Source organism: Pelophylax lessonae (genome assembly GCF_965119305.1).
Source record: "Pelophylax lessonae genome assembly, chromosome: 10".
Lineage (NCBI taxonomy): Eukaryota > Metazoa > Chordata > Amphibia > Anura > Ranidae > Pelophylax > Pelophylax lessonae.
This window is the reverse complement of record NC_138777.1, coordinates 237,907,180-238,195,537: the sequence shown is the minus strand read 5'-3', so window position 1 is coordinate 238,195,537 and position 288,358 is coordinate 237,907,180. Positions and strand designations below refer to the sequence as shown.

Below are 288,358 nucleotides of genomic sequence, written 5' to 3'. Positions count from 1 at the left end.
TCAGGGTGTCAGCAGGGCAGTGTACAGAGGGCAGCAGGGCAATGTACAAGGTGTCTGTAGTGCAGTGTATAGGATGTCATTGAGGCAGTGTACAGGGGTCAAACTCAGCAGGTTGCAGGACAGGGGTCAGCAGGGCAGTGTACAGGGTGTCAGCAGGGCGGTGTACAGGGTGTCAGCAGGGCAGTGTACAGGGGACAGCAGAACAGTGTACAGGGTGTCAATAGGCAGTGCACAGGGGGTCAGCAGGGCAGTGTACAGTGTGGCAAACATGCCTGCTCCAAAAAGAACTCCGGTACCTTTTTGAACATTGGCAATCGAGTTACAGGCGACTGAGCACTTATACAGTGGGTACGGAAACTATTCAGACCCCCTTAAATTTTTCACTCTTTGTTATATTGCAGCCATTTGCTAAAATCATTTAAGTTCATTCTTCTTCCTCATGAATGTACACATAGCACCCCATACTGACAGAAAAACGCAGAATTGTTGACATTGTTGCAGATTTATTAAAAAAGAAAAACTGAAATATCACATGGTCCTAAGTATTCAGACCCTTTGCTGTGACACTCATATATTTAACTCAGGTGCTTTCCATTTCTTCTGATCATCCTTGAGATGGTTCTACACCTTAATTTGAGTCCAGCTGTGTTTGATTATACTGATTGGACTTGATTAGGAAAGCCACACACCTGTCTATATAAGACCTTCCAGATCACAATGCATGTCAGAGCAAATGAGAATCATGAGGTCAAAGGAACTGCCTGAAGAGCTCAGAGACAGAATTGTGGCAAGGCACAGATCTGGCCAAGGTTACAAAAAGATTTCTGCTGCACTTAAGGTTCCTAAGAGCACAGTGGCCTCCATAATCCTCAAATGGAAGACGTTTGGGACGACCAGAACCCTTCCTAGAGCTGGCCGTCCGGCCAAACTGAGCTATCGGGGGAGAAGAGCCTTGGTGAGAGAGGTAAAGAAGAACCCAAAGATCACTGTGGCTGAGCTCCAGAGATGCAGTCAGGAGATGGGAGAAAGTTGTAGAAAGTCAACCATCACTGCAGCCCTCCACCAGTCGGGGCTTTATGGCAGAGTGGCCCGACGGAAGCCTCTCCTCAGTGTAAGACACATGAAAGCCCGCATGGAGTTTGCTAAAAAAACACCTGAAGGACTCCAAGATGGTGAGAAATAAGATTCTCTGGTCTGATGAGACCAAAATAGAACTTTTTGGCCTTAATTCTAAGCGGTATGTGTGGAGAAAACCAGGCACTGCTCATCACCTGTCCAATACAGTCCTAACAGTGAAGCATGGTGGTGGCAGCATCATGCTGTGGGGGTGTTTTTCAGCTGCAGGGACAGGACGACTGGTTGCAATCGAGGGAAAGATGAATGCGGCCAAGTACAGGGATATCCTGGACAAAAACCTTCTCCAGAGTGCTCTGGACCTCAGACTGGGCCGAAGGTTTACCTTCCAACAAGACAATGACCCTAAGCACACAGCTAAAATAACGAAGGGGTGGCTTCACAACAACTCCATGACTGTTCTTGAATGGCCCAGCCAGAGCCCTGACTTAAACCCAATTGAGCATCTCTGGAGAGACCTAAAAATGGCTGTCCACCAACGTTTACCATCCAACCTGACAGAACTGGAGAGGATCTGCAAGGCGGAATGGCAGAGGATCCCCAAATCCAGGTGTGAAAGACTTGTTGCATCTTTCCCAAAAAGACTCCTGGCTGTATTAGATCAAAAGGGGGCTTCTACTAAATACTGAGCAAAGGGTCTGAATACTTAGGACCATGTGATATTTCAGTTTTTCTTTTTTAATAAATCTGCAACAATGTCAACAATTCTGTGTTTTTCTGTCAGTATGGGGTGCTATGTGTACATTCATGAGGAAGAAGAATGAACTTAAATGATTTTAGCAAATGGCTGCAATATAACAAAGAGTGAAAAATTTAAGGGGGTCTGAATACTTTCCGTACCCACTGTATGTGAACGGCACAATTTAAGAGCTCAGGATTTTTGTTGTTGTGCATTTAGGAGCTTTGAGCTTCATGCTATAGAACACTGAGATGTGAATCATGGCTGATTGTTGGATCCCATAACTGATGGGGAAGAAGCTTGCAGGAGCGAGTAATAAAGTAAGTTTCCTCTGATTTACACCTCCCTTACACTAAACAAGCATTGAACTCTTACTATACAAGTGGAGGGGAGGAGGAACACAAGAGATATTTTTAAAGGTTGTCCTGAGTTCGACTTTAAATATTCATAGCGATAAAGGAAATAAGCCGAACACCTCTGAACTCCATAACATCAAACATTTATGAAAAAAGAGATGGCTGTGTCTCCCATTGGACACATGCTCCGCACCTGATGCACTTTACACTCAACATATTATAAATTCATATATGCAATATTTCCTATTTACCTAATGAGGCAAGTCTCTGGCATCTGGTTGCCATGTGCCTATGAACAACTGCTTGTACCCAGCGCTGTCTCCAGAACACTACACCGTCACAAGAATCAGTATATGGTCATTACTCGCTAATCCCCACGACAGCTGCTACATCCCAGCTTCCTCTGGACACGGAAAGTAAAAAAGTTCCACAAAATGAATAGTTACCTTTTGTAGGGGTTTCCACCATGACTTCAAACAAAAAAATAAAAGATTTTAGTCTCCTTGTCTTCTCTGGCAGCAACACTGTTAAGGCCTCAAGCTTAGGCCTTTCAGCTGGTTCCTCAGACCAACTCACAGCATTGGAGTACACCCGTGTGACCTCTGCACATTTCTCTAGTTTCCCTGCTGCCTGGCCACGCCCTGACCTGAGCAGTGAGCCTCCTGTTTCCAGAGTGGAACCCTGAATTACTGTCAGGCTCCTGACTATAAAGGGTGTGCACTCCTGCTGGTCTCTGATAAAACAAGGTCACATGCTTCTTCTCTCCCAAAGCTCTTCTAAGTCTCTGGACTCCAGAACCCAATCCAGGAGTTACAAAACCTGGAAACAAGGTCACAGGCTTCCTACCTCCCAAAGCTTTTCTAAGTCTCTGGACTTCCCAACCCAATCCAGGAGTTACAAAACCTGGACACAAGGTCATTGGTTTCTTCCCTCCCAAAACTCTTCAAAGCTCTGGACTCCAGAACTCAATTCAGGAGTTACAAAACCTGGATACAAGGTAATGAGCTTCTTCCCTCCCAAAATTTTTCAAAGCCTCTGGACTCCAGAACTCAATTCAGGAGTTACAAAACCTGGACACAAGGTCACAGGCGTCTTCCCTTCCAAAGCTCTTTGAATTCTCTGGACTACAGAGCCCAATCCATGAGTTACAAAACCTGGACACAAGGTCATTGACTTCTTCCCTCCCAAAACTCTTCAAAGCCTCTGGACTCCGGAACTCAATTCGGGAGTTACAAAACCTGGACACAAGGTCATGGGCTGCTTCCCTCCCAAAGCTCTTTGAAGCCTCCGGACTCCAGAACTCAATTCAGGAGTTACAAAACCTGGATACAAGGTCATGGGCTTCTTCCCTCCCAAAGCTTTTGAAGCCTCTGGACTCCAGAACCCAATCCAAAAGTTACAAAATCTTGACACACGGTCACAGGCTTCTTCCCTCCCAAAGCTCTTTAAAGCCTCTGGACTCCGAACCCCGATCCAGGAGTTACAAAACCTGAAGAAGGCCAACAACCCAATGTTTTGTGGTCATTGCAACCATCCTTAAGCCCCTCAGTCTGCATCTTTGAGAACCTTGCATGCCGTTGACCTCCCTTTCCACAGTGGCAGGGCCTGTATACACTTCTCTCATTATAGGATTTCTTTATTATATTACAGAAGACGCCAAGGACAGTCAGTCTGATGTCATTGTATCGCCAAGAGAGATGCTTCTGGCAGATCCATTTAATATTTTATTCATAACAATAAAACATTTAATATTTTTTATAGCACAGCCAGGGGGGTGAGTGACTGCGATAATGAGGCAGACTGACAATCAAACTGTCTGTAAGACATCATTCAGTCTGCCTGCTTAAAATTTCACTTCAGCTACAAAAACACAATTTTCCTGTAAATAAGCCAAATAACATGATGCGTCACATTCTGTCTTATTTCTACAGGAACAAATACAAGACGCAGAAACCATGGCAACCAGTCCCAATTTAGTTTGCTTTGGATTAGCAAAAGATGACTATGTTGCCACCTAAGTGTTCTGGGTTGGGTTAAAGGGTATATCTATTTGTTTTAGCATTGGATAAATTGAAGAAAGTTTAGAGCCCCTGTTAGGTTTTTACTGCCATCTGAGGATCCGTTTCTCCTCACTTCCTGTCCAGGGGAAAACCGTGTTATCAAACAGGAAGTAGGGAGAAAAATTCCTAACCAAGCAGAGCATGGTAAGGCTATAACCATCATCAGATTTTTATTGCAATTTGTGCCCCTGTTGCAGATTTTCCCGCAGTCCCTGTCGGGTAAAGTGGTTCTCACTGTGACAGTAGGTGGAAGTCTTTCCAAGGGCTCATCCCCATGTATGGCAGGGACTGCCGCTCCTCTGAGACACGATCCATGCTTAGATTGCTCTTCAGAGGTATTTGACAGGTGATGAGGAAGAGATATGGCACCTGCTCATCACCTGATTTCCGAACAGTTCACCCCCCCCCCCCCCTTCATGACCAGGCCATTTTTTGAGATACCGCGCTGGGCTGCTTTAACTGGCAATTGCACAGTCATGCAATGCTGTACCCAAATAAAATTATTGTCCCTTTTTTCCCCACAAATAGAGATTTCTTTTGGTGGTATTTGATCACCTCTGCTATTTTTTACTTTCTGCTATAAAAACATCCAATAAAAAAAAATGTAAAAAATTAAATTTATTCATAAATTTAGGCCAATATGGATTCTGCTACATATTTTTGGTGAAAAAAAAATCTCAATAAGCGTATATTAGTTGGTTTGCGCAAAAGTTATATAGCATCTACAAACTATGGGATAGATTAATGGACCTTTTTATTTTTTATTATTAATGGTGGTGATCGGCAATTTTTAGCGGGACTGCGACATTGCGGCGGACAAATCTGACATTAAGTGACACTTTTTCGGGACCAGTGACACCAATACAGTGATCAGTGATAAAAAACAATTCACTGTACTAATGCAGGGAAGGGGTTAACACCAGGGGCGATCAAAAGGTTAAATGTGTTCGTAGGGAGTGCTTGCGTACTGTGCAGGGGAGGGGCTCTGACTGAGGGAAGACAGAGATCCGTGTTCATGCTTAGCAGGAACACAAGATCTCCATCTTCTGCTCTGCCAGAACGTCAATCTGCCTTGTTTACATAGTCAGACCTCCGTTCTGTCAGCCTATGGGAATGATCGCAGGGTGCCGGCAGACTTTGGGTCTGCTGGGCCTGCTGTGTCCAATCACAGAAAAGTGGATCACTGGCGGCGTGCGTGCCCCAGACCAAGAAAAGAATCATGTACAGGTACCTGATTTTGCTCTTAAGGGCCCCACTGCCACAGTATATGTAGGTGGTTAACCGGTATTAAGTGGTTAACCGTATAACTGCTTCCCATCTGCAGACTGTAGCTTTACTGCTACAGTGCAGGCCGGCTGTGCAGAATCATTCTGCTTTTCTGGGTAAGGGGTGCACTTGCTGTGCTGTGATTAGTCAGCAGGTGCCTGCCAATGGATGACTACCTGCACCTATGGATCGGTGATGAGGAAGACAGAACAGAGCTCTGTCAATGTAATCCATGTCCTGTCAGCGGTGAAACCATGCAGAGCCCTGTCCTGTCAGTGGGGAAACCATGCAGAGCTATGTCCTGTCAGCGGGGAAACCATGCAGAACTCTGTCCTGTCAGCGGGTAAACCATGCAGAGCTCTGTCCTGTCAGTGGGGAAATCATGCAGAGCTCTGTCCTGTCAGCAGGGAAACCATGCAGAGCTATGTCCTGTTAGCGGGGAAACCATGCAGAGCTCTGTCCTGTCAGCGGGTAAACCATGCAGAGCTCTGTCCTGTCAGTGGGGAAATCATGCAGAGCTCTGTCCTGTCAGCGGGGAAACCATGCAGAGCTCTGTCCTGTCAGTGGGAAATCATGCAGGGCTCTGTCCTGTCAGCGGGGAAATCATGCAGGGCTCTGTTCTGTCAGCGGGGAAATCATGCAGGGCTCTGTCCTGTCAGCGGGGAAATCATGCAGGGCTCTGTCCTATCAGCGGGGAAATCATGCAGAACTCTGTCCTGTCAGCGGGTAAACCATGCAGAGCTCTGTCCTGTCAGTGGGGAAATCATGCAGAGCTCTGTCCTGTCAGCAGGGAAACCATGCAGAGCTATGTCCTGTCAGCGGGGAAACCATGCAGAGCTCTGTCCTGTCAGCGGGTAAACCATGCAGAGCTCTGTCCTGTCAGTGGGGAAATCATGCAGAGCTCTGTCCTGTCAGCGGGGAAACCATGCAGAGCTCTGTCCTGTCAGTGGGAAATCATGCAGGGCTCTGTCCTGTCAGCGGGGAAATCATGCAGGGCTCTGTTCTGTCAGCGGGGAAATCATGCAGGGCTCTGTCCTGTCAGCGGGGAAATCATGCAGGGCTCTGTCCTATCAGCGGGGAAATCATGCAGAGCTCTGTCCTGTCAGCGGGGAAATCATGCAGAGCTCTGTCCTGTCAGCGGAGAAACCATGCAGAGCTCTGTCCTGTCAGCGGGGTAATCATGCAGAGCTCTGTCCTGTCAGCGGGGATGTCGGTTTTTGTTTCAGTGCGCAAAGCAGCAAAAAAGACTCGCCCTTACACAGGGGAATCAGTATGGGACTTTTTATGCATCCGCCATTCCCCTTTGAATGGAGTGCGTCTACATACCAGAGAAACTGACTGCATAAAAAAAAAAAAAGATATTAATACAGAAGAATCTCCCAAGAAAGAAGGACCCCAGACGTTTAGGCCCCTTTCACATGGGGTGGATCCGTTTGGACGGACTCCGCTAGCTTAGCAGGGATCGCTTCATTGATCCCCACTGAGCAGGCAGATGACAGATCTGTCTCCGATCACTGTGCAGCGAAGGAACCTGTCAGATCCCCGCTCTCCTCTATGGGGGGGTCGGATGAAAACGCACCGCCTGTCTGTTTTCATCCAATCCGACCCGGTGGACGGATAGCGAATGTATTGCCATCCATCTGTTTTCAGCAGATCTTGTCGGGTCGGATGCCCTGGAGATGTGTGAACCAGCTCCAATAAAAGCTGGTCACAGTCTCCTATCATGCGAATTGGAGGCAGGGAAACCCACATCTGTTTCACATCAGTTTGAACCCGGCCTCAAGCACAGAAAACTGCTCCTTTGTTTAGAATGTTTGGAGACCCCCACTTTAGGGCATGATCTGTCGAAACGCGTTGGTTTTTCAGGCTGTAATTCACTTTGGCTAATAAAAGATAACTGCTTACTGATATTTACTGAAGTTCCAGCTTTCAATTGAAGTTATTGCAGGGGGCACTTTAACATAGCATGGTTCATGACCGCAGAACACAGCTGCCTAAAGTTTTTTGAGCGCTGCTTTACGACTCGCTGCGCGTCATCCCCTCTCAGTGAGCACACTTTCCTGAATAAGGACAGGTTTCTTCCATGGATGTCAGAATTTAAATGTATTACATTGTAAAAGGAACGAGCAACATTGTTACAGACAGAGAGCTGCATGACTTGTGAGATAAAAGGCGGCGGCCTTTGGAGAGCCGGATGAAACGCGCCGAGCCTAAAGACTGTTGGGCTTCCAGATGAAACGGAATGATTTGAGCCGGATCTTGTTCCTGTAAAGTGTGGAGAAATGAGATGAAAAAGCACACAGGTGTATGGAGATTTGACAAGACGCCAGCATGACACCTTCCTCTAAACCGGCAGCTGCGCTCACTGCGTGTTGCAGTTGCAGGTAATTATAGAGTCTCCGGGAGAAACGTCGCTGATTGAAATGCGTTTTTATTTCCAGCTCCTGTGATTTTTGACTTTCTTTTGTTTCACAAATTCACCTTCTGTGTCTTTACTGTGCGTCCAATGCAACTTAGCTCAAATCCCCCCTCCCCTACCCTGTTATTATTAGGGGGTTATTTTAGGTGATAACTCATTGTTTTAAACAGCACAAAAGTCCCGAAACATTCAGTATGGGGTGTATTTTTTTATTTTCAAAATTTACAGAGCTTTTTTATCCTATTAAATTGCATGTAAAGAATCTCACAAAAGTAAGTACACCCTTCACATTTTTGTAAATATTTTATTCTATCTTTTCATGTGACAACACTGAAGAAATGACACTTTGCAACAATGTAAAGTAGTGAGTGTACAGCTTGTATAACAGTGTAAATTTACTGTCCCCTCAAAATAACTCAACACACAGCCATTAATGTCTAAACCGCTGGCAACAAAAGTGAGTACACCCCAATTAGCCATTTTCCCTCCCCGGTGTCATGTGACTCGTTAGTGTTACAAGGTCTCAGGTGTGAATGGGGGGCAGGTGTGTTAAATTTGGTGTTATCGCTCTCACTCTTTCATACTGGTCACTGGAAGTTCAACATGGCACCTCATGGCAAAGAACTCTCTGAGGATCTGAAAAAAAGAATTGTTGCTCTACATAAAGATGGCCTAGGCTATGAGAAGATTGCCAAGACCCTGAAACTGAGCTGCAGCACGGTGGCTAAGACCATACAGCGGTGTAACAGGACAGGTTCCACTCAGAACAGGCCTCGCCATGGTTGACCAAAAAAAGTTGAGTGCATGTGCTCAGCGTCCTATCCAGAGGTTGTCTTTGTGAAATAGACGTATGAGCGCTGCCAGCATTGCTGCAGAGGTTAAAGGGGTGGGGGGGGGGGTCAGCCTGTCAGTGCTCAGACCATACGCCGCACACTGCATCATATTGGTCTGCATGGCTGTCATCCCAGAAGGAAGCCTCTTCTAAAGAAGATGCACAAGAAAGCCCACAAACATTTTGCTGAAGACAAGCAGACTAAGGGCATGGATTACTGGAACCATCTCCTGTGGTCTGATGAGACCAAGATAAACTTATTTGGTGTCAGATGGTGTCAGGCGTGTGTGGTGGCAATCAGGTGAGGAGTACAAAGACAAGTGTGTCTTCCTACAGTCAAGCATGGTGGTGGGAGTGTCATGGTCTGGGGCTGCATGAGTGCTGCCAGCACTGGGGAGCTACAGTTCATTGAGGGAACCATGAATGCCAACATGTACTGTGACATACTGAAGCAGGGTATGATCCCCTCCCTTCAGAGACTGGGGCAATATTCCAACATAACGACCCCAAACACACCTCCAAGACCACCACTGCCTTGCTAAAGAAGCTGAGGGTAAAGGTGATGGACTGGCCAAGCATGTCTCCAGACCTAAACCCTATTGAGCATCTGTGGGGCATCCTCAAACGGAAGGTGGAGGAGCGCAAGGTCTCTCACATCCACCAGCTCTGTGATGTCATCATGGAGGAGTGGAAGAGGACTCTGGTGGCAACCTGTGAAGCTCTGGTGAACTCCATATCCAAGAAGGTTAAGGCAGTGCTGGAAAATAATGGTGGCCACACAAAATATTGACACTTTGGGCCTAATTTGGACATTTTCACATAGCTCAGTTTCAGGGTCTTGGCAATCTTCTCATAGCCTAGGCCATCTTTAACAATTCTTTTTTTCAGATCCTCAGAGAGTTCTTTGCCATGAGGTGCCATGTTGGACTTTCAGTGACCAGTATGAGAGAGTGAGAGCGATAACACCAAATTTAACACACCTGCTCCCCATTCACACCTGAGACCTTGTAACACTAACAAGTCATGTGACAGCGGGGAGGGAAATGGCTAATTGGGGTGTACACACTTTTGTTGCTAGCAGTTTAGACATTAATGGCTGTGTGTTGAGTTATTTTGAGGGGACAGTAAATTTACACTGTTATACAAGCTGTACACTCACTACTTTACATTGTAGCAAAGTGTCATTTCTTCAGTGTTGTCACATGAAAAGATAGAATAAAATATTTACAAAAATGTGAGGGGTCAAATACTGTATCAAACTTACCTCCTCTGGGCAGTTGGTTTTGCACAGAGAAGGCCGGATCCTCCTCTTCTCTGTCCCTTTTCGATGCTCTGGCCCCTCCCTCCTGTCGAGTGCCCCCACAGTAAGCAGCTTGCTATGGGGGCACCCGAGCTGAGCTGCTGTGTGTCTATTCATAGTCGCGGTTTTGCCCCGTCCCCTCCCTCTCTGCATTGGCTATCGGACTTTGATTGACAGCAGCGAGAGCCAATGGCGCCACATCCAATCAGGAGGGGGAGTCCCAGACAGCCAAGGCACTTGTGCAGATTGCTGGATAGAGGGGGCCCAGGTAAGTATTGGGGGGGGGGGAAGGCTGCTGCACACAGAAGTATTTTTGTCTTAATGCATAGAATGCACCATCTGCCTTTACAATCACTTTAATAGACAAAAAATGGTCCAGCAGGCGTTCATAGCCTCGGTTTGCATACTTCCAGAAATACCGCTTTTGGAATCAAATTACCGTCCGATCGTCTTTAGGACCCGGCGCGGAATCCATATTTCTTAGCCGAGGAATAAATGTGATGATGACACATTGCTAATCCCAGTACAATACGAAGGCAGACAGCAGTGGGTCCCGGCTCTTCTGCTTGTGCAGCACGCCTTTATCTTCCAGAACAATTACAGCGAGCGGATCTGAGCGTGCCGGAGGTTACTATGGCGACATCTGAGCTTTCTTCCCGTGGTAGGCTAGGCGAAGAAAGGTCCTTCCCGATGTCTCACTGTGTAGCTACAGGTTGTCTACTTCAAACTTCCCTTAAAAATAATATCAAATAGGATGCAAAAGCATTTCAGCAGTTTGCTGCGTTTTATCGCTTTCAGTGCCCCAAAAATGTGTTGAAAGTGGACCTGTCACTTTTAAAACCTCATGAAATATTCAGCGGCAGAGAAACTGAGCGAGAATTATTTATTTTTTTGCTTCTAACTTCTACAATCCAACAAAGCTGTGCTAGAAATATTAAGCCGGCTTGATTGTCAGCGGAGAGTCATGCCAACTGTGTCTGTGGAAATGGGCCACCCAGAAATGAGTGAATAACGTACATCAGAACATTCCAAAACCTCCAATTTCTTTTCATTTAATTCCAAACAGCTAAATAGAAAAGCCTGTTCCCTGCCAGCAGGGCTGGTGTTAGAAATCAGGGGGCCCTATACAGCCTACCTGACAAGGACCCCTCCCCCGCCCGAAAGTGACTGAGGTCATAGATTTATTACTTCTTTCTCTACTCTACAGTCTCGGCTGCACAGATGAGGGCCAATATGCACTTTCCCCGATATATTGGAATCGGCCCCGGAGGTTACCGATATTGCCGATATTTCGGGAAAGTGCTGTACCGGAGTGATGCCTGCAGCTAGAGGCATCACCCCGGTACCGCCGTCCATAGCCAACGGTCGGCTGTCCGATGCGGCTGAGAAGCCGCTCAGGCTGTCCTTACAAGGAGCAGGAGGGGACGCTCCCCCCCCTTCCGCGGCTCGCCTGGGTCTCCTGTCCCACCCGGAGACCCGGTCAACCAGTTAGAGGCATCCCCCGGTACCGGCGTCCATAGCCAATGGTCGGCTGTCCAATGCGGCTGAGAAGCCGCTTGGCTGTCATTACAAGAAGCGGGAGGGGGCATTCCCCCCACGCCCCCCCGCCGCCTTCCGCGGTCCGCCCGGGTCTCCCGTCCCACCGGGAGACCCGGTCAACCAGTCTGTATGGCCACCGAAGACCCAATCACAGCCGCATTCGGCTCTGATTGGGTCTCCATGCAAAAACACGGAAGTGATGTCATGACACTTCCGGTTACTCGGCGCCAAATTTAAAAAAATGACAGCATTCAAAACAGCCAAACTTGGCGTTGTGAATTATTTTAAGTGCAGAGGAGGGGTTTGGGGTCTTTTAGACCCCCAGATGCCTCCACAAGAGTACCTGTGAAGTAAAATAAAAAAAAATTTTTAAATGTACGAAAATATTGGCCGATACCGATACGCGATGACCAAAATATCGGTATCGGCAATGAAAAAATTATATCGGTCGATCACTAATAGGAATTGCTCTGAGGCTTTCTGCTCATTCACAAACTGAAGCATAGCTGACACAGTTTACTATGCTCAAATGATGAATGGAACCAGGAGTGATTGGTATTGATCACTCAATGTGTTCATTCAGGAAAGAAGGGGCCAGTAAATTACATTGTGTGCCCGCAGCAGCTGTCGGTGGGAGAGGAGGGAAGCCGGCAAAGGAGAACATGGGGGCCCAGACAGCAGATGGAAGGAGCGCACGTGCTAGAACCAATCCCCTTGCAGTGCAGCCAGGGGCAGGGAGAGAAGGAGAAGCTGGAAGCCCTGCAGTGAAGAAAAAAGAGGATCGGTGTCTGCAATAAGACAGTATAGCAGGTCCTCCCGCTCAGCAGGTGCCTGGGCCCCACTTTAGAACTGATGAGGCCTGGGCCCGGTACAGGAGGGCTGGCTGCTCTGCCTTATCAGCAGCCCTGCCTGCCAGTATGATGCAGAGTTGGGCACTTTCTCTCTATAGGGAGGCAGTGGTCTCTCAGCAGAGGTCTGCTACGAGGTCAGAACCTGAGCTCTCTAATCATCAGGGAGTATGAGCTTTGCTGAGTGCAGAGTCATAGGTCTGATTCAGCAGGGGGCATGATGGACCTCTGCAGAGAGACCACTGCTTCCCCTACTAACATGCTACAGAGAAGGACCCTGGTTCTTCCAGAGAAGGAGTGGGGGGAATGGACCAGAGAAGGATCCTGGTTCTTCCAGAGAAGGGAGGGAGGGAGAAAATGGACCAGAGAAGGATCCTTGTTCTTCCAGAGAAGTGGGGGGAGAGAGAATGGACCAGAGAAGGATCCTGGTTCTTCCAGAGAAGGGAGGGAGGGAGAGAATGGACCAGAGAAGGATCTTGGTTCTTCCAGAGGAGGGAGGGAGGGAGGGAGAGAATGGACCAGAGAAGGATCCTTGTTCTTCCAGAGAGGGGAGGGAGGGAGAGAATGGACCAGAGAAGGATCCTGGTTCTTCCAGAGAAGGGAGGGAGAGAGAGAATGGACCAGAGAAAGATCTTGGTTCTTCCAGAGGAGGGAGGGAGAGAATGGACCAGAGAAGGATCTTTGTTCTTCCAGAGAGGGGAGGGAGGGAGAGAATGGACCAGAGAAGGACCCTGGTTCTTCCAGAGAAGGGAGGGAGGGAGAAAATGGACCAGAGAAGGATCCTTGTTCTTCCAGAGAAGTGGGGGGAGAGAGAATGGACCAGAGAAGGATCCTGGTTCTTCCAGAGAAGGGAGGGAGGGAGAGAATGGACCAGAGAAGGATCTTGGTTCTTCCAGAGGAGGGAGGGAGGGAGGGAGAGAATGGACCAGAGAAGGATCCTTGTTCTTCCAGAGAGGGGAGGGAGGGAGAGAATGGACCAGAGAAGGATCCTGGTTCTTCCAGAGAAGGGAGGGAGAGAGAGAATGGACCAGAGAAAGATCTTGGTTCTTCCAGAGGAGGGAGGGAGAGAATGGACCAGAGAAGGATCTTTGTTCTTCCAGAGAGGGGAGGGAGGGAGAGAATGGACCAGAGAAGGATCCTTGTCCTTCCAGAGAAGGGAGAGAGGGAGAGAATGGACCAGAGAAGGATCCTGGTTCTTCCAGAGAAGGGAGGGAGAGAGAGAATGGACCAGAGAAGGATCCTGGTTCTTCCAGAGAAGGGAGGGAGAGAGAGAATGGACCAGAGAAGGACCCTGGTTCTTCCAGAGAAGGGAGGGAGGGAGAGAATGGACCAGAGAAGGATCCTGGTTCTTCCAGTGAAGGGAGGGAGGGAGAGAGAGAATGGACCAGAGAAGGATCCTGGTTCTTCCAGAGAAGGAAAAGAGGGAGAGAATGGACCAGAGAATGATCTTTGTTCTTCCAGAGAAAGGAGAGAATGGACCCCAGAAGGATCCTGGTTCTTCCAGAGAAGGGAGGGAGAGAATGGACCAGAGAAGGACCCTGGTTCTTCCAGAGAAGGGAGGGGGGGGGAAATAATGGACCAGAGAAGGACTCGTGTTTTGTCTACTCATAGCTATTTAACCACTTGCTGACCACCCTATAGAAGTTAAACTGCTACAGGGCAGCAGCTGTGCGCCGGATCCCGTATTTATATAAAAACTATATTGCCAAAAGTATTGGGACGCCTGCCTTTACACACACATGAACTTAAATGGCATCCCAGTCTTAGTCCGTAGGGTTCAATATTGAGCTGGCCCAACCTTTGCAGCTATAACAGCTTCAACTCTTCTGGGAAGGCTGTCCACAAGGTTTAGGAGTGTGTCTATGGGAATGTTTGGTCATTCTTCCAGAAGCGCATTTGTGAAGTCAGGCACTGATGTTGGAGAGAAGGCCTGGCTCGCAGTCTGCGCTCTAATTCATCCCAAATGTATTCTATCGGGTTGAGGTCAGGGCTCTGTGCAGGCCAGTCAAGTTCCTTCACCCCAAACTTGCTCATCCATGTAGCAGAATACATAATGACCTAAATTTATGAAGAAGTTAAATTTTTTTTTTAATTGGATGTTTTATAGCAGAAAGTAAAAATGTTGTTTTTTTTTTTTTTTGTTTTTTTTTTTAAATTGTCGGGTTTTTTTTTTGCTTATAGCACAAAAAAATAAAAACTGCAAATACCACCAAAAGAAAGCTCTATTTGTGGGGGGAAAATGACAAAAATCGAATTTATGTACAGCGTTGCACGACCGCACAATTTTCAGGTAAAATAATGCAGTGTCGTATCGCAAAAAGTGGCCTGGTCATGAGGAGGGGTAAATCTTCTGGAGGTCAAGTGGTTAACTTAGCCATCCCCAGCAATATATGAGTCTTCCATTAACTTCCCCACCACTCCATCTGTCCACCAGGAGCAGAGGAAAGTCTGATGTAATCTTGAATCGCACCTTGCACAGGGCTATGGACTCCTTGTACGATCGTACTTATTGACCCGCTGCTCCCACTTACAGTAAATGAGTACTAGGTACACCTTTGGCCCCCAGTGCTGAATAGAGAGGTGGGGGGTGCAATTCAATGGTAAGGATAGGCTGGGTTGGCGGTGGGGATTAAAGCAAATCTGTTGGGTTGCCCCCAAATGAGCAAAACATCTGTAATAATACAAGTGAAATCAGCACTTTACGTTTAGTAGAAGCTTTGAAAGGTCCCCATGGTAAAGGTGTAAGTAATCTCTGATGATGGCTGGAGAAGTACTGGCTGCTAACATTGTGCCTCTATCGAGCCTCCGCTGAATCAGCACATTGCATGGAACGATGGTGAATAAATCTATTCCTGGACGCTAAAGGAACCTTGAAGTTTTTGTGTGTTTCAGCATGTTGTCCTGATTCATTACTTGGAGAATATAGTTACTGTTTCAGTGCTTTCACCTCCACTATTTATAAACTATATTTATTTTTTCAGTATCACAAAGAGAACTTTTTATTTATTTATTTTTTATTTCTTTTGTCACCATGAGCATTGCATCTTCTTAATGATCCAATGTCAGCACCATGAATAGTGCATCTAGTCTGTGTCCTATATCAGCACCATAGGCAGAGTATAGAGTGTATGTCCTATATCAGCACCATAGGCAGTGTATAGAGTGTATGTCCTATATCAGTACCATAGGCAGAGTATAGAGTGTATGTCCTATATCAGTACCATAGGCAGAGTATAGAGTGTATGTCCTATATCAGTACCATAGGCAGAGTATAGAGTGTATGTCCCATATCAGTACCATATGCAGAGTATAAAGTATATGTCCCATATCAGTACCATATGCAGAGTATAGAGTGTATGTCCCATATCAGTACCATAGGCAGTGTATAGAGTGTATGTCCTATATCAGTACCATAGGCAGAGTATAGAGTGTATGTCCTATATCAGTACCATAGGCAGAGTATAGAGTGTATGTCCTATATCAGTACCATAGGCAGAGTATAGAGTGTATGTCCCATATCAGTACCATATGCAGAGTATAGAGTGTATGTCCCATATCAGTACCATAGGCAGTGTATAGAGTGTATGTCCTATATCAGTACCATAGGCAGAGTATAGAGTGTATGTCCCATATCAGTACCATAGGCAGTGTATAGAGTGTATGTCCTATATCAGTACCATAGGCAGAGTATAGAGTGTATGTCCCATATCAGTACCATATGCAGAGTATAGAGTGTATGTCCCATATCAGTACCATAGGCAGTGTATAGAGTGTATGTCCTATATCAGTACCATAGGCAGAGTATAGAGTGTATGTCCCATATCAGTACCATAGGCAGAGTATAGAGTGTATGTCCCATATCAGTACCATAGGCAGAATATAGAGTGTATGTCCCATATCAGTACCATAGGCAGAGTATAGAGTGTATGTCCCATATCTGTACCATAGGCAGAGTATAGAGTGTATGTCCCATATCAGTACCATAGGCAGAGTATAGAGTGTATGTCCCATATCAGCACCATGGACAGTGCATCTTCTGTATATTCCATATCAGCACCATGGACAGTGCATCTTCTGTATATTCCATATCAGCACCATGGACAGTGCATCTTCTCTATATATGATATCAGCACCATGGACAGATCTAACGCAGGGGTAGAAAACGCTGAGATGGTGGACATCTACCTGAACAACATGGCAGAGATAAAAGGTGAAGTGCTCTTATTTTAAGGAGCAAGGCCCTATGAAAAGGAAGGTTTGAAGAGTTCAGGGATCAGAGTTTAGGGTTCAGTAATAGGTAGCACAGAGTTCAGAGGTCACTAGTATGTAACACAGAGTCTAGAGGTCAGTAGTAAGCAATACTGAGTGGAGGGGTCAGGAATAAGTAATGCAGAGTTTAGAGGTCAGTAGTATGTAATGCATAGTGTAGGGGTCAGAAGTAAGTAATGCAGAATACAGAGCTTTGTAGTATTTAAAGTATAGTACAGTGGTCAAAAGTAAAGCAGAGTAGTATGTAATGTAACAGAGCCGTGTCCAGGAGTAGGTAATGCAGAATACAGAGGTTTGTAGTATTTAAAGCACAGTGCAAGGGTCAAAAATAAAGCAGAGTAGTATGTAATGTTACCGAGCCGTGCCCAGGAGTAAGTAATGCAGAATGCATAATTCAGTAGTATGTAACATACAGTGCAGTGGGCAGGAGTAAGTATTGCAGAATGCAGGGGTTAGTAGCATGTAATATGGGGTTAAGTGGTCAGGAGTAAATACCAGATAGTGCAGGGGTCAGTAGTAAGTAACAAAGAGATCAGAGCTCAGCAATGAGTAATGTAGAGTTTAGCAGTATGTAAAGTTGAGTTTGCAGGTCTCTAGTAAATAGCACAGAGTACAGGGGTCAGTAGTGAGTAACAGACTGTGTGAGTATTAGGCACTACAGGTAGCAGCAAGTCTGTCCCTCTGCCAGCCTCTATCATACTTGGAGCTAATAGTTTGGCCTTCAGTGGCATAGGGGTTCCACACATTTCTCAGCACCCCATAACACTCTGCTGCTTCTGAATCATTCTCAGTGACCGAGAAGAGCCTCAATGCCAATTAGATCCCTGGCCTGAAGCCACCAGCCAATGAGATGCTCAGGTAGAGCAACACATCGCACAGCCAGATTGAAGGCATCACAGTACTAGGACAGGTATTCACCCACTTGATAGGATGGGAAATCCAATTACTTGTTGCTATTTGACCCGGGTCAGGAGCTGGTGGCATGACAAGGATGCGATCAATCCATCACAGGACCCTAAAAGACAAGTGAATCGCAATCAGCTAATTGTTGACCCCCCAATCTAGTGTATGGATATATCAGCACCATGGGCAGTCAATCTTGTTTGTTCCATATCAGCACCATGGGCAGATTAGTGTATAGGCTATATCAGCACCATGGTCAGGGCATAGTTGTTACGTTCCATATCAGCACCATGGACAGTGAATCTTGTTTATTTCCCATATCAGCACCATGGGCAGATTATCTAGTGTATAAGCCAGGGATTCCCAAACTATGGCCCTCCAGTTGTTCTATACTACAATTCTCATCATGCCTAGTCATGTCTGTGAATGTCAGAGTTTTCAAATGCCTCATGGGATGTGTAGTTCTGCAACAGCTGCAGGGGCCGTAGTTTGGGAATCCCTGGTATAGGCTATATCAGCACCATGGACAGCCCCCCCTTTTTATGTTCCATATCAGAACCATGGGCATTTTATCTAGTAGTGTATGCGCCATATCATTATCCATGGCAGTACAACTAAATTATATCTTGCATCAGTACCATAGGCCACATATGTCAAACACAAGGCCCGCAGGCCGAATCCGGCTCAACAAGCCCTATCATGTGGCCTTCACACCCAATTTTGTAGCCAGAAGGTGGTGGAACTCAATTTCGACACCTCCGGCTCTCATCTTTTGCTCCCTGCTGTCACTTTTAAACACAGAAGCCTTCTCTGTTTACAAGAGACAGTTTTGCTCTCAGCAGCTCCTGGAACTAAAAGATCCCTAGATGCACTCACGGAGGGATGTGGCGGGAGCAAATCTCCAGAATCTGAATGAGAATGGTCTCCCTGCAAGGAAAGGCAGAGCCGTTTACACAGGGAGGGGCTGGGGTTTCACACTGTGCACAGCGCACCCCTAAAACATTCATTCTGTACACAGCACACTTCTGAACTCTGCACTCTGTACATAACTCACTCCTGCGCCCTGCATACAGCACACCCCTGAACTCTGCACGTAAAAGACTCCTGAACCCTGCACTCTGTATGTAGTGCACCCCAGGTACAACCGGCTCTTTAACCACTTCTGGACCGGAAGGTTTCCCCCCTTAATGACCAGGCCATTTTTTACGATTCGGCACTGCATTACTTTAACGGACAATTGCGCAGTCGTGCCTCACTGTACCCAAATAAAATTGACGTCCTTTTTTTCCCACAAATAGAGCTTTCTTTTGGTGGTATTTGATCACCTGTGCGATTTTTATTTTTTGCACTATAAACAAAAAAAGAGCGACAATTCTGAAAAAAAAAAACAATATTTTTCACATTCTGCTTTATAACATTCCCAATAAAAAAAATTTGGTAAAAAAAAAATTCCAATAAGTGTATATTGATTGGTATGCGCAAAAGTTATCACATCTACAAATTTGCTGTCCCCTCAAAATAACTCAACACACAGCCATTAATGTCTAAACTGCTGGCAACAAAAGTGAGTACACCCCTAAGTGACAATTTCCAAATTGGGTCCAGTTAGCCATTTTCCCTCCCCAGTGTCATGTGACTCGTTAGTGTTACAAGGTCTTAGGTGTGAATGGGGGTGTATGGAAAGCCTGCAAACAGTTTGCTGAAGACAAGCAGACTAAGGACATGGATTACTGGAACCATCTCCTGTGCTCTGATGAGACCAAGATAAACTTTTTTGGTTCAGATGGTGTCAGGCGTGTGTGGAGGCAACCAGGTGAGGAGTACAAAGACAAGTGTGTCTTCCTACAGTCAAGCATGGTGGTGGGAGTGTCATGGTCTGGGGCTCCATGAGTGCTGCCGGCACTGGAGAGCTACAGTTCATTGAGGGAACCATGAATGCCAACATGTACTGTGACATACTGAAGCAGAGCATGATCCCCTCCCTTCAGAGACTGGGCCACAGGGCAGAATTCCAACATAACGACCCCAAACACCTCCAAGATGACCACTGCCCTGCTAAAGAAGCTGAGGGTAAAGGTGATGGACTGGCCAAGCATGTCTCCAGACCTAAACCCTATTGAGCATCTGTGGGGGATCCTCAATCAGAAGGTGGAGGAGCGCAAGGTCTCTAATATCCACCAGCTCTGTGATGTCATCATGGAGGAGGGGAAGAGGACTCCAGTGGCAACCTGTGAAGCTCTGGTGAACTCCATGCCCAAGAGGGTTAAGGCAGTGCTGGAAAATAATGGGTGCCACACAAATTATTGACACTTTGGGCCCAATTTGGACATTGTCACTTAGGGGTGTACTCACTTTTGTTGCCAGCGGTTTAGACATTAATGGCTGTGTGTTGAGTTATTTTGAGGGGACAGCAAATTTACACTGTTATACAAGCTGTACACTCACTACTTTACATTGTAGCAAAGTGTAATTTCTTCGGTGTTGTCACATGAAAAGATAAAATAAAATATTTACAGAAATGTGAGGGGGTGTACTTACTTTTATGAGATACTGTGTATATATATATATATATATATATATATATATTTATTTATTATAATAAAAAATTTAACATAAGAAGCTGAAATGCACAAAGGTGGTGGTGGGGGGGGGGGGGGTCGGTGTACTCCTGGGTTACAGGTACAAAATCATATATGATGTCAGGGTGATCCCACTGTGACAATAAATAATACATTCAATATACAGTATTTCAGCTTTGGGTGGACTGACCCTTTAGGTATTGTATATTACATCCAGTTTTCAAAGGTCTTGCTTACAATATATTCTCTTCATATATGAAATGTAAAGCTTCTCCCTTTATCTCTCCCTTTATCTCTCCCTATATCTCTCCCTATATCTCTCCCTATATCTCTCTCTATATCTCTCTCTATATCTCTCTCTATATCTCTCCCTATATCTCTCCCTATTCTCTCTCTATATCTCTCTCTATATCTCTCCCTATATCTCTCCCTATTCTCTCTCTATATCTCTCTCTATATCTCTCCCTATATCTCTCCCTATATCTCTCCCTATATCTCTCTCTATATCTCTCTCTATATCTCCCTATATCTCTCTCTATATCTCTCTCTATATCTCTCTCTATATCTCTCCCTATATCTCTCCCTATATCTCTCTCTATATCTCTCTCTATATCTCTCCCTATATCTCTCTCTATATCTCTCTCTATATCTCTCCCTATATCTCTCTCTATATCTCTCTCTATATCTCTCCCTATATCTCTCTCTATATCTCTCTCTATATCTCCCTATATCTCTCCCTATATCTCTACCTATATCTCTCTCTATATCTCTCCCTATATCTCTCTCTATATCTCCCTATATCTCTCCCTATATCTCTCTCTATATCTCTCCCTATATCTCTCTCTATATCTCCCTATATCTCTCTCTATATCTCTCCCTATATCTCTCTCTATATCTCTCCCTATATCTCTCTCTATATCTCCCTATATCTCTCTCTACATCTCTCTCTATATCTCTCCCTATATCTCTCCCTATATATCTCTCCCTATTCTCTCTCTATATCTCTCTCTATATCTCTCCCTATATCTCTCCCTATATCTCTCTCTATATCTCTCTCTATATCTCTCTCTATATCTCTCCCTATATCTCTCTCTATATCTCTCCCTATATCTCTCTCTATATCTCTCCCTATATCTCTCTCTCTATATCTCTCCCTATATCTCTCTCTATATCTCTCTCTATATCTCTCCCTATATCTCTCCCTATATCTCTCTATATATCTCTCCCTATATCTCTCTCTATATCTCTCTCTATATCTCCCTATATCTCTCTCTATATCTCTCTCTATATCTCCCTATATCTCTCTATATATCTCTCCCTATATCTCTCTCTATATCTCCCTATATCTCTCCCTATATCTCTCTCTATATCTCTCTCTATATCTCTCCCTATATCTCTCTCTATATCTCTCTCTATATCTCTCCCTATATCTCTCCCTATATCTCTCTCTATATCTCTCCCTATATCTCTCTCTATATCTCCCTATATCTCTCCCTATATCTCTCTCTATATCTCTCCCTATATCTCTCTCTATATCTCCCTATATCTCTCTCTATATCTCTCTCTATATCTCTCTCTATATCTCTCCCTATATCCCTCTCTATATCTCTCTCTATATCTCTCTCTATATCTCTCTCTATATCTCCCTATATCTCTCTCTATATCTCTCTCTATCTCTCCCTATATCTCTCTCTATATCTCTCTCTATATCTCTCTCTATATCTCTCCCTATATCTCTCCCTATTCTCTCTCTATATCTCTCTCTATATCTCTCCCTATATCTCTCCCTATATCTCTCTCTATATCTCTCTCTATATCTCCCTATATCTCTCTCTATATCTCTCTCTATATCTCTCTCTATATCTCTCCCTATATCTCTCCCTATATCTCTCTCTATATCTCTCTCTATATCTCTCCCTATATCTCTCTCTATATCTCTCTCTATATCTCTCCCTATATCTCTCTCTATATCTCTCTCTATATCTCTCCCTATATCTCTCTCTATATCTCTCCCTATATCTCTCCCTATATCTCTCTCTATATCTCTCCCTATATCTCTCTCTATATCTCCCTATATCTCTCTCTATATCTCTCTCTATATCTCTCTCTATATCTCTCTCTATATCTCTCCCTATATCTCTCTCTATATCTCCCTATATCTCTCTCTATATCTCTCCCTATATCTCTCTCTATATCTCTCCCTATATCTCTCTCTATATCTCCCTATATCTCTCTCTACATCTCTCTCTATATCTCTCCCTATATCTCTCCCTATATCTCTCTCTATATCTCTCCCTATATCTCTCTCTATATCTCTCTCTATATCTCTCTCTATATCTCTCCCTATATCTCTCTCTATATCTCTCCCTATATCTCTCTCTCTATATCTCTCCCTATATCTCTCTCTATATCTCTCTCTATATCTCTCCCTATATCTCTCCCTATATCTCTCTATATATCTCTCCCTATATCTCTCTATATCTCTCTCTATATCTCCCTATATCTCTCTCTATATCTCTCTCTATATCTCCCTATATCTCTCTCTATATCTCTCCCTATATCTCTCTCTATATCTCCCTATATCTCTCCCTATATCTCTCTCTATATCTCTCTCTATATCTCTCCCTATATCTCTCCCTATATCTCTCTCTATATCTCTCCCTATATCTCTCTCTATATCTCCCTATATCTCTCCCTATATCTCTCTCTATATCTCTCCCTATATCTCTCTCTATATCTCCCTATATCTCTCTCTATATCTCTCTCTATATCTCTCTCTATATCTCTCCCTATATCCCTCTCTATATCTCTCTCTATATCTCTCTCTATATCTCTCTCTATATCTCCCTATATCTCTCTCTATATCTCTCTCTATATCTCCCTATATCTCTCCCTATATCTCTCTCTATATCTCTCTCTATATCTCTCTCTATATCTCTCCCTATATCTCTCCCTATTCTCTCTCTATATCTCTCTCTATATCTCTCCCTATATCTCTCCCTATATCTCTCTCTATATCTCTCTCTATATCTCCCTATATCTCTCTCTATATCTCTCTCTATATCTCTCCCTATATCTCTCCCTATATCTCTCTCTATATCTCTCTCTATATCTCTCCCTATATCTCTCTCTATATCTCTCTCTATATCTCTCCCTATATCTCTCTCTATATCTCTCTCTATATCTCTCCCTATATCTCTCTCTATATCTCTCTCTATATCTCCCTATATCTCTCCCTATATCTCTCCCTATATCTCTCTCTATATCTCTCCCTATATCTCTCTCTATATCTCCCTATATCTCTCTCTATATCTCTCTCTATATCTCTCTCTATATCTCTCTCTATATCTCTCCCTATATCTCTCTCTATATCTCCCTATATCTCTCTCTATATCTCTCCCTATATCTCTCTCTATATCTCTCCCTATATCTCTCTCTATATCTCCCTATATCTCTCTCTACATCTCTCTCTATATCTCTCCCTATATCTCTCCCTATATCTCTCTCTATATCTCTCCCTATATCTCACTCTATATCTCTCTCTATATCTCTCTCTATATCTCTCCCTATATCTCTCTCTATATCTCTCCCTATATCTCTCTCTATATCTCTCCCTATATCTCTCTCTCTATATCTCTCCCTATATCTCTCTCTATATCTCTCTCTATATCTCTCCCTATATCTCTCTATATATCTTTCCCTATATCTCTCTATATCTCTCTCTATATCTCCCTATATCTCTCTCTATATCTCTCTCTATATCTCTCTCTATATCTCCCTATATCTCTCTCTATATCTCTCCCTATATCTCTCTCTATATCTCCCTATATCTCTCCCTATATCTCTCTCTATATCTCTCTCTATATCTCTCCCTATATCTCTCCCTATATCTCTCTCTATATCTCTCCCTATATCTCTCTCTATATCTCCCTATATCTCTCCCTATATCTCTCTCTATATCTCTCCCTATATCTCTCTCTATATCTCCCTATATCTCTCTCTATATCTCTCTCTATATCTCTCTCTATATCTCTCCCTATATCCCTCTCTATATCTCTCTCTATATCTCTCTCTATATCTCTCTCTATATCTCCCTATATCTCTCTCTATATCTCTCTCTATATCTCCCTATATCTCTCCCTATATCTCTCTCTATATCTCTCCCTATATCTCTCTCTATATCTCTCCCTATATCTCTCTCTATATCTCTCTCTATATCTCTCTCTATATCTCTCCCTATATCTTTCTCTATATCTCTCTATATCTTTCTCTATATCTCTCCCTATATCTCCCTATATCTCTCCCTATATCTCTCTCTATATCTCTCCCTATATCTCTCCCTATCTCTCCCTATATCTTTCTCTATATATCTCTCTATATCTTTCTCTATATCTCTCCCTATATCTCCCTATATCTCCCTATATCTCCCTATATCTCTCCCTATATCTCTCCCTATATCTCTCCCTATATCTCTCCCTATATCTCTCCCTATATCTCTCCCTATCTCTCCCTATATCTTTCTCTATATATCTCTCTATATCTTTCTCTATATCTCTCCCTATATCTACCTATATCTCTCCCTATATCTTTCTCTATATCTCTCCCTATATCTCCCTATATCTCCCTATATATCTCCCTATATCTCTCCCTATATCTCTCCCTATCTCTCCCTATATCTTTCTCTATATCTCTCTATATCTTTCTCTATATCTCTCTCTATATCTCCCTATATCTCTCCCTATATCTCTCTCTATATCTCTCTCTATATCTCTCTCTATATCTTTCTCTATATCTCTCTCTATATCTCTCCCTATATCTTTCTCTATATCTCTCTATATCTTTCTCTATATCTCTCCCTATATCTCCCTATATCTCTCCCTATATCTCTCTCTATATCTCTCCCTATCTCTCCCTATATCTTTCTCTATATATATCTCTATATCTTTCTCTATATCTCTCCCTATATCTCTCCCTATATCTCTCTCTATATCTCTCCCTATATCTCTCCCTATATCTTTCTCTATATCTCTCCCTATATCTACCTATATCTCTCCCTATATCTTTCTCTATATCTCTCCCTATATTTCCCTATATCTCCCTATATCTCTCGCTATATCTCCCTATATCTCTCCCTATATCTCTCCCTATCTCTCCCTATATCTCCCTATACCTCCCTATATCTCTCCCTATATCTCCCTATATCTCTCCCTATATCTTTCTCTATATCTCTCCCTATATCTTTCTCTATATCTCTCCCTATATCTCTCTATATCTCTCTCTATATCTCTCCCTATATCTCCCTATATCTCTCCCTATATCTCTCTCTATATCTCTCCCTATATCTCTCTATATCTCTCCCTATATCTACCTATATCTCTGTCCTCTCACTCCTTTTCAGTATTCCATAAGCTAATTTCCACCGTTTCTATCTGAGCACACAGCGCAATGCTCCTGGGAATATAGCTGCGTGGAGGCGTTTGTTCTTCGCTTTATTATACATTCTGAATACGGTCGATGTCAAATTTATGTAATAAATCTACTTGTCCTAAATATGTTGAACGTTTTCTGTCCATGTTCGGTTTATTTAGAATGCTGTATGGTGCAAATGTATGATTCTATTTTCATAATTCTGTTCTATGTCCAGGTTCTGTTATATTATTTAGCTGATATGTTGTATGTCTTCTTCCATTAATCTCTCGTGTAATTATATTGTGACCTCTCAGATCAGCTTCCCTGCTGTATGTGCCCTGCAGTTAGGACTCCTAAATATAAGCTTTCTAAATTGAGTGTAATCCAAGACATATAGGCAGCTTCCTGTCTGAATGATTTTCTCTCTGTTAAACTGTAGCAATAGAGAAACGTATTGTTCCAGTTAAAGGGGGGAGAATACCACTTTACCATAGAGGATTCCATATGAGAGAGAGAAGATTACAGAAAGTGAATGTTTTTTTTCATATGATTTTTTTATTGTTACAAATGATTGGATTTCAGTGTGGTGAGCGTTTGCAGAGATGCAGACTCTGTTCATCGCACTAAAAGCTGCTTTGTAAGTCTGACCCACAAGTATACTAACAATAGGGGGAATTCGCTAAAGGAAAATAGACTGCGCGCTTTGCAAGTCCATTTGCACTCTGCAAGGGAATTAGATCATGAGCTTAGTAAATGAAGGGAAGTTTTGCTGACTTCCGTCATCCAATCACATGCAAGCAAAAATTTGTTTTTTTTTTTTTAATATTTTAATGTAATTGGGTATGACTTAAAGGGGTTGTAAAGTCAGAAGGTTTTTTATCTTAATCCATTCTATGCATTAAGATAAAAAAAACTTCTGTGCGCAGAACCCCCCTCAGCCCCCCTAATGCTTACCTGAGCCCCCTCTCGATCCACCGATGTCCAGGACTCAGCCACCTGGGACTCCCCTCCTCATTGTCTAAGACCCAGCAGCAGCGCCATTGGCTCCCGCTGCTGTCAATCAAAGTCAGTTAGCCAATGAGGAGAGAGAGGGGACGGGCAGGGCTGAACCTCAGCTCCGTGTCTGAATAGATACAGGGAGCTGTGACTGAGCTCGGGTGCCCCCATAGCAAGCTGCTTGCAGTGGGGGCACTCAAAGGGAGGGAGGGGCCAGGAGAGCCAAAGAGGGATCCGAGAAGAGGAAGATCTGGGCTGCTCTGTGCAAAAGCAACTACACAGAGGAGGGAAGTGTAACATGTTTGTTATTTTTATTGAAAAAAAATAAGACTTTACAATCACTTTAGCTGTTTGCGGTTCTTAAAGTATCAAAATAGAATGTAATAAAAAAATAATTATAAAAAAAATGGAATGCCCCCCCCCCCCAACAGATGCATGCACACACATATACACACACCAGGCAGAATTAGGGTTCCCCGTCCATCATGCTAAAATTATTTGTACCTCTTCTGGAATTCTTATTTTTGTTCTGAGCACTTTGGGTTTAAAATGATACTAGAAAATTAGTAAAAATATCAAACATGTCAGAATTACCTCCTCTGTGCAGTTGGTTTTGCACAGAGCAGCTCAGATCCTCCTCTTCTCGTGTCCCTCTTCGGCTCTCCGGGCCCCTCCCTCCTGTTGAGTGCTCCCACAGCAAGCAGCTTACTATGGGTGCACCCTAGCTCAGTCACATCTCCTGTGTCCATTCAGACACCGAACCCCGGCCCAGACCCACCCCTTTCTCTCCTCATTAGCCAATGGCACCGCCCTGCTGTCTCAGACAATGAGGAGGGGAGTCCCAGGCAGCCGAGACACTCCTGCAACATCGCTGGATGAGGCTCAGGTAAGTATTAGAGGGGCTGAGTGGAGGATGCTGCACACAGAAGGGTTTTTTTTTTTATATCTTATTGCATAGAATGCATCTTCTGAGTTTACAACCCCTTTAAATCACTAATAAAATACTTATATGATTAGTGGTGCCGATGAGACTAATAAACCAGTTATCCTGTCCATCGTGCTGAAAAGCAATACTAATAGAACAACCCCATCATTGGTACTGAAAAGTAGTAATACATTATATATACAGTATATTATCTATTGTCCATGGTGCTGGAAAGTAGAAATGTATTATATATACTGTCCATGGTGCCGAAAAGTTGTGCTCTAGAGGTGACAGGTGGTGCTCATACAAGGGAGGTGATAGGCAGCACCCCCCCTCTCCTTCAGGGGGTAACAGACTGCACATACCCCCCCCCCCCCCGCTCCAGGTAACCAGCTGCCTAACACCACCCCCTCTCCGAGGTAACAGGAAGCACCAACCCAAGTGCTCCCCCAGGTTGCTGTCATGGAGGCCGGTCCCTGATGTCGGGGAGGTTGGGGGCCACTGCCCTAGCATGTAGCTTGCATTTATATATATATATATATATTTATATATCCATGGTGCTGAAAAGTAGTAATAAATGATATACAGTCCATGGTGCTGAAAGCAATACTAATAAAACTACACTATCCATGGTGCTGAAAAGTAGCAATATATTACATACGCTGTCCATGGTGCTGAAAATTAAAGAATGAGATATCCCGCTCATGGTGCTGCAGAGTAGGAATTCATGTTATACACTATCCATGGTGCTGGAAAGTAATAATAAATTTTATACATTGTCCATGGTGCTGCAAAGCAATACCAATAAAACTACAGTATGTATGGTGCTGAAGGTAGAAATAAATAGTGGGAGTAATAAAGGAACGATGATGTCCATGGTGCTGATAGCACTGGTAAAATGATTTTCTAAGTCATGAATCAAACAACAAATACCGAAGTAAGCAAAACCCTGAATGGTTTTCCGTGGTCTGGAAATGATCTATTTACTATTGTTGTGTCCTATTGTGATCATAGCAATGTCTGATTACTGTGAGTGCTGAGTCCGGTGACGTCCAGGACACAGATACACATATATACTGCACCCATTGGGTTCTACACTTTGCTAAATCGGTTTTGTGTTGTTAAAGAGACCCTGTCATAAGAATAATGGAGCCTGCCATGGTTGACCTCCCCTTTTGTGTACATAGAAAAAGTCTTAGATCTTTGAGTTCAGCTCATGAAAAATGGGGGCAAATAAAAAAATGTTGCATTTATAATCTTTGCTCAGTGTACTTTCCTATCTATTTACTAATGCAATAGTCCATATTGATTAAGAGAGTGAAGTTCCACTTTAAATTGATTGTAGAGATTATATGGTCAGATTGTAACATGTATAGAAACACTAAGACTTTACATTTCCTTTAGACAATCATTTATTTATCAGCAGATGTAAAGCATTTTAAAATGAACCAATCAGATGGAATATTGCCAGTGATTCTGGTTATTTCAGGAATAGTACAAAAAGTTAAACAAAGAAATGAAAGAAAAGATTATGGGTTGATGGGGGTCTTTCATTTCCACTAATTACAACACTGAGACATCCAAAGTGATTTTCATTGATTGCTTTGCAAACGGCGGCACAATGGGACGGAATGTATGTCGGCGCAGCGTTTTTGCTCTCTGATGCGGCACACATGCTGTTTTTTTAAAGGGCAGATCTGTGATTTGATTCATCAGCCGGTATTGTGTGCCGAATACAAAGGCCTGGCTCCTCTCCGCAGCTGAGCACTACCGAGCGCGCCTCTTATTTGTGATGATTTGGAAAGTATGGTTCAGCAATAAAAATATTTTGGGTGCCCATAGAAAATGAAAGACCCCGCCGATCCAGATTCATAATCCTCTGCAACACAGGTGTCAAACACGACACGTGGGCCCAATGCGGCCCCCCCCCCCCCCCAGGCCATTTCATGTGGCCCTCGCACCTCTCCTGCAGCTGCGGCACCCCCCTTGTCTCTGCCCCACCTTGTCTCTGTAGTCAGCATCAGGGAGGACAGAACGCCTTTGCCAGATCCTGCACTCCTCTGTGTAGCTGCAGAAAGGCTCATCTTTCCCCACAACCCCCTTCTCAGCAGTCTGCAGCAGAGAGGAGGGCAGAACTCCTCCTGCAGTTCCTGCACCTCTCCTGCAGCTGCGGCGCCCCCCTTGTCTCTGCCCCCTCCTTGTCTCTGTAGTCAGCAGTACAGAGGACAGAATGCCTTTGCCAGATCCTGCACTCCTCTGTGTAGCTGCAGAAAGGCTCATCTTTCCCCACAACCCCCTTCTCAGCAGTCTGCAGCAGAGAGGAGGGCAGAACTCCTCCTGCAGATCCTGCACCTCTCCTGCAGCTGTGGCACCCCCCTTGTCTCTGCCCCCACCTTGTCTCTGTAGTCAGCAGCAGGGAGGACAGAATGCCTTTGCCGGATCCTGCACTCCTCTGTGTAACTGCAGAAAGGCTCCTTGTCTCTGCCCCCACCTTGTCTTTGTAGTCAGCAGCAGAGAGGACAGAATTCCTGCACCTCTTTGTGCAGCCGCAATACCACCATGCCTTTGCCTCCCCTGGTCTCAGCTTTCAGCAGACTCTGGCAGCTGACTCCAGCCCTCCTCTGGTTCTCCTCCAGACCCTGCACTTCTTCCCAGATCCCACCGCATCTTCTTCCTGGCAGCAGCATAAAGTCAGGGGGTGCATTGTGATGTAAGGAAGGGTGGGTGGATCTTGACTTCTGATGGTTGGGGGGGGGGGGGGCTCTGGACATTCCATGTAAGGGTGTAATGGGGGTGGGGTGCTCTGGACATCTAGTCCTGCAGATATAACTGGCCCTTTGAGGGTGACCATAATGCTGATGTGGCCCGAGATGAAATTGAGTTTGACACCCCTGATATACAAGAAAACATCCTAGCTACAAAATTGTCAGGACTTTACTGTTACCACAAAAGATTAAATTATAAAATATATAAAACTTTATTTGTACAAATGTTAAAAACAATTGTGTTGTTTGTTTCATAAAAATAGACAATCGCATATAATAGCAATTTTAATATAATAAAATCTGTTAGGAATAATAAAAATATGCTCAGAAATATGGAGAACTAATTAAAGGTACCGCATCCCAATGTAGACATGAAAACTAGACAGAAAAGGTTGGGGCATGGGGCGGGGTTTTTAAGGTACCGTCAATGACCAATAATTAATGATACTCAAAGAGAGAGGATGTATTAAAAGATATACATTTTATTACATAGTGTTTAAAAACACACAAAACGATAAATAAAGACAAACCAAGTGTGTTGGTAAATATATTGGAATATACACATCAGCACAGTTGTAACAATTGATTAGTTATAGCAGACCGCAAGAGGTCCCAGATATCCGGGCGTGAACCCTGGTATATCAAGGAGAAATTCCTCAGACGGATTACCCACTACCCGACATGTTTCGCAGGAGATTCCACTTCCTCATGGGTGTGATGGTATGCAGTCTCAATCAATGTGATAACTATAAAATAAAACATACGTATGAGACACTTAAATATTATAAACATCAACATCAAAAAACTTATATATACATATCTTCTGTAACAAGATATTTCTCCTTGATATACCAGGTTTCACACCCGGATATCTGGGACCTCTTGCGGTCTGCTATAACTAATCAATTGTTACAACTGTGCTGATGTGTATATTCCAATATATTTACCAACACACTTGGTTTGTCTTTATTTATTGTGTTGTGTGTTTTTAAACACTATGTAATAAAATGTATATCTTTTAATATATCCTCTCTCTTTGAGTATCATTAATTATTGGTCATTGACGGTACCTTAAAAACCCCGCCCCATGCCCCAACCTTTTCTATCTAGTTTTCATGTCTAATAAAATCTGTTATAATAATATAACAGATACGTCTGTTGTGTCATGCAAACATTATATTACATGATGTTTTCCCTTTCATCATTGTCAAAGATAGAGTGATGGGTTGCTTGAGAATTCTTCACCGTGTTTCACAAGCCAACAGCCAACTTCATCAGGAAGACGAGCATTAATATTATGCTCTGAAATTGAAGAAAGATACACTATATTGTCAAAAGTATTGGGACGCCTGCCTTTACACACACATGAACTTTAATAGCATCCCAGTCTTAGTCTGTAGAGTTCAATATTGAGTTGGCTCCACCCTTTGCAGCTATAACAGCTTCAACTCTTCTGGGAAGGCCGTCCACAAGGTTTAGGGGTGTGTCTGTCTGCTGTCTGTCCTCGGTCCTCCTGTCACTCCTGTGTCTGCAGTGCCCACCACCCTAGAAGATCCAGCCTGCCCTGCATGAGATGGAGTGCACGGATGTCTGACGTCATTGCACACACCATGATCAGGTGAGGGAAGGTCCCTGAAAGAGATGCTCCGCCTCTTCATACTTAGCAGGAGATGTGGAAATGCCGCCCGTAATGCACCGCAAACTGAGGACACATAAAACTGCTGTAAAAAAAAAAAAATCTTGAGTCAATTTGCTGCACCTCTCCAAGTTCTGCCTGGGTGTCCAGTGGACCCAGTGGGACTTATGCTAGGGCTGGCCCTGGGTAGAGGATTTGTGCTAGGAAGGGTTTATTTTACTATTATTTTTGAGGGGGGAGGGGGGCATTTGAGCTGGGGTGATTTGGGGGATGGGGGGAGAAAAGATTTGTGCTGAGAGGGGGGATTTCAGCAGGGGGAGTGGATTTGTACTGGGGGGAGGGGGGATTTATGCTTAGGGGGTAATCATGCAGATTAGTGCTCAGTGTTTTTGTGGGGGGATTTTTGCTGACACATAATGATACATCTTGGGGGGGGGGGGTTCGCAGTTAGGGAATGTTCCCCCTGGGCTCTAGATGACCTTGTCCCGCCACTGTTTATCACTTCCCTGAAAATTGCCTTGCAGCTCTAGCTGGAGTGTACGAAGGCAGAAAATGGCTGCAAAGAAGCTGCAGGAGATTAGCAGCAACAAAAAAATGAAAATGGCAAAAACAAGCATTTCATTTTTTTTAAATGGCAACTGTTTGATACGCAGCGCTTTAGTAAACTAAATGTCATTCCATTCGAGTTTCCATCCACTTTAAGGTCACAATCAAATAGTTTAGTGGAATTGTAAAGGAAAGAGAAGCGCTCTCTACATTAGTAACACCATAGGCAGTATGTAGAAATGTGATCTCTGATTGGAGCTCGCAGGAAGTGAAGTATAGAATAACTATTCTTGGCAAACAATCATTAATGGTTTTTCTTTTCACAAGGCTTCATGGGCGATGCGGACAGTGAGCGGAATTGAATTACCGCTCCTTGCTCCGGGCTCCCCAGGGGAACGTTTGAGACATGAAGGCTGCAGGGAGCCCCCCGCTGCCACTTCCTTATCACACAGCGCAATTTTCTTCCAGCCGCAGGGAGCCTGCCCTTCAGTGTGTCAGCAAGGTTAATGCCCAGGGGGGTACCATTCTGCACATGGCCTTCCGCATGGAAGTTTAGAATACTGGAGATTGGACTATACTGCTAACATACTCGTCTCTCTCCATTAACCTCAACCTGTCCAAAACCGATCTCATAATATTTCCCCCCCCTTCGTGCCTCTTCCACTGACTTCTCTGTCAAGAACAATGGCACAACCATCAATTCGTCCCTTCATGCCCGCGTGCTAGGTGTAATCCTGGACTCTGAACTCTCCTTTTGGCTCTTGCATCCAATCAATTTTCAAAGCTTGCCGCCTCAACATCCGCAACATCTCCAGAATACGCCCCTTCTAACCAGTGACACCACAAAGCTCCGAATCCATTCCCTGGTCACCTTTCACCTCAACTACTGCAACTTTCTCCTAATTGGATAACCCTTACATGGGCTATCCCCCCTTCTGTCCATCATGAATGCTGCTGCCAGACACATCCACCTTAACAACCGTTTAGTGTCTCCTTCCCCGCTCCGCCAATCTCTCCACTGGCTTCCATTCAGTGTCCTGCACTTCTCTCTGCCAATCACTCCACTGGCCTCCATTCAGTGTCCTCCACCCCTCTCTACCAATCCATCCACTGGCCTCCATTCAGTATCCTGCATTTCTCTCTGCCAATCAATCCACCAGCTTCCATTCAGTGTCCTCCACCCCTCCCTGCCAATCCCTCAATTAACTTCAATTCAGTGTCCTCCACCCCTCCCTGCCAATCCCTGTACTGGCTTCCACTCAGTGTCCTCCACCCTTCTCTGCCAATCCCTTCACTGGCATCTATTCAGTGTCCTCCACCCCTCTCTGCCAATCCCTCAATTAACTTCAATTCAGTGTCCTCCACCCCTCTCTGCCAATCCCTGTACTGGCTTCCACTCAGTGTCCTCCACCCCTCTCTGCCAATCCCTCTACTGGCTTCGATTCGGTGTCCTTCATCCCTCTCTGCCAATCTCTCCACTGGTTTCCATTCAGTGTCCTCCACCCCTCTCTGCCAATCCCTCCAGTAACTTCCATTCAGTGTCCTCCACACCTCTCTGCCAATCCCTGTATTGGCTTCCACACAGTGTCCTCCACCCTGTCTGCCAATCCCTTCACTGGCCTCCATTCAGTGTTCTCTGCCCTTCTATGCCTATCCCTCTACTGGACTCTAGTGTCCTCCACACCTCTCTGCCAATCCCTCCACTGGCCTCCATTCGTTGTCCCTCTCTGCCAATCCCTCCATTGTTCTCGATTCAGTGTCCTCCCCCTCTCTGCCAGTCCCTCCACTGGCCGCCATTCAGTGTCCTCCACCCCTCTCTGCCAGTCCCACCACTGGCCTCCATTCAGCGTCCTCCACCTCTCTCTGCCAATCCCTCCACTAACCTCCATTTAGTGTTCTCCACCCCTCTCTGCCAATCCCTCCACTGACCTCCATTCAGTGTCCTCCACCTCTCTCTGCCAATCCCTCCACTGGTCTCCATTTAGTGTCCTCCACCTCTCTCTGCCAATCCCTCCACTGGCCTCCAGTGTCCTCCACGCCTCTCTGCCAATCTCTCCACTGGTCTCTATTTAGTGTCCTCCACCCTTCTATGCCAATCTCTCCACTGGCTGCCACTCACTCAACAAATTAAATTCAAAACACTAACAATAGCTTACAAAGCCATCCACAGCTCCAGCCACATCACTAACCTAGTCTCAAAATACCAACCACATCATTCTCTTCATTCCTCCCAAGACCTCCTGCTCTCTAGCTCCCTTGTCAGTGTCACCTCATCCCATGCTCACCTCCAGGACTTCTCCTGAGCTTTTCCCATTCTTTGGAATTCCTAACCCCAATCTGTCAGACTACTGTGGCAGGTGGCTTCTACACCCCAGAGGATCGCTGCAACCTCCTTGGCTTGTAGTGTGATATAAAAAGAGTTGAAATTGAAGCGCCATACAACTGCTATGAGGTCCAGATACAACTTTTTTCCATTAAAGGTCAGGGATACAATTCAAAAAGTAGCCAATGCATTTCAGGGGTCCAAGTGCCCCCTTCATCAGAGCTTGACTGGAATCAAAGTGAACAAACCAGAAGGGAACTGGACCTTCAATGGTATTTTATCCTGTGTGATTTCAATGGCTGCCAAACGAGCTGCGCTTTGAATTCTCTCTAGAAAAAATACCATTGTAGGTTCAGTTCACTTCTAGTTTGTTCACTTTGTTGACATTCAAGCCCTGATAAAACCCTTGGACCTCCGAAATGCGTTGGCTACTTTTTGAATTGTACCCCTGACCTTTAATGGAATAAAGCTGTATCTGGACCTCGTAGCAATGGTGTGGCTCTTCAATTTCAACTCTTTTTACATCACACTGCAAGGTGTATATTATTGACTGGCTTGATCTTGTCTTTCTCCCTCTGAAGTTTTGAGCTGATTCGTTCCATGTATCCTGGGTGGTATGGTTTCCAGGCAGGCGTGTACTGAGGAGCATTGGTTTACCATTCCTCTATATTTTCTTGAACACTCCTCCCCTGAAGAAGCCCTTTGGGCGAAATGTGTTGGAACTCTAAAACTCACCCACAACGTATCTTTGATCCACTGATTTATACTTGCTATTTTTGGTTAAAAAATAAATAAAAAATGTAGCTATTTTGAGTGAGGAGGATAGGAGGGGTGGATAGGAGTGAAGATTGCCTGAAGGGTGAAGATCTATGGTCCAGTGGCCAATTTATGGAACTACACCAGGTACCTCTGTGCCCCTTACCTACAGACTCCATACATAAAGTGCCTTTAGTGAGCACTAAACCCAGCACTGCAGCATAGTTCCAATAACTGCTACCATAATTTCCATTCAGGCTGTTGTGTGGACAGGCTTTGGGCTTGTGGAATCAATTTGAGTTGCTTCTGAGATTGATCCAAATTCATTGACAGGTGCATTTGATCTTCAGTGGATCTCCTTCTTGACCTTTATTAACCCCTTCACGCCAACAGTACGCAAACATGCGGCCCCATTGGACTGGGTTTTTTTCCTTGGGGCCGCATATTTGTATACCTCCCCTTGTGCTTGGAGCAGGTCGCATGGCGCGGTCCTAGCTCAGAGACTGGGGTCTCACCAAGACCCACAGGCCCCATGTTAACAATAAGGACCTGGAATTGCCGGTTCTGGGTCATCTGATTGCTGTGATAGCCTCTGATTGGCTATCACAGTAATCAGTCATTGTATGGCCCACCCCCGTGTTTTCTGTCTCTGTGACTGGACAAGAGAGAGATACATTGTATCATACTCTGTCCTTACAGAGATAGAAAAAAAAGTGTGTGAAGGAAAAAAAAATGAAAATATTAAAAAAAAAAAAAACCTAGATCAAGGTTTTATCTAGGTCAGTGCTAGGGTTAGTGTTTGAGTCAAGGTCAAAGGTCAGGGTCAGTATTTTTTTGACAGGTTTTTTTTATTTATTAGTATCAGTGTCGGTGTGTTTTAGGTAACATTTAAAAAAAGAAAATTGATTCTGGGCTGTACTGCGGGTACAAACAACAACCAACATACACATATGTGGTATCACTGCAATCATCAGGAGCAGGAGAATTTATTTTGGGTTGTTCTTTGGTGCTTGGTTATGGTAGTAGCAAGAAATATACAGTTAAATAAATATCCATGATTCTGGATAAAATGAGAATCACAATTTTTTTGCTTAGAATAAAGATCACTATTCTCGGTGTAACCTCATCTTTCACATTATATAAAAAAATTTGCCTAACTTTACTGTTTAGTTGTTTTTTAAATTCATTGAATTTTATTTTTTCACAAAAATTGCATTTGAAAGACCGCTGCGCAATTACAGTGTGACATAAAATATTGCAGCGGGAAACAAGAGAGAGCGGCCCCGGCTTAAGGGCCGTACACACTTGACGAAAATCGGACAAAATATCCTCTGATTTTTCTCTCTTGCCCAGCGTTCATTACCGTTTTTAGTCGACAGTGCATAAATGTTCACGAAATTTCTCGTCCAATTTTTCTTTTTTTTGGCACATTTGCTCCAGAACTTCCGGGTTGTCAGCAACTTCAGATCATGCGCGGTCTTTCGTATCCGATTTTTCACGGACGTACTGCATACACATTAAACGAAAATCGGTCGTCTGGGGACGGACGATAAAAATTTTGGTGTTTGTCCCTCCGTTTTTTTTTTCCGTTGAAAATGTCGGCATCGGCTGCTGAAAGTTGTGTACACACTAGGCGAAAATCGGACGATTTCACATCGGGCGGGAATTTTCGGCAGATTTTCTACTAGTGTGTACCCTGCTTTAGTTTAGCAGATTAGCTGCTGTCTTTTGTTTCCTGTCCTCCAGAGCCCCTCCTTGCTTCAGCTGGCAGCCGCTGAATGTTGCCTCCCCATCACAGATTGGAACTGAAAACACCCATCCCCTCCCTTTTTTATTCCCCCCCATATCATCCTTTTTAAATGTTTCCTTCTATCATCTACCTACATTAGTAGAGCGCCATGACATACTGTTTGTTTATAAAATATTGCAACGACCACCATTTTATTCTCTAGGGTCTCTGCTATAAAAATATATATAGAAAGAGATTTGTCTAATCGTAAATGTCTGGATGTAGGTGGCCATCATACCCAATTGTAAGTCAAGAAAAAATTTCCCCTGAGATTGTGGGACTATATGGGCGACCTCCACTTCCGAATAATGATTATTTGGATGTTGAGGTCGCCCATATAGTCCCACAATCTCAGGGGAATTTTTTCTTGACTAAAAATATATATAATGTTTGGGGGTACTAAGCAAAAAATACTGATTTTAACTTGTGAGCAACAAGTGTCAAAAAAAAAAAATACTTATTCTTTAAGTGGTTAAACTGACCTCATTCACAAAACGAAGTTCATCCCTTTGATCTAAAACAGGGATATGCAAACTGTGGCCCTCCAGCTGTTACAAAACTACAAGTTCCATCATGCCTCTGCCTCTGGGTGCCATGCTTGTGTCTGTCAGAGTCTTGCTATGCCTCATGGTACTTGTAGTTCTGCAACATCTGGAGGGCCACCGTTTGCATATCCCTGATCTAAAAGAACCAAATGATACAATGTTTCTATTCATCTCTCAGCGCTGAGCAATGTTGTGATAAACTTTGCCAGCTGCTTTTTTTTCTGACATCTTTGATCAGGGAACTGCTCTGCACTGTTACATGAATCGTGGAAATGCTGGGTTAAGATCGTGATGGGGGGTTGAATCGAGATCACAATTTCTTTTTAAATGATTATTCGTGCAGCTCTAATTTTGGGCCAGTTTTCCTTTATATTATAAAAATCAGGAGATATCCATTACCATTTACCACTAAATGAAAGCCCTATTTGTCCTGAAAAAAACGCGGTATAATCCACTTGGATGCAGAGTAGTTGTGATGATCTGTACGGTTTTACTAACAGATGTCAAAGTTGCAAAATTTGGCTTAGGCATTTAGATTTGTTTTAACCACTTGCCAACCGCTGCACGACCATTTACTGCGGCAGTCAGCCTGTCCTGGACATATGTCGCTCACCCACGAGCCTGTAGGGGCAAGCACACGCCGCCGGGGGCATGCTCCCATCCCCGCTCGTTCCCTGCCTAGCCAACACGTGTGACCTAGGGCTCAGCTGTCCGCCGGACACTCGCGATCTTCCTCAGGAGAGGGAGAAAGACAGACGGCTGATTATATCATGATAATCAAAACTAAAATTTGATTTATTAGGAAGTCAGATTTACATGCAACAGCACCTTGTCTATATGGTAAATTTTTAGGGGACTGCACTATGGGGGGGATAAGGGGCTATTTTGTGTGTGTGTGTGGGGGGGGGGGGGGGGTAAAGGGCTGCTTTGTGGGGTATAGGGACAAAAACAAACAAAAAAAACAGTAATAAATTTAAGCACTTGCCGACTGCCGCACGACTATTTACTGCGGCAGTCAGCCTCTCCTGGGCAAAGTGACGTAGGGGTACGTCGCTCACCCACGAGCCTGAAGGGGGCGAGCGTGCGCCGCCGGTGGCACGCTCCTGCCCCTTCTCGTTCCCTGCCTAGCCAGCGCGTGTGACCCGCGGCTCCGATGTCCCTGGCCACTCGCGATCTCCCTCAGGAGAGGGAGAAAGACAGACGGCTGATGTAAACACAGCAGTCTGTCATTCTCCATGAAGTAATAACAGAGGCTATGTGATCCTGCTATATAGAATCGCATATCTCTGTGATTACTTCACTAGCCACGCCCCCTAACAGTTAGAATCACGCCCCTAGGGACACACTTAACCCCTTGATCGCCAATAAAAGTTAACACTTTCCCTGCCAGTGTCATTTTTACAGTAACAGTGCATATTTATAGCACTGATTACTGCAGTAATGTCACTGGTACCCCCAAAAGTGTCACAAATGTCAGTCAAGGGTCCTATCTGTCCGCCACAATGTCGCAGTCCTGCAAAAAAAAATTGCAGATCACCGCCATTACTAGTTAAAAAAAAAAAAACAATAAAAATTACATAAATCTTTCCCGTAGTTAGTAAACGCAATAACTTTTGCGCAAACCAATCAAAATACGCTTATTGCGATTTTTTTTTTTACCAAAAATATGTAGCAGAAAATAAATTGGCCTAAAATGTTAAAAAATTTTGATTTTTACATTTTTTTTTAAATTTCATATAAAAAAATTGTTATTTTTTTCAGAATTGTCGCTCTTTTTTTGTTTATAGCGCAAGAAATAAAAATCGCACAGGTGATCAAATACCACCAAAAGAAAGCTCTGTTTGTGGGGAAAAAAGGACGTCAATTTCATTTGGGTACAGCGTTGCACGATCACCAATAAAGTTAACCCCTTCCCTGCCAGTGTAATTTTATTTTTAGCACTGATTACTGTAGTAATGTCACTGGTATCCCCCAAAGTGTCAAAAATGTCAGTCAGGGGTCCGATGTGTCCGCCGCAATGTCGCAGTCCCGCAAAAAAAAAAAACAGATCGCCGCCATTACTAGTTAAAAAAAAAAATGACATAAATCTTTCCCGTAGTTAGTAAACGCAATAACTTTTGCGCAAACCAATCAAAATACGCTAAATGCGATTTTTTTTTACCAAAAATATGTAGCAGAAAACAAATTGGCCTAAAATGTTAAAAAATTTTGATTATTACATTTTTTTTTGAGAATTTCATTAAAAAAAATTTGAAAAATATTGTTATTTTTTTCAAAATTGTCGCTCTTTTTTTGTTTATAGCGCAAAAAATAAGAATCGCACAGGTGATCAAATACCACCAAAAGAAAGCCCTGCTTGTGGAAAAAAAAGAAAAAAAGGACGTCAATTTAATTTGGGTACTGCGTCTCATGACCGCGCAATTGTCCGTTAAAGTCACGCAGTGCCGAATCGCAAAATAGGGCCTGGTCATTGAGCAGCCAAATCCTCCGGAGCTAAAGTGGTTAACCTTAGGCGTGAGGATTGAACAGGTTTTGAATGCCCATTGCCTTGTATGAGAATGCAAAACACATCTGAAGTCTACAAAATCCCGTTCACGCGGGCCGTTAGCGCTCATCTTGCTGTACAAATATCAATCAATCAAGAGCCTTGAATAGTTGCTGCTGGAAGAACCTCCACCTCTGTGTGAGTCATCTCTGCTCCAGAATTTGCACATTATCCTCTTTGCTGGTTGGAATCAGCCGCGGCTTTCCTTTTTTTTTCTCATTTACAGATCTTGGTTGTGTTGCTGTGAAATGCGTGACAAGCCTGATGGAGTTCTCAGAGCCCCTCTCATGCGTTTCATAGCACAGTGTTGTTGGTGAGCGTAGAGACTCCTGTAATGAGTCAGCTCAAATCTGTCATCCTGGCCCATCCAGCGTGTTACCAGGATCTCTCCGCTCGTCCAGAGAGCGTGCCGTCTGTTGTTTTCACACAAAACGTTTCCTGTTCTTGTCACATCCATCTCCCAGTAATGTACACAGCGCCTCGCGTCCCCAGCGCCTCGCGTCTTCTGTTCTGCGGTTGTGTTCTCTATACCTGCTCTGTCCTCTCATCTTTATTCTTATGTTCTACTCTTTGTCAGTCATTCCCGCTTTTAAGGTTTTTTTTTTTTTTTTCCCCGACTCTTGCTTTCATTTTGTTCTTTTTGTTCCTTCTTAGAATATACAGAGAAAAAAAATATAATCAAAGCAGATATTTCAGACAATAAAGTGATTGTAAAGTCTCATTTTTTTTCTAATAAATTTACAAACACTTTATACTTCCCTCCTCTGATCACTGTGTGGGGTCTAAACACTAACCACTAACCGGTATTCACCAGAGCTCATGATGGTGGGGATGGATTTTTCTGAATGCTAGTACCAGGTCGTGGTCCTCAGGATCGCCCCCATCAGAAGGCGAGTAAGCCGGGTCCAGTAGCAGATATAGCAGGTAGGGATCAAGCCAGAGGCGTAACTAGAACCTTCAGGGCTCCATGAAACCATGAAGAACCCCCCAGACCCTTGGCTGGGGTCCTTCCCTTCAAGCCTGAGGCTCTTCCCACTGATCCTGGGACCCTTTACTCTCATTGCAGGGCCCTTTATTACAGTCCCGCAACGGGACCCTTTCACAAGTTCTGCAGTGGGCCCCCTTCCTGACATCTTGGGGCCTCCCCATGGTGGTGGAATACCAGGGCTCGGTCACAAGTGTGACCTTTGCGGTCCTGGAAGTTCACCCACTGGTGTCAGTAGTTTTTATTTTTTGGTACTTTATTTATATTATTTTTTATCATTTTATTTTTTTACAATGTCACCCCCTGCAACCCCTATAGTTACGCCCCTGGATCAAGCAGAAGTATAGTCAGTAAACAAGCCGAAGGTTGGTAATGAGTGGTTGCAGGTTGGGATCAAGCAGAAGCATAGTCGAGGAACAAGGCAAAGGTCGGTAACGAGTGGTAGTGGAGATAAGGGCGGCTCCAAGTACACAAAAGAGCAAGCTATCAGCTGGAGAGAGCACAATAATCTGGCAAACAGGATGTGCAGAAACATGGCTTAAAAAAGGAAGTTCATGGGAGGAGTAAAGAGTTCAAGGTTCACCAGAAACAAGAGACAAGTCAAGAGAGTCCAAAGGATCAGACAGGGAGCGGTCCAGCAAATCAGGTGGCTTAGCAAGAAGAGTCACTTCCAGATACAGCAGAGGCTGTGGGTTTGGATCCCGGTCCTGACACCTGATGTCTGTGTAGATTTTTGCCATGATCACCAATCACAGATTAGAGATTAGGAGGCTACCATAGATCAGCCTCTGGGGTAGCCCCCTACCTTGTGACTTGCTACGAAGTTACAATGTTATCAATCAGATCATTGGGAGAGAAGAGACTGAGGAAATGCTTCCTTCTGCCTTCAACAGCCTGGTTATTTGAACTGGTGGGATCATGGTGCTGGAACCTTGATTGAATAGAGCTTCCTGGTTTGAAAGTGATTTTGTCTACAGCTGTACTGATGTTGACCCAATAAGGCAATCACATGGTAGTCAGGCTGCTTCCAAACACAGAGAAACTTCAAAGAAACCTCAGAATAAAAATGCAAAGTATAAGAATTGAAGTGCCACTCTGAAAATAGAGAGACCAAAAGTGGAATGCAAAATCAATTGCGTTTTGGGGGGTCACACAGCTCCCTTTTCCCTTCAATTTTTACATTGTGACATAGGTGTGCCCAGCCTATTGCATTATGGTGTGCACCCAAAGCTCAAAAACTCATGCGCAGTAGAACAGTGGACAGTGTTATAACAGTGGATGATGTCAGTAGGGCAGTGGGACGGTGTCAGTAGGGCAGTGGACGGTGTCAGTAGGGCAGTGGACGGTGTCTGTAGAGCAGTGGACTGTGTCAGTAGGGCAGTGGATGGTGTCAGTAGAGCAGTGAACGGTGTCAGTAGAGCAGTGGATGGTGTCTGTGGGGCAGAGGCTGGTGTCAGTAGGGCAGAGGTTGGTGTCAGTAGGGCAGAGGTTGGTGTCAGTAGGGCAGAGGACGGTGTCAGTAGAGCAGTGGACGGTGTCAGTAGAGCAGTGGACGGTGTCAGTAGGGCAGTGGACGGTGTCAGTAGAGCAGTGGATGGTGTCAGTAGAGCAGTGGACGGTGTCAGTAGAGCAGTGGACGGTGTCATTAGGGCAGTGGATGGTGTCAGTAGGGAAGAGGCTGGTGTCAGTAGGGCAGTGGATGGTGTCAGTAGGGCAGAGGAGGGTGTCAGTAGGGCAGTGGATGGTGTCAATAGGGCCGAAATTGGTGGTAGTAAAGCAGAGGATGGTGTCAGTAGGGCCAAAATTGGTGTTAGTCAGGCAGTGGATGGTGTCAGTAGTTTTTTTTTTTTTTTTTTAATTTTTTTATTTTGGTATTATTTTTTCAATGTTATTTCTTTTGAATATTTTTTTACAATATTCTTTCTTTCTTTTTTTTTTTTTTAACAATTTGTTAGAAGCCCTATTAGGGGGCTTTGGCGAAATAGCAGAGGAAGGCACTGAGGACTGAGATTCCCCAGTCCCTTTCTCTGTAGCCTCAGCTGCCACAGGTTGGGCGTTCAGCAGGGGGAATCTGCATGGCACATGGTGATTAGGGGGTGCTCAGGCACATCCAGCACATTATTTTATTAATAAAAGATGGAGGTTTTGGATAAAATTATGCTTTTTCTGTTTATTATGACATTATAGGAATTAATTGATGGCGTCTTTATAAAGTTACAGACAGTACCACTTTAACTATTACAAAGAGGCACCTAGTAGCGCTACATAAACACCACCTACCTTACAAAGTGCCCTTATGAGTGCCCTAGAGGCCCATTATATTAATATTATTCATTATTGGTATGGCATGCTGTAAATTTGGGCTGATTGTTGAAGAAATAGATATCCGGTGCCCAGCCCCAAAACCCAGGCGGAACTTTGAGAGAGGCAGCAAATTGATGCCCAAGATTTTTTTCCAGCAGTTTTGTGTGTCATCAGTTTGCAGCGCATAACGGGCGGCATTTCCCCATCTCATACTGCCGTCCGAAGTGCAAACTGAGGAGGAGGCGGAGCGTCCCTCACTTGATTGTGGTGTGCGGAATGACGTCAGACATCAGCTCACTCCATCTCATGCAGGGCAGGCCGAATCTTCTAGGGCGGGGGCCACGGCGGACAGAGGAGTGACAGGAGGACTGAGGACAGACAGCGGGGGTTTGGTGGACTGGTCCGATAGCGAGTTATGGAAGAAAATAACACTATATATAATTTTTTCTAAATTCTGTATTAACCACTTAAGCCCCGGAAGATTTGGCTGCTCAAAGACCAGGCCCTATTTTGCGATTCGGCAATGCGTGACTTTAACGGACAATTGCGCGGTCATGCGACGCAGTACCCAAATGAAATTGACGTCCTTTTTTCTTTTTTTTCCACAAGCAGGGCTTTCTTTTGGTGGTATTTGATCACCTGTGTGATTCTTATTTTTTGCGCTATAAACAAAAAAAGAGCGACAATTTTGAAAAAAATAATATTTTTCACATTTTTTTTATGAAATTCTCAAAAAAAAATGTAATAATCAAAATTTTTTAACATTTTAGGCCAATTTGTTTTCTGCTACATATTTTTGGTAAAAAAAAATCGCATTTAGCGTATTTTGATTGGTTTGCGCAAAAGTTATTGCGTTTACTAACTACGTTTACTAACTACGGGAAAGATTTATGTCATTTTTTTTTTAACTAGTAATGGCAGCGATCTGTTTTTTTTTTTGCGGGACTGCGACATTGCGGCGGACAGATCGGACCCCTGACTGACATTTTTGACACTTTGGGGGGTACCAGTGACATTACTACAGTAATCAGTGCTAAAAATAAAATTACACTGGCAGGGAAGGGGTTAACTTTATTGGTGATCAAGGGGTTAAGTGTGTCCCTAGGGGGCGTTTTTATAACTGTTAGGGGGCGTGGCTAGTGAAGTAATCACAGAGAAATACGATCCTACATAGCAGGATCACATAGCCTCTGTTATTACTTCATGGAGAATGACAGACTGCTGTGTTTACATCAGCCGTCTGTCTTTCTCCCTCTCCTGAGGGAGATCGCGAGTGGCCAGGGACATCGGAGCCGCGGGTCACACGCGCTGGCTAGGCAGGGAACGAGAAGGGGCAGGAGCGTGCCACCGGCGGCGCACGCTCGCCCCCTTCAGGCTCGTGGGTGAGCGACGTACCCCTACGTCACTTTGCCCAGGAGAGGCTGACTGCCGCAGTAAATAGTCGTGCGGCAGTCGGCAAGTGCTTAAATTTATTACTGTTTTTTTTGTTTGTTTTTGTCCCTATACCCCACAAAGCAGCCCTTTACCCCCCCCCCCCCCCACACACACACACAAAATAGCCCCTTATCCCCCCCATAGTGCAGTCCCCTAAAAATTTACCATATAGACAAGGTGCTGTTGCATGTAAATCTGACTTCCTAATAAATCAAATTTTAGTTTTGATTATCATGATATAAAATAATAGATGTGGGGGGCCTTTTAGTCGACGTTATTTTTTTTGGGGGGGTGGAATTTTATTCTTGGACCCAGGCAGCACAATGTCTGGAGCCAGCCCTGCATCCTAGTAATCCATTTATCAAATAATGTGAAAGGAGATGAACATCTGAATTTATCGTTCTTCCTCAGCTTTCTTTATTCCATTTTGCTCGCATCTCTTCCTCTTCTCTGTTCCTAATTCCCTTCCCTCCGACTCGTGTGGTTTATGTCTCTTTCCATTTCATGTTGTGTCCCGTTCCCTGTGCCATGCTGGCTCCCTGTGACACCATTGGCAGCTCCATCCCTCCATGTGTTATTGTGTTTAATAGAGTGCAGCGCAGGAGAGTTGTAGCAGAGACACGCAGAGAGGAAAGCATCTGTGACAGTCACGAAATTAACTCCCTTCTTCCCTAAAACCTCCTACAGAACAATACTTGAGGCACTGGTCTCGCTGGAATTATTCTCAGATAATAGAAAGAATGGCACAATAGAAAAGTGGTTCATTCTTGGGCAGAATTCCTAGGAAAATTAGAGAAGATCTATAATGAAAACATTTTTTTACAGTTCCATCCCCTATGAAACAATGTACATGTAGTACTTTGTCTCATGCAGTGGTCTATTTTGGTTTTGTGCTGCCCTAGGCAAGACTAAAATCGGACAACCCTCCATCTAAATTTGCCCCACCCATTTCTGTTTAAGATCCACCCTTTCATCTGTAAACTCCACCCCTTTCTCTTTAGGCTCCACCTCTTCCTATTAAAGCTCCACCTCTTCAGAGGTGGGGGGGGGGGTGAGAGAGAGATGAGGGGTAATAGAGTGGCAGGGTGAGAGTGAGAGGGGGTGAGAGAGAGGGGGTGACAGAGAGAGTGGGGATGAGAGAGAGAGTGGGGGTGAGAGAGAGAAAGAGAGGGGTGAGAGAGAGAGGGGGGAAAGAGAGGGGGTGAGAGAGACAGGGGGTGAGAAAGAGAGGGGTGAGAGAAAGAGGGGGGAAAGAGAGGGGTGAGAGAGAGAGGGGGGAAAGAGAGGGGATGAGAGCGAGAGTGGGGGGTGAGAGAGGGGGGGTGAGAAAGGGAGGGGGTAGGAGAGAGAGAGGGGAGAAAGAGAGGGGGAGAGAGAGAAAGAGAAGGGTGAGAGAGAGAGGGGGGAGAGAGTGGGGGGTGAGAGAGGGGGGGTGAGAAAGGGAGGGGTGGGAGAGAGAGAGGGGAGAAAGAGAGGGGGTGAGAGAGAGAGGGGGAGAGAGAGAAAGAGAGGGGGGTGAGAGAGAAAGAGAGGGGGTGAGAGAGAAAGAGAGGGGGGGTGAGAGAGAGGGGTGGCTGCTGAGGCATGATCACAGCCCGGAACTCCGACCTGCTCTGCCAAGTGAGCTAATTCCAGGATTGGAGGCTGCAGCCACCGCCACCACCTGCGCCCCTGTCGACAAACAGTCAGTCTGCTACCGCCCCTGGTGTCACCCCTCTGGCAGGTGTCACCCGGGTGTGGCCGGCACCCCTGTAGCAAGGCAATAGTCTCCCTTTTGCCTGGGAGTGGCGCTGCCCCCCTTAAAAATGCCACCTATGATAAATGCCTTGTTTGCCCCGTTTTAGACACGCCCCTGGTCCCATGTTCCTAAGTGCTTTCTAACGCTAGTTGTGAGGCCTAAACTACCCTCATCCCACCTGCCGCAGCCAACCAGACAACAGACAGCTTTGAAGGTGACAGTTGATTCATGGGTGCAGTTTGTCTTAGCTGGGGGCACTTTACCAAGACAGGCAATGACAAGAGGAATGCAAAAGAAAGGAGGACAGGTCAGGCTCTGCATTCCTCTTCCATTGCTTGTCTTAGGAAAGTGCTCACAGCCAGGAGAAGCTGCAGCTGCGAATCAGCAGTCTCTCTTAAAGCTGGTGTCAGATCAGCAATGGCAGGAGGGGAAGGGGACGGGTTGGTACTTCTAACTAGGATTAGAAAGGATGGGGAACAGATCTGTAAAATAACAATTTTTTTGATAGATCATTAATGTTTCAAAAGTAGAATTACACTTTAATGATGTTTATACAAATGCTGGTATCTTTTATCTGTTGAACACCTAATTGGCGAGATGTTCAAACATGAGTTGTGGCTCTGCTGCCCCAGTTATGAAGCCTCACTTGATCTTTTTGTAACCCTATAAGACTGGTTCTGTGAAAATTTGACTGTCAGACGAAGATTGGTCAGTGTAGCTTCTTTAGAGTGTAACTGTAGCCAAGCTATGGATATTAAAATATCTCTTTTCCTAACAAGCAGTAATGAGTTAGCAATCCTTCCTTGACTTTAGTATCTTTAAGCACTGTGGAGCAAATTATTCTCAAAGTTCACAGCAGAAACACGGAAGTTATTGTCTATGACAGCTTGACAAACCCCGCTTCCCCCCTCTCAGCAATGACTCAGCAGCTCAGCTCTCCTTGCTTTCTGCTCCCTGCTCCCAGCTTCCCCTTCTCAGCACTAACTCCTCAGCTCACTCTGCTGACTTAGCAGCTCAGCTCAGCTCACCCTGCTTCCTGCTCCCAGTGGCAATTTGGCAGCGCAGCTCACCCTGTTTCCCCATCCCAGCACTGACTCCTCAGCTCACCCTGCTTCTCCCTCCCAGAGGTGACTCAGCAAACCCTGCTCCCCCACCCAGTGATCACTCAGGAGCTCAGCTCACCCTAATGCCCCTCCCAGCAGTGACAGCAGTTTAGCAGCTTGGTTCGCCCTGCTAGCACTGGCTCTCCTGCTCACCTTGCTTCTTTTCCTTTCTCCCATTACTGACTCAGCAGCTCAGCTCGCCTTACTTCCCCCTCCCAGCGATGACTTAGCAGCTCAGCTCGCCCTGCTTCCTGCTCTTAGTGGCAATTTGGCAGCTCAGCTCACCCTGTTTCCCCATCCCAGCACTGACTCCTCAGCTCACCCTGCTTCCCCCTCCCAGAGGTGACTGAGCAAACCCTGCTCCCCCCTCCCAGTGATGACTCAGCAGCTCAGCTCACCCTGCTTCCTGCTCCATGCTGCCAGCTTCCCTGTCTCAGCACTGACTCCTCAGCTCACCCTGCTTTCCCCTCCCAGCACTGGCTCCTCAGCTCACCTTGCTCCCACCACTTCCTTCCTCCCAGCACTGATTCAGCAGCTCAGCTTGCCTTGCTTCCCCCTCCCAGCGGTGACTTAGCAGCTCAGCTCAGCTCACCCTGCTTCCATCTCCCAGTGGCAATTTGGCAGCGCAGCTTACCCTGTTTCCCCATCCCAGCACTGACTCCTCAGCTCACCCTGCTTCTCCCTCCCAGAGGTGACTCAGCAAACCCTGCTCCCCCTCCCAGTGATGACTCAGCAGCTCAGCTCACCCTAATTCCCCTCCCAGCAGTGACAGCAGTTTAGCAGCTTGGTTCGCCCTCCTTCCCCTATGAGCAGTGACTTAGCAGCTCAGCAAGCCCAGTTTCCCCCTCTCACAGGGAACACAGCAGCTCAGCTCACCCTACTTCCCCTCCCAGTAGTGACTCGGCAGCTCAGCTCACCTTGCTTCATCCTCCCAGCAGTGACTGCTTTCCTTTCCCAGTGATGATTCAGCAGCTCATCTCACACAGCTTTCCCACCCCGGCAGCAACTCCGCAAATCTTGCTTCCCCCTCTTCTTGCTGATTGGAGGAGACAGCATAGAGGTGGCCTTTTCAGTAAGCCACTGCTCTTTCACTATCCAATCACTATCTTGCCCAACCTGTATTGTAGTGACTCCAGTGAAAAAAAAAACGCAAATGGTCAGACCTTTGCATGTTGTTTGTCTGTCTGTGTATTTATTTGTTTGCTGACATTTTCTGTAAGAATAATAAAATACAAATATCTTCATTGTCGCAAAGCCAAGCACTTTATTGAATGGAAATAAACAAGTGACACCCACTTACTGTACGTCTATATCAGTTTTTGAGGTCAGCCGGAAAATAGTACAGAGTGTAAGTTCCATGTCACGTGAAGGTCCGGGGCGCCTTCCTGGGGAGCGACATAAAGACAAATATAGCAACTTTATTTATATCCTTATAGCCGGGGAATCAGTCTTCATTTGGCAGGTAGCGGACGTGTTATTCCTGCGAGCAGCGGGATGTGCTTTTCCTCAAAATCCTGCGGTCAGAGAAGACATAAAGTGTCATTAAAACTGCGCCGTGCAACCGAGGAGATCAGATAACAAGCAATCACCGGCGCGGGGCCAAGACCAACCGTATAAATGCTGGGATTTTTATACAATTTATACATATAAATGAGTCCCGGAGAGTAATAAAAGCTGAAAATACACAACAAAAACAGTTTCATATTAAAAGGATATAAAGTCAGAAGTGTGCTACAGACGTGTTTTCTGTACTCCTGTGGTGATAAAAAGCTGACCATACACAACTCAACACAATTATACAACCTCCGCTAGATTTAATAGCTAGCAATTCATTTGGACTTTAACCACTTAAGCCCCGGAAGATTTTACCCCCTTCCTGACCAGGGGTTTTTTTTCGATTTTTTTACTGTGTGATTTTAATGGACAATTGCGCGGTCGTGCGATGCTGTACCTAAACTAATTTCACGTCCTTTTTTTCCCACAAACAGAGCTTTCTTTTGGTGGTATTTGATCACCTGTGCGATTTTTTGATCATGCGCTATAAACAAAAAAAGAGCGTAAATTTTGCAAAAATAACAATATTTTTCACTTTTTTTTTATATGAAATTCCCCCCAAAAAAATGTAAAAATCTAATCTTTTTTACATTTTAGGCCAATTTGTTTTCTGCTAAATATTTTTGGAAAAAAAAAAATCACAATAAGCGTATTTTGATTGGTTTGCGCAAAAGTTATCACGTCTACAAACTACGGGAAAGATTTATGTCATTTTTATTGTTTTTATTTTTACTAGTAATGGTGGCGATCTGCAATTTTTTGCGGGACTGCGACATTGCGGCGGACAGATCGGACCCCTAACTGACATTCTTTTACACTTTTGGGAGGACCGATGACATTACTACAGTAATCAGTGCTAAAAATATGCACTGTCACTGTACTAATGCCATTGGCAGGGAAGGGGTTAACATTGTGGGTGATCAAGTGGTTAAATGTGTACCTAGGGGAGTGATTCTAACTGTGGGAGGCGTGGCTTGTGAAATGACCATAGAGACCTGTGTTCCTATATAGAAGGATCACAGGAGCTCTATGACATATAGCTACGGCAGTTTGCGCAGGAGCAGCTGCCTGCCGCAGTATATCTGCGGCGGGCGGTCGTTAAGCGGTTAATAGTACCTAGCAATAAATTTGGACTTTAAAGGTGTTCTGAGGACTGCGTTAAAGTCGAGTTCCACCCATTTTTTAAATATGCTTTATCCAAATATCTATATTTATTCAATTTATCCAAATGGCCATCCGCAGTGCATTTCTAAAAAGATCATTTATATATATTTATTTTATGTCTAAATAAATACCTTATTTTGATCTGTGTATGCGGCACTTCCAGGACCGGCCACCTAGGCGATGTTGTAGGCGATTCCCATGGGCTCCTCGGATATTGGTGTCATCTATCCCAGGAGTCCATAGGAATCGCCTAATGAAGAAACTGCGCTGTGCAGAGTCATTACTGCGCAGGCGCGAGATCAGGAGGTGCATGCTGGGTAGCCAGCTGTACCGAATCCCGGAAATAAACACAAGCGGGCTTCAGATGCCCACAACCTCAATGGCCCCTGCCTGCTTCCGAGATCAGGTAAGATTATATTGATTTAAAAGAGAGAAAAAGGAAAAAATTGATACAATTTTTTAAATCGTAAAGTAAATGCTCTAACGATCCCAGGGGAGCATTTAAAAAGTCCCCAATGGGGACTTTTTGCTTAATTGGGGACTGGAACTCCGCTTTAAGCAAACCTAAAAGCTTTGCACTTGCCGAACGTGCCCTGTACATGTACTGCGAAAGTGCGGGCCGGCTGCACTGAATCACGTCTATACAGTATATATGTATGTACAGTGAGGGAAAAAAGTATTTTATCCCCCTGCTGATTTTGTAGGTTTGCCCACTGACAAAGAAATGATCAGTCTATAATTTTATTGGTCGGTTTATTTTACCAGTGAGAGACAGAATAACAATAAAAATATCCAGAAAAACGCATTTCATAAAAGTTATAAATTGATTTGCATTTTAATGAGTGAAATAAGTATTTGACCCCTTTGCAAAACATTAGTAGTTGGTGGAGAAATCCTTGTTGGCAATCACAGAGGTCAGACGTTTCTTCTAGTTGGCCTCCAGGTTTGCACACATCTCAGGAGGGATTTTGTCCCACTCCTCTTTGTAGATCCTCTCCAAGTCATTAAGGTTTCGAGGCTGACGTTTGGTAACTCGAACCTTCAGCTCCCTCCACATATTTTTTTATGGGATTAAGGTCTGGAGACTGGCTAGGCCACTCCAGGACCTTCATTTGCTGCTACTTGAGCCACTCCTTTGTTGCCTTGGCCATGTTTTGGGTCATTGTCATGCTGGAATACCCATCCATGACCCATTTTCAATGCCCTGGCTGAGTGAAGGAAGTTCTCACCCAAGAATTGTGGGTACATGGTCCTTTGATGCAGTGAAGTTGTCCTGTCCCCTTAGCAGAAAAACACCCCCAAAGCAGAATGTTTCCACCTCCATGTGTGACGGTGGGGGATGATGTTCTTGGGGTCATAGGCAGCATTCCTCCTCCAAACACGATGAGTTGAGTTGATGCCACAGAGCTCCATTTTGGTCTCATCTGACCACAACCATTTAACCCAGTTCTCCTCTGAATCATTCAGATGTTCATTAGCAAACTTCAGATGTGCTGTACATGCGATTTCCTGAGCAGGGGGACCTTGTGGGCGCTGCAGAATTTCAGTCCTTCACAGCAGTGTTTCTCAACCTTTTTTTCAGTCAAGGAACCCTTCATAATCCCACACAATCTCAACTTTCTCAAGGCACCCCATTCTAAAATTTTAAAAAATAAACTAATAGTTTTGCATATTGTAGCAAATCCACATGCATAGGGCACCCAACATTGGCTGCGACTTATCGTTATTAACCAATAATATCATTGGTTGTTAGGACACTGGTGTCTATGGTTGTAATGGTGCACAATGAACACCTGTGGCCAGAGGCGCAACTAGAACCTTCAGGGCCCCAGTGCAAGAAACCATGAAGGGCCCCCCGGACCCCAGGCTGGGCCCTTTCCTTCAAGCCCAGGGCCCTTCCCACTGATCCTGGGGCCCTTTACTCTCATTGCAGGGCCCTTTATTATTTTTTGGTATTTTAATTGTATTATTTTTTATCACTTTATTTAATTTTTTTTTACAATGTCACTGACTATGACTCTGTCCATTCAGAAAAGGAAGGAGCTGGTGAATGACATATTTACTGACGCCTTCCTGGTTCTCTATTGTGACACATCCCCTGCAGCAGCCGGCAGGAGAGGGGAGGGAGGAAGCCGGCAGCACAGTGGGGGGGGGGGGACCAGGGGAGCACACAGGGGCCCAGAGAAAACAGAACACAAGTGAACTGGATAGGAGGAGTGGCGGGAGCAACATACAAAGGAACCAATCTCCTCCATTTTCCTCCTGCAGCTACTGGAGGAAAAAGGAGAACAGTGATTTCTCTACATGCTGCCCCCCGCCGCCCTTCCTACAGGGCCCTCTGGAGCATGGGGCCCAGTTGCAATTGCGACCCCTGCAACCCCTGTAGTTACGCCCCTGCCTGTGGCTTTGTGTAACTAATAGGCAGGCTTGATCCCACCGCTGGCTTGTATACAGTTTTTGGGCAAATTCTAGGTATATTAGCAAGGCACCCCTGAAGATACCTGAAGGCACCCCAGGGTGCCTGTGCGCCCTAGTTGAAAAAGGCTGCTTTACAGCATAGTGTGTTACGAAGGACAGTTCAGGCTTGTGGGGACCTTACAGCCTTCAACCGGGCTGACATTTCTGCTCTGACAGGGAGCAAATACAGCTAAAAAGCAGCACACATAGCTGTCCCTAAGAGAAAAGGCTTCACTATTTTAATCTAAGAGTGGAGATTTAGATTTTGCAAAGGCCCATTCCTGCCTCTTCCTTATAGATGAGTTCTTTACCCTCCAGCATTTATCACCTTAATCTAAGCATTGCATATTGTTCTTCTTTCTGTGTACAGAAACTGTATCCGGCTCCTGGGAGAAGATGGATTCTGGGAGGTGTACAACTACCTGAAACAAATCTATAACCAGCAGGACCAGGAGACGATAGACCTGGAGGAGAAGACTCTCTGTGAACCTCAAGTGATGAAGCTGTATCCTCATCATTGTTATAAGGTTCAGCAGCTTTTGTTTCTGAAAAAAAGAATGGAAAAAGAACCCCAAAATGCCTCCTTTTCCTGGCTTTGATGGCATTGTTCTTTTTTAGATCTGCTCATTTATAGTAGAGGATCGGGTTAGAAAGGGGACTCTACCAACGGAGACAGGATTACATCAGTAGACCTTCAGCTCATAAAATATATCTGATTGATAACAAACTACTTACACACATTGTTGTTAATGACTTTATGAAGCCTACCATCATCCAAGAACTTTCTGCACAATGTTTACTGTCCTATGATGTAGGCTAGAATTGACGAGTAATTACGGAAATGTTTAGAAGGAGATATCCTGTACAAGCCGACCGCACTGGCTGCTGCTCCCCAGGAGTGGTGATGGTCTCATTTCATGGTGTAGAAACGTCATACCTTAAGGATAGTCAAAAGTGTAAGATATTTTAGAATTGTACTCAAGGCTTTGTTTTTACTTAGCATTAATTCAACTTCCCCAACTACAGTGCCTTGAAAAAGTATTCACACCCCTTGAAATTCTCCACATTTTCTCATGTTACAACCAAAAATGTAAATGTATTTTATTGGGATTTTATGTGATAGACCGACACAAAGTGGCCATAATTGTGAAGTGGAAGGAAAATGATAAATGATACAAATAAATCTGTGAAAAGTGTGGCTGCATTTGTATTCACCCCCCGGAGTCAATACTTTGTAGAAGCGTCTTTCCCTGCAATTACAGCTGGGAGTCTTTTTGGGGATGTCTCTACCAGCTTTGCACATCTAGAGAGGACATTTCTGCCCATTGTTCTTTGCAGAATATCTCAAGCTCTGTCAGATTGGATGGAGAGCGTCTGTGAACAGCAATTTTCAAGTCTTGCCACAGATTCTCAATGTGATTTAGGTCTGGACTGTGACTGGGCCATTCTAACACATGAAACCATTCCATTGTAGCTCTGGCTGGATATTTCGGGTCGTTGTCCTGCTGGAAGGTGAACCTCCGTCCCAGTCTCAAGTCTTTTCTTCTAAGATTGCCCTGTATTTGGCTCCATCCATCTTCCCATTAACTCTGACCAGCTTCCCTGTCCCTGGTGAAGAAAAGCATCCCCACAACATGATGCTGCCACCACCATGTTTCACAGTGGGGATGGTGTGTTCAGGGTGATGTGCAGTGTTAGTTTTCCCCCACACATAGCGTTTTGCTTTTAGGCCAAAAAGTTGAATTTTGGTCCCCTCTGAGCAGAGCTCCTTCTTCCACATGTTTGCTGTGTCCCCCACATGGCTTCTCACAAACTGCAAACAGGACTTCTTATGGCTTTCTTCCACCAATGGCTTTCTTCTTCTCACTCTTCCATAAAGGGCAGATTTGTGGAGCGCACGACTAATAGTTGTCCTGTGGACAGATTCTCCCACCTGAGCTGTGGATCTCTGCAGCTCCTCCAGAGTTCCCATGGGCCTCTTGGCTGCTTCTCTGATGAATGCTCTCCTTGCCCGGCCGGTCAGTTTAGGTGGACGGCCATGTCTTGGTAGGGGCCCGGCCGGTCAGTTTAGGTGGACGCCATGTCTTGGTAGGGTTGCAGTTGTGCCATACTCTTTCCATTTTCCCATGATGGATTGAACAGCGCTCCATGAGATGGTCAAAGCTTGGGAGATTTTTTTATAACCTAACCCTGCTTTACACTTCTCCACAACTTTATCCCTGACCTGTCTGCTGTGTTCCTTGGCCTTCATGATGCTTTTTGTTCAGTAAGGTTCTCTAACAAACCTCTGAGGGCTTCAAAGAACAGCTGTATTTATACTGAGATTAAATGACAGACAGGTGGATTCTATTCACTAATTAGGTGACTTCTAAGGGCAATTGGTTCCACTGGATCTTAGTTAGGGGTATCAAACTAAAGGGGGCTGAATACAAATGCAGCCACACTTTTCACAGATTTATTTGTATCATTTATCATTTTCCTTCCACTTCACAATTATGTGCCACCTTGTGTCGGTCTATCACATAAAATCCCAATAAAATACATTTACGTTTTTGGTTGAAACATGAGAAAATGTGGAAAATTTCAAGGGGTGTGAATACTTTTTCAAGGCATTGTAGAAACTGTTGTTGAAAGATGTTCTTTATCGTATATTCTAGGTCCATGGTGCCCAAAATGCAGCCTCTTTGTATTTGAATGATGGCCCTTGTTTTGGTGCTTACTCAAGCCAGTGATAGTAAAAAAAAGTTCTGTTGACTGTCTGATGTGGTTTATTTCTTGCCTACTATCTTACTTTTCCTGTGCTGTCCACCCCTTTTCTCTTGGATTTTGGATCATTTATAATGGAAGAGGAAAATATCAAATGTGGCACAAGCAGGGCTGTTTTTCAGCGGGAACGCGGGGGGAACGCAGTTCTGGCATCTCCAGTCTGAATGTATGCAATGGCAAAGGGGTGCTGGGGTCAATGGGGTGATCTGAAGGGCCTATTGATGCTCCCTGCTGGGGGATCTATTGTTGCTGGGGTGGATCTATTGTTTCTGGAGGGCATTTTGTTGTGGGGGGGGGGGCACTGTTGCAGTGGATGATTTATTGTTGCTTGGGGGAACTATTGTTGTGGGGGGGGCTTTTGTTGATTGGGGGGGGTCTATTGTTGCAGGGGAGGATTTATTGGGGGAGGAAGGCGATTGTTGCAGGGGATCTATTTTACAGTTTTTTCTATTGTTGCAGGGAAAGATTTATTGTTGCTGGGGGGATCTATTGTTGGGGGGGGGTCTTTTGCAGCTGATTGCAGGGGATCTATTTTACTTTTTTTCTTTTGTCACAGGGGAAGATTTATTGTTGCTGGGGAATCTATTTTTTTTTTTTTTGGGGGGGGGGTCTATTGCTGCTGATTCCAGGGGATCTATTTTACTGATTTTTAAGTTATCATTTACAAATTCTATACAAATTACCTAGAACCAAAACATGATACTTGGGTCTGTGTTCTCTAAAAGGGGGGGGGGGGTGCTAGGAGGTTGGGAGAGGGTGGAACCAAAGGACATCGCTCGGAAGTAGGTAGGGGGTGGAGACAAGGGGTGACTCAGCAGAGGGGGGTGCCGGCACCTATTCTTGGAGAAAAAAAGCCCTGGGTCATTTTGGGGGGGCTGAAGGTGAAAATTATAGAAGCATTAATTTATGATGGGGCGTTAATAGCAGTGATCCTTAGTAGTCTCATGTAAAGTGAGCCTGCTGGAGTGCCCCCAAAGCAAGAGGCCTGCTATTGTGGGCACTCGGGCCGGGGGGGGGAGGAGCCAGGAGCACTGGCGGGGGGGGGGCCCAAAAAGAAGAGGATCAAGAAGAAGAGGTAAGTGTAACATGTTTGTTATTTTTGGCTTTTTTTATTTTTTTTCTTTAGAATCTTTTTAGGTTGTTGGGTGGAAATTATATTCAGTAGACCTTCGTCTTTTCTTCAACCTAATTAATGTGACCATATAGAGCATGTAAGCTTTGGATGATGAGGCTTTCGCTCGGAGTGAAGCCTAACCTTTATTTTGCCATTTTAGGAAGATGAACACAGATCTTTGTCTTTTAAAATGACAAATTCAAAGTTAAGTTTTACTCCAGGCAAATTCTTGCATTTTATCGGCAGTTCTTCTGCTGTGCTCATTACCCGTCTGAGATCCGCAATAGTCATGTGATGTCACACCAGCCTGATTGTTGGCTTAATTTTAGCGTTAGACTGCATTCACACCCTGAGCAGAATGCCATCGTTTTTGCTCACATATACGAGTGTGCAGGCCGGTGCCTACAAAAGCAATGTGCTGTTACAGTAGGCCAGCCAGGGAAGAGTTAAATGTTTACCACCGATTTCCTGAGCTTTTTGGGGTCCTGCCTCCTCCCTAGTTGCTACATGTACTGTATACAGGGGGAAGGCTTGGCTCAGCGCCTTTTGCGCTGGAAGGTCCATGTCATTGGGAAGAATCAGACCTTCATCTGCCACCCCAAGGCATTCACCAGTAATGGGCACTACCAGTTTTGGACTCTCATGTTCTCAGGTATGCCTGGGCAGCCACAGGATAGTTCGGGAATGAACTGAGCTGCAATTCATCGCTGTAATGTATCCAAACATTTTCAGTAAAGTTCTTGAATTGTTCTTGAGCGTGGTCTGAAGTTACTCTAAGGCCCCTTTCACACGGGGTTTTCTGATCAGGTCCCTGTCAGTTTTTCAGACAAAACTGATCCAAAGCTCCATGCACCTCTATGGAGCAGCGGATGTCAGTGGTGACCTTTCCACTGACTAGTGATGAGCCGAACACCCCCCGGTTTGGTTCGCACCAGAACTCCGAACAGAGAAAAAGTTTGTTAGAACATGCAAACTTCATTAACTGCTTCCGGACAACCCAGCGCAAATTTACTGCAGCTGGCTGGCCCTCCTGCGCGAACCAATGTAGACCTACGTCAGTCGCCCACCTGCAGCTAGGGGGCGAGTACGCCCCGCCGGCGGCGCGCTCCTGCCCCCACTCGGCAGCGGGGACTCTGATGCACTGGGCCGGTGGCTCCGATTGCCGCCTGACACCTGCGATCGTTCCCCGCTGAGAGAGAAGGACGGTCGGATGTTGTAAACACAGCTGACCGTTCTTCTCTCTGGAATGATCACAGAGTGCCTGTGATCTTTCTATATAGGACCACATGTCTCTATGGTCATTTCACAAGCCACACCCCCATACAGTTAGAATCACTCCCCTAGGCTTACATTTAACTCCTTGATCACCCACAGTGTTTAGCCCCTTCCCTGCCAGTGTCATTAGTACAGTGACAGTGCATATTTTTAGCACTAATTACTGTAGTAATGTCACTGGTCTCCCCAAAAGTGTCAAAAAAGTCAGTTAGGGGTCCGATCTGTCCACTGTAATGTCGCTGTCTTGCTAAAAATCGCAGATCGCCATTACTAGTAAAAAAAAAACAATAAAAATGACATAAATCTTTCTCGTAGTTAGTAGACGCGATAACTTTTGCGCTTATTGCAATTTTTTTTACCAAAAATATGTAGCAGAAAACAAATTGGCCTAAAATGTTAAAAAATTTTGATTTTTAATTTTTTTTTGGGGAATGTTATATAGCAGAATGTGAAAAATATTGTTTTTTTTTTTTTCAGAATTGTCGCACTTTTTTGTTTATAGCGCAAAAAAAAAGAAAAATTGCAGAGGTGATTAAATACCACAAAAGAAAGCTCTATTTGTGGGAAAAAAATGACATCAATTTTATTTGCGTACAACGTTGCACGTCCACGCAATTGTCCGTTAAAATAACGCAGTGCCGAATCGCAAAATATGGCCTGGTCATTAAGAGGGAAAATCTTCCGGTCCAGAAGTGGTTTAAGTCTATGGGACACGAACATAAAAAATCAAAAATCTTCATTTTAAAGGCTTAAATGAAAGCTATTGCCAAAAAAAAGTGTATGGGGGGAAAAAAAAGTGTACTACCCTGGGAGACATGTACCAATGCAAAAATGTTTTTAAAAACGATCGTTTTTACAGGAGAAGTGATTTTAATAATGCTTAAAGTGAAACAATGAAAATGAAAAATTCCTTTAATTATTGTGCCTGGGGGGTCCCCTTAATGTGCCTGTAAAGTGGTGCATTTGTACGATGTATGGAGCCTGCTGCAGCAATACTGACATTTCTAAAGGAAAAAATGTCATTTAAATATGCTTGCAGCTGTAATTTATTGTCGGCTCCTGGCAATACAGATTAAAAACATGGGAAAAAATGGCATGCCCCCCCCCCCCCCCAGTCCATACCAGGTCCTTTTGGGTCTGGTACGGATTTTAAGGGGAACGCTAAAATTGACATAAAAACGGCATGGGGTCCCCCCCAAAATCCATACCAGACCCTTATCCAAGCAAGCAGCCTGGGTGGACATGATAAGGGAGGAGGACAAGCGAGCAGGCCCCCCCCTTAACCATACCAGGCCACTTGCCCTCAACATGGGGAGGGGGCTTTGGGGTGATGGGGACAAGAGTCTTTTCATGACAACCCTGGGCTGTGGTTGTGGGGGTTTTCAGGTGGGGGGCTTATCAGAGTCTGGAATCCCCCTTTAACAAGGGGGCCCCCAGATCCCGCCCCCCCCTCCCCATGTGAATGGATATCGGGTACATCGTTCCCCTACCCATTCACCAGAAAAATATATAAAAAAATAAAGACAAAAGCCAGTTTTTGACAAGTCCTTTATTTAAAAAAATAAAAAATGGTGTCCCCCAATGTAAAGCCATCATCAATCACATTGCCTGCTGCCCCCGAAAAATTGAAAAAAAAAAAAGAAGCTCTTGCCTCTTCAGACACTTCCCGCGTAATGAGCTGTTTGAGATGTGACAGCTCTTTTGTAGGAATCTGATGTCAGGAGCGCCCCAAAATGCACTGCTCAGGTGCAGTGAATAAATTACTGACGTCACGTCAGAAGGGGCGCTACCACCAGGTGGTGTCCCCTCCCCTTTCCTATAAAAGAGCTGTCACAACTCCAGCAGCTCATTACACCGGAAACGTCTGAAGTGGCGGGAGCTTTTTTTTTTTTTTTTTTTCTCCTTTTCTATTTTTCAGGTGCGGCGGCAGAGCACGGCCCCATTTGCTGAACACACGAACGCCCGATGTTCCCGCTGCCCCCCGATCCATTCAGGCAACAGGTGGTCCGTTTTCATGCGATCTGCCATAGAGGGGAGTGGACTTTGCAGAGACGGAGCTGTCCTCCGCCTGCTCAGCGGGGATTGGTGGATCGATCCCCGCTGAGTAAAACATAGTCCGCGGGGTGGAAAGCCCATGTGAAAGGACCCTTAAGGGGTGCATGGGGGAACATGGCGTATTGGAAGAACAGGACCTGTAAAGCACACATGGGGTATGAAGCAAGGCCACTATGAAGGGTTAACTCGGCAGGAGAGTGGAGTTGGAGAGCAGTTGCCACAAATAACCAAGTCCTGGTGGAAAGTGTATAGCGGCTGGTCATAAAGCATGGTACCTGGTGTAGACCCTCCGGTAGCGAGGGGGGTCGGTGTTCTGGCTTCCTCCCTAGCAGTCAGTTTCCCCAATAGCAACCAGGGGCCGAACCCACGGTATAAAGACCCCATGGAAAGAGAGAGAAGTTAATCTTGAGCACACATAGGTTCTGTGCTGGTGCTCAGTGGGACCAAATCATTTTGTGGAGGGGGGATTATGGTGTGGGGGTGTTTTTCAGGGGTTGGGATTGGCCCCTTAGTTCCAGTGAAGGAAACTCTTAAGGCGTCAGCATACCAAGACATTTTGGACAATTTCATGCTCCTACCTTGTGGGAGGAGTTTGGGGACGGCCCCTTCCTGTTCCAACATGACTGCGCACCAGTGCACAAAGCAAGGTCCATAAAGACATGGATGAGTAAGTTTGGGGTGGAGGAACTTGACTGGCCTGCACAGAGTCCTGACCAGTGGTGGCCCGTCCATTGGGGGCGCAAGGGCGCCGCCCCCCCCCCCCCCATCCATGCATCCGGCCCCCTAATCTACATGCAGATCGCCGGACTCATGGATTCCAATGGGTTTTTTTGTTTTTTTTAAGCACATGATTAGAGCCAGAGGCTCTAATAGGCTTAAAAAAGGGTGGGCATGGGGCGCAGAGCACTGTGCCCTGAGCCCACCCAGTTGTATGACAATAGCAAATGAATATTCCCTATTATCACACTGATTCTCCTCCCAGCCAATCAGGAAGCGGGTCGTGAGACCCCTTTCCTGATTGGCTGAAAAGAGAAGCGATTTTACTGGCCAATGGCCAGGAAGAGGGAGGAGACGCATGGGCCGTCCATCCTCCCTGCTGGGGGGTGTATTGGCTGTCCGTCTGTCCTGCAGGGGGGATGAGTGGTGTATTTGCCTGCCGGCTGGCCGGCCTTACGATCGGCCGTCTGTCCCGCTTGGGGGGGAGTGGTGGATTTGCAGCCCCCCCCAAATTATTATGCACCTGCCGCCACTGGTCCTGACCTCAACCCCTTAGAACACCTTTGCGATAAATTAGAGTGGAGACTGCGAGCCAGGCCTTCTCGTCCAACATCATTGCCTGACCTCACAAATGCGCTTCCGGAAGAATGGTCAAACATTCCCATAGACACACTCCTAAACCTTGTGGACGGCCTTCCCAGAAGAGTTGAAGCTGTTAGAGCTGCAAAGGGTGGGCCAACTCAATATTGAACCCTATGGACTAAGACTGGGATGTCATTAAAGGTCATGTGTGTGTAAAGGCCGGCGTCCCAATACTTTTGGTAGCATAGTGTAGGTCTATACTCAGACAAAAAAGTAAAATAAAAAGAAAAATGGGGCAGACTCTTTGGAACACGGATCTTTTTTCTGCCATCTTCTATGTTTCTATGTCTCACTTCTGGTGTATCTTCTTCTATGTCTGACTACTCGTTATTCCCTGACATCGCCTTCCATGACGCTCTGACTTCGCTCTCGCCGCCTGTCACTCTGTCCTGTATCTCTCATCTTGCTCCCAATCTTATGTGAGCGGTGACAGACGGGCGCTGAGCCTCCAGCTAGATCCCGGCGTTGCCTTATTTCCAGTATCCAGTCAGTTAATCCGGAGGCACTCGGCGCGGCCGCGCTCGGCGGGATCAGTCATTGTTTGAACACGGAGATCTAAATTAAATCTTAGGTTCTCCTGGTTGTTTGGAGGGCGGCAGCAGGGAGCGTGCAACACAGTAATAAAAATCTAATCTGCTCATACCAGTATCATCCCGGCTTTTGTATAGAAAAAAAATACCGGCTTAATGGTGTCTCCAGAGTCCCTGATATGACTGATGGGAGGACTGAGGATGTGGATACCTCACTGGTGTGGGGGGGGGGGGTCCTTTAAATTGAAAATTAAAGACGTGTTTAACCACCTCCATAACACAGGCTGTCATATGACTTTGGTTTGAGTGGAGATATTGGGATGATGGGTGCAGCTGCCGGCATCATTCAGATATAATTTTTTCCACCAGCGATTCCCTTCACCGTAAGAGCAACCATAGTGGCCATTCAGCCGCTTGATTATTTTTACAGGCAGCGGGAGGAAACGTACCCTCCTCCCCCCCACGCCTATCCCCTCCTGCCGCCCTCCGGTGCTTCTATTGGCTCGCCTGTGCGATTGGTAAGCTAGGGAAGGAATCTGCCGGTGGTGGAAGTTTACCATAGAGCTAACCAAGGACCAGATGGTCCCTGGTCATCTCTAGGACTCCTGGAGGCCGGGCGCGACGTTATGACGTCATATCCAGCACCGGCAGTTATAAACACTGCCGTGTTAAACAGGAAAGCCTGAGATCGATTTATTTATTTTTGTGATCTTTCCAGCCTGGAGGAGATATCTGAGTTCTTATAGATCCCACATCTCTCCATAAAGAGGACCTGTCATGCCCTATTCCTATTACAAGGAATGCATGGGGTTCTGTGAGACCTATGCCACTAGGGTCCCAGATCTGTCCTCACTTCGCACCTATGCCCGGGCTCGGGCACAGAACGATGCTTACTCCAGCCTGATCAAGAAAGTGGAGACCCCGTCCACCCCACCTGGGAGAGGAGACAGGCAAAAACCTCCCAGGTTCTCACGCTTTCAATGCTTTGTCTAGAAGAAGGTGACCATGGAGTATGGGTACGATTATCCATACGCTCCCCGAGAGATAATGGAGGAAATTGAGTGTAAGAGAGGGGCCTCGTGTAAATAAGTTGTTTGGGACTTTATGTATGTCCCTAAACCACTTCGGACCCAGTCAAAGCCTCAATTATGAGACACCTTCTTATCAATCAAGGCAAATTGGAATCTGGGGCAGTCCATCTACATTGACCGAGTAAAGGTCAACCGCCCAGATGGAAAAGGCCAAGCTTGGGCCATTAGTATTCGAGATCCTGAAGACAAGACCGTCAGCATACCTCATCCTGACCATTACTACTAAGGTGTGCAGAGTTCTTGTTCCTTTTGGAGAGTTGAGTTACCAAGGGGCTAGATACCCTGAAAAATGTGACTGAAAAGAGTTACAAAGGGGCTAGTGTGCCTGAAGAGTCCCTTTGACACTAAATTTGCTGTTATGGCTGGAAGCCCTGTTCCCAAATCCCCTTCCCTTCTATCCCTACAAAAGAAGATGGGGGATCAGCGAAACTGCTACCGTTTTTTTCACTTGGGAAAATAACTTTTGCCACAAAGAACTTCTCCTGTTAAAGCCAGGGGCTGCTACCTGGAGGGGGCAAATCCCCTAATTCACAGAGACATCCTATTAAAGGACCCTTTGGGAAGATCTTTTTTTGGCCTTGGGCTACTGTTGCTAAAAGAGAGTGCTAAGAAAGGGCACTTTTCCAACGATACTTTGTTTAACCACTTAAGCCCCAGCCCTATTTCAGACACTTTTTGTTCACAAGTTAAAATATTTTTTTTTTTCCTAGAAAACTACTTAGAACTCCCAAACATTATATATAAACATTATATATATTTTTTTAGCAAAGACTCTGGAGAATAAAATGTCGGTTACCAGTTTAGAGTTAGAGTGTAGCTCTTTTTTTTAAATTATTGCTCACGCTCTGGCGATCGCAGCGATACCTCACATGTCTGGTTTGAACAGTGATTTCATTCGCGGCTCGACTTCCGTATACGTTTTTTTTTTTTCGTGCGCGAGCTAACGGTGACGGGGCGGCTAAATTTTTTTTTTTCTTATTTATTTTATTTGATTTTTTAACTTTATTACAGGTTTTTAAAAAAAGAAAAAATCTGATCACTTTTATTGCTGTCACAAGCAATGTAAACATCCCTTGTGACACCAATATGCAGTGACAGGTACACTTTATGGAGGGATCAAGGGTCTAAAAGACACCAAACCCCTCCACTACACTTTCATGTATGCAAAACGCTGAAAACTGCATTTTTGCATACAGCCGTTTTTTAAATCTGCCGCCTTTTACAGCAGAGTAACCCGGAAGTGACGTCATGGACGCCGCCTCCGAGTTACGTCATCGGAGACCCGATCGAAGCCGCTTCTTGCTTAGATTGGGACTCCATCCAGCCGGCAGTCGCGGAAGGCGGCGGGAGGGGGGGGGACGTCCCCTCCAGCTCACCCGGGTAACGATTGAGCGGCTCCCGAGCCGCATCGGTCGTTACCGACGGAAAGCCGACCGTCGGCTGTAAACCACGGTACCGGGATGGTGCCTCATCCCGGTATAACCCCGCAAAGTTTGCCGATGTAGCCCTATGTCACTTTGCGGTAAGTGGTTAAAGGACACTTTATGAAGATCCTTTAGGGCCAAGTGCCAGGAAAACTAAGTACATTGAAAGGACACTTTGTTTGAAGGACACTTTGCGAAGATCCTTTGGGCCAGTGGGCAGAGTAATGCTGAAGGAAACTTTGTGCGAGTTGCTACCTTGTAAGAGAAGGGTAGTGGCTCGTTGCCTCTTCAGAGAGAGGGATGCCAGAGTGAAGGATCCCTTGAAGAGTTCTTACAGAGACTCACAAGTAAGGCAAGCTTTTCTCAGGCTCCAGCAAGAATAGCCTGCCACCAGTAGAAGATGTGTTGCCTCAGTGTTACAGAAGGAAAGGACACTATGAACACCAGTCGGGTGGAATCTCCATTTCTTCATCCTAACTTGTGGATCTGATTAGAATAGGAGAGAGTCAGTGCCCTGGTATCTGAGAGGGACTGTTCCTATTGCTAGTCAAAAATGGTTCCCAAATGGAATCTGTGATAATGTGTTAAGCCCCGTACACACGATCAGATTATCAAACGATCTGTCGTCTGCTTTTTGTGGCATGCTAGTCTGACATGGAAAGTGAAGAGGTTATTTTCATACGAATTTTCCCGTACGACAGAATTCTACTTCAGAAGTGATGTCATGTGTTGGATTGCTTTCTATGTGTTCTTTCCTCTCTCGAGTCAAGCGTGCCCTTAGGGGGTCAACAGTGTATGAGATCTCTACGGGAATGTTAGCGTCAGAGATTCTGTTAGTGAGAGATTCACCTCTATGGAGAGGGCAGTCTCACCATAAGTATGTAGGATGTTTAGATTGCTATGTACTTACCCTTTCCTTTGCAGGCTTGCAGAGGATCTTCTACCCTTGGAAAGGCCATCTACTGCCTACATTTGTACATATGTAAAATTGCTACTTGTAGTTAAGTCAGTTAGGATGCTTTACCTTCACCTGTCCGACAGATCTTTGTTTGGGGGGTGCATTGGTCCAAATGCAGCCGGTACCTTCCTATGTGTAAATATTGTACAGCAGATAAAAATATATTTTTATTTAATTTATTGTATTCATTGGGCACATATGGGGTATTCTCCATGGCCCTGTACATATGTTATTTCCCTTTTCCAAGTTTGTGGGATAGTCCCTGTAAATGTTGTGCAGGTATTCTTTTAGGAGCAGATGCCCAGAGCCAGTGAGCACATGGCTCAGTTTGGTGGGGGGGGTGGATGTAGCATCCTCCTAGGTAGGTGTTAGAGAGAGAGTAAAGTTTTGAATCCTTTCTGCTTACCAGAGGGATTGCAGGAGAAGTGCTCACTAAGTCTGGCCATACATGTGTCGAATTTCAAAAGAACAATCTTTCGCAAATCAGAAATTTTGTGCATTTTGCGATTCAATGGCACCACCATTGATTTCGAAATTCGACCAACCAAGCCTTTAATTTCACCTTATATTGCTACAGAAAATAATTTTGTGGCCTGGGAATCTTCTTTTCTTTCCAGGAATTGTATTTTCTTGCAATCATTCACATTTCTTTTTTGATCATATTTCTCGCACGATTCTCCCATCATTGGTTAGAAAATTGTTTGTTTTTCAAAAAATTTCCAACATGGCCGATCACTCAAATTTGATGACCGCACGAAAACCGGCCGTTGCTGGGGCCCACTAATGGTGCGAAATTCGAAAGAAAATTATTTTGAAACTCAACCCATGTATGGCCGGCCTAACACTGACAGATTTGTGAAGAATATTTGAGAGAAATCTGCCTTTTGTGTACATAGAAAAAGTCTGAGATCTTTGAGTTCAGCTCATGAAAAATGGGGGCAAAAACAAAAGTTTTCCATTTATAATTTTGTTCAGTGTGTATTAAATATTATTTTATTATTATATTTTATAGCAGGGGTCCTCAAACTTTTTAAACAGGGGGCCAGTTCACGGTCCCTCAGACACTGTTGGGGGCCGGACTATAGTTTGAAAAAAAAAATATGAACCTTTCCATGCAGAGAGACCATCGTGCCCCCTTTCAATGCAGAGACCAGCGTGCCCCCTTTCAATGCAGAGACCAGCAAGCCCCCTTTCAATGCAGAGACCAGCGTGCCCCCTTCATGCAGAGACCAGCGTGCCCCCTTTCAATGCAGAGACCAGCGTGCCCCCTTTCAATGCAGAGACCAGCGTGCCCCCTTTCAATGCAGAGACCAGCGTGCCCCCTTCCAATTCAGAGACCAGCGTGCCCCCTTCAATGCAGACACCATCGTGCCCCCTTTCCATGCAGAGAGACCAGCGTGCCCCCTTTCAATGCAGAGACCAGCGTGCCCCCTTTCAATGCAGAAACCAGCGTGCCCCCTTTCAATGCAGAGACCAGCGTGCCCCCTTCAATGCAGACACCAGCGTGCCCCCTTCAATGCAGACACCAGCGTGCCCCCTTCAATGCAGACACCAGCGTGCCCCCTTTCAATGCAGAGACCAGCGTGCCCCCTTTCAATGCAGACCAGCATGCACCCTTTCAATGCAGAGACCAGCATGCCCCCTTTCAATGCAGAGACCAGCGTGCCCCCTTCCAATGCAGACACCAGCGTGCCATGCCCCTTTCAATGCAGAGAGACCGGTGCACTTACCTGTAAGCGGCGGCTTCTCCTCAGTCCCCCGGCATCTCCTCGAGTCCTCCCGCCTCCTCCTCGGCCAATGACATGAGCTCGCCTTACGGCCAATCAGGAATCGGGTCTCGGACATGCTTCCTGATTGCCCAGGAGGAGGATCCATGTGACAATAGCGAATTTTCATTCGCTATTGTCACATAAATGGGTGGGCTAGGGCGCAGTGCTCTGTGCCCCGGGTCCACCCTTTTCTGAAGCCTATTAGAGCCTCTGCCTCTAATTAGGTGATTCATGAAAAAAAAAAAACACGTATGTTACATCCAGGCCGGCAGGCCGGGATCAGGACCCCGGCGGGCCATAGTTTGAGGACCCCTGTTTTATAGTATAATATTATTATAATAGTATACAGTATACTATCATTATTGTTATATATTTAATATGAATCAAATATTTATGTAAAATATTCAAATACTGTATGAAATAAAATATGTATTTTTTTTAATATATTAGATAAATAATAATAAACTAATTAAATATTAAACATTAAAAAGAAAATTAGGATTGAATGGCACCACCACTCGCCTACAAATAGGAAGCACATTTTTTGTGTGTTGCTGAACCGCACAAGATTTTGCGCATGTTCCCGCGTCCCACAATCCTGAGCCTGGTCTACATAGCTTAGTTAGATCTTTATTATATGTAATTCATTATTACAAATCTGAACCGTTCTGCATGTGAGTTGATGTGAAGAGGCAGAAGCCCCCCTTGCCCTGTCAGTAGATCTCCCCCGAGGTGCTTGCACCATGCTAAGCCTTGCTGAGACAGTTGTTTCCTGACAGCGCGGAGCGTACGTGTGTGTGCGCAATGTCTGAACACAGAACGCTGATCCATGAATTCTCCCACCACCGGCGAGGAGATTCCCCTCTGCGTGTCTGGGAGGAGGAGGAGGGGGAGGGGGGGGCTTCATTACAGCCCATAATAACAGGATGTCTCCGATGGCGAAAACTGAGCCTCAGGAAATCGCTGACAAGAACTTGCCATGGAAAGCAAAGCCGCAGAAACCGCGCAACTGATTCACCCTTCGCGGGCCTGTTTTGCCGTGGGCAAAGACGTCCGCCGCGACCACATGTTCATGCCACCATGTTGACGAGAGGCTGAAAGAATGGTGCTGAAGCCTTCCGACTCGCTGACACCCGTGCATAGTGAAGCAGAGGATCCAAAACGCGTTCTCGCTGAAGACATATGGCGGCATGCAGAGCGTGACCGTGCTTGGCGCCAGATGTCAGGTCCAGATGTGTGAACTTCCAGACCTTATTTATTATCAATGCACATCACATCTGCCAACCATCGTCCTTCCATTCAAAGGGAACCTGTCCTAAGAGCAATGCAACGGCTGGCATTACTGACCACCTATGGAAAATGCTAGTTGCCTGGCTATGAGAGAAGAAAAGAGGGGGGCGCCACTGAGTGCAGTATTATAAGGAATGCGTTTATTGCAAAAGATTAACCACTTCTGGACCGGAAGATTTTCCCCCTTAATGACCAGGCTATATTTTGCGATTCGGCACTGCATTAATTTAATGGACAATTGCGCGGTCGTGCGATGCTGTACCCAAATAAAATTGACGTCTTTTTTTTCCCACAAATAGAGATTTCTTTTGGTGGTATTTGATCACCTGTGCAATTTTTTTTTTTTTTTTTTTTTTGCGCTATAAACAAAAATAAAGCGACAATTCTGGAAAAAAAAATATTTTTCACATTCTTTTATATGAAATTCTCAAAAAAAATGTAAAAATAAAAAAAAAACTGTCCAAAAAACACTGACCTTTGACCTTGACCCAAACACTAACCCTTGCACTGACCTAGATAAAACCTTGATCTAGGTATTTTTTTTTAATTAATATTTTCATTTTTTTTTTTTCTATCTCTGTAAGGACAGAGAGTGATACAGTGTATCTCTCTTGTCCATTCACAGAGACAGAAAACACGGGGGTGGGCCATACAGTGACTGATTACTGTGATAGCCAATCAGAGGCTATCACAGCAATCAGGTGACCTGGAACCGGCCATTCCAGGTCCTGATCGTTAACCACTTTAGCCCCGGAGGATTTGGCTGCTCAAAGACCAGGCCCTATTTTGCGATTCGCCACTGCGTTACTTTAACGGACAATTGCGCAGTCGTGCGATGCTGTACCCAAATACAATTGATGTCCTTTTTTTCCCCACAAACAGAGCTTTCTTTTGGTGGTATTTGATCACCTGTGCAATTTTTTTTTTTTTTTTTGCTCTATAATAATAAAGCGACAATTCTAGAAAAAAAACAATATTTTTCACATTCTTTTATATGAAATTCTCAAAAAAAAATCTAAAAATCTAAATTTTTTAACATTTTAGGCCAATTTGTTTTCTGCTACATATTTTTGGTAAAAAAAAATCCCAACAAGCGTGTTTTGATTGGTTTGCGCAAAAGTAATTGCGTCTACAAACTAGGGGAAAGATTTATGTCATTTTTGTTTTTTATTTTTTTACTAGTAATGGCGGCGATCTGCGTTTTTTTTTCAGGACTGCGACATTGCGGTGGACAGATCGGACCCCTAACTGACATTTTTGACACTTTTGGGGGGACCAGTGACTTTACTACAGTAATCAGTGCTACAAATATGCACTGTCACTGTACTAATGACACTGGCGGGGAAGGGGTTAACATTATGGGTGATCAAGGGGTTAAATGTGAGCCTAGAGGAGTGATTCTAACTGTATGGGGGCAGGGCTTGGGAAATGATCATAGAGACCTGTGTTCCTATATAGAAATCTGTGACCATCCCAGGGAGAAGGACGGTCGGCTGGCTACAGGGAGATCTATTGTTGCGGGTGGGGGATCCATTGCTTATAGAGGGAATTTTATGTTGCTGGGGGTCAATTGTTGATCTATTGTTGCGGGGGCACCTTTTTCTGCTGATGGAGGGATCTATTATTGTTTGAGTGGATGTTATGTTGCTTGGGGGTTGATCGTTGATGGGGAGATCCACTGTTGAGGGAGGGATCTATTGTTGCTGGCTGCTGGAGGGTCTGTTTATGCTAGCTAATGGGAGATCTATTGTTGCTGGTTGGGTGTATTGTTGCTGGGGGTATCTATTGTAGTTTGGGGATCTATAGTTGCTAGGGAGGGGGGTCTGATGTTGGGGATATCTATTGTAGTTGGGGGATCTATCATTTCTGGGAGAGATCTTTTGTAGCTGGAGAGATATATTGTTGCTGAGGGGGTCTATTGTTGTTGGAAGGGATCTATTGTTGATGAGGGGGGTCTATTGTTGTTGGAAGGGATTTATTGTTCCTGGGGAGGGATTCTGCTGTTGCTGGGGGGGGGGTCTATTGTTGCTGGCTGCAGGTGACTTATTATACTGCCTTTCAATAACAAATTCCATACAAACTCCTTAGCGTTAAAAATTATACTTGCTTCTGTATTCTCTAAACAGAATGGTACTGGTAGGTTGGTAGGGGATGGACCCAAGGTGCGATGCTCCGAGGTGGGTAGGGGTGAAGCCAAGGTACGGTGCTTAGAGGTGGGTAGGGGTGGAGCCAAGGTATGGTGCTCAGAGGTGGGTAGGGGTGGAGCCAAGGTGTGATGCTCAGAGGTGGGTAGGGGTGGAGCCAAGGTGTGATGCTCAGAGGTGGGTAGGGGTGGAGCCAAGGTACGGTGCTCAGAGGTGGGTAGGGGTGGAGAGAGGGTATGGTGCTCAGAGGTGGGTAGGGGTGGAGCCAAGGTGTGATGCTCAGAGGTGGGTAGGGGTGGAGCCAAGGTGTGATGCTCAGAGGTGGGTAGGGGTGGAGCCAAGGTACGGTGCTCAGAGGTGGGTAGGGGTGGAGCCAAGGTGCGATGCTCAGAGGTGGGTAGGGGTGGAGAAAGGTGTGATGCTCAGAGGTGGGTAGGGGTGAAGCCAAGGTACGTTGCTCAGAGGTGGGTAGGGGTGGAGACAAGGTACGGTGCTCAGAGGTGGGTAGGGGTGGAGGCCAGGTACGGTGCTCAGAGGTGGGTAGGGGTGGAGCCAAGGTACGGTGTTCAGAGATGGGTAGGGGTGGAGGCCAGGTACGGTGCTCAGAGGTGGGTAGGGGTGGAGACAAGGTACGGTGCTCAGAGATGGGTAGGGGTGGAGGCCAGGTACGGTGCTCAGAGGTGGGTAGGGGTGGAGCCAAGGTACGGTGCTCAGAGGTGGGTAGGTCTGGAGCCAAGGTACGGTGTTCAGAGATGGGTAGGGGTGGAGGCCAGGTACGGTGCTCAGAGGTGGGTAGGGGTGGAGCCAAGGTATGGTGTTCAGAGATGGGTAGGGGAGAAGGCCAGGTACGGTGCTCAGAGGTGGGTAGGGGTGGAGCCAGGGTACGGTGCTCAGAGGTGGGTAGGGGTAGAGCCAAGGTACTGTGCTCAGAAGTGGGTAGGGGTGGATCCAAGGTACTGTGCTCAGAAGTGGGTAGGGGTGGAGCCAAGGTACAGTGCTCAGAGGTGGGTAGGGGTGGAGGCCAGGTACGGTGCTCAGAGGTGGGTAGGGGTGGAGCCAAGGTACGGTGCTCAGAGGTGGGTAGGGGGCGGAGACAAGAGGTGACTTGTAAGGGGTAAGTTTCTGCACATATTCTCTGAGAACAGAAGTCCTGTCAGATATTGTAGTGAGGAGTGAGAAAATAAAGGAGACAGACTTGTAGAGAGAGAACAGGTTACTTTATTAGTCTCTTCCCAGGACACAGATATGAGAAGCATGCAGACCTCACAGAAGCGCCAACATACACTACAGAGGTGCACATCTGAGCCGCTCTACTCGCTACAAAACAAGCAGGTTTAACTGGAAATCTGTTAACTGTACATGCACAGAAAACGGTAAACTATATGACGTTAGCAGAGAGGATGCTGGGAGGTGGCAGTGAGAAGACGTCACTGCACAGGCGGCTGATCCCCCGCAGTTCCCCGCTACGCAATCCCCTGTGAAATATAAAGTCCGTTCCATAGAGATGCTCAGGTAGCGTTCTACCTTCAGTCATTGTCATTGTGCAAGCATCTGGTTCAAGCATAAACCCACCTTTCCTGAAGGACCGTGATCATTTTTAGTGTATTATGTTCCATTCTCCTTGTACAGGCCTTCAAAACATCCATTGTTCTCCCTGTGTGATATTCACTCTATTAATCTCTGTATTTCAGAACTGATTTTCACATTGTGTCATGGAAGGGAGAAGGTTATACATCACATCTCCCTTTCAAGGACCAAAGAGAAAACAAGTTTGCATACAGCTTATGGGTCTACAGAATGTGGCACTAAAACTACCATTAGAGGTCCGCCGGTAGTGGGAATATCAGACCATGGTACATTCGTGGCATAAAAGGGCTGACTTGTTTTAGGCGAGGGTTCCCAGACACCCCCATTCCAGTTTTATCTTGGAGAAAATATAGAAATCACTGGGAAAGCCCATAGATTAATTATTCTCTGAAAAGGGGGGGGGGGGCTCTTGCAAAGTAGGGAGTAGGACACAGCTATGCCACTGTTTCCTTATCCTGTCATTATCAGCCTAAATGGGCAATGGACATTTGTTGTCATTGGTTAAAATAACATAATACCTTATGTCCCTATGGGCAGCCAATATTGACCAAATTCATAAAAAATAGAACTGTGGAGGTACAACGGGAATAGTACGCTCCAGGTCAAGGTTTCTAAAATTAAGTAAACTCTTATAAGATGCAGTATGGCTTAAATATTGGGCGAAAGCTCCAATCATACCTAATATATTGGCTGATAGGGCCAATCATACCTAATATATTGGATGGGAGTACCAATCATATCCAATATATTGGCTGATAGGAACAATGATATCTAATATATTGGATGGGAGAATCAATCATACTCAATATATTGGTTAAAAGGGCTAGCCATACATTATATATTGGATGGGAGGACCAATCGTACTTAATATATTGGCTGATAGGACCAGCCATACCTAATATATTGACTGATAGGACCAACCATACCTAATATATTGGCTGATAAGTCCAGTTTATATCTAATATATTGGATGGGAAGACCAATCATATCTTATATACTGGCTGATAGGACCAATCATACCTAAAATATTGGCTGATAGGACCAATCAGATCTAATATATTGGATGGGAGAAACAATCATACCCAATAAATTGGCTAAAATGACCAATCATACATTATATATTTAATGGGAGGACCCATTATGCCTAATATATTGGCTGAGAAGTCCAACTATACATTGTATATTGTCTTGGAGAACCAATCATAACTATTATATTGATTGAGAAGACCAACCCTACCTAAAATATTAGCAGAGAGGACCAATCACCCTTATATATTTAGCTTTGGAGGACCCATAATACCTAATATATTGTCTCAGAGGACCAATCCTACCTAATATATTGACTGATAGGACCACCATACCTAATATATTGGCTGAGAGGGCCAATCACATCTAATATATTGGCGGAGAGAGGACCAATCATACCCAATATATCGGCCAAGAAGTCCAACTATACATTGTATACTGTCTTGGAGAACCAGTCATACCTAATATATTGGCTGAGAGGACCAATCCTACCTAATATCTTGACTGAGAAGATCAATCATTCTTTATATATCGGCTACGAGGACCAATCTTACCTAATATTTCGGCTGAGAGCAAACCATACCTAATATATTGGCTGAGAAGGCCAACTATACATTATATATATTATCTTAAAAGGACCAACCATACCTATTATATTGCCTGAGAGGAGCAAATTAAGCAAAATAAGGGTAACATGACATCACGCATGGTGTTCTTTGTTTTTATATGGCGTTATCTGATATAGCCTAGTGTCACTTTGGTAAGCTTTGGATGTTTTTTTTTTTTTCATGGGTTGGTCTACAAATCTTCAGGATTGACATGTAGACATACAATTCTATTCAATTTATTGCCCACACAAAACAAGGGTCAGGGAGTGGCTATTCTCATAGAGCACAATAGACATTTTGAGCAACTGGTAAATTAATAAAGTTACCCACAGGCGGAGGACATCTATTTTTTGTTCATTGGGTTCTGGTGGAAAGCTGTAATCTTCGCTCAAGAGGAAGCTAATGGGTTGGGTTGTATTTTTACGTTCAATCACTGCTGTCTCCCTGGGCCAATGCATTGTGTCTGACCACATAACTATGATATCATGGCAAAATGAAAGCATAAAGGGAACTTGTCACTACGGACTTGCCCTTAAAGTTGTGGTCTTAGGGACCGTCGTCTAAAACCTTATGTCCTTGCTTAATGATTCCCCGGCCTAGAACAAGCATTTAGGTCAGGAGTCCCAGCTTGATGCAAAGCAGAAGTTTCCGTTTTGGTAGCTATTCATACTGTGTGCAAAGGATGAATCATAGAACAGGTAAGTATGAAAACAAGGGGACAAGTTAATGTAAGTTAAGGTTGTTGATAGTGTTACAAAGAGTGCTAGTGTGAGGATTAGTGTTAGGGTTGTAGGGAGGGTCAGAGATACAGAGAGTGTTAAGGCTGTGTTCAGATGTACAGGGAGGATTATGTTAAGTGTCACAGGGAAAGGGGGAATGAGGAAGGGAGGTTAGTATAAAGGTTAGTGTTAGGGTTAACGTGAGGGTTGCAAAAAATGTTCGCATTAAAATTACATGGACGGTGTTAGGGTTATAAAAAAAAGGTCAGTGGAAAGGTCGGTGTTAATGTTATAAAGAAGGTTAGTGGTAGAGTTTGTGTTAGGGTTATAAAGAAGGTCAGTGGTAAGGTTGGTGTTAAAGTTACAAAGGAGGTTAGTGGTAGGGTTGGTGCTAGGGCTATAAAGAAGGTCAATGGTAGGGTTGGTGCTAGGGCTATAAAGAAGGTCAATGGTAGGGTTGGTGCTAGGATTATTAAGAAGATCAATGGTAGGGTTGGTGTTAGGGTTACAGAGAAGGTCATTGGTAGGGTTGGTGCTAAGGATACAAAGAAGGTCAGTGGTAAAGTTGGTATTAGGGTTATAGAGAAGGTCAGTAGTAGGGTTGGTGCTAGGGTTACAAAGAAGGTCAGTAGTAGGGTTGGTGCTAGGCTTACAAAGAAGGTCAGTGGTAGGGTTGGTGCTAGGTTATAAAGAAGGTCAATGGTAGGGTTGGTGCTAGGGTTACAGAGAAGGTCAGTCGTAGGGTTGGTGCTAAGATTACAAAGAAGGTCAATGGTATGGTTGGTGTTAGGGTTTCAGAGAAGGCCAGTAGTAGGGTTGGTGCTAGGGTTACAAAGAAGGTCAATGGTAGGGTTGGTGCTAGGGTTACAGAGAAGGTCAGTTGTAGGGTTGGTGCTAAGGTTACAAAGAAGGTCAATGGTAAGGTTGGTGTTAGGATTATAGAGAAGGTCAGTAATAGAGTTGTTGCTAGGGTTACAAAGAAGGTCAGTGGTAGGGTTGGTGCTAGGGCTTTAAAGAAGGTCAATGGTAGGGTTAGTGCTAGAAATATAAAGAAGATAAATGGTAGGGTTAGTGCTAGGAATATAAAGAAGATAAATGGTAGGATTGGTGCTAGGGTTACAAAGGAGGTCAGTGATAAGGTTGGTGTTAGGGTAAAGCCCCGTACACACGCACAGATTGTTGGCCAACCGATCGGGCGTCTTTTGTCCAGTGTTGTTGTGTTGGTTGAAATGTGCTCTAGACTTGCACTGGACTTTTGTTGGCCAACAAAAACCAACTTCAGAAGTGATGCCATGTGATGGTTGACTTTCTGTGTGTTTTTTCTTCTCTGAGCATGCCCAGTCTTGCTCATCTGATTTTTGTCTGCCGAAATCTGTACTGGCTGAGGAACAATCGGCCGTTCTGTTGTTGGCCAACAAAAATTTTAAAGCATGCACACCAGATTTTTTTCGGCCGAAAATTCGCAGTTGGTTGTCGGAAGCATCATACTAACAAGCCTACAATCGGCAGATCGGACGTTGGCCGACAATTTACAGCCAACAATCTGTGCGTGTGTACGGGGCTTAAGAGAAGGTCAGTATGAGGGTTAGTATTAGGGCATCACCGCCTGTGCCAGCAGCTCTGCGGTGAAAACTACCAGCACCAAGGTCCAAACACTGAAACCTAACATAATTAACTTCACAAGCTGCATAATTGTCCCAGGTCAGTAACTCACTAAATAGAAGATCTAGAATCCAGATGACAGCTCTGGAACCTTCACCTTTGAAAACAAGTCAGCAATGTTCACCATACCATTTTCTGACAAGTAATCGCTAACACAGAAGATTCTAATGATATCACTTAGAACATCAAATAAGTCAACAATGTCCAGAAGAAGGTTGTAGCTGATCTCCTCTAGTGCACGATGTTCACCTTCAGCTAAAACACATTGCAGCATATTACATCTCTAGTCTGTCATGGTGGCAAGTCAGAGGTTGTATGTAAGAAAGGCTGGACTAATAACGGGACAAAAGAGGCAATTACCTGAGTCCAACCTGATAGGAAGACTGACCAGGAACCAAGCCTGGACAGGGGAGAGGACATGACAGTACATGACGCCACCCTGAGGAGCACACAAGGCCCCAAATTGTAGCTGCTTCTCAGAAGGAACATTACATGTTTGTATATAAATGAAGCATGCAGCAATAAAACAAACGTAACACTCTAAAGTAAACTTTAACAGAACTTTAAAACGTTCTTCTCTGAACATGGGGGACTGTTATAGCAGATCATTTAAAATAATCATTTAAAATAATTATATCATTTATATACATCTGTTAATATTTTTAATATTATATTATATACTTGTTTTCATAATAGATCATAAATGTAAATAAAATGTTCTATCTCTATCTGTCAGAAATATACATCTGATTTCCTTTCACAAAAGATATGGGAGACTATCAGTGTATCTCTACGTTTGGCCCACTAGAGTCCTTGAAGAGAACCTATCATTACCATAAACCTAAGCTGGTCATACAATAGAAGAACACTTGTTTCATTTTTGAACCATTAATGTGGTAAAATCAATGTGGCGAGAAAATTTAAGACTTGGTTCACACTGGGGCGGCACGACTCTGTACTACTTCGGGGGCGACTTGTGCATTCCCATGCACCACGACTTCGGAGCGACTTGCAAGGACTTCACATAATGGAAGTCTATGCAAGTCGCTCCGAGGTCGCCCCAAAGTAGTACAGGACCCTTTTTCTAGGTCGGAGCGACTTGTGTCGCTCCTATTAGAACGGGTCCTGTAGCAGTCAAGGACCGCGAGGGAGCGCGACTTGTCAGGCTGAACAGTCGCCTGACAAGTCGCACTGGTGTGAATGGAGTCTAAAGGTGCAGGATGGAATTTGTTTTTCTTGAGTGGAATTTTTTTTTTTTTGTATTGGAGTATAGACTCCAGAGAGAGATATCATTTTGCACCTGTACAAATCATTAGTAAGACCTCATTTGGAATATGCAGTTCAGTTTTGGGCACCAGTTCTCAACACATCGGTCTTACTGCCCACTTCGAATTCGGAAATCCTTAGCCCACCGACTACAACAAAAACAAACCACCCTAAAGCATTATCATGAGACCATTTTCGTGTAAAAATATATAAAATCGGAATACTCACAAAAGTAAACAACTGCAAGCACAAAAGCAATCCAGCCCAATGCTGATACAATGCCCGTTCAAAAGGGTGTAGCTGATGCTTTTCAAGGGCAATGCCCTCTTCATCAGAGCTCTAGGGTGGTGCACCCTCTATATTTGTTATTGTTGTAGTTAGTGGTCTGATATTTACTTCAGCTCAAAGTCAGATGTCCCACAATGCTATGCATTTGCCCTAACAATCCAGAGAGGGTCACACATTACATTGTGGGAAGTGGTGGAGAATGCGGGCTTAAAGCCATATATGCATATGGTATACCTTAAGGTTTTTAGACTTCTTGGACCTGCAGGAGATGGTTTTAGAAGAAAGCAAGATGCTTTAATGTAGTCAACTTATTATCTTCTTAGTAATGACAGGTTCACTTTAAAGGCTAAGCCCACCCTCAGTTAGTTGTTCAGTAAAGGAGGCACAATGCTGGTTGGAAGTTCTCATGGACCTCCTATATTGTTCTTTGTCTTTAGTGGAGAGGTTTCACTGCTGGAATTTTTGACATTGTTCCTCTCAGTTTTAGGACAAATGAGGTAGTCAGGCCCCTCCCTTGCTGAAATTCCCATAGCAGTGTATTTAACATTCAGAGAGGGAGCCTGACTTAGAGTTCCCTATGCAGCATAACCCTTGGAAGCAATGTCCTTACATCTTTTGAGGTATTTATACAAGGAATGGGGCACACGGGGCTTTTGGGGATTATTTGTCATTCCATTCCATTCAGCCTGCCAGATGGAACAAGAGAAATCTAAGTGTGGCCAGTTTCCCTCTATCTGCCTAAGCCCAGTATTGGCTACAGGAAATGACTGAGGAAGGATGGAAAGGATGAAATGCTTTTTAGAGCTGGACATTCTAGGACATGAAGGTCAACACTTTATCATTATAGTTAATATTGCAGTGAAATGTTGCTTAATGCCTACTGGACGAGCTGATGCGAATTATTAACACAAACAATAATCTTTTTGACTTTCTGTCCTGGTTGAGGGTTACTATGAGCTGCTATGAATTTTGAGGATGAATTGCACCATGATGCCTGCAGATACAAAGGTCAGCGAAAGCTTGTTCTAAAGCTTTGAGGGCTTACTAAAATTGTTTCACCTTTTCTCCAATGCCTGGGTGCTTTAGAAGGTCTCATGCACATTGGTTTATTGTAAACATTGTTTCTCCGGACAGGGGAAAATCAGCATTAAAAACACACTTAAGGCGTGATTTTTCTAATGCATTTAGGTGTGTTTAGCCACGTTCCGAGGGGGGGGGGGGGTGGCATTTGGGCATTTAATTATTTTACCAGCCAGAATTTTAATTTATTCTTGTTGTTTAAAGGAATAAACGGTCAAGCACTAAACGCAGCCAGTGCTTAAGCACGTTAAGCCACGTTGGGCGATCTTTATGCCCAAAAGCTCCTCTCCTGAACACAATTCTTCTGCTTTCAGGAGAAGGCGCTTTGTCTGCCTCTAAACCTTGCTGCTCTTAAACACCTCTAAAAGCCTCTGTGTGCATGGACAAATAAGATTTTATTGAGGTGTGTTGAGGTGTGGCTGAAGCAAAAAAAAAAAGCCAAAAGCCTGAAACTCGTCAGTTTAGGAGCAGCGGTGTGCACAAGGACTTTATTTAGATTCCCCCCCGGGTGATCTCTGTACATTACAGGGATTGTAGCAAACTCTGTTGCAGATTCCTACCTTTTGTTATTGTGAAGAAATAACTCTTTGTTTTTTCTGTGTCCATGCACAGAGTGAATGTGAAGGGGAGTGACTTTGTAATTATCAATCAGCTGCTGCACCTGCAGGGCTCTAATGAGAAAAATTGCAGGGTATGCATTCCTTTAGACGTGATTTCCCTTTGGGAGTATTTCACAAAAAATGACATTTCTGTTGCAGGGGATGCACAAAATGTGACTTGTATCTTAGTTCAGACTTCTGGGAAAATCAATGAGCCAATCACACAAGCAGGAAATTACATTTTTTGGGGGCGCTCTGTATACCATCTGTGTACAGACCTCCTCCAGGTGGCCATATTACATTTTACAGAAAATAAAAACAGCCGCTGCCGAATGAAAAGGTAATTTTTATAACATTAAATTACAATATGAATTGAGTCGTAATTGTATACGCTATACAATAATTTTTTCCCACGAAAGTGGAGTTATCCTTTACCCACTTGCCGACCGCTGCGGCAGGTCGGCTCTGTCCTGGGAAACGACATAACTGTCGCTTCGTGGGACTGCAAGTGGGGGCACGCATGCCCATTCGGCACAAGGGAAGCTGATCTGCAGGTCCGGTGGCGGCGATTGCTCCCCATGGAGACAGAATGGCGGTCTGCTGTTGTAAACACCGCAGACCACTGTTCTGTCAGCAATAAACACAGGGATCCTCCTATTTAGGAACACAGGTCTCTGTGTTCATCCAGCAAGCCCATCCCCCCACACAGTTAGAAAGCACCCTCTAGGGACACATTTAACCCTTTGATCACCCATGGTGTTACCCCCCTTCCTTGACAGTGTCATTAGTACAGTGATAGTGCATATTTTTAGCACTGATTACCGTTGTAATGTCACTGGTCCCCACAAAAGTGTCAAAAATGTCATTTAGGGGTCCGATATGTCCACCGCAAAGTCACAGTCCTGTTAAAAATCGCAGATTGACGCCATTACTAGTAACATAAATAAATAAATAAATAAAAATGACATAAATCTTTCCCCTAGCTTGTAGACGTGATAACTTTTGTGCAAACCAATCAATGTACACTTATTGGGATATTTTTTTACCAAAAATATGTAGCAGAATACAAATTGGCCTAAAATGATGAAAAAATTAGATTTTTATTTGTATTGGGAATGTTGGGAAAGTGAAAAATATTTAATTTATTTATTTCTATAGAATTGTCGCTCTTTTTTTGTTTATAGCGTAAATAAAAATCGCAGAGGTGATCAAATACCACCAAAAGAAATCTCTATTTGTGGGGAAAAAAATACATCAATTTTATTTGGGTACAGCGTTGCACGGCCGCGCAATTGTCCGTTAAATTAACGCAGGGTCGAACAGCAAAAAATAGTCTGGTCATTAAGGGGGAAAATCTTCTTCTCTGGAAGTGGTTAAGTTGACAAAAAGTAGAATGAGTACACGTTTCCTTTAATTATTATATTTATTTTTATATTTAAATATTAGGGTGGGATGTGTTTTGCTTTTTAATGTAGCGTTGTATGTAAGCTACTATCTTACACCCAACTGTTCTCCTAGGTACGTATATCATGTTGTATGAGAGCTTCCATCTACTATCTTCAATCTTTTACTGTTGACTTTGTATCTTCATGTCACAATTGTCATATCAGAATCTGATTTTAGAGGATGTTGGTTAACTTTTAAACATGACTCATTCTTTAAAAAAAAAAAAAAGCAGCATACAGTCATTCGTCATTCAGTCAAAGCACATGAAAAAAGTCCAAGGTGAGCGAAATGGAAGAGATGTGAAGCTTATCTGCTCATCCACAGACATCGGTTGCATTTGCATCCTCTGCAGATGGCTTCAAGAGACCCCCAGAAGCCTTTTTCATGCACCACCCCCAACCCCCCCCCCCCTCTTCCTTAACATCACACCCCCCAAATCCTTTTTGACTTGCTATTAGATGTGTTAATTTCAGAAATATCAAAAGTAAAATCACATGGACTTGTGTTTTCATGCAAGCTACCAAGACCCATGAGATCCCTTTGTAGATACTTTTAATGAGCCAACATGTGCTTGATAATTCAGATTTCTACAGGTCCTTCAGTGTCTGACTCCACGGATAGGAGGGGGGGGGGGGGGACTGAAACAAGCATTAATGAAGCGTTAGGTTGAGCTTATGAAAGGCTTCCATTTCAAAAGAAACGTACTCTGCTATCTCAGATCTTTTTTTGTAGAAATAAACCAGAAAGCTGGAGATATGCCGGGTGAACAAGGTTTCATAGCTGCCTCTGCCCACCAAAGCACACAACAAAAAAGGACGTGGGAGATGGATTAATGCTTGACTTCTTATTCGGTGATGCCACCAACTATTAAGGTTAGGCCAATCTGCTTACTCCCTTTTCCAGTGATACCACCAAGTATTAGAGTTAGGCCAATCTGCTTGACCTGTTTTCCAGTGATACCACCAAGTATTAGGTTTAGGCCAATCTGTTTGACCCCTTATCCAGTGATACCACCAAATATTAGGTTTAGGCCAAACTGCTTGACCCCTTATCCAGTGATACCACCAAGTATTAGGTTTAGGCCAATCTGATTGACCCCTTATCCAGTGATACCACCAAGTATTAGGGTTAGGCCAATCTGCTTTACCCCTTATCCAGTGATACCACCAAGTATTAGGTTTAGGCCAATCTGCTTGACCCCTTATCCAGTGATACCACCAAGTATTAGGTTTAGGCCAATCTGCTTGACCCCTTATCCATTGATACCACCAAGTATTAGGTTTAGGCCAATCTGCTTGACCCCTTATCCAGTGAAGCCTCCAAGTATTAGGGTTAGGCCAATTGGTGATGAAGTTGGTCAGCATTCTTAGATTGTTCCCATGCCGGCACTTACGGAAACTGCACATCGGAATTTCCAGTTCCATATAATACATTTAGATATGCTGTTATTTCATTCAGGGACTCATTGGTATGAGACGTCAACATTGAGCCACAGGACCCTGAAAATCTCAGCAGAACTTTAAAAACAAACATTATCTGAACAACGTTGAATGTGTGTAATAGTGGACACCATTTTGTTCTCTGTGGGCTGCATGAAGTATTGGTGTATACAAGCCAATCAGTGTCATGGCAGTCAGTTAATGCTTATTGGCCCACGCTGAAATGATTCATGGTAATTTCAGTCGTCTGATTGGTTGATAAAACTGTGCACATGAGATGGTATTGTTGGGCGATAGTTGGAATGTTGTGGACTGTGGGCCTTCTGCTCTATCCAAGGACAGGTGGGGAATGTAGACGTTGTAGAGGAGCTCATTGAGGAGAGTTGAGAGCAGAGTCCGGGGAATCTACTTTTGGACAACGCGGGGGGAAGACTTTGTAGCTGTAATATTCTACCACTTGTTTGGGCACTTCAGCCAGAACGCATTTGGCCAGGGCAGCTGGAGACGCCTGAAACACAAAACCAAAAAATGTGCGATGTAGTTAGAAGCTGAATAATGTAAACAAATTGAATTGTTTTGAGCAACACAGACCATTCACTAAAAGAACAATGGCAGAATAACTTAACCTTTATTTCTAAAAGGATGTCTGCAGTGTTTTGGTACATATGTTCTAATATTTTATACTCAGAACTGTGTTGCTTTGGCTATTTTAGTGATTATTATAGCATAAATATAAGTAGAAGCTAGCCTTTCCCTATTCATATGCTAATAAACTTGTTGGACTGGTTCATCAGCTCATACTACTGGAAGTAATGTTGGCAGGAGATAGCTATGACACAGACAGGGACACAAAGGAAGAGGTAGTTTTGCAGCACTCCAAGAAGCAAGGAGCAGTCTGGAGAGATCCTGGATAAAAGGAAGGAGACTCCATCACCAGGAACAAGTAACTTTTAGTGAATTCCCTATTACATACATCGTTCCTTGTGCATTTGCTAGAAAGGATAGATAGCTTGTGCCTTTTTATATTACAATATATGCATAGTTTGTGATACTCTGTTGTGTATTGTTTTTCTAAAATTGTACGTAGTTTGTATGTGCAGCATTTTGTTTAATAAAGCATTCATAGACTACAGAGGGTTTTTATGCTTCCTTGCTTTACTGCAAAGTAACCTTAAAAGACAAAGCAAAAACAAGAACAAAAAAAAAATATTTAAGATTTTTTTTTCCATTTTTAGGTTTTAATTTTTTTTTTTTTTTTTAGACTTTTAACTTATTTATTTTCTAACCTCTAATGATATTGAGCACAAAAGGTTTAACCATCACAAGTAACTGTTAGCACTTTTGAGTTTTGTAACTGTTTAATTGTATTTCAAAACTCATTAAAAAATATTATTTTTTTTTAATTTATAAAAGAATGTTTCATATATACTACTTCCTGCCAGCAGGTGGAGCTGTAGGTTCATTTTCACACGTATGCCAGGCTAGTCTTAGCTGCTTTGCTGGAAAAAAAAAGTCTGTTGTTTATGGAATTTAATAGCTAAAGCTCAAATTACACACATAGCTAATAAGTTACAAGAGTGACCCATTCCCAGTCCCTGCCTGCTCTGAATGGCTTCATACAGACTTTTCAAAGACAATGAGAAATTCTGAAAGGAAGCAGCCACTCAGGGATTGGCACGGACCAAGGCTGTGGCGGACATTTTCCAAAGTATAGACCTTAGTGAAGGACACCAAGGTACATTTCAAATTAAAAAAACACTCTGTCTACTCTCTGACCTAGTTCTAAAAGTACAAAATAAGTTTAAAATACCATTTACATGAAGACTGCTTGTCGTATACTCTTATAAAATGTTTCAAAGATTTTAAATCCCCCTTTAGAGCAGGGGCTCCATAGATCCCACTTTAGAGCAGGGTCCCCCATAGATCCCCCTTTAGAGAAGGCAAGGGTCCCCATAGATTTTCAGAGCAGGGTCCTCATAGATTCCCCTTTAGAGCAGGGTCCTCATAGATTCCCCTTTAGAGCAGGGTCCCCATAGATTCCCCTTTAGAGCAGGCAAGGGTCCCCATAGATCCCACATTAGAGCAGGGTCTCCCATAGATCCCTCTTTAGAGAAGGGTCCCCCATAGATCCCCTTTAGAGCAGGCAAGGGTCCCCATAGATCCACGCTAGAGCAGGATCTCCCATAGATCCCTCTTTAGAGAAATGTCCCCATAGAATCTATGGGGACTCTTCTCTAAAGGGGGAATCGATGGGGACCCTGCTCTAAAGGCAGATCTTTGGGGACCCTGCTCTAACGTTGGATCTATGGGGACCCTGCTCTAAAGGGGGGATCAGTGGGGGGCCCTACTCTAAAAGGGGCTCTATCTTTGGGGACCCTGGCCTGATCGAAAGGGGGGAATCTATGGGGACCCTGCTCTAAAGGGGGATCTATGGGGACCCTGCTCTAAAGGGGGATCTATGGCAAAGATCCCCTTTAGAGCAGGGCTCCCATAGATCCCCTTTACAGCAGGGTCCCCATAGATCCTACTTTACAGAAAGTCCCCCCAATAGATCCCCCTTTAGAGCAGGCCAGGGTCCCCCATAGATCCCCCTTGAGAGCAGGTCAGGGTCCCCCATAGATCTCCGTTATGATCAGATTTCTGCTTATGAATAATTACACAGACTACACGAGCCGACTCCCGTTACGACGAGGAAGCTGGGGCCCGGGCTGCCCGGGCGTGCTGCACACACTGAGACAGGCAGGTACAGGCAGGTTAGAGGAGGAAGTTCCTTCTGTACTCCTCCACTGTCTGAAGGTCAGGGCCTGGGGGTGGAGCAATGCACAAGCAGTGAGCAGTGCCAGTGCACCTGATTGGTTAGGATGCCGGCGGTCCTACCGACCAGTAAGCAGCGGCGGGGGAGGTGGAAATGGATGCTTCCTGTGACTGAGCCGCCACTGACCCTGCAAGGACCGCTCACAGACACCAGTGTCTCTGTACGGACACCTTGCAAACCCCTGAGCCACTGCTATGTTCTCTCTTTTTATCCCAAATTGTAAAGCTGAACTCAAGGCAGGTATAAAATACACAGATTTGTATTTTTTTAATACATACTTAAAGCGGAGTTCCACCCAAAAGTGGAACCCTCTCATCTGCCCCCCCCCCCCCCTCCGGTGCCACATTTGGCACCTTTCAGCCGGGAGGGGGGAAGGGTTACCTGTTTTTGACAGGTGCCCTTACACGCTTCCGGGAGACAGCGCCGTGGCGCCGTTACTCGGAAGTTCCGTCCCGTTTCTTCTTCCACCACCGCCAAGCCAATGAGAATGCACAGCATGCTTCGCGCATGCGCAGCAGGTAACCGGCTGTGAAGCTGAAAAGACTTCACTGCTGGTTGCTCTTAGAGTGAATGGCGGCGGCAGCACCTGGCAGCCGATCCGAAAATCAGCTGAGGCGCTGACACCGCGGGCTCCCTGGACAGGTAAGGGTCTATATATTAAAGGTCAGCAGCTACAGGATTTGTACCGGATTTGTAGCTGCTGACTTAATTTTTTTTTCCACAGTTGGAACACCCCTATAAATGTATTTTCTTTAAAGCAGAATAAGTAACTGAACTTGACTTGGTATCAGTCCCTGCAGAGGTGTAACTAGAACCTTCAGGGCCTTGGTGCAAGAAACCATGAAGGGCCCCCCAGACCCCTGGCCTTCAAGTCTGGGGCTCTTCCCACTGATCCTGGGGCCCTTTACTCTCATCATCACAAGTTCTGCAGTGGGCCTCTTTCCTGTCATCTTGGGGCCTCCCCATGGTGGTGGAATGCCAGGGCACAGTCACAAGTGTCACTTTTGCGATCCTGGAAGCTCACCCACTGGTGTCAGTAGTTTTTATTTTTTGGTATTTTAATTGTATTATTTTTTATCATTTTATTTTTATTTTTTTTTTACAATGTGACTGACTATGACTCTGTCCATTCAGAAAAGGAAGGAGCTGGTAAATTACATATTTACCGACCCCTTCCTAGTTCTCTATTGTGACACATCCCCTGCAGCAGCCGGCAGGAGAGGGGAGGGAGCACAGTGGGGGGGGGGGGGCAGCACAGTTGGGGGGGCACACATGGGCCCAGAGACCGCAGAACACAAGTGAACTGGATAGGAGGAGTGCTGGGGGCAGCATACAGAGGAACCAATCTCCTCCATTTTCCTCCTGCAGCTACAGGAGGAAGAAGGAGGACAGTGATTTTTCTACATGCTGCCCCCGCCGCCCCTCCTATCCAGGTGTACAGGGGAGCCGCACAGGAGCATGGGGCCTGGAGCCCGGTTGCAATTGCAACCCCTGTAGTCACGCGCCTGAGTCCCTGTACAGCGGAGCTCAAAGAGTGTGAGAAGCAGCCCAAGGAGCCAACCCATTCAATCAATCAATCAGAGAAAAATCAGGTCAGACAGGCTGTATGGTGTGGCAGAGGTGTGTAAATTTCAGAACTGGATGGACAGAGATACAAATTCTTGGGCAGGTATTTAGCTGGTTGCCTGCTTTCAGCTTTCAAATAACGGGGTGCAGTTCGGGAGTGTTTATTACAGGTAATCACCATGCACACATGTTGACATTTCCTGCAAAAGATAAAAAAAAAAAGATTAAAAAGATGATAAATCATAACTTACATTTTTGAATTCCCGGAAAGGAACAAACTGCACGATATCTCGGAGGACGGGCTCCCCTTTGGGTGCTCGCAAGATGCCGTCATCTCCGTCCAGAATCTGCATGTCAGTAAAATCTGCGTTTCCGACGCCCACAATGATAATGGACATGGGCAGGTAGGACGCCCGCACTATGGCCTCCCGTGTGTCCGCCATGTCTGTCACCACTCCATCCGTGAGAATGAGAAGGATGTAATATTTCTGCAATAAGACACAGGGGGGGGTCAGTGTGATGGCATGGTACAGCGCAAACCAGGCCTTTCCGTGTAAGAATAAGTGAACGCTTTAATGGCACAGAATATAGTAATGAGAAAAATATGTACAATGTATATAAGCACTTTAAATTGGAACATGACGGTAATATGAATTATTTTTCTGCAATACAAAAAGTTAAACTGTCAGTCTGTGGGGGTGACATGGACAGGGCCACTGATAGCGGGTGGACAGGGGGGGACCACCAGTCCTCCTGTAGGGGGCCCAGGCACACAGGTGGGCCCGAAAAGCTCAGGGAATCAGAGGGGCAATTACAGGATGCCCTGTGCGGCGCTCGGCAACAGCTGAAAACTGATTTCTCTCCCACCGGCTTTCAGCTACTGCAGGGAGAGACACAGACACCAGGCCCCCAGCAGAAGCTGCTGGCTTCCCTATCCCATAAAAAAAATTGTAAAAAAAAAATATAAAAAAAAAAAATGTAAACTAAAATAATTTTAAAACATTTAAACATTTTTTTTTAATTATAAAATGTTTTTCAAAAATGTAAAAAACTATTTTAAAAAAGGGCTAATTCACATAGCTTCTTTGTTATCTTTGTGTCCTCTAAGAACGATTTTAGTATATTTTTTGTGAAAATGTTGTTTTGCTATATAAGAGGGGGGGCCCTGTGATTTCCGTCAGCAGCCCTGGACATGCACAGAAAACTCCTTGAACAGGAAGTGAGATGGATCTTCTCTTTGGGGACACGCATCCCTGCAGGCATAACTTACAGATGGAATGTTGATCTCTTCCTTTAAATGATTGATCTGGTTCTTGTATTTGCCCTCAAGTCCTCTTGGATGTTTTTCTGTGGTGGTTCCATCCTACTCTTAAACTTTATATTCTGATCACAGCAGGACCATGTTTTTTTTCTAATGAGTTTTATTTGACATTTAATTAATTAATGTGCTATTCATTTCTCTTTTTTGTTTTTATATTGTAGACTTTGTTTAGCCAATTGGACTTCTGTCATGGTGATCCTTCTGTGATTATACTTTGTTGCAGTTATTTGTAGCCATTATAATCTATGTTTATACTTATGTTGCATTATGTTTTCTTTCTCTTTCTTTTCTATCTGAAGTAGTATTCTCCAGGAGTCTTTGTTCACACATATATGTGCATTTCTCTCTTTATATGACATCCATGTTTGATCGTATGTCATACTATGAAGTCATTATTTTTACTGTGATAATTTCACACTATGTGTATTTGTAGATCCATTTTCTGTTCAGTTGACACCAATGCAAACCTCCACCAAACTGGTTAATTACACCAATTAGACAAGCGAATTTCCCTTTGGGTGGAGCTTTGCTTAGGTATAAATACTTTGTCATTTTTGTTTTATATTAGCTACGACTAAGGCTGGCCATACACTATACAATTTTCTTATTCAATTTCCTTTAGATTTACCTTAAACTATGTAGTGCAAGGGCCTGCCTGATTGCATACAAATTGAAAGTTTGTAGGTTTGACCCTATATTACATGGTTTTGGTAAATCTAAAGGAAAGTTGCACAAGAAAATTGTATAGTGTATGGCCAGCCTAAGGCTCTCTGCCGAAAAACACGTCAGCGCTAATATTTTATTGTCACCAAATACATAGCTACATAGTCAGGTTGAAAAAAGACACAACTCCATCCGGCTCAACCAATAAAAAACAGTAATGAAAACCCAACCATACAATCCCATATACACAATTCTTTACCCACCCCAACCATACAATCCCATATACACAATCCTATACCCACCCCAACCATACAATCCCATATACACAATCCTATACTCGCCCCAACCATACAATCCCATATACACAATCCTATACCCGCCCCAACCATACAATCCCATATACACAATCCTATACTCGCCCCAACCATAAAATCCCATATACACCATCCTATACCCACCCCAACCATACAATCCCATATACACCATCCTATACTCGCCCCAACCATAAAATCCCATATACACCATCCTATACTCGCCCCAACCATACAGTCCCATATACACCATCCTATAATCGCCCCAACCATACAATCCCATATACACAATCCTATACTCGCCCCAACCATACAATCCCATATACACAATCCGATACCCACCCCAACCATACAATCCCATATCCACAATCCTATACCCGCCCCAACCATACAATCCCATATACACATCCTATACCCACCCCAACCATACAATCCCATATACACAATCCTATACCCGTCCCAACCATACAATCCCATATACACAATCCGATACCCACCCCAACCATACAATCCCATATACACAATCCTATACCCGCCCCAACCATACAATCCCATATCCACAATCCTATACCCGCCCCAACCATACAATCCCATATACTCAATCCTATACCCGCCCCAACCATACAATCCCATATCCACAATCCTATACCCGCCCCAACCATACAATCCCATATACTCAATCCTATACCCGCCCCAACCATACAATCCCATATACACAATCCGATACCCACCCCAACCATACAATCCCATATACACAATACTATACCCTCCCCAACCATACAATCCCATATACACAATCCTATACCCTCCCCAACCATACAATCCCATATACACAATCCTATACCCTCCCCAACCATACAATCCCATATACACATCCTATACCCACCCCAACCATACAATCCCATATACACAATCCTATACCCACCCCAATCATACAATCCCATATACACAATCCTATACCCACCCCAACCATACAATCCCATATACAAAATCCTATACCCGCCCCAACCATACAATCCCATATACACAATCCTATACCCACCCCAACCATACAATCCCATATACACATCCTATACCCACCCCAACCATACAATCCCATATACACAATCCTATACCCGCCCCAACCATACAATCCCATATACACATCCTATACCCACCCCAACCATACAATCCCATATACACAATCCTATACCCGCCCCAACCATACAATCCCATATACACAATCCGATACCCACCCCAACCATACAATCCCATATACACATCCTATACCCACAGTTGATCCAGAGGAAGGCGAAAAAACCCCAGCAAATCATGATCCAATTTGCTACAGCAGGGGAAAAAATTCCTTCCTGATTTCCCGAGAGGCAATCAGATATTCCCTGGATCAACTTTACCTATAAATATTAGTACCCACTTATATTATTAACACCTATAATAAAGGCTTTTTTTAAAACAATCTACTGAGCTGGCCAGAACCACCTCTGGAGGGAGTCTATTCCACATTTTCACAGCTCTTACTGTGAAGAAACCTTTCCATTTTTGGAGACAAAATCTTTTTTCCTCTAGAAAAAGGATACTTTAAAGGATTACAATGTTGCTGGCTCTTTCTAAGTTTGTGTTATGGTATGGTTAGACCTTTAGTGGTCACAATAGGCTTTGTGTGCTAAAACTGCACGTGGTCCACATCCAAGCTGTCATTTTATTTTACTATTCAGGCTGGGAAACAAAAGCAAACCCATTCCTTCATATGGTGCAATGTCACCTATTGTCAGAGGACCAATACTCGCACAGCTAATACTACATCTAATGCTCATTCTTGTGCAGCTAATGCTCATACACATGTACCTGCACACAGACCAGCTTGGGCTAATATCCAACGTGCACTGACATATAGGCACGTCTGTGTGCGCCGGTGCACATTGGCGCGCACGTCCACACACATAGGCGCCAAGCTGCCTATTTAAAGGAAACCCTGGTGTATGCTAATCGCTAGATGTTCTTCAGCTTTCCTGTGACCGTTGTTCCTGTGTTCCTGCTTATGCTGTCTGACCTCCCGTTGCTGACCCGGCTGGTTCCTGACTTTTTTCTGTGGATTTTGGATACCAAACTCGGCTTGACTCTGACTACTCTCTGCCTGCTTTCCTGGTACTGACCTCAGCCTGCTACCTGACTATGCTTCAGTCTCATTGTGCATGACCCTGGCTCAACCTGACAACGTCTTCCCCCTGGCAGTCACCTGCTACTAAGCTACCGGCATCCGTGCTTCTTTGAGCCTTGTACTTCTGTCACCACCTTCAGGGGTGCTTAGACCAGAGCTGCAAGGGAAGCCCTCTCGTCAGCTCAGCCTCTAGCTAAGGTATGTGACACCTATCGGGACAAGGTTCTCCTCGTGACATGTCATCCAAACAATTTTTTAAATATATTTATATATATATTTTACAAGTTACATAGTTATATAGTTAGTGAGCTTGAAAAAAATACATCAATCCATCCAGTTCAACCTATGATGTGTGTGTGTTTGCTGTTAACCGTACATTGTATACCCCTGTATGTTGTACATTGTATACCCCTGTATGTTGTGGTCTTTAAGGGGCCCATCGAATAGTTTTTTGAAACTATCAATGCTCCCTGCTTATACGACGGTTTGCGGAAGAGAATTCCACATCCTTACTGCTCTTACAGTGAAGAACCCCCTGCGTATTTTAAGGTTAAACCGCCTTTCCTCTAGTTATAGTGAGTGGCCACGTGTCTTATTGTATTCCCTTTCTCTGAATAGTTTGTTCCTTATGCTAGGGTTGCCAGTACAGTATTTGTACATTGATATCATATCCCCCCTCAATCGTCTCTTCTCCAGAGAGAATAAGTTCAGTGCTTGTAGTCTTTCCTCATAGCTGATGTCCTCCATTCCCCTAATTATTTTTGTTGCCCTTCTCTGGACTTTCTCCAGTTCCAGCACATCCTTCCTGAGGACCGGTGCCCAGAACTGGACGGAATACTCCAGATGTGGCCGGACCAGAGTCTTGTAGAGAGGGAGAATAATCTCTTTATTTCTGGAGTGAATCCCCTTTTTTATACATGCCAGTATTCTGTTGGCTTTGCTTGCAGCGGCTTGGCATTGCATGCCACTGCCAAGCCTGTTGTCTACCAGTACCCCCAGGTCCTTTTCCATCCTAGACTCACCCAGTCACCCACTCACTCACAACTGGATATTATGTGATACATTGTACATTTCTGTGTATACTTTTTATTTATTAAAAGCAAGGAATGCAGATTTTGTGGTTTGACGCATCCACATGACACTGTTGTACCCACCGAAGCCTCTTTGGTCCTCTCCTCCTCGGCCGCCAGCCGCGCTACCCGGGATATGATGGGTGCCACATTGGTGGGTCCATACAGCTGGATTTTAGGGAGGCAATTCTGGTAGGACTCTACTATGCCCTGAATCCCTGCAGACAAAAGGGAAAGGAGCAAGACTTTAGTACTGCTAACTTTATCCATAAAACAAAATAAAAAGACAGGAATAGTACTTGAATTTTAGTGGAACAGAACTTCAAGACACAGGAAGTATTTTAAATTAATATTTATAACTATAAATCCTATTGCGTTATTAGTTGCATATTTTCTTCAAATATAGACAATTGCAGCATTGTATCAGCACAGGGGATTGATCGTGTTAATTCCGTTGTTGAAAATATTTTTGTCATAGTTTTCATCAGCTGCATATTTCAGTGATGAAAACTAAACAAAAATAAAACAAAACACAAAAACATAACCTAAAATCTAAAATTTAAAATAAATCCCCATATTTCTCAATATCCTTGGGATCACTATATCATATTGGTACAGGGCCGGGACAAGGGGAGGGCAGAAGGGGAAGCTGTATTGTAGGGATGGGGAAGCTGAAAGTTCTTTCTAATATAAGGCTGACAGAAGTAGTGACAGCAGATCAATACTTCTGTCAGCCCAGCGCTGGAAGTGGTGAGGAAAGGAGGAGAAAGCCAGGAAGAGGTGGGGGCTGTGCTCTCTCTCCTCCTCCTCTTAAGCCTGTACTCAATGGAAGGAGGGGGTGTAATTTGGAATTCAAATTTGACATCAAAATTAACACTGATTGACCCGTTTCACATGAATTGCTTTCTCAGGGTCCACGCTTGCATATACATGAAAAAAGGTAACTGCAATATCAAAACATATCAAAAGGGAAAAGGAGGACTGGAATACTCAAAAAGGGAACCAAGCCGGAAAAGCGCGATCACACTTGTTAGAAGCAATAAAGATACCATTAATCCAACCTCTTTCACTATTTTTATAAAGCCCCCAAAGGATAACATATGGAATAGAGCAATTATAGATCATAAGGTCTTTAAAGATCGTAAGGTCCTCACTTATAGATCGTAATGTCCTTATAGATTGTAAGGTCCTCACTCATAGATCATAAGGTCTTTATAGATTTTAAGGTCCTCACTTATACTGTAGATCTAAGGTCCTTATAGATCGTAAGGTCCTTATAGATTATAAGATCCTCACTTATAGATCGTAAGGTCTTCATTTGTAGATCATAAGGTCCTTATAGATCATAAGGTCCTTACTTAAGGTCCCTTATAGATCGCAAGGTATAAACTGCGAGCACCTTATAGATTGTAAGGTTTTCACTTATAGATCTAAGGTCCTTATAGTTTGTAAGGTCCTCACTTATAGATTGTAAAGTCCTTATAGATTGTAAGGCTCTCACTTATAGATCTAAAGTCCTTAGAGATTGTAAGGTCCTCACTTATAGATCATATGGTCCTTTAAGATTGTAAGGTCCTCACTTATTGATCTAAGGTCCTTATTGATCTAAGGTCCTCATAGATCATAAGGTCCTCACTGATAGATCGTAAGGTCCTTATAGATCGTAAAGTCCTCACTGATAGATCGTAAGGTCCTTATAGATCGTAAGGTTCTCACTTATAGATCTAAAGTCCTTAAAGATTATAAGGTCCTCACTTATAGATCGTATGGTCCTTAAAGATTCTAAGGTACTCACTGATAAATCGCAAGGTCCTTATAGATCGTAAGGTCCTCACTGATAGTTTGTAAGGTCCTCACTTGTAGATCGTAAGGACCTAACTTATAGTTACATAGTTACATAGTTACATAGTTAGTGAGGTTGAAAAAAGACATCAGTCCATCCAGTTCAACCTATGATGTGTGTGTGTTTGCTGTTAACCGTACATTGTATACCCCTGTATGTTGTACATTGTATACCCCCTGTATGTTGTACATTGTATACCCCTGTATGTTGTACATTGTATACCCCTGTATGTTGTACATTGTATACCCCTGTATGTTGTACATTGTATACCCCCTGTATGTTGTACATTGTATACCCCCTGTATGTTGTACATTGTATACCCCTGTATGTTGTACATTGTATACCCCTGTATGTTGTACATTGTATACCCCCTATATGTTGTACATTGTATACCCCTGTATGTTGTGCATTGTATACCCCTGTATGTTGTACATTTTATACCCCCTGTATGTTGTACATTGTATACCCCTGTATGTTGTACATTGCATACCCCTGTATGTTGTACATTGTATACCCCTGTATGTTGTACATTGTATACCCCTGTATGTTGTACATTGTATACCCCCTGTATGTTGTACATTGTATACCCCTGTATGTTGTACATTGTATACCCCCTGTATGTTGTACATTGTATACCCCCTGTATGTTGTACATTGTATACCCCTGTATGTTGTACATTGTATACCCCCTGTATGTTGTACATTGTATACCCCTGTATGTTGTACATTGTATACCCCTGTATGTTGTACATTGTATACCCCTGTATGTTGTACATTGTATAACCCCTGTATGTTGTACATTGTATACCCCTGTATGTTGTACATTGTATACCCTTGTATGTTGTGGTCTTTAAGGTGCCCATCTATAGTTACATAGTTAGTGAGGTTGAAAAAAGACATCAGTCCATCCAGTTCAAACTTATAGATTGTAAGTTCCCTCGCTAATCAATATTGCCTTCCTCCTTCACATAGCCCCATGCAATTGGCAAAGACCCAAGTGATCCCCACAGAACGGGGACTGTCACTTCATGTACACGCCAAGTTGGAAGAAAAAATTTGCATTGTAAGTTGCACCCCCTTACCTTCACATTCATCGTCATCGGGGTTAAAGTTGATTGCAAAGTCATGTGACACCTGAAGAAAATGTGAAATTAGTTAAAGATGAAGGAGGAGTTGAATATTACCATCATTTGGGTTTGAACATCAAATTGTATAACATAGTGCATTGTCCCGGCCCCGGCTATATTACACGTTTAATTCATTATTTTTTTAAAATGTAAATTTAGCACTGAAAATTCCTGTAACATGCGGTGTACATTGTTAGCACCATATAAATACCTGTAAAATATAAATAAACTGGTATGAAGAAAACAAAGATAGGTCAGTTGAAGGGCCCATGTTCAGACTTCTCCCTCTGATTGTAAACCTCAGACATGAAATATGAACAAAGCATATCCCTCTATAGCAGGGTAGGCAACCTCTCAGAGTTTGAGATCTACCTGGACAACATGGAGGAAATCAAAGATCGCCGGGTAAGGGGGGGGGGGGGGCATTTAAAAGGAAAAAAACATCAAGCCCCCAATAAAAACACTGCATAGTGTCCTGTGACCCCCCCCCCTCCGCCCCCCCAAATCACAGTGTTGTCCTCTGCTCCCCTTAACATCATCCCTCCACAGTAGTGTCCTCTGCCCCCACATACAGTAGTGTCTTCTTCCCCCGCATACCAGTGTCCTGCCCCCCTTCACATTACCCCCCCACTGTAGTGTCCCCCCCCCTCATAGCAGTGTCCTCTGCCCCCCTTCCCATCACCCCCACTGTAGTGTCCTCTGCTTTCCCCATAACAGTGTCCTGTGCCCCCCCCCTCCAAAGCAGTGTCCTGTGCATCCCTTGACATCACCCGCCCCGTAGTGCCCTCTGCCCCCTTTAAATCTCTGCCCAACTTCCTCACAACCAATCACCTGCTGGTTAATGTAAACAGTTACCTCCCGCCCTCCATCCAGTTCTATGATAGGTCCTGCTCTCTGTTCTGAAGTGAGGGGGGCAGAGGACACTGAGAGGGGAGGGGGGGAAGAACCGGCAATGCAGGGCTGTGTTCGTGATCTACCTGTTGGCTGCCCAGGGTCGACAAGTAGATCGGGGTCGACAGGTAGGCTCAGATCGACGGCTTGCCAACCCCCACTCTATAGTGTGACACCAAGAGATAAAATGGTGACAGGAAAGGGAGCTCCAGCACCTAGCCTGTGAATGACAGCCTCAGCTCTGTTCGCCTTTGCTGTGTGTCCCTTCCCTCCAATCAGCTCTCAGAGTAACTGCAGTTCTCTGCCCCCCCTGCTTTGTAAGTTTGTAAAAAATCCTTTTAATCTCTGAGTTTTACAAGGATGTATCGGACAAATTGCTGCAGATAAACAGGTACAACTTATGTAGGAGGATTTGTTTAATGTCTGTGTATCATCTGAGGCCAGTCACTTCACTGGGTATATGGAGAGTTTGCAACCACCTTAAATAAAGAACAATTCCATGGAATAGTATATTTTTACATAGTTATAGTGACTCAGCTTGAAGCAATGTATCTATGTATATACAGTACTATAACTGGCCGATGCCCCTGGAAGCTGGAAACCACTGAAGAAAAAAAAACGCTACTACACCACTACTACACCGCTGCTGCACCACTTATCCAGTCCCGCACTGAGTGGGTGCCCTGCTGCACTCTAAACACAGGAGGTCGGCCACTCAGGATGGGTGCCAATCAGAAAATGCAAAGAAAAGTTCTTTCTGAATAAATTCCAAGCATTTATTGACGGGACAAGGTGGAGAGAATGACCTCACCTATATTTTTTCATGGAAGTGGATATTTCATTCAAAGTATATTTAAATCCAAAACACTTTTATTGATTATGGATAGAGTAGGAAAAGGTTAAAGTCCTTTTTTTTTTTTTGCTGTATCCCATTGGAGAGGAAATTTTTCCAAAGTAAGAGGAAATCCATAGCAAGCTTACTCCAGTGAAGGTGTCACTGTGGAGTTCTTATTTATTGTCCCTCAAAAATAGAGAGCGAATCTCTTCTGAACCTTCCACCATCTATCCAAAAGTAAAATAAAAAAATAAAAATAAAAAGTTTTGGCTTTGGATATTCTTTAAAGACCAACTCATAGTTCATTTGCTTGAAATATTTTAATGGGAGGTAGATCGGGGAATGCCAGAGAACATACAGGATCTTTGTGAAAAAACGATATTAATACCCGCGCTAGTAGATCAAATAAATATATCAAAATTGCTGGAAAACATGAATAAATAATTTTCTTTAAAACAAAGTGAAAATAGATAAACATGAATTATGTATTAAATAGGGAATAAAAGTGAATTAAAACAGAAATATGCAGCTGCTGCAACTCTAAGTAAATCTTAGGAGAAATATTTAAAACCAAATTTAAGCAGCGCTAGCATAAAAAACAAATACGTTGAATGTGATGTAATAAATATAGATAATACAATTGATTATAAAAGTCCTTGTGAAGTGATCCAAATAAAGTGCACAAGTGCAGAAATATTCAGAAGTGCTCCAAGGTGATAGGTGACCCCTCTTGGTTCCCCACTCACCACAATGCCAGCTTGTTTGCGCCTGAAGTGTATAATGCACAAAAGCCTTCTTTCAGGGAACTTTCAGTGTTTTTCATAAATCCTTGGATAAAGGTAGGTATGATCCGCCTCCGTATCCACCATTAAAATATGAAAAGACCGTACATGGTGAAGTATGTTTGAACAGTTTTATTGCTAGTTATAAGGTCAAAGACATACTCACAAATATGTAGCATAAATATTGCATGTATTACAAACTCGTGTAAGCCGCATTCGGTGTGCGTTCCACGGTGTGACAAGGAAGTGTTTGACCGGAAGTGACAATGCGTCTCGTCCGTAGCCGGAAGTTGTGTCAACGCGTTTCGCCCTCCTCCTCCATGTCTTTGAAAACGCCCAGGAGGAGGGCGAAACGTGTTGACGCAACTTCCGGCTATGGACGAGACGCATTATGCTACATGTTTGTGAGTATGTCTTTGACCTTATATCTAGCAATAAAACTGTTCAAACATACTTCACCATGTACGGTCTTTTCATATTTTAATGGTGGATACGGAGGCGGATCATACCTACCTTTATCCAAGGATTTATGAAAAACACTGAAAGTTCCCTGAAAGAAGGCTTTTGTGCATTATACACTTCAGGCGCAAACAAGCTGGCATTGTGGTGAGTGGGGAACCAAGAGGGGTCACCTATCACCTTGGAGCACTTCTGAATATTTCTGCACTTGTGCACTTTATTTGGATCACTTCACAAGGACTTTTATAATCAATTGTATTATCTATATTTATTACATCACATTCAACGTATTTGTTTTTTATGCTAGCGCTGCTTAAATTTGGTTTTAAATACAGGATCTTTGGCAGTAGGACCATTTTTATAAGGTTCACCCTACCCATGACTCCCAGCAGCAGTCTGGACCAGATTTGAATCTTGCGTCTTAATCATAGAGTAAAGGGGTTGGACGTTGTCCCGAATGTAATCCCACGGACGTGCCGTGACCCGTCCCCCAAGATATTTAAAATTGTCCACTCGCAGGGAAGGACCTGGGATTTGTCCCAATTAATTTGCAGTCCGGAGTAGGTGCCGTATGTTTCAATAGGGGAGAGGGCCGTGGTCAGTGAATTCCCAGAGTCCGCCAGGTACAAAAGAGTATCGTCAGCATACATACTAATTTTTTCGACTAAGGGTCCCATACTGAGACCAACCAACTCATAGTTACAATGTTAGATGTTAATCAGGTTGAAAATAAAAAAAACACCCAAATAGAAAACCTCCATATACAAACCTATTATAGCCATTAGACAGCATGTGCAGAAGGGAAACATTTGTTTAATTTCATATATACAGTATTTTTTTATTTTACTAATTTAGTTGTGTTTCAGAATTTGTTTAGTGTAGTTTCAGAATTCGTTAAATTTAATTTCATTTTCGTTAAATTTAGTTTTGCTTATTATTTTCTATTGAATTCCAAAATTTTCGAACGATTTGAATTGGGATTGAGCAATTTGAATTCTGTGTGAAGAATAGCTGGTTGTTAAACAGCGGGCTGGGAAGCCAGCCACCGCATCCTTAACAACCGATGGATGAGTCATCAGCTGTCAGTGGGCTTCCCCACTGACAGCTGAAATGTAAACAAAACAATGCCGGCATTAAAAAATTAATCAACATCAACATGGGGACAGGGTGCTTTGAGGCGGGGGGGGGGCAGAGCCCCCACTGCCCCAAAGAATTCACCCCCTCATGTTGAGGGCATGTGGCTTGGTATGGTTGAGGAGGGGGGGAGGGGCGCTTACTTATCGAAGGCCCGCTGCTTAACAATCAACTTTTCTTCATATAGAATTTAAATTGGTTGATCATTTTTCAGGCTATAAGAAGATTGCCAAGACCCTGAAACTGAGCTGCAGCACGGTGGCCAAGACCATACAGTGGACAGGACAGGTTCCACTCAGAACAGGCCTTGCCATGGTGGACCAAAGAAGTTGAGTGCACGTGTTCAGCGTCATATCCAGAGGTTGTCTTTGGGAAATAGACGTATGAGTGCTGCCAGCATTGCTGCAGAGGTTGAAGGGGTGGGGGGTCAGCCTGTCAGTGCTCAGACCATACGCCGCACACTGCATCAAATTGGTCTGCATGGCTGTCATCCCAGAAGGAAGCCTCTTCTAAAGATGATGCACAAGAAAGCCTGCAAACAGTTTGCTGAAGACAAGCAGACTAAGGACATGGATTTCTGGAACCATCTCCTGTGGTCTGATGAGACCAAGATAATCTTATTTGGTTCAGATGGTGTCAGGCGTGTGTGGGGGCAACCAGGTGAGGAGTACAAAGACAAGTGTGTCTTCCCTACAGTCAAGCATGGTGGTGGGAGTGTCATGGTCTGGGGCTGCATGAGTGCCTGAGTATCTATAGCAGAGAGAGGGAGTATACCCATAGGCATAGCCAGACTTTTTTTCTGCCTAGTGTCCTACTCCTGTAGGGGGCATTATAACCCAATGGTTAAGAATAACGAAAGAGAAAATTGCCTGGTAATGAAGGGGGGGTAAATCTTTTGGGGGGTAAGTGGATAAACACATTTGGTCGGTGGATCAGATTCTGGTGAGGACTTTTCCTGGCTTCCACTTGCATGTACAGAGGCAGATTCTCTCCCAAATCTGCACAAAGCTAAAAAATAAAAGAAATGACAAACAGCTTGTGAGCCTCCAGGAGCCGATGTCACATATTTGCAGTCGCAGTCACCAGGCGTACGAGGTCAGAATGTGACACTGATACATCATTGTAGGAGAGCAGCGACAGAATGGGAGCAGCAGAGGATGTAGGCCGATGCAGGGACAGAGCGTGGGGAGCAGAGAGACCAAATACATTGGAGGCCCCGGAGGACGATCCAGGTCCTTGACAGCAGGGCAGTCATCCCAGGCTCTTCTGATAGTAATGACTTAGGCCACCAGAAGAGGCCAGCATTGCTCCCCAGGGGCAGCTCAGCCCAAGGCTCCTACATAACCCCTTCATGAGCTGTCAGTCGCTATGATTGTACATTACTGAATAAAGGAAGGCTCGGGGGACCGTGCCGTAATTGCTGGCAGACCTTCTGCAGTAACATCTACTTTAGGGCCCTCCACAGTAGGGACAGCGGCTCCTATATGTTCTTTTTTTGTAGACTGATTTTCCTGCACAATATTGTTTCTTGTGTATCAGGTACAGACTTCTGGAAGTAATGTTTTATTTAACTACCAAAACTGTTCAAGAGAAGGTATAATGGTTTGCATAGATGTTATTCACTTGTTATAATTACAGACTGTAAGCATGGGATAGAGCGGGGTTACTCAACCAGGGCACCCTGAGGTTTCCCTGGGTTGCCACATGCATGGGACCCGGTTTTCCATGCGTCAGCGTAATGAGTTGATATGGTGTAGGCGGGCCACATGCCAGCAGCATACCAACTAAAGCTGTGTGATTGAGGGGGGGGGAGGGTCTATGTGATTTGGGGACTCTGTTATGGGAGAACTCTGACAATGATGGGCACCTCTGATGTGAAGGCGGGACCCCTGACATGATGAGGGTCCTCTGATGTGAAGGGGGAACTCTGATGTGGTAGAGAGACCTTTAACATGATAGGGGACCTCTGTGTTAGGGGGACCTCTGATGTGAAGGGGGGACCTCAGATGTGACGGAGGAACCTCTGGTGTGACAGGGATCCCTGATGCAATAGGGGACCTCTGATGTGATGAGTGGACCGCTGATGTGAGGGGGGACCTCTGATGTTATGGGGAACCTCTGATGTGATGGGGGGACCTCTAATGTGATGGGGGACCTCTGATGTTATGGGGGACCTCTGATGTTATGGGAGGACCTCTAATATGATGAGTGAACCTCTGATGTGATGGGGGGACCTCTGATGTGATGAGTGAACCTCTGATGCAATGGTATTACCTGTGATGTGACGGGGAACCTCTGATGTTATCGGGGACCTCTGATGTGATAGGAGGACCTCTGATGTGATGAGTGAACCTATGATGCGATGGTACTACCTGTGATGTGACAGGGGACCTCTTATGTTATGGGGGACCTCTGATGTGAAGAGAGGACCTCTGATGTGATGCGTGAACCTCAGATGTGATGGGAGGACCTCTGATGTGATGGGAACCTTTGATGTGACAGGGGACCTCTGATGAGATGGAGGGACCTCTGATGTGACTGGAGGACCTCTGATGTGATGGGAGGACCTCTGATGTGATTGGAGGACCTCTGACGTGATAGGGGGAACCTCTGATGTGACGGGGGAACTCTCATGTAATGAGAAAACCTCTAATGTGATGGGAGACCTCTGATGTGAAGGGGGAGGGGGGTTTCTCTGACATTAAAGGGGACCTATGATGTGATGGGGGACCTCTAATGTGATAGAATGACCTTTGATGTGATGGGAGGACCTCTGATGTGATAGGGGGACCTCTGATGTGATGGGGGGACCTCTGATGTGATGGGGGACCTCTGATGTGATAGGAGGACCTCTGATATAATGGAGGAACCTCTGATATGATGGGAGGATCACTTATTTGATGGGGGGACCTCTAATGTGATGGGGGACCTCTGATGTGAAGAGGGAACCTCTGATGTGATGTGCCACCTCTGATGTGATGGGAGGACTCTGATATTATGGGGGCTTCTGATGTGAAGTTAATTCCATCAAAGTGGATGTGTGCATTGTGATGTCCCAGGTTCAGGTTTCCCATTAGTGAGTAACATTCATGTTTTTTACATTGGGGGTCCCGGATTTTGCTTGCTTTAAAGGGTTCTACAAAAAAGTTGAGAAACGCTGACGTAGAGTAGAGTAGAGTGTAGAGAGTAGAGTAGAGTAGAGCAGAGCAGAGTAGAGTAGAGTAGAGTAGAGTAGAGTAGAGCAGAGTAGAGTAGAGTAGAGTAGAGCAGAGTAGAGTGCCATGTAGACTCAGTCCGGGAAGCTGTCCATCCATCCATTTGTTGGAACATTTCTACCAATGATGAAGACTTGGGTCCAGAACACTGCAGAGTTTTCCATTGATCACCAACAATGGACAATTGGAAATAAATGAGCAGAAAACAATGATGAAGATCCACAAACAGTAGGATTACAAGTGTTTCTTCATAAAGAAGAAGACCTCTCATGGATTGAAGCCGCATGAACAGAATCTAAATGTTCAATCCCAACACTTGTAAATGACAATGACAGGGAGAATTGAGAACGGCGTCTTCCTCCAGGGACAATCTGGAGGTATTCTGGTCTAATATGCGTCGAGCTATTGAGATATTCTGTCGTTTTCTCTTTCTGCTCGGAACATTCACATTTCAGATTCTCGGTGACTTGGCTTTAGATCCTTTGTTCCAGAGACTTGAAATGATTCCTTTCTGTTGTCAGTTTGAGAATCTGGAGGCCCTAAGTGGTGGTAATTACCTGCCATTTACATCTCATTACGTCGGGCTGTCTTGTCTGCTGAAAGATATCCGAGGCTGCCTGACATTCTCTCAGGAAGAATCATTTTTGCTTGTGGCAAATAGAAATTGTTCGCTGATTGTACAATGTGAGAAGTAATACATAAATGATTTATGGTGTTCAGCAAATTGCCAGCTTTATGAATTCAGTGTCTGGGCTGTCATTTGGGGGACAATAGCAATCATTGTCATAACAGATATAAGGACATTTCAATGTGCTGCAATCAGCAGGAACATCCACACTTCAAGAGTGACACCATGTGCTGCCCAATTTTTAGGGGATGGAATGCGGCTCTAGATATTTGAGTGGGGGAATTTCATTACACAAACCTAAATTTCTCTCTTATCACCTCCTTAAAGTGGAAATAAAGGGTTTCTTACCCCAACATTTCATATTCCAGATATTTTTCTGTTGTACCGTGTATTGGTATGAGGAATTCTCATGTTCTCTTTGTATTGCCTCCTTTCTGTGAAATCCCTGGTGATCCTGCCAGTCCCTCTGCTGTCCTATTCCAAACTAGGCATAGAAGGACCTCCTCCCCAGCATGCTCTGTTTTCTGGATATGCTGGGAGAACAGCCTGCCTGTCCTCCAATGATGAGACTTGTGCTGAGACCCCCCCCCTGCACATGCTACCTATCTTCCAATGATCAGACTTGTGCTGACATCCCCCCCCCTGCACATGCTACCTGTCTTCCAATGATCAGACTTGTGCTGATGCCCCCCCCCCCTGCACATGCTACCTGTCTTCCAATGATCAGACTTGTGCTGACACACCCCCTGCACAGCCTGCCTGTCCTCCAATGAAAGGAATTGTGCTGACACACCCCCTTGCACAGCTTGTCTATCCTCCAATGGTCAGACTTGTGCTGACATGCCCCCCTGCACAGACTGCCTGTCCTCCAATGTTTAGACTTGTTCTGACATGCCCCTTGCTCAACCTGTCTGACCTCCAATGATCAGACTTGTTCTGACACTCCCCCTTGCAATGCCAGTCCTCCTATGATCAGACTTGTGCTGATTCCCCCCTCCCCCCTGCACAGCCTGCCTGCCTCCAATGTCTAGACTTGTTCTGACATGTCCCCTTGCTCAACCTGTCTGACCTCCCATGATCAGTCTAGACTTGTGCTGACACCCCCCCCCCCCTTGCACTGCCAGTCCTCCGATGATCAGACTTGTGCTGATACCCCCCTCCCTCCCCCCTGCACAGCCTGTCTGATCTCCAATGATCAGACTTGTTCTGACATGTCCCCCCTGCACAGCAATTCACTAGGAAGACTAGTGCACTGCTGTTTTTCTGCCTCCTGCTGACACTCCCCCACCCCCAGTCTCCACCTCCAGCTCTTATGCAGCTGAGAAAAGAGGTCATGTGATCACCTATAAAAAAAAGACAAAAACGGTTCTTATAATGTTTATATATATATATATATATATATATATATATATATATATATACATATATATATATATATATATAAACATTATAAGAACCGTATATATATATATATATATATATATACACACACATACAGTATATATAAACATACATGGGTGATGTCACAGCTGCCAAAATTTCCAGCTGTTATTAACCGTTCCATGACACAGGGGAGGTGGATGCCCATAAAGACATGGATGAGTGTGTTTTGGCGTGGAAGAACTTGACTGGCTTGCACAGAGTGCCATCCCAATACTTTTGACAATATAGTGTATATATATACACAGTGGGTACGGAAAGTATTCAGACCCCCTTAAATTTTTCACTCTTTGTTATATTGCAGCCATTTGATAAAATCATTTAAGTTCATTCTTCTTCCTCATGAATGTACACATAGCACCCCATACTGACAGAAAAACACAGAATTGTTGACATTGTTGCAGATTTATTAAAAAAGAAAAACTGAAATATCACATGGTCCTAAGTATTCAGACCCTTTGCTGTGACACTCATATATTTAACTCAGGTGCTTTCCATTTCTTCTGATCATCCTTGAGATGGTTCTACACCTTCATTTGAGTCCAGCTGTGTTTGATTATACTGATTGGACTTGATTAGGAAAGCCACACACCTGTCTATATAAGACCTTCCAGATCACAATGCATGTCAGAGCAAATGAGAATCATGAGGTCAAAGGAACTGCCTGAAGAGCTCAGAGACAGAATTGTGGCAAGGCACAGATCTGGCCAAGGTTACAAAAAGATTTCTGCTGCACTTAAGGTTCCTAAGAGCACAGTGGCCTCCATAATCCTCAAATGGAAGACGTTTGGGACGACCAGAACCCTTCCTAGAGCTGGCCGTCCGGCCAAACTGAGCTATCGGGGGAGAAGAGCCTTGGTGAGAGAGGTAAAGAAGAACCCAAAGATCACTGTGGCTGAGCTCCAGAGATGCAGTCAGGAGATGGGAGAAAGTTGTAGAAAGTCAACCATCACTGCAGCCCTCCACCAGTCGGGGCTTTATGGCAGAGTGGCCCGACGGAAGCCTCTCCTCAGTGTAAGACACATGAAAGCCCGCATGGAGTTTGCTAAAAAACACCTGGAGGACTCCAAGATGGTGAGAAATAAGATTCTCTGGTCCGATGAGACCAAAATAGAACTTTTTGGCCTTAATTCTAAGCGGTATGTGTGGAGAAAACCAGGCACTGCTCATCACCTGTCCAATACAGTCCCAACAGTGAAGCATGGTGGTGGCAGCATCATGCTGTGGGGGTGTTTTTTAGCTGCAGGGACAGGACGACTGGTTGCAATCGAGGGAAAGATGAATGCGGCCAAGTACAGGGATATCCTGGACAAAAACCTTCTCCAGAGTGCTCTGGACCTCAGACTGGGCCGAAGGTTTACCTTCCAACAAGACAATGACCCTAAGCACACAGCTAAAATAACGAAGGAGTGGCTTCACAACAACTCCGTAACTGTTCTTGAATGGCCCAGCCAGAGCCCTGACTTAAACCCAATTGAGCATCTCTGGAGAGACCTAAAAATGGCTGTCCACCAATGTTTACCATCCAACCTGACAGAACTGGAGAGGATCTGCAAGGAGGAATGGCAGAGGATCCCCAAATCCAGGTGTGAAAGACTTGTTGCATCTTTCCCAAAAAGACTCCTGGTTGTATTAGATCAAAAGGGGGCTTCTACTAAATACTGAGCAAAGGGTCTGAATACTTAGGACCATGTGATATTTCAGTTTATCTTTTTTAATAAATCTGCAACAATGTCAACAATTCTGTGTTTTTCTGTCAGTATGGGGAGCTATGTGTACATTCATGAGGAAGAAGAATGAACTTAAATATATAACAAAGAGTGAAAAATTTAAGGGGGTCTGAATACTTTCCGTACCCACTGTATATATATATATATATATATATATATATATATATACACTCATAGACACACATGTGTTTGAGTTTTGGGGTGCACACCCTAATGCCATAGTCTGCGCACACCAATGGTTGCAGTAGTCTAACCAGCTGTAGTAATAGTAGTAGTCAACACCAGCTGCTGAACATTGCTGGGTTCTCAATACAGAGTCTAAATAAGAGTTAGAGTCCAGACCAGCAGATTCCATATACTTTAAGCCCGTTCAGTAGCAAATGAATGGAGCCGGGCTGCATTCACCCTGCAAACTGCATACAATACGCACAGTTGCGGTCTGGTGAGTCAGCATTTTGAAGGTTAATACAGGCTTCGAGGAGGCGAGTTTTCCCCTTCTCTCTGCCTGACAAATGACTATTGAGAAGTGATCCACCGCAGATCACTTTTCAGAGGGATGGTGGTATATAGTCGAACATTTGAACGAGCTCTAAAGAGTTATTTGTCCTCTATATTGCACTTCTATATCATCAATATTTTATATTCTAGAAAAGCACCCCCAATACTGGAGACACAAATCCTATTCTCAGCGCTCTCTTATATAGGTCACACCCCATATACACAGCCTGGAAATACGCATTAACCTATAAAATATACATTCCATTTTTTTTTTTTCATGCATGGTAACTGCTAATAGCGAGTAAGAAATATAAAATATTCAGCTCGATAGTTACATGGTTGTTTTAATGAAAACCAGAAGGGACCTGTCACAGAAATACGGGACCGGTCTTTACAGGAGGAATTAGAAGCGTCTGCTGCTGAATACCAGGAGACTGCCACCCACTTCTAGGGAACCATGAAAGTGTAGATCACCGGAATCACACAGATGGGCACCAACAAAAATCCACAATGTAATCATTATAAATGCATCACACAATCTCACCACACCACTTATTTATGAATCCACAATAGGATTGTTTCACAGTATATTGTTGACCTTCCCACCCTGCTATAACATATTTATAGTATATCTACGTTGTATAATTGTGTTCATGCCAGGTGATTTCCGAAAATTCTGGATAGAAGTGGCAGGGGGGATTGCAACCGTCATTGTGCGACGCGTTTCATATCTCCCACTTCCTCAGTCTCTGTGAAACTACATTGATAAAAACACCATAGGGCTGAATTCAATACATTTGTTATATAGAAACAACGTAATTTACCATAATTACAAGGCAGGTTATATTTATTTACTTGTAACAGGTGAAAGAATCAGAAGCCACTGTGCATATTTCTGTGCTGACAGCACACGCACTGAGCACGCTCAGCACAGACAGCTCCCGATGCATACTTGATCAGGAGAGATCACATGATCCCGATGCTCATAATGGGACAAGGAGGTGGCAGCAGCAGCAAGGGCTTAATATCATTTCTTTCTTTTTTGCAGGATGGGATTATATAACTAGAAAAGGGTGCCTCCATAACATTCACACCTCACATCCCGCTCTAGGACAATCAACATCTGCCTTGACAAATCCCATGGTGTTTGGATTTAGGTGTCAGTGCTCCCCGCATGGGTATACATTGGGGTATCTTCATAATTCTCATTAGAGCTAAAGAAGAGTCATAGAGAAGCTACAAAATGTCTCCACCATATCAGGACAAGTCCAGTTGAATAGGACAAACCACTACTAGATACACCATGACCCACATAAAGGATGGGACTGACTACTACTAGATACACCATGACCCACATAAAGGATGGGACTAACTACTACTGAACACACTATGACCTGGATAAAGGATGAGAATAATTACTACTAGATACACCATGAGGCAGATAAAGGATGGGACTAACTACTGCTAGATACACCATGACCTGGATAAAGGATGGGAGTAACTACTGCTGGATACACAATGTCCCGGATAAAGGATGGGACTAACTACTACTAGATATAAAATGACGCAGATAAAGGATGGGACTAATTTCTACTAGATACACCATGACCCGAATAAAGGATGGGACTAACTACTACTAGATACACCATGATCCGGAAAAAGGATGGGACGAACTACCACTAGATACACCATGACTCAGATAAAGGATGGGGCTAACTACTATGAGATTTAAAATGATGCAGAAAAAGGAAGAGACTAACTACTACTAGATACACCATGGCCCAGATAAAGGATGGGACTAACTACTACTAGATACACGATTCAGATAAAGGGTAGGACTAACCCCTTCTAGATAGACCATGACCCAGATAAAGGATGGGACTAACTACCACTAGATACACCATGACTTGCATAAAGGATGGGACTAATTACGACTAGATTCACCATGACCCAAAGGATGGGACTGACCACTACTAGATACACTGTGAACCAGAAAAAGGATGGGACTAACCACTACTAAATACACAGTGAACCGGATAAAGGATGGGACTAGCTACTACTAGATACACATTGACCCGGATAAAGGAGGGTACTAGCTACTACTAGATACACCATGGCCTGGATAAAAGGTGAGACTAACCACTACTAGATACATCATGACCTGGATATAGGAGACCCTTCATTGACTTATTAATTCTGCACTTTGAAAGTGATTTGGAATGAATGATTCACACGGCATTGAATCGGCGAGAAGGAGTTCAGCCGGGATAGAATGCGCCAGCTTCTGATTAGATGCCGCACACAAGAGGAGAGCGCATTTCACAGGGAAAGTGGATCAAGGACAGCGTATAGCTGGAGGAAACGTGACGCCAAGGCATGGCGGAGACGCATTATGTGCGTTGGCCTCAGGAGAAGAAATGTATAAGTGACAAAGCTCTCACTTCAATCACAAACTTTCTCTATAGAAGCTTTCCGTTTCATGTACTGCTCCGCCAACACTTCATTATAGACGCATTACACGCTGTTAACTCTTTCATGGGTCAGAGATTACATTTTGAATCTGAACTCCAGCTAGACATACACTCTGAACATTGATCCTGGAGTCGGGGCTTTAAAGAACAACTCCATCTTTACAACCTGGGGTTGATTCAGCAAACCGAGCTCCACCCATAACTAAAATATTAAACAGAGTGAAAAACAACGCTATTAATAATTTCATACAGTATCTCACAAAAGTGAGTACACCCCTCACATTTCTGTAAATATTTTATTCTATCTTTTCATGTGACAACACTGAAGAAATTACACTTTGCTACAATGTAAAGTAGTGAGTGTACAGCTTGTATAACAGTGTAAATTTGCTGTCCCCTCAAAATAACTCAACACACAGCCATTAATGTCTAAACCGCTGGCAACAAAAGTCAGTACACCCCTAAGTGACAATGTCCAAATTGGGCCCAAAGTGTCAATATTTCGTGTGGCCACCATTATTTTCCAGCACTGCCTTAACCGTTTTGGGCATGGAGTTCACCAGAGCTTCACAGGTTGCCACTGGAGTCCTCTTCCCCTCCTCCATGATGACATCACAGAGCTGGTGGATGTTAGAGACCTTGCACTCCTCCACCTTCGGTTTGAGGATGCCCCACAGATGGTCAATAGGGTTTAGGTCTGGAGACATGCTTGGCCAGTCCATCACTTTTACCCTCAGCTTCTTTAGCAGGCAGTGGTCATCTTGGAGGAGTGTTTGGGGTCGTTATGTTGGAATACTGCCCTGCAGCCCAGTCTCTGAAGGGAGGGGATCATGCTCTGCTTCAGTATGTCACAGTACATGTTGGCATTCATGGTTCCCTCAATGATCTGTAGCTCCCCAGTGCCGGCAGCACTCATGCAGCCCCAGACCATGACACTCCCACCACCATGCCTGACTGTAGGAAGACACACTTGTCTTTGTACTCCTCACCTGGTTGCCCCCACACACGCCTGACACCATCTGAACCAAATAAGTTTATCTTGGTCTCATCAGAGCACAGGAGATGGTTCCAGTAATCCATGTCCTTAGTCTGCTTGTCTTCAGCAAACTGTTTGTGGGATTTCTTGTGCATCATCTTTAGAAGAGGCTTCCTTCTGGAATGACAGCCATGCAGACCAATTTGATGCAGTGTGCGGCGTATGGTCTGAGCACTGACAGGCTGACCCCCCCACCCCTTTAAACTCTGCAGCAATGCTGGCAGCACTCATACGTCTATTTCCCAAAGACAACCTCTGGATATGACGCTGAGCACGTGCATTCAACGCCTTTGGTGGATCATGGTGAGGCCTGTTCTGAGTGGAACCTGTCCTGTTAAACCGCTGTATGGTATTTGCCACCGTGCTGCAGCTCAGTTTCAGGGTCTTGGCAATCTTCTTATAGCCTAGGCCATCTTTATGTAGAGCAACAATTCTTTTTTTCAGATCCTCAGAGAGTTCTTTGCCATGAGGTGCCATGTTGAACTTCCAGTGACCAGTATGAGAGAGTGAGAGCGATAACACCAAATTTAACACACCTGCTCCCCATTCACACCTGAGACCTTGTAACACTAACGTGTTACGTGACACCGGGGAGTTAAAATGGCTAATTGGGCCCAATTTGGACATTGTCACTTAGGGGTGTACTCACTTTTGTTGCCAGCGGTTTAGATATTAATGGCTGTGTGTTGAGTTATTTTGAGGGGACAGTAAATTTACACTGTTATACAAGCTGTACACTCACTACTTTACATTGTAGCAAAGTGTCATTTCTTCAGTGTTGTCACATGAAAAGATAGAATAAAATATTTACAAAAATGTGAGGGGTGTACTTAATTTTGTGAGATTATGTAATGTGAATGAATCGGGGGATGTAACAATTATATAAATCCCAATCTGGCTGCAAATGTGAAAATACGCTTTAAGCGTGCGATTCTTCCTCAGCTCTCTTATTTCTCTATCACATGGGCACAGGATCATTTTAGTTAAGTAGGACATCCATCTTTAAATTTAGCCCGGGGCCCCCACTTGCCTTTTATCGGGGGCCCGGTGCCCGGAACGTACGGCCCATACGCTGATCTGGTAGGATTAGCTCACAGACAAGCGCCGTGCCCGGAGGGGGGATTGGATGTAAATAATATTCTGTTGCTGCGTGGAGAAATCTTCATGTTCTCCCAGCCAGCATTTCCTTCCCATGAAATGGAGGAATAATGAAGGTTGTCAGGGATGGTGTAGCGCCTCTGACTGCATGCAGGGGGTGTCCCGGGAGGGGGGCATCAGATCGCCGCTCTCTATATCAGGGATTCAATTAAAGGCGCGCTGGAAAAAGTATGTTGCCCGTCATTACTGATCTTCTTCTTCCCTGGCAGTCATACAAATCCATCGGCTTCAATGTGTCCGATTCTCTTCCCTATATGTGCTCCCTCACACAGGGGGATGGGGGGTGTAAAAACACTCATAGCGGCTGCCCAGAACGCCAAACCATACCCCCGCCCTCCGATGCTTCTCACGGCCAGTCCGCGCTATGAGCAAGCTGGAAAATGAATCAGCCGGCAGCGGCTGAAGTTTACCATAGCGCTGACCAAGGACCAGATAGGCCCCGGTCATCTCTATGTCCTTCAGAGGCCAGGCGCGACGTTATGACGTCACATCCGGTCTCAGAAGATGTAAGCACCAACGTTTCTTCCATTGGGAAGCCGAGGTCAATGTTTTTTTTTTTTGGCTCTCAGGCTTTCCAGCCTAGAGGAGAGATTTGTAGAAATGGAAAACCCCCAACGGAAAGCGACTTTAATGGCCTGACTATATAAAGATGAGTAAAGATAAAAATTCAAAAAATGTAGCATAATTTATTGAATAATACATTAAAAACAGACAACAAAGCTATACATGGTGACTATTATATCAGATATGGTCAACAAAGTGGAGAACCTCCGCATACATAAGCATTGGTATATAGACTATCCCCGTGAGGACCAAAGGCCTGTCACAGGACACTACCCAGATGACACCCAACGCGTTTCAGAAGGCTTCCTTCTTCAGGGCTGTGAAGTTCTGTAGTGTACAGCAATCGTTTATGATAGTAGAGGTTATACAGAGAAGACACCAAATTAATTAAAAGCAATGACACATTTCCACCGATCATATGAGGCTGAAGTCTCTAGAGGTTCAAAAAGTTGTTGTTGTCTCCCATGTCCTCCAACCAGACCTGAGAGACGCCAACATGAGCCCGAGAGAGGGATGTGTGGGCACAGAATCTGCTGGATTATGAATTGGAGATGACCATCGAGGGAATGTCAGACAAAGAGACCGTGCTCATGCCAGAGCAGACCTCTGATTTCTTCATAAAGAGGACCTGTCATCCCTATTCCTATTACAAGGGATCTCTCCATAAAGAGGACCTGTCATCCCTATTCCTATTACAGGGATCCCTCCATAAAGAGGACCTGTCATCCCTAGACCTATTACAGGAGATCTCTCCATAAAGAGGACCTGTCATCCCTAGTCCTATTACAGGGGATCCCTCCATAAAGAGGACCTGTCATCCCTATTCCTATTACAGGGGATCCCTCCATAAAGAGGACCCGTCATCCCTAGTCCTATTACAGGAGATCCCTCCATAAAGAGGACCCGTCATCCCTAGTCCTATTACAGGGGATCCCTCCATAAAGAGGACCTGTCATCCCTATTCCTATTACAGGGGATCCCTCCATAAAGAGGACCCGTCATCCCTAGTCCTATTACAGGAGATCCCTCCATAAAGAGGACCTGTCATCCCTATTCCTATTACAGGGGATCCCTCCATAAAGAGGACCCGTCATCCCTAGTCCTATTACAGGGGATCCCTCCATAAAGAGGACCTGTCATCCCTATTCCTATTACAGGAGATCCCTCCATAAAGAGGACCTGTCATCCCTATTCCTATTACAGGAGATCCCTCCATAAAGAGGATCTGTCATCCCCATTCCTATTACAGGAGATCTCTCCATAAAGAGGACCCGTCATCCCTATTCCTATTACAGGGGATCCCTCCATAAAGAGGACCCGTCATCCCTAGTCCTATTACAGGGGATCCCTCCATAAAGAGGACCTGTCATCCCTATTCCTATTACAGGGGATCCCTCCATAAAGAGGACCCGTCATCCCTATTCCTATTACAGGGGATCCCTCCATAAAGAGGACCTGTCATCCCTATTCCTATCACAGGGGATCTCTCCATAAAGAGAACCTGTCATCCCTATTCCTATTACAGGGGATCCCTCCATAAAGAGGACCTGTCATCTCTATTCCTATTACAGGGGATCCCTCCATAAAGAGGACCTGTCATCCCTATTCCTATTACAGGGGATCCCTCCATAAAGAGGACCTGTCATCCCTATTCCTATTACAGGGGATCCCTCCATAAAGAGGACCCGTCATCCCTATTCCTATTACAGGGGATATTTACAAAAGAAATGTAAAGGGAAAGTGTAAAAATAAAAAAATAAAAGTAAAATAAACAATAAAAAAATAAATTAAAATGTAAAACGCCCCGTCCCTGTGTGTTTGCACGCAGAAATGAACGTATACGTACATCACACCCGCATATGTAAACAGTTTTTGAACCACACATGTGCAGTATGGCCGCGATCGTTGGAGTGAGAGCAATAATTCTAGTGCAAGACCTCCTTTGTAACTCTAAACTGGTAACCTGTAAAAAATTTTAAAGCGTTGCCTGTGGAGAATTTTAAGCATCGCAGTTTGCCGCCATTCCATAGGCAGATGCAAATTTAAAGGAATGTTAGGGTTTTTAAAGGTGACATGTTAGGTATCTATTTATTCGGTGTAACATTATCTTTCATATTATACAAAAAAATTGGGCTAGCTTTAGTGTTTTTTTTTTTTTTAATTCATCAAGCAGTTTTTTTTTTTAGTGTTTGAAAAATTGCTGCATAAATACCGTGTGACATAAAAAGTTGCCATTTTATTCTCTAGGGTCTCTGCTAAAAAAAAAAAAAATATATATATATATATATATAATGTTTGGCGGTTCTGAGGAGTAATTTTCTAGCAAAGAAAATATGATTTTTAGATGTAGAAGAGGAATGCCAGAATAAAACATGCAATTTCACAGGGAGAATAGATATGTGTTGTTGTTTTTTTTTATTTTATTTATACACCCCTCTATATTAAATGTTTAATTGTAAAATAAAAATTGAAAAGAAAAAGTAAAAAAAAATTAAATAGGTTAATATAAAATACATATAAATTAAATATAAATAATATAAATACAATTTTCTATTTGAAACATTCATAAAGCTAGAAAAACATGAATTGCCTATTTAAATAATGTATATGATTTGCACTCAAAGAAAACTGGACTCGGATCTTATTTTAGCCAAACATGTTTCCATGCAATGGCTTGGTGCGCTGAGATGTCATTCAAATTGAACAGCACCACAACGTGATACGTGCAGCTGTGAGTGAGTGAACCCAGAACCACGGACATTTGTAGTTATCAGCTATGGGAGAACCTGCAATTTACTGACTCCCAAAACACATAAGAATAGGAATTATCTTCAGGAGGGGGACTAATGATCACTGGTATCGATTCCACAAATTGTCTCCATATATTGATACATTCCTTCATTGTTTAGTAGTGGGAATTGATTTTCCCCTTATGGATACTAAACAGATAATGAATGGTATTAATTACTGTACATCTTTATTAGCGGTGACTGGAGCTACAGCAGACGTGGCTTTATTATACAATATATTATGGAATGGAGCGGAAAAATAATATTTTATACGCTTCGTATATTTTAAATAAAGGAGATACTCTTACAGATAAAATCATTCACCCCTGCAATACATTGGAAGTCTCATCCCTGCAATACATTGGAAGTATCATCTCTGTAATACATTGCAGCTCTCATCTCTGCAATACACTGGAGGTCTCATCCCTGCTATACATTGGAGGTCTCATTCCTGCAATACATTGGAGGTCTCATCCCTGCTATACATTGGAGGTCTCATTCCTGCAATACATTGGAGGTCTCATCCCTGCTATACATTGGAGGTCTCATCCCTGCTATACATTGGAGGTCTCATTCCTGCAATACATTGGAGGTCTCATCCCTGCAATACATTGGAGCGCTCATCCCTGCAATACATTGGAGCGCTCATCCCTGCAATACATTGGAGCGCTCATCCCTGCAATACATTGGAGGTCTCATCCCTGCAATACATTGGAGCTCTCATCCCTGCAATACATTGGAGCTCTAATCCCTGCTATACATTTGAGGTCTCATCCCTGCAATACATTGGAGGTCTCATCTCTGTAATACTTTGGAGCTCTCATCCCTGCAATACATTGGAGGTCTCATCCCTGCTATACATTTGAGGTCTCATCCCTGCAATACATTGGAGGTCTCATCCCTGAAATACATTGGAGGTCTCATCACTGTAATACATTGGAGGTCTCATCCCTGAAATACATTGAAGGTCCCATCGCTGCAATACATTGGAGGTCTCAACCCTGCAATACATTGGAGGTCTCATCCCTGCTATACATTTGAGGTCTCATCCCTGCAATACATTGGAGGTCTCATCCCTACAATACATTGGAGGTCTCATCCCTGAAATACATTGGAGGTCTCATCCCTGCAATACATTGGAGGTCTCATCCCTGCTATACATTTGAGGTCTCATCCCTGCAATACATTTGATGTCTCATTCCTGCAATACATTGGAGGTCTCATCCCTGAAATACATTGGAGGTCTCATCCCTGCAATACATTGGAGGTCTCATCCCTGCAATACATTGGAGTTCTCATCTCTGTAATACTTTGGAGCTCTCATCCCTGCAATACATTGGAGGTCTCATCCCTGCTACACATTGGAGGTCTCATCCCTGCAATACATTGGAGGTCTCATCCCTGCATCTAACACCTTTTTCTGCTTCTTGTCAAATGTTTAAAATTTTCTAGCAAGCTTAATCAACCTTCGTGCGAGATCTCATATCTCATATTGTTACCAAAGCTTTTACAATTTAATTAACTTTTTGCGATGTTCCTTTGTGTATGTGAGCAATATTATTCTTCACATGTTTTGTTGTAAACATTTTTTTTTAAATTAAAATAAAAACTGTAAAAAAACTAAAATATATCCTCAATTGTAAGAAGTGCAAAGGTTGCAAAATTCACACCGGCGTTTTCCCTATTTATTGATGGCATAATGGAAAATTGATATTATTTTGGCAATAAATCAATAGAATTGGTGTTATAGAAAAGCTTGAATGATGATGATGGAGGGTGGGGGGATGGGTAGTGCAGGTGAACAATCACTGCAGTAATATACAGGATAGCATTGTTAGAGAATGAGCTTTTAATGAGCAATTATTTCTAGAAGACAGATTGGGACGGTTATATACCAACCGATCGCCATTCAGCTGATATTGACGTCCCTAAAGGCAAGTCTGCTCCGCACTCAGGAATTGCCGATAGAAACTGCAGTAGATAGAAATAAGAACGCATTGGATCACTGAAAGATTTATTGCTCCCGCAAGCTGACCCTATAGGAGTATCATCTTCGCATACCTTGACATTTATGTTGGAAATACAGTATGTTCTTCGTTTATTTTTAAGAGCTTGTTTGGCCTTTGGTGACGTACAAAGCACAATCCACAAAAATCAGATCAGTGATGAAGATTATTTCCCGTTGTTGTTACAATGCTGTTGAACTTTGCGCATTATTTAGGGTCACAAATAATAGGAAAGTCCTGACCATTGCTGAGTTACCTAAAAATACCATATGACCACAAATCACTAAATGGACACGAAACCCTGAAAATCCCAATTTATGGTCTAGAACCGAGGTCTCCAAACTTTTATAAACAAAGGGACAGTTTATTGTCCTTCAGACTTTAGGAGGGCTGGACTGTGGCTATTGGGAGTTTCTGGCATCAGTGGGGAAAAAAATAATGCCTCATTATATGATTCAGTTGGAGTAGTTGTGTCCCATCCTTGGTCTCAGTGGGGGGAATAGTGCCCCATAATTGGTGTCATTGGGAGGAATTGTACCCCATCATTGGTGTCATTGGGAGGAATTGTGCCTCATCATTGGTATCAGTGGGAGAAATTGTGCCCCATTGTTGGTGTCATTGGGAGGAATTGTGCCCCATCGTGGGTGTCATTGGGAGGAATTGCGCCCCATCGTTGGTGTCAGTGGGAGAAATAGTACCCCATTGTTGGTGTCAGTGGGAGAAATTGTGCCCCGTTGTTGGTGTCATTGGGGGGAATTGTGCCCCATCATTGTTGTCATTGGGAGGAATTGTGCCCCATCGTTGGTGTCAGTGGGAGAAATAGTACCCCATTGTTGGTGTCAGTGGGAGAAATTGTGCCCCGTTGTTGGTGTCATTGGGAGGAATTGTGCCCCATTGTCTGTGTCATTGGGAGAAATTGTGCCCCATTGTTGGTGTCATTGGGACGAATTGTGCCCCATCGTTGGTGTCAGTGGGAGAAATGGTGCCCCATTGTTAGTGTCATTGGGAGGAATTGTACCACATTGTTGTTGTCATTGGGAGGAATAATGCCCCATTGTTGGTGTAATTGGGAGAAATAGTGCCCCAAGGGCCAGATAAAAGCAAGCAAATGGGCAGTTTAGAGACCACTGGTCTAAAATAGAACATGTACAGATATAGATCTTTCTGCTGGTGACAGTATGCAGAAAGGGCCAGTGCTAGACTATTTTGCACCCCAGGCAAGACCAGCTACTTGCACCCAACCCCCCCCCCCCCCAAAAAAATAAATAAGACCTCAACATTTTTAAAAACCGTAGAAAATATTAAAACAGCCTGTAGCTCAGGTGACATGGTCCTGCTTTGTTTTACCTGATATCCATAATGTTTCTCTGGTAGTGTGCTGAATTGGAATCACACAGAAACCTTGGTCTCTGTATGAGTGTGCGGAGCCCAGATATGTGAGCCCTCTCACATTCTGGGCCTGTTGTGCGCCAGGCCTTCCTCTTTGAGGTGCTTGCAGTCGGTGAGGCTCTGTGTGACTACCTGGTACCCTGCCAAGACACTATGGACCATTGGTGCTAAGGTCACCACTGTAGCCACATTGTCTGCAGAGCAACACCTGGGCTTTCCAGACCTGGTGGAGAAGGATAGCACCTACCAGGGCTCCCTCATGGAGCTCAGGGTTAAGTTCTCCCCCAGTGCCAGCGGGGTCAAGCTCTGTCAATACCTGCATCTGGTACCATCCCTGGACGCAATTGGGGCACCGCCACCTACAGCAACACATCCAACAGAGGTTGGTGGTTCTCTAAGACCATCCAATCTGGCCTACCCCACGAGGAGTGGTGGTGTGTGGGCCTACAGCATCCTGTGAGGAGCTCGAGGAGGTTTTCCAAAAAGCAGCGAGCAGCAGGATGCAGCCTTACGGCGGGATGTGTGGGGAAGTCAGCGGAGTGTTAGGAAGTCCGTAGTAGGGAAACCAGTGGCCATGGCTATGCCCTAGGCGGCAGTGAACCAAGGCGGCTGCCTAGTTTGTCTAGTGGTAGCACCAGCTCTGTATGCAGGGATGAGCAAAACACAAATACTGACTAGTTCTAATACCAAAAACTGTGCAGCACTAGTGTAATTACATCAAAGATCAAACACATCCAATCAATCGTGCCAAATTATTTCAAAACCAATTAAAGTCTCTTTATATTTGTTCCATTCTGTGACATATGTCTCCACCAATTTAATTGTGCAACCTTCCACCTTCACTCCTGTGCATAACCATCAGTTAGGCTCTCATCTTATTAATATGACCCAAGTATTATATTAGGTCATATATTGCATATTTTCCCTTTAAATGGAGCCTCCAGTTCATTCACTATGGCTTGTGTTTCTCCGCCTCCTCCTTCACTTCTTAGAGGTGATCCCCCAAAGGAATGAGGGATCCCCCTGAGAAAGTCACATGATCGAGTGACGAAACGCATTAGAGCGGAGCTTTGGGTAACATCACCGTACTCAATGCAAACCCGGAAGTAAGGTGATTGCTTTGCTTTCTGTGTGCTTGGATGTAAACTTCACTGAATAATGCGAGTGCTTTGGTTGGATCCAAATAATTGAGTTTATGTGTTTCCAGTGATGGGTATTGATTGTCTAAAATGTCTTAGGTTGCTGTAGCACTATTTCCTGTCTTGTGGTAACAGTCTGGGGACAGGCTTTTTTTTTTTTTTCCAACCTTGCTGTGCCCCCTGCGAACAAAGCCAGCAACATATAGACATGATATGATGAGTTTATTATGGAGGGATTCAAGAGTCCTACACAGAGCCCTGATCTCAACTCAACTGAGCACCAATGGAATTAATTGGTGTGTCAATTGCCAGCCAGGTATTCTTGTCCAATATCAGTACCTGTCCTGTAAGATGTCTGGCGTGCAGGAATGCACATGCGTGCAGCTTTTCGCATAGAATGGTGTCCAAGAGCGCAGATGCGTGCAGGAATGTGCACGGGAATGTGTACGGGCATGCTCACAGTGCCTATTGGCGCTACAAGGCCTATTTAGGGATGCTTCTGCCCTTGCTCAGGTGCTGACTGGTCTTTCAGCTGCTACTTGTGTCCTGCATTCATCTTATGTGTTCCCAAGTTGTTGCTGACCCGGCTTGCTCCGGACTTTGGCTGTGCTTATTATTCCGTACCTCGCTGCCTGCCCGTTAATGACCCTGACTATTCCTGTGACCATGCTTCTGTCTCTTATCCTTGCTCTCCAACCTGTTCTAGTGCCTGCCTGCCTGGCTGTCTGCTATACCAGCTCTGTGCACCGCAGTGTGCTCCTATCTCAAGCCCGCAGAGAGGACCGACAAGCCACACATTCAGGATACGCAGAGCATGTGGAGTGCTCCTTTAGAATTGGCTGGACCTCTGAACACAGCTACTGTTCCTGACTTGATGTTCTGCCAGCCTTGCTAGGACCGCATCTCCAGCTGCATGTTCTCTCATCAAAACCTGCTGGCACTTGTGTCCCTCCTGTCCCTCTGTGCCACTCTCAGTGGGGCCTGGGCTGGAGATACAAGAGAGGCCTGCCTCGTCATTGCAGTCTCCTATCAGGCACAATACAGTACCTAAAGTAACTCTCCTGTGTTAAGGTGTTATGCTTTAAGAGAAGGAAGTGTATCTTATACTTCATTAGTAGTGCATAGGATCTTGCTGCCCTCTCCAGACCATGGGTATCCACAAGAACTAGAAAGATAACCAAAACAAGAGAAGGGCACACGACCTAGTGCAATTCCATTTTTTTGAAACATAAAAAGGTGTCATACATCATACTCACAAACGCATGTAATCAATATGCATGTCAAGGCACTGTATGGACAGATATCCTCCAGGACATGGACTGTTTCAATACTGCATGGAGGCCAGATGGCATCTATACTGGTTAGGCTGACGCGTTTCAAGGGAGAACCCTCTTCCTCAGAGCCCTTACATTACAGTACCTGACCTCAGAGATGCTGAATGAGCAAAAAGTTCCCTCAGGTGAGGTTAGGGATCTTTATGGCATTTGGCCAGTCTTGCCTTTCACCTCAATCCACCTGGGCTAGCGGGCAATAGCAGAAGATCTAGGGACCAGGCATGTTACAACATTTCCATAATCTCGGGAGGGAACGGAACTGCCCAACACCCTACCCTTAGGGATGTTACAACATCTCCATGATCTCGGGAGGGAACAGGACTGCCTAGCACCCTACCCTCAGGCATGTTACAACATCTCCCTAATCTTGAGAGGGGACAGGACTTTCCAGCACCCTACCCTCAGGCATGATACAACATCTTTATAATCACAGGAGGGAACAGGACTTACCACCACCCTACCCTCAGGCATGTTACAACATCTCCATATTCTCGGGTGGGAACAGGACTGCCCAAAACCCTACCCTTGAGCATGTTACAACATCTCCATTAACTCGGGAGGGAACAGAACTGCCTAACACCCTACCCTCAGGCATGTTACAAAATCTCCATAATCTCGGGAGGGAACAGGACTTTCCAGCACCCTACCCTCAGGCATGTTACAACATCTCCATGATCACAGGAGGGTACAGGACTTTCCAGTACCCTACCCTCAGGCAATGTTACAACATCTCCATGAGCTCGGGAGGGAACAGGACTTCCCAGCACCCTACCCTCAGGCATTTTACAACATCTCCATGATCTCCGGAGGTAATAGGACTGCCTAACACCCTACCCTCAGGCATGGTACATCTCCATGATCTTGGGAGGGAACAGGACCGCCCAACTACCTACCCTCAGGCATGTTATAACACCTCCATAATCTCAGAAGGGAACAAAACTTTCCAGTACCCTACCCTCAGGCATGTTACAACATCTCCATGATCTCAGGAGGGAACAGGACTTTCCAGCACCCTACCCCCAGGCATGTTACAACATCTCTCTGATCTCGGGAGGGAACAGGACTGCCTAACACCCCAACCTCAGGCATGTTACAACATCTCCATGATCTCCGGAGGGAACACAACTGCCCAACACCCTACTCTCAGGCATGTTACAACATCTACATGATCTCCGGAAGGAACAGGACTGCCTAACACCATACTCTGTTTCTAAACCACCACTGACACATGTTAGAGTTCCATTGCTTCCTTAAATTCTGACGAAGGAATGTCATTTTAAGAACATTTGTGTATCAGTATTACTTCAATACTATAGAATGTTTTATTGAATCAATCTGCTACTTTTTTATACCCAGGTAAAAATAAATAGAAAATGAATTCTAGTTTTCTGCTATCAGCTATGTTGCCAATTTTTTCTGCAACAATTTTCTTCCATTGGCCCAAACGTGAAAAATGACCTAAAAAGGCCAAAACAATCTTTTGTGACAGTAAATGGCCGATGGCAGCGTAAGGAGCCCCTTTCTCTGCCGGTAATAAACTGGCTTGAGATCGATGGAGGTGATTACTTGTAACAAGCATCGTCCCCGGGATAAAAATCTCACCGCACAAAGCTCGGTACTGATCTCTACAACCCCCGGTATAAATTAGGTCACCTCAAAGGCATTTATTGATCCAAGTCTTGGTATACACATATTGTACAGAGATTGGAGCTATTTTTATTACTATGCTGCTGCGAAAAGTAAGACATTTTTTCATGGGGAATTTTAACAGGCAGTGAAACGCTATCCAGGAAATGCTGCAGATGTGCTAAAATCAGGAAGGCCCTGCGCTGTACCTTTAACCTGGGTTCACACCTATGCATTGTTTAGTGCATTTTGCAGTTTGCAGAAACGCACTACAGTCCATTTACCATGGTTTCCTATGGTACACATTCACATCTATGAGTTTTTCAAAGGGTCAATAGCTGTTTTTCAAGTGCAAGTGTTGGGTTTTTGATGCATTTTTACATGCAATTTGCAATTTACATTGAGTTTTGCTTTTTTTTTTCCCATACCACACTGTGTATAGCTGGTTGTCAAGGAGCAGGCCGGGAAGCCAGCCACCGCGTCCTTAACAACTGATGAGTCTTCTGCTGTCAGCAGGCTTCCCCGCTGACAGCTGAATGTAGAAATAAGAATTGCCGGCAATAAAGAAATCGGCAGATAAACAGCGTGGGGTCACCCCCAACCCATAACAGCCCCTTCAGTATATTCTCCAGAGATAAAACTATAATCCTTCCACTAGACATGTGCATGATGAAAAAATTAGTTTTGCTTTTTGTTTTTTTCGTTTGGATTAGTTAACCACTTGCCGACCAGTCACTGGGACTGTACTGCGGCAAAGTGGCTCGATTTTGTCCAGCGACGTAGACCTACGTCGCTGGACTCCTCCCCTTGTGGGCGGCACTCGCGCACCGCCGGAGGCTCGCTCCCGCTGTTTTCAGTCACAGCGGGAGTCGGGCCAGGGGAGGAGCAGCGACGATCACAGCTGCACTTCCCTGATCGTAGGGGAATCGAGTCTGGATATCCGCCCGCGGATCTCCTAAGTGACAAACAGTGACAGATTGCAGGGTTCAGCATATCTGAACATGCGATCTGTCCCTGTTTCACTCAGTCACCTCCCCCCACACACGTCAGTAAGCACCAGGCATACATTAACCCCTCCCTCTCCAATAAAATTAACCCCTTCCCTGCCAGTGTCATTTTTACAGTAACATTGCATATTTATAGCACTGATTACTGTAGTAATGTCACTGGTACCCCCGAAAGTGTCAAAAATGTCAGTCAAGGGTCCGATCTGTCCGCCGCAATGTCGCAGTCCCGCAAAAAAAATCGCAGATCGCCGCCATTACTCGTTAAAAAAAAAAACACCAAAAATGACAGAAATATTTCCCTTAGTTAGTAAACGCAATAACTTTTGCGCAAACCAATCAAAATACGCTTATTGTGATTTTTTTTACCAAACATAGGTAGCAGAAAACAAATTGGTCAAAAATTTAAAAAATTTAGATTTTTACATTTTTTTGGGGGGGAATTTCATATAAAAAAATGTGAAAATATTGTTATTTTTTCAAAATGTACGCTCTTTTTTTGTTTATAGCGCAAAAAGTAAAAATCGCACAGGTTATCAAATACCACCAAAAGAAAGCTCTGTTTGTGGGGAAAAAAGGACGTAAATTTCGTTTGGGTACGGCATCGCACGACCGCGCAATTGTCAGTTAAAGTCGCACAGCGCCGAATCGCAAAAAGTGGCCTGGACGTAAGACAGCAAAATCCTCCGGTGGTAAAGTGGTTAATCTAGTTAGTTATTTTTGTTCAATTCGCATTTGGGATTCACATTCAGAATTCGTGTTTGGAATACGTTCTCTGCATTTTTCAAATTTTCTTTGTTTTAACCGATTTTTTTCTCGATTCGAAACATTTGAATCGATAAATTTTGAATCGGCCCAATTGAAAATTTTAGATTGTTAATTATACACATTGATCTTGTTTGTATTAATAATACATTTATTCAAAATATGTGAAGTGTTCTAATTAACAAAAGTAGTATCTAACTTTTAACATTTTGCTATGTACAATACTGTGCAGAAGTTTTAGCCAGCTGAGAAAAAAAAAACCGTCAGGTAAAAATGCTTTTATATGCTTTTTTTTACTTGTTTCTTTTTATCAGTTTTACACTTGCAAAGTGAATGACCAAAAGAAAAATCTTCATCAAATGATTATAATGACTCTTTAAATCACCTTTGGCTAAACAAAAACAGCATTCAAATTGGTACACTAATAACACACACAGTCTATGATTTTAACAATATGTTTACAGTTCGAATTTGAATGGAATTCAATGTAAAATTTGAGATGAACTTCAATTTGAATATCGGAAATTCTGCTATTTCAAGGATTGGGTAAAAATTGTTTGCACTGTAATTCGGAGATTTGGATATATCCGAATAACAAAAAATGAATCCTAATATTTATACGGAACGTAATGAACCGCACATGTCTACCTGCCACTTTATAAAATTCAGGTCACATCTGGAGTATTTCCTCCAGTTATGGTCACCAGTCCTCAAGAAGGGATGTGCCGGAGCTGGAGAGAGCCCAAGGAAGGGCAACCGAAATTAATAAGGGGATTGGATGACCTCAATTACGAGGAACAAATTTTTTCTCTCTAGAGAAGAGACACTTGAGAGGAGATATGATAGCGATATACAAATACCTCAATGGTGATCCCAGGATAGGAAAAAACGATTCAGTCTTGGAGTGTAAGAGGACACGTGGCCACACAATGAGATTGAAGGAGACGCGGTTTAACCTTAAGCTGAGTAAGGTTTTTTTTTACTGTCAGGGCGATAAGGAGGTGGAACTCTCTTCCACAATTGGTGGTGTCACCGGGAGTATTGATATTTTTAAAAGACTTGCATCCTAAAGAACACAATATACAGGGATATGGGAAATGATTATCAATATTGACACACGCACACCTACACAGGTTGAATTTGATGGACTATTGTCTTTTTCAACCTTACCGACTATGTAACTATGTATATATGTTTGGGTGCTGTATGTCTGTAGCGGCACAAATGTATTTTAATGGTGCCGAGTCAGCAGGAAGAGATCGCAAAACTCTGCAGAATATGTAATCAGCGCGGATAGAAAATCCTTAATCAATAATTAGATCTTGTGTCAGCCAGTGTAGCATGATTCTGGGAGGAAAGACACTCCGGCTCCCGTCCAATAACATGCTCTGTGTAATATAACTGTCCACAGCTAATCAGATTGTAGATGGCGCTTCCAAAGCTGAAGCCAATCTAATGACTATTTAATCTTCATTTTTGATGTATATGTATAATTGAATACGATCAGCGCAATGTATGTAGTCATCAGTTTGTTCATGTTTGAAAATTTCCTTTTTCAGCTTTATTCTATAACCTTATATACAGTATCTGACAAAAGTAAGTACACCCCTCACATTTTTGTAAATATTTTATTCTATCTTTTGATGTGACAACACTGAAGAAATTAGACTTTGCTACAATGTAAAGTAGTGAGTGTACAGCTTGTATAACAGTGTAAATTTACTGTCCCCACAAAATAACTCAACACACAGCCATTAATGTCTAAACCGCTGGCAACAAAAGTGAGTACACCCCTAAGTGACAATGTCCAAATTGAGCCCAAAGTGTCAATATTTTGTGTGGCCACCATTATTTTCCAGCACTGCCTTAACCCTCTCGGGCATGGAGTTCACCAGAGCTTCACAGGTTGCCACTGGAGTCCTCTTCCCCTCCTCCATGACGACATCACAGAGCTGGTGGATGTTAGAGACCTTGCAATCTTCCACCTTTTGTTTGAGGATGCTCCACAAATGCTCAATAGGGTTTAGGTCTGGAGACATGCTTGACCAGTCCATCACCTTTTCCCTCAGCTTATTTAGCAAGGCAGTGGTCATCTTGGGAGGTGTGTTTTGGGTTGTTATCATGTTGGAATACTGCCCTGCGGCCCAGTTTTAGAAGAGAGGGGATCATGCTCTGCTTCAGTATGTCACAGACTTACATGTTGGCATTCATGGTTCCCTCAATGAACTGTAGTTCCCCAGTGCCGGAAGCACTCATGCAGCCCCAGACCATGACACTCCCACCACCATGCTTGACTGTAGGTAAGACACACTTGTCTTTGTACTCCTCAACTGGTTGCTGCCACTCACGCTTGACACCAACTGTTTGTGGGCTTTCTTGTGCATCATCTTTAGAAGAGGCTTCCTTCTGGAACGACAGCCATGCAGACCAATTTGATGCAGTGTGCGACGTATGGTCTGAGCACAGACAGGCTGACCCCCCCACCCCTTCAACCTCTGCAGCAAAGCTACCAGCACTCATACATTGATTTTTCAAAGACAACCTCTGGATATGACGCTGAGCACGTGCATTCAACCTCTTTGGTCGACCATAGCGAGGCCTGTTCTGAGTGGAACCTGTCCTGGTAAACCGCTGTATGGTCTTGGCCACTGTGCTGAAACTCAGTTTCAGGGTATTGGCAATCTTCTTATAGCCTTGGCCATCTTTATGTAGAGCAACAATTCTTTTTTTCAGATCCTCAGAGAGTTCTTCGCCATGAGGTGCCATGTTGAACTTCCAGTGACCAGTATGAGAGAGTGAGAGCAATAACACCAAATTTAACACACCTGCTCCCCATTCACACCTGAGACCTTGTAACACTAACGAGTCACATGACACTGGGAGGGAAAATTGCTAACTTAGGGGTGTACTCACTTTTGCTGCCAGCGGTTTAGACAGCAAATTTACACTGTTATACAAGCTGTACACTCACTACTTTACATTGTAGCAAAGTGTCATTTAGTCAGTGTTGCCACATGAAAAAATATAATAAAATATTTACAAAAATTTGAGGGGTGTACTTACTTTTGTGAGATATTGTACACAAATCTACATCGGGACAGCTGTATGTGTCCATTATGTGGTTGTGCTTTAATGTTGCTCTGATCTCAGTTCATTAACTTCTGGGTGTCATTGAGTTTGACACCCAGCAGGTAGATTCACTGATTTCAGCATTATGGTTGCCCTCAAAGGGCCAGTTGTATCTGTAAAATACAACCAGCAGCACAGTGGCTAAGTGGTTAGCACTTCCACTTAGCAGCACTGGGGTTTTCTGTTTGAATTCCAACCACGGCACTACCTGCCTGGAGTCTGCATGTTCTCCCTGTGCCTGCGTGGGTTTCCTCCTACACTCCAAAATCATGCTGGGAGGTAATTGGCTCCTGTCTAAATTGGCCCTAGTATGTGTATGTATGAATGTGAGTTAGGGACCTTAGATTGTAAGCTCCTTTGCACAGGACATTACTAGTCTCTAACAATGCTCTGGTGGGATTTTTTTTTCCAGTCTCTTCCACAGTTCGGTGACTATAGCAGGTTTCTTGGTCATAATCTCCTGTATCATGTCCTCAGTCTCTGACCTCTCTTATATCATGTCTGCAGTCTCTGACCATCTCTTGTATCATGTCTGCAGTCTCTGACCATCTCCTGTGTCATGTCTGCAGTCTCTGACCATCTCCTGTATCATGTCTGCAGTCTCTGAACATCTCCTGTATCATGTCTGCAGTCTCTGACCATCTCTTGTATCATGTCTGCAGTCTCTGACCATCTCTTTATCATGTCTGCAGTCTCTGACCATCTCCTGTATCATGTCTGCAGTCTCTGACCATCTCTTGCATCATGTCTGCAGTCTCTGACCCTCTCTTGCATCATGTCTGCAGTCTCTGACCATCTCATGTATTATGTCTGCAGTCTCTGACCATGGGGTTAATTGCCTGCCTAAAAAATGTGAAATGTGTGAAATGTGAACTGAGTTTTACTACAGATTGATTGGTTTCTTTTCCCTGCTTTGCTGGGAAAAGAAACAAAGTGACGATTCCCTCTGTGACGGTACTCACCGTCACTGGGAGTGAAAGACCGATACTTAGGCTGCATTCACATGTCAGCGTATGATCACGGGCCGAACCGCCGCGGTTCCGCCCGCGATTCGGAGATTTATTGCAAATCGCGGGACGTCTAGCGTTGCCCGTTGATTTGCAATAGCCCCCCAAACGCCGAGCGATGTTGCCGCGATTTACGCCCGCCGAATCGCGGCAACATCGCGCAAACAAAATCGCGGGACGCAATACGCTCCAAAGAAGCTCTTGTACTTTTTTGGAGCGTATTGCGTCCCGCGATTTTGTTTGCGCGATGTTGCCGCGATTCGGCGGGCGTAAATCGCGGCAACATCGCTCGGCGTTTGGGGGGCTATTGCAAATCAACGGGCAATGCTAGGCGTCCCGCGATTTGCAATAAATCTCCGAATCGCGGGCGGAACCGCGGCGGTTCTGCCCGCGATCATACGCTGACATGTGAATGCAGCCTTAAGGGACACTGAGAAAATTGTTTTAATAACTTCAAATGGGAGAGTAATATTTATCAACAATATCTCTCAAGAAATATGAAGATTTATTCCCACTTTACACTGCGAGACCTATAGCCTGTTGCCATGAAGTCTGTGACACCTAAATAATCATAGCAATGCGTAGATGTGTATTCCATGTACTTCAATGTAGGAGACGGACAAACTGTTATTGGCAGTCTTGTCCTATTGTCTGTTTTGAGATGGGATGTGGATTGTGTTAAGTCTGCCTGTCCTCACATTGTTCTGTCCAGATGGCTAGATAATTAGTTCAGGTTAAATCTGTTTCTGTATACAATTTCATCTGCATATGATAATGTAATCAGACAGAGGGTTGGGATTGTGTACACTGTATGGGAGTGACTTAGTGTAAAACTCTGTTTTTATTGGATTGTGAATTTCATGTCCTGTTCCCCACAAGGTCCACCTGGGCGGTAACCTTGTGGGGAAAACTGTATAAAAGAGCAGCTGTACCATTAAACCTGGAGTTCTACTTCACCCTCAATCTAGAGTACTGTTTCTTATTGGGGGAGATCTGCTACAAGGGATTGCTATGCTCTTCATACTCCCTTGAAAAATCACTATGCTCTTGTAAGAGCTTGTTCCTGTTCCTGCTTCACTCTGGGGAAGGAGAGGTTCCCCCACTGGAACCTGGAGCCTTGTCGTAGGTCCAGGGTGGGTAGGAGATGGCGAGACCCAAACCAAGCTGGTGCGGTTCGTGAGGTCTGCGGTGGTTATGGTGTCTGGTGGAGTGCTTGCAGCCATCGGGAAGCACTAGGAGCTTCCGTCAACGGAGGTACCCAGTCGGGGTGCCAGTGGATCCGTTACACCCTCTATTTGTCAACACAGAGTTCTGGGCTGTGATTGGACACAGCCGATCAGCAGGTCCTGGAAGTGAATCATTGGTGGGGATCTGCTGACAAACCTTCCGCTGTGTGAAAACACAGGAGAGTCGGTGCTAGTGCCGCGAAACCCAGAAGCTGGCAGTGATGTGCAGATACATCGCTGTGCCTGTAGGAGTCGCCCCGTCGCCATGTCCTGCTGCGGGCCGGCAAGTAGTTAAAGGCGTCTATTGATCTCTACTTCCGGCTTCTTATGCAAGTCAACGTTTAGTGGCCTTTTTAAATAACAAAATCCTTTCAAATTAATTTTGTGGGCCCTTTTTGTAGCAATCGCATGAAGGATAATTGCAGCTGCCATAATTATCCGCACATAATTGATGTAATTAATTAATACAAACTCTGTAAGACTCGGGATGAAAGCAAAATTAGGGTTCAAACTATAATTCATTCTAATGTTTACCATTATAATTTATCATTTGTAGCGCAGTTGCTCAAGCAAAGGAAAAGCACATTGGAGGCCGCCTTAGTCACCACAAAGCTCGGATTGGTTGAAGTATTCCCCTTTCAATAAGCACGACATTGTTCTCAAATATGCGAAGTTCTTCAAATCCACTAATAAGCCAATTAACACTTTTACCTTTTTTGTTTTTATTACAGGAAACAGTAGCAAGGACATCAAGGACCTGACTCCCCACCCCCTCCCTCCAAAACGTTGCGTCTGCGCGGCCCTCCCCACCACCACATCATACTTATGTGTCCCCGCAGTGACGGAGTGAATAAGTGAGAATAAAAATGAAAACCTTGGCATGTTTAAGTGAATTTTTAAGGCATGTTGGCTTTGAAGTAAGTTTGAATTCACAGAAAGACTTGTAGATTCTCACTAATTAATCGGGGCGCTTTGCATCCATTATATATTATACTATTATAGATACAGAGAGCGCCCCCTGGGATACGACTTTCAAGTGTACATATCATGGGAAATCTCATGCTAGAAGGCCACATATTATCACAACCAAATACCAGGAAAGTATTCTTATTTTTGTTACATTTTTACAACTATGATTTCGGACCCCATACAATCCTAAACATAATGTTTTCGATCAGTAGTCTCCAAACTGCAACCCACAGGCCAGATGTGCCCCTTTGCTGGCCTCTATCTGGCAAGTGGGGCATTAATCCCCCCACCGACAATGGCTCTATATTCCTCCCACTGACACCAATGATGGGACACTATTCCTCCCACTGACACCAATGATGGGGCACTATTCCTCCCACTGATACCAATTATGGGGCACTATTCCTCCCACTGACACCAATGATGGGGCACTATTCCTCCCACTGACACCAATGATGAGACACTATTCCTCCACTGACACCAATGATGGAACACTATTCCTCCCACTGACACCAATGATGGGACACTATTCCTTCCACTGACACCAATGATGAGACACTATTCCTCCACTGACACCAATGATGGGGCACTATTCCTCCCACTGACACCAATGATGGGACACTATTCCTCCCACTGACACCAATGATGGGGCACTATTCCTTCCACTGACACTAATGATGGGACACTATTCCTCCTACTGACACCAATGATGGGACACTATTCCTCCCACTGACACCAAAGATGGGACACTATTCCTCCACTGACACCAATGATGGGCATTATTCCTCCCACTGACACCAATGATGGGGCACTATTCCTCCCATTGACACCAATGATGGGGCACTATTCCTCCCACTGACACCAATGATTGGACACTATTCCTCCCACTGACATCAATGATGGGGCACTATTCCTCCCACTGACACCAATGATGGTACACTATTCCTCCCACTGACACCAATGATGGGACACTATTCCTCCCACTGATACCAATGATGGGACACTATTCCTCCCACTGACACCAATGATGGGACACTATTCCTCCCACTGACACCAAAGATGGGACACTATTCCTCCACTGACACCAATGATGGGCATTATTCCTCCCACCGACACCAATGATGGGGCACTATTCCTCCCATTGACACCAATGATGGGGCACTATTCCTCTCACTGACACCAATGATGGGGCACTATTCGTCCCACTGACACCAATAATGGGACACTATTCCTCCTACTGACACCAATGATGGGGCACTATTCCTCCCACTGACACCAATGATGGGGCACTATTCCTCCCACTGACACCAATGATGGGGCACTATTCCTCCCACTGATACCAATGATGGGACACTATTCCTCCCACTAACACCAATGATGGGACACTATTCCTCCCACTGACATCAATGATGGGACACTATTCCTCCCACTGACATCAATGATGGGACACTATTCCTCCCACTGACACCAATGATGGGACACTATTCCTCCCACTGACACCAATGATGGGGCACTATTCCTCCACTGACACCAATAATGGGACACTATTCCTCCCACTGACATCAATGATGGGACACTATTCCTCCACTGATACCAATGATGGGACGCATGCGTGTGTGAAGAAGGCATAATTGTGAATGTAGTCCTATCAGATGAACATGTTCCAATTATGAACGCACGGAGATAAAGTGTAAGATCCTTCAAAGACGCTTTTCAAAAGAAACATTTCCTGTTTGATTTGTGGCATCAGCACTTAATAGAGAGAAAAGCCTGATTGCCGTGAAGGATGATTAAAGCAATCCGTGTACATTATTCATCGTCATCATCTCCGAGAATCGGCCAAACACTCCAAACATCAGAGAGGGGCGAGGAGCACGACTCTTCCCTGTGTGCTAATTACTGAGGGCCACTGATTGAACCTCTTCAGAGAGAAGGGGGAGCGGTATAGACAGCGGCTCAACCACCGGTCCATCACAAACTTCACTATTCACACCCAGATCAATCAATGTGATCAGATCCTGTACCCCTCCCCCACCCACGGGGGGGGGGGGGGTCACTGCACAGCAAAACTCTGGACTCATCGCCAAAGACACTGCGAAAATCCTGCTGAATCTGAATAAAGATTGGTCTAAAATTTTCAACAGACTAAATCTGGAGTCTCCAATATTTTCAGTGTGGGGGGTGGAGGGGGGGGGGGGGCACATTGTAGATTTTATAAAAATTCGGGCTGAAAAAATCAGTTTTATAAAATAAAAGATTAACATTGAAATGAATGAATGAGCACGGTCCAAGAAATAACTTCACATCGGAGTCCCCAAAATCAGGGTCCCCATTTCATAACAGAAGCCTTGCCCTTTACATCAGAGCCCCCCCCCGCCCCTTATGTCAGAGGTCCTCTTTCACATTACATCAGAGCCCTCCTCCCCCCTTTACATCAGAGGCCCCCTTTCACATTACATCAGAGCCCCCCCCATTACATCAGAGCCCTCCTCCCCATTACATCAAAGCCCCCCTCACTCCATTACATCAGGGCTCCCCTCCCCATTACATCAAAACCCCCCTCCACTTACATCAGAGCCCCCCCCCTCTTTACATCAGAGGCCCCCTTTCATATTACATCAGAGCCCCCCTCCCTATTACACCAGAGCCCCCCTCCTCCCATTACATCATAGCCCCCCTCTGTATTACATCATAGCCCCCCCTCCCCCCATTACATCAGGGCCCCCCTCCCCATTACATTAGAGCCCCCCCTCCAAATTACATTAGAGCCCCTCTCCCCACCTCCTTACAGCAGGATCCCCTGTCACATCACAGCCACCCCCCCCCCCCCCCCCCACACACACACACACTCCATTTCATATCAAAGCCCCCACACACATACATTTCACACCAGAAGCCTTCTTCACATCAGTGTCCCTTTTTCACATCTGAAGCCCCCATCATATCAGAGTCCCCCCTTTCACATCAGAGGCCCCCTTTTATATCAGAAACCTCCATCACAATAGAGGCCCCCCCCCCCCATCCATCACCCTCCCCCTCTTTTTCATCAAAGCCCTCATCAGCACATCAGAACCCCCCCCCCCCATCACATCACAGTCCCCCCCTTTATGTCAGAGGCCCTGTTTCACATTAAAAGCCCCCATCAAATCAGAGCCCCCCCCCGCCTTTACATCAGAGTTCCACCTTTCACATCAGAAGCCCCCATAATATCTGAGCCCCGTTTCACATCAGAGCCCATCCCCCTCTTCATATTAGAGTACCCCTTTCACATTAGAAGCTCCCATCACACGGAGACCGCTGGCTTTACTTTAGCACAGTTGCATCTCTTGCTGGAAGTCTCTGCCTTTCCCTGAAAGACTTTATCCGTTGGCTGAAATTACTTTTTAATTACCGTCTGTCCCTCGGCTCCCATCCGTCAGCCGGTCCTCCTATTATAGATGGGGGATATATAAGATGCATGGGAGTGATTATCGCAGCGATTGGCTACTAATGTGCTGCAGATACAGGAGGGAATTCAGGTGAAATAATAGAAGATGAAAACATTCATCACATAAAGTCCAATATTGAAGCGTAATCTGCGCAGGCGGAGCTCCCCCGGGCTCTCTAATGTCCACTAACACACCATTACCAGAACTGGAACCCAGTAATCCCACGTGCTGTACTGGGAAACACACAATCACAGCAGTTATTACTAAGTACGGCCATACGGCACGCAATCCCCGCCCCCCAACGCACCACTTAGACTAACATCATAAGAGCAGCACTGCGTCCACTCAGGGCTATAAGTGGGTCTTTACCAGCATTGCAAATCCAGAAACAATGTGTGCACTAAGGTACAGGAAATCCTCCCTTACTTGTCACCCCTTGTCTCCGCCCCCTACCCACCTCTGAGCACTGCCCTTTTTCTCTACCCCCTACCCATCTCCGAGCATCGTCCCTTGTCTCCGTCCCCTACCCACCTCCGAACATGGTCCCTTAGTTCCATCCCCTACCCACCTCCAAGCACCGTCTCTTAGATCCACCCCCTACCCACCTCCGAGCACCGTCCCTTTGTTCCACCCCCTACCCACCTCCAAGCACCGTCCCTTAGTTCCACCCCCTACCCACCTCTGAGCACCATCCCTTGGTTCCACCCTCTACCCACCTTCAAGCATCGTTCCCTTAGTTCCACCCCCTACCCACCTCCGAGCACCATCCCTTTGTTCCACCCCCTACCCACCTCCAAGCATCGTTCCCTTAGTTCCACCCCCTACCCACCTCTGAGCACCATCCCTTGGTTCCACCCTCTACCCACCTTCAAGCATTGTTCCCTTAGTTCCACCCCCTACCCACCTCCGAGCACCATCCCTTTGTTCCACCCCCTACCCACCTCCAAGCATCGTTCCCTTAGTTCCACCCCCTACCCACCTAAGAGCACCATCCCTTGGTTCCACCCTCTACCCACCTCCAAGCACCGTCCCTTGTCTCTGCCCCTTATCCACCTCCAAGCACCGTCCCTTGTCTCTGCCTCTTACCCACCTCCAAGCACGGTCCCTTGGTTCCACCCCCTACCCACCTCTGAGCACCGTCCCTTATCTCCACCCCCACCCACCTCTGAGCACTGTCCCTTGCCCCCCCCTACCCAACTCTGAGCACCATCCCTTGTCCTCGCCCCTTACCCCCCTCTGAGCACTGTCCCTTGGTTCCACCCCCTACCCACCTCTGAGCACTGTCCCTTGGTTCCACCCCCTACCCACCTCTGAGCACCATCCCTTGTCCTTGCCCCTTACCCACCTCTGAGCACTGTCCCTTGGTTCCACCCCCTACCCACCTCTGAGCACTGTCCCTTGGTTGCACCCCCTACCCACCTCTGAGCACCATCCCTTGTCCTTGCCCCTTACCCACCTCTGAGCACTGTCCCTTGGTTCCAACCCCTACCCACCTCTGAGCACCGTCCCTTGTCTCTGCCCCTTACCCACCCCCAAGCTCCATCCCTTGTCCCCCCCCCCCCCCTTACCCACCTCTGAGTCTGAAGGGTTGCTGTACCAGTAAATGGATTACATATGTAGCTGGAGGTACACATCACACGTATCAGTATTACAAAGCACAGGTATGTTATTTAGACAAATCATTCTCTTACCTCATATTTTGGAGGAATGCGTGCGCCAAATCCCAAAGCAGAAAATCTCTTATCGCTAAACAGAAAGAACATCTAAAATGAATAAACAGTACAGCATGCATGTTTCCTATGCAAATACACATGACAGATAAATGTGGAAAAAGAAATCCCTGCAAAATAAGGCTTCATTATACATAATTACAATCCTTAGTACATTGGCAAACATCCATATCCATAGTGAAAGAGTGCAACGTTATTTCCCCACAACGTTTCTAGAATGTAACACCTCGTGTCTTCCACCATATACCACACTGAAGCTTACCGCCCCTGATGACATCATATCTGACAAAACGATTGGAAAGAAAAACTAATCCTTTGGTAGATAAAACAACACCTGTATAAATATTTCCACTATGTGACCCGCCGCCACCCCCACCCCCAGCCCCTGTTCCCATCTCACTCATACATTGGACATAGAGGAAGGACTGCTCCGTACCTGTCGTAGTCTTGGCAGATTTCCCCTACAGCAACTAATGCTTTCAGGTATTCGTTGGGTTGGTAAGGGTTAATATAATGGAGAGAGCAGCTATTTCGAGGGTCCCCATTGGAGGCTGTGAAGTCTATGGCCACCTGGAAGAGAGAAGAAAGGCAGTAATATTATACAGGCATGGATATGCTTGCCAGCAGTCCTGATTGTCAAAGAAAATCTTGAGATTTCTGACCTGGGGGAGGTGGAATGTAATAGACAATGTGTATACCTAGGAGGATATGTTTAAGAGTCAGTCTACCCAAAAAAGATATTTAATCTGTGCCTGATGGGCAGAGTCAGCCACTAGTGCCTTCACCTCTAGTGGACTTCCATAGTGCCATCGTTCTGCCATTGTTCCTGGTCATTTCCATCAACCCGGGAGTTTTATGTGTTCCTGCTTCCTATTGGGTGTTCTAACTCTTTCTATTGTTTTCACATAAAACAGGGGTCTCCCAACTTTCTGAACAAGGGGCCAGTTTACTGTCCTTCAAACTTTATGGGGGCCAGACTGTGGCCAGTGGGAGTAGAAAAAGCCTTGGTGTCAGTGGGAGTAAACAATGCCCCATTCTCAACCAGGGTTCCATTAAATCCTAGGGCTCCTCCAGAGGTTGCTAGCGGTTTTTCGATCATAGAGCAACTTCTGCCTCCTAGATGAGTAACCACTATCAACCATGATCTTTTTTAGCTGTCTGCATGAGATGATCGTCCCAATGACCACAAATTTAAGGACAATTCCTCTAAGTGACCATCACACGTTCCATGAATCTTTGAAAGCGTAATTATTAGTAGAGGCTCCGTGAGCCTGGAAAGTTATTTCAAGGGTTCCTCCATAATGAAGTAATATAACCATTGGCTCAGCCATGTAATCAAAGACGTCACAAACGATGAAACACGTAGGGTGGAGCTAAGTGCTGACATAATCGCGCAAAGCGGACGTAACTTGAAAGTTGTATGTTTTTGCCATCTGGAGTATTATTTCAATACGCATTTGTATTATGCTATATGTAAGTGCATTACATGGTAATTTGGAGATTTTACACTACATGGAGCATATGCTCATCCTTTTCTCTTTGAGTGCAAGTGGCTGGTGGTTTGAGATGGTTTGAGATGACGAGGTTCATTTATTGTTTAAATTCTCTGACCGGAAGGAGATCAGATGGATGTGGAATAATACTATATATTGCCTCATTACCAGGGGGGGGGCTTATTCTTCTGGTAAGCCTGCAGTCTGATATGCTGTAGCACACTCAGCGAACATTTTCTTTTTGGATTTATTTATCACATTTACGCACTTTGTAGACTTTTTCTCTGGCATTTTATTTTTTTTTTGCTGTTCACCTATTAATAAGTGTATATTGATATAAGCACAACATTATGAGCACCATCCCTTGGCCTCACCCCTTACCCATCTCTGAGCAGATGATGCTAGGATTAACCAGCCTATTTACATGCGCAGTTATGTTGGAACAGGAAAGGGACATCTCCAAGCTGTTCCTACAAAGTTGGGAGCTTGAAATTGTCCAAAATGTCTTGGTATGCTGACGCCTTAAGAGTTCCCTTCACTGGAAATAAGGGGCCAAGCCCAACCCCTGAAAAACCATAATCCCCCCTCTACCAAATGATTTGGACCAGTGCACAAAGCAATGCCCATATAGACATGGATGAGTGAGTTTGGGGTGGAGGAACGTGACTGGCCTGCCCATATTCCTGACGTCAACCCAATAGAACACCTTTGGGATTAATTATAGCAGAGACTGTGAGCCAGGCCCTCTCTTCCAACATCAGTGCCTGACCTCTAAAATGTGCTTCTGGAAGAACGGTCAAACATTCCCATAGACACACTCCTAAACCTTGTGGACAGCTTTCCCAGAAGAGTTGAAGCTGTTATAGCTGCAAAGGGTGGTCCAACCCAATATTGAACCCCACGGACTAAGACTGGGATGCCATTAAAGTTAATGTGTGTGTAAAGGCAGGTGTCCTAATACTTTTGACAATATAGTGTATTACAGTATATATTAATAATGATGGGTCAGACCGGGACATGTGAAAGGCAGTATGGGTAGATGGGGTTTAACACCAGAGATACATTGTGTATTTTATTACTCCTTTGGCAGTACAAGTATCAGAGGACTCTTACACCATGGTGCAGTATAATTGTATTTTCTTCCCTAGGAACTCATGATGTCGTCTATTCCAGAAATACCCAAAACTCTTCTCTGCAGACGTCAAGCCAGAAGGGCCCTACAGTCCTTTTTAATCCAAATTTAGCAGGATTTCTCTGCAGAAGGTATTATTACAAATGTGGTGAAGAGTAGCATTAGCTTACTCAAGCTGCACTTTACGTTACACAACATGACATTCGATTCAAATTACTGGCTTGTGCATGTCCTCCTGCAACTTGCACCCAACACATTGCTATAGCGATCCCGCTCCCTCCTGCCTCATTATCCTCTGATATCAGATCACACCGGTGTGTATTGTTGGCGTCCGGTGCTATGTCCTGTTCTGGATAGGAGATGCGTGCTGCAGAAAGGACAACAGAGCGGTGTCCTATTCCGGGGCTGTGAAAATCAGAAGACTGAGGGGGATGTTCTGGGATTTTGTACGGGATTTGTCTGTGCTTACACTGCGGCAGGTGGTGACCTCATCACTGATATACGCTGCCCGACCAAAAAAAAAAAAAAAGTTGCCACCTGGAATTAACTAAGCAGCTAACTAAACTAAGCATGCAGTAACTCTCCTATTGGAAAATTACTGCATTATTACAGAGGTGCCCCGTCCATTGGGGGCATCCCCCTATCCATGCATCTGGCCCCCTAATCTCCATGCAGGGCGCCGGACGCATGGAGTTCAATGTTTTTTTTTTTTGTTTTAAGCACGTGATTGGAGCCAGAGGCTCTCTAATAGGCTTCAAAAAAAGAGTGGGCTCGTTGTCGCAGATCACTGCGCCCTGAGCCCACCCAGTTGTGTGATAATAGCGAATGAATATTCGTTATTGTCCCAAGGATCCTCCTCCTGCCCAATCAGTAAGCGGGCCCTGAGAACCGTTTCCCGATTGGCCGAAAGGAGAAGCCATGCCATTGACCATGGAGGAGGGGGGAGGAGACGCAGAAGACTAAGGGGGAAGAAGCTGCCGCCGCCGCTGCTGCTGCCTGCCCTCCCTCTACATGTCCAGGCAGGGTGAGTGAGCCGGTGACCGGGGGGGGGGGGATATGGTGTGCGGGCTTTTGTGGTCCGGGTTGGGGGGGGTATTGTGTGGTCCGTCTAACGCCCCCCCCGGACATGGAGCACCAGCCGCCACTGCCAAAGAATGAGGTCAGCTCAGTGGCGTAGCGTGGGGGGTGCTGGGGGGGGCCAGCCGCACCGGGCGCAAAATCTGGGGGGGGGGCGCAGTGTCATGCATTGTCATGCTGCCATTTAGGAGCCTGCTCAGCCATCCTGAACAAGCCCCTGCATGGATCGCGGGACTCGGTCAGTACAGTACAGCTCCGGATGGAGGGTGGGACTTCAAGTTAACTTGCAGGTGATTGGTTGCTAGCAACCAATCACAAGCTGATTACCAGGAAAAGTTGTGCAGATCCCGCCCTCCTTCCAGAGCTTCCTGCGTCTGATGTCAGCTTCATGCTTGCTGCCATCTATGCAGAGCTGTCCACTCCACTGCTGTCTCCTCTGTATGTAATGTGCATTGTGAAGGAAGCTGAGGGTGCTGTGAAGGTGGAACTGAGGACAGGGAGTTGAGGACAGGAATCTGAAGATGGGGGAATGGGGGATGGGGGGGGGGCTGAGGACAGGAATCTGAAGATGGGGGGGGGGGGCTGAGGACAGGAATCTGAAGATGGGGTAAAGCTGAGGACAGGAATGTAAAGGGGTAGTGGGGGTCAGGAATTTAAAGGGGTAGTGGGGGACAGGAATGTAAAGGGGTAGTGGGGGACAGGAATGTAAAGGGGTTGTGGGGGTCCGGAATGTAAAGGGGGAGTGGGACCGGAATGTAAAGGGGTAGTGGGGGTCAGGAATGTAAAGGGGTTGTGGGGGTCAGGAATGTAAAGGGGGAGTGGGGGACAGGAATGTAAAGGGGTAGTGGGGGACAGGAATGTAAAGGGGTAGTGGGGGACAGGAATGTAAAGGGGTACTGGGGATGAGGACAGGAATGTAAAAGGGTGGGGGGGGGTGAGGACAGGAATGTAAAGGCGGAAGGGAGGTGATATAGAGGGGGCTGAGAACAGAAATGTGAAGGAGGAGGGGCTTGATATAAAGGGGCATAAGGATAGGAATGTAAAGGGGGGGGGGGTGATGACAAGGATGTGAGGGGGAGGGGATATGAAGGTGGGCTGAGGACAGTAATGTGAAGGTGGGGGGGGTTGTGATGTGCAGGGGGCTGAGAACACTGATGTAATGACAGGATTGTGATGTGAAGGATATGAGGCTAGCTTTATAACATTGCTACCTGTGTTCTGCATGTAGGCAGCCCATTCATTTCATTTTGTGAAATTGCCAGTATAATAATTAGGTAGGTTAGTGTAGGAATCAGGTACTTCTCTGTAGTGGTCAGTGTAATTGTCAGGTAGGTTTGTGTAGTGGTCAGGTAGGTCTGTATAGTGGTCAGGTAGGTGTCAGTATAGAATTTTGGTTGGTCAGTGTAGTGATCAGGTTGGTTAGTGCAAGAATAAGGTAGGTCTCTGTAGTTGTCTGTGTAGTTGTCAGGTAGGTCTGTGTACGTGTCAGTATAGTAATCAGGTAGGTCAGTGTAGGAATAAGGTAGGTCAGTGTAGTGGTCCGTGTAGGGGGCGCAAATTACTTACCTTGCCCCGGGCGCTGACAACCCACGCTACGCCACTGGGTCAGCTGACTGCCTGAATATACGGAATGACCACCTTTAGGCATGTCTGTGGCAGAAGCGGTGCAGCCTTTTTACGGGGGAATCAGAGCCGCCCAGGGGGCAATTGTCCCCCCCCCCGCCCCCTGGGCCAGTCCTCCGCTGTGTTACACTGTGCTCCGAACATTCCCACTCTCCACCCACAACAGGAGAGGGAGCCCAGTTACCCTTCCTTGCCCTGGGCGGTGGACCGGCCTGTCCCAATATGGTTTCTACTCTTAGGCCTAAAATGGTTGACCCTTTGTCTTCTCATTGGTGTTGATAACCGAATGAACAGGTATGTGGCTGCTGGTGTATAAGGAAGAGAGAGTCCTAGTACTTACTGTAAAGTGGATTTGACAGCCGCCCATGATGTAATCGAGGAAGGAGTAAACTCTGTGAATCTGTTATATAAAAAAAATAAAATAATGGTAGGTATAAAAATCAAAGAAAGCTTTGAAGGCCACATACCGAAACTGAAAACCATCCATGGGTTACATTTCCATGAGGTACACGTTGAATCTTTACACTTCGGAAAGAGATTATCACATTCTTTTTTAGGTAAATAACATGGAATGGCTTTGGCCATTAAGGCAAATGAGCCATAAAAATTACAACAATTACTATCATTGTGCAATCACAGGGGACAACAACTCCCATCAGAAGGCACAGTACGTGGTCATCTGCCCCATACAGTTCAGAGTTTGCTTGGTTGTATAAAGCAGTTGACCATAACGTGTACCTCCCACCAGTGCCAGGACTAAGTCATCTAAAGCCCTAGAGCCTAGCCGAATATTAATGACCTTCGACTTCTGCCCTGGCTTTGCTCCTGTCTACTGATTGGGTGCTACTTGTTTTGGCCGGTGGGTAACAGTTGTCTGTGCCTCACACCCAACAGCTGGCATTGCCTGCAGCATCGCCCCTCGTGCCCCTCTATGTCCTCACATCTTCTGTCACCAATACTTGGGGTGTTGGACAAGAGGTGCAAGGCAAGCCCATTCTTCAGGTCAATAGACATTAGGTGCATGGCAGGAGCCAGTGCTGGGACAAGGTCATCCAGTGGCCCAGATGACAAACTGCACCCCCCCCCTTCACGGCACGCTCCCGACCCAATTAGGAAGCGGAAAAGCCAATCCACGGGACCCCCGGCCGCCATTGCCGCTGGGCACCCACGATCGCTCCCCGCTGAAAGAGAACGACGGTCTGCTGTTGTAAACGAGTTTATGCTCATGACGTCACCACGCACTCCCAAAACCACAAATTGACCAGATCGGATCCCGGGACCGGTATTTTTTATTTCAAGTTTCTTTTTGGTTTATTTTTTCACTGATTTTAGGTTGATTGTATTAACCATTAGCGCGGCAAAGATTTATGTGTATACATTGTTTTACAATCCACTCTTCTACTGCTTTTTTTTTTTTTGATCTGCCAGCGTGATATTGGTTTGTTCACATTCTCACATAGGAGTCTTTATTATCACACAAACTGGGATCTTACTGGGATGTCACATGAACCAGCAAAATCAGTGCAGCTTTATTAGGCTTCTGTGGGGCCAAAACTTCTCTAATAGAACAATTATGAACACATGAAAAGTAAAATCAGGAATTTTGCTCACCTTCATGTCAGATAATATAACTAAACCGGAGTTCTTGTAATTCCGCTTTTTTATTTTGTATTTCGGATTCATACAGTCCCATTGTATCTACAAAGTGATAAGAAAAGTGATCTCAGATCTCGCACACAATACCGATATTTGTAGGAAAGAAGTCATTTGCATCCTCATAGAACTTTGCACACCTAACATTGAAGAAAGGGAATTTTAGCAGAAAATCGCTCAAAACGCACGTCAAAACACACGAAATCACGAGTTTCCATTCATTTTTATAGGAATTAAAACGTGCCAAAACCACATACATTTCCACAATTTGAGCTACAAAAAAAAAAGCTTCACAACTTTTTTAAAATTGAGGCGTTTGGCGTCAGGTGACTCGGGGTGGAGATGTGAACCGTCTCCATAGAGAGTCATTGATTTTTTTCTCCTCCAGCATTTTGGAGCTTCAACCTACCAATCACTGAGGTGTGAATGGGGCCTCACCCAGGAGAGCTGGAGGATCACATGACCGGAGCAGATCCAATTAAAAAAATGTGTCTACAGATCTTTTTTATATAGGGTAGGCAGGACAGGTAGGAGGAGGGGGGAGGGAACATTTTTAAGAATAGAGCTGGATTACAATTGTTTTGATATTTTAATCCACGGTATTGGATATCAATAGGCTTTTCCCAGAATTGTTATCCAATTTCCCAGGATAGGATGGAAATAATCAGATGGTTGGTAAAGAGATTTTCTTTATCCCAGCATCTTGCCGCTTAAATACAGCTAAAGTGCTAATTGTATTATTTCTGTCCCCACAAAACATTCGATGAGTATACAAAAAGTCCTTTCCACAGCTGCCGATCGACTCTCTTATTAAGTGATCAGATCAATGCAGGTAACTGAGAATTTTCGACAGCCAATTGATTTACTGGTGCGAACAAACAGTCTATCGAATGAACAGCTGGTGTGTATGGCTGAAGTCACACACATACATCCTGGCCTTGTATCCCCCGCCCTCCCCAGATTTATTATCTTATTGTCTACGGATCATTATCAGATCTCAAAGACACCTTCTAATGCTGTAAACCAATTATTGGCTTTTCTATTTCTATGAAAGTGACACCAAACTCTGGTTAAAGATGGATTCTTAACTCAAAAAAGTCCCTTCTATTGCTCTCAGCTTCCTCCAAGTCCTTTTTTTGCTGCTGTAATCTGACTTACTTTTAGAGGGTGACTATGTTCATTCTTTATGGTCCCAATGTATGTCGGAACGTAGCCACCCTGCCTTGGTCCCACTGTATGTAGGAATGTAGCCACCCTGCCTTGGTCCCCCTGTATGAAGGAATGTAGCCACCCTGCCTTGGTCCCCCTGTATGAAGGAATGTAGCTACCCTCCCTTGGTCCCAATGTATGTCGGAACGTAGCCACCCTGCCTTGGTCCCACTGTATGTAGGAATGTAGCCACCCTGCCTTGGCCCTACTGTATGTAGGAATGTAGCCACCCTGCCTTGATCCCCCTGTATGAAGGAATGTAGCCACCCTGCCTTGGTCCCCCTGTATGTAGGAATTTAGCCACCTCCCTTGGTCCCAATGTATGTTGGAACGTAGCCACCCTGCCTTGGTCCCACTGTATGCAGGAACGTAGCCACCCTGCCTTGATCCCCCTGTATGAAGGAATGTAGCCACCCTGCCTTGGTCCCCCTGTATGTAGGAATTTAGCCACCCTCCCTTGGTCCCAATGTATGTTGGAATGTAGCCACCCTGCCTTGGTCCCACTGTATGTAGGAATGTAGCCACCCTCCCTTGGTCCCACTGTATGTAGGAATGTAGCCACCCTGCCTTGGTCCTACTGTATTTAGGAATGTAGCCACCCTCCCTTGGTCCCACTGTATGTAGGAATGTAGCCACCCTGCCTTGGTCCCACTGTATGTAGGAATGTAGCCACCCTGCCTTGGTCCAACTGCATGTAGGAATGTAACCACCCTCTTGGTCCCCCTGTATGAAGAAATGTAGCCACCCTGTCTTGGTCTAACTGCATATAGGAATGTAACCACCCTCCATTGGTCCCACTGTATGTAGGAATGTAGCCACCCTGCCTTGGTCCACTGTATGTAGGAATGTAGCAACCCTCCCTTGGTCCCACTGTATGTAGGACTGTAGCCACCCTGCCTTGGTCCAACGGTATGTAGGGACGTAGCCACACTGTCTTGGTCCAACTGTTTGTAGGAATGTAGCCACCCTCTCTTGGTCCCACTGTATATAGGAATGTAGCCACCCTGCCTTGGTCCCATTGTATGTAGCCACCCTCTTACATGCTCTTGAGATGGGCTATGGACTATGGGATTTGTAGTTTGCATAGAGCAATGTACATGACTGAAATTAATGTGCACTGCTTATTCCAAACCCATATAGAATTGGAATTAAATGCAGACAGTGTGCATTCAGATTCATCCCCCGGCTCATGCATGCATATCAGATTTTGACATGCGGCTGTGTTTATGCAGTTGCTGCATCTGCATTTACAGGCTACCTGCATGCAACTCCAAGGCAGATGCAGATGCATCTCAGCATGCAGGACGGGTGCCAGTGCCCATCTAATTGAGCCTTTATAGTCATGTGACAACACAAGAGAAGAGTTGAGAGCCAGGGACAGAGTGTTGTCACCATAAAAGGAAGTGACTGAGCAAGGTACTTCATGGCAGGATCAGCAGGTATCACTTTAGTAAAAGCTGCAGATTTAAAAAATATGGAAATTGCTTTTTGAAACTGTCCTAGCATGTTAAAGCTTGGATGAGATTTTAGTTTAAACGTCTTGCTGCTCATGTAACTCATGATAGGATAGTCTTTCCCAACTCTTGGGCGTCATAATGCAGGGACGCCAGGGCTGGGCAGGAAGGGGTTAAAAAGATTGCACTTTACTGCGGGCCACGTGCAGGTCCATGTTTTTCCGTGCCAGCATCCCATTCATTTCTATTGGGACAATCGTTCCCTTACAGTTCTGTTAACACAGTGTGTTTGCTTTGCCTTGTAAGAGCAGGAGAATGCAATGTGACAAGTGGTGGGCAGTGGGGGAGCAATATAACGGGAGGTGAGTGCAGACCAGAGAGAGATGAGGATCAGCAAACCAGAGGGTCAGCAGAGCTGGGGGCTACTACTACTGAGTGGTGGATCAGCAGAGCTGGGGGTTACTACTATTGAGTGTTGGATCAGCAGAGCTGGGGATTACTACTGAGTGTTGGATCAGCAGAGCTGGGGGTTACTACTGAGTGGGGCATCAGCAGAGCTGGGGATTACTACTGAGTGTTGGATCAGCAGAGCTGGGGGTTACTACTGAGTGTTGGATCAGCAGAGCTGGGGGTTACTACTGAGTGGGGGATCAGCAGAGCTGGGGGTTACTACTGAGCCTTGGCATCAGCAGAGCTGGGAGTTACTACTGAGTGTTGAATCAGCAGAGCTGGGGGTTACTACTGAGTGGGGGTTTAGCAAAGCTGGGGGTTGCTACTTAGTGTGGGATCAGCAGAGCTACTGGTTACTACTGAGTGTTGGATCAGCAGAGCTGGGAGTTACTACTGAGCAGGGGAACAGAAGAGCTGGGGGTTACTACTGAGTGTTGGATCAGCAGAGCTGGGAGTTACTACTGACTGTTGGATCAGCAGAGCTGGGAAGTACTACTGACCAGGGGAACAGAAGAGCTGGGGGTTACTACTGAGTGTTGTATCAGCAGAGCTCGGAGTTACTACTGAGCAGGGGAACAGAAGAGCTGGGGGTTACTACTGAGTGTTGGATCAGCAGAGCTGGGGGTTACTACTGACTGTTGGATCAGCAGAGCTGGGAGGTACTACTGACCAGGGGAACAGAAGAGCTGGGGGTTACTACTGAGTGTTGGATCAGCAGAGCTATGGGTTACTAAAACACATAAAAAAGACATATAGAAGCGGGAGGGACTTTAATGTCCGGTAAAGTGGAAGTGAATGTAAATGAGCCCTAAAAGGGGAAGAAAAAAAAGAACAATACACTCCGTGCAATGCGCATCTGGTGCTCTAACTACATAATGATAGGATGCGCCTTGTCATGTGACCAGCTCTTGATGATTCTTTTTGTTTCATTAGGACTTTTAGTGATATCGCCAGGCAGCGCGGGGTTACACCAGGACAGATGCCACCACTAATTTACATTTCAAAAGCCACACGCCTCTTTCCTCCGCTCCCCCACGCCTGCTGAATTCTATCTCTCTTCCTCACCTTGTTCCCACCGATTGCCTTCTGCATCTCTTCAAAGGTTGCGTAAAATTCTCCAATAAAATCATGTTTTCCGCGGGAGTCATAATCCCAGACTAGGCACTGGAGGCAGAGAGGAGAAAGGGGGGGGGGGGGGGGTAGAGAGTCAGAAAGAGGATTACAAGGATGGCGAGAGAGCAAGACACAAGAGAAAGAAAGTGATTACAGAGAAACATGTGGGATGATCATTTAAAGGACACGTCAGCCATCAACTGAGATATACATTTTCGATTGATGCCAGTGATGAATCACCAACCAATAGGGACTTAACAGATCAACTGGCACCCTGACTGGGTACCTCCGTTGACGGATGCTCCTAGTGCTTCCCAAAGGCTCCAAGCACTCCACCAGACACCATAACCACCGCAGACCCCACAAACCGCCGCAGCTTGGTTGGGGTCTCACCGTCTCCTACCCACCCTGGACCTACGACAAGGCTCCAGGTTTCAGTGGGTGAACCTCTCTTTCCCCAGAGAGTGAAGCTGGAACAGGAACAAGCTTTTACAAGAGCTTGGTGGTTTTTCAAGGGAGTATGAAGAGCAAAGCAATCCCTTGTAGCATATCCCCCAATAAGAGACAGGACTCTAGATTGAGGGTGAAGTAGAACTCAAGGTTTAATGGTACAGCTGCTCTTTTATACAGTTTTCCCCCACAAGGTCCACCTGGGCGGTAACAGGACATGAAATTCACAATCCAATAAAAACAGTTTTACACTCAGTCACTCCCATACAGTGTACACAATCCCTCCCCTCTGCCTGATTACATTATCATGTGCAGATGAAATTGTATTCAGAAATAGAATTAACTTGAAGTAATTATCCAGCCATCTGGACAGAACGATGTGAGGTCATTAACATTTAACAATGGGACAGACTTAACACAATCCACATCCCACCTCAATAGACAGACAATAGGGAGAGCCTGCCAGTGACAGTCTGTCCGTCTCCTACATTGAAATACATGGAATACACATCTACGTATTGCTATGATTATTTAGGTGTCACAGACTTCATGACAACAGGCTATAGGTCTCACAGTGTAAAGTGGGATTAAATCTTCATATTTCTTGAGAGATATTGTTAATAAATATTACTATCCCATTTGAAGTTATCAAAACCATTTTCTCAGTGTCCCTTAAGCATCTGTCTTTCACTCCCAGTGACGGTGAGTACCGTCACAGGGACCGGCTCCATAAAAGGTAAATTAAAGCTAAATTCCATATATTCAGCCACTTTACTGAAATCTGAAGGCACACAAAGAGTTAAAGTGATACTAAAGTCTCGGTTTTTAGTTAGAAATAACAAACATATATACTTTAGTTGGTTTTGCACAGAGCAGCCTGGATCCTCCTCTTCTTGCGTCCCTCCCTGGCGCTCCTGGCCCCTCCTTCCAGTTGAGTGCCCCCACAGAAAGCAGCTTGCTATAGGGGCACCTGAGCCAAGTCGCAGCGCCCTGTGTCCATTCAGACATGGAGCCATGGCCCAGCCCGGCCCCTCTCTCTCCCCATTGGTTCACTGACTTTGATTGACCACAGTGGGAGCCAATGGCACCGCACTGCCTTCTCAGCCGATGAGGAGGGAGAGTCCTGGGCAACCGAGACAGTCCTACACTACAACCAGGGCTTTTTTTCAGCGGGAACGCGGGGGAACGCAGTTCCGGCACCTCCAGTCTGAATGTATGCAATAGCAAAGGGGTGCTGGGGTCAGTGGGGTGAGCTGAATGGCCTATTGAAGCTGGCTGCCAGGGAATCTATTGTTGCTGGGTTAAATCTATTGTTGCTGGTAGGCATTTTGTTGTGGGGGGGGGGGGCTATTGTTGCAGTGGACGATTTATTGGGGGAAGGGCGATTGTTGCAGGGGAGGATTTATTGTTGCTGGGGAGATATTGTTGCTGATTGCAGGGGATCTATTTTACTGTTTTTTTTTCTATTGTTGCAGGGGAAGATTTATTGTTGCTGGGGGGATCTCTTGTTGGAGGGCTCTATTGTTGCTGATTCCAGGGGATCTTATTTACTGCTTTTCTAGTTATCATTAACAAATTCTATACAAATTACCTAGAACCACAACATGATACTTGGTTCTGTATTCTCTAAAAGGGGGGTACTGGGAGGTGGGTAGAGGGTGGAACCAAAGGACAGCATTCGGAGGTGGGTAGGGGGTGGAGACAAGGGGTGACTCAGAAGAGGGGAGTACCTGCACCTATTCTCTGAGAAAAAAAGCCCTGCCTACAACATCGTTGGATCGAGAGAGGGCGCAGGAATGTATTAGGGGGGCTGAGGGGGGCTGCTTCACACAGAAGACTTTTTATCTTAATGCATAGAATACACCTTCTGACTTTACAACCACTTTATGTCCAACAAGGTTCATGTCACCTCCTGGACATATCTCTATTATTTACATCACCCTCTCTTGGTGCCACTGAATATAGCAGGGTTTCTCAACCAGGGTTCCTCCTGAGGTTGCTAGGGGTTCCTCCTGAGGTTGCCAGGGGTTCCTCCTGTGGTTGCCAGGGGTTCCTCGAGCAATGGGCAATTTCTGCCTCTTAGATAAGTTCCCAATGACACCATTGTTCCTCTTAGCTATCTGTTAGGGGGTGATTCTTCCCAATTATAAGGAGCATTCTTCCCACCGACTGTCATGAGTTGTATGTTTTAGATTTTTAGTAGGGGTTCCCCCAAGACCAGAAATTCATTTCAATGGTTCCTCTGTGTTGAAAAGGTTGAGAAAGGCTGGTATATAAGAACGTAGCCACCCTGCCTTGGTCCCACTGTATGTAGGAATGTAGTCATCCTCTCTTGGTCCCACTGTATATAGGAATGTAGTCATCCTCTCTTGGTCCCCCTGTTACTATATAGGAAGGTAGCCACCCTCTCTTGGTCCCCCTGTATGTAGAAATGTAGCCACCCCGCTTTGGTCCCACTGTATGTAGGAACATAGCCACCGTCTCTCTGGGTCCCCCTGTATGTAGCAATGTAACCACACTCTCTTGGTCCCACTGTATGTAGGAATGTAGCCACCCTCTCTTGGTCCCCCTGTTACTATATAGGAACGTAGCCACCCTCTCTTGGTCCCCCTGTATGTAGGAATGTAGCCACCCTGCATTGGTTCCTTTGTATGTAGGAAAGTAGTCACCCTCTCTTGGTCCCCCTGTATGTAGGAATGCAGCCACCCTCTCTCTGTCCCACTGTATGTAGGAACGTAGCCACCCTCTCTCTGTCCCACTGTATGTAGGAACGTAGCCACCCTCTCTTGGGCCCCCTGTATGTAGGAACGTAGCCACCCTCTCTCGATCCAACTGTATGTAGGAACATAGCCACTCTCTCTTGGTCCCACTGTATGTAGGAACGTAGCCACCCTGTCTTGGTCCCCCTGTATGTAGGAACATAGAATTCATGTCACCTCCTGGACTTATCTCTATTATTTACATCTGACAGGTTTATGGTTCTCACAGGGTAAACACTAGGGACTGAGAGAAGCACACGGCACCTATGCCCACCCTTCCTCTCTGCTGCCCATTCACAGAAGCCTTTGTAATTTATAAATTAGGTTGCATAATCCAAAGGCTTCTGTGATAAGACCAGAGGAGGGGAGAGGCAGGCATAGCAGCTGCTTAAACTCTACTGTTGAAGATGCTGAGAAGGTCCATTGTAGGGCTCCTGGTGCTACCGGTATGGCTGTCTTCCAGTAGCGCCATTAACCTGTCAGATGTAAATAATAGAGATAAGTCCAGGAGGTGTCTTGCACCTCGCTCTACTTAACTCATAGTATGCCTTCATTTTTTTTTTTTTTTACAAAGGAGCTGAATTCCTGGATTTCAGTTTTAAAATAAATATGTTACATAAAAAAGGACTCTGTAGGTGGGGCCTAGGCCCAGAGTACCCAATCAGGGAGAGACCACACACACAGTTTTTTTGATGTTGCAATTTGTCTTGCATATTGTATATAGGTTAGTGCTAATAAATAGAGATGGTTTTTATAGGCACTGATATAAGGCAATTAAGCAGTTGGTATTTTTACAGTGTCACCAAGCTTGGGCCTGTATTACAGAAGGATGGCCTCTGCTGGAGAGGTTGGGGTTTGCGGTGTACCGGGACAGCACAATAATGCTGCTGTAAGGAGCTCCACTTTACAAGTCAGGTTTTAGGATTTTTCCTCAAAACAAGCATTGTTCCTGAATTGATCCTACTTGCCAGGAACCTTTCCCTGCACTATGCACTTTCTCGCACCAGCAGGCTCTCTGCCCCTGACCTACCACTCGCTCCAGGCAGGTCCAAATGAGGTGGGTACCCGATTATATAACGTCCCTCACCAAGATGGCCACCAGAGATCTTGAGAGATTGCAGCGTCCAATCAGACAGCTGGCTCCTCTGAGATACTGATGGAGTCTCTTGGGGACAGTTCCCCCAACAGACTCCACACTATCTGTAATAATGACACAGCGCCTTCCACAGGTTGGAGGGGGGCCTGCACCTGCCTACAAATCCACTCAAGCCATCTGGGCCACTTCCAGGAGTGTCCAATTCCCGGTCGCCCTCTGCACTCTGTAGTTCCTCCTACTGATATCTACTCCACTATTGTGTCCTGCGTAGAGCCACCTACAGATTGGAGGGGGACCTGCACCTGCCTACAGTACAAGTCCATTTGGGACTCCTGGGCCATGTCCAGAATTGTTGGATTGCTGGTTGCCTTCTGCACTCTCTATTTTCTCCTACTGATACCTACCCCACTACTGTGGGGCATGGAACCGGCTTCTGCTCAGACACAGTTTACACCATCCATGCTGGGGGAGGGGGGGTCTGCGCTCTGTCCTTGTCTTCACCCCGCACTCAGTAGGTCAGCGGTGGGGACTTTTTACTTCTCTTCACCAGGAATCCTTTAGGCATGTCTGTGACAGAAGCTGTACAGCCTTTTTACAGGGCATCAGAGCGGCCCAGGGGGAAATTGCCCCCCTGCCCCCTGGCCCAGTCCTCCCCTGGCTCTAGTTGTCCCAGCACTGCTGTAGACACACCCGTTTGAGATTCTTCCCCATTTATCAGCATACAGCAGCAGCCATGAGAAAGGGGGAGGGTCTTTGTTCCCCCAAAACACGTTGACTTGAAAACCTGTTGCTACTTTTAATAAACAACTACAAATACACCTTCCAACTTGTATTTCATTGGATATCGGGTGCTCCTTCATACCTACCTTCACTAATATGAATGAGAATAAATCAGAAGACAAAAGTTTGCTTCCTGAAAAACTTTCTTTCAAAAGTTTGCATGGGAATTCTGTTACTTGCTGGAATTTGTTAATACATTTTTTTGCATTATATTACATTCAGCAGGAGAAATCAGCCTTGCAATGCTGCAGCAGGATGGGATATTAGAGGTGTAGGAACCCCAAATAATGCAATAAAAAGATTTGGTTTGTAGGGAAAAAACGTTTCACGTTGGTGTTTCATCTTACCCTGAGCTTCCTCTTCTCCTCGCAGCAGCACAGAGAACTCAGAGACACTTTAAATGGCTCCCAAACTGGGTTCAAGTTATTTTTTATGACCTGGACAAAAAAATAGAATCTCTTTATATAGTGCACAAAATCTCACAAATATAAACTTCTATAGCAACCACAGTCATGCAGGCAACATATTTCACACTGGTTCCAATACCCTCCCATAAAAATAAAGGGAAACACCGCTCCAGGTCAGCCAGCAACAATCTGCCACAACACAGGCGCCCGTCCAGCTCACAGCAAATGTATAATGTGAAGTAGAGCTGCCTGATTCTGCATAAAATGAGAATCACAATTTTTTTGCTTAGAATAAAGATCCCGATTCTCCCACGGTTCTTGGCGTAACATCTTTTACATTATACAAAAAAATTGGGCTAACTTTACTGTTTAGTTTTTTAAATTCATTAAAGTGTATTTTTTTCCCCAAAAAATCGCGTATGAAAGACCGTTGTACAAAAACAATGTGACATAAAATATTGCAATGGTCGCCATTTCATTCTCTAGGGTCGCTGCTAAATTTATATATATATATATATATATATATATATATATATATATAATGTTTGGGGGTTCTAAGTAATTTTCTAGCAAAAATTACTGATTTTAACTTGTAAACAACAAGTGTCAGAAAAAGGTTTAGGCTCCATTCACATATAGGCGTTTCAGATCGTGGGCAGATTATCAGCGATTCTGCCTGCAATCCCGAACCAATGCAATTACCGGGACGCCCATGCGATTCCCGAGACTTGCAATGGCACCCCAAACGCGGCACGATTTTGCCGCCATTGACGCCCAATGAATTGCGGTAAAATCGGGCAAACAGAGTTGCGGGATGCCTGTCGCCCAAAAGAAGTTCTTGTACTGGAGGATGGAATTCAGGAAGTAATTGATGGGAGGTAAGAGAAGGAAGGGTCTAGGAGAAGGAAGAGAGGGGTAAGAGAAGGAAGGGAAGGTAAATAAAAGAAGAGGAGGAAGGGGAAGTAATAGAATGGGGGGGGGGGGATAAGTGAAGAAAGAGGAAGTAAGAGAAGGAAGGGCAGGTAACAGAAGGAAGGGACTATGAGAAGGAATGGGGGTAAGAAAGGGAGATAGATAAGAAAAGGAAAGGTATTGTAGGTAAGAGAAGGAAGGGGACATAAGAGAAGGTAGAGAGGGGTAAGAGAAGGAAGAGACTAGGAGAAGGAAGAGAGGGGTAAGAAAGGGAAAGAGATACGAAAATGAAAGGTATTGTAGGTATGAGAAGGAAGGGGAAGTCAAGGGTGAAGGAGGAAGAGAAGGAAGGGGACATAAGAGAAGGAGGAGAGGGGTAAGAGAAGGAAGGGACTATGAGAAGGAAGGGGAAGTCAAGGTGGAAGGAAGAAGAGAAGGAAGGGGACATAAGAGAAGGAAGAGAGGGGTAAGAGAAGGAAGGGAAGGTAAATTAAAGAAGAGGAGGAAGGGGAAGTAATAGAATGGGGGGGGGGGGGGGTAAGTGAAGGAAGAGGAAGTAAGAGAAGGAAGGGGAGGTAAGAGAAGGAAGGGACTAGGAGAAGGAATGGGGGTAAGAAAGGGAAAGAGATACAAAAATGAAAGGTATTGTAGGTAAGAGAAGGAAGGAGAAGTCAAGGAGGAAGGAGGAAGAGAAGGAAGGGGACATAAGAGAAGGAAGAGAGGGGTAAGAGAAAGAAGAGGTGGAAGTGGCATGAGGAGGAAGGGGAAGTAATAGAATGAGGGGGGGGGGTAAGTGAAGGAAGAGGAAGTAAGAGAAGGAAGGGAAGGTAAATAAAAGAAGATCAGGAAGGGGTTATTAGAAGGAAGGGGAAGTAATAGAATGAGGTGGATGGGTAAGAGAAGGAAGGGGAGGTAAGAGAAGGAAATGGCTAGGAGAAGGAATGGGGGTAAGAAAGGGAAAGAGATAAGAAAAGGAAGGGTATCCTAGGTAAGAGAAAGAAGGAGAAGTCAAAGGGGGGAGGAGGAAGAGAAGGAAGGGGACATAAGAGAAGGAAGAGAGGGGTAAGAGAAAGAAGAGGTGGAAGTGGCATGAGGAGGAAGGGGAAGTAATAGAATGGGGGGGGGGGTAAGTGAAGGAAGAGAAAGTAAGAGAAGGAAGGGAAGGTAAATAAAAGAAGATCAGGAAGGGGTTATTAGAAGGAAGGGGAAGTAATAGAATGAGGTGGAGGGGTAAGAGAAGGAAGGGGAGGTAAGAGAAGGAAATGGCTAGGAGAAGGAATGGGGGTAAGAAAGGGAAAGAGATAAGAAAAGGAAGGGTATCGTAGATAAGAGAAAGAAGGAGAACTCAAAGGGGGGAGGAGGAAGAGAAGGAAGGGGACATAAGAGAAGGAAGAGAGGGGTAAGAGAAAGAAGAGGTGGAAGGGGCATGAGAAGGAAGGGGAAGTAATAGAAGCAAGAGGTGGGGAGAGAATGAATGGGGAAGGGTAAGAAAACGAAGGGGAGGTAAACGAAGTAAAGAGGTATAGAAGGAAGGAGAGGCAGCAGAAGGAAGGGGTGAGAGAAGAAAGAGGCAGAAGGGGAAATATGAGGCAGAAGGGGAAGTAAGAGAAAGAAGAGGAAATAAGAGAAGAAAGGGGAAGTAAGAAAAGGAAGGAGAAGACCGTCAAGGGAGCAGGGGTGAGGAATGCGGTGAAGGAAAGGAAAGAAACAGAAAGTATTATGGACAGGAAAGAAGGAAAAGCAAAGAAGCAAAAGAAAGCTTAGCAGGTGTCTAAGAAAAATAATGAAAAGCAAGGGGAGGCCTGGAAAAAAAAAAAAAAGAAGAAGGAAGGAAGGAAAGATAAATGAAAAAAAACGTCAAACACTATTCACCCGCCTCACACTCAAGCCAAGCTCAGAGCCATGTACCCGGCATCCCGCTCACATGCCTCTCACCACGCTCCTCCTGCTGCTCTCACACCCAGACTCCCGCTCACCTCCGTTCTATACACCAGCTGCTCACTCTGGTCATCATTAACTCTGTAGATTTCCAGGAAAGGATCTGATTTGCTAAATAAATCCTAATGCAGAAAGAGGAATGGTTAATGCATGTCCGCAATGGCACTTTGGTTGTCCTTATGATGCAATACTTATTATTTAAGAACATTGCTATAACATACGAATGCATGGCCTTGACCTTCAACCACTTTTCTACCAGGGCAATTTTTTTTTTTTTTTTTTATGTGAACTGTGTATATAATGATTATGTTTTACATCAACGAGAACTTATTTTTCCTTCTCTCACTGCATCAATGTTCTTCTTGATCATAGCAACCCATAAAATTGTCCCTTACATCCTTCATATTGCAGGGTCTGGGATATCTCTGCCTTCAGATGTTTCTGTATTTACAGCTCACAGCTTACATTGCCATGTGCCTCTCTGATTCAGGTCCTATGACACCCCAAAATACCCCTTTATTTTTTCCAGGAATTTTGGCGACTGCACAAAATGCTTATAGACTCAAGACAGGATATACCATTAAAGCATAGCAGGTCTGGGTCCAAGGACAGCACCACCTGAGAGTTGGGATTTTTTTTTTTGCAAAGTCAAAATATAAAAAATGTCCTTTCCCACCAAAGGCTCCATTTACATCACCAGCGCTGTCCCTGTGTGCCGGAATGACAGCCTCTATACTGTATATGTGCCATCATCCCATGCCAGCCAATGAAGACAGCCAAGGACCAGCACATAGGAGAAGATGTCGGCAAGGGATGGGAACTATTGAGGGGAAAGGTAAGTATGAATCTCTTTAGTTTTACTTCTGTGCTGGCATGCCGCTGCACCTATATATATCCAACCCTGACTGAGCTTATTCCGAAAAAAGGGCAGAGAACTATAATATTCAAAATGCTGTAGACCACGGCAGCCAATTCGATTTCATTTCACACAAGTCATATTGGGGAAATCCTGATTATGATTGGTATATAACAGATGCCTTAGAGCAGGGGGCTCCAAACCCAAACCATCTACACAAAGGGCCATTCTACTTTCCTTCAGATTCTGGGGGGGGGGGGGCTGGACATTGGTTAGTGGGAGAATAAAATGTTCTGGTACCAGTGAGAGTAAACAATGCACCACCTTTGGTGTCAGTGGGAGGAATAGTGTCCCTACATTGGTGTCAGTGGAAGAAATAGTGCCCCATCATTGGTGTCAGTGGGAAGAATAGTGTCCCATCATTGGTGTCAGTGGGAGGAATAGTGTCCCTACATTGGTGTCAGTGGAAGAAATAGTGCCCCATCATTGGTGTCAGTGGGAGGAATAGTGTCCCATCATTGGTATCAGTGGGAGGAATAGTGTCCCATCATTGGTATCAGTGGGAGGAATAGTGTCCCATCATTGGTGTCAGTGGGAGGAATAGTGTCCCATCATTGGTGTCAGTGGGAGGAATAGTGCCCCATCATTGGTGTCAGTGGATGGAATAATGCACTGTCAGTGTCAGTTGTGAAAATAGTGCCCCATTGTTTGTGCCAGTGGGAGGAATAGGGCTCCATCTTTGGAGTCAGTGGGAGGAATAGTGCCCCATTATTGGTGTCAGTGGGGGTAATAATGCTCCATTTTTGGTATCAGAGGGAGGAATAATGTCATACTATTGGTGTCAGTGGGAGGAAGAATGCCTCATCAATTATGTCAGTGGAAGAAATAGTGCCCCATCATTGGTGTCAGTGGGAGGAGTAGTGCTCCATCATTGGTGTCAGTGGGAGGAATAGTGCCCCATCATTGGTGTCAGTGGGAGGAATAGTGCCCCATCATTGGTGTCAGTGGGAGGAATAGTGCCCCATCATTGGTGTCAGTGGGAGGAATATTGCCCCATCATTGGTGTCAGTGGGAGGAATATTGCCCCATCATTGGTGTCAGTGGGAGGAATATTGCCCCATCATTGGTGTCAGTGGGAGGAATAGTGCCCCATCATTGGTGTCAGTGGGAGGAATATTGCCCCATCATTGGTGTCATTGTCCCCTAACTGGGATCAGTGAAAAGAATTGCAGGCCATTGATGTCAGTGGGAAGAACAGTGGCCCAGGGGCTGGATAAAAGCAAGCAAAGAAATGCATTCCGTACCCTTAGCCACAGTTTGGAGACCCCTGCTTGAATACACTGGTTCACTCAATGAGTCCAATATATCTCTTTTCATAGAGATAATAACCTAATAATAATTGATCTAAGTAAACATGTGATGTCTGTCTCCAAAAAGAAGTTTGTACCCCGTGCTTGTCACCTTGTCATCCAGTTTCCGTGCGCAGAACGACAGCTCCACATATCCGTTATTTCCCGAGATCTCCTCAGAAATGACCTGGGGGAGATATAGATTAAATATTTTCAAACGGGCCTTATAAAAAAAATAAAAAATGCTGAAGTAATATTACACCGGCTGCAATGTATTTTGTTCAGTGCTTTTTCCTTGATCCTCCTAAATTGTGACAGCAAACCCACAAGTGTTTAAAAGTTTTATATCTGAGTGGTTCCAACCTTCTCCCAAAAGCTTTTTTTTGGGCATTTTTTTTTTATTAGGTAATTTTAAACTTAAACTTAATTTTAGTGTTACATTAAAAGAAAAAAAAATCACAAAATGTAAAAAAAAAAAAAAAAAATTGTTTGTGTCAAATATTTCACCAAGATTATTAATAGAATTAAAATTTTAGCATTATACATTGTAGTAATTTGATACTCATTTTCAATCAAATTGTATTCTTGAATACAATTTTATCATTATAAACAGGACAAATCACAGAATAAGATTTACAATTTTGCAAGTTCTCAAAAAGGGGCGGTACTGAGATGTGGGTGGGGGGGGTGATGGAATCAAGAATCGGGGCTCGGTGATGGGTAGGGGGCGGAGACAAGAATTGACTCACAAAGGGGGAGTTCCTGCACCTATTCTCTGAAAAAAAAAAAAAAAACCCTGCGAAGAACAAACGGAGAGCACATATTATTATTTTTATTAGCTTTTTTTATTTTTATTTTATTTTTATTTTTTGTTTGCTTTAATTGTTAAAAAAATTCACCAGACTTTCAATTTTATTTCTTTATATGACTAAGCAAACACCTACTTTGTCATGCCCACCTTTTATAAGCCACACCCACTTTTTTCTGCAGCACTCTGCGCCAACCTCCCTGTCCTCCCCATTCAATTTTCCACGAGCCTTAAGGTGGCAACCCAAAGTAAATAAAATATAATTTTATGAGAGAAGCTGTCAATAACTAAGTATCCATTTCTAGAGAAAAGATACACCTAGGAAATATTTATATTTGTGAATTGGGGATTTACAAATTTATATTGGGGAGAAAATCCAAACATAGACAAAGCTGAGAGCCGATACGGCTTTACTGAATTAACCTTGGCAATCGCTCACCGTGATGGTGGATTTTCCTGCGTATTTTCCATATTTAAGGAACAATCCTTTGGTAATCCTCTTCTGTGCAACAATCTGTCAGGAAATGGAGCAAAAGCCAGAGAAAGGTTAAAGGAGCACCCCACACCAAACATTACTGATTAGCATTTTTTAGTTAATGCACTTTGCAATGTAAGACCAGCAAACGGAATTTAAGTGCAGATGGAAATGTGGACATATTTCGACCATCACCTATCTTTGCTATCAAGGATCACAGAGGTCTCCGAGCATTCTAAACTAAGGTGTTAGTGGGAGGAATAGTGCCCCATCATTGGTGTCAGTGGGGGGAATAGTGCCCCATCATTGGTGTCAGTGGGGGGAATAGTGCCCCATCATCGGTGTCAGTGGGAGGAATAGTGTCCCATCATTGGTGTCAGTGGGAGGAATAGTGTCCCATCATTGGTGTCAGGGGGAGGAATAGTGTCCCATCATTGGTGTCAGTGGGAGGAATAGTGTCCCATCATTGGTGTCAGGGGGAGGAATAGTGTCCCATCATTGGTGTCAGTGGGAGGAATAGTGTCCCATCATTGGTGTCAGTGGGAGGAATAGTGCCCCATCATTGGTGTCAGAGGGAGGAATAGTGCCCCATCATTGGTGTCAGTGGGAGGAATAGTGCCCCATCATTGGTGTCAGTGGGAGGAATAATGCCCCATCGTTGGTGTAACAGAGGAATAGTGCTCCATTGTTGGTGTCAGTGGAAGGAATAGTGCCCCATTGTTGGTGTAAGATGGAGGAATAGTGTCCCATCATTGGTGTCACTTCCATCACCCACAATCGCTCCCCATGGAGACAGAACGGCGCTCTAATATTGTAAACACGGCAGACCGCTGTTCTGTCAGTAATGAACACAGGGATCTTCTTATTTAGGAACACAGGTCTCTGTGTTCATGCAGCAAGCCCACCCCCACACAGTTAGAAAGCACCCCCTAGGGACACATTTAACCCTTTGATCGCCCCTGGTGTTAACCCCTTCCCTGCCAGTGTCATTAGTACAGTGACAGTTCATATTTTTAGCACTGATTACTGTAGTAATGTCACTGGTCCCCCCCAAAAGTGTCAAAAATGTCAGTTAGGGGTCCGATCTGTCCGCTGCAATGTCGCAGTCCTGCTAAAAATCGCAGATCGCCGCCATTACTAGTAAAAAAAAAAAAAGTAAATAAAAATTACATAAATCTTTCCCCTAGTTTGTAGACGCGATAACTTTTGCACAAACCAATCAATATACACTTATTGGGATTTTTTTCACCAAAAATATGTAGCAGAAAACAAATTGGCCTAAAATGATGAAAAAATTTGATTTTTACATTTTTTTAAACTGAGAATGTTATATAGCAGAAAGTAAAAAATATTGTTTTTTTTTTCAGAATTGTTGTTTTTTTTTTTGTTTATATCGCAAAAAATAAAAAGTGCAGAGGTGATCAAATACAGCCAAAGGAAACTCTATTTGTGGGAAAAAAAGGACATCAATTTTATTTGGGTACAGCGTCGCACGACCGCGCAATTGTCCGTTAAAGTAACGCAGTGCCGAATTGCAAAAAATGGCCTGGTCATTAAGGGGGAAAATCTTCCGGTCCAGAAGTGGTTAAGGTGTCAGCAGTTATACATGGTATACCCTAATCCTATTTATATTGGGCTAAGAGTGGCTCTCTTTATTATCTCTTTCATTGCCCTTTGGCAAATAAGTTCAATATAGCAGAGAAAACGTCTTTAGAAAGTTTTTGCCCTGCACTGACCTCCTGAAAGCCTTTAAAAAAGATCTGAGAGCTTTCCAGGAGGAGAATGGAGCTTCATCGTAATATAAAGAAGTTTAGCAGATCCATCGCCCTTACACAATGGGGAAGGCAAATAGGCTGTTCACTTTGCAAGGGAATTTACAGTAGCGCTTAATGAATGCAGAAAGGTTTCATCTCGCAAAGAATTCCCCAATCACGTGCAAGGAAAATAAAAACAAAAATTTTATTTTTGTTTGCACATGATTGGATGCTGGAAGTCAGTGGAACCTCACCTTATTTATAAAGCTCTGGGGCAAATTCCCTTGCAAAGTGCAACTTTCTTTAAACAGTCTGTTTGCCTTCAGTAAATGAATCCTAATGTCTATTTAGAAGGGTCAATCCCCACCAATCAGCAATGGACAACCATCAGAAAAATCACAATGGAATCAAATATATATATATACAGTATCTCCATGTATAAATACATAAGGGGGGGATATGATCTCCAGGTATAAATACATAAGGGGGGATATGATCTCCATGTATAAATACATAAGGGGGGATATGATCTCCATGTATAAATACATAAGGGGGGGATATGATCACCATGTATAAATACATAAGGGGGGATATGATCTCCATGTATAAATACATAAGGGGGGGATATGATCTCCATGTATAAATACATAAGGGGGATATGATCTCCATGTATAAATACATAAGGGGGGATATGATCTCCATGTATAAATACATAAGGGGGGATATGATCTCCATGTATAAATACATAAGGGGGATATGATCTCCATGTATAAATACATAAGGGGTCCATATAGTGAACTTGGTGTTGAATTATTCACTTTAAAGTCATCACAGAGGACAAGGGGGCGCTCTTTACGTCTAGAGGAAAATAGATTTCATCTCCAAATACGGAAAGGCTTCTTCACCGTAAGAGCTGTGAAAATGTGGAATAGACTCCCTCCAGAGGTGGTTCTGGCCAGCTCAGTAGATTGCTTTAAACAAGGCCTGGATTTTTTCCTGGGTGTACATAATATAACTTGGTACTAATATTTATAGGTAAAGATGATCCAGGGAATATCTGATTGCATCTTGGGGGATCAGGAAGGAATTTTTTCCCCTGCTGGAGAAAATTGGATCATGCTTTGCTGGGGGTTTTCGCCTTCCTCTGGATCAGCTGTGGGTATAGGATTTTGTATATGGGATTGTATAATTTATTTTCCCCTTTAACTGGTTGAACTGGTTGGACTTATTTCAGTCAGACTAACTACGCAACTATGTAACAATTTAAGGTATGTGTACACATTTTTTAAAGGTGACAGGGGGTGCGTCAAGAGAATGGGGTAAAAAGTGGGATGGGGGGTGCCCAACTTCACTGTAGGTACTCAGTATCCTATTCCATCAACAAAAATGCATGAACGTTGCAGGGACAACAATGGGACCCCCCCTAGAACACACTGGTGAGCAGAGCAGCAGTCTGTAAACCTTTTACTATACACAGGAACACACAAATAATGGTCCCTAACTTTATGAATGGGGTTTTTTGGTCATGCAATAATCTGGCCCATCATGTAGCACTGAGCACCATTTTTTCTCTAAGCTTTTAAACCTTTCTACATAATGTTGTCCTTGAATCAATTCTCACATTTTCTCCATAGCTACAGCTTTGAGTATGTGGGCAGTAAATGGGAAGTGATGCATCAGTAAAGGTATTTGCACAATGGAGGAGCAGGTGAACTCAGTGCAGTCATTGTCAGAGAAGAGCCACGACATGGACTGCGGAGATAATAAGAGGCTAGGATTGACGTAAATGAGGAGAGAGGATATGAGTGGATGGGAATAGGACTGCGGCTCGGAAAACACTGATATTCATAAAAGCAGATGCACTCAGAAGATATCTGAGTGCTCAGAGGAGTGCCAGGGATCTAACTGCTCGAAAATAGTACATTGGCAACACAATACACATAAATACAAGCCGAAAGCACTTGTATTTATGGAAGTTACTATACACTTATCCAAGGGATGTTATGGGCTACAGCAATGTAATGAAATCATAAATTGGCCTTTATGGACTTTTAATGGTTGCTGAGGATTGAAGAGGTCTGTATAGGGAAAACATATCCAGCTCCAGACTAGATGCTAATATCACATCACCGAAAGAGAGCACCTTTTCTAATGCCACCGTATCCAAAGCCAAATATTGAGTACACCCCTCACATTTTTTTTAAATATTTGATTCTATCTTTTCATGTGACAACACTGAAGAAATTACACTTTGCTACAATGTAAAGTAGTGAGTGTAGAACCCACGAAACGCGTAGAGCCCTTTTCGATTCTACGCAATTACTACTATCTGATGTATTACTTGTTCATACAACCATTATTCATCAATGCATCTTGACAGCGAAGTCTAGGTCAATTTATAACACCCACACAAGATGCTGTGGCAATATGTCTTAGTGTATATATATATGTACTATGTGCGATTAATGAGCAATACTATTTATTCATTGAATTTTGAAACGACTCAATATGTGTATATGTACCAATAAACATTTTATACATTGATTTTTTACATCACTATATAGCAGTGTGCTTCATTTAAAGTCCTAAACCTCCCTCCTCATTTATCTGTACCAGGGATGGAGGCATATGACCCTACCCAGTCATTGCCTCATTTAAAGTCCCACATATCCCCCACTTCTTTTGAATCAATGGAGGAGATTGGTTCCTCTGTATGCTGCCCCCGCCACTCCTCCTATCCAGTTCACTTGTGTTCTGCTGTCTCTGGGCCCTGTGTGCTCCCCTGATACCCCCCCCCCCCCCACTGTACTCCCTTCCCACTCCTGCTGCTGCAGGGAATGTGCCACAATAGAGAACCAGGAAACAGGAAGGGGTCGGTAAATATGTAATTTACCAGCTCCTTCCTTTTCTGAATGGACAGAGTCATTGTAAAAAAATAAAATAAAACGATAAAAAATAATACAATTAAAATACCAAAAAATAAAAACTACTGACACCAGTGGGTGACCTTCCAGGATCGCAAAGGTCACACTTGCAACCAGGCCCTGGCATTCCACCACTGTGGGAGGCCCCAAGATGGCAGGAAGGGGGCCCACTGCAGAACTTGTGAAAGGGTCCCACTGCGGAACTGTAATAAAGGGCCCTGCAACCAGAGTAAAGGGCCCCGGGATCAGTGGGAAGAGCCCCAGGCTTGAAGGGAAGGGCCCCAGCCATGGGTCCGGGGGGCCCTTCATGGTTTCTTGCACATGGGCCCTGAAGGTTCTAGTTACACCTCTGCCAGCACTGGCTTGGTAGACGAAGAGGGTTAGGTTTCTGGAGAGTTAGGTAGAGTATTACCAACTCTCTTGCTGTTGCTGTTATTCAGCTATTTTTACCAAATTCACATGTGCTAAGAAAAAAAAACTCTACAGCTGCTGCATACAACACAATAGGTGTTTCAATAGTTTGCTTTTACCATACACATTAAAGTGCAATACCCACATTTCATCACTCATCAAAGTGCAATATTTGACATAGTTAGTATTATTTAACCAGCTCTGGACCGGAAGGATTTGCCCCCCTAATGGCCAGGACATTTTTTGCGATACGGCACTGCGTTAATTTAAAGCGGAGTTCCACCCTGGATTTTTTTTTTTTTTTTTAATACCCCGGGACAGTCAGGGCTAGTACATTCCACAATGGCTAGCCTCTGATCTGTCCCGGGTTGCACTTACCTGTTAGGACAAATACTTACCTTGCAAACGTCTTGTCCAGAGCTGCCATCTCAGATGTGGGCAGCTTGAAGCCAGCGAGATCCCCTTCGGCGTCTTCTTCCGCCTTCTTTGGTCCCACGATGCTCTGCGCTGGCCCCGACGTCACTTCCGGGTCGCGCGCGTCACCCCTCCACAGCTTCTGGGCATGCCCAGAAGCTGTTTAGAAGGGGATGACGCGCGCGACCCGGAACTGACGTCGGGGCCGGTGCAGGCGCAATGATTCCTGGGAGCTATGACGTTCAGCTCCCAGGAATCATTGTAAGAGCCAGGAAGTGACGACGGGCCGCGGCCAAGGAAGGAGGAAGAAGGAAGTAAGGTAAGTATATTTTCTTCGCTACGAGGTAAGTAAAAAAAAAATAATATGCGATTATCCATTTCTTTTTCAGGTGACCCGGAGCGAGAAGATGGAGGTAAGTATAAAAATAGGGTGGAACTCCACTTTAATGTCGTGTGACACTATATCTAAATCAAATTGATGTCCTTTTTTTCCCCACAAATAGAGCTTTTTTTTGGTGGTATTTGGTCACCGGTGCGATTTTTATTTTTTTGTGCTTTAAACAAAAAAAGAGCAACAAAAAAAACAATATTTTTCACATTCTGCTATAAAACATTCCCAAAAAAAGAAAAAATTAAAAAATCTAAATGTTTCATCCTTCTAGGCCAATTTGTTTCTGCTACATATTTTTGGTAAAAAAAAAAAAAATCACAATAAGTGTATATTGATTGGTTTGCGCAAAAGTTATCACGTCTACAAACTAGGGGAAAGATTTTTATTTATTTATTTTTTTATTAATTTTTTTACTAGTAATGGCGGCGATCTGCGATTTTTAGCGGGACTGCGACATTGCAGCGGACAGATCGGACCCCTAACTGACATTTTTGACACTTTTGGAGGGACCAGTGACATTACTACAGTAATCAGTGCAAAAAATATGCATTGTTACTGTAATAACGACACTGGCAGGGAAGGGGTTAACCTAGGGGTGATCAAAGGGTTAATTGTGAGCCTGAGGAGTGTTTTCTAATTGTGGGGGGAGGGGCTTGTGGAATAACCATAGAGACCTGTGTTGCTATATAGAAGGATCACAGGCGCTCTGTGATCATTTCAGAGAGAATAATGGTCAGCTGTGTTTACAACATCTGACCGTCCTTCTCTCTCAGTGGGGAGCGATCGCGGGTGCCTGGCGGCAATCGTGGCCGCCAAACCCGTGGATCGGCATCCCCGCTGCCTAGTGGGGGGCGCACCCTTTCCCAGCACCACTCGTTCGACCGACGTACCCCTACGCCGTTTCGTGCAGCTGAGCCAGCCTGCCGCAGTAAAACTTAAGGGGGCGGTCAGCAAGTGGTTAAAGTGTGTCTCTGAACGTCCTTTATAATAAAAAAATGCCTGATGTAAAATAACGTCACTTCCTGTAGCTCCGTCCCAACATACGTTTCGTCTTAATGACGTCTTCCGCCAAGCATCTGGAAGTGGTGAGATACACCCAGATAGATGTGTATGGCAAAAACATGCTGTGATTCCGCACCTCAGAACATTATAGGTGACACCAGACATTCCTTCCAAAACCCATAACCTGCTAAGTGTTGCAGAGAATTTAGCATTGCTTTAAAATTCCACTATAATTTCATAAATCATCCATGAGATTTTACCTGTCCCAGAGTCATTTCCACACCACCCAGGAAGTCATCATCCCTTGATCCAATGCTGCAATGTCCATGGATGTCGTACACCTCAAACCGCAGCTTCTGCACCTCCTCGAAGTAGTAATCCACAGTGAAGACCTTGGAGAAGACAGGATTCAGATTGCTTTTGATGACTTCTGTCCGGTCCACCTGTGACAGGGAAAAACAGGTCAGGAGAGCAAGGATGGATATGTGTGCTGCTGCCTCAAAAAAAAAAAAAAAAAGTAGGGATCAAACAAGATATTTGAGGATAAATAAATGTCCAACTTACTCCCTATAGCTGCAAGCATCCTACCAATGCAAATTAAAAAAAAAATTAAGTTAGAACATGATTGGCTGCCATGCACAACTGCACCAGATTCTTAGTGCACCCCTCTATCTTTCCCACCGAGGGTTATGGAGTGAACATTGGATACCCCAGACCTCGCTAGTAGCAGACTCTGCAAGGATGTGCACACTTATAACACTGAAAAATATCCAGAACTATTAACAGAGGGGACTACTTCCTCACTATGTACACTGAAAATCCTCTTCTTCCTTCCTCCTGCACACACTTGGTTCACATGTGCAGCTCCTGCTGATCACTCCGGGGGAACTAACAGTCTCTAATATAAATCCAGGGACTGCCCGTTATAGGCTGGGGCCATCCTGTCCCTTTGTGGATTAAATAGAACAATGAGGAGTGAAGAGCATCTCCTTCTGCCTTCCTGTAGACCCTGAGCCCAGTTCTACTGCTGCAGAAATTACCAGTCCACCTGGCTGCTTGCTTTCCCAGTCCTCCCTGACTGGCACACTTCTCCAGTCCTTCCTGACTGGCACATTTCCCCACTCCTTCCTGGCTGGCACACTTCCCAGTCCTTCATGACTGGCACACTTCCCAGTCCTTCCTGGCTGGCACACTCCCTCAGTCCTTCCTGGCTGGCACACTTCCCAGTCCTTCCTGGCTGGCACATTTCCCCAGTCCTTCCTGGCTGGCACACTCCCTCAGTCCTTCCTGGCTGGCACACTTCCCAGTCCTTCCTGGCTGGCACACTTCCCAGTCCTTCATGACTGGCACACTCCCTCAGTCCTTCCTGGCTGGCACATTTCCCAGTCCTTCATGACTGGCACATTTCCTCAGTCCTTCCTGGCTGGCACACTTCCCAGTCCTTCATGACTGGCGCACTTCAAAGTCAAAGTCAAATCTACTTTATTGTCAATTCTTCCACATGTACAATACATACAGAGAATCAAAATGACGTTACTCTTAGACCCCCAGTGCATACAGATAACACTAACAATATAGCCTAAAAATCTAAAAACGTGCACTTCCCCAGTCCTTCCTTACTGACAAACTTTCCCAGTCCTTCCTGACTGGCACACACTTCCCCAGTCCTTTTTGACGGGCACACTTCCAAGACCTCCCTGACTGGCACACTTCCCCAGTCTTTCCTGACTGGCACACTTCCCCAGTCCTCTTGACTGGTGCACTTCCCCAGTCCTTCCTGCCTGGCACACTTCCCCAGTCCTTCCTGGCTGGCAAACTTCCCCAGTCCTTCCTGACTGGCACACTTCCCAGTCCTTCCTGACTGGCACACTTCCCCAGTCCTTCCTGACTGGCACACTTCCCCAGTCCTTCCTGCCTGGCACACTTCCCAGTCTTTCCTGACTGGCACACTTCCCCAGTCCTTCCTGGCTGGCAAACTTCCCCAGTCCTTCCTGACTGGCACACTTCCCAGTCCTTCCTGACTGGCACACTTCCCAGTCTTTCCTGACTGGCACACTTCCCAGTCCTCCCAGACTGGCACACTCCCCCAGTCCTCCAAGACTGGCACACTCCCCTAGTTCTTCCTGACTGGCACACTTCCCAGTCCATCATGACTGGCACACACTTCCCAGTCCTTCCTGACTGGCACACTTCCCCAGTCCTCCCAGACTGGCACACTCCCCCAGTCCTCCAAGACTGGCACACTCCCCTAGTCCTTCCTGACTGGCACACTTCCCCAGTCCTTCCTGACTGGCACACTTCCCCAGTCCTCCCAGACTGGCACACTCCCCCAGTCCTCCAAGACTGGCACACTCCCCTAGTCCTTCCTGACTGGCACACTTCCCTAGTCCTTCCTGACTGGCACACTTCCCAGTCCATCATGACTGGCACACACTTCCCAGTCCTTCCTGACTGGCACACTTCCCCAGTCCTCCCAGACTGGCACACTCCCCCAGTCCTCCAAGACTGGCACACTCCCCTAGTCCTTCCTGACTGGCACACTTCCCCAGTCCTTCCTGACTGGCACACTTCCCCAGTCCTCCCAGACTGGCACACTCCCCCAGTCCTCCAAGACTGGCACACTCCCCTAGTCCTTCCTGACTGGCACACTTCCCTAGTCCTTCCTGACTGGCACACTTCCCCAGTCCTTCCTGACTGGCACACTACCATGGAGATTCCCCAGGGCAGGGATGAAGACTTAAGCACAATGCTGTCTTCAGAGGGCACTGCTACAGCTGACAGTCTCACCCCTTGTGTTGAACCTGCACTGTGCTGATATTACTCACTGTCGCTGCTTGCTGTGTCCTGCCGCCTCTTCCCACACAAATCCTTTCAGTTGCCTCCTATGGTGGGATCATTCCAGGCCAGCTATCCTGAGACTCCAGCCTGAGGCTTCAGATTAGGGGGTTCGCCCCAATGGCCACTGACAACCTCTCCATCTTCCACCGACTCTCCTGCTGGCATGGCCCATGTCTATTTATGAGGTCTTCTCAGTTCCCTGTCAGCCTACTTCTGGGGATTGACAGACGTCCCATAAATATTCATAGCTCCTCCCTACCTCCGCCCTCAAGTTCTAGAACAATTTCCAATATTCCAGATACCAGGGGGAGGCACCAGGGAGCTGCCAGTGTGAGTCATCCAGCCCTGGCCTCCAGTAACCCCGACCCAATTCAGTGACTCAGATTTATTCCTGAACAGAAATGCTTTTACTTACTCTCATCTCTAGCAGCATATACTAGTGGGTGCTACACTTACAAAACAGAATATTTACAAAGTTGAGACTATGGATATTAATCACAACAGTTTCTTGAAAGTGAAAACTTCTCATAAGCCACTTGCCAGGACCTGGGTCTGAACCTGCAACCTCTGCTGTGTCTAGCAATGTGTCTTCTTGCTGAGCCACCTGGGATGTGGGACAGTTTCCTGCCTGATTTGGACAACCTTAGCTTGTGGCTTGTTTCTCTTGAACCCTGAACTCGTTGCTCTTCCTATGAATTTCCTATTTAGGCCATGCCCTTGCATTTCCTGTTTGCCATACCCTGGCCCGCAGCTGTCTGTATCTTCACTACCACTCATTACCAAACTTTGGCCTGCCTTAGCTGCTACTGGTCACCTCCTGGTGGGGCAATCCTGAGGACTGTGACCTGGTACTAACACGCCGCAAAACCCATCTCCACCATTAACACAGGTTAGTGCTTAGACCCCGCACCTAAGGAGAGCCGACGTTATCTGTCAGGGTGACCTGTTAGTATATCTATCCTGCTGGTTGGTGGAAGCCTCTCAACAGCTACTGGTCTCTGAGCCTGACCCCTGAATGTGACACCACCCCAATGATATGGACAGTTAGTATGCTTAGGATAAACTGCTTACCACCGGTCAGCTACTTTCTAGTGTTCTGTATTAGAAGGCTTCCATTCTCTCTCATAGAGTCAACTAAATGACTAGGTCCATAGAAAGGGGGTGCCCGCCCTGGGGGAAAAGGTGACTTCCTAGTCCCTTACCTCCTGTTAGTCCTGCTGGTCCATAGAAAGGGGGTGCCCGCCCTGGGGGAAAAGGTGACTTCCTAGTCCCTTACCTCCTGTTAGTCCTGCTGGTCCATAGAAAGGGGGTGCCCGCCCTGGGGGAAAAGGTGACTTCCTAGTCCCTTACCTCCTGTTAGTCCTGCTGGTCCATAGAAAGGGGGTGCCTGTCCCAGGGGAAAACGTGACTTCCTAGTTCCTTAGCTCCTGTTAGTCCTGCTGGTCCATAGTGACTTCCTAGTTCCTTAGCTCCTGTTAGCCCTGCTGGTCCATAGAAAGGGGGTGCCTGCCCCGGGGGAAAACGTGCCTTCCTAGTTCCTTAGCTCCTGTTAGTCCTGCTGGTCCATAGTGACTTCCTAGTTCCTTACCTCCTGTTAGTCCTGCTGGTCCATAGTGACTTCCTAGTTCCTTACCTCCTGTTAGTCCTGCTGGTCCATAGTGACTTCCTAGTTCCTTACCTCCTGTTAGTCCTGCTGGTCCATAGTGACTTCCTAGTTCCTTACCTCCTGTTAGTCCTGCTGGTCCATAGTGACTTCCTAGTTCCTTACCTCCTGTTAGTCCTGCTGGTCCATAGTGACTTCCTAGTTCCTTACCTCCTGTTAGCCCTGCTGGTCCATAGAGAGGGGGGGGTCTGCACCGGGGGGGGGGGGGGGAATGTGGCTTCCTAGTACCTTACCTCCCATTAGTCCTGCTGGAAACAACTCCCAACTACCTCTAGCTCACCCCACGCCCTTCAAATATTAACTGGGAATGTGCAGTCAGCCCAGACTGGCTGGAAAAGGGATAGAGAAAATCTAAAGGGGACCCAACACCCTTTTACACACAGATGAGGTCACCCTGTGCTCCTTTCACCTGTAAGAATCTTTGGTGTTGGCCTGATAAGTATCAAGCTTAATACCAGATCCTTGGTTGGCCGAGATTGCCGCTCTTCCCACTACCGGTCTGAGTTTTGCTGTTGATGTCTGATATCACAAATTCAAGAAAATATGTAAATTGTATGCTACCCCAACATTTCTTATTCCAGATATGTGTCTGCTGTACCATGTACTTGTAGTACGAAGTATCCTGTTCTCTTTGTATTGCTTTTTTGTGTCAAATCCCTGGAGATCCTGCCAATCCCCCTGCTTTCCTATTGCAAACTGACCACTCCAGGGCATGAGAGCCCATCCATCCCAGCATGGTCAGAAAGAACAGCCTGCCTGTCCTCCAATGATCAGGTTTGAGCTGCCCCCCCCCCCCCCTGAACAGCCACTGACTGGGAAGATCAGTGTACTGCTGTTTCTCCTCCTCCACCATTCAAAATCCCTTATGCAGGGAGAGGTAATGAGATCACTTATAACAAAAGAAAAAAAAATAGTTTTTAATGTGTGTATAAATATATATATATATTAGGGATGCACTGATATATCGACTGCTGAAAAGTATCAGTTATTTTGCTCATAGGAAAAACAAAAGGTTCGCGAAATCGCGTCAATTGACTTCAATTAAATATTGCATCCATTGACTTCAATTCAAAACCGCATCCCATTGACTTCAATGCAAAAAAATGCCCCCTATTGACTTCAATACAAAATTGCGTAACATTGACTTCAATGCAAAATCACATCCCATTGACTTCAATGAAAAAACGCCCCCTATTGACTTCAAATCAAAATCGTGTCCCAGTGACTTCAATGCAAAAACACTCCCTATTAAATGCAATGCAAAAACACCCCCTATTGACTTCAAAGCAAAATCTTGTCCCATTGACTTCAATGCAAAATCGCGTCCCATTGACTACAATGAAAAAACGCCTCTCATTGACTGCAATACAAAATTGTGTCTCATTGACTTCCATGCAAAAATGCCCCCTATTTACTTCAATTCAAATTTACGTACCATTGATTTCAATGCAAAATCACTTCCCATTGACTTCAATGCAAAAACGCCAGCCACATTAATTAAATTTAAAAAATTGTAAAGAAAAAAAAAGAAAAAACTGCCCCCATTGACTTCAATGCAAAATCACGTCCTATTGACTTCAATGCAAAATCGCATCCCATTGATTTCAATGCAAAATCATGTCCCATTGACTTTAATGCAAAATCATGTGTCTCATTGACTTCCATGCAAAAATGCCCCCTATTTACTTCAATTCAAATTTACGTACCATTGATTTCAATGCAAAATCACTTCCCATTGACTTCAATGCAAAAACGCCAGCCACATTAATTAAATTTAAAAAATTGTAAAGAAAAAAAAAAAGAAAAAACTGCCCTCATTGACTTTAATGCAAAATCACGTCCTACTGACTTCAATGCAAAATCGCATCCCATTGATTTCAATGCAAAATCATGTCCCATTGACTTCAATGCGAAATCATGTCCCATTGACTTCAATGCATAATCATGTCCCATTGACTTCAATGCATAATCATGTCCTACTGACTTAAATGCAACATCGCGTCTCATTGACTTCAATGCTAAATCGCGTCCTATTGACTTTGATGCAAAATCGCGTCCTATTAACTTCGATGCAAAATTGCATCCCATTGATTTCAATAAAAAAATGGCTCCTATTGACTTCAATTCAAATTCACGTCCCATTGACTTCAATGCAAATCACATCCGATTGACTTCAATGCAAAAATGCCAGACACATTAACTAAATTTAAAAAAAATGTAAAGAATAAAACATAAAAAAACTGTCCATTTCGGTTTTCGGCCAAATGCATCCTGAATTTCTTTTATTTTTGGTCCAGAATTTGCATTTCGGTGCACCACTAATACTTATATATACAAATCTTTTGCATTGCATTTCTATTTTAACCACTTGCCAACCGCCGCAAGTACATATACTGCGGCGGTCAGCCCCGGCCAGGCAAAGTGATGTACCGGTACGTCACTAGCCTGTCACTGGCTTGTGAGCCAATAGCGGGCGAGCGCGCACCCGCTGAGGCGCGCGCCCGCCCCGGCTCGTTCCCTAACAAGTCAGTGCGTGTGACCGGTGGACCCGATGTCCGCCGGTCACTCGCGATCGTGCGCCGTGAAGGGAGAAAGGCAGGCGGCTAATATAAACAAAGCCGCCTGTCATTCTCCCCTGTGTAAAAATGGAGATCAGACGGGTCTACTATGTTGGACCGTTGATCTCTGTTTTTACAGTAGTAGCCATGTCCAATCACAGTTAGAAACACGTCCCTAGGGACACATTTAACCCCTCCCTCTCCAATACAGTTAACCCCTTCCCTGCCAGTGTAATTTTTACAGTAACAGTGCATATGTATAGCACTGATTACTGTAGTAATGTCACTGGTACCCCCAAAAGTGTCAAAAATGTCAGTCAAGGGTCCGATCTGTCCGCCGCAATGTCGCAGTCCCGCAGAAAAAATTGCAAATCGCCGCCATTACTCGTTTAAAAAAAAAAACACCAAAAATGACAAAAATCTTTCCCTTTGTTAGTAAACGCAATAACTTTTGCGCAAACCAATCAAAATACGCTTTTTTCAATTTTTTTTACCAAATATATGTAGCATAAAATAAATTGGCTGAAAATGTTAAAAAATGTTGATTTTTACATTTTTTTTGGGGGGGAATTTCATATAAAAAAAATGTGAAAAATATTGTTATTTTTGCAAAATTGACGCATTTTTTTGTTTATAGCGCTTGATCAAAAAATCGCACAGGTGATCAAATACCACCAAAAGAAAGCTCTGTTTGTGGGGAAAAAAAGGACGTCAAATTTGTTTCGGTACAGCATCGCACGACCGCGCAATTGTCCGTTAAACTCACGCAGTAAAAAAATCTCAAAAAAAACCCTGGTCAGGAAGGGGGTAAAATCTTCCGGGGCTTAAGTGGTTAAACTGAATGAGTTGTTTGGACAGGTGAGGGTGAGGACCTTCCGGGCCCTAGGCACCCCCCCCCCCAGGTACCACCGATGGTAACCTGGTCCTGGGACCTTCATTGATCTGATGTCACATTTCCTTCCTCCACAAGTCAGATCATATTTAGTTCCTGTAGCCGATCCCTGTCCCTGTCCCTGTCCCCGAGTCACGCGGCATCGATGACTATCTGTGGATTATTACACAGAGTGCAGTAAATGTTCTTTGTATGTGTCCTCTGCTCTGTAACAATTCCCCCGGTAATGTACATTACAGAGAGAGCCGCGGCTGAAAAGCTTTTAGCGCGTTTCTCCTTGGAACTTTTGTGTTACTACAGAAATGACATCCGTGCAAAAATCTATGGCCATAAATTTCAAAGAAACTGCGCCAAAGAAATACTAATACGGCTACAATCACCCCGAGAAAATAAAATGTGAAAGAAATCGGCGGAAGAAGAGAGTGAAACATTCTAAAATGTTCATTCCATACGCGTTCCGAATACTTCCTCCCCCGAGTGCATTGTTAGTGAGATATGTGGCGGGAAGGCGGTGTAAATGAATGGCGCTACATCCGGCTCTTGTCCTTCGTGTGTGCAGTATAGTATTTCATCATCATCCACATTCAATGTACAGACAGCGCTTTTAACCAGGGATGGAGGCGACTTGCCTACAAGCTGCTGCTTCATTTAAAGTCCCACTGTGCAATTTTCGTGCGTTTTTTGGTGGATGCAGTTTAATTTGACCCCAGTTTTTTCATATACAGGGATGGAGACCAATAGCATGACCTGCTTGTCTCATGAAAAGTCCCAAATATTTTATGAAATTAGGGATGGAGGCGCACTGTGCTTTACAGGCCAATTGCCTTATATAAAGTCCCAATCTGTGTTTTATACTGCATCCGCAGGTCCTTTTCAGCTCATATCATCGCATAACATCACTATTAGAGTTTTGAGATACTAGACCAATCATGGATGGGGGTGGGTGGGGAAGGTTTGGGCTGCTCTCCCTCCCACCTGCCTCCTATCCATCCATTAGCAGCCATGTGCTCCCAGAGTGGAGACACTCAAATTAAAAGTGTTAGGACTGCAGGTAAAACAGGGTGCCGTGTAGAGGCCCTGCAGCTTACACATGCGTTTGCAAATGCGTGTCAACTAAACCCCTGTTCTTTATATATATCATGAGACAGGTCTACTTGGTTGGTGGCAGACTGGAGGGTGAGTACATCAGACTGGTGGGTGAGTACATCAGACTGGAGGGTGAGTACATCAGACTGGGGGTTGGCTGGCTTCCATGCACCTCTCTTAATCCTTTTCAACCTTCGTTTTTTTAGAATTTCATCATCATCCACATTCAATGTACAGGCTGTGCTTTTATATTGTAAAGACTATGCTTTTCTTCTTTTTTTTGTAAAGGATAATTTCCACGCTAGGATATATATGACAGGCTGCTCCTGATGACGTCATTCTGACAAAATGCGTAGAGCGTCATCACGTCACTTCCAGGTTTGTACTTCCGGTCTGTGGAATGCATCGCGTTCTGAACATGGTGCCTGTATTTACCATACAAGCTTCCTTACTTCGTTTCTCTGTAAGTACAACTTTTACTGTTTTGGAATAAAACTCTTTTCAACCACTTCTGGACCAGAAGATTTTCCCCCTTAATGACCAGACCATTTTTTGTGATTCGGCACTGCGTTACTTTAACTGATAATTGCGCAGTCGTGCGACGCTGTACCTAAATATAATTGATGTCCTTTTTTTTCCCACAAATAGAGCTTTCTTTTGGTGATATTTGATCACCTCTGGGATTTTTATTTTTGTGCGCTTTAAACAAAAAAAGAGCGACAATTCTGGAAAAAAACTATATTTTTTACTTTCTGATATATAACATTCCCAATAAAAAAATGTAAAAATTTAATTTTTAACTTTCTGCTATATAACATTTCCAATAAAAAAAATAAAAAATATATTTTTTTTATCATTTTAGGCCAATTTGTATTCTGCTACATATTATTGGTAAAAAAAAAAAATCCCAATAAGCGTATATTGATTGGTTTTTGCAAAAGTTATCGCATCTACAAACTAGGGGAAAGATTTATGTCATTTTTTTTTTTTTTTTACTACTAATGGCGGTGATCAGCGATTTTTAGCGGGACTGCAACATTGCGGTGGACAGATCGGACACCTGACTGACATTTTTAAACTTTCTGCTATATAACATTCCCAATAAAAAAAAAATTAAAAATCTATTGTTTTTTTTATCATTTTAGGCCAATTTGTATTCTGCTACATATTTTTAGTAAAAAAAAATCCCAATAAGCGTATTTTGATTGGTTTGCGCAAAAGTTATCGTGTCTACTAACTAAGGGAAAGATTTGTGTAATTTTTTTTATTTCTTTTTTTTTACTAGTAATGGTGGCAATCTGCGATTTTTAGCGGGACTGCGACATTGCAGTGGACAGATCAGACCCCTAACTGACTTTTTTAACTTTCTGCTATATAACATTCCCAATAAAAAAAAATTTAAAATCAAATTTTTTCATCCTTTTAGACCAAGTTGTATTCTGCTACATATGTTTGGTAAAAAGAAAATCCCAATAAGCGTATTTTAATTGGTTTGCACAAAAGTTATCGTGTTTACTAACTACCTGAAAGATTTGTCATTTTTATTGTTTTTTTTTTTTTTTTTTACTAGTAATGACGGCGATCAGCGATTTTTTGCGGGACTGCGACATTGTGGCGGACAGATCGGACCCCTAACTGACATTTTTGAAACTTTTTGGGGGACCAGTGACATTACTACAGTAATCAGTGCTAAAAATATGCACTGTCACTGTACTAATGACACTGGCAGGGAAGGGATTAACCCAGGGGCGATCAAAGGGTTAAATGTGAGCCTAGGGGCTGCTTTCTAACTGTGAGGGGGGATGGGCTTATTGGATCAACACAGGGACCTGTGTTCCTAAATAGGAGGATCACAGGAGCTCTGTGCTGATTGTTGAGTGTTGTTGAGTGTTGTTGAGTGTTTACAAGGGGCAGACCTTTGAGTGTTTACAAGGGAGCGATCGCGGCCGCCGGCCCCACAGATTAGCTTCCCCTCTTGCGAATCGAGGAGCAACGTATTGGTATTGCAATTCGCACAGCCGAGTCAGCCTGCCGCAGTATATCTGCTCCGGGCGGTTGGCAAGCGATTAATGGACTCACGCTATGAGATACCTCTTTCCATCCCCATTTCTAGATTGTAAGCTCTAACGAGCAGGGCCCTCTGATTCCTCCTGTATTGAAGTGTATTGTAACTGTACTGTCTTCCCTCACATTGTAAAGCGCTGCGCAAACTGTTGGCGCTATATAAATCCTGTATAATAATAATATACCTGTGATGATATTCCCTGGAATCGAGCCTATTAGGAGATTGCAGTGTAGCTATGTGAGGGGTGTACTTTATTTTGTGAGATACTGTATATATTACAGACACACATAGGATTTCTTTTAGGCTATTAACACTTCCTATTTGGTTTTACACATATTTAAGACTCTTATGCAATAGCATTTTTGCTTGGATACACCTGCAGCTCTTTCTCAGGCAGCGCCACCCATCCCTCCCTTTAATTTATTTCTTCTCTTTTTGTATTAGGCCTCGTTTACACCTGGGGTTGGAGGTGCAGTTGAGTCGCATTTTTGCTGCCTGTCAACTGCCCCCCCCCCCCCCCCCCATAACCACTTTACCACCAGAGGATTTTCCTGCTTTACGTCCAGGCCACTTTTTGCAACTTATCACTGCCCGAATTTAACTGACAATTGCGCGGGCATGCGACGCTGTACCCAAACGAAATTTACATCCTTTTTTTCCCACAAACAGAGCTTTCTTTTGGTGGTATTTGATCACCTGTGCGATTTTCATTTTTTGCGATATTAATAAAAAAAAATAGCGAAAATTTTGCAAAAAAATTGACATTTTCTAATTCGACAGTTAAAAAATATCCAATATATTCAATTTTTGTCATATATTTAGGCCAAAATGTATTTAGCTACATGTCTTTGACAGAAAAATTCTCAATGAGCGTATTTTTAACCGCTTTAAGACCGGAAGATTTTAGCCAATTCCTGACCAGGCTATATTTTGCGATTCAGCACTGCGTTACTTTAACGGACAATTGCGCGGTCGTGCGACGCTGTACCCAAATAAAATTTATGTCAGTTTTTTCCCCACAAATAGAGCTTTTTTTGGTGGTATTTGATCACCTCTGCGATTTTTAATTTTTGAAAAAAAGAGCGAAAATTTTGAAAAAAAAAAAAAACAATATTTTTTACATTCTGATATACAACATTCCCAAAAAAAAAAATGTATAAATCAAAACTTTTTAACATTTTAGGCCAATTTGTTTTCTGCTACATATTTTTGGTAAAAAAAAATCACAATAAGCGTATATTGATTGTTTTGCGCAAAAGTTATTGCGTTTACTAACTATGGGAAAGATTTGTCATTTTTATTGTTTATTTTTTTTTTACTAGTAATGGCGGCAATCTGCAATTTTTTTTGCGGGACTGCGACATTGCGGCGGACAGATCGGACCCCTAACTGACATTTTTGACACTTTTGGGGGTACCAGTGACATTACTACAGTAATCAGTGCTAAAAAAGTATGCACTGTTACTGTAAAAATGACACTGGCAGGGAAGGGGTTAAATTTATTAGCGATCAAGGGGTTAAGTGTGTCCCTAGGGGCGTGATTCTAACTATAAAGGGGCGTGGCTTGTGATGTAACCACAGAGACATACGATCATACATAGCAGGATCGTATAGTCTCTGCAGTTACATCAGGGAGAATGACAGACGGTTGTGTCTACATCAGCCGCCTGCCTTTCTCCCTCTCCAGCGGGAGATCGCGAGTGACCGGCGGACATCGGAGCCTCTGGTCACTCACGCGGGGATCCCTGTGAATGAGCGGGGGCGGGAGCGCGCCTCCGGTGGTGCACCCTCGCCCCCTATTGGCTCACGGGCGACTGATGTACCGATACGTCACTTTGCCCAGGAGGGGCTGACCGCCTTAGTATATGTACTTCGGCAAGTGGTTAAGCTGCAACTTCGCTTCGTGCCCATGGAAAGGTTCACCTGACTTGTAGCGAGGGGTAAGCGGTAAGCCCACTGAATACTACACATTCAAGTAAATGGAGAAGCGACACAAATGCCCCAAAAGTGCATGCAACGCACGCGGTCGCAGCACGCTTGTCTGCAAAAATGGGAATAAAACAGTAAGGAGGCATCACAGAAATGTAATTTCCTGCTTGTGTGATTGGCTCACAGGTTTTCCCAGCAGTCTGCACTAAGATACAAGTCAGAATTTGAGCATCCCCTGCAATACAAATGTCATTTTTGGTGAGATACTCCCAAAGGGAAATCACATCTAAAGGGATGCAGACCACGCCCCTTTCCTCAATACAGTAAAGTGTAGTTACTCTTTAAATATTTTTAAATTGGGAACTAAAAACTCCTTTAAAGGGTAACTCTACTTTCGTGGAAAAAAAAATATGTAGCATGTACAATTGTTACACAAATCATATTGTAGTTGAATGTTATTAAAAATTCCCTTTCCTTTTCAGTCTGCATCCGCTGTAATTTTCTGCAAAATGCAATATGGCCACCTAGAGGCGCTCTGTACACAGATGGTATACAGACCCCTCCCCCCAGAAACACAATTTTCTGCTTGTGTGATTGGCTCACCAATTTTCCCAGAAGTCTGCACTAAGATACAAGTCAGATTTCTGGCATCCCCTGCAACACAAATGTCATTTTTAGTAAGATACTCCCAAAGGGAAATCACAACTAAAAGGAAGCAGACCCTGCCACTTTCCTCAGAGCCCTGCAGGTACTGCAGCTGATTGATAATTATAAAGTCACTCAAATTCACAATCCCTCTGTACATGGACACAGAGAAGCAAACAGATATTTCTTCAGAATAATAAAAGGGAGGAATCTGCTACAAAGTTTGTTACAATCCCTGCAATGTACAGAGATCATTCAGTGGAGGGAGGGGTTAATTTTTTTCAACAAAAGTGGAGTTACTCTTTAAATTTCTTTATATCAGAAACCAAAAGCTCCTTTAAGAATAAGATTTGATAATAAAGTCTGCTCTTGGGAAGTCGGATAACAAGCATAGTCGATGCGGTTGCCCGGAGGCACAGATACGGTTGGAGCCCATTTAGTGTCGTGTGTCAGCTCCGGTCTGGTATTGGAGTGGATGAGCAGTGACAGGTCTTCATATATGAAGCTTTAGCTCCAGGACACCGGGCTCTGATTGGCAGGCTGTTAGCGATGGACGAGTCTCCGGAGAATTTTTGTACCAAATAGATATCGGCGAGAAGCTGCATTCGCTAAAATGGATTTATTCTGCGGATCGATCGCAGCCATCTCACTGATGTCCCCTATCCCAACAACCAGGTCCAGGTCCATGTGCAAACGCAGAAATGTCCCTGAGCGTAATGAGGTCACTTTTGTGTGGTGCAGAAATGCACGTTGATGCGTGTTTATGACGCACATTTCCATTTATTCATTATAAAGGGGACTCAATAAGCAGGGGGGATAAAATTCTAATATTTTTTTAAAAAAAATCAAAAAATCTGATTTTTTAAATTTAAATCTGATTTTTTTTGTTTAATAACTTTATTTAAATAAAATGCTTTATGGTGCAGGAGATGCAGAGGCTGCAGGCATGGTACAGGAGATGCAGAGGCTGCAGGCATGGTACAGGAGATGCAGAGGCTGCGGACATGGTACAAGAGATGCAGAGGCTGCGGACATAGTACAGGAGATGTCAGAGGCTGTGCGGACATGGTACAGGAGATGTCAGAGGCTGCGGACATGGTACAAGAGATGCAGAGGCTGCGGACATAGTACAGGAGATGTCAGAGGCTGTGCGGACATGGTACAGGAGATGTCAGAGGCTGCGGACATGGTGCAGGAGATGTCAGAGGCTGCGGACATGGTACAAGAGATGCAGAGGCTGCGGACATGGTACAGGAGATGTCAGAGGCTGTGTGGACATGGTACAGGAGATGTCAGAGGCTGCGGACATGGTACAGGAGATGTCAGAGGCTTTGGACATGGTACAGGAGATGTCAGAGGCTGCGGACATGGTACAAGAGATGCAGAGGCTGCGGACATGGTACAGGAGATGTCAGAGGCTGTGCGGACATGGTACAGGAGATGTCAGAGGCTGCGGACATGGTGCAGGAGATGTCAGAGGCTGCGGACATGGTACAAGAGATGCAGAGGCTGCGGACATGGTACAGGAGATGTCAGAGGCTGTGTGGACATGGTACAGGAGATGTCAGAGGCTGCGGACATGGTACAGGAGATGTCAGAGGCTTCGGACATGGTACAGGAGATGTCAGAGGCTGCGGACATGGTACAAGAGATGCAGAGGCTGCGGACATGGTGCAGGAGATGTCAGAGGCTGCGGACATGGTGCAGGAGATGTCAGAGGCTGCGGACATGGTACAAGAGATGCAGAGGCTGCGGACATGGTACAGGAGATGTCAGAGGCTGTGTGGACATGGTACAGGAGATGTCAGAGGCTGCAGGAAAAAGTACAGGAGATGCAGAGGCTGCGGACATGGTGCAGGAGATGCAGAGGCTGCGAACATGGTACAGGAGATGCAGAGGCTGTGCGGACATGGTACAGGAGCCACAGAGGCTGCGGGCATGGTGCAGCAGATGCAGTGGCTGCGGACATGGTGCAGGAGATGCAGGGGCTGCGGGCATGGTGCAGGAGATGCAGTGGCTGCGGACATGGTGCAGGAGATGCAGGGGCTGTGGGCATGGTACAGAAGATGTAGAGGCTGTGCGGACATGATACAGGAGATGCAGAGGCTGCGGGCAATGGTGCAGGAGATGCAGAGGCTGCGGGCATGGTGCAGGAGATGCAGAGGCTGTGCGGACATGGTACAGGAGATGCAGGGGCTGTGGACATGGTGCAGGAGATGCAGGGGCTGCGAGCATGGTGCAGGAGATGCAGGGGCTGCAAGCATGGTGCAGGAGATGCAGGGGCTGCGGGCATGGTGCAGGAGATGCAGAGGCTGCGAACATGGTACAGGAGATGCAGAGGCTGTGTGGACATGGTACAGGAGATAAAGAGGCTGCGGACATGGTGCAGGAGATGCAGGGGCTGCGAGCATGGTGCAGGAGATGCAGGGACTGCAAGCATGGTGCAGGAGATGCAGGGGCTGCGGGCATGGTGCAGGAGATGCAGGGGCTGCGGACATGGTGCAGGAGATGCAGGGGCTGTGAGCATGGTACAGGTGATGCAGGGGCTGCCAGCATGGTGCAGGAGATGCAGGGGCTGCCAGCATGGTGCAGGAGATGCAGGGGCTGCGGGCATGGTGCAGGAGATGCAGGGGCTGCGGGCATGGTGCAGGAGATGCAGAGGCTGCGGACATAGTACAGGAGACGCAGAGGCTGCGGGCATGGTGCAGGAGATTCAGAGACTGCGGACATGGTGCAGGAGATGCAGGGGCTGAGGGCATGGTACAGGAGATGCAGAGGCTGCGGACATGGTGCAGGAGATGCAGGGGCTGCGGGCATAGTGCGGGAGATGCAGAGGCTGCGGACATGGTGCCGGAGATGCAGGGGCTGCGGGCATGGTGTAGGAGATGCAGAGGCTGCGGACATGGTGCAGGAGATGCAGGGGCTGCGGGCATGGTATAGGAGATGCAGGGGCTGCGGGCATAGTGCAGGAGATGCAGAGGCTGCGGACATGGTGCAGGAGATGCAGGGGCTGCGGGATTGTTGTAGGAGATGCAGAGGCTGCGGACATGGTGCAGGAGATGCAGGGGCTGCGGGCATGGTTTAGGAGATGCAGGGGCTGCGGGCAAGGTACAGGAGTGGGAGAGGCTGTGGGCAGCTTGTCACTTGCCACATCACCTACCACCAGATGCAGATTATCAATTGCCACGCCGCCTTCCACCAGATGCAGCACATTTGCCTTGGCTGGGTCCCAGAGTGAGGGATGATGTACTGTAATCTCTCTGCTGTCTGCAGCTGTACAATGAGGGCGGAACAGCGGTGTTGCCTCTGCTCTCTCACCTGCCCGCAGGCCAGGCTGCTTTAATGCTGCCCGCTGGCTCTCTCTTGCTGCCCTCCCGCCCGCCGGCTCGCTGGTTCTTTCATGCTGCCTGCCCACTGGCCCGCCACACTCGGGGCCCAGCTGCAGAGAGGCCCAGGACCGGGCTGCGGCCCAGGGGTTGGGGAACCCTGCTGCAGTTGGTTGAATAAAGACACTAATCCATCCAGTTCACACTGTGAGTGTGTATTATGTCCCTCCTGCTTCCCATATTCCTGTATATTGTGTTCAATAAGATGTCCAGCTAAGAATTTTAATGGCTTGCCAACTGTGCCATAATCGAATGATGGCTACAGAGTGGATGGCTTGCTCTGGGAGTCCGTCATGTGATAGTATGATGTGAACCAAATTACCCAAAAAAAAAAAAAACATTTTATGTTTAAAAAGTTCCTGACCCCTTCCAAAAATGAATTGATGTGAATGTAGGAATCCATGTTAAAAATAATGTCCAGCTTGTCTGCAAAAAAAAAAAAAAACGCATTGGTGTAAATGGAGCCTTATGTCTGCTTTACCTTCCGCCATCTGTATTTCTGAATCTACCGATCGGTTTTATCACGATTTTCATTAAGGCAATCTTTGTTTATGCATTTTTTTCATATCAGACTCATCTTCCTATGCTGCCAGAATCCCTGAGTTCTGGACACTTAGGGTCCTTTCACACGGGCTTTACACCTGGTGCACTCCGTTTTTGCTAACCTAACCCAAACTCCTGACCTTTGACCTTTGGGGTTAGGGTTAGAGTTGGGTTAGAGTTAGGGTTAGGGTTAGACAGAGGAGACACAGTAGAGGGTTTTTACTCAGGAAATGGGTCATGGACCCACCCCAAAGGTCAAAGGTCAGGAGTTAGGGTTAGGGGTTAGGGTTAGAAAGAGGAGACACAGGAGAGGTTTTTGACTCAGGAAATGGGTCATTGACCCACCCCAAAGGTCAAAGATCAGGAGTTAGGGTTGGGGTTAGAGGGCTAGGGTTAAAGGGTTAGGGTTTATGTTAGACAGAGGAGACACAGGAGAGGGTTTTGACTCAGGAAATTAGTCATGGACCCACCCCAAAGGTCAAAGGTCAGGAGTTAGGTTTAGGGTTAGGGGTTAGGGTTAGATGGTTAGGGGTTAGGGTTAGGGGTTAGGGTTAGAAAGAAGAGACACAGGAGAGGGTTTTGACTCAGGAAATTGGTCATGGACCCACCCCAAAGGTCTAAGGTTAGGGGTTAGGGTTAAAGGGTTAGGGTTAAAGTTGGGTTAGGGTTAGGGTTAGACAGAGGAGACACAGTAAAGGGTTTTGACTCAGGAAATGGGTCATGGACCCACCCCAAAGGTCAAAGGTCTGGGGTTAGGGTTAAAGGGTTAGGTTTAGGTTTAGGGTTAGGGGTTAGGGTTAGAGAGTTAGGGTTAGACAGAGGAGACACAGGAGAGGGTTTTGACTCAGAAAATGGGTCATGGACCCACCCCAAAGGTCAAAGGTTAGGGTTAGGGGGTTAGGGTTAGGGTTAAAGGGTTAGGGTTAAAGTTGGGTTAGGGTTATTGTTAGACAGAGGAGACACAGTAGAGGGTTTTGACTCAGGAAATGGGTCATGGACCCACCCCAAAGGTCAAAGGTCTGGAGTTAGGGTTAGAGGGTTAGGGTTAAAGGGTTAGGCTTAGATTTTAGGGTTAGGGTTAGACAGAGGAGACACAGGAGAGGGTTTTGACCCAGGAAATGGGTCATGGACCCACCCCAAAGGTCAGGAGGTCTGGCCTCAGAAGTCAAAGGTCACAGCTCCACCTACTGTTGGATACAGCTGGTGGCGCTGGCGGGCACTTTGCGCCCGCGTGCTCCACCTAGTGTTGGACACAGGAAGTAGGCGTGGACATAGGAGACAGGTCCGTCTCCACTTACTTTGCAGAGACAGACCTGTCAGGTCCCGGCTCTCCTCTGTGGGAGATTAGACTGAGACTGCCTGTCCATTTTCATCCAATCCTATCCCATCCGATCCTCCAGACGGATACAAAATAGGGTTTCCATCCGTCTGGATTTCACAGACAGGATCGGATGGGATAGCAGCGGGTGTCAGTGGACATGTCACCGCTGAAATTTGCCACTCTATAGAGGTACATGGAGCATCCAATGAGGTCTACCTGAAAAACTGACAGGGGACGGATCAGAAAGCCCGTGTGAAAGGACCCTATAGGCCCCTTTCACACATCCTGTCCGTTCGTTGACGGATGAAAAACGGACATCATTGCATTCCTATGGAAAAACGGGTGATCATTCATTTACATTAGTTTTTATCCGCTTCCGTCAACATTCGTTTTTTTGAACAGATGAAAGCCCTATTTTTCATCGATTAAAAAAATGGATCGGATGAAAAACGGATGCAGGCAGATGAAAATGGATAAAAACTGATCAAAACAGATGAAAATGGATAAAAATGGATGATAAAGGATGAAAAAGGTATGACAACGGATAAAAATGGATGATAAAGGATGAAAAACGGATGACAACGGATAAAAATGGATGATAAAGGATGAAAAAGGTATGACAACGGATAAAAATGGATGATAAAGGATGAAAATGGATGACAATGGATGAAAAATGGATGACAACGGATAAAAACGGATAAAAACAGATGACAATGGATGAAAAACGGATGAAAAACTGTATTTATTAAAAAAAAAAAAAAAAGTTTCATAGCTGCCCATCCATCAAATTAATGTAAATTCATTCTGTTCAAATGGGGCAAAAATTGAACGTCCTCGGACTATATTCTCTGCAGATCGAATGTTACTCACTGAAAAAAAAGGAGCTTGAATTAGGACAATACCACATTAGGTATCATTGAAAATGCAAATATATTCCTCAGCTCCATCTAGTGGCCATATTAAGGTATTTTCCCCATGCACACTGTTTTTTTTTTTCTTAATGAATAACATTTGATCTGCAGAGGGTAAAGCCTAAGAACATTTGATTTTTCCCTCTCCGCAGAGAATGAATTTACATGCAGTTTCAACGGATGAAATAATTAAATACACCCTTTAGAATGCAAATGTTGACTTTTTGCTCTGAAGTTGCAGCTCTGCCTCCCTATTGGATGGCGAAGGCCCCAAGCGCTGCAGTGAGGGATGCAGAGGGGGCGTGGCAGAGCTCCAACTTTATAGCTGAATATGAATATTGCATATTAAACATATTCGGAGCTCCCACAGCACAAGAGGAACGCGGGACGCACTTGCGCTGAAATTAACTTTTTTTTTTTTTTTTAAAGTGAAATGATCAATGTAACATTGCAAATGAATATATTCTCCGACTTTAGAGGTATAAATAAGAATTCCAGCACCTTTGTATAGAATGCGGTTTGATTGGTTGGTTATTATGTGGAGCGTTGGGCGGGCAGTAATCATACAAATAGCGCGCTGGGACGGGGAAAGGCGCAGTATTTGTATTCATTCCATTTATTCGGGAACATTAGAGCAGGAGGAAAATCGCTTTGTATCGCTATGTCACCTCCAGAACATTATATTGTCCTAATTACCTTCATTACTTCATCCGTTTCTTTTCGGGTTTGCCAGGATACATAGCAAAGCGCAACGCGACGTCACATTTCCAGCACTAGCACAATTACCCCCCCCCCCCCCCCCCCGGACCTTCCACAGCAATCCGCTGGTGATAATTAAGACAATAATTCATGCTTACAAAGCAATCCGTAAGGCTCCCTATACACGGGTCAATGCCAAGACCACCATTCAACCAGGATTAACCACTTAAAGCCTTTTTCTGACACTTGTTTAAAATTTGTAAATTTTTGCTAGAAAATTACTTAGAACCCCCAAACATGATGTATGCTATTTTTTAGCAGAGACCCTAGAAAATAAAATGAAGATTGTTGCAATAATTTATGTCACACCGTATTTGTGCGGCGGTCTTACAAACGCAATTTTTTGGGAAAAAATACACTTTTCTGAATTAAAAAATAAGAAAACGGTAAAGTTAGCCCAAGTTAAAAATCAGTATTTTTTGCTAGAAAATTGCTTGGAACCCCCAAACATGATATTTTTTTTTTTTTTTTTTTTTTTTTAGCAGAGACCCTAGAAAATAAAATGGAGATAGTTGCAATACTTTATGTCACACCATATTTACGTGGCGGTCTTACAAACGCAATTTTTTTTGGGAAAAAAAAAAACACTTTTTTGAATTAAAAAAATAGGAAAATAGTAAAGTTAGCCCAAGTTAAAATCAGTAATTTTTGCTAGAAAATTGCTTAGAACCCCCAAATATTATACAAAGTATATATATATATATATATATATATTTAGCAGAGACCCTAAAGAATAAAATAGAGATCGTTGCAATACTTTATGTCACAACATATTTGCGCGGCAGTGTTACAAACGCAATTTTTTTTTTTTAAAAATACACTTTTTTAATTAAAAAATAAGAAAACAGTAAAGTTAGCCCAGGTTAAGATCAGTATTATTTGCTAGAAAATTGCTTAGAACCCCCAAACATGATATATGCTTCTTTTTAGCAGAGACCCTAAAGAATAAAATGGAGATCATTGCAATACTTTATGTCACACCGTTTTTGGGTGGCGGTCTTACAAACGCAATTTTTTGGGAAAAAATACACCTTTTTGAATTAAAAAATAAGAAAACAGTAAAGTTAGCCCAAGTTAAAATCAGTATTTTTTGCTAGAAAATTGCTTAGAACCCCCAAACATGATATTTTTTTTTCTTTTTTTTTAGCAGAGACCCTAGAAAATAAAATGGAGATAGTTGCAATACTTTATGTCACACCATATTTATGTGGCGGTCTTACAAACGCAATTTTTTTTGGGAAAAAAAAACACTTTTTTGAATTAAAAAAATAGGAAAATAGTAAAGTTAGCCCAAGTTAAAATCAGTAATTTTTGCTATAAAATTGCTTAGAACCCCCAAATATTATACAAAAAAAAAAAAAAATATATATATATATATATATATATATATATATATATATATATATATATATAAATATTTAGCAGAGACCCTAAAGAATAAAATGGAGATTGTTGCAATACTTTATGTCACAACATATTTGCGCGGCAGTGTTACAAACGCAATTTTTTAAAAAAAAAAATACACTTTTTTAATTAAAAAATAAGAGAACAGTAAAGTTAGCCCAGGTTAAGATCAGTATTATTTTATTATTTGCTAGAAAAATGCTTAGAACCCCCAAACATTTTATATATATATATATATATATATATATATATATATATATATATATATATATATATAATTTTTTTTTTTTTTTTTTTTTTTTTAGCAGAGACCCTAAAGAATAAAATGGAGATCATTGCAATGCTCTATGTCACATCGTATTTGCGTGGCGGTCTTACAAACGCAATTTTTTGGGAAAAAATACACTTTTTTGAATTAAAAAATAGGAAAACAGTAAAGTTAGCCCAAGTTAAAATCAGTATTTTTTGCTAGCAAATTGCTTAGAACCCCCAAACATGATATCAATTTTTTTTAGCAGAGACCCTAGAAAATAAAATGGAGATCGTTGCAATACTTTATTTCACACCATATTTGCGCGGCAGTCTTACAAACACCCCTCCTGCCCAGCCTTTGTCCCGGCTCTGTCTATAGTCAGTTTGCACATTAAACTAAGTAAGCTCCTATCTTGACCAAATTAAGGGTTACTGTCGCTCTTATCTCCATCCACTGGCCCTGAAACTGCATGAGAAGCCAGACACATGGGTCAGACTTAATGAGCCCCAGGGTAACTGTCCCTACTGCCCACCCCTTGTCCCGGCCCTGTCTATAGTCAGTCTGCACAATAAACCAAGTAAGCTTCCATCTTGACAAAATTAAGGATTACTGTCTCTCTTACCTCCATCCACTGGACCTGAGACTGCATGAGAAGCAGGACTCATGGGTCAGACTTGTTGAGCCCTAGGGTAGCTGCCCCTACTTCCCACCCCTTGCCCCGGCCCTGTCTATAGTCAGTCTGCACAATAAACCAAGTAAGCTTCCATCTTGACAAAATTAAGGATTGCTGTCTCTCTTACCTCCATCCATTGGCCCTGGGACTGCATGAGGAGCAGGACACATGGGTCAGACTTGTTGAGTGTGTCCCTATCAAGCAGGTTCTTGCAGCACACGCGAAGCTCCACCTTGGACACGCAGGTGGCTGTAACAACCCCAAGAGAGGAGGGCGATGCCAAGTCTGGAATCTCATTCATCATCATCTTGCCCAAATAAGCGCTTTCACTAAATTGCAAGAAACTGGAAATAATTGGCGAAGAAGTAATACGAGGATGATGGGGCCTCCAGATGTTGGTCAGTAGGAAGCTTTGCACTCCATTCAGCGTCTGTTCTAAGGAATATCTGGACCATGGAAGTCCTTTGAAGACCTCAAAGACAGCGTCCCAACTTCTTTGGCTCCAGTAATTTCCAAATATTTCAGTGTAGGAATTGGGATGTGAGTAAGCTGAGGTTAGGAAGCTTCAGGTGATAGGTCATTGGTCAATTCACTTGGTCTGGCTATGGGTTTTGGGTTTTACAATAAGTAAACCTTCTAAAATGTACCCATGAGGTCAATGTTAGCTGGTAAAAATTGTAAACTTGACTTTTTTTTTATGACGTTGGCCCAAGATATATGTCCCTCTCTTCCTTATTAAAAATCCGACCTGTCTTGTCCAAGGCTTAAAGAGTTTTTTTTTTTTTTTTTTTTTTTATTCCAATTGGCAATCAATAAATTTGACAAAAGAATTCTTGCGTTCCTCACTCAGAGATCAGCTGAGCACATAGATATTTATCCGGTACAATGAGAAGTCTCTCTTTTATGTCAGGAAGTCTCTCTTGTATGGCTGGAGGTGTTTGGGGATGCCCTTGCGGATGGCGATATGACACTAGCACAATGTTTTCTTGAGCTTTGATGATATAAATCCCAGCGGAGCGAAACAATAGACAAACCTTTCCGAGAAGATGAAACAAGAAGGAGGCATGTGAGCTTGTTTCTTCCTACAAGACAAAAAAAAAGAAATCTGTCATGTATCTTCGAGGCTTAGATTACATTTCCCAGCGGGAGCAGAGCAATGCAAGATAGCAACCCACATCTGTATTATGCAAAGCTAATAATGTGTCATAGAGACTCGCTGTCATTTTGTTTCAATCACTGAGCTTCAGAAGTCATTAAGGTCAATATCTCAAGACAGATGACGGGATTCTGAGACATTTATATCAACTCTTCATTCAGTATTACTGCGCTCATTATCAGAACCCGTGCATAAGGACAATAAGGCCAATGCCCATTACAACCAATCAGAAATTTGCATCCTTTTTAACCACTGGACTGCAAGGTTTTACCCCCTTAATAACCAGGCCATTTTTTGCAATTCGGCCCTGCTTTACTGTAACTGAAAATTGCGAGGTCATGCGATAAGATTGATATCCTTTTATTCCCACAAATAGAGCTTTCTTTTGGTGGTATTTGATCAACTGTGCGATTTTTATTTTTCGCGCTGTAAACAAAAAAAAAGAGTGACAATTCTGAAAAAAAAAAAAACAATATTTTTCAGATTCTGCTATATAACATTTCCAATAAAAAAAAATGTAAAAATCAAATGTTTTCATAATTTTAGGCCAATTTGTATTCTGCTACATATTTTTGGTAAGAAAAAATGCCAATAAGCGTATATTAATTGGTTTGCACAAAAGTTATCGCGTCTACAAACTAGGGGTAAGATTTATGTCATTTTTATTTATTTTTTTTACTAGTAATCAGTGCTTTAAGTTGGCCGGTATGCACTGGTACTCAGTACCGCCACTTCCAAATATGGCTCTTGAGCATACCACCACCTCTCCGTGCGCCTAAGCGTACCAGTACGCTCATTTTGGACATCTGCGCCCTCAATTGCCCCCTCCCCCAAGAATATTTCCCACTCCAGAGCCAGACCAGTCACCACCAGTGAGTCCCCCTGCTCCGGAGTCCCAGCCCAGGCCAGGGGGTGACCCTGATGTGGGGTGGGGAGGGGCGACAAAATTTATAGGCTATAATAGAGTACCGGCACCTCTTTTGGGCCACTTAAAGCACTGCTAGTAATGGTGGCGGCGAGCTGCGATTTTTAGTGGGACTGCGACATTGCGGCGGACAGATCGGACCCCTAGCTGACATTTTTGACACTTTTGGGGGAACCAGTGACATTACTACAGTAATCAGTGCTAAAAATATGCACGGTCACTGTACTAATGACACTCAGGGGCGATCAAAGGGTTAAATGTATGCCTAAGGGGTGTTTTCTAACTCTGAGGGGGGTGGGCTTGTGGAATCAACACATAGATCTGTGATCCTAAATAGGAGGAGAATCACAGGTGCTCTGTGTTCATTCCGGAGAGAACAATGGTCTGCTGTGTTTACAACAGCAGACCGTCGTTCTCTCTCCATTGGGAGCAATCGCGGGTGCCCGGCGACAATCGCGGCTGCCTGCCCCGTGGATTTGCTTCCCCGCTGTCTAATGGGGGTGCGAGCACACTTTCGGCTGCGCACACGCGCCGTACAGGTACGGCGGTTCGCGTGGCCGAGCCAGCCTGCCGCAGTATACATGTGGGTGGGAAGTATATCGGCGGGCGGTTGGCAAGTGGTTAATGTGAATTAAAGTGGTTCTTAAGACTCAAAGTTTTTTTCACCTCCACTCATTCTATGCATGAAGGTAAAACACCTTCTGTGTGCAGCAGCCCCCTTAATACTCACCCGAGCCCCATCACGATCCAGCGATGTGCACGTGATGCGTGCAAAAAAAATGTCCTTGTGCAAATCACAGAATACAATAATGTGCAAAGCAAAAACTTAACTGTGAGATACTTAACACAGTGTAATAAATCAATAAATCATAAATTTTAGAGCTGCGCTATCCAAAAATGAACACCATAAATAAATAAAACAAATATTCAATCCAAAAAGTGAATATAGTGCAACAAAAAGCATGAAAGTCCACGTGAATAAGCAGAAAATTCTTCTTAGAAAGTTCATAGATCGATATCCATCACTAGTAAAATGTATGTCATCCTTGTGCAGAGCCTCCACCTCAGATAGTAAGAATACACGCTTACCCAATATATATGTAGCACTGCCCCCTTGAGGACTGCTGGATATTACAATTTCGGGTTCCCCTGGGTTACCGTTAGCAACTGCAGCATGCACAATTCAACTTTTTTCTTCCGGGCTCAGTCAATAAACAGTCTAGGGGTTGTAGTTGTTTTTGTGTTTTTATTTTAAATTAGGGATAGGAGAAGGGAAGAGTGGGATACTCCAGAATTGAACTTTTCACAAAAGATGAGGACTCCTGTCTGTAGATGCAGCCAGGCTGCTGATTCATCGTGCCACTAGATGATCTTTAAGATTAAGACTTGATTGAGTAACTATCTTCAGGGTACTCACCTAGCACCCACCCCACCAGCTGACACCCGCCCTCTGACTATGCTACTGCGGGGTGGCCCCCCTCAGGTCAGGCCCCTAGACACGATCCCCTGTACTCACGATACTGTTTTTCCAGGGTCTCCAGTGTCTCAACCCCTCTAGTCAGTTCTGGACCTCTGTTTTCAGCTCCTTCCTTCTGGTCCACCAGGCCAACCGCCTGAAACCACGTGCCACTGCTACAGAAGAGGAGGCAGCCGCCACTCTCCTCCCGGGACTTTGCTCACCAGCCAAAGACCCCTAACACATGTGCTCCTGGCTTTTATACCACACCCCAGAATGCACCAGTCTGTGCCAATCACTGAGGCTGTATCAAAACCCGTGTACCCATTGGCCTGGTTTCCTCCACTGTCCAATATGCCTCCCTATTGGACCAGTGTGAAACACCCCCTAGGCCAGATGAATCACACACTGAGCACCATGAGCAGACCTAACTCACAGAGCCTGCTCTCTGTTAAGGAGAAAGCAATAGAATTTGCCTTCTGCTCCTCTGATAGGCAGTCAGAGCCGAAAACTATACTCTCTCACTAGCACCTACCTATGAGGGTGCTACATATATGACCTTCTATCTCTAGAAAGATCCAAAAGGCTCAGATCTTAATCAATCATACCCAGGTCTCTTAGGTGCAGGTTCAAAACACTCTCTGTAGGAGGCAAGGAATAGTGGTCCTCCATCAAAACATTCTCCCCATGGACCGTGGATAGGAATATAGAAACAGAATGCGCTAATAATGTAAAACCTTCTTAAATGTTCTATTAAAATTTAAAATCCCAATTACATTATAAAAATTATCATAGCGCCAAACAATGTACAGATTCTTCCCCTGGCAATACATCCAACATCTGCACTCCTGGGATCTGTAGGACGCAATGAAGTCAGCACGCAGCTACTCACTACGCATTTCATCACACGTGATGTCGTCCTGTACCCCGGGCGATGTCACGTGTGACAAAACGCGTAGGGCGGAGCTGTGAGCTGATGTCATCGCTGCTGTCCATCGCTGTCAGTAAACCAATGAGAAGAGAGAGGGGGTGGGCAATTGATAACACACTACGTCATGAAGGACTGAAATCCTGCAGCACCCGCTAGGTCCCCCCTGCCCAAGAAAGCACATGTACAGCCCGTCTGAAGTTTGCTAATGAACATTTGAATGATTTAGAGGAGAATTGGTAGTCAGATGAGACCAAAATCGAGTTCTTTGGAATTAACTCACCGTGTTTGGAGGAGGAGGAATGCTGCCTATGACGCCAAGAACACCACCCCCACCGTCACACATGGAGGTGGAAACATTATGCTTTGGGGGTGTTTTTCTGTTAAGGGGACAGGACAACTTCACCGCATCAAAGGGACGATGGATGGGGCCATGTGCCATCAAATCTTGGGTGAGAACCTCCTTCCCTCAGCCAGGGCATTGAAAATGGGTCATGGATGGGTCTTCCAGCATGAGAATGACCCAAAACACACGGCAAAGGCAACAAAGGCTCAAGAAGAAGCACATTAAGGTCATGGAGTGGCCTAGCCAGTCTCCAGACCTTAATCCTATAGAAAATATGTGGAGGGAGCTGAAGGTCCGTTACCAAACGTCAGCCTGGAAACCTTAATGACTTTTTTAGAAGATCTGCAAAGAGGAGTGGGACAAAATCCCTACTGAGATGTGTGCAATCCTCTTGGCCAACTACAAGAAATGTCTGACCTCTGTGATTGCCAACAAGGGTTTCTCCACCAATTACTAAGACATGTTTGGGGAAGGGGTCAAATACTTATTTATAACTTTTATGAAATGCATTTTCTGGATATTTTTGTTGTTGTTCTGTCTCTCACTGGTAAAATAAACCGACCAATAAAATTATAGACTGATAATTTCTTTGTCAGTGGGCAAACCTACAAAATCACTGTAGCGTGGCCAAACACACCGTAAAGCTGCGCTGCCAGGTTGACGCATTTCAGGGGACACTTCCCCTTCCTCAGAGCTAAAAGAAAAAGGGGGTGTGTCCCTGAAACACGTCAGATTGTCAGCGCAGGGTTACTGTGTGTTTGGCCACGCTATGGATTGAGATCCAGTGTCATAAAATGTCTGTATGCATTTATTTTTGTGATTTTCTCTTTGGCTGTATGTTTTGTTTTATACCTTTGGTAATGTACGAGGCGTGTGCCCCCTCCTGTGTGCTCTTTTACAATTGTCTACAATTCCCCAATCTGAGGAGGGCTGCGTTGGTGAAGTGTACATGAAGGATGTCGCTCTATTGCTCTTGATGATGTGCTGTACACAGGGCCGGGACAAGGGGTGGGCAGAAGGGACAGCTGTCCTGGGCACTGTGGTATCATGTGAGGAGGGGGCACCATGAGGAGATTGGGGGGGGGGATATTTGCGTTGGGAGGGGGAATTTGGGAAACGGCTGGGGGTAAGATTTGTTCTAGGAGGGGAAATATTGGAGTGATGATTTGGGGGGGGGGGGAGATTTGTATTAAGAGGAGGGTTGGACGGAAAAAGATTTGTGGTAGGAGGGTGGATTTTGGGGGCTTGTGCTAGAAAAGGTAATATTTTTTTTTGGGGGGGGGTTGGATTTGTGCTAGGAGGGGGCATTTTTGTTTTTTGGAGGGGGATTTGTGCTATTGGGGATGTTTGAAGGGCATTTGTGCTAGAAGGGAAAATTTGGGGAACACTCTCTGCCTCTCTGGACAGTCTGAGGAGGCCTGTAATACTGCACAGTGCCCTGGACGGTGCTCTGAGGAGGCCTGTAATACTGCACAGTGCCCTGGACGGTGCTCTGAGGAGGCCTGTAATACTGCACAGTGCCCTGGACGGTGGTCTGAGGAGGCCTGTAATACTGCACAGTGCTCTTGATGGTGGTCTGAGGAGGCCTGTAATACTGCACAGTGCTCTGGAGGGTGATCTGAGGAGGCCTGTAATACTGCACAGTGCTCTGGAGGGTGGTCTGAGGATTCCTGTCATGTTGCAGAGTGCTCTGGGTGGTGGTCTGAGGAGGCCTGTAATGCTGCAGAGTGCTCTGGGTGGCGGTCTGAGGAGGCCTGTAATACTGCACAGTGCTCTGGGTGGTGGTCTGAGGATTCCTGTCATGTTGCAGAGTGCTCTGGGTGGTGGTCTGAGGAGGCCTATAATGCTGCACAGGGCTCTGGAGGGTGGTCTGAGGAGGCCTATAATGCTGCACAGGGCTCTGGAGGGTGGTCTGAGGAGGCCTATAATGCTGCACGGTGCTCTGGGTGGTGGTATGAGGAGGCCTGTAATACTGCACAGTGCTCTGGATGGTGGTCTAAGGAGGCCTATAATGCCGCAGAGTCCAGAACTTTAATTGTATCCCAGTCTTAGTCCATAGGGTTCAATATTGAGTTGGCCCACCCTTAGCAGCTATAACAGCTTCAACTCTTCTGGGAAGGCTGTCCACAAGGTTTAGTAGTGTGTCTATGGGAATGTTTGACCATTCTTCATGAAGTGCATTTGTGAGGTCAGGCACTGATGTTGGTCGAGAAGGCTTGGCTCACAGTCTCCGCTTTCCCAGAAGAGTTGAAGCTGTTATAGCTGCAAAGGGTGGGCCATCCCAATATTCAACCCTAAGGACTAAGACTGGGATGCCATTAAAGTTCATGTGCGTGTAAAGGCAGGTAGCCCAATACTTTTGACAATATAGTGTATATTTGTATGACAATTTAAAACAGTTTATTGATATTATTTATTTATTTTTACTCTGCATTCCAAAGGCTGTTTTTTTTTTTTTGGGGGGGGGGGGTTAACATGTGACCAGCATCAGAGGACTAAAAGTTATTCCTGCTTATGTTTCCCTGCAGACAGGCTGGGATAGAGCCGGGTCATGTGACAGCTGGATATCCGTTAGGAAAAAAGGTATTTAGATGTTTTTTTATTTAAAAAATGACAGTGCCGTCATCCACATACAGAAGTAGAAGGGAGAATTTAAAGTAAACGATGTTTTTTAGTATGACTTTAAAGGTCACCTAAAGTCGGATAGCTGCTGCCTGACCTTACAGTATACTAACTCAGATAACAGAATCCTCTAGCTAAGAGAAATGTAAGAACTACAGAGCTCAGTTATTCCATAGGGACACTATGTGCAGTAAGGCTGCTAAAAAGGCAACAACTATCAGCCTTTAGATGACCTCTGACCCCTGGCTATCAAGTTGAAGAGTTGAAGTTGCTGCCCTCCTAGCTGCACATAGTGTTTCCCAGCTTTCTTTTTGTGGCTGGTCCATCAAGCCTGGCTTTGTGAGGCTTCGGGGGTTATAGACATCCCATGTCCCATCCCATGGGAGGGGGATTAGTGACAGATGACAATTGTGTCTCTCTTCCTCCAGCAGCTGAAAGCTGGCAGCAGGGAGATGGGGAAGAGACCAGCTTTAATCTGCAGGAGGAAGAGAGACACAATTGTCGTCTGTCACTAATCCCCCTCCCTGTGTGCTCGGGTGGTCCCCCCCCCTTATCAGCGGCCCTGACTCTCTGACTTCTACCCTCCTTAACTGGTCACTGAGTTTAGTTTGACTGCCTTCTTTGTGCAAGATTACTTTTATGTTTTATTGACATATTTAGTGGTTCAAGTTTGTGCTTCTCCAAAATGTTATCCTGGATTTGATTTGATAGCTCCTTGTTCTTTATGCAGCTTTTTATTTGGATTTGTCCCTAAGCCTTTCATAAACTGGTATATTTATTTTATGTTCTTGCCATGCTTTCATTATACACAGGTGGCCTCCATTCATCTACATATGTGACATCTGATGGCAGCTAACAAGCACTGGAGTCTATTTAGAGGTTTTCACAGCAAGGGGGTGAATAGTTCTACAATAAAACTTTTGAGGTGTTTATTTGGAAATAATTTGAAAAATTACTCCCACTTAAAGCAGAACTAAATCTGCTTGCAGTTGGGTGAGTTTTTGCTATAACTATGCAACTTGCCAGGTTTGGCGTTTTCTCAGATTTCTTTTTTTTTTGCCCAATTTTCTTCCAGGTTTGGTTTCTTCATTATGTTTGTGGCTAGTTTTCTTCCAGGTTTTGTGTCTTCTCTCAATTATGGCTAGTTTTCTTCCAGGTTTGGTGTCTTCTTTACATTTGTGGCTAGTTTTCTTCCAGGTGTGGTGTCTTCTCTCAATTGTTGGCAACTTTTCTTCTAGGTCTGGTGTTTGGTGTCTTCTCTCAATTCTTGTCAAATTTTCCTCCAGGTTTGGTGTCTTCTTTACGTTTGTGGCTAGTTTTCTTCCAGGTTTGGTGTCTTCTCTCAATTGTGGCTAGTTTTCTTCCAGCTTCTGTGTCTTCTTTACATTTGTGGCTAGTTTTCTTCCAGGTTTGGTGTCTTCTCTCCCTTTTTGCCCAATTTCCTTCCAGGTTCGGTGTCTTCTTTACGTTTTGTGGCTAGTTTTCTTCCAGGTTTGGTGTCTTCTCTCAATTGCGGCTAGTTTTCTTCCAGCTTTAGTGTCTTCTTTACAATTGTAGCTAGTTTTCTTCAAGGTTTGGTGTCTTCTTTACATTTGTGGCTAGATTTCTTCCAGGTTTGGTGTCTTCTCTCAATTCTTGTCCAATTTTCCTCCAGGTTTGGTGTCTCAATTATTTTGCCCAATTTTCTTCCAGGTTTGGTGTCTTCCCTTAATTTATTGCCACTTTTCTTCCAGGTTTGGTGTCTTCTCTCCATTTTTGCCCAATTTCCTTCCAGGTTCAGTGTCTTCTTTACGTTTGTGGCTAGTTTTCTTCCAGGTTTGGTGTCTTCTCTCAATTGTGGCTAGTTTTCTTCCAGGTTTGGTGTCTTCTTTACATTTGTGGCTAGTTTTCTTCCAGGTTTTGTGACTTCTCTCAATTCTTGTCCAATTTTCCTCCAGGTTTGGTGTCTCAATTATTTTGCCCAATTTTCTTCCAGGTTTGGTGTCTTCTCTTAATTTATTGCCACTTTTCTTCCAGGTTTGGTGTCTTCTCTCCATTTTTGCCCAATTTCCTTCAAGGTTTGGTGTCTTCTCACAATTTATTGCCCAGTTTTCTTCAAAGTTTGGTGTATTCTCTCAATTTTTGCACAATTTTCTTCCAGGTTTGGTGTCTGCTCTCAATTTACTGCTCAATTTTCTTCCAGGTTTGGTGTCTTCTCTTAAGTTATTGCCCAGCTTTCTTCCAGGTTTGGTGTATTCTCTCCATTTTTGCACAATTTTCTTCCAGGTTTGGTGTGTGCTCTCAATTTACTGCCCAATTTTCTTTCAGGTTTGGTGTCTTCTCTCAATTTATTGCCCAATATTATTCCAGGTTTGGTTTTTTGCCCAATATTCTTCCAGGTTTGGTGTTTTCTCTCCATATTTGTACATTTTCTTCCAGGTTTGATGTCTTCTTTCTACTTTTGGCCAGTTTTCTTCCAGGTTTGGTGTCTTCTCTCAATGTTTGCCCAATTTTCTTCCAGGATTGATGTCTTCTCCAAATGTATTGCCCAATGTCCTTCCAGGGTTGGTATCTTCTCTCAATGTTTGCCCAGTTTTCTTCCAGGTTTGGTGTCCTCTCTCCATTTTTGCCCAATTTTCTTCCAGGTTTGGTGTCTTCTCTTCATTTTTGTCTAATTTTCATCCAGGTTTCATGTCTCATCCCAATTGATTGTCCAATTTTCTTCTAGGTTTGGTGTCTTCTCTCCATTTTTGTCTAATTTTCTTATAATTTTGGTGTCTTCTCTCATATTTTGCCCGATATTCTTCCAGGTTTGGTGTCTTTCCATTTTTGGACATTTTTTTCCAGGTTTGGTGTCTTCTCTCTACTTTTGGCCAGTTTTCTTCCAGGTTTGGTGCCTTCTCTCTACTTTTGCCCAGTTTTCTTACAGGTTTGGTGTCTTCTTTCAATTTTTTGCCCAATATTCCTCCAGGTTTGGTATCTTTTCTCAGTTTTCACCCAATTTTGTTCCAGTTTGGTGTCTTCTCCCAAATTGTGCTCAATTTTCTTCTGGGTTTTTTTGTCTTGATTGTCTGGGCCAGGATAATGTAGCTCCTGTATGTGAGATTTACAAAAATGTACCAAGTCATGTCGAGAATCTACACCAAGTTTTGATGCAGAACTCAGTGTACAATAATAAGACGACTGCTGGCAGGTAGAAAAGGAGCTTTCAGAAGAAACGCAGGATGTCATTATTTCCTACCATTATATTTCCAATATAGGCTTTAGTTCCACTTTAGCCATTATGGTCTATTTTCTGTAAATCAGAGACATAGAATCCCATTTAAAAGGAATGCACGGTCTTTAATATGGCCGTTAATTATTTCATCTGTAAATACTTAATATTGCATAAGGATGTTGAGTGCTTTTAATGCAGCTTGTGGGTGGTAGACACCCTCAATTCGTTTCGATCCGATTATAAGTTCAGACCAATTTTTACTTTTTCGGAGATTTGAATGTATCTGAATCTCTGAATAAAATAGTAACAAGTTTTGCTGAAACTTGTTAAATTTTAGTTTTGTCAATTCATTTCCTAACGAATTCCAAATTTTGGGAACGATTCCAATTCAGATTGGTCGAAAAATGATCGACTGATTGGAATTCTGTGTGAAAAATAGCTGGTTGTTAAGGACGCGGCGGCCGGCTTCCTGTTGACTCATCAGCTGTTAGCAGGCTTCTTCGCTGAGATCTGAAATGTAAACAAAAGAATGCTGGCAATAGAAAATTCAGAAAAAAACAGCATGGGGGTCCCCCCCCCCCATTTAAACCAGGCCCCTATCCAGGCATGCAGCCCAGCAGGCTAGGAAAGAGGGGGGACAAGCGAGCACCCCCCCTCCCAAATCATAACAGGTCACATGCCCTCAATATGGGGGGTGCTATGGGGTGGGGGGGCTCTTCCCCCCCCCCCCACCTCAAAGATCCTTGTTCCCATGTTGATGGGGACCAGGGCCATTTCTGAAAGGCCTGGTATAGATGGGGGGGGGGGGGGGGGAGCACGCTGTTTTTTTTTTCCTAAATTTTCTATTGCGAACATTCTTTTGTTTACATTTCAGCTCTCAGTGGGGAAGCCCGCTGACAGCTGATCTGTCATCGGTTGTTAAGGACGGTTGTTGTCGGCCGGCTTCCTGTCCCGCTCCTTAACCCAGAAGAGAAGGTTCAGGGCCGCTCAGTGTACTACAATTGCACAGAGCAGGTAAGTATTACATGTTTGTTATTTAACCACTTGCCGACCGCCCGCCGCAGATATACTGCGGCAGGCTGGCTCAGCTACGTGAATCGCTGTACCTGTACAGCAATCCGCGGGAGGCACTGATTCACGGGGCCAGCGGCCGCGATCGCTCCCCGTGGAGAGAGCACAGAGCTCCTCCTATTTAGGAACCCAGGTTTCTGTATTGATTCCACAAGCCCATCCCCCTCACAGTTAGAAAACACCCCCTAGGCTCACACCTAACCCTTTGATTGCCCCTGAGTTAACCCCTTCCCTGCCAGTGTCATTAGTACAGTGACAGTGCATATTTTTAGCGCTGATTACTGTAGAAATGTCACTGGTCCCCCCAAAAAATGTCAGTTAGGGGTCCGATCTGTCCGCCGCAATGTCGCAGTCCTGCTAGAAATCGCAGATCGCCGCCATTACTGGTAAAAAATAAATAAATAAAAATTATATAAATCTTTCCCCTAGTTTGTAGATGCAATAACTTTTGCACAAATCAATCAAAATAAGATTATTGGGATTTTTTTTTACCAAAAATATGTAGCAGAATACAAATTGGCCTAAAATGATGAAAAAAATTTGATTTTTACATTTTTTTTTTTATTGGGAATGTTATATAGCAGAAAGTAAAAAATATTGTTTTTTTTTTTTTTTTTTCAGAATTATCGTTTTTTTTTGTTTTATAGCACAAAAAAAAAATAAAAAAATCGTAGAGGTGATCAAATACCACCAAAAGAAATCTCTATTTGTGGATAAAAAAAGAACATCAATTTTATTTGGGTACAGCGTCGCAGGACTGCGCAATTGTCCATTAAAGTAACGCAGAGCCGAATCGCAAAAAATGGCCTGGTCATTAAGGGGGAAAACCTTTCGGTCCAGAAAAAAAAAAAAAAAAGCTTTACAGGCATCGCCCCGGTCCCGTTTTCACAGCCGACGGTCGGCTTTCTTGCAATAACGACTGATGCGGCTAATCAGCCACTTGGGTGTTATTGCTCCACCTGGGTCTTCCATCCCACCGGCTGGCCGGAGACCCAAACTACGCCGCAATCGGCTTTGATCGGGTCTCAGATTTAGTAACCACAGAAACGATGCCGCAACATCACTTCTGGTTTATTGGAGTCTTTAAGGCAGCAGTTTTTAAGAATAGAAAGTATTCCAAAAATACAGATCTTGGCGTTTTGAATACTTTCAAGTGCAAAGGAGGGGTTGGGGGTCTTATAAATTCCAGATCTCTCCATAAAGAGTACCTGTCACCAGTGGTGTATTTAGGTTTTGTGCTGCCCTAGGCCTGACTAAACTTGTGCACCCCCTAATTTACATATGACCCACCCCTTCCTGTAAAGGCCACGCCCTTTACTGTTTACAACCCTGTCATCTGTGAACCACAGACCACAAGTCTATCAGTGCCCATCAGCGTAGCCTCATCAGTTCCCAGACGTTCAGCCTCATCAGTGCCCATCTGTGCAGCCTCATCACTGACCGCTTTATGGAGTTGCCAGACTGATTTGCCTTCTGGACTCTGCCCTCTGGCCCAATTCACCCCATAAGACTGGCACTATATTAAAAGTGTAGCGCAAGCCGACGAAGACCCTTTTCGTGCGGGACCCGGGAGGAGGCTGTTTTTTATTCGTGCAGGGTGCAGCTTTTTTGCTGCCCCCCTGCAAAGTGCCGCCCTAGGCCTGGGCCTTGTTGGCCTAGGCCAAGATACAGCACTGCCTGTCACTTCCTATCGCTGTCACAAAGGGATGTTTACACTCCTTGTGGCAGCAATAAAAGTGATCACATTTTTTTTTAAAAGGAACAGCTTCAAAATTAAAAACAAATATAACAAAAAAAAAAATGTAATTTAAAGACATCACTTCTGGTTACCTGGAGCATTAAAGGCTCTAGATTTAAAAAAAAAAATGTCAGTACTGTATTCATAACGGCCAAACTTAGCGTTTTGAAAGCTTTTAAGTGCAAAAGAGGGATGTGGGGTCTTATAGATCCAGATCCCTCCAAAAAAAATACCTGACACCTTATTATTGCTGTCACAAGGGATGTTTACATTCCTTGTGACAGCAGACCACAATAAGTCCCGGTTCACACTGAGGCGACCTGTGAGGCGACCTGGTCGCCTCACAGGTCGCCGTAGGTCGCCTCCCATAGGGAAGCTGCGGACCCGTGCTAATAGTCGCTCCGACTTAGAAAAAGGGTCCGGAGCTTCTTTGGGGCGACCAGGAGGCGACCTTCATAGACTTCAATGTTATGAAGTCCGTGGCGGCCGCTCCGAGGTCACGGCGCGCTGCTCGCACCGCGACCTCGGAGGTCGCCACCCGAAGTAGCGTCGCTCGTATGTGAACGGGCACTTAAAGTGTATATAGATTTTTTTTTTTAAAGTTACAATGTAAAAAATAAAATAACAAAATAAAAATCTTATAGACCCCACATCCTTCCAAAAAATTACCTGACACATTACTATTGCTGTCACAAAGGGATGTTTACATTCCTTGTGACAGCAATAAAAGTGATAACAAAAAATAAATTAAAAAATCTAAAGGGACAGTGTAAAAAAATAAATAAATAATATTAATGATAATAATGCTCGCATTGAGAAAAGAACGCATACGTAAATCGCGCCTGCAAATGTAAAAGTGTTCAACTCACACATGTGAGGTATCACCACGATTGTTAGAGCGCAAGCAATAATTCTAGCACTAGATCTCCTCTGTAGCTCTAAAATGGTAACTGTTAACAATTTTTAAAGCTTCGTCTATGGAGATTTTTAAGTAGCGTAGTTTGTCGCCATTCCACGAGTGTGCGCAATTTTAAAGTGTGACTTGTTAGGTGTCTATTTACTCAGCATAACGTCATATTCTATAAAAATTGTGCTAACTTTACTGTTTTTTTATTTTTTAATTCATGAAAGTCTATTTTGTTTTTTAAAAAATTGTGTTGGAAAGACCGCTCTGCAAATACAGTGTGACATAAAATATTGCAACGACTGCCATTTTATTCTCTAGGGTCTCTGAAAAAAAAAAAATATATATATATATATATATATAAAATGTTTGGGGGTTCTAAGTAATTTTCTATCATAAAATACTGATTTTAACTTGTAAGCAACAAGTGTCAGAAAAAGGTTTAGCTCCATAGCAAGGCCACTCCCATACTTTGCATTGTTAAGTTGACCTCAAAGCCAACTGTGCACATTAAAGCATAACTCCACTTTTATTAAGAAAGAAAACATTCCCCTCTGGGTGATCTCTGTACATTGCAGGGAATGTAACAAACTTTGTTGCAGATTCCTTCCTTTTGTTATTCTGAAGAAATCATTGTTTGTTCCTCTGTGCTGAGTCTAATGGGAGTGGTTTCATAATTACCACTCGGCTAATGAGGGAAGCTGCTGGGTCTGCATCCCTTTAGACGTGTTCCTACTGGGAGGATCTCACCACAAATTAAATTTTTGATGCAGGGGATGCCAGAAATCTGACTTGTATCTTAGTGCAGACTTCTGGGAAACTTGGTGAGCCAATCACACAAGCAGGAAATGTTTCTGGGGGTGTGGTCAGTATACATTCTGTGTACAGAACTGCTCCAGGCGGCCATATTGTATTTTACAGAAAATGATAGAGCTGCAGATTGAAGAGGAAAGGCTATTTTTGTTAACATTCAATTACAATATGATTTGTGTCGCAATTGTATACGCTATATTGTTTTTTCTTTATTTGTTATTTTTTCCCCCACAAAAGTGGAGTTACACTTTAACCATTTCTGGACTGGAAGGTTTTTCCCCCCTAATGACCAGGCCATTTTTTTGTGATTCGGCATTGCATTATTTTAACTGACAATTGCGCGGTCGTGCGACGCTGTACCCAAATAAAATTGATGTCCTTTTTTTCCCCACAAACAGAGCTTTCTTTTGGTGGTATTTAATCACCTGTGCGATTTTTATTTTTTGCTCTAGAAACAAAAAAAGAACGAAAATTCTGAAAAAAAAAAAAACAATATTTTTTCCTTTCGGCTATATTAAAAAAAATTAAAAATCATCTTTTTTCATCATTTTAGGCCAATTTGTATTCTGCTACATATTTTTGGTAAAAAAATCCCAATAAGCGTATATTGATTGGTTTGCGCAAAGGTTATGGCGTCTACAAACTAGGGGAAAGATTTATGTCATTCTTTTTTACTAGTAATGGTGTCGATCTGCGATTTTTTGCGGGACTGCGACATTGCGGCGGACAGATCGGACCCCTGACTGACATTTTTGACACTTTTGGGGGGACCAGTGACATTACTACAGTAATCAGTGCTACAAATATGCACTGTCACTGTACTAATAACACTGGCAGGGAAGGGGGTTTAATGTTTGTTAGGCTAATTGATTTTTCTGCTGTAGGAAGAGATATTTGCTACAAGACGAACGTATTATAACCACTTCCAGACCCGGCATTTTCTGACACTTTTTCTTTACATTTTCCCACTTAACCACTTTAGGACCGGAGGATTTTCCTGCTTTACGTCCAGGCCACTTTTTGCAATTCGGCACTGTGCGACTTTAACTGACAATTGCGCGGTCATGCAACGCCGTACCCAAACTAAATTTACGTCCTTTTTTTTCCCCACAAACAGAGCTTTTTTTTGGTGGTATTTGATCACCTGTGCGGTTTTCATTTTTTGCGATATTAATAAAAAAATTTGACAATTTTGAAAAAATAACAATATTTTTCTACTTTGACAGTTAAAAAATATCCAATATATTCAATTTTTGTCATATATTTAGGCCAAAATGTATTTAGCTACATGTCTTTGACAAAAAAATTCTCAATGAGCGTATTTTTTAACCGCTTTAAGACCGGAAGATTTTACCCCATTCCTGACCAGGCCATATTTGTGCGTTAATTTAACGGACAATTGCGCGGTCGTGCGATGCTGTACCCAAATTAAATTTATGACCTTTTTTCCCCACGAATAGAGCTTTCTTTTGGTGGTATTTGACCACCTGTGCAATTTTTACTTTTTGCGCTATAAACTAAAAAAGAGCGACATTTTTGAAAAAATAACAATATTTTTCACATTTTTTTATATGAAATTCCCCCCCCAAAAAAAAGTAAAAATCAAAATTTTTTAACATTTTTGGCCAATTTGTTTTCTGCTACATATGTTTGGTAAAAAAAATTGCAATAAGCGTATTTTGATTGGTTTGCGCAAAAGTTATCGCAGCTACTAACTACGGGAAATTTTTTTTTTTTTTAACTAGTAATGGCGGCGATCTGCGATTTTTTTTTTTTTTGCGGGACTGCGACATTGCGGCGGACAGATCGGACCCCTGACTGACATTTTTGACACTTTTGGGGGTACCAGTGACATTACTACAGTAATCAGTGCTAAAAATATGCACTGCAACTGTAATAATGACACTGGCAGGGAAGGGGTTAACTTTTATTGGTGATCAAGGGGTTAATGTATGCCTGGTGCTTACTGTCCCTGCCTGTAACTTATGAGATCCGCCCGCTTTGTTTACACAAGCGGGCGGATCTCCTCATTTGATCCCCAACGATCGGGGAAGAGCGGCGGTGATCACCGCCTCTCCTCCCCTGGCCCAACTGTGTCTGAATACAGCGGGAGCGAGCCATCCGGCGGCGCGCACGCGCCGCCCACAAGGGGAGCAATCCAGCTACATAGACCTACGTCGCTGGACGATAACTAACCACTTTGCCGCATTACCCTCCATGTGAGCGGTCGACAAGTGGTTAAAGACCCCGCCTATTTTTGACACTTGTTGTTTACAAGCTAAAATCAGGTTTTTTTTGCTAGAAAACTACTTAGAACCCCCAAACATTATATTTTTTTTTTTTAGCAGAGACCCTAGACAATAAAATGGAGATCGTTGCAATATTTTTTATCACACTGTATTTGCGCAGCGGTCTTCCAAACGCAATTTTTTTAAAAAAAATTCACCTTTTTTTTAATTGAAAAATAAAAAAACAGTAAAGGTAGCCCGATTTTTTTCTATAATGTGAAAGATGAAGTTACGCCAAGTAAATGGATACCCAACATGTCATGCTTCAAAATTGCGCACACTCACGGAATGGCGACAAACATTGGTACTTAAAAATCCCCATAGGCGACATTTTAAAAATGTCTACAGGTTACCAGTTTAGAGTTACAGAGGAGGTCGGGGGAATGATTGCTCTCATTCTAATGATCGCAGCGATACCTCACATGTGTGGTTTGGACACCGTTTGCATATGTGGGTGGGACTTGCGTATGCCTTCGCTTCTGCGTTGAAGCTAATGGGGACAGGGCGCTTTCATTTTTTTTTTCCTATTTATTTTATTTATTGTTTTTTATTTTTACACAGTTTGAAAAAAAAATTTTTTTTGATAATTTTTATTCCTATCAGTCCCGGTTCACACTGCCACCACTTGTCAGGCGTAATAAAGGGCCCCGCAACAAGAGTAAAGGGCCCCAGGATCAGTGGGAAGAGCCCCAGGCTTGAAGGGAAGAGCCCAGCCTGGGGTCCGGGGGGGGGGGCCCTTCATGGTTTCTTGCACCGGGGCCCTGAAGGTTCTAGTTACACCTCTGAGTACGATGTGACCAGGAATCCCCCGCAGATTCTCTCCCTGATAGAAAATCTTTGCTGTGATGTTCAGGAGAATCCCACCTTTGCCGAATCCACCGTGTGCGTCTAATTATAGATTGTGCCTATAAATATCTGCCATGAGACAAGAAAAAAGACAAATCTGTGATCTGCTTTACCGTCACAAGGTGAGAAGTGCGTGCAATCGGGGGGGGGGGGGAGAGTGGGGGAGCTGCGGGTACCCTGCAGTCTGGGGGGGGGGGGCAGTGGGTGCCGCGGATACCCTGCAGTACCCGATCTTCTCAAGAACCACAAGTCTCAGCATGCACTGCCGCAAAGAAAATCATTTCAGCACTTTTTCTGTTCTGAGCTTTTAACTGCTTCAGCCCCGGTAGATTTGCATACTGGGCCTAGTGGAGGAGGCGGCACCACGCAGGGCTCAAAGGGCCCTCCCGAGTTCTCCAGTTGGAGGGGTATCTGACGGTGAGGATCGGTACAAGTAGGAGTAGTAGCGCCATATTCCAGAGAAGAGAAGTTGTGACTCGGGGGACTCCTGAGATTGGAGGGGCGACCTTGTTACCACCCACTATAAGTGGGATTGGAATCTATCTGCCATTTTTGGCTACTTTGCGAAGTTTGTATGGCCCTAGGACAGGACCAGTGTTGGGGGTAACTAGTTACAAAGTAACTAATTACAGTAACTACATTACTTTTTTTGGTAACTAAGTAAAGTAACTAGTTACAATACTAATATTGGTAACTACACAACTTTACTAGGCTATAGGAGGTAACTACACTACTTTACTAGGCTATAGGAGGTATCTACACTACTTTACTAGGCTATAGGAGGTATCTACACTACTTTCTAGACTATAGGAGGTATCTACACTACTTTACTAGACTATAGGAGGTAACTACACTACTTTACTAGGCTATAGGAGGTATCGACACTACTTTACTAGGCTATAGGAGGTATCTACACTACTTTCTAGACTATAGGAAGTATCTACACTACTTTACTAGACTATAGGAAGTAACTACACTACTTTACTAGGCTATAGGAGGTAACTACACTACTTTACTAGGCTATAGGAGGTAACTACACTACTTTACTAGGCTATAGGAGGTATCGACACTACTTTACTAGACTATAGGAGGTAACTACACTACTTTACTAGGCTATAGGAGGTAACTACACTACTTTACTAGGCTATAGGAGGTAACTACACTACTTTACTAGGCTATAGGAACGCGCTTTCCTGCGTTACCCAAGCCGTGCGATACAATCGTTATTTGGAAGAATAGAGAGGGATGAAGTTTATGACTTTTTGTTGCACTTTATGTTTTATTCTGTTTTTTTCAGGTTTTGTTCTCATGTTTCCCAAAGCCTGTGTTTATACAATAAACTCTATGCAGAAAGAGTGTCATGTATCTTCTTCTACACGGTCAATTTAGAAAGAGGAAAGTAAAGTAATAAGTAGTGAAGTTACTTTTCAAATGCAGTAACTAGTAAAGTAATCTCATTACAATTTACAGAAGTAACTAGTTACATTTTTTGAGTAACTACCCCAACACTGGACAGGACTCCTGCTGTTTTGGCTATAGAGTATTTGGTGTACACATCCTTTGGAACTGATGTATGTGGGACCTTTCCTCATGCTGCCATGCTGGTCTGGGTGCTTCATGTGCTCCCTTTGTTTTCCCCTTGAGGTCAAGTACCAATAAGTGGTAAACAAAATGACACAGCGCTTGCAGATTAGTAAATCTAAATAATGCAACAAGTGATAAATTTAAGTGCAAAATATTTCGTACATTATGCAATATGTGACTAAATATGTAAACTTAATAAATAATTGGTAAAGTGTCCAGTGCAAAATAAAGTCCACAAATGAAAGTTCAAGTGCACTAAAGGTGCAATGTAACTAAAATAATAAAAATAATGAAGCACTCCAGTGCAGAAGGTGCTGAAAGATAATCACTCGTGCCAAGGTGACTTGTACCCCTTTAGGAACCCTACTCACCAGAGAGGATGGACCCTTGTTAGGGGTCAAAAGCGCCTGTGTTTACGTAGGATCATCTAATCTGTGTCATTTTGTTTACCACTTTTTTCCGAGTTTTTACTTGGTGAACAGCAGCTCTGTTATTTGTTTATTTATTCTATATTTTATTTTTTGCACTACCTGTAGCGCGGGTTTAATATTCACTTTTAATCAAGTACCAATAAGATCTCCTGAGGAAGCTGTAAGCGAAACGCGTAGCGATCCATTGGTTTATGATGCTTGAGATTCCTGTTAGGCCCGGATATCCAAAAGATCATCGCAGATTCTGTGTTCCTTTTATACCAGATCCTAGCTTGATACGGACATGTAACAGGTTCTTGTGCTATATACCCACATCGTCTGGGCAGATACTGTACTGTATTTACCATATATCATTTTTCCATATGATATGGTTTTAATATTTTTCATCATTTTGTCATAATAAATATCAATTTTTTTTTTTATCTGTTGAGTACTTGTGTTTCCTTATGGGATTACCAGTGGCTACATTTAAAGTCCTATTCATCCTTCCATTTCTTTTATAACTCAAAGGACCCTCCTATCACTCGCCCTCTTTTATGCGCGCAAAGCCATTTTGTTGTGCTGAAGGAAGACAGAGGCCCCTTCCTTATCCTACTGGAAGGGAAAACTCTGCCTCTATATAAAGCCACATACTTAAAGTGTAACTCCACTTTTGTTGAGAAAAAAAGCATTCCCCTCTGGGTGATCTCTGTACATTGCAGGGAATGTAACAAACTTTGTTGCAGATTCCTTCCCTTTTGGTATTCTGAAGAAATCATTGTTTTTTCCTCTGTGCTGAGTGGGTCTAATGGGAGTGGTTTCATAATTATCTATCAGCTGTGGCAGCTGCAGAGCTCTAATGGGGAAATCTGCTGGGCCTGCATCCCTTTAAATGTGTTCCTATTGGGAGGATCTCACCAAAAAAATGACATTTTTGTTGCAGGGGATGCCAGAAATCTGACTTTCTATTATGTATATTAGTGCAGAATTCTGGGAAAATTGGTGAGCCAATCACACAAGCAGGAAATGATGTTTCTGGGGGTGTGCTCAGTATACATTCTGTGTACAGAACAGTTCCAGGCAGCCATATTGTATTGCATTTTCAGAAAATTATAACAACTGCAGATTGAAAAGGAAAGGTAATTTTTAATAACAATAAATTACAATATGATTTCTGTCGCAATTCTATACGCTATATTGTTTTTTCTTTGTTTGCTATTTTTTTCCCCCACGAAAGTGGAGTTACCTTTTAAAGCAAAGTTGGCAAAGTTGGGAATTTTGGCTTTATGGTCTCCTCCCCGGCTCCTGTTTGTGAAACTGAGCTTTTGGCGAGAGGGGGGGGGGGGGGGACAGGTGAAGAAAGGGAGAGATGAGGGGGCTCTGTTGAGGAAGGTTGTCTGGTCCTTTGTTGCGGTGGAGAGGTTTCACTGAGGGCAGCACTTGTGTGAGAAGAAGCAGCTCTATAGGATCATAAAAGGAAAGAAGGGCGCCTCTAAGTGCAGTAATGAAAGTATTTATTATTTGGTGCAAGGAATGAAAAACACTTACAAGATGGCAGAGATAACAGACATGTAATAACGGTCCTCATTTGGTTTTCTGTGTCCTGTGTCTGCCGGGTGAGGGAGGATGAGAGAGCCGTCCTGCAGCTGTCTGAATTCCCTAGGAAGTGAGGAGGCCCAGGTTTCGGCACCAAGCTGGAACGCACATGGCCGATATGGCGTCAGGTGAAGGCAGAGGCATAAATAGAACCTTCAGAGCCCTGGTGCAAGAAACCATGAAGGGCCCCCCTGACCCCCTTTACTTCAAGCCCGGGGCTCTTCCCACTGACCCTGGAGGCCCTTTACTATGGTCTCAGGGCCCTTTATAACAGTCCTGCAGTGCCATCTTGGGGGTCTTCCTACGGTGGTGGAATGCCAGGTCCCAGTCGCAATTGTGACTTTTGCGATCCTCATTTTTTGTTATTTTCATTTTATTATTTTTTCTTTTTTTGCAATTTTTATTTTTTTACAATTTAATTCATTCAGAAAAAGAAGGAGCCTGTAAATGACGTATTTACGTACCCCTTCCCAGCTCTCCATCCTGACACATCCACCGCAGCAGCTGGTGGGAGAGGGAAGGGGGAAGCCGGCAGTGCTGTGGGGGGGGGCAGGGGATCACACAGGGGCCCAGAGACAGCAGAACACAAGTGAACTGGATATGAGGAGTGGCGGGGGCAGAATATAGAAGAACCAATCTCCTCCATTTTCCTCCTGCAGCTACAGGAGGAAAATGGAGGAGATTCGTTTCTCAAAATGCTGCCCCCGCCTATCCAGGTGTAGAGGGGAGCCACACAGCCCCCCTGGAGCATGGGCCTGGTTGCAATTGCAACCCCTGTAGTTACGCCCCTGAGCGAAGGCCTCCCATCCTCCCTCACCCGGCAGACACAGGACACAGCAAACCAAACGAGGACACTTATTACATGTCTGATATCTCTGCCATCTTGTAGGTGTTTTCAATCCCTTGCACCAAATATACTGAACAAAATTATAAACGCAATACTTTTGTTTTTGCCCCCATTTTTCATGAGCTGAATTCGAAGATCTAAAAGCAGAGGAGAAAAATGGGACTTTAAATGAAACATATAATATGTATATGTCTCCATCCCTGTACAATGTATTAACCACTTGCCGACCGCCGCACGATTTATGTCTTACCACCATGGGATGCAATGGGCTATGTTGTTGTGCAGTTCTTTGGCATGTGTGTGCCAACATGTCATCTATATGTCCTCAGACTCACACATGGATCAATGTGATTTTGTCAGTCACTGTTTCTATACAATGTATGGATATACTGTATAAGTGTATACGCTATGTCAGATACTATTCAACACCAATATGTCAATTTATTGTTTTTACCAATTTTTCTATACTAATAAATGGATACATTGATAATTTTTGACTCATTACTTAGTCATGCTGTACATACCTCATTCAAAGTCCCAAAACCCCCTTCCTTTAATAACTCAAAGATCTAAGAGTTTTTCTATGTACACAAAAGGCCGATTTCTCTCCAATATTCTTCACAAATCTGTGTAAATCTGTGTTAGTGATCACTTCTCCTTTGCAGAGATAATCCATCCACATCACAGGTGAGGCATATCAAGATGCTGATTGGACAGCATGATTATTACACAGGTGTGCCTTAGGCTGGCCACAATAAAAGGCCACTCTAAAATGTGCAGTTTTACTGTATTGGGGGGGGGGGGGGGGGGGTTGGTCCGAAAACCAGTCAGTGTGTGGTGTGACCACCATTTTCCTCACGCAGTGCAACGCATCTCCTTGGCATAGAGTTGATCAGGTTGGTGAGAAATATAAATAAATAAACAATATATTAAAATAATAAATCATGCAAATATATAAAATGTAAAAAGATAAATATATAAAATAATATTTAAAAATACCAAATACTAAAACAATGTAAATATATATTAAATATATACCACAAATAGAGCTTTCTTTTTGGTGGTATTTGATCACCTCTGCGATTTTTTATTTTTTGCGCTATAAACAAAAAAAGAGCGACAATTCTGAACAAAAAAAAACAATATTTTTTTTCTTTCTGCGATATATTATTCCCAATAAAAAAAAATTTAAAATCAAATGTTTTCATCATTTTAGGGCAATTTGTTTTCTGCTACATATTTTTGGTAAAAAAAAAAAAAAAAATCTCAATAAGGGTTTATTGATTGGTTTGCGGAAAAGTTATCATGTCTACAAACTAGGGGAAATATTTATGTAATTTTTATTTATTTATTTTTTTACTAGTAGTGGCGGCGATCTGCGATTTTTAACGGGATTGCGACGTTGCGGCGGACAGATCTGACCCCTAACTGACATTTTCCGACACTTTTGGGGGGGACCAGTGACATTACTACAGTAATCAGTGCTAAAAAATATGCACTGTCACTGTACTAATGACACTGGCAGGGAAGGGGTTAACACAAGGGGCGATCAAGGGGTTAAATGTGTCCCTAGGGGGTGCTTACTAACTGTGTGGGGGATGGCCTTGCTGTGTGAACAGAGAGTAAGCAGCCTATTGCTCTTTTTGTACTCCACTGGTGGCTTCTTCCCGTCTGTTGTGAGAGGATTGTTACCTTCATCTGCATGCTGGGACTTGTGGTTTCTCCTCCAAATACAAGTTTTTTTGAGTAATCTTTTTTTATACGGACTTTTATGGACTTTCTCGCATATTTCTCATTTAAAATCATGTTTTTATTGATTTAGGATTCACTTTATTCACAATAATTAAGCAATACACATTTTCTTTATATATTTTTTGGACTTTATTCTATAGGTCTGTGTGTGCTGCTTTATTTATTCACAATTTAATTCATTATATTATGGAATTTTAACACATTTAATGCAGGAATCCCTTGTTTTTTTATGTTATGTGTGAACAGAGGGGTGCGAGAGAGAGGGGGGGGGTGGGTGAGGGAGGGAGAGAAAGAGAGGGGAGGGATGAGAGAGAGGGGGTGGGTGAGGGAGGGAGAGAGAGAGGGCGAATGAGAGAGAGAGGGGTGAGAGAGAGGGGGATGTGAGAGAGAGGGGGATGAGAGAGAGGGAGGGTGAGAGAGAGAGGGGTGAGAGAGAGGGGGATGAGAGAGAGAGGGGAGGGGGAGAGAGGGGGGATGAGAGAGAGGGGGTGAGAGAGAGAGAGGGGTGGGTGAGGGGGGAGGGATGAGAGAGAGGGGGTGGTTGAGGGAGGGAGAGAGAGGGGGATGAGCGAGAGAGAGAGAGAGAGAGAGGGAGGGGGGATGAGAGAGAGGGGTGAGAGAGAGGGGGACAAAAGAGGGGGGTGAAATAGAGAGAGAGAAGAGAGAGAGAGAGGGTGTGTGAGAGGGAGAGAGAGAGAGAGAAAGGGGGATGAGAGAGAGAGGGGGGATGAGAGAGAGAGGGGGGATGAGAGAGAGAGAGGGGGGATGAGAGAGAGAGAGGGGGGATGGGAGAGAAAAAGAGATGAGGTTGTGAGGGAGAGAGAGGGGGGAGAGAGGGGGTGAGAGAGGGGGGCTGAGAGAGGGGGATGAGAGAGAGAGAGGGGGTGAGAGAGAGAGAAAGAGTGAGAGGGGGGAGAGAGAGAGAGAGGAGGGGTGGGAGAGAGAGGGGGGATGAGAGAGAGAGGGGAGATGGGAGAGAGAGAGAGAGGGGGATGAGAGAGAAAAAGAGATGAGGTTGTGAAGGGGAGAGAGGGGGGCTGAGAGAGGGGGATGAGAGAGAGAGAGGGGGTGAGAGAGAGAGGGGGGTGAGAGAGAGAGGCGGTGAGAGAGGCAGCTCTAGCAATCAGTGGGGGGCGAGAGAGGGGGGTGAGAGAGGGGGATGAGAGAGAGAGAGAGAGGGGTGAGAGAAAGAGAAAGAGGGAGAGAGGGGGGAGAGAGAGGAGGGATGGGAGAGAAAGAGAAAGAGGAGGGGTGAGAGAGAAAGAGAGAGGGAGAGAGGGGGGTGAGAGAGAAAGAGAAAGAGGAGGGGTGAGAGAGAAAGAGAGAGAGAGAGGGGGGTGAGAGAGAAAGAGAGAGAGAGGGGGGTGAGAGAGAAAGAGAGAGGGGGGGTGAGAGAGGCAGCTCTAGCAATCAGTGGCCAATAGAGTCTAAGGTGGAGGGGGGGCAGCTTTTTTTGATGCCCCCCTGAAAAGTGCCGCCCTAGGCCTGGGCCTTGCCAGCCTAGGCCAAAATATAGCACTGCGTGTGCCCCCACTAGCGGTCCCGTGAAATGACGTACAGTTACGTTATTTCGCAGGACATAGCCGACTTGCCGCGGTATATGTACTGCTGGCGGTCAGGAAGTTTTTACATATATTTTATTTAAAGTTAGTATACATGCCAGAATTTTATCTGTATATTCGTTTCCTGAAAAACGTCATCCTTGCCATATAAACACATTAAAATTGCGGTTGGTAGACTGCCCTGATTAGAATAGAACGGTAAAAAGCCGAGTACATTCTCTGCCAATACATGTGAATGGAGGATGAATGCGCTTTGCAGGGTAATGGGTGACACATGGGATCTGCCTGCTCCAGCACCCAGCACAATGATAGTGATACATACACCGATGTTGCACAATGACTCAGAAACACCGGTAGAACAAATTAGCGGTGAGTCACCGGCGCCTCTGAGAACGCACATTAAAAAAGCAGCTTCTATGCACTCCGTCTGCCCCCATTATCATCGGCACACATGTACTACAGGAAGGATCAGCTCCCGGCGCGGCCTTTCTATCACAAAACACAATCTATAATGTGAACAGCGACCAACATTGTCTGTTTGAATACATTGTTGTTGCATTTGAAATCGAAAGCAAAATTAAGATACAAATGAAAAGGTTTGGGCCCGTTTTGGGGTGACGACTCTCCGGGACATGAGTCCCAGGGGCTCTATATTAGGGATCGACTGATTATCGGCAACACCGATATATAGGGGGGCCAATCTGCACTTTCCCCGATAGATCGGAAGGTTACTGATATTGCCGATATTTCGGGAAAGTGCATGTAACGGAGTGAAGCCTGCAGCTAGAGGCATCACCCCAGTACCGGCGTCCGGTCGGCTGACTTGTAATGACAACCGATGCGGCTGAGAAACTGCTCGGCTGTCATTACAAGAAGCGGGAGGGGACGTCCCCCCCTCCCACCGCCTTCCGCAGCTCGCCTGGGTCTCCCATCCCACCGGGAGACCCGGGCATCCTACCTGCACGGCCGCCAAAGAGAAGACCGGATCAAAGCCGCATTCGGCTCTGATCGGGTCTCCGTGTAAAAACCCGGGAAGGGATGTCATGACCTCACTTCTGGGTACTTGGTGCCAAATTCAGAAAAGCTGACAGCACTCAAAACAGCCAAACTTGGCGTTTTGAATGCTTTTCAGTGCCGAGGAGGGGTTTGGGGTCTCTTAGATCCCCAGATCCCTCCACAAGTAGTACCTGTGAAAAATAACAAAATAAAAAAATTTTTTTTTACATGTCTGAAAATATCGGCCGATACCGATATCCGATGACCAAAATATAGGTATCGGCATTAGAAAAATGATATCGGTCGATCACTACTCTATATGTTCCTTCCGTGCCCTCAGGCGCAAGCATGGTCTGCCTGGGTGGATGTACTTTCGCTATCTTCAACTGAGGCATGCGATCCGGGCTCAATTCCCACATGGTTTGACCTTGGCAATGGACCCTGTGGAAGAGCTGTTGGCCCAGGAGTCCCTATCTAAACCTCTTTCCTCCCTTTATCTAGTCTTGCTGAGTTCACACTCCCCGAGAATGGACAGACTTTGGGACTTATGGAGGGGGGATTTGCCTGACCTTGACCGCAAGGACTGGGAGGACTGTTTTGAGGATGGCGCAGGGTTGATGATCTCCGCTAACGATTACCTGATTCAGACTAAATTCCTACATAGAATATATTATACTCCTCAGAGATTGCATAGGATCGTCCCCCAGAGGTCTCCAGATTGCCCTCGCTGCTTGACAGAACAAGGGTCTTATTTCCATATGTTCTGAATTTGCTTCAAGGTGGCTCAACTTTGGTTGGAGGTGTTTGAAATAATTAATTATCGGTTGCATCTGGCTTTCCCTGTCCCCCCGGAGATGGCACTGCTGGGCATTATGGATGATAAGCAGAGACCCAGACCCACTAAGCTGTTGATTTACCGTACTTATCTTTTGTATTATGCCAAGAGGGAAATTATTTTGAAATGGAATGCTCTTTTACCACGTCTCTGCTTGATCCCTCTGTCTGTCTGTCTGTTTGCCGTTGACTGCTCCAGCCTGAACCTGACTACTCTGCTGCCTACTGCTCTGTTCCTGACGTGCATGCTAGTGACCAACATGGCTTGCCTCACCCTGCTGTGTGTCTAGCCATCCTTACACCTGCTGTCTGCTACCTACCAGCCTGCCAAGTACCTGCTGTCTGCTACCTGCCATTCTGCCAAGTACCTGCTGTCTGCTACCTACCAGCCTGCCAAGTACCTGCTGTCTGCTACCTACCAGCCTGCCAAGTACCTGCTGTCTGCTACCTGCCATTCTGCCAAGTACCTGCTGTCTTCTACCTACCAGCCTGCCAAGTACCTGCTGTCTTCTACCTACCAGCCTGCCAAGCACCTGCTGTCTTCTACCTACCAGCCTGCCAAGCACCTGCTACCTACCAGCCTGCCAAGTACCTGCTGTCTGCTACCTACCAGCCTGCCAAGTACCTGCTGTCTCCTACCTACCAGTCTTCCAAGTACCCACTGCCTGTGGCCTGCCAGTCTGCCAAGTACCTGCTGTCTGCCACCTGGCAGCCTGTCAAGAACCTGTTGCCCTGCATCACGATCCAGCCTGCATCCAAGTACGCACAGACCTCTCATCTGCAGCTTTCACCATCTGAAGTTCTAGGCACTCGTGCCACTTCAGGCTTCCGTGCCTCCTGTTTACTTTATCAGGGGTACAAGGCCGGAGGTGTAAGAGATCGCCTTCCTCTCCACGTCAGGCTCCATCTCTAGGTACGTGAGACGCACCTTCTTTTCTATTATTCCAAGTCTATGTGTGGAAACAACCTTAAGGCCATACCAGAAGGGCAGCAGCCCAAGCTCTACGAGAGTTCACCGCCAGTATCCACCATTGAGCACAACCTACTGGAGGGACATCTAACCCACATACTGATCCAACCAGTCCACCATGGTCTTCAGCACACACAACACAGGTCTGAAGGAATAGAGGATAGAAAAGAGCCTAGAATTAGGAAATGAATGAAGGGAAAGAAATAAAAGTAGACCAGAGAGAAAGGTTTCTTCGTTTGGCTCGGTACCCAAGGTGAGCTTCCAAGTCAGATATGTGATTGTAAGTATCTGATCCGGGGGGTTCCAAATTTTATCAAATCTAGTGTGTCTATCAAGAAGGATACTAGCAAACCAAATGAAATCAAGGCTTGGGAATCGTGAAGCTCCGGCCTCATGACTGGATGACGTCACAAAGCTGCGACGCGTTTCTGAGCGTGCCTGCTTCCAATAGATAGCTGCCATGCTCCTTCTTCATGGCATGAATGCATGATGGTTGCACTCCCAGCTTCGTTCCCGTTCCATCCACCGTTACTGCCAGCATAACGGTGAAGAGGGGAGACCGAATCCGATGGCGGCGTCCACATAAGATGACAAACACACCTTTCTTGGAGCACCCAGGATCGTTTTCTACCTACTACACTTGTAATCTTGAACTGATGTGATTTTTTTTATTATATCTTATTAAATAGCTACAACGTCTACACTTAGAGGCGCCTCTTCTCTGTTTATCTCTAGCTTCGTTGGAACCTTTGGCTTATGTTCATTTGATGGCTGCCCTACATGTTGGACTTTCTATATAATTTTATAGTGCAGCTATATGCCTGATTCATGTTTATTTTAAATGAACACATAGTGAGCCTGCGCTGTAGCCATCTTTCAGCTATAGCATGGGTGGGAAGGGGTTAAGGTAAAGAAACCTTCTGGGTAAAGCCCCCCTCCCCCCAATACTTATCTGTGCCTGATCTTGATCCAGCAATGTGCAGAGGAGCAGGGGCTCACCCGGGTCTCTCTCATTGGCTCACATAGCCAGCGGAGGGTGGAGGCATGGGAGCGAGCCTGCTCAAGTGTCCCCATAGCAAGAGGCTTGCTATGTGGGCACTCGGCAGGGGGGAGGAGCTAGGCCCATCTGCAGGGGACCCAAAAAGAATAGGATCAAGGCTGCTCTGTGCAAGACCATTACACACAGTGGGTAACTATAACATGTTTAATTATTTATTTATTTATTATTTCTTCTTTTAAAATCACTCGAATAAATAATAGAAACCGAATCCAAAATAGTGCGTCCGGTTCCATTTAAAGGGCCTGTCCACCCAGAAGTGATGTTTTAGTTATAGGTGGAGCCTGGTGGGCACAATCCGTCCCTGGCTTTCTATACATCTTGGTATATGAGATTGTTCTAATATATTTCTTGTGTATCGTGGTAGTTTTGGGTGTTCCCGTTCCTATTCTTGTTAATCTATAACAAATGGTAGAGAGATTGGGAGCCCCTTTTGATGGTCATAGAAGATGGCAGAGGTTGCATTTGCATCTGGACCCCTGCTCTTGGGGTCCATGGCTGTGGTTGCATCTGGACCCCTGCTCTTGGGGGCAATGGCTGTGGTTGCATCTGGACCCCTGCTCTTGGGGTTCATGGCTGTGGTTGCATCTGGGCCCCTGCTCTTGGGGTCCATGGCTGTGGTTGCATCTGGACCCCTGCTCTTGGGGTTCATGGCTGTGGTTGCATCTGGGTCCCTGCTCTTGGGGTCCATGGCTGTGGTTGCATCTGGGTCCCTGCTCTTGGGGTCCAAGGCTGTGGTTGCATCTGGGCACCTGCTCCTGGGGTCCATGGCTGTGGTTGCATCTGGGTCCCTGCTCCTGGGGGACCATGGGGTGTACTTAGTTGTCACTAATGATCAACTTCGGTTCGGTTGGGAGGTAAGCTTTAACTGCTGGGCCAGTCATCTGATGGTGGGGGATTCCCCACCCCACAACTGTGCATACACAACTTGGTAATGTTCATCATTAACATCATTACCTAATTGCATTGACCCAATATGGCCATGTTCTTTATTGGGTCAATAATGTCACAAGCATCCCCACCCCTTTACGCGCCGTTTGCGGAGCGGGGAATTCTCCACCAGCAGCTGATTGGCCCGGCACTGATAGTTGCTGTCCCGGTTTGTCCGAACATGAGTTCAGACCAAACCTCGAGTCCCTCATCCCTAGTCATCATAGATCCCAACATTCCACATTTGGAAGGACTATCCCTCTTTGGAACCAAATCCTTCTGTCACTCTTCTGGGATATCACCCTTTCTGTTCTGATGTATAGTTTATGTTACAATGTACGTATGTATCATTTACCAACCAAAAACATTTTTTTGTACTAACTTTTAAAACAGGGATCTCCCAGCTATGGCCCGCTACAAGATTTTACCCCTCCCCACGTCAACTGTCCATGAAAACACCCCAACTGGCTGGCAGTGGTCTGTGTTTCATTATATTTAGACTGGTACATCCACCACCAGCCAGCCAATCATAATCCCTCACCAGTCCCCCTGATAGCTATCCTGGATGTAAGAGGAGACACTGATGGGCCCTCTTGGATCGAAGGGGGGATTCCGATGGGCATTCCTGGATCTAAGGGGAGACTCTGATGGGCCCTCTTGGATCCAAGGGGGGTCTCTGATGGGCACTCTTGGATCTAAGGGTGGACTATAATGGGCACTCCTAGATCCAAGTAAGGACTCTAATGGGCCCACCTGGATCTAAAGTGGGATGCTGAAAGGCCCTCCTGGAACCAAGGAGAGACTCTCATGGGCCCTCTTGGATTGAAGGGGGTATTCTGATAGGAACTCCTGGATCTAAGGGGAGACTCTGACGGGCCCTCTTGGATCCAATGGGTGTCTCTAATGGGCAGTTCTGGATCCAAGGGTGGGCTCTAATGGGCACTTCTGGATCCAAGGGGGGACTCTAATGGGCCCTCTTGGATCCAAGGGGGGGATCTCTAATGGGCACACTTGGATCTAAGGGGGGACTCTAATGGGCACTTCTGGATCCAAGGGGGGGATACTCTAATGGGCCCTCCTGGATCTAAAGTGGGATGCTGAAACCAAAGGCTGATGGACCCTCTTGGATCAAAGGGGGGATTCTGATGGGCACTCCTGGATCTAAGGGGAGACTCCGATGGGCCCTCTTGGATCCAAGGGAGATCTCTAATGGGCATTCTTGGATCTAAGGGGGGGCTCTAATGGGCACTTCTGGATCCAAGGGGGGACTCTAATGGGCCGTCCTAGATCTAAAGTGGGATGCTGAAAGGTCCTCCTGGAACCAAGGAGAGACTCTCATGGGCCCGCTTGGATCGAAGGGGGGATTCCAATGGGCACTCCTGGATCTAAGGGGAGACTCTGATGGGCCATCTTGGATTGAAGGGAGGCGAGTCCGATGGGCACTCCTGGATCTAAGGGGAGACTCTGATGGTCTCTCTTCAAAAAAGACCAACAATTTTGAAAAAAAAACAATATTTTTCACTTTCTGCAAAATAACATTTTCAAAAAAAAAAAATTTAAAAATCAAAATTTTTCATCCTTTTGGGCCAATTTGTATTCTGCTACATATTTTTGGTAAAAAAAAAAAAAAAAATCCCAATAAGCGTATTTTGATTGGTTTGTGCAAAAGTTATCACATCTACAAACTAGGGGAAAGATTTGTGTTATTTTTACTTATTTATTTATTTTTACTAGTAATGGCGGCGATCAGCGATTTTTAGCGGGACTGCGACAATTGCGGCGGACAGATCAGACACTTTACTGACATTTTTGAGACTTTTGGGGGACCAGTGACATTACTACAGTAATCAGTGCTAAAAATATTCACTGTTACTGTAATAATGACACTGGCAGGCAAGGGGTTAACCCAGGGGTGATCAAAGGGTTAAGTGTGAGCCTAGGGGAGTGTTTTATAACTGTGTGGGGGAGGGACTTGTGAAAGGACCATAGTGATTTTTGATCCTATATAGAAGGATCACAGGCGCTCTGTGATCATTCCAGAGAGAACAGCGGTCAGCTGTGTTTACATCAGCTGACCGTCCTTCTCTCTCAGCGGGGAGCGATCGCGGGTGCCCAGCGGCAATCATGGCCGTCGGTCCCGTGGATCGGCATTCCGCTGCCTAGGGGGGGCCGAAGCGCTCGCTGGCCCCCCAGCACCACACGCGCAACCAATGTAGGGCTACGTTGTTTCGCACATCCGAGCCAGCCTGCCGCAGTAAATCTTTGCCACACATTTTGGAAACAAGCTGCAAATGCGCTTTACGCTTGCTGTGCCATTAATAGTTAAGGACACTCCAAGCGCAGGTAGCGGGCATCTTGTTGCGCAGCAAACGCACTACAAATGCGCCAGGGCGCGACGTGGAAAAACACCCCACACTCCGCTCCAAGAAGTGTTTTGGAGCTTCTTTGGGGCATTTGTCCCACTACGTGCGATGAGCCGAACCATGCTGACCCTTGGATCCCACCTGTGTGTTTTTTAGTGTGTTTTGCATTTTGAAGAAACGTATTACAGTCCCCTATGGATCTATTTCACGTATGTACGGTTTGAGCCCGTGCATTTTTTGGAAAGGGTCAGGGACGTTTTGTTCATGCAGCAGATTGCATTTTGATATAGACTTCAAAAGACCCACACCAAAAATTCAAGTGTTGCATTTTTTATGTGTTTTTAAAGCATTTTGCATGTTTTTTTTTTTTTTTTTTGATAATAGGAAAGTATGACAGTTCTATTCATGGAGTGCGACTTTGATGTGACTTTACACTCTCTGGCACTCAAGTAGCATCAAAGTCACATCAAAGTAGTGCAGGAACCTTTATGTGTCCAAAGTCGCATGTTAGGGTTAAGGGTTAGGGTTAGGAATGAGGATTAGGGTTAAGGTTAGGTTTAGGGTTAAGGGCTAGGGTTAGGGATGACGGCTAGGGTTAGGATTAAATAATAGGGTTAGGGTTAAAAGTTAGGGTTAAGTGCTAGGGATATGGTTAAGGGCTAGGGTTGGGGTTGAAGGCTAGCATTAGGGTTAAATGTTAAGGTTAGGGTTAAATGCTAGGGTTAGTGTTAAATGTTAGGGTTAAGTGCTAGGGTTAGGGTTGAGGGCTAGGGTTAGGGCTAAATGTTAAGGTTAGGGTTAAGTGCTAGGGATATGGTTAAGGGCTAGGGTTAGGGTTGAGAGCTAGTGTTAGGGTTAAATGTTAAGGTTAGGGTTAAATGCTAGGGTTAGTGTTAAATATTAGGGTTAGGGCTAAATGTTAAGGTTAGGGTTAAGTGTTAGGGTTAGAGTTAAGTGCTAGAGATATGGTATGGGGTTGGGTTAGGGTTGAGGGCTAGGGTTAAATGTTAAGCATAGGATTAAGGTTAAATATTTGGGTTAAGTGCTAGGGTTAGGGTTACATGTTAGGGTTAAGTGCCAGGGTTAGGGTTGAGGGCTAGGGTTAGGGTTAAATGTTAGGGTTAAGTGCTAGAGATAGGGTTAAATATTAGGGTTAGAACACTAACTCTAACGATTACCACTAATTCTAAACCTAATGATTACCCATTAACCTAATATTTAACCCCTACTCTAGCCCTTAACCCTAACCCTAGCATGTGACTTTGGAAACATAAAGGTTCCTTCGCTACTTTGATGCTACTTGAGTAACAGAGAGTGTAAAGTCACTGGGGGAGGGGCTAACTAAGTTAAAGAAGAATTTGGGGTGTGGATATTTTACATAGATACACGGATCCAGCCTGGGGAATGGTCGGAACCATTCTACATTTTCTGTTGTTTTCAGTTTGCCAATGGGGAGTTTTTTTTGTAGCGTCCTCTCCCCTCGGCACAGCAAACAAGTGGAAATCTTTCCAAAGTGAAGGGAAATCCCCACTTAGAAAACCGTCACTGGGACGGAAGTCCTCATTGGAAGATTCCCCTTCTTTTCATCTTCCAGTGACAACTGTAACATTTTGGATTTCCCATCGCTTTCCATCATAGGGTCACCATGAACCATGAACCATGGTACACAGAAGGCAATAAAAACCCAAGAGGCAGAAGTGTTAATCATATCTACTACACATATCTCCCCCTCCTCCATTCATATCTACTACACATATCTCCCCCTCCTCCATTCATATCTACTACACATATCTCCCCCTCCTCCATTCATATCTACTACACATATCTCCCCCTCCTCCATTCATATCTACTACACATATCTCCCCCTTCTCCATTTATATCTACTACACATATCTCCCCCTTCTCCATTTATATCTACTACACATATCTCCCTCCCCTCCATTCATATTTACTACACATATCTCCCTCCCCTCCATTCATATCTACTACACATATCTCCCTCACCTCCATTCATATCTACTACACATATCTCCCCCTCCTCCATTCATATCTACTACACATATCTCCCCCTTCTCCATTTATATCTACTACACATATCTCCCCCTCCTCCATTCATATCTACTACACATGTCTCCCCCTCCTCCATTCATATCTACTACACATATCTCCCCCTCCTCCATTCATATCTACTACACATGTCTCCCCCTCCTCCATTCATATCTACTACACATATCTCCCCCTCCTCCATTCATATCTACTACACATATCTCCCCCTTCTCCATTTATATCTACTACACATATCTCCCCCTTCTCCATTTATATCTACTACACATATCTCCCCCTCCTCCATTCATATCTACTACACATATCTCCCCCTTCTCCATTTATATCTACTACACATATCTCCCCCTCCTCCATTCATATCTACTACACATATCTCCCCCTCCTCCATTCATATCTACTACACATATCTCCCCCTCCTCCATTCATATCTACTACACATATCTCCCCCTTCTCCATTTATATCTACTACACATATCTCTCTCACCTCCATTTATATCTACTACACATATCTCACTCACCTCCATTCATATCTACTACACATATCCCCCCTCCCTTTATATATACTACACATATCTCCCTCCCCTCCATTCATATTTACTACACATATCTCCCTCCCCTCCATTCATATCTACTACACATATCTCCCTCACCTCCATTTATATCTACTACACATATCTCACTCACCTCCATTCATATCTACTACACATATCCCCCCTCCATTTATATCTACTACACATATCTCCCCCTCCTCCATTCATATCTACTACACATATCTCCCTCCCCTCCATTCATATCTACTACACCTATTTCCCTCCCCTCCATTCATATCTACTACACCTATTTCCCTCCCCTCCATTCATATCTACTACACCTATCTCCCTCCCCTCCATTCATATCTACTACACATATCTGCCCACCTCCATTCATATCTACTACACATATCTCCCTCCCCTCCATTCATATCCTATATTCACACTCACATCTCCTGTACACATTTGGAATCTCCATTCATGTCCCCAATACACACAATAATCCCACTCATAACTTCTGAACATATTTAGGATCTCCATTCACATCGGATGTCGTCTCTCCTGTACATAATTATGATCTCCAATCATGCTGCCTGTTTATATATTATCCCCTCCTATAACGGAACCACCCACTCACACTGTGTTTGTGGTCTTCCGTCCGTATACGGCTTCCTTACAGTCATGGACATATATAGATATTCCAGCCTCTCTCCATACAAAGCTAGCCTGACACTTAGCTTGTACTGGAATCACCCTTTATTGAACAGTCACACAGAATTTATATACAGCATAGACCCACCCCCCTCCTGATCAGATTATTACACACAGGTCAGGGGTTGTCTGATTACATTATCATATGCAGATAAAATTTTATACAGAAACTGAATTAACCTGAACTAATTATCTAACCATCTGGACAGAACAATGTGAGGTCATTAACATTTAACAATGGGACAGGTAGACTTAACACAATCCACATTCCATCTCAAAACAGACATTAGGACAAGACTGCCAATGACAGTCTGTGTGTCTATTTCATTGAAGTACATGGAATACACATCTAGGTGTCACAGACTTCATGGCAACAGGCCACAGGTCTCACAGTGTAAAGTGGGATCGAATCTCCACATTTCTTGAGAGCCACCATCAACAAATATCACTCTCCCATCTGAAGCCATACAAACCATTCTCTCAGCGCCCCCCCAAGTATCTGTCCCTCACTCCCAGTGATGGTGAACACCGTCACACCTCCTATAACTCCTGTACATTATTGGGGTCTCCATTCATGTCCAATACAGATACAAATATCTCCTTTGTATAATCAGGACTTCCTTCCATGTCTCTGACACATGCAGTGACACAGCTCTCACCTTCTGCACATAATCAGGATCTCCAGGATCTCCCTTTATATCCCCTACATATGCAATATCCAATCTGTACATAATCAGGATCTCCATTTATATCCCCTATGCATGCAATATCCAATCTGTACATAATCAGGATCTCCCTTTATATCCCCTACACATGCAATATCCAATCTGTACATAATCAGGATCTCCCTTTATATCCCCTACACATGCAATATCCACACTGTACATAATCAATAACTCCTTCCATGTCTCTGACACATGCAGTGACAACGCTCTCACCTTCTGCACATAATCAGGATCTCCCTTTATATCCCCTACATATGCAATATCCAATCTGTACATAATCAGGATCTCCATTTATATCCCCTATGCATGCAATATCCAATCTGTACATAATCAGGATCTCCCTTTATATCCCCTACACATGCAATATCCAATCTGTACATAATCAGGATCTCCCTTTATATCCCCTACACATGCAATATCCACACTGTACATAATCAATAACTCCTTCCATGTCTCTGACACATGCAGTGACAACGCTCTCACCTTCTGCACATAATCAGGATCTCCAGGATCTCCCTTTATATCCCCTACACATGCAATATCCAATCTGTACATAATCAGGATCTCCATGTATATCCCCTATGCATGCAATATCCAATCTGTACATAATCAGGATCTCCCTTTATATCCCCTACACATGCAATATCCAATCTGTACATAATCAGGATCTCCATGTATATCCCCTATGCATGCAATATCCACACTGTACATAATCAATAACTCCTTCCATGTCTCTGACACATGCAGTGACAACGCTCTCACCTTCTGCACATAATCAGGATCTCCATTTATGTCCCCTATGCATGCAATATCCAATCTGTACATAATCAATAACGCCTTCCATGTCTCTGACACATACAGTATCCTCGTTCACTTCTTCTGCTGTCACTTCTGTTTCATATCACATGAATTGCTCGGCCATTTAGTGTCACACAATTATCTCCTCCTGACAATTGTATCATTTTCTATTATGATCATGAAAAATGATCAATTTTGAATGTTATCCACCAATAAAAAATATACAAATGTCACCAAGTGAGGAAAACTTTCAGGTGTAGCCGGGTCCCATTACAGCACCATCTGGGACCAGTGGTGAGACATTCCTAGGGGGCGATAACAAATGCTTCCAACAGAAGAATGGGGGGGGGGGGCAAACCTTTCCTTATCTCCGTAGAAAGGGCAGCCATGTGTGTACTGCCAAGCATCAACCGAGTCACACAGAAGATCACCCAGAGCCAGAGAACAGAATCCTCAACACCCACCATTCAAAGTGGGACATCTACCCCCCCACCATCCCCCCCACCCACCATCCTCAACACCCACCATTCAAAGTGAGACATCTACCCCCCACCCCCCCCCCACCATCCTCAACACCCACCATTCAAAGTGGGACATCTACCCCCCCACCATCCCCCCCACCCACCATCCTCAACACCCACCATTCAAAGTGAGACATCTACCCCCCACCCCCCCCCCCCACCATCCTCAACACCCACCATTCAAAGTGGGACATCTACCCCCCCACCATCCTCAACACCCACCATTCAAAGTGGGACATCTACCCCCCCCACCCACCATCCTCAACACCCACCATTCAAAGTGAGACATCTACCCCCCCCCCCCCATCCTCAACACCCACCATTCAAAGTGAGACATCTACCCCCCACCACCAACACCACCCCCCCCCCACCACACACACACACATGGCTACCCCTTGTATTCATATACATTTCCTAATCTTATAATAACTGTTCCCCCTCTGTACTGACATCCTCTGCAATCTCAGAATCTCCCTCCATGATCCTCATTGTTTTTACACTGTTTTAAAAACTGTAGAGAAATAGAGCTAGAGTAAAACTGGAACAATTGCCCACACCAACCAATCAGACATCATCCTTAAATAATGCAAGGGATCTAATTGGTTGCTTTGAAAGTGCGCTCCAGTTTTTTTTTATAAATAACATTTTTTTTTCCTGCCTGCCCTGTACTCATTAGATACTCCATTATTATTATTTTTTTTTAAATATATTTTTATATCATTATTAATCATATATTTGTATATATATATATATATATATATATATATACACACAATTTTCTTTCTTTTATTTCACTGTTAAAAGCTATGGTAATAAGCCTAGAAGTCTTGGGACGTAGTCTTCAATATACACAATTTTCTATATATAAAAATATATTCTATTTTATTTTCATTTAAATCTTATACATATATATATATATATATTTTTTTTTATTATTATTATTTATTCATATTTATCTTATATCCATTATTATACTACTGATTCACCAGTAACTTATTCACTCCATGAATTTCTATTTTCTGTCCCACATTGACAAGTTATAACAGTTATATAAATCAGACTGAACTCCCTTCAGTAACCACTTTATGCAAGCAACATTATTTTCTATTTCTTGACTGTGCCAAGAACTGTTTTACTCCTGATTTAGTTTTATCTGACAATAATAAAGCAAAGCACAATAACAGTCCTTACAATTATTTAACCAACAGCAAACAGACTTCTCCTTCTTCGGGTAAAACCATCAGAAAACAAAAGAAAAATGACTACTAATTGGCTGCTGTGGGTGATGTACTTTGTACATTTTTCTTGATGTTTTAATATACAGTTTGATTATGACTATGTGATATAAATGATATAAATATGTAACATTATGTACCCCTCTTCTATAATCAGCCTTTTCCCCTCTCGTCCTCTCATTTTTAGCCCCTGCTTTGAAAGATTTGTATTTTAGCCTAGAAATTTTGGTTGATTTTTGGTCTCTATCACACCATGAAATCCTCTTTTTCTAGAAATTAGATTCAAGTCTTATCATTTATTAACACACATCTTCCTATTTATTACAAGAAATATCATTTATGAAAAAAAAAAACTGTTGGTATTGCCATGCGATCATTTCATTTAATTCAGCGTGTCGTGATAATCAGCATTATGGAAACTCTCTCTGCCTTGCTTGTTTCATAACCGATCGGCTGCTAATCTTTCCAGATGTTAATATTAAATGACAAACACCATGCAGAAAAATTCTAATCCAATAGACAAATGATAATTAGATACAGACGGGATCATTGAATAAGGCAGTGCCAAGAGTAATGATGATGTGCAAAATCCTGGAAGCAGTGAACTGATCCTGGAATGACATGTATTAGGTTGCTATGGGTTATTGCCCTTTGCTATGGGTTATTGCCACTTGCAATGAGTTACTGCCCCTTGCTATAGGTTATTACCTCTTGCTATGGGCTATTGCCCCTTGCTATGGGCTATTGCCCCTTGCTATGCGTTACTACCTCTTGCTATGGGTTATTGCCCCTTGCTATAAGTTATTGCCTCTTGCTATGAATTATTGCCTCTTGCTATGGGTTATTGCCCCTTGCTATGTGTTATTGCCTCTTGTTATGGGTTATTACCCCTTTCTATGAGGGGTTGTCTCTTGCTATGAATTATTGCCTCTTGCTATGACTTATTGACCCTTGCTATGTGTTATTGCCTCTTGTTATGGGTTATTACCCTTTGCTATGAGGTGTTGTCTCTTGCTATGACTTATTGCCACTTGCTATGAATTATTGCCTCTTGCTATGAGTTACTTCCTCTTGCTATGGGTTATTGCCCCTTGCTATAAGTTATTGTCTGTTGCTATGAATTATTGCCACTTGTTATGGGTTATTGCCTCTTGCTATGGGTTACTGCCCTTTGCTATGGGTTATTGCTCCTTGCTATGGGTTATTGCCCCTTTCTATAATTTATTGTCTGCTGCTATGAGTTATTGTCGCTTGCTACAGGTTGATGCCTCTTGCTATAGGTTATTGCCACTTGCTTTGAATTATTACCCCTTGTTATGAGTTATTGTCTCTTGCTAAGAATGATTGCCTCTTGCTATGAGTTATTGCCCCTTGCTTTAGGTTATTTTCTCTTACTATAAATTATTGCCCATTGCTATGAGTTATTGTCTCTTGCTATGAATTATTGCCTCTTGCTATAGGTTGTTGCCCCTTGCTATGAGATATTGCACTTTGCTATAGGTTATTGCCTCTTGCTATGAGATAATGTCTCTGGCTATGAACTATTGCCTCTTGCTATGAATTATTGCCCCTTGCTATAGGTAATTGCCTCTTTCTATATGTTATTGCCTATTGCTATGAGTTATTGTCTCTTACTATAGGTTGTTGCCTCTTGCTATGGGTTGTTGCCCCTTGCTATGAGATATTGCACTTTGCTATATGTCACTGCCTTGCTATGAGATATTGCACCTTGCTATGAATTATTGTCCCTTGCTATGGGTTGTTGCACCTTGTCCATTGCTCTGAATAATCCTCATAGGGTCGTGTAGCTGGTCCTGTGCTGACATGATAAAGATGCAACAACTGATCTGTAAATTCTTCTTGGCAATGCTTTGACAGTGTTGGCAGCTCACCCTTCACCTTCATACAATTTCTTTCTTCTTCTTCTTTTTTTTTTGCAATACTTTGTAACCTACAAAGCCCCCCCACCCCAGCAACATCCTTCCCACACACAAAATCCTAATTTATGCAAAATCACACACATGCAGCCCCATCACTGTTCTACAAAGTGGTTAAAAAAATCGCCTATTTACTAAATCAATAGACTTATAGGGGTCTTGCAAGCTCACCCACCATAAACCTCTTCCCACAGCCTCACCCCCCCACAAAGAAGAGAAGACTCAGGCGAAGGTGCCACAGTCTCCGCACAAAGCCAAAAGTCTCACCTGCTGTGCCTGGTGGCACTCTTCACCCTGCGATGGTCACACAGAGAGCTGATGTGTTCAGAGTAGTCTGTTCAGTGTGCGGCTCTCTATTCCCCCATCACACTGCCTGCACTTCTACCAACTCACCCAAAGAGGGAGCCATCGCTCGCCTTAACCCCTTCCCTGCCACCGCCAACCATCCTCTGCACGCAGCCACGGCAACTGGCGTCCCCAAAATTTTTGTCCCTCATCAAAAAGGGGGGGGGGGGGGTGGGACATCACATCCTAAAATGTTCTTCCCTGCTGGTGCTCGGTGTGATCCAATAAACAGGGGAAGCAAGCTTTGTTATTTGGGGTTTTTTAAGTGACAGTTATTTGAATCTTCAGATGTACAAAATGACTGAAAATAAATTCCCCCTATTCTTTATAAAGCTTTGTAACTTTAGCCAATTAAATGCCAGCTAGAAGAAAATTGTATTTTGTATCAGTTTATGTATGAGGTTAGTACCTGTAATGATAGTATTTATTTTATTTATTATTTATCATATGTTTTATTTATTAATATTCATTTATTTTATTTATTATTATAAATGTATTTAATTTATTATTATTCGTTTATTTTATTCATCATTATTTTTATTTTCAGGTATTTATATCTGACCAACAATTGATGCTGAGCACATTAGTATGTACGTTAGTACCTGTAATGATAGTATTTATTTTATTTATTATTTATCATATGTTTTATTTATTATTATTCATTTATTTAATTTTATTATTATAAATGTATTTCATTTATTATTATTCATTTATTTTACTCATCATTATTTTTATTTTCAGGTATTTATATCTGACCAACAATTTATTCTGAGCACATTAGTATGTAGGTTAGTACCTGTAATGATAGTATTTATTTTATTTATTATTTATCATATGTTTTATTTATTATTATTCATTTATTTAATTTTATTATTATAAATGTATTTAATTTATTATTATTCATTTATTTTACTCATCATTATTTTTATTTTCAGGTATTTATATCTGACCAACAATTTATTCTGAGCACATTAGTATGTACAGTACATTAGTACCTGTAATGATAGTATTTATTTTATGTATTATTTATCATATATTTATTATTATTAATTTATTTTATTTATTATTATAAACTTATTTCATTTATTATTATTCATTTATTTTATTCATCATTATTTTTATTTTCAGGTATTTATATCTGACCAAAAATTTATGCTGAGCACATTAGTATGTATGTTAGTACCTGTAATGATAGTATTTATTTTATTTATTATTTATCATATATTTTATTTATTATTATAACCGTATTTAATTTATTATTATAACCGTATTTAATTTATTATTATTTATTTTATTATTATTTATTTATTTTATTCATTATTATTTTTATTTTCAGGTATTTATATCTGACCAACAATTTATGTTGAGCACATTAGTATGTACGTTAGTACTTGTAATGATAGTATTTATTTTATTTATTATTTATCATATGTTTTATTATTATTTATTTATTTTATTTATTAATCTTAATTTATTTTATTTATTATTAGAATTTAATTTAATGTATTACTGTTCATTTATTTTATTAATTATTATTTTTATTTTCAGGTATTTAGATTAGGCCAACAATTTCTGCTGACCACATTAGTAGGTACGTTAGTACCTGTAATGATAGTATTTACTTTTTTTTTTTTTATTTATCATATATATTTTTTAATATTATTCATTTATTTTATTTATTATTCATAATTTATTTGATTTATTATTATAAATGTATTTATTATTATTCATTTATTTTATTCATTATTATTTTATTTTCAGGTATTTATATCAGACCAACAATTTATGCTGAGAACATTAGTATGTGCGTTAGTACATGTAATGACAGTATTTATTTTATTTATTATTTATCATATATTTTATTTATTACTATTTATTTATTTTATGTATTATTCATAATTTATTTTATTTATTATTATTCATTCATTCATTTTATTTATTATTATTCATTTAATTTATTTATTATTAATATTATTTTCAGGTATTTATATAAGGCCAACAATTTATACTGAGCATATTAGAACGTATGTTAGTACCTGTAATGATAGTATTTTATTTATTTATTATTATTTAATTATTTTATTTATTATTCATAATTTATTTTAATTATTATTAGAAATGTATTTAATTTATCATTATTAATTTTTTTATTTATTATTTATAATGTATTTTATTTATTATTATAATTTTGTTAAATTTTTTTTACTATTCATTTATTTTATTTATTATTATTTTTATTTTCAGGTATTTATATCGGACCAACAATTTATGCTGAGCACATTAGTACATACATTAGTACCTGTAATGATAGTATTTATTTTATTTATTATTTAATATATATTTTATTACTATTCAATTATTTTATTTATTATTCATAATTTATTTTATTTATTATTATTCATTTATTTAACTTATTATTATTCATTTATTTTCTATATTATTAATATTATTTTCAGGTATTTATGTCAGGCCAACAATTTATGCTGAGCATATTAGTATGTATGTTAGTACCTGTAATGATAGTGTTTATTTTATTTATTATTTATCATATATTTTATGTATTATTATTCATTTATTTCATTTATTATACATAATTTCTTTTATTTATTATTAGATTTTTTTTATTATTAATATTATTACTATTTTCAGGTATTTACATCAGGCCAACATATTATTCTGAGCACATTAGTACGTATGTTACTACCTGTAATGATAGTATTTTATTTATTTATTATTTATCATATATTGTATTTATTATTCATTAATTTTATTTATTATTCATAATTTCTTCTATTTATTATTATTTATTTGTTATTCATTCATTTTATTTATTATTATTGTTATTATTATTTTGAGGTATTTAAATCAGGCCAACAATTTATGCTGAGCACATTAGTATTTACATTAGTACCTGTTATGATAGTATTTATTTTATTTATTATTTATCATATGTTTTATTATTATTTATTTATTTTATTTTTTAATCTTAATTTATTTTATTATTAGAAGTGTATTTAATGTATTATTATTCATTTATTTTATTCATTATTATTTTTATTTTCAGGTATTTACATCAGGCCAACAATTTATGCTGAAATTTATGTTATTTATTATTATTCATTTATTTTATTTAATATTATAAATGTATTTTATTTATTATTAATATTATTATAATTTTCAGGAATTTATATCAGGCCAACACTTTATGCTGAGTACATTAGTATGTACATTAGTACCTGTATTAAAAAATTACCCTATGTAATGTAAAACACGCATGATACTCATTGATATCCCACCATATGAAATATCCACTGCCATATAAAAACACAAATATTTAAAGCGCAAAATAGTGTGCAAAAATTCATAAAATGAAGTGCAAATGTGCAAAGAATTCACATAAACATTTCATATAAAGTGCAAAATGTAAAAAACCCACAAAATGAATGACAATAATAATTTATAAAAAACCGTAGATAAAAAAATAAAAAATGAAAGTCCGCACAAAGTTCCCCCCGGGTGTAAGAAAAGTGCGCTTGTACTGAAAATAAAATAAAGTGCTCCGGTGTCACCACTGTGCTCATCAGGGCAAGCAGGAGGCTTACTAGACCATAATATCCCACAAAGGAGATCATAAGGAATATTTCCCTCCGGATAACCACAACCTCCTCCTGAACAGTCCTTAGATATCCTGGAGCGTTCCACCTGCCGACCCCCACAAACACATGCGTAACAAAAGTAAGGAAGAGCGCTCATAGTGCTATACTGCCTAGAAAGTTTATTCACCCCCCCCCCCCCTTCGTTACCAGGCCATTTTTTCTGATACGGCAACTGCATTATTTTAACTGAGAATTGCGCGGTCGTGCAACGCTGTACCCAAATAAAATTGCTTTCCTTTTTTCCCTGCGATGCATACTAGCTCATTATGTCTTTCTCTTGCAGGGTGAAAAAAAAATGCGAGTTTACAACCTCTTTAAAAAGCAATATATAACCACTTGCCGACCGCCAGCAGTACATATACTGCGGCTCTGTCCTGCAAAACGACATAACTGTACATCGCTTCATGGGTACACGAGTGGGGGCACACGCACTCACCCATTTGCCACAGTGGAAGCTGATCTGTAGGAGCGGCAGCCGCGATTGCCAACGGGCACCCGCGATCGCTCCACGTGGAGACAGAACGCCGGTCTGCCGTTATAAACATGGCAGACCGTTGTTTTGTCAGTGAGGAACACAGGGATCCTCCTATTTAGGAACACAGGTCTCTGTATTCATTCAGTAAATAAATCCCCCAAACAGTTAGAAAGCACCCCCTAGGGACACATTTAATCCTTTGATCGCTCCTGCTGTTAACCCCTTCCCTGCCAGTGTCATTAGTACAGTAACAGTGCATATTTTTATCACTGATTACTGTAGTAATGTCACAGGTTTCCCCAAAAGTGTCAAAAATGTCAGTTAGGGGTCCGATCTGTCCGCCGCAATCTCACAGTCCTGCTAAAAAATCGCAGATCGCCGCCATTACTAGTTAAAAAAATAAATAATAAAAATGACATCATTTTTTTACCTAGTTTGTAGACACGATAACTTTTGCGCAAACCAATAAAAATACGCTTATTGGGATTTTTTTTACCAAAAATATGTAGCAGAATACAAATTGGCCTAAAAGGATGAAAAAATTTGATTTTAAATTTTTTTTTTTTTATTGGGAATGTTATAAAGCAGAATGTGAAAAATATTTTTATAATATTTTATTTATTATATTTTTATATAATTGCCGCACTTTTTTTGTTTATAGCGCAAAAAAAAAAAAAATCGCACAGGTGATCAAATACCACCAAAAGAAAGCTCTATTTGTGGGGAAAAAAGGACATCAATTTTATTTGGGTGCAGCGTTGCATGACAGTTAAAGTAACGCAGGGCCAAATCGCAAAAAATGGCCTGGTCATTAAGGGGGCAAATCCTTTCCGGAGCTGAAGTTAGAGGAACATCACAAGCTAAGAGGAAAGTGGACTGGGAAGACCACATAGCGTTGGAAACGGGACATCTGATCACCTGACCATTGATTCCAGTACTGAGATCCTTCACCAAAGCTTCTCAAAGTAAGCATCCTTAAAGTGAAACCCATAAACAAGTGCAGAGGGTGTAACACGTGGTCTTCCTCCCAAGAGAAAGGACCGTAGCCCTGAACCACTTTGGCACAGAACTCCTGATGGAGACCGGGTACTTTTGGTCTATCCGGCTAAAACCAGACAGTCCCCATTCCTAACCAAAGCAAGGTCTTCTAAAACATTGAGTTGGGGCCAGGGGAGGACTGGGCCAGGGAGCAGGGGGGCAATTGCCCCCTGGGCCGCTTTGATGCCCCGTAAAAAGGCTGCACCTCTTCTGCCAAACATGCCTAAAGTTTTCTGGTCAAGAAAAGTAAAAAGTCCCTGCTGCTGACCTACTGAGCGCGGGTTGAAGACAAAGACAAAGCGCAGAAATCCTCCCAAACCCCCTCCCAAAGCATGGATGGTGTAAACTGTGTCTGAACAGAGGCCGGTTTCATACCCCACTGGAGACTCTTCTCCAGCCCTAACTGAACTGTGCAAGCTCCCCCCTGAATCGCTGCACCATGGACCTCTGGTTTGTACTTGCCCCCTGGGCCAGACATTGGCAGTCAGTCCCTGGTTGGAGCTCCCCCAAAGACAGACCTCATGGGTGGGGAATCATCCGACCAAAAGGCCATGTGCTCCTCCCCCCAAAACTTTCAAGGCAAGTCTGAGGACCTATACCCTATTCACACCACCGCAGAGCTTCTTATATCTCTCGGGATTCTGTTGAGGAGATCTCTGTGCTGAGTTCCTGGATTTGCACCCTACAGTGGCTGTTAGGAGGGGCTTTTACTCCATCTTCTGGATTTGTAATTATTTTATATTATAGAGAGTGGGAGGAGCTGAAACACAAAGGTGGGCGGGAGCACTAAAAAGTCCCAGGTGGACAGGAACAGAGTCGGGAATTAACCGCTTACTGACAGCATTACGAGGAAGTATGACGGCAAAGCGGCCTCCCTGCACTGGATCACGTACCTAGTATGCGATTCGCACGCTCGGGCAGGAGGCGCGGTCACACGCCAATCACTGGATCCCAGCCAATGATTGACCGCTGGCATCCGCCGATTGACTCTGAGCTTCCCTGAACACAGCTCTGTGAGTGTAAACAACACAGAGCTGTGTTCAGTGACCGGGGATCTCATTGCTAAGCAGGGAATAAAAACAATGAGATCCCCAGTAAAAGCAGCGCACATAAACACTGGTTAGGCACACAATTAACCACTTAATTGCCTCCATACGTTAATCCCTTCCTGCCCGGCGTCATTAGTACAGTGGCAGTGCATATTATTATCACTGATCACTGTAATAATGGCACTGGTGATGTCGGTGGCATTTGGTCAGTTCCCCCCAGTGTCAGTTAGTGTCAGATTGCCCGCCGCACTATCGCAATCCCACAGATCGCCGCCATTACCAGTACAAAAAAAAAACATTCCAGTATATATCCCATAGTTTGTAGCAGCTATAACTTTCACACTTATTGTTTTTTTTTTTTTTTTGTTTTTTTTTTACTTGTAGCAGAATACATTTTGCCCAAAGAGTATGAAGAAATTAGATTTTTAATTTTTTTTTTCATTGGATATGTTTTATAGCAGAAAGTAAGAAATATAGTTTTTCTTTTTTTCAAACTTTTCGGGCTTTTTTTGGTTATATGATAAAATATAAAAAACAAAAAACCCAGTGGTGACCAAATACCACCCAAAAGAAAGCTCTGTTTGTGTGGAAAAAAAATGATATAATTAATCATAATAAATTATATAATTATATATTTTATATGGGTACAGTGTCGCACGACTGCGCAATTGTCAAAGTGTAACTCCACTTTTGTTGAGAAAAAACATTCCCCTCTGGGTGATTTCTGTACATTGCAGGGAATGTAACAAACTTTGTTGCAGATTCCGACCTTTTGTTATTCTGAAGAAATCATTCTTTGTTCCTCTGTGCTGAGTGGCTCTAATGGGAGTGGTTTCATAATTATCTATCAGCTGTGGCATCTGCAGGGCTCTAATGAGGAAATCTGCTGGGCCTGCATCCCTTTAGACGTGTTCCTATTGGGAGGATCTCACCAAAAATAACATTTTTGTTGCAGGGGATGCCAGAAATCTGACTTGTATCTTATTGAAGACTTTTGGGAAAATTGGTGAGCCAATCACACAAGCAGGAAATGATGTTTCTGGGGGTGTGGTCAGTATACATTCTGTGTACAGAACACCTCCAGGCGGCCATATTGTATTTTAAAAAAGAATAGCGCAACCATGCAAGAGAAATGACTATTAAATATGGAGACATGTTGCTTGTTGCTTGGTTCATAGCTGCACCGGCTTTAGATATACATGTTCATGGTTTGCTCCCCCAATTTTTTGCTTGGCCATATTGTATTGCATTTTCAGAAAATTACAACAGCTGCAGATTGATAAGGAAAGGAAATTTTTAATAACATTCAATTACAATATGATTTGTGTCGCAATTGTATTTTCTTTATTGTTTTTTCTTTATTTGCTGATTTTTTTCCCCCCACAAAAGTGGAGTTACCCTTTAAATATTAATAGAATATATATATATTATTGTATACAGCATTTAAATTGAATACAATTTGTAAAAAAAAAAAGACACGTTGGAAGAATTTAAATTTATTATCGGGACTATTCATCTATGTGAGTCAATTCTATGTTCTCCTGAAGAAGACTGTCTTACAGTTGAAACGCGTTAGCAACTATCAGTGATTATATAACCAAAAAAATGTATACATGCTATGATATTTCTACTCCTAATTAAGAGACACAAGCAATAGACTAGTAGTTATGCTGTCTAGACTAGAGGAGTTTTAACCTTGTTGTTTAATAAACATATTTTTATTTTTAAACTACTAAAAAAAAAAAAAATTACAATATTTGTGTTGCAATTGTATACGCTATATTGTTTTTTCTTTATTTGCTAATTTTTTTCTTCCCACGAAAGTGGAGTTACCCTTTAAATATTAATAGAATATATAGGGAGGTATGGGGATTATTGAAATTATTTGAATTTTATAGAATGCTTTTTGAAATGTTTTTTCATGTTTTTATTATTGTAAACAGCATTAAAAATTAATAAAATTTGTATTAAAAAAAAAAAGTGTTGCAGGAATTTTAATTTTTTATCTGGTCTATTCATCTATGCGAGTCAGTTTTATGTGTTCTTGAAGAAGACTATAGTTGAAACATGTTGGGAACTATCAGTCATGCTGTCTAGACCAAAGGAATTTCAACCTTGTTGTTTAATAAACATGTTTTTACTTTTAAACTACTAAAAAAAAAAAAAAAATTACAATATTTGTGACGCAGTTGTATACGCTATAATGTTTTTTCTTTATTTGCTGATTTTTTTCCCCCACGAAAGTGGAGTTACCCTTTAACCAATTCTGGACCGGAAGGATTTGCCCCCATAATGACCAGGCCATTTATTGCGATTTGCCACTGCCTTACTTTAACGGACAATTGCGCGGTCGTGCCCGCAAATAGAGATTTATTTTGGTGGTACTTGATCACCTCTGCGATTTTTATTTTTTGAGCTATAAACAAAAAAATGCAACAATTCTGGAAAAAAACAATATTTTTCACATTGTGCTATATAACATTGCAAAAAAAAGTTTTTCATCCTTTTAGGCCAATTTGTATTCTTTTACATATTTTTGGTAAAAAAAAAAAAAAATCCCAATAAGCGTATTTTGATTGGTTTGCGCAAAAGTTATCGCATCTACAAACTAGGGGAAAGATTCATGTCATTTTTATTTTTTTATTTATTTTTTTTACTAGTAATGGAGGCGATCTGGGATTTTTAGCGGGACTGCGACATTGCGGCGGACAGATCGGACACCTAACTGACCTTTTTGACACTGTTGGGGGGACCAGTGACATTACTACAGTAATCAGTGCTAAAAATATGCACTGTTACTGTACTAATGACACTGGCAGGGAAAGGGTTAACCCAGGGGTGAGCAAAGGGTTAAATGTGTCCCTAGGGAGTGTTTTCTAACTGTGAGGAGGATGGCCTTGCTGGATGAACACAGAGATCTGGGAAGAGGATCCCTGTGTTCATCACTGACAGAACAGCAGACCACCGTTCTCTCTCCACGGGGAGCGATCGTGGGTGCACAGGGGCAATAGCGGCCGACGGACCCGCTGATTGGCTCCCCCTGTAGCCAATTGGCACACGCGTGCCCCCACTAGCCGTCCCGTGAAATGACATGTGAGCCTAGGACAGGGCTGGCGAACCTTGGCACCCCAGATGTTTTGGAACTGCATTTCCCATGATGCTCAACTACACTGCAGAGTGTATGAGCATCATGGGAAATGTAGTTTTAAAACATCTGGGGTTCCAAGGTTCGCCATCACTGGCCTATGGAGTGTTTTCTAACTGTATGGGTGGGGGTGGGGCTTGTGAAATGACCATAGAGACATGTGATCCTATATAGAAGGATCACAGGAGCTCTATGATCATTTAAGAGAGAAGAACGATCGGCTGTGTTTACAACAACTGACCGTCTTTCTCTCTTAGCGGCAGGGCCGGGACAAGGGGTGGGCAGGAGGGACAGCTGCCCTGGGCGCAATGGGCTATTGCAAGGATGGGAGGGCACCCTGACCCTAACCCTAAGGTAAGGGGGGAGCACAGTTTGGCATATTTGCCCTGGGCGCTGAATGACCTTGTCCCGGCACTGCTCAGCGGGGAGCGATCGCATGTGGCCGGCCGCAAACGTGGCGGATGGCCCCGTGCATCTGCATCCCCGCTGCCTAGTGGGGGCGGGAGCGCGCCCTCCAGCACCGCACGCAACTGACAAAGTAATACATCGTTTCGCGCAGCCGAGCCAGCCTGCCTGTGGCGGGTGGTCGGCAAGCGGTTAAAGTAACGCAGTGCCGTATCGCACAAAAAAATGGCCTGGTCATGGGAGGGGGGGGGGGGGTAAAACCTTCCGGACCTGAAGAGGTTAAAGATGGAAGATCTGACATAGAAGATGCCAGGGGCCGATTCCACCCAGCGCGCTCCACTAATAAGTAAAATCCCGCTTGTAGGTGGGCTGACCCTTTAATTCATCCCTCTTCTGGCACACGGCCCCTCGCATACAGTACAAGTTTTATTGGTAATCCCTCTTCTAATTATTAAAGCTCAGATCTCAGGATATAATTGCACTTTCCCTGCAGCTCTCCCCATAAGATCTATACTCTCAGACTCATATGGTTGTTTAATCTAATCTTTTATTACCTCTCAGTGGATTTGCATTGATTTCAGTGCCTTGCGCTCTTTGCAGTTGCGCCATAAAGCTTATTAACCGCTCGGTGCCGATGCTCAGTTACTGGGGAACGGAATATGGCCGGCCATGGTACGCCCTGGGAAATATGGGGTTAATGGGGACCCATCAGGTAAAGGATAAGGATTATGAAAAAAAAAAAAAGGTTTAGGGTTTATAACTCCCATGATCCTTTGCACCGAGAACCGTCGGAAACGAAAAAGTAATTTGCTGGCTATTTCCTAGCGGTAAATCACTTGTGTATGTCTGGAAATAATTCACTTACTCCAGACTCAGTGATTATATTGGAGACACGGGGGAATACGGGAGGGCCGCTGGGGTAATAGTCTTACTAATCTCAGATGCTTTACAATTCACGTGTTCCTGTTGTAGCTGCACCGTGCACAGCGATGTCCGCCGTTGGAATACATAGGGAAGGCTTCTGCATTGGTCAGAATTAAAGGGTCAATCAACCTGCAAGTGAGCAGAGTTATCCCCCGTGCTCAGGGGCAGACTGGCAACTTTTGGTCCAGGGGGGCAAGTACAAACCAGAGGCCCATGGCGCAGCAACTGGGCCCCCCTCCCACTCTCCCTTACCCCCCTCCCACTATCCCAATCCTCCTGACCCCCATTCGAAGCTGAAGCCCTGCTCCAGATACTCTCTACTTACTGGCTGAATCCGGGTTCCCGACCTGGCCAGCAGGGGGCGGTTGGGGGAAGCTGGGACAGCTCGGTTAGGGCTGGCCGGGGCAGAAGAGTCTCCAGTGGGGTATGGAACCAGCTCAGTGGTGTCAAACTGGCGTCCCTCCCGCTGTTGCCGAACTACAAGTCCCATCATGCCTCTGCCTATGGGAGTCACACTTGTAACTGGAAAGCCTCATGGGACTTGTAGTTCCGCAACAGCTGGAGGGCCGCCAGTTTGACACCTACACATCCATGCTGGGGTGGGGGAGGCCTGGGCTCTGTCCTTGTCTTCATCCTGCAATCAGTAGGTCAGTGGTGGGGATTTTTTACTTCTCTTCACCAGGAATCCTTTAGGCAGGTGCAGCCTTTTTACGAGGCTTTAGAGAGGCCCATCATGCCTCTGCCTATGGGAGTCATACTTGCAACTGTAAAGCCTCATGGGACTTGTAGTTCCGCAACAGCTGGAGGGCTGCCAGTTTGACACCACCCATGCTGGGGTGGGGGAGGCCTGCGCTTTGTCCTTGTCTTTAACCCGCACTCAGGTCAGCGGCAACAACTTTTTACTTCTCTTCTCCATGAATCCTTTAGGCATGTCTGTGGCAGAAGCGGTGCAGCCTTTTTACAGGACATCAGAGCGGCCCAGGGGGCAATTGCTCCCCTGCCTCTGGCCCAGTCCTCTTCTGCCCAGGCTACTTTGCTGGCAGAATAGAGCAGGGATCTCCAAACTACGGCCCTACACTTCCCATGAGGCATTGTAAAACTCTGACATTCACAGACATGACTAGGCATGATGGGAATTTTAGTTCCTGAACAACTGGAGGGCCATATTTTGGGGACCCCTGGAATAGAGCATTGGAGGGGCAAAGGAAAGGTGAGTACACAATATGGCCAGAAGATGCTGGACACCTGACCATCATACCTGTGTACTCTGGGACGGATACTGAGGATCGCCTAGTACAAAAGTTCACATCACTTAAGTTGCTTTTTGAACTGTTTAATGGTTAAGAGCATCACAAACAACCAACGTGTTTCAGCGGAAAGCATCCCCCTTCTTCAGGGCTCGGCCCGTAGATGTTATTAGACAAAATTGTTTCCCCTGAATATTGGGACTTTTTGGGCACTTTTATGTTTGATCATACAAGTGAAAAAATGTTTATGAACAATTATATATTTTATTAATACATGTTAAAAAATTGGTTATTACATATATCAAAAATACATGACATGACATGTTCACACGACACAATATATATATATATATTATGATGGACTGCGAATACACCAACTGTGAAGGATGCGATGATGAAGTTGTAACTTCCCCCAACCGATGCGTTTCAGAGAGCAAAAACTCTCCATCAAGGATATGGGAGATGTCACTCAGGGGAGGACTAGGGCAGGGGGCAATTGCCCCCTGGGACGCTCTGATGCCCCGTAAAGAGGCTGCACCACTTCTGGCACAGACATGCCTAAAGGATTCCTGGTGAAGAGAAGTAAAAAGTCCCCACTGCTGACCTACTGAGTGGGGGTTGAAGACAAGGACATAGCGTAGGCCTCCTCCCCTCCAGCATGGATGGTGTAAACTGTGTCTGGGCAGAGGTCGGTTTCATGCCCCACTGGTGACTCTTCTGCCCGGGCCAGCCTCAGCTAAGCTGTCCCAGCCCCCCCCCCCCCCCCCCCCAGGTCGGGAACTCGGATTCAGTTGGTAAGTGGAGAGTATCCGGAGCAGAGCTTCAGCTTGGAATGGGGGTCAGGAGGATTGGGAGAGTCGGAAGGGGGGTGAGGGAAAGTGGGAGGGGGGCCGAGTTGTTGCACCATGGGCCTCTGGTTTGTACTTGCCCCCTGGGCCAAAAATTACCAGTCTGCCCCGGTGTCCCTTAAAGTAAATCACATGGCATTGCACGTAGACAATACATGTATCCTCTTAAAAGCAAAATCTGAAGCTGCTGCTTGTCTTCCCAATTTTTGACACCCTATATGAGGCTTGTTCATAGGAAAACAATGGCGGGGAGTTGTAATTTTAGAATTTTTTGTGGTAAAACAGCCACAAGTGTGGAAAACAGGCGTCACTGGGATCTGAAAGACTCCATCCCCGAAACTCCAAGACTAGAATTAATGTGCTCAGGTTGGATTCAAGTATTGAATTCCCTGGAAACGGGATGGTGTGTAGTAAAGTGTCATCAGTTGGGAGCACACAGCTGAAAGGAGATGCAATAGAAGACCTTTTTTTGTTGTTGTTCAGTCGTTTAGTCGTGCCCAACTCTTCGTGACCTCATGGACCATAGCGCACCAGGCTTTTCTGTCCTCCACAGCTTCCCGAAGCTTGCTTAACTTCATGTTCATTGTTTCCTTGATGCCACCTATCCATCTGGTTTTCTGTCGTCCTCTTCTCCTTCCATGTTTCCAGTGAGTCCTCTCTTCGCATTAGGTGGCCAAAGTATTCAAGTTTCAGCTTCAGGATCTGTCCTTGCAGTGAATATTCAGGGTTGATTTCTTTCAGGATTGGCTGGTTTGATCTTCTTGCCATCCAAGGGACTTTCAAGAGTCTTCTCCAACACCATCATTCAAAGGTATCAGTTCCTCAGCATTCAGCCTTCCTTATGGTCCAACTCTCACAGCCACAGGTTGCTACTGGGAATAGCATAGCTTTGACTATACGGCACTTTGTCGGTAGGGTGATGTCTCTGCTTTTTATAATGTTGTCTAGGTTTGCCATTGCTTTCCTCCCAAGAAGTGTCTCCTAATTTCATGGCTACAGTCACCGTCTGCCGTGATCTTGGAGCCTAGGAAGATAAGGAAGATAAAATTTGTCACTGTTTCCATTGCTCCTCCTTCTATTTGCCAAGGAGTGATGGGACCGGTTGCCATGATCTTAGTTTTCTTAATGTTTAATTTCTGGCCAGCTTTTGCGCTCTCCTCCTTTACCTTCATTACCACTTCTGGACCGGAAGGTTTTACCCCCCTTACAGTGGAGTTCCGGCCTATTTTGCAACTTTAGTGATTCCTGGAGTGCTCGCTATGCTGATCAACAATTGGGCATTTTCGATTTTTTTTTCGGGGGTCCCTTACCTTATTTTCAGGGCATTTTTGATTGTACTTCCTCCTCCTCCCCCCTCTGTGGCCGCGGCCACGGCCACCGACATCACTTCCACCTTTGCATTGCATCGTGGGAGCTGTTTGTCATCACTCCCAGGAGGCTGGAATCAGGAAGAACTCCCAGAACACTCCCTGGAATCAGGAAGAAGGACACAGCAGATTACACTGCGGCTTCAGATGCCCACATCCAAGATGGCCGCGCTCAGACAGCGTTTTTAAAAGTAAGATTTTGACTAAAATCCAATACTGTACACCTTGTAAGTATGAGAATCGCGGTTCTGTAAAGGGCGATGGATTAGTATTATAGGGGTATTTTTAGTTAAAAAAAGGTATTTGAGGCCAGAACACCGCTTAAACCACTTGCCGCCCGTACGCTGCAGATATACTGCGTCCGCCGCAATGCCGCAGTCCTGCTAAAAATCACTGATCGCCACCATTATTAGTAAAAAAAAAAAATGACATAAATCTTTCCCCTAGTTTGTAGACGCGATAACTTTTGCGCAAACCGATCAATGTACACTTATTGTGATTTTTTTTTTTACCAAAAATTTGTAGCAGAATACAAATTGGCCTAAAAGGATAAAAAATTTGGATTTTTTAATTTTTTTTGGGGAACGTTATATAGCAGAGAGTGAAAAATATTGTTTTGTTTTTTTCAGAATTTTTTTGTTTATAGAGTAAAAAATAAAAATCGCAAAGGTGATCAAATACCACCAAAAGAAAGCTCTATTTGTGGGAAAAAAGGAGATCAATTTTATTTGGGTATAGCATCGCACGACCGTGCAATTTTCCGTTGAAATAACACAGTGCCGAATTGCGAAAAATGGCCTGGCCATTTGGGGGGCAAATCCTTCCGGTCCAGAAGTGGTTTTTGCGATATGGCACTGCGTTCTAGCGGTTGACTTGCCGTGAAGAAGGAGCGCGGCTGCCCTCCCCCAGGCAGCAAGCACGCTCGGAAACGCGTCGCATGCAGATGACATCATCCAGGTTCGACTATCCAACAAACCTCGCTGTCAAGCAAATACACCGAGCCTACTTCCTGGTTCTAACCTTGCCGTACAAGCCAGCCACGGCAAAAGGATTTCGGCTCCAGCAGGACGGATGTCCATGACCGGATGATGTACACTTCTCCACACTGGAACCTTGTTTTATGGGCATGAATATATGCTTACTAACGTGAGTGCATAATTTTATTCACTAAACCTGTTGCATAAAGTCTAAACTTAGAGGAGCCTCTGTTTGTCTTTGTTTTAGCCCCGTGGTCACAATGTCTGTTCTCGTGGTCATAGTGTCTGTTCCTGTGGTCACAGTGCCTGTTCCTGTGGTCATAGTGTCTGTTCCTGCGGTCATAGTGTCTGTTCCTGCGGTCATAGTGTCTGTTCCCGTGGTCACAGTGCCTGTTCCTGTGGTCATAGTGTCTGTTCCTATGGTCATAGTGTCTGTCCCCGTGGTCACAGTGCCTGTTCTCGTGGTCACAGTGTCTATTCCCGTGGTCATAGTGTCTGTTCCCGTGGTCATAGTGTCTGTTCCCGTGGTCACAGTGCCTGTTCCCGTGGTCATATGCATGTTCCCGTGGTCACAGTGCCTGTTCCTGTGGTCACAGTGTCTGTTCCTGTGGTCACAGTGCCTGTTCCCGTGGTCATATGCATGTTCCCGTGGTCACCGTGCCTGTTCCCATGATCATAGTGCCTGTTCCCATGGTCATAGTGTCTGTTCCCGTGGTTGCAGTGCCTGTTCCCGTGGTTGCAGTGCCTGTTCCCGTGGTCGCAGTGCCTGTTCCCATGGTCACAGTGCCTGTTCCTGTGGTCACAGTGTCTGTTCCCATGGTCACAGTGCCTGTTCCCGTGGTCGCAGTGCCTGTTCCCGTGGTCACAATGTCTGTCCCTGTGGTCACAGTGCCTGTTCCCATGGTCATAGTGCCTGTTCCCTTGGTCATAGTGTCTGTTACCGTGGTCGCAGTGCCTGTTCCCATGGTCACAGTGCCTGTTCCTGTGGTCGCAGTGCCTGTTCCCATGGTCACAGTGCCTGTTCCTGTGGTCACAGTGTCTGTTCCCATGGTCACAGTGCCTGTTCCCTTGGTCGCAGTGCCTGTTCCCTTGGTCGCAGTGCCTGTTCCCGTGGTCACAGTGCCTTTTCCTGTGGTCACAATGTCTGTTCTCGTGGTCAAAGTATCTGTTCCCGTGGTCACAGTGCCTGTTCCCGTGGTCACAGTGTCTGTTCCCTTGGATGCAGTGCCTGTTCCTGTGGTCACAGTGCCTGTTCCCATGGTCATAGTGCCTGTTCCTGTGGTCACAGTGCCTGTTCCTGTGGTCACAGTGTCTGTTCCTGTGGTCATAGTGTCTGTTCCCATGGTCACAGTGCCTGTTCCCGTGGTCATAGTGTCTGTTCCTATGGTCATAGTGTCTGTTCCTGTGGTCACAGTGCCTGTTCCCGTGGTCACAGTGTCTATTCCCGTGGTCATAGTGTCTGTTCCCTTGGTCATAGTGTCTGTTCCCGTGGTCACAGTGCCTGTTCCTGTGGTCACAGTGCCTGTTCCCGTGGTCATATGCATGTTCCCGTGGTCACAGTGCCTGTTCCTGTGGTCACAGTGTCTGTTCTTGTGGTCACAGTGCCTGTTCCCGTGGTCCTTTGCATGTTCCCGTGGTCACAGTGCCTGTTCCCGTGGTCACAGTGCCTGTTCCCATGATCATAGTGCCTGTTCCCGTGGTCATAGTGTCTGTTACCGTGGTCGCAGTGCCTGTTCCCATGGTCACAGTGCCTGTTCCTGTGGTCACAGTGCCTGTTCCTGTGGTCACAGTGTCTGTTCCCATGGTCACAGTGCCTGTTCCCGTGGTCGCAGTGCCTGTTCCCGTGGTCACAATGTCTGTCCCTGTGGTCACAGTGCCTGTTCCCATGGTCATAGTGCCTGTTCCCGTGGTCATAGTGTCTGTTCCCGTGGTCGCAGTGTCTGTTCCCGTGGTCGCAGTGCCTGTTCCCGTGGTCACAATGCCTGTTCCTGTGGTCACAGTGCCTGTTCCCATGGTCACAGTGCCTGTTCCCGTGGTCACAGTGCCTGTTCCCTTGGTCACAGTGCCTGTTCCCGTGGTCACAGTGCCTGTTCCTGTGGTCACAATGTCTGTTCTCATGGTCAAAGTATCTGTTCCCATGGTCACAGTGTCTGTTCCCTTGGATGCAGTGCCTGTTCCTGTGGTCACAGTGCCTGTTCCCATGGTCATAGTGCCTGTTCCTGTGGTCACAGTGCCTGTTCCCGTAGTCACAGTGTCTGTTCCCAAGGTCACAGTGTATGTTCCTGTGGTCACAGTGCCTGTTCCCGTGGTTATAGTGTCTGTTCCCGTAGTCACAGTGTCTGTTCCCGTGGTTATAGTGTCTGTTCCCATAGTCACAGTGTCTGTTCCCAAGGTCACAGTGTATGTTCCCGTGGTCACAGTGCCTGTTCCCGTGGTTATAGTGTCTGTTCCCGTAGTCACAGTGTCTGTTCCCGTGGTTATAGTGCCTGTTCCTGTGGTTATAGTGCCTGTTCCTGTGGTTATAGTGTCTGTTCCCGTGGTTATAGTATCTGTTCCCGTAGTCACAGTGTCTGTTCCTGTGGTTATAGTGCCTCTTCCTGTGGTTATAGTGTCTGTTCCCGTGGTTATAGTGTCTGTTCCCGTAGACACAGTGTCTGTTCCTGTGGTTATTGTGTCTGTTCTTGTGGTAATAGTGCCTGTTCCTGTGGTCACAGTGTCTGTTCCCGTAGTCACAGTGTCTGTTCCTGTGGTCATAGTGTCTGTTCCCCTGTGGTTATAGTGTCTGTTCCCGTGGTTATAGTGTCTGTTCCCGTAGTCACAGTGTCTGTTCCTGTGGTAATAGTGCCTGTTCCTGTGGTCACAGTGTCTGTTCCCGTAGTCACAGTGTCTGTTCCTGTGGTCATAGTGTCTGTTCCCGTAGTCACAGTGTCTGTTCCTGTGGTCATAGTGTCTGTTCTCGTGGGTATTTACTGAGCTGCATTGGCCTGGAGTATTTTTGAGGCTGGGCTGTATTTAGAACTTTTCATTGTGGACAGTGACAGGTTCTAGCTTGGGTGCAGATTAGCGCAGTCATTCTGATATTTTCAGGGTTTTTTTCTATTCCAAAGCCATGGTCATTATTATAGAGCTGGCCCAATCCTTGTGGCTAGAACATCCTATACTCTTCTAAGAAGGTTTTCACAAGATTCTGGAAGTTTGTGCCCACACAGCCAAAAGGACATTTATGAGGTCAGGGACTGGTGTTGGATGGGAAGAACTGGCTCACCATCGCATTTCAATTAATTCCAAAGGTGTTCAGTAGGGATGAGGTCAGGGCTCTGTGGAGGACACTAGAGTTCCTCCACCCATCACACCTCTATGAGCTTGTAGGACATTCCTTTCTAAAACCATGGCCATTGGTATGGAGTTGCTCCCCTTTTGTAGCCATAACATCCTCCACACTTCTGGGAAGGCTTTCCACAAGATATTGGAGGGTGTCTGTGGGAATTTGTACCCATTTGTGAGGTCAGGTACTGATGTTAGACCATGTCGGACCATTGATGTTCCAATTCTTCCCAAAGGTATTCAGTAGGGTTGAGGCAGGGATTGGCATGGAGCAATGCTATAGTGGACATTTTCCAAAGTACAGACCTTAGTGAAGGACACCAAGGTACATTTCATGTATAAAGGTCCCCTATATAAATCCCCCTTTAGAGCAGAGCAGGGCAGGTCCCCCCATAGATCCCGATTTAGTGCAGGCAAGGAAAGGTCCCCCATAGATCCCCCTTTAGCGCAGGCAAGGGCATGTCCCCCATAGATCCCCCTTTAGAGCAGGCCAGGCAGGTACCCCATAGATCCCTCTTTAGCGCAGGCAAGGGCAGGTCTCCCATAGATCCCCCTTTAGCGCAGGCAAGGGCAGGTCCCCCATCGATCCCCCTTTAGCGCAGGCAAGGGCAGGTCCCCCATTCATCCCCCTTTAGAGCAGGCCAGGCCAGGGTCCCACATATACATCCCCTTTTAGCGCAGGCCAGAGCAGGTCCTCCATAGATCCACTTTAGCGCAGGTAAGGGCAGGTCCCCCATAGATCCCCCTTTAGAGCAGGCCAGGGCAGGTCCCCTATAGAGCCCCTTTAGTGCAGGCATGGGCAGGTCCCCCATAGATTCCCTTTAGTGGAGGCAAGGGCAGGCGCTCCCAAAGATCCCTCTTTAGCACAGACAAGGGCAGGTCTGCCATAGATCACCCTTTTGAGCAGCCCAGGGCAGGTCCCCCCATAGATCCCTCTTTAGCGCAGGCAAGGGCAGGTCCTCCATAGATCCCCCTTTAGAGCAGGCCAGGGTCCCCCATGTACGTCCCCCTTTAGAGCAGGTACCCTTTAGATCCCCCTTTAGAGCAGGCAGGTCAGGGTGAGGGTCCCCCATATAGAACCCCCTTTAGAGCAGGCAGATCCCCCATAGATCCCCCTTTAGAGCAGGCCAGGTTGAGGGTCACAGCAGAAGCCGATTAGTGGGTGCTGGCCAATGGATGACCATCCTTAAAAGGATAAAACTGACTGGCACCCAATGTCCGTTCTCAGTCCCCCCATTTCAGCCCAGAGGGTGACATGCTAGCCCGCCCCCGGCCTCTGGAAATCTTTTCCTGAATGGGGTATATCACCTGACCTCAATCTTCCCTTATAATGCAGCCAATTTATAAAAGCATCAAACCAATAAAAAAAAAAAAAAATGTAATTCCCATCTCTGGACTCCCCAAAGAGATTGCATTCCTATAGAGGCGCGGCGGCGGCGCGGCCCTCATTTGTAAGCAGTCTGCTACAGACTGCCCTGCCAGTCCATTAGCCGAGGCTTATTATCACACTGAATTAGATCCCATCGAGCTGTGAACATGCTGATTTTTTTTTTTTTAGAAAGAGCTTTGGATTTCATTTTCCAGATGAGATGAACTGAGCATGCGCATTTAATAAATCACATTGACTGCAGCGGTCCTGTCATTTCCAGGGCGGTCTAATTTACGAGATGCAAACATTAGTGGGCACCTGGTGCATGCAACACTGAAGAACTACAAATTCCAGCATGCTCAGGTAGTCATTGCCTAGGCTTGGCAGTTACTCTGTATTTCAGTAAATTGATCTGGAGTCAATGGGGAGGGCAAAAAAATTTAAGGTGGTTGTTGGTGGATTGTAAAGAATTTCTTTAGTTTTTGAATAGAATAGGGAAGGGTTAAACCCCCTTGAAACTATATATTATCCATGCCTTAAACACTACCACCTAGTGGCAGAACTAATAATTACAGCACATATATGAGGTTGTTGCAATCATGTGTAGATGGCATGCTAACACAACATTCCGTAACTATCTGTCTGATAATAGAAATTCTGATCGATATTTAGGGTGAGTGCCGGTTCACATTAATGCTCCTAAAATTACATTTGATGTCTGTGCGGTGCAAATTCAGCCATACACTTTGTATGGCTGAATTCGCACAGCAATGGCACTGAACACGCACATTGCCGTACTTGTATCTGATTGTGAGGGTGCGCGCCCATTCGCCAGCAGGAAAGCTGATCTGCGGGACTGGCGGCAGCGTTTGCGGCCGGGCACCCACGATTGCTCCCTGTAGAGACAGAACGGTGTTGTTCTGTCAGGAATCAACACAGGACTCCTCCTATTTAGGAACACAGGTCCCTCTGTTGATTCCATAAGCCCATCCCCCACACAGTTAGAAAACACCCCCTAGGCATATATCTAACCCTTTGATCGCCCCTGGTGTTAACCCCTTCCCTGCCAGTGTCATTATTACAGCAACAGAGCATATTTTTAGCACTGATTACTGTAGCAATGTCACTGGTCCCCCCAAAAGTGTAAAAAATGTCAGTTAGGGGGTCCGATCTGTTCGCCGCAATGTCGCAGTCCCGCTAAAAATCGCGTATTGCCGCCATTACTAGCAACAAAAAAAAAAATGACATTAATCTTTCCCCTAGTTTGTAGACAGGATAACTTTTGCGCAAACCAATCAAAATACACTTATTGGGATTTATTTTACCAAAAATATGGAGCAGAATACAAATTGGCCTAAAAGGATGAAAAATTTTAAATTTTTTTATTGGGAATGTTTTATAGCAGAAAGTAAAAAATATTGTTTGTCTTTTCAGAATTTTTCGCTTTTTTTTGTTGATAGCGCAAAAAATAAAAACCATCAGAGGTGATCAAATACCAGCAAAAGAAATTTGTGGGGAAAAAAAAAGGACATCAATTTTATTTGGGTACGCCCTTTAGCCGTAATTAAGCTTTGTTAACCCTTTTTCGCCTAGTTTCCAACTCCTAGGAGGAGCAGCATAACCCATCTGTCATGTGAAGATATGAAGCTGCGTCCATCAATGAACATCAGAGAAAAGGATTTTACGGTAAGACAAAATCCATTTTTTTTTTTTTTAAATTGTCACTTTTTTGTTTATAGCGCAAAAAAAAAAAAAAAAAAAAAAAAAAAAAAAAAAAAAAAAAATCGCAGAGGTGCTCAAAAACCACCAAAATAAGTCTATTTGTGGAGAAAAAAAAGACATCAATTTTATTTGGGTACAGCGCCGCACAACAGCGCAATTGTCAGTTAAAGTAACGCAGTGCTGTATCGCAAAAAATAGGGGGGAAACCTTCCGGTCCAGAAGTGGTTAAAGAAAAAAGTTATTGATCCACCAAATTCTGACTCTCAGATTCAGAGTAATAAATAGAATTTGATTGGTGAATGTGCAATCCAGACAGTTCAAATTTCAGTTTTTTTTTTTTTTTTTTTTTTAAAGTGCGGTACTATGATTGCATGCAGAATATAAAAGCTGGCTGCCAAGTCCTAGGACTGAGATAACAGAAAAGTGAAGTGTGTCACTATTGCTGGCTGGATGAAAAAAAAAGTGTCACTAATTAGCAGGATTCCGAGCCGGTCCCTTTGTATCACGCGTCGTATCGGAGTTACGGAAGGGAAGAGTCCCCAAAGAAGCACGAAGTGGGTTAATTAAAACACACACAGCTGTTTGTGATTCAGGATGTGCATACAGAGTCACAGCAATTTGTCACACAGCCTCATTAAATGTGCTGTCAGTCATCAGCATCCCAAACTTCGGGAGCACAGTCACCAGGAGTCTGTGAGGAAGAGAAATGCTGCCATCTGCTGGTGGGAACAGTTATTGCTTGTGAATATCAGTCCGAGTGCTTTTAGGGTCCGTTCACACCCGTCCTTTCCAGTCCGTTCACACCCGTCCTTTCCAGTCCGTTCACACCCGTCCTTTCCAGTCCGTTCACACCCGTCCTTTCCAGTCCGTTCCGAACTTCAAAATTGTGTGATTTCCATTGCGACTTTGCAGTGTTACTTTGGATGAATGCGACTTTGGCTTAACCAATGATAATATACATGGTGTGACAATTCCTTTTCCTGTCGCAGTAAATATGCCTAGGGTTATGGCAAGTGTTGGGGTTACAACTAGGGCAAGTGTTAGGTCAAGTATTAGGGTTATGGCTAGGATTAAGACATGTGTTAGAGTTATGGCTATGATTAGGGCAAGTGTTAAGGTTATGGCTAAGGTTTGGACAAGTGTTAGGGTTATTGCTAGGGTCTGGGCAACTGTTAGGTTTTTGCCTAGGGTTAGGGCTAGGTTTTAGACAAGTGTTAGGGTTATGGCAAGTATTAGGGTTACAGTTAGGGTTGGGGCAAGTGTTAGGGTTATGGCTGGGGGCTAGGGCAAGTGTTGGGGGTTATGGCTAGGGCAAGTGTTGGGGCTAGGGTTGGGGTTATGGTAAGTGTTATATCTAGGGTTAGTACAAGTGTTCGGGCCAGAGCTCTTACGCTCTCTTGCAGAAAGGAACACCAGTAAGAGACGGATGGGTGATTTGCTCAGAAGAGACTTCTCTGCAGAAGGGATGGGCAACGATGGGTCAAAAAGCAGACTGTGATTGTGCTTTACAAAGTCCATATATATCATGCAGGTGCAACTTAAATGCGAATTTCAGGGTTTACATTGAGGTCTAAGGCTACCCATTCAAATAAATGGGACTTTCAACACACTGGAACAGACAAATAATCAGATATGTCCCATTTTATTTTCCACATTGAAGTGTATTACTGGGGTGCACTACAAACTGAATCATACACCCATTGGACAGCACAATAATTTAGCGGCTCACACATCTACCTTACAGCACTGGGGTCCCATTTTGGAGATATTTACTGACCTAGCAGCCAGTGACATCACTGGCGCATGGGCCCTGAAGGAACCGCCACCCGTATTGTTTCTTCAGAGCAGTGTACTTTGACTGGCGGCTCCCGTGTACATGCACAGGAGTGACATCATCGCGGCTCCGGCCAGTCGCGGGGGTCGCAAACGCAAAAGGAAGACCAGGTAGAGATGGAAGCATCCTTAAACGATGGCATCGCTGGAACCCTTCATTTCAGGCAAGTTTAACATTATGTGCTAGTATGGGATGCATACTAGCACATTATGCCTTTTTTTTTAAGCCGCAGCATTTTTATAAAGGGCCGGGGATTTCTTTTAAATGCAAAACTGTGCTTTTTGTGGTTCAATAGACTAGAATGGAGAAGCTGCAGAAAAGCATGTAGTGCATTTTTGCCGCAGTTTGCATTTATTTTTTAACTGGTTATGAAACACCCTGCGTAGATATACTGCGGCAGGGCGGCCCACCTGCGCAAAATAACGTACCTGTACGAAATTTCGTGCACTGGGTCCAAGGGCACACGCGCACCACCGGTGACAGTGGGAGCCAATCAGCGGGTCCAGCGGATGCCATGTCTGCCAGGACACTTCGATCCTTCTCAGGAGAGGCAGAATGATTGCCTGCCTATGTAAACAAAGCAGACCCCAGTTCTGTGAGAGGAAGATGAGATCTTGTGTTTCTGCTCAACAGGAGCAACGCACCTCCCCCAGTTTAAAAAAAATAAAAGAAAACTAGGAGCAAATTTAACACTTTGATTGCCGCTAGTGTTAACCCCTTCCCAGCCAGTGTCATTGGTACAGTGACAGTGCATATTTTTAGCAGTGATCAGTGTATTGGTGTCACTGGTCCCCAAAAAAGTGTCAGTGCAGTGTCAGATTTGTCCTCCACAGTCCTGAGGGGAAGGAACAAAAAAAAAAACGCTGATCGCTGCCATTACTAGTAAAAAAAAAAAAAATTCAATATATCCTATAGTTTGTAGACATGATAACGTTTGCACAGACCAATCAATATACGCTTACTGGGTTGTTTTTTTTTTTTTTAACCAAAAATATGTAGCAGAATAAATTTTGGCCTAATTGATTAAATTAGATTTTTTTTAGCAGAAAAGTAAAAAAATATTGTTTTCTCAGTCTTGCTTATATATAGTGCAAATAAAAACCGCAGGTGGTGATCAAATAGCAGCAAAAGAAAGTTTTGTGGGGAAAAAAAAAAGACAAATTTTATTTGTGTACAGTGTCGCACAACCGCGCAATTGTCAATTAAAGTAACAGTGCCATATTGCAAAAAACGGGCCTGGTCATGAATGGGGTGGTAAACCTTCCGGGAGCTTAAGGAGTTATGTGCCCAAGACAGAAATTGGCCACAAAAAAATAAAAAAGCATAAAACACAAATCGCATGTGCAAAACCGCAAACTGCACAGGAAAAACAGATAAAACGCAAACTGCGTAGATGTAAACCGAGCCCAACTCCTGGCAAGCACACTACCTGCATGCTTGCGTTTCCTCTGAAAAGCCATAAACATGCAGGCCGGTAAGTGGCTCCTGTGTATGTGTGATAGGGGGCTTTAGAATATAAACAGGTACATCCGAGCTACTACCTCCTATGCAATGTCTGGTGAGCCTCAGACACAGCCTGTGAGGTCTCTGTAAACCTCCATGTAATCCATACAAGAAAAAAAAGAGGAAGGCTGGTGCTATGGGCGTCGGCTAAAGCATTATTTTAGCATATAAACAGCAGCAGTGAAATAAAAAGCCAACGCGTTTCGTCCATCAGGCCTTAATCATAGCAATTAGAATGTAAACTCCTTGAGGGACGGTTCACACTAGAAAGTCACACGTTCGTTTTTGCAACCTATTCCTTTCTATTGGCTACCAAACACGAAGAGGAAAAAAAAAAAAAAAGTAGAGCGGGCGTTACTTTTGCAAACTGCGTGGTACCATGTGCTTTAAGGCGCTATTCCACTGCATGGAACCAAACGGTACGGCTAGCTTAAACAGTACCACCTCGGTTGTGGTTCCAAGAGGGCCGTACCGGTGCCATATCCCACAATCCTTTGCATGCAGCCTTGACTGTCACTACTAGCCACTGATTGGTCAGAGAATCGTTGTAATCCCACCCACTTACTACTTTAGTGGAAAAGCAAACCGTACCGAACCGTTTCAACACCGTACCATGCAGTGGAAAACCAAACCGAGCCAAGCAGGGCTGAGTGGAGCCGAGCCGATACTTGAAGTGGAAAAGTGCCATTAGTGGCTGCAAAGGCACTGCATTTGGGGTGCCATTAATAGCACCTGGGCACGCCCCGCAAAAGGCAGGACATTCGCGTGATATGGGAAACGCGCACAGAAGGCACCTTGTTCTAGTATGAACCTGGCCCAAGGACGGACTGATGTGTATATTATCAGAGCTAGTTAACCACCTGCAATTATTAAAGTGTAACCACTTTTGTTGATCAAATAAAACATTCCCCTCTGGGTGATCTCTGTACATTGCAGGGATTGTAACAAACATTGTTGCAGATTCCTTCCTTTTGTTACTCTGAAGAAATCATTGTTTGTTCCTCAGTGCTGAGTTGATCAAATGGGAGTGGTTTCATAATTATCCATCAGCTGTGGCAGCTGCAGGGCTCTAATGAGGACATCTGCTGGGCCTGCATCCCAAGTTCCTTCATCCCAAACTCACTCATCCATGTCTTTATGGACCTTGCTTTGTGCACTGGTGCGAAGTCATGTTGGAACAGGAAGGGGCCATCCCCAAACTCCTCCCACAAAGTTGAGAGCATGAAATTGTCCAATGTCTCAAAGAGTTCCCTTCACCAGAACTAAGGGGCCAAGCCCAACCCCTGAAAAACAACCCAACACCATAATCACCCCTCAATTATTTAGACCAGTGCACAAAGAAAGGTAAAGACATGGATGAGTGAGTTTGGGGTGGAGGAACATGACTGGCCTGCACAGAGTCCTGACATCAACACAATAGGACAATTTTGGGATGAATTCGAGAGCAGAGACTGCGAGCTAGGCCTTTTTGTCCAACATCAGGGTCTGCTCTCTCAAATGCGCTTCTAGAAGAATGGTCAAACATTCCGATAGACACTCCTAAACCTTGTGGACGGCCTTCCCAGAAGAGTTGAAGCTGTTATAGCTGCAAAGGGTGGAGCCAACTCAATATTGAACCCTATGGACTAAGACTGGGATGCCATTAAAGTTCATGTGTGTGTAAAAGGCAGGCGTCCCAATACTTTTGGGAATATAGAATCATTTTGTTGTATGAAAACCATTTCAAAGACTCTCTTCCCTCATGACACAAAGTACTGAATACGCAGCTATTGGCCACGAAGGATCAGAGCTCCACCCACATCAATCATTTACACCATCAACGATGTTTGCAGGAACTCACAACTTTCCTTGTAAGAAAACACTGGAGGGGAGCAGAATTATACAACTTTTGTTTATTAACAGTTCCAGGAATAGTTTTACTTTTTCTTATCCACTTCCTGCTCTGCAGCTTCCTTGGCTCTCTTGGCACGGATGCCGAAGAGGCGTGCGTTGGCGCGTGCCATACGCAAACTGGCGAAGGCTTTGAAGTTCTTCTCATCCTCGGAGATAACTCTGGCCTTTTCTTTCTTGAAAGTCTAAAAAGCAAAAAAACAACAACAAATGGATGAGTAATCAGTCCAGCAACAGACCAGCCAATGACAACAGCATTCATCTCCACCCAAGACTAACCCTGCAGGCTATTCAGTGACCTTACACAGTAATCAGCGTGGGGGACACCAATACATATACACGTGTGTGTGTGTGTGTGTGTGTGTGTGTGTGTGTATATACACATATATACACACACACACACACACACACACACACACACTCTCCATCGCTCTAGATCTCCAGATATACACACACATAGCGGTTCGCAAATGATTTACCAGGATTATGGGAATCTCTCTCTATCTATCTATCTCTCTCTCTATCTATCTATCTCTATATATCAGTTCGTTTGTACCAGGATTATGGCTGAGGCTAATAACCCGGTATTGTTTTTTGCAGCCGGCTCTCATAAAAGCGGCCCGAGTGACTCATGAGCCGCTGGAACTCTCTGAAGCAGCAGGAGGGGGGAGTGACCAACCCAACCCCCACCACTGGTCCACCTTAGAAACTATGCAATGGTGCTGCCAGCTGCTCCCATTGGCAATTAAAGTAGATACTTATCACCTCTATGGCCTTGGAGGACCGGAGCAATGTCATGACATCACTTCCAGTCCAGTCTGGAAATAAAATGTATTTTTTTTTAAGGCAACATTCTTTGTGATCTTTTCCTTTTAAGACGGTAAAGAGGAGATTTGGGATCTTTTTGACCCCAGATCTCTCCATAAAGAGGACTTTTCATCCTTATTTCTATTACAGGGGATGTTTACATTTCTTGTAATAGGAATAAAAGTGATAAAAATTAATTAAAGGGACAGGGTTAGAAAAAAAAAAAGTAAACTGCCCCCATACCTCCATGCTGTTGCGCAGAAACTAACTAAGTCGCGCACGCATACGTAAACGGTGTTTTGCACCAAACGCGAGGTATTGCCGCAAATGTTCGAGCCAGAGCAAAAATTCTAGCACCCGACCTCCTCTAATGCTAGCCATACACTAGCCAAAAAATAGTTCGAAAATCCGTCATTTGGTCCGATCGTTCGTTTTTCATCCAGTTATTGGGAACAAATAGAAAATCGTTTAACTTTTCAGAGCAGAAAAATGGAAGGAACAGTTTAGAAAATTCTGCCAAATGAACGATAAATTAAGTGAAAGGTTAAGGTGTTTCTCGCCTGAACTGTTTGCACCGCGATTACGTGACAAACTGAACGAAGAACGTCCATTGAACGATCATTCAAAATTTGATCATTACATGATGGCACAGTCGTCTGCTCTCACTGACGATTTTTTGTTTTTTTGAAAAGGAGCTTGAATGATTTTTCGGCTAGTGTATGGCCAGCTTTACTCTAAATTGGTGACCTATAAAAGCATTTATAATGGCACCTATGGAGATTATGTAACGTAATTTGACGATACTCCACGGGCATGCGCATATTTAAAGCGTGACATCGTATCCATTTACTCGGCGTATCATCTTTGGCATTTTTCAAAGAAACTGGAATATTGTAATTTTTTCTTCTTCATTCAAATGTATTTTTCACCAAAAAATTAGCATTTAAATAATACCGCTGTGCAAATAAAAAAACAATCGCCATTTTATTCCCGTGGGTCACTGTTTTGTTTGAAGGTTAAGTATTTTTTTTGTAGCAAAAAAATACGATTTAAACTTGTAAACAAATAGTGCCAGAAAAAGCCCGGTCCTCGAATGGTTATAAGAGCGAGTACCGATACTTGTGCTCAAGTACTCGCCAATACCAATTACAGATACGTTTTTGCGGTGCGATCTGAGCCCATACAAAATAACCAAAATTATACCAGTGGCGATACTAAGCATTTGCACGAGTAGTTACCTAAAACTGATACATTCACGGTGCGATTTGAGCCCATACAAAATGAATGGTCTCAAATCGTGTAGCAAAAAACAGCTCAGCAGCTTCACAGTGCGCATGCTCACAGCTGCGGAGGGTAGGGAATTTTCATGGGGTAGTGTTTTGTCAGCTGTTGCCGTGGGTACATTAAGAGTCCATTCAGACTAGCGCGACTTGTCAGGCGACCAAGTCCCCTGAAAAGTCGCGGTCGGTCGCTCACCATTTAGTACAGGACCCGTTCTAATAGGAGCGACACAAGTCGCTCCGACTTAGAAAAAGGGTCCTGTACTACTTTGGGGCGACCTGGGAGCGACTTGCAAAGACTTCCATTATGGGACGTCCCTGCAAATCCCGCCGCACGCTGTGCACCGCGACTTCACAGGTCGCCCCCCAAAGTCGAGTCGCGCCAGTCTGAATGGGCATTAAATCATCTCTGCTCCAACCCCTGACTGTCGGCTCCAAAATGTAAAAGCGATGGCGGGTGTATGAAGATATAAATCACAGCAATCTCAGCTCCGTGATTTATATTTTCATACACCCGCCCCCGCTTTTATATTTTGGAGCAGACATCAGGAAAGTCAGAGGGGTTGGAGCGGAGATGATTTAATGTACCCGCGGCAACAGCTGATGCGGTGTAACACTATGGAGCCGACCCGTGAAAATTCCCTACCCTCCGGAGCTGTGAGCATTCGCATTGGTAAGCTGCTCAGCTGTTCAATGACGTAGGTACAACCCTCCGGAGCTGTGAGCATTCGCATTGGTAAGCTGCTCAGCTGTTCAATGACGTAGGTACAACCCTCCGGAGCTGTGAGCATGCGCAGTGGGAAGCTGCTCAGCTGTTCAATGACGTAGGTGCACAGGATGTGACGAGGGTAGGGAATTTTCATGGGGTAGAGTTTTTTCACGGAACACCGGTGTTCCGTGAGAATTACCTACCCGTGAGAAAAACCTACCCTCGTCACTTCCGGTTGCACGGCACTGTTTGTAATGCAGCGTTTACACTAAAACAGCTGTGCTGCAATACGAGTCATCTCCGCTCCTGTCCCTGTCACTTCCCTCATCTCGGCTAGTAAATATAAAAGCGGCGGCGGGTGTATGAGAACATAAATCACGGAGCCTAGACCCGCTTTTATATTTACTAGCTGAGATGAGGGAAGTCACAGGGACTGGAGTTGACTCATATTGCAGCCGAGATGTTTTAATGTAACCGCCGCGTGGGTAGGTTTTTTTCACAGAACAGTGAATTTCATACTAGTGCGCATGCGCACTAGTCAGCTCCTCAGCTGTTACATTAGGTATCTGGGGCTGCGAGCATGCGCACTGCTCAGCTGTTCCTGGCCGGAAGTGACAAGGGTAGGTTTTTCTCACGGGGTAGGTAATTCTCACGTTACACCGGCACCGCTCCTGCGTGAGCCCAGGCTTGTCATAGTGACTTCACAAGTATTTTAGCACTTATTACTGGACAAAGATACAATTTATATACATTTTTTTTTCAGAACTCACCTGGCGGATTGGCATGACAGGGCCCTTGAGCTGGGTGGCCATCTTCAACTCTTCAGCCTAAAAACAAAGAATAGGAAAAAAACAAGAAAAGATCAGTATGCTGATCTGACAGCACATAAGATTTGGGGGGGGGGGGGGGGTGTTTGAAGGGGGGTCTACAGTCATCAGCTGGAAAAGGGTTCAAAACAAAAGTCATCACAAGAATACAGAGATTCCGGAGAAAGTGTCATCATCTGACTGTAAACATATCCCCCAATTGTGAGAAGCGGATGTTGGATTCGTTCAACCAAAGAACCTGTTTCTGCATACAATCACATTCTATTTTTCTCGATGGGGTTAGAAATGGTTCTGCCAGACGTCCCTATGATGCTACACACCTGTCTGGGCCAGTAGGCTGACACTCTGATTCTGCAACATCACAGCCCTGGCATATCTAACACACTGACCTTCCACTAACACAGGCAGCATTGTTAAGCACTACAACTCCCAGCACACAAATCCACTTTATAAAGAGGGGGGTGGCAGGATACTTACAGAGCCGTCTCCCTTCTTTGGAGCGGAGGGTTTGCGTGGGAAGATGATGAGTTTGGAGCGGTACTCCTTCAGCCTTTGTACATTGGTCTGCAGGGACTCTGTTGACCTGTTGCGACGGCGGTGGTCCACGGAGATGCCAATGGTGCGGGCAACCCTTTTGTTGATGCCAGCGGCCTGCGGTGAAAACCAGACAACTATTAAGGAACCAGACACAAGGAAATGCAAAAAAAAAAAAAATGGAAAGGGTCTGGCAGCCATCAGAAAAAAGGGTTCAAGGGAATCATCACAGATGTACAGAGATTCCGGAGAATTGTCATCATACGGCTTACAGTCATTGAGAGGGAGACCGATAAGGTTAGCTAGGTATACCCTCTACTTCTGAAAATACCAGCCTCCTGGCTATTATTGCGATTTTGTGACTCATTACTTCCAACCATTGACTGAGAACTTCCCAGTACTGTCGTTCTACCCCCAGTCCTGTGCGCTTGTTCTGCTGCAAGGGCTTGGGATTCACACAAAGCCAGGCACCTGGCATTTTCTGGAGGTAGTTTGACTGTACAGTCTTATGTTATTTAAATAAAAAATCATGTTAAACTTGCCTGCTCTGTTGCAGTCGATTTGCAAAGAGCAGACTGGATCCTGCTCTTCTCGTGCCCCTCTGCCTCCTTTTGAGTGCCCCCACAGTAAGTAGCATGCTATGGGGCACCCAAGGTGAGTTAGAGCTCCGTGTCATTTTAGACAGAGCTGCGGCCTGGCCCCTTTCTATTCTCATTTGCTGACTAACTTTGACAGCAGCAGGAGCCAATGGTGCCGCACTGCAGTCTCAGCCAATGAGGGGAGTCCCGGACGGCCGAGACATTTCTAAAACATCGCTGGCGCTAGGAGGGGCCTCAGGTAAGTATTAAGGGGGGGTTGCTGCACACAGAAGCCTTTTTTTATCTTAAAGAGGTTGTAAACTCTTTTATTTTCTTTTTTCTTACTTACCCTGCAAGAGAAACACATAATGAGCTAGTATGCGATGCATACTAGCTCATTATGAAATACTTACCTTAGAACGAGCCCCCGCCGTGCCGTCCGCTTAGCTGGATGACGGGCGACATGTCTAGTCGCCCGTCTTCCGGGATCGCGGCATCCGGCCATCTGATTGGCCGGAGGCGCGGTGACGTCACTCCCGCGCACGCGCGCGGGAGCCGACAGTCACGGCACGGAGTTCTGAATGAACGGCACGAGCGGCCGTTCCTTCAGTGCGCCTGCGCCAGTGACGTCACTGGATGCTTCTAAGGTAAATATCTCCTAAACGGTGCATGTTCAGGAGATATTTACAGTACCTATAGGTAAGCCTTATTATAGGCTTACCTATAGGTACAAGTTGTAGAGGAGGGTTTACTTCCTCTTTAATGCATAGAATGCACCTTCTGCCTTTACAACTCCTTTTAGTAATCATAACTCAGAAGTTTGTCTGTAATACAGCTTGGCCCAAACAAATTAAAAGGAAACAGACTTTGGCTTTAGGCCTTGCTCCCAATTGCACAACACGCATTGGCACGCAAGTGGTTCTAAAGCTAGAACTTTCTTTACCTTAATGCAGGGATTAACAAACTTGCTTGAAATCTAGGAGCCAGCTAAAATTTAGGAGCCAGTTTTTTTTTTCACGCGTGCTGAATGGCCGGCTTCTGTCAGACTGCCTGTCATACACACAGGCCAAATGGCGGCCAGTTTTTTTTGAACCGGCTAAAGTTGCCCAGCATTCGACCCGTGTGTACTTTGTTTACTTCTTCTGAGAGATATTAAGACCCCAGACTAGCGCGACTTGTCAGCCTGACAAGTCGCGCTCGGTTGCTCGCCATTGATTAGCACAGGACCCGTTCTAATAGGAGCGACACAAGTCTCTCCGACTTAGAAAAAGGGTCCTGTACTACTTCGGGGCGACCTGGGAGCGACTTGCATTGACTTCCATTATGTAAAGTCCCTGCAAGTCACGGTGCACAGGTCGCCCCTCGAAGTCGGATCGCTTCAGTGTGAACTGGCTCTTAGGGAACACTCCAACCACCATGACTTCAGTGATCTGAAGTGGTGATGGTGGTAGGAGTCAAACAGCACATGCTGGGATATTTACAATTATGCGCCAGGGGCCAGTTGCACCCCTAGCACATCTGACTTACTGCTGGCTGGTACTGCTGGCAGACATCACTGAGCGGCGCTGGAGGAAGCATACAGAGCCGATGCTTTCTGTCATGGCACCTGCCAGTGTCATTAGTACGGCGAGTGTATATTTATATCACTGATTACTGTAGTAATGTCACTGGTCCCCCCCAAAAGTGTCAAAAATGTCAGTTAGGGGTCCGATCTGTCCGCCGCAATGTTGCGGTCCCACAAAAAAAAAAAAAAAAAAAAAAAGCTAATCGCCATTACTAGTAAAAAAAAAAAAAAAATAAAAAAGAAATCTTTCCCCTAGTTAGTAGACATGATAACTTTTGCACAAACCAATCAATATACACTTATTGGTGTTTTTTTTTTTTTTTTACCAAAAACATGTGGCAGAATACAAATTGGTCTAAAATGATGAAAAAAAATTTGATTTTACTGGGAATGTTTTATAGCAAAAAGATAAAAAAAACGGAATTTTTGTAAAATCTTACCTGTAAAATTCCTTTCTCTGAGTCCTCCGACAGTCGCCGCCTCTTCATATTCGTCACATATGGGTATTAGACTTTGCTCCGAAGGAGTAGCTAGGCAACAGAATATGTTAACAATAAAGCTTTAACATATCCCACCCTCAAGGGGTGGTCCCCTCAGTCAATACCCTCCTACTTCCTGCAACCATATCTCAGTTTTAGTGGAATAGCAGTAGAGTATACATTCAAACCCCAAAAGAGGGGCGGGGGCGGCGACTGTCGGAGGACTCAGAGAAAGGAATTTTACAGGTAAGATTTTACAAAAATTCCGTTTTCTCTTACGTCCTCCGACAGTCGCCGCCTCTTCATATTCGTCACATATGGGGACGTCCCAAAGCAGTGCAAACATGAGGGGTGGGAAACGCATCCGCGCCGAAAGGCAACGCAGTCTCCACATCAAAGAAAGGAACCTTACCAAAGGAAGGAAACCAGCTGGGCAACAGCAAAAATAAGTGCTCAACAGGAGCAACAACCCAGGAAAAGACAAAAAAACCAGGGGATACAAAAAACTATCCCAACAGCCAGGAGTCCCCAACAAGGGACCCTATGGAACAGCCGCACTAAGAACCTTGCGGCCAAAGGAAGCATCCGCCGATGCCTGAACATCTACTTTGTAGAATTTTGTGAAAGTGTGTACGGTCGACCAAGTCGCCGCCTTACACACCTGGGCTACAGAAGCCCCATGACGGCAGGCCCAAGACGTACTCAGTGATCTAGTAGAGTGCGCCTTCACAGGCACAGGGGGAACCTTCCCCTGCAAGGCATAGGCCTGTTCAATGGTCTGCCTGATCCATTTGGCGATGGTAGAGGCCGAAGCCGCCATGCCCTTCCGAGGACCCTCTGGAAGAATAAACAAGGAGTCAGTCTTACGAAAAGACTCAGTCGATTTAAGGTAAACCCTTATCGCCCGAACAACATCCAGAGAGTGCAATCTCACCTCCTTCGGATGTTTAGGCTTCGTGCACAACGAAGGCAAAACAATATCCTCGTTAAGATGGAATTCCGAAACTCGTTTCGGTAAAAAAGAAGGATTAGGTCGCAAGACCACCTTATCCAAATGAACAACCAGGTACGGAGACTTGCAGGACAAAGCCGCCAGTTCCGACACTCTGCGAGCCGAAGTGATCGCCACCAAAAAGGCGACCTTTTTGGACAACATAGACAACGAGATCTCCCTGATCTGTTCAAAAGGAGCACGTTGTAACACAGAGAGAAACGAGATTCAAGTCCCAAGGGGGCAAAGGATCCCTCCTAGGAGGAACCAGATGCCGCACACCCTGAATAAAAGTGCCAACCAAGGAGTTGGAAGCCACGGGACGTTGAAGCAGAACGGCCAGCGCCGACACCTGACCCTTTATCGTAGCCAGCGCCAAACGCTGATCGACACCCGTCTGAAGGAAAGACAGCACACGGGAAACCGAGTACGTGCGGGGCGAAAACCCCCTGGACTCACACCAGGCAAAATAGGCCTTCCAAGTACGGTAATAAACCTTCCCCGAGGAAGACTTCCTCGCGTTGATCAAAGTATGAACGACCTCTGGAGAGAGACCCTTCTCCTTCAGGACCTCGGTCTCAACAGCCAGGCCGTCAAAGCCAGCGACTGTAAAGCAGGATGGTAAATCGGTCCTTGAGACAGTAGATCGTCTCGAAGAGGCAGACGCCAAGGGACGTCGACCGCCAGATTCACGAGGTCTGCGTACCAGGACCGGCGAGGCCAGTCCGGTGCCACAAGAATCACCGTGCTGCGTTCCGAGTGCAACCTGCGAAGGAACCTGGACAGCAACTGAATCGGTGGAAACGCATACATCAGCCTGTACTGATGCCACGGGGCCACTAACGCGTCCGACGCGTCTGCCCGAGGGTCGCGCGTCCTTGCCACGAACCTCTTTACCTTGTAGTTGAGGCGAGACCCGAACAGGTCCACATCTGGAAGACCCCACTTCGCGCACAACATCTGGAAGACAGCCGGGTGGAGAGACCATTCCCCCTGATCCAGGGTCTGGCGACTCAGATAGTCCGCCTGCCAGTTCTCCACTCCCGGAATGTGAACCGCCGTTATCGCCGGGACATGAGTCTCGGCCCAAGACAGAATGTCGGCCACTTCTCGAGCCGCTCGGGCACTCCTGGTGCCCCCTTGGTGGTTGATGTAGGCCACCGCCGTGGCATTGTCCGTCTGCACCCGAACCGGGCAGCCCTGCAGCCGGTCCGTCCAGCGATGAAGACAGAGCCTTATCGCACGCAATTCCAGAATGTTGATCGGGAGGGAAGACTCCCCCTCCGACCAGGTCCCCTGGGCGGACAGAACGCCCAGAACACCACCCCAGCCCGACAGGCTGGCATCCGTGGTGATTATCGTCCACGAGATCGGACGAAACGACTTGCCCCCGGACACCAACGGGGACTGGAGCCACCACAGAAGGTTTTCCCTGGTGTGATGACTCAACGAGATCTGAAGATCCAGAGATTGAGGTCGCCCGTCCCACCTGGACAGGATCTCCGCTTGGAGACCCCGCGTGTGAAACTGCGCGAAAGGAATCGCCTCGAAGGCCGAGACCATCAATCCCAGACATCTCATACCCGTCCGCAGAGACGAGTGTGGAACGTCCCTGAGGGACCTGACTTCCTCCTGAAGAGTTCTGAGTTTGTCTTCCGGCAGGAAGACCTTCGCCTGCACCGAGTCCAGTATCATTCCCAGATAGGGGAGACGAACCGACGGACTCAGTGTCGACTTTGGAACATTTATCGTCCAACCAAACTCCTGCAGAGTTTGCATCGTGAGACAGGTCCTTCTCCAGACCCTGTCTGGTCGCAGACCGAACCAGGATGTCGTCCAGATACCCCAGGACAGAAATGCCCTGGGCTCTCAACAATGCCAGAACCGGTGCAAGCACCTTGGTGAAGACCCGCGGAGCCGAGGCGAGCCCAAAGGGCAACGCCACAAACTGGTAGTGATCCTCCGCAATGGCAAATCGAAGGTACCTCTGATGACCCTCGAATATGGGGATATGAAGGTACGCATCCTTCAAATCGATGGAGGCCATGAATTCCCCCGGAACCAGGGCAGCCACCACCGAGCGCAGGGATTCCATGCGGAACTTGCGAACCCGCACAGAGCGGTTCAGAGCTTTCAAGTCCAGAATCGGACGAACCTTGCCCTCCTTCCTGGGCACGGTGAACAGATTGGAATAAAACCCCCGAAATCTGTCCCGATGAGGCACCGGAACCACCACTCCCTGAGCCCTCAGGTCCCGCACCGCCAGGTGCAGATCCCGCAGGCGCTCTGGAGACAGTTGAAGATTTGAGGGAAAGAATCTGCTCTCCGGCCGAGAGAGAAACTCGATCTTGTAACCAGATCGAACGATTTCCAGAACCCATCTGTCCCTCACACGGGCCAACCAGGGCTGAAGAAAACCGAGCAAGCGTCCCCCCACCCCAAAACTGGGTGAGGGCGCCCCTTCAGGCCGAACTGTTATGGGCCGCAGGTCCGGATTGGCCGGACTTCTGTTTCCCAGACCAGGGCTTCTTCTGAGAGCCTTGGCCTTTGAACGGCTTGCCCTTGTAGTGCGGCCGAAAGGCACGAAAGGACCCCTGAGGGGGCCGAAAACTCGCATGCTTCTTCCCAGAAGCCCCCTTAGCCTTGGGGAAATGGGGCAAGAGAGTGCTCTTACCCCCGGTGATCCCCTTAATCAACACATCCAGGGACTCCCCAAAAAGGCGAGACCCATCATAAGGCAGATTGGCTAAGGTTTTACGTGAAGATTGGTCCACCGACCAACATTTCAACCAAACCAGGCGGCGAGACAACACCGCCACGCTGTGCACACGTGCAGCCAACGGAATCAGGTCCAGGTCCGCATCACACAGATACAGGACACCCTGGTGGATCTGATCCACCATATCCAGGGTCGCCGCCGAGGCCGAATCGGCCACTAGGACGCGCCTAAGCATCTGCGTCCAACTTGCGATCGCCTGGGCCGCCATGAGAGAAGCAAACAGAGCCTTAAGCATAGAACCCGTAACAGAATAAGTATGACGGGCAAGAGACTCCAGTCTCCTATCCGTGGCATCACGGAAAACAGGGGATCCCTCTGCAGGGATCGCAGTGGCTTTGTTCAAAACCGCAATAGCATGATCCACTGGCGGAGGCACACACCACCGTTCATCAGTGGCAGGCGAGAAAGGATAACGCAGCTTAAATTTACTTGGTACCGCAAAAGGCTTGCGCAAATCGCGCCATTGGTCCTTAACAGCGCGCTGAAAATCAGCATTGCAGGGAAAAACCTGCGGCGTCCTGCGTTTTCTCTGCGTCCCATAAGCCGCCAAGGCAGCCGGGGGACACACCTCGTCCTGCAAACGTAGCGTCTGCTTAATGGAAGCAATCAACTCATCCATGATTGCAAGCTCTTCAGGCGAGCCAGGGGGAGAATTATCAACCCCCTCAACTTCAGCCTCTACCTCAGACCCCACTAGATCAAGAGAGGAGCGGGACCCCGATAGGGGGGTCCCTGCCAGAACAGCCCCATCACCTTCACCCTCAGAATCAGAGGACAGAGCAACTCTGGGCCGTTTAGTCGATTGAGCAGCCACCAGCATTTTCACCTGTGCAGCAAGGCCAGCCACAATAGTGGCTAAATCCCCCCCTGGGGGGGAAACAGCGGTCCCCTGGCTTTCCACCAATACTGTGGGAAACTTGCCCTCCTGAGAATCCATTGCCCCTGTATGCCAGACAACCAAGGGTTAACTGCCCCCTTACAGCAAGCGCGGCAAGCGCAGCCCACCGCACCACACTCAGGCACAATGAGACCCCCACAGGGAATATACAGACTGAATACAGGCAATGGAACACAGGAATAGAAGGATAAAACCTGAGGAGACTCTGCCGCTGCCTCGATCGGTGCTTCCAGGAGAGAGGAAGTGATGCTGCCAGGGCGCTCTATGTAAGCCTATGGAGGCTACAAGAAAATGGCCGCCGTGCATGTAAACCATGCGGCCGGAGCGGGCGCCGGTAAAATGGCGTCGTTTGGCGCCGAAATCGCCGCTCCACAGTGCAAAAAATCACACACAATTTTATCCCATTATATGGATACATGTTAGATCGCCGCAGCGATCGCTGTATATGCCCCAACATGCCATTAAAAACATGCCCCACAGCACACAGCTCCTCACACTGCCCAGCCTGACATACTCAGTGTCATACAGCTCCCCCCCCCCTTGCAGCCCACAGCATGCAGCCGAGAGCTAGGGAGACAAGCAGTGTGATTCAAAGGCAGGTTACACAGTCCCAGACTGAGACCCCCCCAGACAGACAGGTCCCCACATAAATACACTTACCTCACATGGCGTGGGGAACCCGCACAGGCGAACAAGCCGCTGCACATGAGGCAGGGAGAGTCGCAATACAAGACGCACACAATGGCGGTTCAGAAACCGCACAGCGTCCGGTGAGGTAGCCACCTCACCAATCATCCCTGCACCGAACAGGGATGGGTCGTTCACTGTGCCAGGAGCGTTACCTGGCTGAACGCTCGATGGCAGACTGGGAAGCCACTGACCCACGACCTGCGACCAGGGGGATCAGCCCGAGACCCAGTCTGCATGATCCTCTTCGTCCGAAGAACTAACTAATGCTGACAAAAATAACAGCTAAGTAAAGGTAGAGAGAAAACTCAAACAAAATATTAAAAAGAAGAAAGAGTCTGGGACAAAAAGTCCCAGCACAGAGAGAGCCAGCCACTCCTGACAAGCTAGACATTAAAACTGAGATATGGTTGCAGGAAGTAGGAGGGTATTGACTGAGGGGACCACCCCTTGAGGGTGGGATATGTTAAAGCTTTATTGTTAACATATTCTGTTGCCTAGCTACTCCTTCGGAGCAAAGTCTAATACCCATATGTGACGAATATGAAGAGGCGGCGACTGTCGGAGGACGTAAGAGAAAATATATTTTTTTCAGAACTGTCTTTGTTTATAGCACAAAAAATAAAAACCACGGAGATGATCAAATTCCACCAAAAGAAAGCTTTAATTTGTGGGGGAAAAAAAAAGACATACAATTTTATTTGGGTACAGCGTCGCACGGCCGTGCAATTGTGAGTTAAAATAACGCAGTTCGGAATGGCAAAAAAAATGGCCTGGCCATTAAGGGGGTAAAAACTTCCGGTCCATAAGTGGTTAATCTGGACTAAAACCCACATTGCAGCACATGGTGAGAATGCAGCGCCTAGAAAAGTCAAAGCTCCTGAGGAAACCAAACAATCACCGTACAATTCCTATGTAAGCTCACCTTAAGCTCCTCCAGGCTGAATCCTCTACCAGCACGAATCTTGGTGTGATATCGGACTGTTGGACATCTCACCACCGGCCTGAGGGGTCCAGCGAGAGGTCTGGGGGCGATCTGTCTTGCTTTGGCCTGACGTGCCTTTCGCCTGTGTGCAATAAGTACAACTCAGACCACAAATACAACAAACCAACCATACTGTAATCTAAAATCATTGTATATGTAAAACTATTCTGCCCCATTGCTGCTCAGGGATTGGTTGTCCTCCACCCCTGTGATGTGCAGGGGGGGAAAGGGACATTACTGTGGGAGGAAGGGGGCAGAGGGCACTACAGAGGGAGGTGATGTTTTTCGCCTTCCTCTGGATCAACTGCGGGTATAGGATTGTATGGTTGGGGTGGGTATAGGATTGTGTATAGGATTGTGTATATGGGATTGCATGGTTGGGGGGGGGGGTATAGGATTGTGTATATGGGATTGTATGGTGGGGGGGTATAGGATTGTGTATATGGGATTGTATGGTTGGGGGGGGGTATAGGATTGTGTATATGGGATTGTATGGTTGGGGCGGGTATAGGATTGTGTATATGGGATTATATGGTTGGGGGGGGTATAGGATTGTGTATATGGGATTGTATGGTTGGGGCGGGTATAGGATTGTGTATATGGGATTGTATGGTTGGGGCGGGTATAGGATTGTGTATATGGGATTGTATAGTTGGGGAGGGTATAGGATTGTGTATATGGGATTGTATGGTTGGGGTGGGTATAGGATTGTGTATATGGGATTGTATGGTTGGGGAGGGTATAGGATTGTGTATATGGGATTGTATGGTTGGGGAGGGTATAGGATTGTGTATATGGGATTGTATGGTTGGGGCGGGTATAGGATTGTGTATATGGTATTGTATGGTTGGGGCAGTTATAGGATTGTGTATATGGGAGTGTATGGTTGGGGAGGGTATAGGATTGTGTATATGGGATTGTATGGTTGGGGCGGGTATAGGATTGTGTATATGGGATTGTATGGTTGGGGCGGGTATAGGATTGTGTATATGGGATTGTATGGTTGGGGTGGGTATAGGATGGTGTATATGGGATTGTATGGTTGGGGCGGGTATAGGATGGTGTATATGGGATTGTATGGTTGGGGTGGGTATAGGATTGTGTATATGGGATTGTATGGTTGGGGCGGGTATAGGATTGTGTATATGGGATTGTATGGTTGGGGCGGGTATAGGATTGTGTATATGGGAGTGTATGTTGGGTTTTCTTTACTGTGTGTTTTATTGGTTGAGCCAGATGGACTTATGTCTATTTTCAACCTGACTATGTGAAGGGGCAGAGGACACTGCATTGGGGGTACAGGACATTTACCAGGGGGATGTGAATGGGACAGATAACACTGCATTGGGGGTACAGGACATTACGAGAGGGATGTGAAGGGGTAGAGGACACTGAGGGAGGAGGGGGCAGAGGACACTGCATTGGGGGTAGAGGACACTGAGGGAGGAGGGGGCAGAGGACACTGCATTGGGGGTAGAGGACACTGAGGGAGGAGGGGGCAGAGGACACTGCATTGGGGGTACAGGACATTATGAGGGGGATGTGAAGAGGCAGAGGACACTGTATTGGGGGTACAGGACATTATGAGGGGGATGTGAAGGGGCAGAGGACACTGTTTTGGGTGTACAGGACATTATGAGGGGGGTGTGAAGGGGCAGAGGACACTGCATTGGGGGTACAGGACATTATGAGGGGGGTGTGAAGGGGCAGAGGACACTGTATTGGGGGTACAGGACATTATGAGGGGGATGTGAAGAGGCAGGGGACACTGTATTGGGGGTACAGGACATTATGAGGGGGGTGTGAAGGGGCAGAGGACACTGTATTGGGGGTACAGGACATTATGAGGGGGGTGTGAAGGGGCAGAGGACACTAGAGTAGGGGGATTATGGGAAGAGGCAGATCACACTGCATTTGGGGGTACAGGACAGTACTGTGGGAGAGGGGAGCAGAGGACACAATGGGGGGGGGGGGGGGAATGATGTGTAGGGGCAGAGGACACTACTGTAGGATGAGGGGGTGTGGCAGGGCAGGGGATATTGCATTTGAGGTACAGGACACTACTGTGGGCAGAGGACATGACTGTGGGGGGGGGGGGGGGGGGAATGATGTGAAGGGGCAAAGGGTACTGCATTGGGGGAAGAGGGGGTGGTGATGGGAAGGGGCAGAGGACACTGCATTGGGGGTACAGGACACGACTGCGGGGGTGGGTGGCAGAGGACACTACAGTGGGAGGGGAGATTGAAAAGGGGGCGGTACAGAACGCTACATCTACTTTTTATTGAGATCTTGATTATTTTTTAATTAAGACTCCCCCCCCCCCTCCCCCAGCTTGTTGCTTTTCTCCATGTTGTCCAGCTAGATCTCAACCTCTGAAAACTTTGCCCCCGCCTGTCCTACAGCCATCAGATGGAAAAGGGTTCAAATCTGGAATCATCACAGAGATCAGAGATTCCGGAGACATTGTCATCATCGGCTGTTAGAGACTCTGAATTCATTTCCCTAAAGAAAGTCACATGACTGACCTGCGGATCTTCCTGGCGGGTTGGTTAAACCAAGTAGCCACTCGTCTCTGCCAGTCCTTGTGGAAATGGGGCTTCAAGATCATTCCATTTCTGCTGGGGGCCATGGCTGCTTAATCCCTGCAGAGAAAAATAAACCGTTCATTAATATTACCGACTGCAAAGAATCGGGCAGCCGAGGGTCAGAACGCCATCACTACCGGGCACCAGGCAGCCGAGGGTCAGAACGCCATCACCACCGGGCACCAGGCAGCCGAGGGACAGAACGCCATCACCACCGGGCACCAGGCAGCCGAGGGTCAGAACGCCATCACCACCGGGCACCAGGCAGCCGAGGGTCAGGCCGCCGCCGGGCACTTCCAATACAACCATCAATGAGCGGCCAAATCTACAGCACTTTACATAGAAAAGCATCAGCACACAATTCCATTGTACAGACAGAAGATCCATCAGATTGGAGAGCTTAGAGATTGTACAATCAGATTGTATGGTTCGCAATAGATCTGTCAGTTGTGTCACACGGTGTCAGGCCGGCACATTGAAAAGTATAAATGACAACCATACAACTTACACCCAGATTATACAATCTCCTCCACAACCACCAACTGCTACGTATACCACTCTCCAGGGAGATTTACCAACAATGGGAGAACACAATCTGCTGCAACTCTGCATGGCAGCCAATCAGCTTCCAGGTTTTGTTGCTAAAGTTAAATTAAACAAGCTGAAGTTAGAAGCTGATTGGCCACCAGGCCCTCATACAAACAGGGCCCAGCACAGGGGGCCCCCCCTCACACACAGGCCCCAACACAGGGGGGGCCCCTCTCACACACACACACACAGGCTCCAACACAGGGGCCCCTCTCACACACACACACACAGGCTCCAACACAGGGGCCCCTCTCACACACACACAGGCCCCAACACAGGGGGGGCCCCTCTCACACACACAGGCCCCAACACAGGGGGGGCCCCTCTCACACACACACACACACAGGCCCCCAACACAGGGGGGGCCCCTCTCACACACACACACACACACAGGCCCCCAACACAGGGGCCCCTCACACACACACACACAGGCCCCCAACACAGGGGGGGCCCCTCTCACACACACACACAGGCCCCCAACACAGGGGGGGCCCCTCTCACACACACACACAGGCCCCCAACACAGGGGGGGCCCCTCTCACACACAGGCCCCCAACACAGGGGGGGCCCCTCTCACACACAGGCCCCCAACACAGGGGGGGCCCCTCTCACACACACACACAGGCCCCCAACACAGGGGGGGCCCCTCTCACACACACACACACAGGCCCCCAACACAGGGGGGGCCCCTCTCACACACACAGGCCCCCAACACAGGGGCCCCTCACACACACAGGCCCCAACACAGGGGCCCCTCACACACACACACAGGCCCCCAACACAGGGGGGGGCCCCTCTCACACACACACAGGCCCCCAACACAGGGGGGGCCCCTCTCACACACACACACACACAGGCCCCCAACACAGGGGGGGCCCCTCTCACACACACACAGGCCCCCAACACAGGGGGGGCCCCTCTCACACACACACAGGCCCCCAACACAGGGGCCCCTCACACACACAGGCCCCCAACACAGGGGGGGCCCCTCTCACACACACAGGCCCCCAACACAGGGGGGGCCCCTCTCACACACACAGGCCCCCAACACAGGGGGGGCCCCTCTCACACACACAGGCCCCCAACACGGGGGGCCCCTCACACACACACAGGCCCCAACACAGGGGGGGGGGGGGGCCTCTCACACACACACAGGCCCCCAACACAGGGGGGGCCCCCCTCACACAGGCCCCAACACAGGGGCCCCTCTCACACACACACAGGCCCCAACACAGGGGGGGCCCCCCTCACACAGGCCCCAACACAGGGGCCCCTCTCACACACACACAGGCCCCAACACAGGGGGGGCCCCCCTCACACAGGCCCCAACACAGGGGCCCCTCTCACACACACACAGGCCCCAACACAGGGGCCCCCCCTCACACACACACACAGGCCCCAACACAGGGGCCCCTCTCACACACACACACAGGCCCCCCCTCACACACACACAGGCCCCAACACAGGGGCCCCTCTCACACACACACACAGGCCCCAACACAGGGGGGGCCCCTCTCACACACACAGGCCCCAACACAAGGGACACACACGGGCCCCGGGAGCTCTCACTGGCTGTGAGCCGCCATGTCCCCCCTCTCCGGCCTCCCAGCCGGCTATTCTCTACAAATCTCCCCCTAATAACCCTTCCACAGGAGCGGACTGCACTCCCGCACCGATCCCGGGCCCCTCGGAGCCGTACAGGCGGAGGATGGAGGCGGATAACTCGGATGAGGCCGGGAATCTCTCTCACATACCTCCACGGGGAGAAAATGGCCGAAAGGAAAGGAAGAGGCGGAGCGGTGCATTGTGGGATATGAGCGGCTTCGACCAATTCACAGCCAGGGATCACTTCAGCCAATCAGAGAGCTGCTGGGGGAAGACATCGCTTCCGCCCGGAGTTACGTCGTTATACGTGCCAGTAGTATGTATGGAGGACAGTTCCCTGGTATAGGCTGATGATGCAGGTGTTCTAAAATTTCATCGGCAATGTATAACAGAGCGGGGTGTATAGAGTACATTGTCACACAGAGGCCACACCTTCTATATACTCTCCACCGACCTGACACCGATACCACCGACCTAACCAATCCCATCCTCCACCGACCTGACACCAATCCCACCTGACACCAACCTGACACCAATCCCACCTGACACCGATACCACCTGACACCGACCTGACACCAATCCCACCGACCTGACACCGATACCACCCCCCACCGACCTGACACCAATCCCACCGACCTGACACCGATACCACCTGACACCGACCTGACACCAATCCCACCTGACACCAACCTGACACCAATCCCACCTGACACCGACCTGACACCAATCCCACCTGACACCAACCTGACACCAATCCCACCGACCTGACACCGATACCACCCCCCACCGACCTGACACCAATCCCACCTGACACCAACCTGACACCAATCCCACCTGACACCGACCTGACACCAATCCCACCTGACACCGACCTGACACCAATCCCACCGACCTGACACCGATACCACCCCCCACCGACCTGACACCAATCCCACCTGACACCAACCTGACACCAATCCCACCTGACACCGACCTGACACCAATCCCACCTGACACCGACCTGACACCAATCCCACCGACCTGACACCGATACCACCCCCCACCGACCTGACACCAATCCCACCGACCTGACACCGATACCACCCCCCACCGACCTGACACCAATCCCACCTGACACCAACCTGACACCAATCCCACCTGACACCGACCTGACACCAATCCCACCTGACACCAACCTGACACCAATCCCACCGACCTGACACCGATACCACCCCCCACCGACCTGACACCAATCCCACCGACCTGACACCGATACCACCCCCCACCGACCTGACACCAATCCCACCTGACACCAACCTGACACCAATCCCACCTGACACCAACCTGACACCAATCCCACCGACCTGACACCGATACCACCCCCCACCGACCTGACACCAATCCCACCGACCTGACACCGATACCACCCCCCACCGACCTGACACCAATCCCACGCTCCACCGACCTGACACCAATCCCACCTGACACCGACCTGACACCAATCCCACCTGACACCAACCTGACACCGATACCACCGGACACCGATCCCATCCTCCACCGACCTGACACCAATCCCACTCTCCACCGACCTGACACCAATCCCACCTGACACCAATCCCACTCTCCACCGACCTGACACCAATCCCACCTGACACCAATCCCACTCTCCACCGACCTGACACCGATACCACCTGACACCAACCTGACACCAATCCCACCTGACACCAACCTGACACCAATCCCACCGACCTGACACCAATCCCACCTGACACCAACCTGACACCAATCCCACCGACCTGACACCGATACCACCCCCCACCGACCTGACACCGATACCACCCCCCACCGACCTGACACCAATCCCACCGACCTGACACCGATACCACCCCCCACCGACCTGACACCGATACCACCCCCCACCGACCTGACACCAATCCCACCGACCTGACACCGATACCACCCCCCACCGACCTGACACCAATCCCACGCTCCACCGACCTGACACCGATCCCACCTGACACCAATCCCACTCTCCACCGACCTGACACCGATACCACCTGACACCAACCTGACACCAATCCCACCTGACACCGATCCCACCTGACACCGACCTGACACCAATCCCACCTGACACCAACCTGACACCGATACCACCGGACACCGATCCCATCCTCCACCGACCTGACACCAATCCCACTCTCCACCGACCTGACACCAATCCCACCTGACACCAATCCCACTCTCCACCGACCTGACACCAATCCCACTCTCCACCGACCTGACACCGATACCACCTGACACCAACCTGACACCAATCCCACTCTCCACCGATCCCACCTGACACCGACCTGACACCAATCCCACCTGACACCGATCCCATCCTCCACCGACCTGACACCAATCCCACTCTCCACCGACCTGACACCAATCCCACCTGACACCAATCCCACTCTCCACCGACCTGACACCAATCCCACCTGACACCAATCCCACTCTCCACCGACCTGACACCAATCCCACCTGACACCAACCTGACACCGATACCACCTGACACCGATCCCATCCTCCACCGACCTGACACCGATCCAACCTGACACCGATCCCATCCTCCACCGACCTGACACCGATCCCACCTGACACCGACCTGACCAATCCCACCTGACACCGATCCCATCCTCCACCGACCTGACACCGATCCCACCTGACACCGACCTGACACCGATCCCATCCTCCACCGACCTGACACCGATCCCACCTGACACCGACCTGACACCGATCCCACCTGACACCAACCTAACCAATCCCACTCTCCACCGACCTGACACCAATCCCACCGACCTGACACCGATACCACCTGACACCAACCTGACACCAATCCCACCTGACACCAACCTGACACCGATACCACCTGACACCGATCCCATCCTCCACCGACCTGACACCGATCCCACCTGACACCGACCTGACCAATCCCACCTGACACCGATCCCATCCTCCACCGACCTGACACCGATCCCACCTGACACCGACCTGACACCAATCCCACCTGACACCAACCTAACCAATCCCACTCTCCACCGACCTGACACCAATCCCACCGACCTGACACCAATCCCACCTGAAACCAACCTGACACCGATCCCACCTGACACCAACCTAACCGATCCCACTCTTCACCGACCTGACACCAATCCCACCGACCTGACACCGATCCCACCTGACACTGATCCCACCTGACACCAACCTAACCAATCCCACTCTCCACCGACCTGACACCAATCCCACCTGACACCAACCTAACCAATCCCACTCTCCACCGACCTGATACCGATACCACCTGACACCAATACCACCTGACACCGACCTGACACCAATCCCACCTGACACCAACCTAACCAATCCCACCTGACACCAATCCCACCTGACACCGACCTGACACCGATCCCACCTGACACAAACCTAACCAATCCCACTCTCCACCGACCTGACACCAATCCCACCGACCTGACACCGATACCACCTGACACCAATCCCACCTGACACCGATACCTCCTGACACCGATACCACCTGACACCGACCTGACACCAATCCCACCTGACACCAACCTAACCAATCCCACTCTCCTGACACCTGACACCAATCCCACCTGACACCGATACCACCTGACACCGACCTAACCAATCCCACTCTCCACCGACCTGACACCGATACCACCTGACACCAATCCCACCTGACACCAACCTAACCAATCCCAATCCCACCGACCTGAGACCGATACCACCTGACACCAATCCCACCTGACACCGATACCACCTGACACCGATACCACCTGACACCAATCCCACCTGACACCAATACCACCTGACACCAATCCCACCTGACACCGATACCACCTGACACCAACCTAACCAATCCCACTCTCCACCGACCTGACACCAATCCCACCGACCTGAGACCGATACCACCTGACACCAATCCCACCTGACACCGACCTAACCAATCCCACTCTCCACCGACCTGACACTAATACCACCTGACACCGACCTGACACCAATCCCATCTGACACCAACCTAACCAATCCCACTCTCCACCGACCTGACACCAATCCCACCTGACACCGATACCACCGACCTGACACCGATACCACCTGACACCAATCCCACCTGACACCAACCTAACCAATCCCTCCCTCCACTGACCTGACACCAATCCCTCCCTCCACCAACCTGACATCGATCCCTCCCTCCACTGACCTGACATCGATCCCTCCCTCCACCAACCTGACATCGATCCCTCCCTCCACTGACCTGACACCAATCCCACCTGACACCGATACCACCTGACACCAATCCCACCTGACACCAACCTAACCAATCCCTCCCTCCACCAACCTGACACCGATCCCTCCCTCCACCAATCTGACACCGATCCCTCCCTCCACTGACCTGACACCGATCCCACCCTCCACCGACCTGCTTCCTATACTGACCACTAAACTGACCTACCTGATTCCAGTGGGATACCGGCCTTCTTTTTCTACCCCTTTGCTTTTCCTTGGCAGGGTGAGCATTTTTCCATTACAATCAAATCTGCATGTGTATAGAGGAGTACTTAGGAATAATATAAATTTATTTGGTTTCTATCTCTTTTTTTTACCATATAATAGGACCAACAATTAACATCTCTGTTTTTAAGGTCTAATTAAAGGGATATATGGTTTTATTTTTAAAGGAATATCAAACCCATAGGTAAGCTCCAACTCTCTTAATATTGTAATGTAATAATATAAAATTAGGAGGCGTAATTACGATTGTCTTATGCTATATACAGTACTTAGGACTTCCCTACTAGTAGATTGATACCCTCATAGCACAAGACCACCTACCTGATCTGAAGCTACATTTATCCGCTCTCTTTATAAGGTGAATACTAAACACATTTTTTATACAATTGATAAATAAATGATAATTGGTAAATGTGGGGCAATTTTTCTCTCACACTATCATATAGAATATACTTTACCTTGTACCTAGATTCATTGGCACATACTTTGTGTATGTATATACATTGTAGTACATAAAAGGAGCGCTAGTAAACAACTGCCCTTAATAATAAAATAAGGTAAGGATAAAGCTACTATTTGCAGTGCAGCCCACCGGTTGTGGCATCATTTGATGGACTTTATCCTTACCTTATTTTTTATTATTAAGGGCAGTTGTTCACTAGCGCTCCTTTTATGTGCTACATTGTTTTAACCTTCCAAAGTTTGAGGTTGCTGCTGGTACCCACTAGGGGGCGCAGGTCATTTTTTCTTTGTTTTACATATGTACAGTCAGGTCCATAAATATTGGGACATGGACACAATTCTAATATTTTTGGCTCTATACACCACCACAATGGATTTGAAATGAAACAAACAAGATGTGCTTTAACTGCAGACTTTCAGCTTTAATTTGAGGATATTTACATCCAAATCAGGTGAACGGTGAAGGAATTACAACAGTTTGTATATGTGCCTCCCAATTTTTATGGGACCAAAAGTAATGGGACAGATTAACAATCATAAATCAAACTTTCACTTTTTAATACTTGGTTGCAAATCCTTTGCAGTCAATTACAGCCTGAAGTCTGGAACGCATAGACATCACCAGACGCTGGGTTTCATCCCTGGTGATGCTCTGCCAGGCCTCCACTGCAACTGTCTTCAGTTCCTGCTTGTTCTTGGGGCATTTTCCCTTCAGTTTTGTCTTCAGCAAGTGAAATGCATGCTCAATCCGATTCAGGTCAGGTGATTGACTTGGCCATTCCATAACATTCCACTTCTTTCCCTTAATAAACTCTTTGATTGCTTTCGCAGTATGCTTCGGGTCATTGTCCATCTGCACTGTGAAGCGCCGTCCAATGAGTTCTGAAGCATTTGGCTGAATATGAGCAGATAATATTCCCGAAACACTTCAGAATTCATCCTGCTGCTTTTGTCAGCAGTCACATCATCAATAAATACAAGAGAACCAGTTCCATTGGCAGCCATACATGCCCACGCCATGACACCACCACCACCATGCTTCACTGATGAGGTGGTATGCTTTGGATCATGAGCAGTTCCTTTCCTTCTCCATACTCTTCTCTTCCCATCACTCTGCTACAAGTTGATCTTAGTCTCATCTGTCCATAGGATGTTCCAGAACTGTAGAGTTTGCCAAACAACATCTAAAAAAGCCTTCAATCTGGCCTTCCTGTTTTTGAGGCTCACCAATGGTTTACATCTTGTGGTGAACCCTCTGTATTCACTCTGGTGAAGTCTTCTCTTGATTGTTGACTTTGACACACATACACACCTACCTCCTGGAGAGTGTTCCTGACCTGACACACATACACCTACCTCCTGGAGAGTGTTCCTGATCTGACACACATACACCTACCTCCTGGAGAGTGTTCTTGATCTGGCACACATACACCTACCTCCTGGAGAGTGTTCCTGACCTGACACACACACACCTACCTCCTGGAGAGTGTTCCTGATCTGACACACATACACCTACCTCCTGGAGAGTGTTCTTGGTCTGACACACATACACCTACCTCCTGGAGAGTGTTCTTGATCTGACACACACACACCTACCTCCTGGAGAGTGTTCCTGATCTGACACACATACACCTACCTCCTGGAGAGTGTTCTTGGTCTGACACACATACACCTACCTCCTGGAGAGTGATCTTGATCTGGCCAACTGTTGTGAAGGGTGTTTTCTTCACCAGGGAAAGAATTTTTCGGTCATCTACCACAGTTGTTTTCCGTGGTCTTCCTGGTCTTTTGGTCTTGCTGAGCTCACCGGTGCGTTCTTTCTTTTTAAGGATGTTCCAAACAGTTGATTTGGCCACACCTAATGTTTTTGCTATCTCTCTGATGGGTTTGTTTTGTTTTTTCAGCCTAATGATGGCTTGCTTCACTGATAGTGACAGCTCTTTGGATCTCATATTGAGAGTTGACAGCAACAGATTCCAAATGCAAATAGCACACTTGAAATGAACTCTGGACCTTTTATCTGCTCCTTGTAAATGGGATAATGAGGGAATAACACACACCTGACCATGGGACAGATGAGCAGCCAATTGTCCCATTACTTTTGGTCCCTTAAAAAGTGGGAGGCACATATACAAACTGTTGTAATTCCTTCACCATTCACCTGATTTCGGTGTAAATACCCTCAAATTAAAGCTGGAAGTCTGCAGTTAAAGCACATCTTGTTTGTTTGATTTCAAATCCATTGTGGTGGTGTATAGAGCCAAAATAAATAGAATTGTGTCCATGTCCCAATATTTATGCACCTGACTGTATATACATTACATCCTGGTCCAATTATCCCGTGTGTCCGCCCCAGGCTAGGTCTCCTTTGGGTATTTGGAGGAAGCCTGCTCACCAGTAAGCCATGTTTGATGTATGGCAATATTTAGATGTATAATCTATGCTGTACATTTTATGTATTACTAATATTGAGTTTGTTTATTTTAAGAACATAATTGTCTGTACATCTTTATGGTCCTGAGGAAGCCCTGTGCGAAACGTGTCAACCAATAAACAGACAAACTCCTACATCTGCACAGTCTCTAGGATATGTATCCACTTCTATAGATGTATAATGACTTGTATTAGTAGGAGACCTTGATCTTCGGTGAACAAGCCAAGTCCAATTTGGGGCCAGTTTCGTCATTTTATTGTTACATGGTTTTAAATTGAAATAATAAATGTTTTTTTTTTTAAATATATTATGTAACTTACAGTGGGTATGGAAAGTATTCAGACCCCCTTAAATTTTTCACTCTTTGTTATATTGCAGCCATTTGCTAAAATCATTTAAGTTGATTCTTCTTCCTCATGAATGTACACATAGCACCCCATACTGACAGAAAAACACAGAATTGTTGACATTGTTGCAGATTTATTAAAAAAGAAAAACTGAAATATCACATGGTCCTAAGTATTCAGACCCTTTAGTATTTAGTAGAAGCCCCCTTTTGATCTAATACAGCCAGGAGTCTTTTTGGGAAAGATGCAACAAGTCTTTCACACCTGGATTTGGGGATCCTCTGCCATTCCTCCTTGCAGATCCTCTCCAGTTCTGTCAGGTTGGATGGTAAACGTTGGTGGACAGCCATTTTTAGGTCTCTCCATAGATGCTCAATTGGGTTTAAGTCAGGGCTCTGGCTGGGCCATTCAAGAACAGTCACGGAGTTGTTGTGAAGCCACTCCTTCGTTATTTTAGCTGTGTGCTTAGGGTCATTGTCTTGTTGGAAGGTAAACCTTCGGCCCAGTCTGAGGTCCAGAGCACTCTGGAGAAGGTTTTTGTCCAGGATATCCCTGTACTTGGCCGCATTCATCTTTCCCTCGATTGCAACCAGTCGTCCTGTCCCTGCAGCTGAAAAACACCCCCACAGCATGATGCTGCCACCACCATGCTTCACTGTTGGGACTGTATTGGACAGGTGATGAGCAGTGCCTGGTTTTCTCCACACATACCGCTTAGAATTAAGGCCAAAAAGTTCTATTTTGGTCTCATCAGACCAGAGAATCTTATTTCTCACCATCTTGGAGTCCTTCAGGTGTTTTTTAGCAAACTCCATGCGGGCTTTCATGTGTCTTACACTGAGGAGAGGCTTCCGTCGGGCCACTCTGCCATAAAGCCCCGACTGGTGGAGGGCTGCAGTGATGGTTGACTTTCTACAACTTTCTCCCATCTCCTGACTGCATCTCTGGAGCTCAGCCACAGTGATCTTTGGGTTCTTCTTTACCTCTCTCACCAAGGCTCTTCTCCCCCGATAGCTCAGTTTGGCCGATCGGCCAGCTCTAGGAAGGGTTCTGGTCGTCCCAAACGTCTTCCATTTGAGGATTATGGAGGCCACTGTGCTCTTAGGAACCTTAAGTGCAGCAGAAATCTTTTTGTAACCTTGGCCAGATCTGTGCCTTGCCACAATTCTGTCTCTGAGCTCTTCAGGCAGTTCCTTTGACCTCATGATTCTCATTTGCTCTGACATGCATTGTGATCTGGAAGGTCTTATATAGACAGGTGTGTGGCTTTCCTAATCAAGTCCAATCAGTATAATCAAACACAGCTGGACTCAAATGAAGGTGTAGAACCATCTCAAGGATGATCAGAAGAAATGGAAAGCACCTGAGTTAAATATATGAGTGTCACAGCAAAGGGTCTGAATACTTAGGACCATGTGATATTTCAGTTTTTCTTTTTTAATAAATCTGCAACAATGTCAACAATTCTGTGTTTTTCTGTCAGTATGGGGTGCTATGTGTACATTCATGAGGAAGAAGAATGAACCTAAATTATTTTAGCAAATGGCTGCAATATAACAAAGAGTGAAAAATTTAAGGGGGTCTGAATACTTTCCGTACCCACTGTATATCTGTCTCACGGTTTGCCTTGAATGTTTACATATTTGACGGTTCTATATGAACATCTGTAGTTCTACAAATTTCTTGTAAAGACAGGATCCTGGCACGCTCTAGATCAAGGGTCTTCAAACTACGGCCCTCCAGTTGTTTAGGAACTACAATTCCCATCATGCCTAGTCATGTCTGTGAATGTCAGAGATTTTCAATGCCTCATGGGATGTGTAGTTCCACAACAGCTGGAGGGCCGTAGTTCGAGGATCCCTGCTCTAGATAGTTCTCCCCTTTTCTTTATTTTTGATAGTAATAAAAATAAAAAAATAAATAAATAAATGTGTTTATGTCCATAAAACTAGGATACTAAAAAAAAATCCAAAACCTATCACCGCTCAGACTTGAACCCCAGAATCTGTGCACCGTAGGGGGTTAGCACAGCCATTACACCCCAACAGTGATCAACTACTTGGGCCGAACTGCCACCAGTCCCTCCTCCCATGATGCTTTGCAGCTGGTGCGCTTATAAAGAATCAATTAGAATATCCAGATCCAAGATTGCATTCTGGAAAAAGCAGAATTAAAGCGGAGTTCCACCCAAAAGTGGAACTTCCGCTTTAAATAGTCCTAACCCCCTGACATGCCACATTTGACATGTCATTTTTTGGGGGGGGAGCGGGTACCTAGTTTTGACATGTACCCGCTCCCACTTCCGCTCGGAGCGCCATGGCGCCCTGAGCGGAAGTTCTCCTCTCTCCCTCCCTCCCTGCAACCTTCTGGGACATGTCAGAGGTCCCAGAAGATTGCCGGCCAATCACGACGCATAGCGCAACTCGCGCATGCGCAGTGCGTACCCGGCTGTGAAGTCGCAAACTGTCACAGCCGGGTGCCCACATCAGTGATGCCCGTGCCGCGGAGCAGAGAGGGAGAAGACTGCGCATCGCTGGACTGTGGGACAGGTGAGTGGGCGGTTAGGCTGGAACTCCGCTTTAACATTCACCTTCACAAAACTTTCCTCCAAGTCTTTCTTCAATTCAAGATAAGCCCATAAGGAGCAAATTGAACAAAGAATTATGCTGGCCATACACACACACAATTTTGGCCGTTTGCAGACTGAACGATTATTCGTCGGTCGAAAGCGAATTGGCCACTAACTGACAGAATAAACTCTTTTACATAATCGGTTTCATGATCATAACTGATATTTCAAAGACATGCGCAATAGGAGTCAGAATATTGTTTTTTTCATTTAAATTTTACCAAACACGAATAAACTTTCCTAGAAACTATAAAAGTTTTCGCTATGGATCCATCGACATTAGCCAGGCACACGATCAAAATCGTCACTGAACTTGTGTTCACTAACGGCCTGATTTTCAAACGATCTTTCCTAAAATTACCATTTTCGGCCGAAATTCTGTGCGTGTATGGCCAGCATTAGAGAAAAGCATTGCGACTGTGAATGTCAATTCTGCTTTTCCCACAGAAAGGTTGGATCGGGATATTCAGATAGTCAAAATATCAAAGGTTTTAGCTGCAAGCTGCGTATGCAAATGAGCGCACTGTTAGAGACCAGCTGAAAATAGTTACACCGTTCCTTTAACCACTTCTGGACCGAAAAATTTACCCCCTTAATGACCACACCATTTGTTGCGATACAGCACTGCGTTACTTTAACCACTTAAAGCGGAGTTCCGGGCACAAAAATGATATTTTTTTTTTGTGCCCCTCTGCTAGTTCGACATTACCTGAAAAGGAATTGGATAGTTATTTTTTTTTTTTTGTTTACTCACCTTGTAATTGAAGATCGTAAATACTCACCTCAGGGTACTTCCTCCCTCGGCGCCGCGGCTCACCCCGTCACTTCCTGTCTCGCGATGATTCCTGGGAGCTGAACGTCATCGCTCCCAGGAATCAATGCGACGGCACCGGCCTCGCTTGTCACTTCCGGGGCGAAGCTGTGGAGGAATGCGGCGCCGCACCGGAAGTGACGAGAGGGGCCGATGCAGGCGCATTCTGGGACAAGAAGACGCGGAAGAGGACAGCTGCCCACAAGAGAGATGGCAACGCTGTGGAAGAAATTTTATAAGTAAGTATTCCTTCTAAAAGGTAAGTGCGAACCGGGACAGATCAGAGGCTATCCATTGTGGAATGTACTAGCCCTGACTGTCCCGGGGGTATGTTTGTTAAAAAATGACTTCTGTTCCCGGAACTCCGCTTTAAGCCCCGGAGGATTTTCCTTCTCAAAGACCAGGGCCTATTTTGCGATTCGGCACTGCGTGACTTTAACAGACGATTGCGCGGTCGTGCGACGCTGTACCTAAATGAAATTGACGTCCTTTTTTTCCCACAAACAGAGATTTCATTTGGTGGTATTTGATCACCTGTGCGATTTTTAATTTTTGCGCTATAAACAAAAAAAGAGCGTAAATTTTGAAAAAATAACAATATTTTTCACATTTTTTTATATTAAATTCCCCCCCAAAAAATATGTAAAAATCGAAATTTTTTAACATTTTAGGCCAATTTGTTTTCTGCTACATATTTTTGGTAAAAAAAAAAAACGCAAAAAGCGCATTTTGATTGATTTGCGCAAAAGTTATTGCGTTTACTAACTACGGGAAAGATTTAGGTCATTTTTATTGTTTTGTTTTTTTTAACTAGTACTGGCAGCGATCTGTGATTTTTTTGCGGGACTGCGACATTGCGGCGGACAGATCGGACCCCTGACTGACATTTTTGACACTTTTGGGAGTACCAGTGACATTTCTACAGTAATCAGTGCTATACATATGCACTGTTACTGTAAAATTACACTGGCAGGGAAGGGGTTAACTTTATAAGTGATCAAGGGGTTAAGTGTGTCCCTAGGGGCGTGATTCTAACTGTAAAGGGGCGTGGCTTGTGATGTACATAGCAGGATCGTGTAGTCTCTGCAATTACACCAGGGAGAATGACAGACGTCTTTGTTTTCATCAGCCGCCTGCCTTTCTCCCTCTCCAGCGGGTGACCGGCAGACATCAGAGCCACCGGTCACTTGTGCGGACATGTCAGGGAACAAGGGGGGGCGGGAGCGCTCGCCCACTAGAGGCTCGTAGGCTAGCGACGTAGCCCTATGTCGGTTTGCCTGTATGGGGCTGACTGCCGCAGTAAATAGTCGTGCGGCGGTCGGCAAGCGGTTAACTGACAATTGTGCGCTCGTGCAACGCAGTACCCAAATAGCATTGATGTCTTTTTTCCCCACACATAGCGCTTTCTTTTGGTGGTATTTGATCACCTCTGCGATTTGTATTTTTTGCGCTATAAACAAAAAAATAGCGACAATTTTGTGGTAAAAAAAAAATCCAATAAGCGTATTTTGATTGGTTTGTGCAAAAGTTATTGCATCTCAAAACTAGGGGAAAGATTTATGTCATTTTTATTTATTAATTAGATCCGCGATTTTTGGCGGGACTGCGACATTGCGGCGCACAGGTCGGACCCCTAACTGA

General features: G+C 44.9%; 3 protein-coding genes across 4 annotated transcripts in view; 1 reads left to right on the top strand and 2 right to left on the bottom strand.

Moving 5' to 3' along the window:
- Positions 1 to 53,757, top strand: part of LOC309566038 (serine/threonine-protein kinase Nek11-like) — a gene marked incomplete at both ends in the record, with an annotated part of 283,675 nt that extends 229,918 nt beyond the window's left edge. Inside the window, one exon of the mRNA XM_082271061.1 lies at positions 53,529 to 53,757. Within this exon, the coding sequence (XP_082127187.1) occupies positions 53,529 to 53,757 (229 nt within the window). The remainder of the gene's footprint in view (positions 1 to 53,528) is intronic.
- A 28,080-nt stretch (positions 53,758 to 81,837) lies between these two features.
- On the bottom strand, positions 81,838 to 230,876 carry CPNE7 (copine 7). 2 transcript variants are annotated; one of them, XM_082269609.1, is made up of 15 exons: positions 230,743 to 230,876; positions 166,099 to 166,281; positions 158,907 to 158,981; positions 157,772 to 157,846; positions 155,493 to 155,576; positions 152,545 to 152,634; positions 147,065 to 147,163; positions 142,845 to 142,931; positions 141,574 to 141,633; positions 136,345 to 136,478; positions 135,870 to 135,924; positions 95,482 to 95,533; positions 92,642 to 92,775; positions 87,286 to 87,522; positions 81,838 to 83,161 (listed from the first exon to the last, which is right to left on the bottom strand). In XM_082269609.1, the coding sequence occupies exons 2-15, from the start codon at positions 166,111 to 166,113 to the stop codon at positions 83,024 to 83,026; spliced, it is 1,335 nt and encodes a 444-aa protein (XP_082125735.1). In that variant the 5' UTR covers positions 166,114 to 166,281; positions 230,743 to 230,876; the 3' UTR covers positions 81,838 to 83,023. The 2 variants fall into 2 exon arrangements, with proteins under 2 accessions (XP_082125735.1, XP_082125734.1); XM_082269608.1 differs by lacking the exon at positions 230,743 to 230,876 and adding an exon at positions 188,892 to 189,256.
- A 26,704-nt stretch (positions 230,877 to 257,580) lies between these two features.
- On the bottom strand, positions 257,581 to 275,676 carry RPL13 (ribosomal protein L13). Its single transcript, XM_082270910.1, has 6 exons — positions 275,639 to 275,676; positions 273,237 to 273,353; positions 270,652 to 270,793; positions 261,694 to 261,867; positions 261,160 to 261,216; positions 257,581 to 257,778 (listed from the first exon to the last, which is right to left on the bottom strand). Exons 2-6 carry the CDS (start codon positions 273,338 to 273,340, stop codon positions 257,620 to 257,622), a joined length of 636 nt encoding a protein of 211 aa, XP_082127036.1. The 5' UTR covers positions 273,341 to 273,353; positions 275,639 to 275,676; the 3' UTR covers positions 257,581 to 257,619.
- Between the last annotated feature and the right edge of the window lie 12,682 nt (positions 275,677 to 288,358).

Coding starts and splice junctions, on each gene's coding strand:
- CPNE7 (XM_082269608.1), bottom strand. CDS start 189,071: ATGATGATGAATGAGATTCCAGACTTGGCATCGCCCTCCTCTCTTGGG. Junction 166,282..188,891: donor CCCAGGGCCAATGGATGGAG/GTAAGAGAGACA, acceptor TCCCTGTCACAG/GTGGACCGGACAGAAGTCAT. Junction 83,162..87,285: donor CTTTCCGGGAATTCAAAAAT/GTAAGTTATGAT, acceptor TTTGTGTTTCAG/GCGTCTCCAGCTGCCCTGGC.
- RPL13 (XM_082270910.1), bottom strand. CDS start 273,340: ATGGCCCCCAGCAGAAATGGAATGATCTTGAAGCCCCATTTCCACAAG. Junction 270,794..273,236: donor CCCGCCAGGAAGATCCGCAG/GTCAGTCATGTG, acceptor TATTGCACACAG/GCGAAAGGCACGTCAGGCCA. Junction 257,779..261,159: donor CTGTCATGCCAATCCGCCAG/GTGAGTTCTGAA, acceptor TTTGCTTTTTAG/ACTTTCAAGAAAGAAAAGGC.